We start from the raw sequence: 270,796 nt of genomic DNA, 5'->3' as shown, positions 1-270,796 counted from the left end.
GCCTTGATGACCCTGAGGTTATTCACCCTATCTGTCTTATCCCCTAGGCTAGCTAAGATAAACAGACGCGGCGCCTCCTGTCTGCCATTAACAACCATCTGCCCATCTGCCCGGCGCCAGGATTTTGTTTTATATTGACCCAAACCCCAACACCGTATATCTTCAAACCCCCTTTTCCCTCATGCCCATGAGTTAATGTTCACCGATTGTCTCTTTGTGCACACCCATTACGTTTGTAAGCCTTCTGATCTTAATAAATACGGAGCAAGGACCCTTATTCGGGGCGCTTGTCTTTTCCGGGACATTAGTCATCTGTCGCTTTAATCCTGCATCCCGCTCTTTAGTTTGACAAGAGAGAACTTTAGACTCAGAGTCTGTGACACAGCACAAGTGTGAATTTCTTGTTCCAGGGTTTTTATTTTCAGATTACATGGGAAGGTGTACAATCTTCACTTCTTCGGCTCTAAAGATCTTTCCTGGAAGCCCTGCCTCCGTCTCACTGACAAACAGAGATCCCCACATGCAAAGTGGCCCATTAGAAATCACGTCGTGTGGAAAGAAGCACGTGGCCTTCAGAGTCAGAAGCTCGGTCCTCTGACTTCCTTCTCTGGTCCTCACTCTTTCCATTTGGAATTGGACCCAAGATGCCTTTGCCTCCGTATGAGTCAATTCCAGGGGTCAAATGAGGACTTGGGAGACAGTTTATACAAATGTGGCAGTAGTCGCTTGCGTTATTATGATCCTTCTTATTAGAGAGCATTTACACACGGTGGTTAGGAATGTACAAGACCAGGTCCAGTTCCTGGCTTTGCCGTTTACTCACTGTGTGGCATTAGGAAAGTTACTCGACCTCTCTGAGCCTCAGCTTCCTTGTTGGTCAAGTGGGGGTGATGGGTCTCAGCCTGGAGGATTATTGAGGAGATGAGAAAGGGTGGTCCTATGAAACACAGCACAGCCCCTGGCTCATGATGGCCACTATCCTTATTTCAATGGTCAGGCAACAAGTAGGGGCATCAGGAAAGGACTAGGACCCTTATCCCATGCCCTGTGAGGTCACTCTCGTCCCTGTCCACCTACAGAACACTTTTACACAAATAAGTGAATCCATAACCCCAAGGCCAGGTGGCCAGGGCTCACTCCCTTCGGGAGGACTGGCTGGCTGAGTGCTGGGGCTGCCTGGCCACGTTGAACCAGCCCTGGGCTCCCTGTATGTGGGCTGGCAGTCCAGCCAAACCCAAGGATATGGAAGAGCATCTTGCAGGGAAACTGAGTGAATGGGGAAAACTGTAGGGAGGGTGTTCCTGGCTGCACCCCGGACCTCTGACCCAGCCTGGAGCTTCAGTCTGCAGGGCTCCGCTAGGAGGCACGGATTTGCATGTAGGGAAGAGGGTCTGACGGGAGGTTTGTGAGAGGGGCTAAGGACGTATAATAGATTGCAAAATTGGCCTCAAATTCTTGCTGCGTCCACCCCCCTGCTTGGTGATGCTGTGGCCCCTCCCACCTGGAAGTGGGGTCTATTTCACCAGCCCTTGAATCCGGGGTGGCCACTTGACTTATCTTGGATAACAGGACGTTAGCAAAAGCAGAGGCCTTCGAAGGTGCTCGCCTACTGGGGCTCACCCTCTCGCAGCTCTTGGATGCCCTGCCACCTTGTAAAGACGAGCTAGCTACTCTGCTGGAGCATAAGATGCCTGTTGGACAGCCTGCATACAGCAGACATACAGGCTAGGTTGGCCTAGATTATCAGCCTCCAGCCAACCCGACGGCTGCGTGCCGATGCACGAATCAGTCCAGCAGAGACCAGTTGAGCTGACCCCTGGAATCCTGAGCTATACAAATGACTGTTTTGAACCATTACATGGAGTGACCTGTTGTACCAGTTTATCAGAACAGACACAGGGCAGAGGGTGGAGATCCTGGGGCTCTCCCTACAGCCGGGGCCGCAGACAGATGTGGTAGGGGCTGTTTTCACAAGGAGCTCTAGGGGATGCAGGTCCGAGAAACACTGCGGTGGGGCCCTGAGGAGAAAGTGTGATGTTCACCTCACCCCTGCCTGGAGCACAGCCTAGCTTCGGCTTGGAGAAGGTTGCGGGGACGCTGATTCTGCCCCAGCACTCTGTGGTTGCACTACCGTGGGGGCCCCAAAAGGCACCATTTCCCAAAGCTGCTTTTCTGCAGGCGCCTGGGCAGTGGTAGTGTAGAGAAGTGGGCAGCAGGCTTGAAGCACAGGAAGTGGGAGAACGCTGTGAGCTTCTGTAAGAATCCTTCTGGGGACCCCTGGGGACACCTGGAACAGATTTTCAAGGAGACTGGCAGGTCCATGGAATAGAGATGGGGCTGGAGCCAATTAAATCGAAATGATTCTGTCGATGGAACAATGTGTGCACCAAAAACCAATCAGTGAGCCTGGCCTGGGGGCTTGGCCTGCGCTGTCACATCCCAGAGGAGGTTGGCATGGGGCGCCCACAACATGGGATTGTACCGGGTGGCCTGGATGCGTGCCTGAGAAGTGACAGTCAGCAGGGAGTTCACCCCCAGGTTAGCCTTGCTCAGACAGACTCAAACTTCATGGATACCAAGCATATGAAGACAAAGGTCCTGCTGCAGAGGCACCTGCCCAAGTCTAAGGTTGGGACTGTCCAAGCTGAGCGCCCTCCTTCACCTCTGAGCACTGGCCATTATATTCTGAGCCTCTTTGACAGAGATTAATAGACACTCCAGAAGGTGCCACTGCTGTGCTCAGTCCAGACAGTAGCATGGTCTCTGCATCAGATGTCAAGTTCACCAGTGGTCTGATGAGCCAGCCGGGGTCTTGCTCCCCTCCCCATTTTTTTTCTGAACATTCCATTCAAACAGGCTTTGGGAAAATCACAATTTTATTTCCAGATCTCACAGATCAATATTTAGGGCTTGAGGGAGAATTTACTGGAAATCATCTCGCAGTGGAAACAGCAGAGGCAGGAGCTTCCGTCCATGCGGCTTCCCCGAAGAGGCGTCTTGCCTCAGTTCCCAGACCATGAATTCACCTGTAGGACCAAGCAGTCCACCAAGCACCGGGGGGTCTCCCAGCCTCCTCCCTCCCGGGTGGGCTGCCAGAGCCTCAGCACCAGTGCCGGTCGGGGGACGGCAGCCGGGCCTTTCTTCACAGAACTCTGGGAGGGGAAGGGACCGAAAACTTGCGTCAGGCACCACCTCTGTTTGAGGGACAAAGAGGCCAAAACCGGGCTTGAGAAGAGCTCCTGAAATCTTTGTGGCTGTTCCCCAAACTCTGGTCTGCAGAACCGGCCGCACAGAAAACCAGTTTTAGCTTTGGATCCGGCACCAGGGGCAGACTTTGTCACTTCTGTCACTAGGGGACACTGGCTATGTGAAAATTATGGGCCCTTTCTTCCGGGTTCACATCCTCTGGGGACTTGGACAAGCCCCAAGCTCCTTCTGTGTGGTTTTGGGGGGTGGGGTTGCAGAGGCGGGTAACATTCAGGCCACCCCTCAGAGATCCTGACTGGCTGGGCTGAGGGGGGCCCTGCCAGCTGCCCCTCCAGGGATGAGGCGTAGGCACTGGTCATCGATCCTGAGTTCATCGGCCTCCAGCACCCACACACTTATCCCCTTCCTTCCCCGCAGTGAGGGCCCTTCATGCCCAAGTCTCACTCAAGTCCCGCTTCCCTGGGAGGCCCATTCCTGCCCTTCCCACGGCCTAGTCAAGAAAGTTCACTGGCCTGGCCAAGGCACCTGTGGCACCCACAGGGGGCCCCAGCCTGCTGGCCCGAGAGCCTGCTAGCCCATCACTCCCCTCCAAGACTGCCATGAGGTAAAGCTTGCTGAGACAAATGTTAAGAGGCTGTGGAGAAATAAATTGAAATGGCCACTTTGGAGAGCACTTTAGAAATATCTATTAAAACCAAAAAAATTAAAATGAAGCTTTCTGACCCATAATTGCAACTCTCATGATCTACCCTAAGGCTCCCCCTCCACATGAGCGGGAGGAGATAGAAGCCAGAGCCCTCACTGCAGGATTATCTGTGATAGCGAAAAATTGAAAGCAATCTGAGTTCATAACTCTCTCCAGCTCGCGTGCTGTGAGAGCAGTTAGAGGGAATGTTCTAGATCTACAGGTATCCACGTGGAGAAATCTCAACAGCACTTTGTGGAGTGAAAAGCGAAGGCACAGAGCATACCTTGTTATGTCGTTAATGTTTACAAACCCATAAAACAATGGACTGTTCTATGAATTCTCTGTGGGCACACGTTTATGTTGTAAAAGCACTTACAAGGTCTGGAGGAAGATAAAAACCAAAGGTTGTCTTCAGGGAGTGGGGGAGGGTGCTGCGAGAGAAATCGAAAGGGAATGCAACTTTATTTAGTGGTCTAATTTCCTAAAAAGGAGAACATAATCATGCGTTCGTGTTGTCAAAAATAAATAAAACTACTTTAAAAAAGAAAATGCCTATCTCTGGGGCACCTGGGTGGCTCAGTCAGTTGGGCGTCCGACTTCAGCGCAGGTCATGATCTCACACTCCGTGGGTTCGAGCCCCGCGTCAGGCTCTGTGCTGACGGCTCAGAGCCTGGAGCCTCCTTTGGGTTCTGTGTCTCCCTCTCTCTCTGCCCCTCCCCTGCTCATGTTCTCTCTCTGTCTCGAAAATAAATAAAAACATTTTAAAAAAAAATTTTTTTTTTTTAAATTTTTTTTCAACGTTTATTTATTTTTGGGACAGAGAGAGACAGAGCATGAACGGGGGAGGGGCAGAGAGAGAGGGAGACACAGAATCGGAAACAGGCTCCAGGCTCTGAGCCATCAGCCCAGAGCCCGACGCGGGGCTCGAACTCCCGGACCGCGAGATCGTGACCTGGCTGAAGTCGGACGCTTAACCGACTGCGCCACCCAGGCGCCCCTAAAAAAAAATTTTTTTTAAAGGAAGAAAATGTCTATCTCAAGGAGGCACCGCAACCTATAGGGGTCCCTTGCAAACTGAGGAGCTTGTTTTAATCCAGAATCTGTTGGAGGCTCCCAGCTAGCACCGGCACCCCCCACTCTGGCCCATCCCCACCACTGCGCTTCCCTCCCCACACCCGGCTCCTGGCTCTGAAATCACAGTCAGACTCTACCAGGAAAAGGAGGCAGGTTGGTTTGTGTTTTGATGCAAAATGCCTGGTTATCATTTACGAGGCTCATATGCAGAGCGTTCCAGGGCAGTGCCCAGAGAATAGTTGTGATGCTGGCCGGCTGGGTCCGAGAACCCAGGGGAGGCTCCCACAGGACCAGCCAAGAGCGTCCTTGGCTTGACGCAGGGTAGATATCAAACACGAGCCAGAGAAAGTGAAAACAGAATTTATTGAAGAGCGTAAGTGACAGGTGGAGAATAGCACACGGCGCATCTTGAGAGACTTGGAGAGGAGAGGAAAAAAGAGTCTCATCGTTGCTTGGGGCTGGGGGTTTATGTCAGAGGAAGGTCTAGGGTACGTGTTCCTCCAGGAATCCGGGGTAGGGTCTGGTCAAAGGCGAGTGTCAGGTGAACAAGCGACGTTACTCCGTAAAGCACTGAAGGCAGGTGTATTGATGCTGGTGTCAGCCGAGGTTCCATGATGTCCTGGCACATGTTTGGGATCTGACTCTTCTTAGGTGTTACCAGGTGTTTGGGGCCTAGGATAAAACTCAGAGAATGATTAATTTTCTTGCTTTCCACCCTGAAGTGGGCACATAGCTTCTCTCGCTTATTCAGAGGCATGATATGGGACACGAGTAAATGGGGCCTAACTGAAAAAACAGCAGAGATGGGGCCTGCTGGAGAGACTGGAATCCCTCGAAAGCTTCCCTACTTCAGTTGGGTAGTTGGGGCTGTTGGGTGGGGGGACTACTCTGGCTCATGAGAGCCCACACCCCATGTGCCACCCCTGTCCCCCACCATGACTCCCCACCCCACCCTCCTGCCAATCTCCACCTCCTCCCTCCTCATGACATCTCCCAGTTTCCACCTCCACCCCAGATTCCCTACCCTCAACACTTCATCACCACTGACCCCTGAACTTTACCCCCACCTCCACTGCACCAATGGCTACCTGATCCTCAGCCCCCCAACCCCCGTTTCCCCTCTCTTCTCTCCCTATCCTGACCCTTGCCCCCCAACCCAGGGCCTGCAAACTCCTCCCGAAGAGAGAATCCTCCCACCCTTGTTTTGCAGACCTTGAGTGAAACCGGTGGCCAGTCCTCTGGTGCAATGGCTGCCAGTGAAAGAGAAACAATGTTTTAGGCATTTACTCATCAAGAAAGGGAGTCCTCCTCCCCCTCCCCAGGATTTGCAAGACAGAGCTCAGCCCCCTCCTCCCTTCTGATTTCCAGCTTTCTCTGTGGTTTCCATGGATTCCAAGATTGCTCCCAGCACCTGAGCCCAGAGGGAGGGGGAGGGGAGTGATGGAGCAGCCCAGACAGCCAGGGGAGGGCAGGGGAAGTTGCTCAGCGGCAGTCCCCCCTCAGGCCCACCTGCCTGACCCTCCTCCCAGAGAACCCAGAGGTTGGAGGGACACCTGGGCTCCCAGGGGGCCTGTCTCCTCCTCATTCTGGAAAGCCCAGGGCATTCCAGGAAACACGCCCTACCCTGAATGACTTCAAAGCCAGCTCACTGAGGGGCTGTCACTCCCAATAAGAAAATGCCAACTGTGGCCACAGCAAGAGGGGACAGTGTCCACACTGGCTGGTAAGGATCACACTATTAGTGAGAAGAGCCGGAGGTTTTAGGGAAGTGGACAAGGACATCCCTGGGTCAGTCTCTGTTCCGCGGGACCCAGGGTAGCAGAGAGCTCACTTGGGTTCCATATTCCTGGGGCTCTAAGGGCTAGCTGCAGAATCTGGACCACTGGAGAGAAGGTTAAAAAAGGTTAATGATGGAGAATCACTGACCATCGTTCACCTGGGGGTATCCATCGTGCCCTGTTTAGTCCCTTCCAGAACATTCTTCACCCCACTCCCATCCTGCCAGAGCCCATGGGGCGCTGTGACTGTGGCTGCTCGGCACCCCAACATCCTTTCTCCCTTGAGCACAACTGTGCAGACCCCAAGCATGGCCGGGCCAGTGCCCCGCTCAGCCAGAAAGGCTTCAGCGGGCTTCTGGAGCACTGCAGTCAGAGCCAGGGCGGGAAGCTGCGTGGGCTACAAAAGGAGCCAGTCCCTGTGGGGCCTCTAGGCAGAGGCTGTCCTTCCTGGGTCCTCCCCCAGCCTGGCCCCAAGTTCTGAGAACTGCCTCACACCCTTCCAGTGAGGTCCTTGTCACCTTTGTTTGCCCAAGTCCACCTTTGAGAGCCCTGCCTGACATGCGTGCCCATGGGTGGGTGGTCTCCACTGGTAGGTAGATGCTTGGGAATCCATTGTGATATCAGGGACCAGCCACTATCAAGACCTCTTCGTGTTCTGCCTCAGCTTCCAGAAAAATCTCCCAGAGAGCCTTTAAAAGCTCGTGCCTGGCTTCACCCCAGACCAAGTGAATCAGAATTCCTAGAATGGAGACAGCACACTGGGATTTTTGAAAACTCCCTGGTTGATGCTATTGAAAGTCAGGACTGAGAGAGCTTTGGAACAGAGTCTTCCCCAGATTTGTTGATGGGGATGGTAGGGTAAGGGTCCTACCTGACCGACTTCACAGTCAGTTCCCCACTGGGTCCACATCCTTCAACTCTGCTCCAGCCTCTGGAAGGCTGCCCCCGGGCCCGGCCTCCTCCTCCTCCTCCTTGTTCCTTTCCCTGAAATCCCAAATCCTTCAGGCACACTGCTCACCTCTGATCCGGCAACCCCACTCCCAGGATCGCGCCCAAGGGGAAGCCTGAGCGTGTGTCTATCAGCAGGCACTGGCCAGCCTGCTGGAGGCTGAGCTGCTCCGAACAGAGCCGCGGACTGGGGCGACCCAGGGGCCTGTCAACGATAGGTTGGATAAATAAAGTCGTGTTCTCATACAGAGGAATGCACGCCAGGAAGAGGAGGAATCTCAGAAGCACAGTGAGGAGTGACATCAGCCAGACACAGACAAGCACATGCTGGATGATTCCATGGCTGCCTTGCTCTCTGCAGTATTGAGTAACTGCCACAGAGACCGCAGGGCCTGCAAGCCTAAAATATTTATTACCTGACCCTTTACAGAAAAATTTGCCAACCCCTGACCCACATGGGAGGCAGAATGGAAAGAGACAGGGAGGGAAGCAAGACTTCTCAATGTGCACCCTCTTTTCTATCACTTTGGGTTTTGTTTTTTTTTAAGTTTTTATTTATTCTGAGACAGACAGAGAGAGACAGAGAGACAGCACGACTGGGGGAGAGGCAGAGAGGGAGGGAGAGACAGAAGTCCAAGCAGGCTCTACCCTGTCAGCACGGAGCCTGATGTGGGGCTCGAACTCACAAACCATGAGATCATGCCCTGAGCCGAAGTCAAGAGTCTGATGCTTAACTGACTGAGCCACCCAGGTGCCCCTCACTGGTTTTTTGAACTTGTCAATCAATGTATGGCCTGTTTACTTAAAACAAAAAATACGGTAAAAACAAGATCAGTGAAAAAACATTTTTAAAGAGCACTAGAAAACTCATCTAAACTGTGGGAAATATGAATAATGGCCACCCACGGCTCACAGGGCCTGGAGGGGGCATGGGAGAAACTTTGGCCCTGGTGGTGATACTGGGTTTAACTCCTCCAGGCGGCCCCATGGGTGCATTCAGTTTGTGAAAACGCGTGGGCTGTATGGGTAGGATGTATGCACTTTGCCCGGGGTACACTTGTATACACTTTTGCTAAACATAAACAAAACGATGCAGTCATTGATGGGGATGCCCTCTGGGAAGACGGGGGAGGCATCTGCAGTCCCTCTTACTAAGGCAGGAAAGAAAAGGAACCTAAACTTTCAGGTGCATTTTAAAGTCAGCGGAATATTTGCATCCTGCTGGGGATCTGTCCCTCTGAGCCCCCAAAGCCACCTTGTACCCTAACACCTAGGTGCTGGGAGGTACGGACTGGAGGAGAGCCAGAACAACCCAACCCCCGATCCTTGTCCCCCTGCAAGATCCGGGTGCCTTTCAACCTTGTCTTACATGGCCTCTTGACACCATGGGGTGCTGGGGTCCACTCTCTCCTCCTCGAAACCCTCCCTGCTGTGTCTCCCACCTGCCCTCCCTCTGTGGAGACTCAGCCCAGCCCTCACACCAAGGGCACCCCCTCCCCGGGTTCTGCTGCAGACCATACATCCTTATAACTGCTGCCCGCACGCTAGCGGCCACAGCTTTATCTCCGGTTTAGATTCTTCCCTTGGTTCCATTTCTGTGTTGCCCAGTGGAATCATGGGGCCTCTCGGGAATCATCGGGCAAGACAAACAGCCTCAAACAGTCACTCCTTATCCTCCATTGTTATTCCCCATCTCAGTGACCGTGCAGCCAGCTGTCCACACAGAAATCTGGTGTCACCTCACCTTCATGGATACATCCCATCTGTCACCAAATGCAGCCAGCTCTCCCCTAAATATTTCTGGAATCCTCGCCCCTCCCACACCCACTGCTCTGGAACAAGCTCCCTCTCTCTTCATCAGGGTTATCGCTAGAACCTTCAACAAGGCTCTCCCTGCGGCATCTGCCCAGGGATCCTTTAAATAAAAGAGATCTAATCTTGTCCCTCCCGGCTGCTCACAGCACTTCAACCCTTAGGCTAACGCAGGGAGGTGTCAGGCAGGGCTTCATTTTAGAATCGCCTGGAGAGCTTTTAACAATGTTGTATCCCACCTTACCCCAAAACCCCAACTGACCCCAGTCTGGGGCCCCAAACATTGGTACAACTCCTCCTGCTTCCTGCTGTCGGCCCCATCTTTCTCTGGGCCCACCTCACCCCCTGCCCCCTTCCCTAATTCCACATTCCTGGCACCCTGACTCTTATGGTGCCAACCCTCACCCACCAAGTACGCTGCTCCCCCAGCCTCGGACGCTTGTCTTCCCTCCACCCCCTGCAGGAACCACCTGGACCCTTTCCCTCCTCCTGTCTGCTGAGGAGTCCTTCCCCCGTGTGCCCCCTGCTCTGGTCTTTTCCTTCTTATCCCTCCCCCTGAGCCCTGATCTCTGTCTTCCCCACTAGGACTGCACTCCAGGAGGGCACTGCTCATGTCTGCCTCCGTCTCCTTGCCAGAGACTCTCTCTTTGCCTAAACTCCAGCTCCTCTGACCCCCTTGTCGACTAGGCTCCAACCCTGGCCTGTAAGGGCTGCAGACCACCCCCCATCCCAACCCCCCTCTCCCCCCCCGAGAGACTTGAGCACACTCTGGCATGATTTCTGACAGCTCAAGGCCCTAGTCCTGCACAGCCCAGCCTCCCTTAAGCTCCTGCCCGGGAAAGCTGAAGGCTGCCTTAGAAATGTGCCCTTTGCTCCTGCCAATGTCTGAGGGTAGGGCCCCCTCTCCCAGTTTCTGGGGGAGGATAGGAGCCTATTTCAGTGAGCCCCAGTTAGCAACAACCACCTGCTTTAGGCCATTTTGCACTTCCCTGACTGCCCCAGCCCTGCTTGCTGGCCCTCCCCATGCCTCCCCCTTTAAACACCCAGTCACCTCCACCCAGAGGAGTTGAGCTCAGTTATACCCGCGGCTCTTTCTCCTTTTGTAGTGGCTACTGAGATCTGTCTTTACTGCCTTCACCTAGCCTCCCTCTGTCTCTCTTGTGCATATTCTGCTACCTTTTCTTGACAGAGAGGCAGGCAGGGTGTAAGCAGGCTGGTTCCCACGTTTCTGATGAGGATCTGAGGCCCCAGGCTCTGCACGTGGCCAAGCCCACTCAGGAGGGAGTGCCCCTGCCCCTAAGTGAGCACCCCAAGGGTATTGATCTCCAAGGGCTGCTCTAACAATTCACCACACACGGGGTGGCTCTAAACAACAGAACTTGTTCTCTCATGGCTTGGGAGGTCAGCAGCAAATCGGGCTGTCTGTAGGTTTGGTTCCTTCTGGAGGCTCTGAAGGAGAATTGTTCATGCCTCTTCCCTAGCTTCTGGTGGCTTGCGGAAGCCCTCGGCCTCCTTGGTTTGTGGTGGCATGGCTCCAGTCTCGGCCCCCGTCTCACATGGCCTTCTCCCCTGGGTTGTGTCTTCTCCCTTCCTGTCCCTTATAAGGACACTTGTCATCGGGTTTAGGGCCCGTCTGGATTCAGGATGATCTCGTCTTGAGATCCTTAACTTAATAACCTTCACAAAGACTCTTATTCCAAATCTGGTCACATTCTGAGGTTCCGGGTGGGCATGCCTTTTGGGGACCACCATCCAACTCACTAGACCTAGGGCATGGTGGGCACCCCACCCTCCTTGCTGGTACTCACACCAGCATCACCAGGGTGATAAGACAGATCCATGGGGGAGAGGGCCAGGCAGGGAAGGTCTCAGGAGTGTGGGATGGCCTGAGACAGAGGGTCTGAGAACCCCACATTCCAGCAGACAAACCCTCCCGTCCTCTGTCAACTCCTCCCCAAAGATGAGCACTCAGCTCAGACAGAGTCAGGACGACCTGGGTTTGAGGCCTGGCTCTGCCCCCCTACTCACTGTGATCTCTGGCATGCAGGTCCCCTCTCCAGGCAAGATGAGCCCCCCACCCCCACCCCTTGCAGCTTGGCTCCAGGACTGTGAATGTGAACCACAGTACATCCTTCTCACATCTCAGAGAGTCAGGTCTCCCCCACACATCCCAGCCCGGGAAGGGGGAGAAAGAGTGGCTGGGTATGCCTGGGGGCGGGATGTGCCTGTCTGAACTGGTCATGCGGCATGATTTGGGGAGCCCTAAACTTCCCAGATGGTCATGTCCCCACCGTGGTTTGTGTAGATGGCTTCTTCCAGCATCCATTGAATCCCCTGCAGACAGTAGGGGAGGACACATGTGGCCAAGCACAGAGCAGGATGCAGTAAGTCAGACACCATGGGGAGTCCTCTGGGAACAAGGGTGGGGTTGTGAGCCCACTCAGCAAGGTGTCCTGGAAATCCATCAGTGGGGTTTGATGTCCACACGGGATATCAGGGGACTCGTCTGCACAGGAGCCCATGGGGCAGAGAGGACCCAGATGGAAACAAGAGATCCGTACCCACGACACTTGCATGGACCCCAGACCTGTCCTAAGGTGTGTAGAGGAAGAGCACATACCTGTCCACCCTCACCCCCACACTGAGACATGTGACCTCTGGGGTGATGCCAATACCCAGGATTGGGCCCAGAGTTGGGCCATCCACATTCTCTTGTTGAAATATTCAGGTCATGGAGTGCAGCCACGACCAGGGTGTGTGTGGCCATGTTTGTGCAGGGGCTAAGCCGGGGTGGGGGTGGTGAGGGTGAGGTGGGGGGGGGTGGAGGGAGAGGACTGATACTCATTCAGTTCCAACTCATTTTGGTCTCATAACACACTGATGACATAAGTACCATTAGAATTCCCATTTTATAGATGAATACACTAAGGCTCAGAGAGTCTAAATAACCAGCCTAGGATCACACAGCTCTTCAACAAATAAGACAGGCTCCCAACCTGGTTCGTCTGGCTTCCAAGTTGCTCTTTACCACCTCGGCCAAGGCCCAGGGCAAGCCATGAATGGCATAATGAACACATCACATGGGCTTATCAGCCAACACCAAAGACTCTGCCATGATGGTCCCCAAATAACATTTTCAACAATGGTTGTATTAGGGTTGTGGGACTGTAAGGGACATTCTTCTCTGTTTTCCAAGTGTTTGTTAACGTGCTGATGTTATCTTTAAAAAGCTAAACATTGAAAAATTATCTCCCCAGTTGCTCTTGTCGAGAGTACAGCTAGGATAATTATCATTCAGAAGCGGGTGCTCAGGGGACAAGCTGGCCATTCACAGATTCTGCAAGCCCTATTTCCCCCATTTCAATTCAGAGCGTCAGAAGTTTCCACACCAGTACTGCCTTTCTGCACGTTCATACAGAGCCGTTTCTACCAACCCACAACTTAATGCTGTGCCCTCAGTTTCTGCTAAGGATAAATAGACACAATCCAAACGTGTAGATAGTCTCTGCATTTTCCATAAAACTGCTTTCACAGACACCATCTGCTGTGTTGTTCACATCCCTTGCAAAGATCCAGTTGACAAACCCCAATTCATAGTGGGAGGAAACACTCTCTTGATCAACCTGTAAACTCCTGAAGAGCTCAACTATGCCTGTTTCATTCACATAGTTTTCATTGTTTTCAAATGACCAGTGCTACACTGGGCATTTACTAAGCGCTCAAGCATTATTTGTAGAATGAAAAAAATAATAATGTATTGACTTGCACAACCAAGAAGTCCAAAGGTATGTCTTGCCTCAGGTACAGCTGGATCCAGGGATCCAAATAGTATCATTAGGTGTCCACCCTCCCATCCTTGGTTCTGCTTTCTTGTGTTGTTTGCCTCCTTTCTCAGGAAGGCTGAGTCCTTATGGCAGCCAAGACAACCACAAGAATTTCCAAAGTTATTTCTACACACCAGCTTGTGATCCCATAGAAAGAGGGTACTTCGTTCCCCCAAAGACCTAGGGAGGACTCTGGTCAGCTGGCATGGGCCACATGCACATCAAGAAACCAACCAGGATGGCTAAGGGAATGAGGTCCTCTCATTGGCCAGGTCTGGGTCATGTCCCACCCCTGAAGCAAGGGGGAGGAGTCAGCTGCAGACCACTCTGGGACACAGAGCCTCTTCTGCCTAGGGAGGACAAGCTCTAGCACTAGAAGATGTGGAGGGAAGCTTGGTGAGTCAGGGCCACCCCCAAGCCCTACAATGCCCCAACCCCGACTCCAGATTTTTCCCCCTCTGTCCTGTACTTCCCCATCCTGATAAATGGTACAACTACCAACTATTCAGTTCCTAGAGCCTGAAAAGTTCAGATTATCCTTTGCTCTTTCTTTCCCTCTCCTGTGGGCTTACGGAAACTTGAGGCATGTGGCCACATGGGCCCAGCCACCCAGCAGTCCAGCCTTGGCCCAGCAGCTGCTTGACCAGGCCTTTCACAGCCCAGGAACAAAGAAGTCATTATGCCCATTCTATGGATAAATACACCAAGGTCAGGCTGGGCTAATGATGCCTCTCCTAAGGATATGCAGAACCAAGGCAGAGTCCAGGTCTCCCAAGACTGAGTTGAGAAATACACCCCCTACTGCACCACACCTTGGCTTGTGGCCCTGTTTGCAAATGACCACCTGTACCAACAGGCCATGGCCCAAGGTCTCTGGCTTGGGAGCACTGGGTTCTCTCACTGTGGGATAGGAGGAGACAAGGCTCCTGTGTGGAGAGGGACTGGTGGCCACCACTGGTTGACATTGAGCACATCTTTCCTCAGGAGCTCCTGGGCTTCGGTTCTGAGGCTAGCCATCACCATAACAGGCTTCTAGACACCCGGGAAGCTGCCAGATGTGTCTTCACACAGGCTAGGCTCTCAGTAAAGCAAGACCCCACATGGTGGAGGGTAGGAAGGCCTCCAGACAGGGCCAGTTGTTCCTGGAGACAAACATGCCTTTGCTCATGGGCTCCTTGGATTTGGGGAATTTTAGTCTCTGATACAGAAGAAAGGCTGTACTTTGATTTCGAGAATCCAACTCAGCTCACATCACCTGAGCCCCACAAGGTGTCTGGCAGGTGCGAGGTGCAACTCTGGGCAGTGCTGCGCTCAGTTCCTGTGCACGGTGACCCCGGGAGTTGTGCATCCTGGCCTGGCATTCTCATTTACATTATTACATATTACATCATTACATTAAATTATCTCATTCCAACCTCCCTGAAGCCCCATGATAGCCTGGTCATCTGGGCCAGTCGGGTCCTCCAGGAAGTGGAAACCGAGATGGAGTTAGGGGTGCAACAGGTTTATTGAGGGCAATGTCTGTGAGAGATAGCAGGAGATGAAGTGATTGGGCAGGGAGAGCCTCAGATCCCAGTGGAGATGTGACAAGATCTCAGCCAACCTTACAGGGAGCTGCACAGCAAACACCGCCCACTAGCAGAGTCCTGCATGGACGCAAACAGCCAGGTCCTAGTACCCCTGCTGTGCTTGGTCACAGCCAAGGGATGCCCAGGAAGAGCCTGGCTGTGGCTTGCAAGTTCTTTGCAGCTCAATGACAATCCCTGAAGGGGACAGGAGGACTTTCATGGCAGCCTTGTGACCATTTCGCAGATGCAGATGCCCGTGCCAAGAGAGGTGAGTGACTCCCAGAGACATGTAGCTGGCATGTGGCAGAGACAGGCCAGTGAGGGACTGCCTGGCTCAGACCATGCCCTTGTCAAGCATAGGCTATGCCCGGCTCTTAGCTGGTGAGACGCCATTTTCTGCCATTGGTCAGGACTCCGGGACACATTCCCTTCCCATTCTCTGGAAGAATGACCGCTGCAGCCAACTGAGGCAATGGCCTGTCAAAGGCCCCAGGTCCCTGCTAAGCCTTGCCCAAAGCTCCTGTCCCTGGGAAATGTGAGCAGGGACAACAGGCAGAAATTCAGTCTTCCTGAACATCACAAAACTCTTGCTGTGTAATGAGAAGCCACTTGGATGTGGAGGCTCCGGTTCTAACAGGGATTCATCAGAAAGCCGTAGTGTTCCCCCACTCTTCCCAGGGCCATTCTGAGCCATCCACCTGTCACCCACAGAGGTGTCTTCTCACTCCCACCTGCCCTACTGCCTGTGACACAACACGAGAGGTGATTTTATGGCTGCCTTTTCACCCTACCCCGTTGCCAGCTGCCATGATTGTCCAGAAATGCTTCTGGTTTGGGTTTTAAGAACTGGGGAAGGCAAAGCTTTTGATCCCCGTGTGTCCCACAGATGGAAAGCTGACTCCTTTAAAGGGAAGCTCAGACACGTAAGTTCATTCTCCGACCCCAGACTTTTTTCTCCAGCCCCCCAATTCCCCCTTTCAGCAAATGGTTCCACCCTCAGCCCCATTGCTCAATCTAAAACTTCAGAAGTCAGTACTACTCCCTCGCCTTAGCTTCCCCTCCCCTGATCTCAAAGAATGAGGAGCAGACCAGCAAACCCTGTGGTTCTGTGTACCCTGGGGTTACCCCTCTCTCAGCGGCTCCACTGCTGGTCTGCCTGCTTCAGCTTGAAACCTATGAGGCCACTCTTCACCCTGGAACTGGAGGGGCCTGGTTACATTTTACATCCAGTCACCCTCCTCTGGTGGGTCTTCTGGCACTCACAGTGATAGCAGACCATGAGGTCCTCAACCCTGGCTGCACATTTCAAAATTGCAATGTCAGGATCTCACCCCTGAAATTGGTCTGGAGTGGGGCTTAGACCTTGGAATTTATGAAGCTCAGGGCGCCCGAGTGGCTCAGCTGGTTAAGCATCTGACTTCATCTCAGGTCATGATCTTGCAGTTCATGAGTTCGAGTCCCACATTGGGCTCTGTGCTGACAGCTCACAGCCTGGAACCTGCTTCAGATTCTGTGTCTCCCTCTCTCTCTCTCTCTCTCTCTCTCTGCCCCTCCCCCACTCATGCTCTGTCTCTCTGTCTCTCTCAAAAATAAACATTGAAAAAAATTTAAAAAAAAAAGAATTTATGAAGCCTTCCAGGAAGGCTAGCTTTTATGTGTGTGCAACCAGGACAATGGCATAGAGCCCCATGCTCAAAGAGGGCCCCGTGCTTGGGGCTGAATCTCTGCAGCCACTGTCTTGAAATTCCTAATAATTTTTATCCTTGAACTGGTGTTTTATTTTGTAAATCAAATCCAAAGAGACAATGGCAGGCAAGTGGTGGCTCAGTCGGTTGAGCATCCAACTCTTGATTTCAACTCAGGTCATGATCCCAGGGTGGTGGGATTGAGATGCATGTCAGGCTCTGTGCTGAACATGGAACCTGCTTAAGATTCTTTCTCTCTCTCTCTGCCTCTCTCCCCTACTTGCACACCTACTCTCCCTCTCTCTCTCTCTAAAATAAATAAATAAAAATAAATAAAAATTTAACAAATTAAGTATTTCACCATGCATATCTTCTTTTTAAAATGTGACAATGGAACATGTGCTGAGGGCTTGGAGTGTCCCACTTTTATCATCTCCCCATATCCCAGGACAGGTTCTCAGATGCCTACTCCCCAGCCCCACCCAGCAACTGCTGTCACCCTCCACTCCCTGGGGGCCTGAGCAGAGTCAACGGGGGTTGGGAGTCAGTGTTGGGCTGCAGGATGGGGCCTGGGGGCCTCTGAGGATCTGCATTCATCCCACAAGTATCGCCTATGTCCAAGGGAGGGAGGCATTAAATAGCAAAATAATAAAAACAAACAAACAAAAACCCATCAAGAAAGGAGGAAATGTTTCCTGCTCTTTGAGCCAGCTTGCTTGCTTGCTTTCTCTTTCTTTCTTGCACTGGGCCCTGCAATAATGTAGCCCTGCCTCCAGGGGTCGCTATTGGTGCTGGTGCTCACCATCTGAACTTATACTGGATCTCTCTACTGACAGCACCATGGCGCCTTCCCAGGGGCCTTTCTCTGGGAGAAGATGGGGCAACCACAGCTGCAGGAGAGTCTAACGGGGCAGATGGAGGACTATCACCCTTTACCCCCCTGTCTGTCAACCTCTCTGAGCTCCAGTCCTCTGCTTCCCCCTCACTCCCTACCCATCAACCCCTGGCCTTCTTTCCACCCTCTCCCACCTCTCTGTGTCCCCTTTGCTTGGACTGCTCCTTCCAGCCTTTTCCATAGCTGGCTCCTTGGGCTTTCTTTCAGAGGGGCCCTCCTGAGCCCTGTTGCATTTCCTCCACGGCTCATGACTATCTCGGAAAGTCTATTTCATTATGTGTCTGTGGGTGGTCTGCCTGTCCACTTTCCCTCCCTGCTTCCTGAGGGCAGGACTCCTTTTGTGTGGCTCACTGACATGTCCCCAGCACAGTGCTGGACACAGAGTCGGAGCCCAGTAAACATCTGGTAAAGAGACAAGCGAGCAGAGGACTAGCTTAGCATTTGGGCTAAGCTCCATCTAATGGAGACTCCATGAGTCTCCATCTAAGGAATGACTTCCAAGGTGCTAGGCCAAGACCCGACTGGACAGACCCTGTCCGGCTGGCCCACGCAGGGTTCGATGTGGAGCTGACCAGACCCACTGCGAAATGTTCAGCTTGTGCCATAACCCACTCTTGGCAAGGTGGCGGGGAACACCAGGGGCCCAGAGGGAAAACCACGGCTGCTTCAGCTTGAATGACGAGGGAGGAGGTGAGGTGTTGGATACACTCAATTATTACCCCAAACCCTATCATCGCTCATAATCTGCCTGAGATAAATCACAGGCAAGTAATTATTATGTCAGGCCAGGTAGCAGGGAGAAGTTTTAAAATAGCAATCAAAGAACTTCCTGGTTAATTCAAATCTACCCTGACTCCCTCCAGGGGATAGAAGTGCTTTGGCTGTAGAATTGGCCGGGCGCGGAGAAACGCAATTGCTCAATGCAAAAAGGGACTCCTGGACTTAATGTTTCTCTCTGTCAGGTTTCAGACTAGCACACCTGTCAAGAGTCCTAAATCAATGATCACCCATCCAGAGTAAATCATATTGCAGTGGCGTCCTATATTGTGGGTGTCAAACCCATACGCCCCAGCCTGCTTGCCAGAAGTCACCTGCCTCTGCTCCAGTCAGGCCCCAGGAAGCAGGCCCCTCCTCTTAGTGCTACCTCTGGCCTTTGGCCCTTGGGTTTCTCACACTAGCATCCTCCCCCCCCCATCCAAATGCCAGCTCAAGCCACCTGGGCCCTGGGCATCCTGTACCCCAGGCCTGTACCTGCACCTCAGGAGCTCCCACATGCCATCCCTACCCTCAGAAGACAGTGCTGGGTTATCTGCCCCTGTACTGGTCAGAACCCTGGGCTTTCTAGAGCTGAGGCTTCCCATTCTCGTTCACTTGAACAATACAGCCCTCTGGGACTGGCTCTGCCCAGCCGCAGAAACCGGTGTGGGCTAACGTAAGCCAGAAAAGAGGGGCGGGTTGACTGGAAGGGTGCCGGGCAGGGAAAGGTCTCATGGGGTGGCAAGCACAGAACACCCAACCCACTCTGGGCCAAGGAGACCCTTTCCAGGCAGGCAGGCTTCGGGCTGGGCTGGATTCAGCCACTATCTCTGGGCTCTGGGCTCTGGTTGACTCTCCTGGTGGCATTCCTGGGCTCCACGTGGTGGCAAGGTAGGTGTTCACACCTGTCCAGGTGCAGACCCACTAGGACATGGTGGACAGTGCTCCCCCTTACTCAGATAAAAGCCCTGGGGTTAGTTCTAGTGGGACCTGTGTGGCCAGAGTCACATGTGCGCCCCAGAGCCAATCACTGCGGCACGGGAGAGCAGGGTTCTGATGGGTTTGGGCCCTGGGTCGTATGCCGTCCTGTGACACAGCGTGCAGGCTGAGAACGTGGGACAGCTGGGGCCTTCCCAGAGAAGGGGGAAAGGGCTTTGAGCGCAAGGAGGCATCCTGCCGGCGGCTGCTGTCACCGCTGCAACGTGGCCCGCCTGAGCTTTGTTTTCCAAATTAATAATTACGTGGTTTTCCTTGTAGCTTGTGCTGTAATTCCATGGTGGTGAATTATCCGAGTGGAAAAGTGCCCTTGGAGTGCATCCTCCCCTGGCCTGGAGCTTGGGCTAGCCAAAGGCACTGCAGCAACAAGGGGGTGGGTTGTCCATTTTCTCCCTCACCGTGGGGTGGGGCAGAATTTACCCGGGATTTGTAACTGGTCAGATCAGAATGCCGCTAAGCGAGGGGGAGTGGGCAATCCCACAGAAGGCCCTCAGTACCCAGGCCCCACCCAATGGCAGTGATTTTACGCCCAGCCCTGAGCCCCTCACCCTCAGCCTGAGACCCTCCAGATGAAGTCCAAGCCCATTACTTCCATCCTCCAAAGCCCCCATCTGCCTGCAGCCCTGTGTCCTCTCCAGTCCAGCCTCAAATCCTTCCCTGGCTGGACCCCAGATTTGGGTGGTCAGTGCTCCCTTTCACACCTCTGGGCTGCTGTTCCTTCACCTGGCATGTTCTTCCGGACTCGTCCACCAGGTAACCCCTACCTGTCCCTCACCACAGAGCCAGGTGAGAGAGACTGCTCTTACCTGAGCCCAGCAGCACCCCTGCCAGCCGCCCATTCCTGGGTCCCCCCCAGGAAACAGACAGGAGCATTGGTGCCACTGGGGGGCCCTGCAGCGGGTCTTGGCAGGTGCGCATGCTCTGGGGGCTCTTAGGGACCCATCTCTGGGGCCTCCCTGAGAAGCTGGAGGTGACCTCTCTACCCACAGACTTTTTTAAATGAGGGCTCTTGGCCAACATAATAAGACTACAAATAAAGAAAGAGAAAAGCAGCACAAAGATTAGAAAGGAAGAGACAGTATTATCATTCTTGGCAGACAATATGTTTATGTTTACCTAGAAAATCCATGCCCATTAACTGCACAACAATTAGAGCCACTGAGAGAGCCTGGGAGAGTGGTTTGCTGGAAGATAAATTGGGAAAAATCCACAGCTTCCCACATACCAGTGGAGGGCCAACTGGAAAATGAAATGAAAAAGGGGCCTCGTTCACAACATTGATGAAGCTACAAATTCTGTAAACTTGACATGACCCATGCAGGACCCAGAGGAAGAAACCATACAACATTAACAAGGACAATAGGATGTGCCTGGTTGGAGAGAAATGGTTCTTTTGCACGGGGAGACCTACTATTGTAAAGATTCCAGCACTCTCCCCGTTTATCTGTGTTTTTACTGCAATTCCACTTAAAAAAAAAAAAAATCCCAGAACAAACTCGCTGGCGTTTGAAAGGAAAATGCACAAGTTCATCAGCAGCCATAACCCCCCCCCGCGGGGACACCACGGCCAGCTCTCCTTACACGACCATGTGGCACCGTGGCACCGGGGGTGTTCTGGCTCCATGACCTCTGGCCTTGGTGCTGTCCCCTGGGTGGGTGACCCAGGACAGACAAGGTTGCCTACAGTGTGTTCTGAATCTGTGATGGGTAAGTGACAATCTCCTGAGGGAAAGGGTGGCGGGCCCAGGGGAGGGGACTCCATGGTGGAGTCTAGACCAGGGAGGATGGCTGCCTGGTGACGATGTCTCTTTGGGCCCTCAGGGCTCCCACCGCTGTGCAGGGGAGAAGCAAGTAGGTCAGGGCACAGCGGACTCCACCTCTGTCCTGACGCTCTTCTGTGGCTTCCTGACACTGGGAGGCAGAGATCGGATCCCCTTGGTCGGCCACTCCTTTAGCTGTGACCCTGGACCACTCTGCCCCTGATGTTTCTCTGTCTCCCCATCTGTAATATGGCGGGTGGCTACATCTCAGGGACTGGGGCTCTCCAGCAGGGCCTCCTTTCTTGGCAGGTGGAAACTGCCTTCAGATAAAGGGAAATTCGGATGTCCAGCTGGCTGGGGGGTTGGGAGGAGGCGGACCAGAGCTGAAAGCCTGGGACAGCCTGGGAGAGAGGTCCAGAGCAGGCCACTCATCCTTCTACAGAGGGATGGACAAACAGGCTGTAGGGAGGGGGCGTGGACTGGTGAGTGGGTCTGTGTCCTCAGCCCTACATCCGGCCTTCCCGCAAGCCTGGAAGATCCCATTTTCCTGATAAGCCTGGGAACTGCGGTTGGAGTTGAGGCCTTGCACAGGTGGCTCAGGGAGCACCCTTTCTTTCTCTCCCCTGACCTGCTGCCCCCATGCTGGAATTGGGGACGTTTTGCCGCAGGATGCATGATGGGGCTGGGTGGGGGCTGCAAGTTCTGCCTCAGAACTTAGGTTACTCTCAGACTCATGGGAGCCATAAACCCGCGCCCTATTTCTGCTCTAATTGAGGCTATTTGTATTGTGACTAAAATAATCAGAGACAATTTTATTGGTATGTTCTAAAAAATAATTACATCCCATACATTTGAGTTACGTAACCACAGTGACAATCCGACTGGGGACCCCAGGGCCCCAGCTTGGAGGCTCTGTGTCAGAGGAGCCCTGTCCCGGCTCCAGCACCCGACACCTCCCCAGAATCAAGAGCAGAGGTGACACTGACGGAAATGCATCCCTAAGACCTGCGGCACAGTCAGGGGCCCTCCAGAAGATGGCCAGTAAAGATTTGAGGGCGGGCATGCCAGCCCAGTGACCCCAGAGCGCTGCAGGAAAGCAGAAAGAGGGGTTCTCTTGATCCCGCCCAGACCTGGGCCCGAATCTCGCCTTCAGGGTGGACATCTCAGCTTTGCCGCTCCGCAAGGAGTCATCTGCCTTCTGGTCACCCCGTTCCCGTCTGGGGACCCCCCCCCCACTCTTTGCCCTCCCGCTTCTGCAGCAGCTGACTGTCCCGCCAGCTCTGGGGCAGGCCAATCAGAGCGTGGTATTCCCCAACCATGGCAACCGGTTCAGTGTTAGCTAAGCGTGTTACCTACTCAGAGACCTGGAGCCCCAGGGCTATCCCCGGATTTCTCCCATACATGAGCCAGCGCATCCCACTTTGGGTTAAGTATGTTCGAGCTGGGCTTTTGTCCCTATGGCCTGAGGAGTCCCAAGGATGTGATTTGCATAAGGGAGGGCAATAGCCTTCATCCATGCGAAGATGCGTGGAGGTGAGTCACGTGCGGCGCCAGGCACAGCGCCACCATAAACAGTGGCTGTAACTGTTGTCAGGGGCATCGTGGAGCACTCGTCACTGGTGCGAGGAGATAGGGAGGGGCTGGGAGGCCACCCTGCAGCCCAAGAGGGGCCTCTTGTTGGGAGGTTCTGGCCCACGTGTTCATGGGAGGCAGGAAGGGTTTTCCTGGTGGTTTGGCTGTGCCCCTTGCTTTCTTCCTCGGGCCCTCCTGCATGGGCCTAACACAGCCGATTGTGCTCAGCTGTGGCCCTGGGTCACCGGAGGCCCTCAACTAGGCTCCTGCTCCCCTTTCCTCCTCAGCATCCCTCAGCTCTCAGCAGAGCTGACTGATGGACGCCTCAGCATTCCCAGTGGGCGCCGCGAAGCCCTCTGGGCCCTGCATTTGGAGCCGAGCAGGGTCTGGTGCGTGTGCCTGCCAGCCCCACAACGCTACCAGAAGCAAATCTAAACTCCCAGCTGCTGGGAGCCGGTTCTCTCTCCCACAGCAGCCGCTCCCCCTCCCCCCGACTCCCCAGGAAGCCACATTTGTCAAAGCTGCTGGCAGATGGTGGGAGCCTTGCCACCCTGCCCAAGAAAGCCTTCCGTCTGCTGGACTCAAACCGTCTTGATCTTAGGGAGAAAGCCCACTGTCTACCTGGTGGGGGTGACACCTTCTACTCCCGGGTCTTCTCTGGTGGGTCCACTGCCTGGGGAAGGACCAAGAGACATGCTGGGGCTGGAACACCCCTGGGGATCCCTAGTCCCCCAGACCGCGTGGTTCAGTGAAGACGCTCATGCTTGCACGTGTGCATACTCACGTGTGCACACCCATGCACACTCACATGCCCCAAAACTCTTGCTTGTTCTGCCCACACCAGAGCAGAGAAAGTTCGGCAGGCACCCCTCTATGGAGCTCCACAGCACCCACATGCCCCGGGCTCTATGTGATGTAAGCCCAGGAGACGACCTGCTTCTGGATGTCCTTGTCCTCCCTGTCCTCGGGGTCCCCAGCCTGACGGGTAGGTTGTAGCTACTAGCATCCTTGGTCCTTGTGAGTGTTGGGCCCACCTTCTCCATGGGACATTTTCTCTTTCTAGCCGCAGGAGCCTTGCCAGAGATCCCTGATTTCATTCTTTCCTGTGGTCAGCCCATACGTGCCACAGATGGCTTTGAAAATCCAGCTACCCTCACAGGCCCAAATGTGAAGTGCAGAGGACTCCAGGCCCACGGCCTCAGGGAGACATGCAGACCCGAGGTACCTTTGGTACAACCAGTCCCTGGAGTTCAGTGTGTGTGCATGTGCGTGTGTGTGCGTGTGTGTGATGGAGGCACCCTCACCTCTGGGTCTGGGTTACAGGCCTCCCCTTCTTTGGGTCCTAGAGGGCACAGCCTGGCAGTGCACATACCCCTCTCTCCCCCACCAGTGGCAGCCCCTTCCTCCCAGTGATGGGCCTCAGGGATTCCCCACTCCTACCTACCTGCTCCCACACAGCCGTCCTCCAGACAAGGGGACTCCTGGACAACTTCCCACAAGCATCTGCTCCTTCAGGACAGGCAGTGCCTTCCTCAAGCCACAGTGTAGGGCTCCCGTGCCCTGTGTCGTCTCTGATCATGAAGAACATGAGTCTACCTGACCTTAGATACTACAAGGGGGCACCTGAGAGTCCGTTCTCAGGAGACCTCCCCTCTCCAGCCCAGTGTCAAGGAGCCAGGCCCTTCCATTGCAGCCCCACCAAGTGGGACCCTTGTGTCTCCTGCCAATAGCCTAGTCAGCCAGGCCTGCTCAGCTCTTCCCTGACTTAGCTGTGCAGGAATCGAGAAAGACGGGAGTGCTCTGTGGGCCCAGACGAGCCAAGAAGCCTTCATGCAGGAAGCCCTCTGCCTCCTCCCTTGGCCTCCAGGCCAGCTGGAGACCTGGGTCATGGTCAACCAGAACCTGGAGCACGTGCAGCCTCAGGCAGTGGGCAGGGGGCTGGGCCTGCAGGAATGTGGAGCCCCGAGGTCCTGTCTTCGGGCTCCCAATGTGCACCCCTCAGGGGGCTTTGGGAGACACCATCCTCGTTCCCTGCTGGTAGAAGAGTAGCACAGACAACCTGGAAAGATGTGGAAGAGAGGAGGAAGGAGGGAGGAAGAGAAAGAGTAGGAGAGGGAGAGGGAGGGGAAGGGAGGGAGAGGGGGAGAGAGAGAAAGAGATTGAGAGTCCCTCAGAGGTATCTGGGGAAGCTGCCAGGCAGACTGGGAGCTGTCAAGGAGCAAGGGGAGTCCAGGTGGGGCTGCTAGAGGGACAGACAAACAGCATCTGGGTCCCACAGGAGACAGATAGGTCCACCCTAAAAACCAACCTTAAGACATCTGTGCGAACAGCCCTAAAGACCTCACTCCACCCCATCCCCACTCCTTGTTCATTTTTGTTAATGTCTATTTATTTTTGAGAGAGAGAGACAGAGAGAGACAGAGAGAGAGAATGAGTGGGGAAGGGGCAGAGAGAGAAGGAGACCACAGAATCTGCAGCAGGCTCCAGGCTCTGAGTTGTCAGTGCAGAGCCTGACACGGGGCTCGAACTCACGAACCGTGAGATCATGGCCTGAGCCAAAGTCGGATGTTTAACTGGCTGAGAGGCCCAGGCGCCCTCCCCCACTCCTTGTTCAGAGGAGGAAACTGAGGCAGGTGGAGCTGTTCCAGGTTACACTGTGGGCTGTGGGTGTTCTAAAACCCAGACCTCTAGACTCCTAGTCCGGTGCTGGGCTCTCGCCAGCGACTGCCCCACCCCACGGCACCCGTCCATCTCTCCACTCTCCATCTGCAGGATGGGGGTGTCAAGCCAGAAAGTTGCAGATGCCCCTTCTGGCTTGGATATCCTGAGACTTCAGACCCCTCCCTCTGAGTCTTTGGGAGCCCAGCAGGAGCTCTGACAGGCCCAGAGTCCCCTCCCCTCTCATCAGTCAGCACCGGATCATTTTTTCAAATTAGCTCTGTCAATTACAAAAGTAATACCTGCCGGCTCGTTAACCTATTTCACACAGCACAGAAAATACAAGGTGGAAGCTGGAAGTAAGTGCCTCCCACCCCGGTCTGTCTCCACTAGGTGCCAGGTGTTCTGTGCAAACAACAGGCAAACCCTTCTCTATCTCTTTAGGCTCTTCTTCCTGCAGCATCAAAGAAGACAGTCCGGAGTGGGTGAGCCAGGGACAGTCCTGAGGCCAGGCCCAGCGATCCCACACCGGAGCCAGCCCCTGCCCCCTGCCTGCACTGGCCCCTCCCCGCGCCAGCCCCCTGCGCTGAGCCCAGGGACAGGGGCTCATTATCCCATCCTGTCTGCCTTGGATGCCGCAGAGTGACAGCTGTTCCGTGTTTAATTACTGATGGGCTGCGGCTATGCCAACCCATGAATAAAATTACAAGTTGTTCTGCAATGCAAATACCACGCCGCTAAGTCTGAGGGTCTGTGAGGTGCTTATTTTGATTGGCTGGCTTTTTTAATGAGAAAAGTTTCATTACACTTTAAAGAACATTAGTAATGATGAAACTCACACACCTAAAGATTTATATAGCACCGCAAACAAGTAGCAAGGAGAAGGGAAGTTATTTATAACTTCAAATATGCTCCTGCTCGGCTGATTGCATTGTTTTAGGGAGCAGAGCATTTTTAGCTGATAATTGCTTTAATGATAAATGTGGAAACTCAGGAACCAAAATATCTGAAGTGTCTTTAAAAGGCAAAAACCTCAGCTAAGATTGGGATGAGCTGACCTAATTTAGGGGAGGGGGCTGGAGAAAGGGGAGGGTGACCTCAGTCGGGCACGGGGGTTAAGAATAAATTACAAACCGTGGGCACTGGGGGGACTAGCCACCTGTGGGTGCCACTGGGGACAAGTTCAGCCTGTGGAACTGAGCCGGAGTCGTGAGCTTCTCCTGTTGAAGCAGTCACTGCCTGGACCGCCGGACTATTTCTCCTCTGCGGTTGGGCCAGTCCCTTCCGAGTGATGCACCCACGCTCTGCGTGACCAGACATCTCCTCTGAGCCACAGCTGGATGCTAATACAAAGTGTGGATACGTGACCTAAAATCCACAGAGATCTGAAGACAGAACATCTGATCTGGCTTCCCCTCTCCCCGCGAACATGGAACTTCCCCCGGGAAGGCGGGCATTCGCCGACTCATGGGCCTGGGAGTTGTCATTTCCCACACTAAGTTTCCCACGGAGATCCTTCGCTCTGCAGACACAGCTGAGCAGCAGTATAGCTGCTCCCGCTGGCCTGGGTCCTCGTCTCCAAACGGAACAGAGCTGACAAACGTACGTTCTTTGTACTAGCCTCTGGTACATTCTTTTGCTCACTCATTCTGCCAGCGTGTGTTTGTTGGGGGTTTACCATGGGGCCAGATGAGGAGGATAGAGGCTGAGCCTCCAGAAGCAGCCAAATGGGGATGGCAGAGACAAGCCGAGCCCCATTAGGGGGCAATAATGGAGGTATGGATGCCCAGCTCAGGGGCAGCAGAGGAGAAGGACCCAGCTCTGCCTGGCGGGAGGAGGGGGCATCAGGGAACGGGTCATCCAAGCCAGCCTAAGAGTTTGCTGTAGGCACCCGCCGTCTCCAGGGCTGTGGAAGGGAAGGGGACTTTTAGGCCAGGAGCACAGGGTGGTGTCTGTGAGGGGGGGTGATTTGGGGCGAGGTGGAGTGTCAGGGCAATGCACCATGGCTTGTCCTGGAGCGCACCTTTGCAGCTCAGAGCTGGGGTTCGGAGAGGCCCCGAGGTGGCTCTGATGGGGGCAGGGAGGGAGCCTGGAGAACGGGGCGGGCCAGCAGGCAGACCCGTTTAAAATAGTGAGAAGGTGGAGTCAGTGTTTTCTGCTTCCTTTCCCCGAGAGGTCAGCCAAGCAGGGTGTCTCCTGTCCCCTCGGCCAAGGACCCCATCCTGGCACGGAGAAACGGAAGAAAATGGGGCAGGAACCCCAAACCAGCTTGGGAACGTGTGCACCTGCAGTCTTGTTTCTGTGCATGCATCCACCCGTGTGCATGTCCGTGTGTGTATTGTGTGTGTGTTCCCACGTGTGCGCACGACCGTACACGCATATGTGTGTGCGTGGCGTGTGTATGCATGTCTGAAAAAGTGTACGGGGTGCCCACATCTGTGTGAGTGTATGTGCGGGTGTCAGTGTGTGTGTCTCTCGTGTGTGAGCTTGCAAGCTGTGTCAATGTGTGCCCGCGTGTGCATTTGAGACGCGCGTGTGTGTGTGCGTGCTCACCAGAGGATCCACGTCTAGAGCAGACACTGCATTGTTTTAATAAAGCCTGACACTCTGGGATCAACACGGTCTGACACCGTGTTTGGAGCCTCTCAAATGAATCTGGTGCAGCCACGCACACAGCTCGTTCCCTTGGGCAGCTCAGGTTGCCGGAGTCTCCTCGGTGAGGGAAGCAAATAACCCGTAACTACCACTGCTGCCCCTGGGACAGCCCACGCCAGGCTCGGGGGAAGGCAAGGGCGAGAGGGCATCTAAGGAGAGCCGGACCAGGTCCCCCAACCCGGGCCCACCCAGCCTTCAGCCTCAGGGCCCCTGAAGACAGGATAGGTGCCCCAAAGCCCAAGTGTCTGTGTACGTGCACATGGGTGTGTGGGGCGTGCACACACATATACATAAGAGTATACGTGTACAGGGGCACCTGGGTGGCTTCAGTTGGTTGACTGTCCGACTCCTGATTTCAGCTCAGGTCATGATCTCACGGTTCGTGAGTCTGAGTCCCACGTTGGGCTCTGTGCCGGCAGTGAGGAGCCCGCTTGGGATTCTTTCTCTCTTTCCCTCTCTCTGTGCCCCTTTCCTGCTCACGCTCTTTCTCTCTCTCTAAATAAATAAATAAATAAAGCATTTTTAAAAAAGGGTGTACATGTGCATATCCGTGCAGAGTGTGTGTGTGGGTGTGTGCGTGCGCATGACCTGTGTTTCCTAATCCAGAAACAACCATCTTCGTTGACCACAGATTTACTCAAAGTCACGTCCGAGGGGCGTGGGGAGGGGGAGAGCTCTCTGACCCACCAGTGGCAGAACTGCCCAGGCAACAGAGAGGTTGCTCCGTGAAATCGGGACAAGCCCCCGGCCCTGTGCACCATGCCACGATAGGAGGGGAATTCACGGCCCGCGGTGGAGGCCTGGTCTCTTCCTACTGGCTTGTTGGAGGTTAGCGGGCAACAAAGCCCGCAGGGACGGGGTCATTATTGGCTTTGAGGAGTCTTTCTTGGGCGGCCAAGTCATGCGAGCTTTGTTTCCTCTTCCCTCCTCAAGGCTGGGGCAGGCGAGGGGCTGGGAACCAGGGTGCGGCTGAGGGATTGGGAGACTGACTGAGTGGAACTTGCTGATTTTGGTGACAGCAGCGGGCCGCAGTTGTGACACGGCGGCCTGAGTGGGCCGAGTATCAGGGATGCACTAGACAGAGACAAAAGTGTAGACCGCTTGCCAAGCCGCAGGGCCAGAGGCAGAGGGGAGGTAACCCAGTGGGCGGATGGACAGAGCGGATCCAGCTACGGAACACCTCTCACCACAGACCGTCTTCACCCGGGAGCGGTGTCGTGAGCTCATTTCACAGGCAAGAAATCGAAGCTCAGAGACATTGTACAGCGGCCTGTGGCTACTCAGCACGCCTGCTCAGAGCTGTGGCCTGCACTGAGATCACCTGAGCCCACGGTGCTGCCTCCTCCATGCAGCCCTCCTCTCTTGTCACTCCAGCCAGGTAGTAGGGCCAGGAGGCCCAACAGGACCTTGAGCTGGAAAACGCACAAGGTTTTCCTTTCACCTCGGCCCCAGGCCGCAGATCCTCATTTGCTGAATGATCTTCCTTTGCAAATTGTGCTCTAAGAGGGGGAGGGGGGAAATGCCTTACTTTGCATTTTAAGGAAAGGCATTAGTGAGGTGGTGGGTAGAGATCTGGGCTGTGAGGGTGCATTTCAGAGGCTCTGCAGGAAGAAGAGACTGACTCTGGGTCCCAAAGAGGAGCCCAAATTATACTCAATTTTGTGAAAGGATAAAATATTAGGTGTTAATTAGTCCCTCTAAAGTCACTACCTGGTGTGTGTGTGTGTGTGTGTGTGTGTGTGCGTGCGTGCACAAGCCTCGTGTATGCATATAAATACACGTATGCATATATCTACGTGTATATATGTATATATGTGTGTGCATATATATGTGTATATACATAAATTATTATTCCTAGATGAGTTTGGGGCGAAATTAGTTTTACAGCATAAACCTAAATAGCATAGTGGTGGTTTTTTCCCCTCGGAATTAATATGCTTATCCACCAATGTTCTCTAGTAAAAGCTTGACTTTGAGGTAAAAAGATAATCCCAACCTTAGGCTTTCTGTATTTTCGAGACTTGCTGCATGCATCCCTCACTGTAAATATGGAAACACAGAATGCGATTTCACCATAACACAGGATTGAAGCAGGGACGTCAGGTTGTAACAGGAATACGAGTGACAACTTTTATTCTGATAAAGAAAGCCTAAGCCTCACTCACCGATCTCCTCCGGCACTGATCGAAAGGCTTTGCGGATATTCATTGTCTTAATGAATTCAAGCCATGGAACCTGAAGTGGCTGTTAGTTTTCCCGTCTTCAGACAAAGGAGCTGGGCCTTCTTTATCTCCACATTTCCCAGAGACATACCATCGACTTTATCATAAGAAAAATATGTTTGCCCCTTGTTACCGTTCACAGGGGGTTGGGGGGAATGACTCCTCAAACCCTAGCCATCGACGCGCATGGTGAAGAAGTATTCAGAGGGTCTTAGCTGACGGAGCACGTTACTTACCAGGCGTGGGCTGTGTGCGCGGAGATGGTGGTGGAAGGAGGCCTCAGATCCCTCCCCGAAATGAGAAAAACGTAAAGACGCAGACTGGAACTCCCTGCTGATGTTCAAGAGAAGCCGCGGCCGTGTTTTGCAGACGTCCGAGGAGTTTCTGCCGGGTGCTGGGCAGCTGAGCCCGACGCGGTGCTCGCTTGGTGTGGACCCAGAGTCCTCCTTCCTGGGTGTGGAAAGAAGTGAAAGAGAAGGGTGGTGACAGGGAAAGTGAGCAGATGCTGGAGGACATGATACATGTCTTCTGCTCTCCGGGGTGAGGCTTGCAGTGAGCGCAGTCACCTGGAGGTGGGGGCCAGTACCTGCTACATCTCCAGGGCCCTCGGGGGCCCCAGCCACAAGGCCATGAGCACATCCCTGGCTGCACCAGGACAAAGCCCTGGGTGCTGGGTGGTTTATCTGACCTGGGCATTAACTGGTGTGGAAGAACTCCCTCCAGCACTTTTTAACTCAGGGAGCACCTCTTGTCCCAGGGACCACCAGCCACGAGGCAGCTGTGCCGGGCCTGGACCGCCTGAGTGTCCACACCATGCTGAGTTCTGTAGCCGGGCTCTTATCTTAATTGCCCCTTCCCCACTGCGGTGGGCTCATCTGTTCTGGAGAACGCTTTTCCAGAACAAGACAGATGCACCTCATTCACGCAGTGGGATGAAGCATACCCCAACTTAGAGGCAGAGACCTGGGAGTGAGGGTGAACTCCGTCACACAAGAGCTGAAGAAAAGGTGGATGGAACAGAAAACCATATTGTGCTAATATCAAGGAAGGAGAAAGAAAAAACCAAACTTTAAAAATATTTACTCCGGTGACAGTAAATATCTGTCCATGGGGAGAGGCCCCATGGACGGTTGACTTGGACGAGTGACACGGAGAGTGAGTTTGAGAGGATTTTTCGGAATGCAGCAAAAAAGGTAATCAGAGAAGGGACGACACCATGGAAGGCAAGATATTGGGAATCCAATAAGGGTGAGGAGTGCCAATGAAGAATAGAGCACAATTAGCAGAAACGAAAAACATTCAAAAATGCAAAAGAGGAAAACTTGCTGAATCGAGACAGATGTGACCCGTGTGTTGAAAGGGTCCCAAGTACACCTAGACAAAATGAATAAACATCAAAGGACGGCTGGTGGAAGGATCTAAGCTCTTGGATTAACGTGGAATAAGGGCCTCCCGTGACAAACATACCAGACTGGCCTCACATTGTCCACCTTCTTGTCTTCCTTGGAATGAGCCTTGCCCTGACCTTTTGGCTTCTCTTTCTCGGCCCTCCCTGCCCCTGCCGTCAACCCATCATCACTAATCCCGGTGCAATGTACTTCCACTTCTCCTGGTCCTGCCCCTGGGCTGCCCAGCGGCCCCAGGTGGGACACGAGTCCTCGGTGCCCAACAGGCAGAGTCTCGGCCAGTCAGGCTTTCCCAGACCAGGACCCCTATCTGCAAGTAGAATCTGGGTAGTCAGAGGGGAGAGACCCATCCTTCTTTAAATCTGGATCAATCGATGGACAAACCCTGAACAGCAGAAGACACATAACTATTGGACCACATTGTAGACCAAATGTGTGACCTGCTGCCCCAAGTCAGTGGGCCCACTGGGAGTGTGCCCAGGCTAACCCAGATGCCACCAGTCAGGGCTGCCAAGTCCCTGACGATCTACCTACCTACCCCATGACCCAGCGAGGGAAATGGCCTGCTCACCAGTCTCTTCCGCAGCAACTGTCTCCCAGAAGGACGAGAAACATAATTAAAATCTCAGGTGCCTTTACCCAAGGGTCATTCCAGCTGGAGAGCCTAAATATCATACAGTGTATGAATGTGCTGCATTTATTATTTTCACCATGGAGACGTCCAAGGAAACTGACCTTTTCAGCTTCAATAAAAACGGATTTTCCTGTAGGTCCTTTGACAGCAGCTGTGATGGTGAGCCAGGCTGAAACTCAATATTAAGCACCAAAGAACAGAAAAGGAGGTGCCTTCTCTTGGCCTGGGGAGGGTGGCGGGGAGTTATTGACTCTCATCTGCAGTTACATATGGGAAAGGATGTGGGGGCCTGAGCCCTGCTCTGAGGAGAGGCCTACCACTCCTCTTGGACCCTGATTGTTTCGACACCCCTCAGCATCAAAAGTGCCTGTTATTCAAGCACTTGGTTCAAGGAGGATTATATTCAAAACAAAGCCACAATAGTGGGCTGTTTTGGAATTCAGAAGGGCTGGGTCTGACTTGCTCAAGATGCAATATCCCCTCTTGTAAAGTGCCCGAGAGCCCCCAGATATCCGACTTTGACCCATATTCCCCTAAAATGCAGCCTGGGGCTGGCCATCTTTCTGCTGCTTGGTCACACTGATGGGAGAAAACCTTGCAGACTTTCTGCCCCACCACAGTAGCCAATACATAGAGGAAAAATTAACAGTCAACTGGCAACAAGGCTGCCTTGCACTGAGACAAGATGTTTAACAGTAGCAAAACCTGGATTTCCTGTTAAAAATCGGTGGCTTGGTTGGGGGATGGATGACAGTTCCAGAGTTACCGCAACATGATACTCAGAATGTCTAGGTCTCCACGAAAAAGGTGAAGGAGATTAAAAAGTAAAATCTCCCAACTATAAAATAAATAAGATGGGAGGGAGCGGCTCCTGGGTGGCTCGGTCAGTTAAATTTCTGACTCTTGATTTCAGCTCAGGTCATGATCTCATGGTTTGTGAGTTCAAGCCCAACATAGGGGCCACTGGCAGCACGGAACCTGCTTGAGATTCCCTTTCTCCCTCTCTGTGCCCCTCCCCTGCTCATGCTCTCTCTCTCTCTCTCTCTCTCTCTCTCTCTCTCTCTCTCTTTCTCAAAATAAATAAGTAAAACTTAAAAGGAATAAAAATCAAATAAATAAGATGTGGGGATAGGGGCGCTTGGGTGGCTCAGTTGGTTAAGCGGCCAACTTCGGCTCAGGTCACGATCTCACAGTCTGTGAGTTTGAGCCCCGCGTCAGGCTCTGTGCTGACAGCTCGGAGCCTGGAGCCTGTTTCGGATTCTGTGTCTCCCTCTCTCTGACCCTCCCCCGCTCATGCTCTGTCTCTCTCTGTCTCAAAAATAAATAAAATGTTAAAAAAAAAAGATGTGGGGATATAAAGTACAGTATAGGGAACAGAGTCAGTAACATTGTAACAACTTTGTATGGTGATGGTTGGTAACTTAACATTGTAAGAGGACCATTTTATAATGTGTATAAATGTCTCATCACTATGTTGTGCACCTGAAATTAATACAATATGGTATGCCAATTATTCTTCAATGAAAAGCAAAACAAAACAAACAGTGGCTTGACCTCAGGCATTTCCTCCTCCCCCTCCCAACCTAGCCACAATGAAAGTGAATAAATTGTAAAAGGTAAAACCAACAAGGACAAACATAGATGAGGAAGTAAGAGCAGTGAGGGATTTCAGTGAATTCTGCAAGGCAGAAAGAACAGGAAGAGTGAAATCTGAGAGAGCAGAGCAGAGAAAATAACACTGGAGGCGCTTTGGAGGGGACACTGGTGAGCATGACTCCACAAAGCACAGGATGCCCAAGCTCAGGTGTGGAGGAGCTGTGTTCCTGGAGCTGGGAATGAGAGAGAGCTGTAGGGGGGATTAAAAACAGGGCAATTGAGGAATATCACAGAAGATGGCAGGGTAGGAAGCTGTCCCTTCACCCAAGTAACTATTGAGCTGTCAGGAGCAATCTGAAACTGCTGTCATGAAGATAACAGCCCACATTTATGCTCCTGGTGTGGCTTACAAGTGCCAGGGTGGCCAATAAGGAACTTGTCCCCTAAACATCAGGGTTGTGGGGTTTTTAAATTTTTTTTAATGTTTATTCATTTTTGAGAGACATAGAGAGACAGAGGGTGAGCAGAGGAGAGGCAGAGAGAAAGGGAGACACAGAATCCCAAACAGGCTCCAGACTCTGAGCTGTCAGCACAGAGGGCAATGTGGGGCTTGAACTCACGAACCACAAGATCATGACCTGAGCCGAAGTCAGACACTTAACCAACTGAGCCACCCAGGAGCCCCCAAGGTTGTGTATTTTGATTGCTGATTGCTGCTTTAGATCACTGAGGTACTGGCAAGTCATTGGTTGAAAAAACTCCGTGGGCTGAAGCAGTTTTCCCATCATGAGAGAATTTAAAGAGATAGTACTCCACCCCAGCCATTTCACTGAATGACCACAGAGACGACAGAATAGAAACTTTAGTGACCATCCACAATAAGGAATACACACTTTGCAGAAATAGTTTGGGAAACTCACACGTTGATGCTCCCAGCCCTCAAAAAGCAAACTTCAACGATCTCTGGGGATTGGGAGAATTAAAGTTCCAGAATTACTATAACATAATATTCAAAATGTCCAGTTCTCAAAAACAACAACAACAACAACAACAACAACAACAACAAACTACAAAACATACGAAGAAATGAGAAAGTATGGCCTATTGACAGGGGAAAAAAATAATTTAATGGAAACCATCTCCAGGAAGACCAGGCATAGGAATTATTAATCAAAGGCATTAAATTGACCGTCTTTAATATATTCAATGAGCCAAATGAAATGTGCAAAAGAAATAAAGAAAACAAGGGAAATGATGTAGAAAACTTGAGACTATCAACAAAAAGAAATTATAAAAAAGGAACCAAACAGAAATTTTGAAGCTAAAAAATACAATAATTGATATGAAAACTTGCAGGAGGGTTTGACAACAGATTTGAATAAATAGAAGAAAGGTTCGGTGAACTTCAAGATGAGACCATTGAAATTATCCAGCCTGAAAAGCAGAAAGAAAAAAGAATGAAGGAAAATGAACAGGGCCTGAGGGACTTGTGGGACACCATCAATATAACACAGAAGAGAAAGGGGCAGAAAAAATATTTGAAGAAATAATGGTGAAAACTTCCTAAATCTGATGAAAGACATGGTATAAACACTCAAGAAGTTCAACAAACTCCAAGCAGGATAAACTCAAAGAGATGCACGCCGAGACACATTATATTCAAAATTCCAAAGACAAAGAGAACAAATTGGAAGTGACTAAGAGAGAAGTAAATGGTCATGTACAAGCGCTGTTCTCTGATTTATCATCAGAGATTGTGGAGGCCAGGAGGCACTGGGATATATTTAAAGTCCCGAAAGAAAAAAAAAAAAAGCTCAATCAAGATTTCTGTACTTGGTAAAACTATTCTTCAAGCATGAGGGATAAATTAAGACATTTATAAATAAACAAAATCTTAGAGAAAATCTTTACCAACAGACCTTCCCTATAAGACATGCTAAAGGGAATCCTTCAGTTTGAAAAAAAAATACACTAGGTAGTAACTACAAGCCATAAGAAGAAATAACACCAGTAATTCATAGATAAATATAAAAGCCAGTATTATTATAGTTTGGATTTGGGTTGTAACTTTTCCTTTTTCTTATAGGATTAAAAAGAAATGCATAAGTTATTAACAGTAAATCTATATTAATGGGCATACAATGTGTAAAAATATGATCTGTGACAGTAATAATGTAAAGGAGAGGGATGGAGATGTATAGGAACAGAGTGTTTACATACTATTGAAACTAAGTTGTTATTATTTAGATTCTTATAAATTTAAGGTGTTAATTATAATCCCCAAGGTAATCACTAAGGGACTAACTAAAAAATATACAAGAAAGAGAATCAAAATGGAACACATGCAAAAAAAATCAAACGAAATTTTAAAAAGGCAGTAATGGGAGAATTGAGGAACAAAAACATGTCAGACATATAAAGAACAAATAGACACATATTTGTTTCTATTTACAGAAATGGAGAGATTATAGAAAACAAATACAGAAAATGGTAGAAGTCCTTCTCTATCATTAAATGTAAATGGATCAAATTCTCTTACCAAAAGACAGGCATTGGAAAATTGAATAACTAAAATAAGATCCATTAATATACAGTCTACAAGAAATGCACTGTATATACAAAGACAAAAGAAATAGAAAGTAAAAGGATGGGAAAAGATATTACAGCAAATAATAAGTGAAAGAGAGCTGGGTGTCTATATTATTGCAGACAAATGTGACAAAACTTTATCTAAACTAAGAAAAAAAAGTGAGAAGGCTCAAATTTCTAACATAAGAATTTAAAGTGGACACATTTCTATAGATTTTATAGAAGGAAAAAGTGTTTTAAAACAATACTGTCAATGCCAACAATTTGGAGAACCTAGACAAAATGGAAAAATTTCTGGAGGCACACAATCTACCAAAACACACTCAGAAAGAAATAGGAAATCTCAACAGACCAATAACTAGTAAGATTGGATCAATATTCAAAAATCTCCTAACAAAGAAAAGCCCAAGACCAGATGTCTTCACTGGTGAATTCTATCAAACATTCAATGAATTAACACTAATTTTCCCTAAACTCTTCCAAGAAATTGAACAGGAGGGAATACTGCCTAACTCATTCTAGGAGGCCAACACTATACTTACACCAAAGTCAGAAAAAGACTCTTATAAGTATCATGTCAAATTCTCAATAAAATAGTGGTAAACTAAATTCAGCAGCATATTAAAAGGCTTATACATCATGGCTAAGTAAAATTTATTCCCAGAATGTAAGGATGGTTCAACATACAAGAAAGAAAATCAATCAGTAGAATGCACCATATTAATAGAATAAAGGAAAAAACATGTGAACATCTCAATTGATGCAGAAAAAGCATTTTACAAGATTCAGCATGACCAAAACACTCAATAAACCAGGAATAGGAGAGAAGTTCCCCAATATGTGAAAGGCTATGTAAGAAAAACCCACAGCTAACATTATACTCAGTGGTGAAGTACTGAAAACTCTTCTCCTGAGACCAGAAAGAAGACAAAGACACCTGCTTTACCATGTCCATTGAATTGTTATTCACGACTTCTATTCAGTTGTAGTGCAGGTTCTAGCCAGAGCAATTATGCAAGAAAAAGAAATAAAATCTATTCATACTGGAAAAGAAGAAGTAAAATGAATTCTGTACACAGATGACAAGATCTGATAGGGAGGAAATTCTAAAAATACACACAAGCAATTAGACCTAATACAAATTTGGAAAAGAGGCAGAATCTAAAATCAACATGAAAAAGATAAGTATGTCTGTATACCTGTAATGAACAATTCAAAAATGAAATTAAGAAAACAACTCCAGGGGCGCCTGGGTGGCTCAGTCGGTTGAGGGTCCGACTTCAGCTCAGGTCACGACCTCGCGGTCCGCGAGTTCGAGCCCCGCGTTGGGCTCTGGGCTGATGGCTCGGAGCCTGGAGCCTGTTTCCGATTCTGTGTCTCCCTCTCTCTCTGCCCCTCCCCCGTTCATGCTGTGTCTCTCTCTGTCTCAAAAATAAATAAACGTTAAAAAAAATTAAAAAAAAAAAAGAAAACAACTCCATTTACTATAACACCAAAAAGAATATTTAAGAATAAGATGTGTACACTGAAACTATAAAACATTGTTAAAATAAATTAAAGGAGATCTCAGTAAATAGAAAGACATCATATGCTTATGGATTGGGATAATATTATTAAAATGACACTACCCAAAGTGAACCACAGATTCAAAGTAATCCCTATGAAAATCCCAATTGTATTTTTTATAGAAACATGAAAAGCCATTCTAAAGTTCATATAGAATCTCAAGGGACCTAAAAAGCTAAAACAATCTTGGGGAAAAAAACCAAAGCTGGAAGACCCGCACTTTCTGAATTGAAAACTTAATAGAAAGCTACAGGAATGAAATGAGTGTGGTACCTCCTTAAGAAAAAACATTAAGACCAATGCAGTAGAGTAGAGAACACAGAAATAAACCTTGGATGCATGACCAGTTGACTTTCAGCGAGGGTGCCAAGATGACTCAATGGAGGAAAGGCAATGTTTTCAACAATGTCTGCAACAGATGTCATCCAAAGAACCGGAAGTGAGAATGGCATCAGACTTTTCAATAATAACAGTAAAAACTAGAACACAATGGAAGAATGTTTTTAAAACTTTGAGGAAGAATTCTTTTCAATCTAAGATTCTATACCCAGCCATACTATCAGTCAAGAATGAAAGCAGAATAAAGACATTTTCAGACCTTCAGACACTAAAATTATTTTCCAAATACCCTTCAGGAAGCCAAAGAACGTGGCACTGAAGAACATGTCCCAGCAAAATGAGAAAGAACAAAAATGGCATCACAGGATCAAGGGAATAGGGGATCCACACAGGAGAAGACTAATGGCTGCTCCTAAGCAACAGCTTCACACAGATCGCAGCAAGAGGCAGAAAGTTCCAGAAGGGAAGTCCTCAGGAATGAGACAGAATGAATGTGTCAGAGCTGAGGCTCCCAGATTTTCTTGGTTAGTGGTGTCCTTGTCTTGGTCATTTTTTTCTCGGTGCTCTTAGGCTAAAAGACACACCTAACATTTCTGTTTATTAAATACTTAGGCCCAAACAACATAATCAATATTTATGTCCTAACAACTGAGTAGCCATTTGAAAACCTAATGCACATTAGTTGAAAGAAAAATATTCGAGGGTGCCTGGCTCAGTCAGTTAAGCGTCCGACTCTTGATTTTGGCTCAGGTGATGACCTCACGGACGTGAGATCCATGCCCTGCCCCTTCCTGGTCTGCTGTCAGCACAGAGCCTGCTTGGGATTCTCTCTGCCCCTCTCTGCTTCTCTCTCTTTCAAAATAAATAAATAAACACTTAAAAAAGAAAGAAAAATACTTGAATTCCATTATTTAATAACTACAGTTACTTCCTAATGGGATGTGTGTCCCTGTTGGACACTGCACAGCTTCTCGAACCTTTGACTCAGGTATACACCTCCACCCTCATTTTCTGTTTTGCATCTATATTTGCCCAATGCTTGCTTTCTATCATAGTAATTACCAAAAACCCAGCTTTGCAAACATGGGGCATGATTGAAAGGAATGTAGTTTACACTATCATTGAAACAGTGAACTACTTTGTGCTAGTAGTTTGTGATATCTAACAAATACCCAGTACCACTGTGTTGTCCTCGAAACTTTAAAATGTCCCATGGTGCTTCTGTGTATTCACTACAACATCCTGGGGTGCCTTGGTGCAAATTGGGAATTGTGATATTAAAGTGTATCAAAAAATATGTTCGATAGGCTTGTGGCAGGGATTTCAAAATATGTGGAAAAAAATAATGATGGGTGTACTGAACACCAGGCAAATGAAAAAGTGAAGCACTTGCCAACTCTAGAGGGAAAGCAAAGTTTGGACAAGAAAGGAGATGAGGCGACACTTCTTGATTCAACAACAAGCAATACTTGCAAAGTCATAATAACATAAATACTGACTGTAGTCTTAACCAGAAGAGGGACCCAGGATGGTGGAGACACAGTAGGGAGGGGGGCCCTAGGAACGCTAGAAACTCATTCACATGGTGGGATATTAATACGGAACAACAGACCCCATGAATGAAGACAGAGCCAGGATTGTGACTGCGGATTGGAAACGTGGAGGGAAACACGGGGGGAGCAGGTGTAAGAGGTAAAAGCGTTGTCTCTGGGAGCAAGATTGGGACATAGGGAAGGAGAATGTTGTTCCTTATTATAAATCTTTTGGTAATACTTGACCTTGGAACCATGTGCATGCATTGCTTTGATAACAACATTTAAAAATTAAACAAAACAATACTAAAACCTAACAGATGTAACCCAGATGCCCCTTACGATCTGGATAATATTTCATATGCAACAGAAAGTCTAGGAACTCTCCTGAGATTTGTGCAGCTCTGAGCCCGAGAGTGGCAGAGATGGATTATATTCTCACGGTGCTCCAGGCCCCGGCAGCTGCTTCTCTCACTTGTCCTCTGCTTGCCATCCCAGCCCGCCTTCCCCAGCTGCCCCAGCCTCTCCAAGCCAACAAGGCCAAAGCCTGTGAATGTGTGAATGTGTGGACCTCCGAAGAGGGGGTGCTGATTGGACACCCCTTTTTTCCACGCCAGGCCTGGGCTCTCCCACTCCAGCTGGCCCTCTGACCCCGAACCCCCCACCCCAGCCTGTGCCAGCGACGTTAGCCCCCAGTAGCTCGGCCCCCAGCCCACTGCGGCTGTGCACAGACATACACGCAGACACATGCACTTGTACCCACACACAGGCTTCTGCACAAAGAGCAGACCCTCTGAGAAGAACCTGGAATGGTCATCTTTCCTTCACCGGATTCCAACCTCCCAGAAGAGAGTGGTGGTTTGAAGCAGCAAATTTTTCCTCCACTTCAGTCATCCCCCCGACACTGCTAAGCACAAGAATAACAGTGACTGTGGGCTGTGACTCACGGTGGTCCGACAACGTGATGGTAACAAAGCTCTTCCCTGGCAGCTCACGATCCCCAGGCTCTGCGTGTTTGCACGCAGGGAGCCACGCAGAGAGCCACGCAGGGTGGCCTGGCCACCATCCACCTTAACCGAGTACAAGATTAGCACTGAATGCACTTACATTTCCGTGATCCAGAAATGCAGACTGACTCACTTGGTGGGATCCTGATAGGAAGCCTGTGGTCAGGTGTTTTCGGCGTAAGGAGCTGTGCCTCATTCACCCAGAATAGCTGAGCAAGGACATGCAGCCCCTGATGAGAGTCTCCTTCCCGTGTGGGCCAAGGACTCTGTTCGAAGGGCAGGTCTGTTCCTACGGCATTACCCCAAGCTCTTGGGAAACAGCACTCTGCATTTCTCTCCCATCTCCCCGGTGGCATTGTCACAGCCCTGGGGAAAATCTGGAGTCTAATGCCTCTTCAGGGGGTGGCCAGGACCCACCTTTTGTCCTCCTGGCCTTCCTGAGGACACTGTCCACACAGATGTTCCAGAGAGGTGCTGCCTCCAGCTGGGCATCACCAGGATGAAGCTACAAGTCTCCCCACAGACAGGGCAGCCTGTGGGAAAGGACCCACTGCCCTTCCATGTGACCCATACTGAAGTGATCCTCTCTACTCCGCCATGTGGGGCCCTGAGGAGAGGGCAGTGGAGGGCTCCAGGGAAACGTTCAACCTCCATGGTAAAGCCAGACCTCCAGCGTCGGCAATGAAGTCAGCATCCTTGTGACAACCAGTGACCACTTGACCTAGCCACACCGACCTCCAGTTGAGCCCAAGTGTGGACGCATGGCCTTTCCCTTAGGACTCCAGAGGACGGAGCTAGGACAATAAAAGAGGACAAAGGCCAGCACACCCAGGCAGGTTGGGCTCCTTCTTGGGCCTGAGTGCTTTGGGCTCTCCTCCCACCTCCTGGGCCATCTCGTGGGCATCATCATCTTTGAACCTGTCCTCTGGAGGCCACTTATCGGAGTTTTTGCCTTCTTTGGAATCTGCCTGCCCTCCCTCTCCATGCCCCTCCTGCCTCCTGCCTGGGCAGACCCAGCCTTCTCCTCTTGTCCAAGGTTCCCTGAATGAGGCCCTGAAGGACACTGAAATAGTCCTCTCTTTAGGCTGAGCCTCCACACTCCCACCCCCTTCCCCACCGCGCCAGGACCCCCTGAAAACTCAAGTGCCACAGGTCAGAGGAAGGGGAGCCAAGAGTCACTGAGGATGGCATGCCAGAGTCCCATCACATCCACATCTCGAATATTCTCCCTGGAGCAGATCAGTCTTGCAGCCATCACCAGAATCGTGGGGCATGTGGGCTGGTGTCATCCTACTGAGGCAGGATCCGGGTCATCCTACTGAGGCAGGATATGTGTGTTGGGCAGGCACTGGGCTGGGTCCCCTGTGCTCTCCTGAGCTACATGCACAAGGACTGTTGCCTCCCACTTCCTGGAAACCCCCTGCCGAAGTCCTCCACGGAAATTCCCTTTTGCTGGGGGCCTGGCCTTGAACTTCAAACACATCAGCTATGACTGCCTGAATAGCCAGCCCTGTGCCCTGGCCGAAGAACAGGATGGCGGGGAAGCACATACTGTCCGGAGACGTTCTGCGTCGATTGAAACCTTCAGTGTCTGGGAAGCAGGAAATGCTGTCTCCTTCCACAAGCGAGTCTGGTCCTCACTGGTCTCAATGCCACCGCAGGGCCGGGATCAATACCGGTGAGAGTGGAGCTGCGTCCTGAGTTGTTAGTTGTCCTTCTTGGTTTGGAGCATAATCCATAATGCTTGGCTCCCAGTGCCTGGCTCCCCACCAGCTCTGGGGATTACTGAGGAGTGGGGCATCCAGTCAGGGTTGGGGCATGGGGTCCTGGGGGCAGTTCTGGGAGAATAAGGAGGAGCAGGAGGCTGAGCTGACTGTCAGCCTCTCCAGCAAGGAGCCTGGCTGCCCCTGATCTAGGGGACACACTCATCCCTCTCCCCCCAGCACCAGGTGCCCGGCCCCTCCCCAGACCTCCTCATGCAGCTGAGCAGCCCACACATCCCTGTCTGTCAAACTTGCCAAGGACAATTTGTTAAGAACCGTCTGTGCAGCCATAATGAGACTTGGCCCTTCCGCTCCAGTCCTGGTCGGGGGTGTTCCAGGGAAACAGGCTTTCCAGGGATGCTTAGGCATGGCCGTGCCGTATCCTGGCAACCAGACCCAAAGCCAAGTTCTCCTGAGACCCTGGCTCCAGCCCAGAGCTGGGCAGAGTGGGGACTGGCAGCGGTGCAGGGCTGCCCTCACTGCCCACCCCACCCCTCGGCTGGACCCGAACGGTGCAGGAGTCCACACCCCTCCTTGGGCAGCCAGCCACCCCCTGCCCTGGCCTGCTTTTCCACCATCTCCTCTCTGGGCTCCCGGGGCTGTCCTGGGGGCACCCCCATAAGGGGGTTGGAGGGGTGACACTATTCCTCCAGTGCCCACCCACGGACCCATGGCTCCCTAGCTGCCCCCACCCTTCTGCCACTTCTCATTCTCTGGACAATTTGTTTAATAGCAACAGGTGACCGGGATCAGCAGTGACTGTGGTGCCTGCAGACCTCCACCCACAGAGCTCCCTGCCCTCAAGGCAGACCTTGTCTCCAAGCCCGGCCAGGCCATCTTCTGTGGACACCTCTGTCTGCCCTTCTGATCCAGGAGCTGGAAAGGGAAGCAGCATGCTCCCGGCCACAGACCACCCACCCTCTGTGGGAGGCCTTCTCAAGCGGGTGACGCTGCCCACAGCCCATGCAGTAGCCCAGAGAGGTGCAGGCCCCTCGCTGCACTGCAGTCCGCCTGCTCAAGCCCGCTGACCAGTCCATCAAACTACCTCCCCTCCTACAGCAAAGCTTTGGGGAGACAGGCCCCGGGCTGGAGCGGCACCCCCACTCCAGGGCTTCACATTTGGCCTCTAGTGTTCCCACTCACCAGGCTTCTGAGAGCATCTCTGATATCTCTGCCGTAGGCAGCTCTGCCCCCAGGGTCTTTGGTGGGCCCCCCCACCCCCACCTCCTCTGGGCTCCAGGGAGAGGACCTCCTGATGGGGCGGGCCCACCCAATGGCCTCTGATCTGTTGTTCCCTGGGCTCCCCCTCAGCCCCTGTCCTCGCTGAGTCACAGCAGCTAGGAGCCTGCAGGAGAGGAGAAGGCCCATCTGCATGGAGTGGACACCATGGCGCTCCATCCAGACCCTTCTCCATGGCTGGTGCGCCCACCTCGGGCTGGGAATATTGCTGTGTACTTCCCCTGGAATCATCTCGGCAGCCAGGATGCACCTCTCCCAAGGTTATGCCCCTCGGGGGCCATCTTGCATTCTGGATGAGGAGGGGGTACAGAGGCCTGTTCCTTGCCTCAATTTGGGGTCGACTCTGAAGGGCACCTCTGGTGCTTTCTGTGGGACTGGCTGTGGGTCTCACTTGTGACCCCACTTCTCTCTCTGCCCACTCCTGCTCCCCTCATGTCCTTACAGGGGTCCCTCCTGAGAGCCCTCAGTATAAACCCTGTGCCCCAAACTCCCCACCTCAGTCTGCTTCCAGGAAACTCAGCCTAAGATGGCACTGGGCTCTGGGGCCAGCGGGTCGTGGGGATGAGAGGCTTGTGCTCCCATCCTGTTGGAATCTTCACTGCAAGCTCAGAGTTGTAACTCCAGGTCTTGACCTCCAGCTAACCAAGGTATGGGTCTGACCCCCACGGGCCTGCCCTGGCTCACCACCTCTGTGAAAGCCTCCCTCCGTGGTGAACACTATTAATGCTCCCCCAGACCCTCTGTGATCCCCTTTGCACATCTGGGCATTGGTGCCCCAATTATAGGAGCTGCACCGGCAACTTCTCAAAGGGCTGCCCCAGGGGACGGGAGCTGCTTTGCCCACAGGCCCAGGGAGTCCGTAGCCCTTGGGGGTTTGTTGTTGTTTTACAAACACAAGAACAAAGCTTTCGATATCTTGTAGCTAAAACATCCTGGAAGGGAAATCAGCTCTTACGGTGCACTGACAACCAACCCGCCTGGAGTCAGCCTCATCCAGTCCCTGACTTACAGCTTGCAGGGGCCAGCCAAACTCTTCTGTCATCAGCGGGGAACCCACGGAGGTGGAGGGAGGAAGGCCCACCAAGGCCCACACAGTGGCTGGGGCAGGAGTGTGAAAGCCCAGCTCCTTGCTTCAAGATGGCAACAGCTGGGACTTTGTCCAAGATGGCGGTCTTGTCTGGCCCCCTCCCTGCCCTGCCCTCTTCCCTTCCAGCCCGTCCCTGGGACCACGTGTGTGCTCACCTGGGGTCTGCTTCTGAGAAGTTCCACCAGAGACCTTCTTCTTTTATCAGAGAGAAAGCAGAGCCCAGAGAGGACTCACACACACACACACACACACACACACACACACACTCAAGCCTGTGGGCCTGTGGGATTTCCACGTTTGTGTCAGGTAGGGAAGAACTTTCTCCCACTCAAGGATCCACCATGTGAAGGTTGCTCGCCCACGTTTTCCTCCATGATTTTTGAAAGCTTCGCTTGTTATAATTAAATCTTTAATCCACTGCTTGGAATTTATTTTGGTGCATAGTATAGGAAAGGAAACCAATTTAATATTTTTTCATAAACAGTTAACTAATTATCACAGCACTGCTTATTTATTTATGTGGTTTTTAAATTAAAAATGAATTAGTACATGAAATGATTGCCAAGATATTAAGTAAAAAAAAAAAAAAAAGAAAACATAGTGCAGAACAGTGTGTATAATAAGCCCTTATTTGTTTAGAAAACGACATGCATGGACAGTTCCTTAAAGGATTTATAGAGAACCTTTCTATAAACCGTTAATGGTCTTTGCCTCCAGAGAGAGGGACAGGGGTCTGGAGTGGATATCTACTTTTCACTGAATGCCCTTTGACTTATTTGAATTTTTTATCATGTGCAGCTATGACCTTTTTAGTAAAAAATAAATTAATTTTAAAAATTCAAGACTCTGTAAGTTGCAAGCAAGAAAACATAGCTGAGTTAACTTAAGCATAAAGGGATGCCTGTTTTGAAGGATGTGGTGATCACCCACAGAGCCCAAGGGCAGGAGGGCTGCCGGTGTTGAAATGCCTGGAACCAGGGATGCAAATCTAACAGGACAGCCCTTCCTGCCTGTCCAACTGTCCCCATCCTAGATCAGAGCACTTTTTCCCAATGGAAAGTGTCTAAAACCCACCTGTCCCTGCCCTCTCCTTCTTCACTCTGGCAATCACAAGTCTCCTTCTTCTTAGAGCCCACCTTCCTTTCACAGGGTGCAGGTCATTTAACTACTCTATCTGTGCCTGGCTCCTGTGGTGCCACCCGTAGGCTGAGTGATGACAAATCCCATGGAGAGTGGTGAGTTTCATTTAGAAGAGGTGACATGTTAAGAATCTTCTAGAACAGGGCTGCACCCCACTCAGTTGCCAGTCTAAAGGAGATACCATTTCTTCCTGCCTAGGAGGAATACGGGGGTGATGGGACCAATGAATTCTTGCCTTCCACAGTTCTCCGGTGGCTTGCTTCCCTGGCCAGCAGTCGCCCCAAGGTCATGAGGGGAATTCTTGACCCAGTGTTTTATGGGGTCATTCCAGAAAAGAGCACTGGGGAAGATCCCCTTGAGGAGGCCAACTGCCTTGATAGTTTATTCCCAGCTAGACCCGGAGCTGAGAACTGTGGATTTCCTGAGGGAGTGAGAAGCAATAGGCTTCTGTTGACCAGGTTTTCTCTTTCCCAGCAATACATCTCTTGTGAAAATCCGAGCTGTGCAACTGCAGGAGTCCCTTATGGCTTTACTCTCTGTTGGCCCTTCACCCTAGACCCAAGAGCCAACAAGCATTAGAGGGGCTAATATGTGGCTCCTCTAATGTTGACGGGTTTCTCAGTGTTAGGCGTGAAGTCCTCACTGTTGACTTCCTCACTCGCAACCTGCCTCAGTCAGCTCATTGTCTTTCAAGGACTGTCTACTTACAACTCCACTTCTGGTACCAAGGTTGATATCTCTTACTATTCTTCTGATTACACCATCCAACTAGAATAGGCTTAAACAAAAATATAGTTTTTTAAAGGCTGTAGAACTAGGGAACAGAAACGCAGGTCTCAGGAAGATCCACCGCTCAGAGCCTGGACTTCCATTGCCACATGGTTGAAAACATGGCCGCCAAACTTTCCTGGCTGTTTAAGTTACAGATTTAGTCACATGAAAGACTGACTTTCTCGAATTCCTGGCCGGAAGATCTTGACGGGCCTACCTTGGGTTAGTGCCCACCCCAACTCAACCCCTTAGGCAAAGCTGGAGGTAGGGTTGAGGGTTGGGGAGAAGACAGGCACATTGTACAAGATGGCTGCTAGGCACTCACCAACTCTGTCAAAATAAGGAGCTATGACCGGAGATTATTTTGAGCTAGAAGACACCTCTCAAAGATGGACAAAATCTAATGGAATAGAAGTTTGTTTTTCTTTATGTATGAGAAATATATGTGAATTACAGAAAAATCATTGAATCCAGGAAAACAGGAAACATCCTTGGTCTCATCTACTGAAACAATTACCATTAACAGCTTGGTGTTCAACTCTCTCACCCCCTCCTCCACTACATCCTTGGGTGGACATCCTTCCAGTCTTTTTTCTCTATATTTATAATAAATTTTACGTATATGTCATACCACAGTATGAATGCTCAGCCAGCTTTATTAGAGAATCTAAAGTCTTTGATCTTTTTTTTCTTCTCTGTTGCATTAGAGGCAGAATGCAAATATTTCATCTCTCCTGCAGGAAGGTTTGCATATTAAGCCCTTCCTGCCCTTGAGGAAAGAAAGGGTAACCAGGTTTTTGGCTGCTAAATGATGGGCTTAATGGCTCATCAAATCAAGCCTATTGTGAAAGAATGAGAGAAGATGAGGGGTTTGTTGGCATTTGAGGTGAGCAATAAACAATACCCTTCTCTCCCCATCAAGTTTTGAACCAACCGAACAATAAAACTCAGTAATCAGGCAGATGGAGATGAAATTGTCAGCTTCAGTTTTGATGAGGCTGATGTGAAGTCCCTAGGCTCTGCAGCCCCTGTGGGGTTTCCTAATATTACACCCACCACCAATCCCTTCCCTACCAGCTAGAACAGTGGTTAGTGACACCCCCCTGCATAAGTATCTACAAAAATGGATCATACCATATACACTTTGCTCTGAAACCTGCTTTGTCCTTTATCAATACCCTTTGCTTTATAAATCTTTAATTGGGGTGCCTGAGTGGCTCAGTCGGTTAACCAACTTCAGCTCAGGTCATGATCTCATGGTCCTTGAGTTCGAGCCTCACATCGGGCTCTGTGCTAACATCTCAGAGCCTGGACCCCACTTCTGATTCTGTGTCTCCCCCTCTCTCTGCCCCTCCCCTGCTTGTGCTCTCTCTCTCTCAAAAATAAATAAACATTAAAAAAAATAAATCTCCTTTAATTGGCATCTCAGTTGTTTTAACATAGGGACTACTATGAACATCCTTATTTATATATTGTTTTTAACCTGTTTGATGATTTCCTTATGATAAATTCCAAGAAATGGATTACATTAAAATTGTGTATGCGTATTGCTACAATGGTCTCAGAAAGATGGTAACAATTCAGAATCTGTCTAACAAGGTATGAAAGTTCCTGTTTCCCAATGGAATTGGTAATTATCCTTTTTTGCTCTTTGCAAATAGAAAAGACCAGAAATGTATTGTTTTAATTAAAAAAAATTTTTTTTATTTTAGAGAGAGAGAGAGTGGGGGAGAGAGGCAGAGGGGGAGAGAGAGAGAGAGAGAGAGAGAGGGAGAGGCTCTTAAACAGGCTCCATGTTCAGTGCAGAACCCAACTCAGGGCTCAATCCCATGACTCTGGGATCATAACCTGAGCCGAAATCAAGAAATCGGACACTCAACTGACTGAGCCACCTAGGCGCCCCAGAAACATATTGTTTTAATACATATTTCTAACAGTCGCTAAAGTTGAATGTCTTTTAATGTTTATTGAGGTTTTTTTGAGTAAGTAAATTTTTTAAAATATAATTTATTGCCAAATTGGCTAACATACAGTGTATACAGTGTGCTCTTGGCTTTGGGAGTATATTCCCGTGGTTCATTGCTTACATACAACACCCAGTGCTCATCCCAACAAGTGTCCTCCTCATTGCCCATCACCCATTTTCCCCTCTCCCCCACGCCCCCATCCACCCTCAGTTTGTTCTCTGTATTTAAGAGTCTCTAATGGTTTGCCTCTCTCCCTCTCTGTTTGTAACTATTTTTCCCCTTCCCTTCCCCCATGGTCTTCTGTTAAGTTTCTCAAGTTCCACACGTGAATGAAAACATATGATATCTGTTTTTCTCTGACTGACTTATTTCGCTTAGCATAATAGCTTCCAGTTCTATCCACATTTGCTGCAAATGGCATGATTTTATTCTTTCTCATTGTCACGTAGTACTCCATTGTATATATAAGCCACATCTTCTTTATCCATTCGTCAGTTGATGGACATTTAGGCTCTTTCCATAGTTTGGATATTGTTGAAAGTGCTGCTACAAACATTGGGGTACGTGTGCCCCTATGAATCAGCACTCCTGTATCCTTTGGATAAATTCCTAGTAGTGCTATTGCTGGGTCATAGGGTAGATCTATTTTTAATTTTTTGACGAACCTCCACACTGTTTTCTAGAGTGGCTGCACCAGTTTCCATTCCCACCAACAGTGCAAGAGGGTTCGCATTTCTCCACATCCTTGCCAGCATCTGTGGTTTCCTGAGTTGTTAATTTTAGCCACTCTAACCAGTGTGAGGTGATATCTCAGTGTAGTTTTGATTTGTATTTCCCTGATGATGAGTGATGTTGAGCATCTGCATTTCTTTTGGAAGATTACATTTGTCTTTTCATTGTTTTCTCATTGATTTTTAAGAGCTCTTTATATGTTGAGGACAATAACTTTTTGCTCATTGTAATGTATTGCAAACCACGTCCCATATACACTCCCTGTCAAATTTTGTTTCCTGGTTTTATGGATGGTGTATGGAAATCATTTGGAAATTCTTCACCATACACATGTTAGGTACATTTATGAAGTATTTACTATATGCCAGGCACTGTTCTAATTGATTCACATGTATTAAATTATTTAATCAATAGAGCAATAACCCTGTGAGGTATATACTATTACTGTACCAATTGTACAGATGCAGAGACAGGCACAGAGAGGTTAAATAACTTGCCCAAGGGCCCATAATCAGGAATTAGGACTCAAGTCCATTGCCTGGCTGTGAAGTCCTTGATCTAATCATAACCTAATGCTGCATTTATTTACTGTAAACCCTGGAGAATCTGAAACATTTCCTTGGTTTGCGGCTGGCATATGAATGTTGAAAGTCTCCCCAGGCAGTTTTGTCATACCCCAAGGATGAGCACCAGTGATTAGTGGTGTTTTATTTGTGTTTTGCCCTACAGAAGTTTTAAATTTTCATGCAGTCAAATTTGTCCTATTTCTCTTTTTCTTTAGTACTGCATTAAGAAAAAAAGCCTTCCTCGGCCCAAATCTGTCAGTTATCAATTGCTGCACAACACTTCACTCTCATGCATAGTGGCCTAAAACAATAAATATCTATTAGTGTTTATGACTCTCTGGACAGCATTTGGGCAAAGCTCTGCTGGATGGTTTCTCTGCTGGTCTCACCAAGGATCACTCAAGTGGTTAAAACTGGCAGTTGGTTCTGGCTTTTGGCTCAGATGCCTTGGTTCTCTACCACATCACCTGTCTTCCTCCAAGAACTTAGGCTGGCCTCCATCATGGCACAGTGGTCTTCTAGCTATGAGAGGGCTAAGTAGAAGCTGCCACGTCTCTTAAGGCAGAAGCTCCAGACCTGGTCCAGTGACACTTCCCTACACTATGCTGGCCAAAGCAAGTTATGAGGCCAGCCCAGATTCAAGGGGTGGAGAGACAGACTCCACTTGTTGATGGAAAGAACATCCAAAGAACATTGCAAAGCGCCACAGACACAGGAAGATAGATTCATGGGAGGACACTGTTGTAACAATCTACTGTAAGATGTTAAAATCGCTCTTCTACCGTGTCTCCTAGTACTTTTTTTGAGGGAAAATTCAAACAACATAGAATTAACGATTAACCATTTTAAAGTGCACAAGTCAGTGGCATTTAGTATATTTACAGTGTTGGGAAACCAACATCTCTATCTAGTTCCGAGATATTTTCATCACCCCCGAAGGAAAACCCATACCTACTGATAGAGCCATTATTCCTTAATCTCCTTCTATGCAGATCCTGGAAACCAATGCATTCTGCCTCTATAGATTTACCTATTCGGGATGTTTCCTATAAATGGCATCATACAACATTTGGTCTTCTGCATCTCACTTCTTCCACGTGGCATCATGTTTTCAAGGTTCATGCACGTTGTGGTGCATGACCGATGCTCCATTCCTTTTTATAACTGAATAAAATTCCATGGTATGGACATGCCCCATTTCGTGTATTCACTCATCATTTGGCGACATTTGGGTTGTTTCCACCTTTTGGCTTTCAAAAATAGCGCCGCTATGAGCATCTAGCACTCTTGATTCTTCTCACGTTGAAATTTTGCCCACATCTGGGGTTCAATTGTACACAGTTTGAGGTGGAAATCAGGTTCTTCCTTTTACCCCAATGGCATGTGTTTATAGACCATCCTCCTTACACCAGTGTTATCTGCCACCCTTATTGTCATGTGATGGCATGTGCCCTTGGGCAAGTTGCATAACCTCTATTGTGCTTTAGTTTCCTCATCTGTAACTTGGGGTAGTAGTAGTAACCAACCTCACAGGGTTATTGCTGGCATTAAGCGGATTCATACATGGCAAATGCTTTGAACAGGGCCTGGGACGTGGGAAGTGCCCATTATTATTCTTAGTATTCCCAAATTTCTACATATGCAAGAATCCACTGTGGACTCCTTCCTGTCCAGTCATTTTCTTTGTCTGTTTCCATTTGTAATGAGCACTGATTTATATTTGTTTTTAATTTCCCATAAACCGAGACTACCTTCATTGTTCTTTTTTTAAAAAAGTTCTTAGTTTATCTTGGCCTTTTGGAATTCTTCCAATTGAATTTTATCAGATTCTTCCCCCTAAATCCTGCTGGGATTTTTATTGGAGTTACTTTTATAGATTAATTTAGGGAGAATTGAAATATTTTTATTACCAAGTCTTCCTATGCCATAATATGTATCTTCACTTATTAAACTCTTATTTTATATATCACAGTACAATTTTGTAGATTTTTCCATATAGATATTATAGATTTCTTTTGGTTTATCCCTGGATATTTTCTATTTTTGTTGCTATGGTAAATGGGATTTTTTTTCATTATATTTAAGTAGTTACTATTTGTATACAAAGAAACTATGGATCTCGGTTTTTGTGTTGTTGATGTTCTGGTGGCTTTCATTTTTTTTTTTAAAAAGCACATCTTTGGGGCACCTGGGTGGCTCAGTCAGTTAAGCATCTGATGTCAGCTCAGATCATGATATCACGGTTCATGAATTTGAGCCCCACATCGGGCTCTGTGCTGACAGCTCAGAGCCTGGAGCCTGCTTCGGATCCTGTATCTCCCTCTCTCTCTCCCTCCCTGCTTGCACTCTTTCTCTCAAAAATAAATAAACCTTAAAAAATTTTAAAATATATAAAAAATAAAAAAGCATGTCTTGGAACAATTGCCTTCTTTTCTATTTTTTTCATCATTTTATCTCTTTTTTTTCTTGACTTATTGCACAGACTAAGCCTCTCAGGTAACAGGCATTGCAGGCATGAGGGAGTATTGAGGAGTGGCAGTGGGTGGCAGTGAAGGTGTTCCAGTGGAACAGTGTGAATGGGAGTTTGCAGGAAGAAAAGTGGTGGTGTGTTTAGAGAATGGTGCAAAGAGAGGAGAAGCTGGTCTTGAATGCCAGGGTGAGGATTATGGATTTGACTTGGCAATGGTGGACATCAGACTGGTGTGGTCAGGTTGTATTTTGGAAGCATGGCTCAGACCATCTGGCAGGTGAGACCCAGACAGAATGGCCGGTTAAGTCCTCAGGGATCATCAAATGAGTGGTGGTAAGGACGGGAGCTGGGTAGGAGTGTCTGCTGGTGCCCTTTGTGATGAGGGACACCAGGTCTTCTGTTGGATCAGGTCCTATGACCCTGGAGCCCTATGTAGTCTGGGGACCACACCCAGAATGAAAGTCCATGCTTCTCCTAAAGAGGTTCAGGTTTGTCAGAACCAAGCTAATGGTTCTGTACCCCCTCCAGAAGAATGTCTACACTCAGTTATGCCTTCTAGCGGCGTGGGGTTTTGTGGGTTTTGTTCTTGTTTTTGTTATTAATTGTTGGATGTAACATAAAGAGCAACCACAAAAACTCAAGATTCCAGGCCTCAAAGGGATATGGCTCCACCCTTTAGGGTAAACTCATCTCACACATCAATGGTGGTGACTTCATCATTCTGAGGTCAAGGCATCTCCAGTCCCCTCCTCCATCATCTGACTTTGGTTTGCTCAGCCCCATGAGGGTCTGGGACCACAGTGGTCGTCTCCAGGTTGGTGGGGATGGCTGGGGAGCAGGCCTGGGAGACAGTGACCAATGTGGGACCAGTACTTCCCCACTACCCCCCCTCTACCTAGTATCCCCAGGACGGCCATTCAGACTTCTTCCCTACCCTCCCTATCCAGCTGTCATCAAGCAGAAGGGCATGAGGTGGCCAGAGGAGGAGACCCCATCTGGAGACTAGAGAGGAGAAGTCAGCTCAACACCCATAGTAGCAGGGGCAACAAGGAGCAAATAGGCAACTAATAGGCAAGAAAAGAAGGGACAGCTCTGGGGCCAGAGGAGAGCAGGTTGATGGGCACTGGGGGGGGGGGGGCTGTGAGGAGTTTGGGCAGTGGGGCATGTGCTTAAAAATGGGAGTTTGACTGGGAAAACAGGAACACTTCAAAGTCCTCAAGAGAAATCAACATGGGGGAGGACAAACCCTGGTGGAGAGCCCTTTGCTCCCCTGACCCCAAACTCCACTAAGGAACCCGAGCCCTGGTGGTGAGGAGCCTACCTGGACCACATTCTCAAGCCTCACCCTGGTTCTGCTGGGCTTTCTGTGGGGTCTGCCTGCCTTTTGTCATCTTGATTCACACAAGCATGAGAGCAATGCAAGTGTCCCTGGCTTCTGGGACACCAAAGCCCAAGAGTGATGGTGGACAGGGGACAAATCCTGATTTTCTGCCCAAGCCTAGCCCTGGATTCCCAGCTGGGACTTTGATTTGGTAGGTGGCAAAATGGTATCCAGTAGAGATGCAGATGATGGGCTGCTGGGTAGGCAGGACTGCTCCACCCACACTGCTGGTGCTCAGCAGCCCCACCTGGTGGTGCTTGAGCTTCACCCTGGCAGGGTAGAAACCCAGCTCTATCTCTGGTAACAGAAGGTGTAGAATTTTCCAAGTTATCCTGGGCAGACCCCAGACTCCAAACAAGGTGGGAGGCCGTTCACCCCGCAAGCTGCTCATTCTGATTATGGGGATCCTGGGCCCTGCCTCAAGGAGGTCACCAAAGTTGCAGTCCCTCTTTCCATGACAGATCTGGGCTGGCAGGCCATGCTCCCACCCCATCTCTGCTTGGCTGGTTGCTCACAGTGGATGAGAAGACCCAATCCAAGCCTGGCGTCAGCTTTATTTCTATGCGTTCACATTTGCTGGGAGGAGAGCCTATCAGAAATCAGCATGGACGGAGCATTTTAATTAACGGAGCTGGTCTCAAACATTAGGCTGACGCAAGTTTGCTCGGTGCTGAGGATGATCACAGTTTAACGTCAGGAGAGAAAAAGCAATGAAGGAGATAGATCGGATGAGGCAATATTGGGAGTTTACGAATCCTGTGCATCTTCTTGTGGCTTCACAGTGATCGCTTTTAAACTGGCTGTCACCCATGCGTGAATTATCGTCTGAACCTGGGCGCATGGGGAGGCGGACAAGACATACACCCTCACACAGGACATGGGCACCCGCCCGGCTCATAATTCTTTCTTAGGCTGCAGAAGTGGAGAGTGCTGCGATAGCAAAGAGAGATGTGACCCTTGTGATGTCTTTGGAAAAAAAAAAAAGAAGAAGAAGAAGATAGAAAAAAAACCAACCCCGAGGGCAGGAGAGGAAAGAGGAGAGCTGAGAAATAAATAACAAAGCAGGATGCTATTTACATACCCAGAGAAGGCCTCTGAGACTGAGCTCAGTGCCTTGGATGTCAGTAATAACTCGGTGATGGAAATAAAGAGACTACTGCAAACCCACATCACCCGAGATGGTATCAGCACTGTCTTTGCCTTTGTTTCCAGGCAAATTCCAGCACAGCAGTGGGCAAGACAGGCCTGTTTCGGGGAACAGTGAGGTGGGTGGGGGTGGTGAGTCCAGTGGTCTCCATGAAGACTCAATTATGTTGGCTGTGAAGAGATTAATTAGAATTGAATTTCCTATTGATGTAAAACTGCCTTTTGCACCTGCTGCTGGCATCCTCATTACTGGTTTTCTATTACAGGGGATTACAAGATGCAGGGAAAGAAAAGTTTATGCTTCCTGAGCGACACTTTTAAAGCAGGTTTACTGTACTTTAACTGGTGAAGAGGGTTACCTGGGAGAAATAGGATTGAACCCATTTTCTCCTTCTCCTTCTCCTTCCTTCTCCTTCTCCTTCTTCTCCTCCTTCTTTCTCCTTCTCCTTCTAGACAAAGGCACCTCCACCCGCTTCCGGAAATTTAAGGCACAGAGGTTTTAATGTCCGCTGCCCAGGTGATGAGCTGTGTGAGGGGAGGTCCGGGCTTCTCTTGCTCACTCTGTGCCTTGACACTTACCAGGATGATGAAGTGGGTGGAATCAGGGGTTCCCTGCACTCGGAGAAGTCACGGCGAGTGACTCTCTGGAAGAGAGCACCCAGAGATCTGAAGTAGGGAACTGAAGCCCCTGGGATTTCTGTAAGGGGCTGGAGGTGCGTGTGGAGGCAGCATCTGTGGTCTGGGGAGAGCTGGCAAACAAATGCCAGGTGAGCGAAAGCTGCCTCCTTTCCCTCGAACTACGTGCTCCTCCCTTCCAAAGTCAAGTTTGGGAGGCACTGCTTGGGAGTGGGACCATCCCTGCCCAGGTCAGGCTCAGTAAACGTGCATTAAGTGGGAAACAGAGGTAGCACCCTCAAGAGCCCTTTATCCTCTCCAACTGGGGTAATGACTAACCTCTTGGCCTCTTGTCCTAGCTGTTAAATGGGTAGAAACCAGGATGGAGGAGGCTCTGGGAAGCAAATAATCCTCAGCAATTTTGTGTACATCTGAATTTCATTGAAATCACTGTAAACGATACTACCTTCCAAACATGCCCTGCATTTGGGTCTGAGAGGATGAAGGCAGTACCTCACGTTCTTAGACCGGTGCACCTCACATCCCGGTTTTCTTGGGGCCCCCAGGAGTGGGAGTTGGGGGCCTAGATGGGAAGCAGGAGCAGCAGAGGGCCTGCCCACACCTGCACAGACCTGTGCTATCTTTCCCTGGTATTTGGGGGATGAACCCGTCTTGAGCCCCAGAGCCCGCAGATGTCCTTGCTTCTTCCGAGTAGCCATCATGGTGAATGCTTCCCCAGGGAGGGGAATTGGGGGTTGGCCATAGTCCTTGCCTCTCTGAAGCATCACCAAACTGGCTCAGAATTAAGGCAAAAGGACTATCCGGCGCCTCCCGTGGCTGGGCCAGTCCCTCTCTGGTCTTCCTCTGGAAGCAGCAAGGTATCCTTCGCAAAAGTGGTTCACCAAGGAACCTCCTGCAGCTCCTCAGCCACCTGACCCAAGCGGTGGGAGCGCTGGTATCCAAAAGGGTCAGGAAGCGACCTCAGAGATAAAGATACGACTCACTCAGAAACAGAGAGGAGCCAAGCTCTTGTGGTGGAGTTGCGGTGTCTTTTATATGACTGACGATACTATACTCTTCACCCTGTCAAAGCGAGACCTCTGTCATGCAGTCATTCGATGAATATTGAGCACCTACCAAGTGCCGGGGGAAGCCAGGAATACAGCAGCGAATGTGGCAGACACAGTCTCTGAAGTTCCCGAGCTTATATTCCGGTGGGTCAGTGGGGCCTTCTAATTAGACAACGCGGTGTCCTTACTCCGGAGCTAGAGCCCTAAGGGAAATCTGTCACAGCCACAACCATTGCCTCTGGGCTTGTGGAGGATGAAGAAGCTGTGGAATGAGAAAATGTTTTAAAGAAATATTTTTATTGTAAAATGAAGCAGACAGAAAAAAAGAAGCCAAATAAATGTATAGCCTAAGGAGTTATTATGGAGACCATCACCATATCGAGGAACAGAACGTCACTCACGTCCCCAGAAGTCCATCATGCGCCTATCAACCTCAACTGCCTTCCTCCCTGGAAAAGTGACCCCCCTCACCCCCCCCCCACCCCCCCCCCCGGCTGGCTCGTGCTCTGTTCTCTGGCTTTCTTTATAGTGCCTCACTTGAGTGTGCCTTCCTAGATGTATGAGGTAGTCTTGCCCATTTTAAGAGGTCAGATCTAAGGATGACTGGGTGGCTCAGTTAGTTAAGTGCCCAACTTTGGCTCAGGTCACGATCTCATAGTTTGTGAGTTCGAGTCTTGCATTGGGCTCTGTGCTGACGGCTCAGAGTCTGGAGCCTGCTTCTGAGTCTCCCTCTCTCCTTGCCCCTCCCTGGCTCCCGCTCTGTCTCTCTCTCACACACAAATAAATAAACATTTAAAAAACTCAGAGCTATCTTTTGATATATTTTTTTAACGTATAGGTTTCCCCCTTCCTTTTCTTTCCTTTCCAATTTATCTGTTGACGAATCTGAGCCTTTTGGCTCACGGTTTCCCTCAGTTGGGATTCTGCTGATTGATACCCTGGATGCCATTCAAGAGCGTTCCTCTGCATTTCCTGCAAATTGGCAGATGAATCCAGAGGTTAGATCAGCCTCAGGTTCAGTCACTTTGGCAAGACCACAGGTACTGATGTGTTCTTTCATCAGGAGGCACGCGATGCCTGTTCGCCTCTCGCCTCTCTTTCTGTGGAGTTAACGGGGCCTGCCGGCCGTTGCTTCTCAATACCTAGATCTGTTCCTTCACCGGGGGTTTTGAAATGGTGATATTCTCATTTCATCGCTTCCTTTGATATGTCAACTTGAGAACTTCTATAAAGAGACGCTCCCACTAGTCTCCCCTGTGGCTACCCAGTGGTACAATTCACATAATAAAGGCAGGATAAATGTTTCTTTCCTTTTATTTACCCGTTTTTTGAGAGAATAAATTTGTTTCTTATCCTCTGAAGGCGGTGGTGTTTTAAAAAGTGTTATGAATTAAAGGTTTAAATATATCTGATGGGTTTAATTCATTATAATTATAATCTTCATTGAAGCTCAAATGGTCCCATATTTGGCCACTGGGAGCCTCTCACAGACGGCTCATGTGTCCTTTTGACACAATCTTTTAGTCCCTGCTATCATGTTACCTGTTGTGGCAAGATGTGTCTGGCTCATCTCACGCATTCCTCACTCCAGACTTGAGACGCGATCAGCCACGGAGAAGTCACACCTGGAGAAATCAGCCATTTCTCCAAGAAGTCATGGTGTCTATTAGCGGGGAATCTCTTTTTTTAAAAAAACAAACAAACAAACATAAAATGTCAAGAGTATGAGAAGACAAGCCACAGACTGGGAGAAAACATTGTAAAAGACATATCTGATAGAGGGCTGCTATCCCAAATATCCAAAGAAATAAAAAGAAATGAGCTATCGAGCCACAAAAAGACATGAAAGGAACTTAGATGCATATTGCTAAGTGAAGGAAGCCAATTTGAAAAGGCTACATCCCTCTGATTCCAACGATATGGCATTCTGGAAAAGGCAAAATTATGGAGACTGTAAAAAAAGATCGGTGGTTGCCAGGGGTTAATGGGGAGAAAGGGAAGGAAGGGGGGATGGAGAGATAGAGCACAGGGGATATTTAGGGTAGTGAGACTATTCCATGTGATACTATGAGGGTGGCTATGTGTCCTTATACATTTATCAAGACCCATGGAACATACAACCCAAAGAGTGAACCCCAATATAAACAAGGGACTTGGGTTGACGTTAGTCAATATTTGGATGTTGATTGTTGTAAATATACCACACCAACGCTGGGTGTTGTTCGTAGGGGAGGCTGTGTGTGTGTGTGGAGGGGATTTAGGGGAAAATGTCCTTTCCACTCAATTTTGCAGTGAACCTAAAACAGCTCTAAAAAATAAATTCTGTGAATTACTAAAAAAAGATAAAAAGCCCCATGAATGTATACTGATTCTTAAATTCAAATTCAGAGTTATTGGGTGTTTATCTAACCTCTTCTTTTTTATACCTGAATTTCTTTCTCTCCCCTAAGACTCATTTCACTCTGTAGCATACGCACAACAGTCTCAGTGTAAAACATTATTATTTCCTCAGTCAACATCTTCACTGAAAACAGGTAACATTTTTCCCTGTGCTACCTCATTCTCTTATCCCTCCCATTCAACAGGGGAGGGGCAGAACGAGAGAGGGAGAGAGAGAGTCCCAAGCAGGCTCCACTGTCAGTGCAGAGCCCAATGCAGGGCTCGAACCCGTGAACCATGAGATCATGACCTGAGCCGAAATCAAGAGTCGGACGCTTAACTGACTGAGCCACCCCGGGTGGCCCATAAATTATTGTTTAAGTAGTTTTCATGCCCAGCATGGAGGCCAACATGGGACTCACAACTGTGAGATTAAGACCTGGTCAACTGACTGAGTCACCCAGTCACCCCTGCTATATGCTTTCTTTTTTAAATCCTCATTTATTCTTACTTCTATAGATAATTGTCTTAAATCTTTATTATTTTTGAGAGGGAGAGAAAGAGCGAGCAGGGGAAGGGCAGAGAGAGAGGGAGACACAGAATCTGAAGCAGGCTCCAGGCTCTGAGCTGTCAGCACAGAGCCCGATGCAGAGCTCGACCTCACGAACTGCAAGATCATGACCTGAGCCGAAGTCGGACGCTCAACCGACTGAGCCACTCAGGCACCCCTAGGTAATTTTTTAAAAGTGCTTATTATTGACAGAGAGAGAGAGAGAGAGAGAGAGCGCACATGCACGTGCATGAGCCAGGGAAGGGCAGAGAGAGTGAGAGACAGAGGATCTACAGCGGGCTCTGCACTGACAGCAAAGAGCCTGGCGTGGGGCTCAAACTCACAAACTGTGAGATCGCAACCTGAGCCAAGGTGGGAGGCCCAACCGACTGAGCCACACACAGGCGCCCTCTTCTATAGATAATTTCAATTTAATGTTCACCTCCTTATGTTGATGTCAGTCTTTGGCCCTCTGAGGCTCATTTCCTAGTAGATTCCTCAGGAAGTTCTCATGGGGACAATATTTCCTGAATTTTTGCATGTTGGTGTGAGTTTATACCCTTTGCACTTGACAGTCAGTTTCCCTAGATATAAGATCCTTGGTTCATATTTTATGTTCTTGAGTATCTTAAATATAGTATTCTACTTGTTTGTGGCATGTGTTGCCATCAAAAAGTTGATGGTAATCCAATCTGCTAAATCGTGCTATTTTCGCTTAGCTACTTGCAGGATTCTTTTTCTCTAAGGTCTCATATTAAACTAAAATTATGGCTCAGTTTTGGTCACTCTGGGTCAATATTTTCAGGAATGTGGTGTGACCTTTCAGTATGTAGTTTCAACCCTTTCTTATTCCTGCAAGATTTTCTGGAACCATGGCATTTGTTATTGGTTCTGTTCCCTGTTTGCTTGCTTGCTTGCTTTTCTTTCTTTCTTTCTTTTTTCTGTTTGGTCTTCAGGGACTCCTATTCTCTGTGTGTTGGGTGGTCTTTACCTAGCTTTAAGATTTGTCACTTTTTCTTAAATCCTTGTTCATTTCTTTTTGATTTCTCAACAGTTCCATTCCCCCCGTATCCTCTACTCCTGTCGTGTGTGTCCATCCTTGTATTCTTTCTAATTTAATTTCTCAAAATTACTTCTTTTAGACCCAGTTCTTTCCCTAGTTTGTCATTTCACTTCTGAGCTTTCCTGTTTCTGATTTATGTTGTTTGTTCATATATCAGTTCCTTAATTTATTCTAGCTCTTTTTGAAATAGTAGGTTATAGCTTTTTATTTGCTTGGTAGGCATGCCTTTCTGGTGTGCTTTTCACTGTCTGTAGAGATGGCATTCTACTGCTCATTCTCTTTTTTCTTAAAACAACTTTGTGTGGGATATGACCTTGATCCCTTTCTCTGGCCCGTTTTTGCAAAGGTGAAATTAATTTTTCTGGGCTTTTAAAAGGAGGTTTTGTTCGAGATAGCTTTTCTAACTTCCAACTTTCTAACTTCACAAAGCTCCCCGTTTCGTTTCATGCAGTTGAAAGGCAGGTCTCCACTTTCATCTGGCTCTTCTGTTTGCTTCCTCTCTGTTCTTGCTCTGTTCAGTTTTGATCCTTCCTTCAGCAGGGTCTCCCCAGTGTGGGGCCCTGTCCTGGAAGGAGGACCTGGCTGGTCGGCTTCAGGACTTCCCAGGGGCTGGGCTGCTCCGTCCCCTTTAAGTGTTCTTACCTGATGACCCTTCGCACTTGCACGCTCTCAGAACGGGCAAAATGCCTCCTGGTTTCAGCTGCTGTTCTAAAACCGGAGCTCTGGGCTTTCCAGTGAGCACCTATTGGCTATTTGGGGGCGCTTCTGTTCTCAGGCCTGGCAAGCACCCCGTTTCTTCCTTTCGCCACTATCCTGATGTTTTGGGGGATACATTGCCCACGAGTTTTATTGTGAATGTTTCCCACAGGTGTTTGGTCTTCCTACCGAGTCGGGCTGTTTTTATTAGGGGATTCAAGGGGATTCAAAATTATAATCCCCTAGCACTGCCACCATTTCCTCAGAAATACCCCAGGGAGAACTTTTAACGTCTTCACTTTAATACCACTAAGGCGTGCTTTATCACAACCAGACCAGAGGAGAAGAACTATGTAGACAGTAATTTATGTAGAACATCTTGTGCTGATGATGACATTGTAGCAGGCCCTGTCGATCCCCTCAGCACATCCGAATTCAACCCAGGGGACAATTCCAAACTCCAGCTTCTACACCTCTCCTCATCTCTCTCTAGAGCTTTCCCACCAAAGCACATTGGCTTGCTTTATGCTTCCTGAGATCACTCTCAGATAAAGTACCTGAGCCTGGATGCTTGTCTTGGGTCTGCTTTGGGGAGAATACAACCCAAGACAGACACTAAACTGTGTTCCAGGAGCCTTGCCTGTCTCAAACATCTCTTGTGTGGTATAACCTGCTTATGATTTTCAAAAATGGAGTGATGTTGGCTTAATATTTTCAAGAGTCTTTGGTGAGAGATATTTTTATTCTACACAAGTGAAATGCTTGCCTCTCCTGTCTACACACCCCTTTATTCCCTCAAAGGGCCCTGGTTGATTAGCTGTTTCCCCTAGACATTGTCTTCCCTAAATGCTAAGTCTGTTTTCTTGAATTCGGCAACCCTATTCTCTAATTGTAGAGTCTACCCTTTTTCTGGGCATGAAAACAAGAGTCCTTTATCTTTAGACATAGAGTATTCTTTGTGTTTAACCAAATGTATATTGAATTATCTCCGGTTCTTTGTGGCCAGAAGTCTTATGAATGAGGTCAGGCCAGGTGAGATAGATCAGGTCAAATGCCACCTCTTCCATGAAGCCCTCACTGATGCCCCAAGGAAGACCACTCGGCCACGTCTCTCGTGCCTCCACCATAATCTGCCTTGCATTCTAGTCTGTCTGTCTGCCCATCTGTCTGCCTTACTCCTTGACTGTGAGCGGCCCTCCCCTGTCCTGGCCCTAGCAGGCCCTCAACAAAGGCTGTGCTGGGCAGTCTAAGCCTAAAGGCAGGTGGTCCAGACACCTGTACAAGAGGCTGGGGCTTCACCCTCGAGCCTGCCTCCACCTGGTGCACCATGTCAAGCACGCCCCTAACCAGGGCTGAGCCGGGCCCCTGCCCTGCTCCCCTGATCTGGGGACAAGGCACCAAGTCTGGAACAGGCACAAAGGGTGGACTCATTTGAGCCCAAGCCATCACCGCTATGAGCAAGCAGACAGGAAGCTCTGTCTGAGGACAGGATGGGGAACAGAGTGTGACAGGCTCCGTGCTGGGACCTGCGGGGCTGCCTTCATGCCACAGGGCCCTTCGTGTGGTGTCAAAAGAGGAGATTGTTGGTTTTTTTTTTAACCTAACTTTAAACACTATTGACAGCAAGATGTCTCCAGCACGAAAGCCAACAGGGAGGCAATGGCTCTGTGTTTCCATAGCTACCGACAGGACGCCACTGGGCACTGCTCTGAACTCTAGAGCATCTTGGGCTCTGCCTGCAGGATGAAGTTTCCTGGGCTCTGGGAGAACTCAGCAATGAAGTGGCAGTTGCTTAGCTCAGTTGCTGCTGCTGCTGCCGCTGCCTTCTATTTTCAGTGACGGGGTTTCACTTCTCCAGGTGTCCAAGGATGTCTGCTCAGAACACTCCTGCACCCAGGAATCCTGGGAAGCCGGAGATGTTCCTTGCCCCACAAATCTTCTGCAGGGCATGGCATCTGCTTCCAAAGCCTGGTGGCCTTGGTGCCTTCTTGGCCCTGAGGGGTGGTTTGGCAAGGCTGGGAGGGCAGTTTCCTGGGTGGCTGGCTGGCTTTCAGTGACGGGTTGGGCACGGGAATGGAGAAGTGGATGATACGTTTTAGCATCACCTGCTTCCAGTCTGGAAAACCCTTTGGAAGGACTGCAGAACCAAACCCTCTCGGGCTTTTCCAGTTTCCCCTTGAGAGGGGACCTGCAGGTGCTTCTTTCCAAGGAGACTTGGATATTTCCCGTGGAGGCATCTTCACACAGAGGAGTGGGCTGCATGGGGACAGGCATTCCTGATCTTCTGCCCTCGTGTGTCCCACAGAGAGACATGCCGCCTGATTGACGGGCTCCTTCTGGTCTCGTTTCCTTGGATGCGTCATGCACCAGGCTTTTGTTTTGAGTCCCGGTAGAGAGATTCATGCCGCCAGGCGTTGTGTGGGCTCCCGGCACAGTGTGAAAATACCACTTGCTCAGGATCGCCTGGAGAAGCAGGGAGGTACCTGTCGCTGTTTTCCATCTCTGCTCAGGCCGCCCACGTGGACTGTGTGGCTCGACCTGCCTGTGCTAAAGGGGTCTGAGAAACCCTTGAGCAGAACTGACTGCTTTGGGGAGATTTTTGTCTCTCCCGGGACAAGCAACAATCGCTACTGATCTTAGTGACCCCTTTGCTTTTCCAGCTCTGAGGACAAAGACCTGTGGCTCCTCCAGAATGAGGTCCCCCGCCTCGCTGTGAAATTGCCACGTGTGTGACCTCTATCTTTGTGTCACATTTCTGAGCTCATCTGATTATAAACCTCCCAAGTCAGGGAAGTCTCAAGGTACATATCCTTCCCCGATGGCATGCTCCCAGTGGCATTTGATAAAGGTTTTTGGAATGTTCCTATGGCAATAGTTTGTTCTGTTCAAAACAATCCTTTCTTTCTTTTTAAAATCTTCAAGCCCAATTCTTAATAGTAAGCATTAGATGTAGAATAGCGTTCAAGTTCGCATCTAAAAAAAAATGCTTTTAGCTAGCTCAGGAACTCAGAAGACACTTAAGCCCCACTTTCCTACCACACGATAGAAAGATGTGAGTGGATTTATAACCCTTGGTAAGAGCACAAGGAGTTTTGAAACTGCGCTCTGGGCTGATGATGCTGGAGAGGCGATCCTGCCCTGAGAGGCCCCACTGCCCCTCTCAGACCCCACGGAGCACTCGGTGATGTCGAAAACCCTGTGCAGCCGCCGTGCTCTGGGGAGCGACCAGCAAGCTGAGATGTGCCGACCCGGGCGAGGCCAGAGGGAGACCTAGAGAATCAGCAAGCTCTCCCGATTAGGCAGCATTTAAAAAGAAGTGCCATGGGGCACCTGGGTGGCTCAGTCAGTTAAGCGTCCGACTCTTGATCTCGGCTCAGGTCACGATCTCACGGTTTGTGACATCAAGCCCCACATCAGTCTCTGTGCACTGACCTCGTGGAGCCTGCTTGGGATTCTCTCTCCCCCTCTATCTCTCTGCCTGTTCCCTGCTTGCTCTCTCTCTCTCTCTCAAAATAAATAAATAAACTTAAAAAAAAGAAGTACCATGAATTGATTTCATACAGTAATCTCCTTATTTTAATAGTCACCTCAGTTAATAATGAACAACACAACACATAGCCAGAAAAGGAGGGTCAGCGATGTCAAGGTGATGGAATAGAGAATTATGCATAATGAGCTTGTTTGTATCTGGATGTAGATAGATGCACGGCACCACCACAGTGGCAACAGCAGTCAAAGCCGTTTACCATCTCGGTAGAGGAGACCGCCCCCCTGCAAGCCTAATTCCCACTGTCTTTGACTGACAGTGAGAAAGTCAACTTCAGCCCCATCCTGCATGACACGAATGCTGAGTTAGTTTGGTCCCAATGAAATACCACTAACTGAATTGTGCCGTATAAATAGTCTGGAATTTTAAATTCTTTACCCCAAAGCAAAAAAGAAAAATCTCTGTACCGCTTATGCTCAGGGTCTCTTGGACCCCCTCCTGCAGGGAACCCCCACCTTTGTGTCTTCTCCCCATGATGGACAGGCCACCGGAGGAGGACTGGGCTCAAGGATCTGCGGGAACTGAAGGAAGGGGCAGCAGACCGCCCCAGTGGTGTTTTGTTTGTGTTTTGTTTTGTTTTGTTTTAATTAAGAAGCACTAAAATGAACTTGAGCTTGGCAAGACCTCAAGACCTCAGGCTGGCTCTGAGCCCAGTTCGCACGGATGGGCTGGACTTGGACTTGGGCCTGGCTCCCTCCTGGGCTGTGGGGTCAACAGGGGCGTGTCTGTAGACCCTCTCATCTTCGACAGGGGAGGAGGGCTCCCTTCCTGGAGACCCCAGGGGTCCCCTAGCCCTCTGCCCTGGTTGCTGCCGACCTCCCTCTGGATGCTCAGCTCCCCACTTGGCTCTGTGAGACACCCTCCCTGCCCTACCCCCCCTCCCCCACCCAAAGGACCTTTCAAGAAGTCCTTTTTTGCTCAAGGTAGCCACAGTTTTTATTACACGCTACCCAGCAAAGCCTATCTGCTCACCAATTCTCATTTGTGTTAAGGGTGGACACTCGCATCACTGTAGCCCGTGGCAGAAACCTACTCTTAATTTTATTTATTTATTTGTGGGAGACAGAGAGACAGAGTGCAGGTGTCTGGGATGTGGGATTGCCTGGAACCCCCAGCAGCATTGCTAATGTAAAGGGCGTTCACACCGGCATCCTGGCATCAGGAAATTTCAGGCTACTCAACAAAGAAGGAAACAAAGGGACCCATTCCTTCCAACTTCTCCAAAGCCCAAGGGGTGACAAGAAAGGCGAATCGGGTCATAGGGAGAAGAGGAAAAGGGGCAGGGAGGGGACATTCATCTAACATGGTCCCACATGGCCAAGGGAACCTCTCTGGGCCTTCCTTCGGATGAAGGATTTTTAGGAATTGTGGCATCACAATGCAAGCCTGGAGGGGTCTCAAGAACGTGGGCTATACTCCCCTTACTGCTCAAATGGGAAGGAAAGGCTTGGCCACCGTCCCACACCAAGGCCACAGCAGAGGCAGTTGGGGAAGGCAGCTGTGTCCCCAAGGAAGGGACTCCCATCTGAATGATGCCATGGTCAGCATGTCACAGTGTAGCGAATTAACTTTGGGAAGCCCCGTGGTCACAATACTTCAGAGGCCAGTACAGGACAAGATGCTTGACACCCACGTCTTGAGGGGGCTGACCTGAGTGACCCAGAGCAGGCCAGCCTTGCGATTCTGCTTTCCAAAATGTTCTCACACCCGTCACCTTATCTGTGGGTCCCTGCCGCCCTGAGCAGGGTGGAGTCTATTTTTGCAAATAAGGAAACAGGCTGGGAAGGGCTAGGAGACATGCACAAGAAAGCTGAAACACCCCCCACCTCCAACCCCCCGTCCATGCCTTTATTCTATTCTTTCTCCCATGGGATGCAAGGAGATAAGGTGTTCCGGGATCTGCTGCTCCAGACGGCTCCCACCCCTTCCCTGGAACCCTGCTCTAATTCTCACAGAATGGAAGGTATAGGACTCAGGACTCAGCCTTGCCACCAGATTCATAAGCCCTTCATCAAACACAAGGTGCTGCCTGACTGTCCTGCCTTCAGCTCCCCCTCCTCCCCCACAAAGGTAGGCGAGAATCTTCCCTCAAGGGAATGGTCCGGGGATCTGGAGCCCAGGGAGGGGATGGTTTGCCTGCCACCCTCAGCCGAACCTGGTCAGGCCCCCTCCTCCTGCCTCTTTGACAACAAACAGAGTGGCTTCTGAACCTCTCCGTGACCTCCTCTGGGGCCTGGGGTGTGGACTTGTGGGGGGATCTAATGTAAATGTCTTTTCACCTTAGTTGGGATGAAGGGAGAAGTTTGCCACTAATCTTACAGCGGAGACACACGTGTCAGAAACTGCAAGCAAGCACACAGGGCTTCACGCCGGAAATTTACAGCGTTTCTCCGCCTCCCTCGCTGCAGAGGCCAAACCTGACTTTCAAAAAAGGGACACGCAGCCCTTGGCAGATCCCGAGGAGGAAAACACAGGGCACGTTGGTGCCAGGGGCCTCGGGCCCACTTTGGGGATTTCCCCGAGGGCCTCTCAAAATAAGAAGCAAGTCTGAGTGACGAATTGAAAATGTAGCGTATGTCAAAGGAATGCAGCCCTGTTGATTCCTAGCAATGTCTGCCTGAATATTAGATGCAAATAAGTGCTAATAAGTACAGTTGGAAGCGCTAATGGAAAAACCGTCCTTCCCAGGAGGATCACTGCACACAGATGTAGGGGGAGCTGAGAGGGCCTGGCGGGCCCCACTTGCTGCTAGCTTGGTCTTGGTAAAGCCTGTGTAGACATGTCCCGTGCAAGTGGAGCTTGTGTGGACTCATCCAGGGGAGGCGCTTGTGGTTCAGAGCCTCCTCCTGGCTATAAGGCTGGGCTCAGGGGATGGGAACCCCTCTCCCCATTCCCTCCCCGCTGCCTCGTGACTGTGTGTGTGTATTTGCCTGCAGGAGTATGCATGGTACTGAAGACGTTCCCTGGACCACCAGGCTTCTTTGGCAGGTGCCCAGCCAACTAGTGGCCAGGACCCTGGGTGGTGAGAAGGGACAGGGACTGGAGGTGTGGAGACAAGGGGGCCCAGGGGCAGGTACAGGGCCAGCGTTCTCTGGGCTCATTAGGCAAGTAGCTTTCTGCTCACTTCACCCCCACCCTCGCCTTTGTTCACCATCTTCTTTCCTCCCAATCTGCTCTGATAGCTTTTGGATAAGGATGCCACTGCCCTGTCTTTCCTGACACTTGAGTCCTTGTCCCTGATATTCTGTTCATCCAATCTATACCTGACTGAGGAGGAGTAGGGCACTTTCAGCCACACGCATACCCCACCCCTTCTATATGCAAACACAACACACATCCAGTGGTGCACAGCTAGGCCTAGCACCCTGGGTCTGGAACAGTCTCTGAGCTCAGGATCTTGGAGAGGGCATCCCACTGAACCCCTTCCACTTTGGAATCAGTAGCCCCACCCTGGCTCCAGCACCCTCCAGAGGTATAGACTCCAGCAACCTGGTGGCATCCTTGTATCTTGGTTCCCTCAACCATTAAACGGAAGTAATAGTGCTTACTTTGTTGTTGCAAGAATTAAGGAAGATCATCATAGTGTTGGGCTGCTAAAGTTTCTTCTCACCTTTCCTGTTCTCTCTTTGAATGTGCTGAACTCACCTGGGGCATTAAGGAGGGCTCAGGGCTGCCCTGGGCAGCCTGAGTGCCACCCAAGCCTTCCAGAGCCCTACTGCTGGGGGCTCCCTGGCCTTCCTCAGGAGTGGCTCTGCTCCCTGCCAGGTCTGCCCCCAGCTGTCCCCTCCTTGGTCAATCAAAGGCCATGAGCCCACCCCACTCCCCAATTCCATCCTATACTCTGAGTCAGCAGGGTGGAGACATGAGGCCAACCAAACAGCAGATACAATGAGAGGAGGGTGAACATCCTGTATTTTACTAAAGCTTTCTCTGCAGCTTCTTCAAAATACTGGGGTTCCCCTAAAGATTAAGGGGTGACTGATTTTACAGTTTCATCAAGTTCCTGTGAGAAGCCAGCCTGCCTTCCTTCCCAGAACCTGCTTGCCCCCTGCAGGTGGGGGCTGCCTCCTCTCAGGAAAAAAACAGGACTGGAGTCAGAACCCCTGCTCTCCCCTTCACATCCCTGCTCTGTCCTGGTGCTCTGTGTGGCTGTGGATCCGTCGCTTCCCCACTGTGTTGTTGATGGCATGTACAGGGAGCAGTCGGCTGACCCACGTTGACCTCGTTCACGACTCCCCTCCCCCACCAGATCTCAGGACGTGACCCAACCAGGACTTCAAGAGGTAGCCCTCGAGGGAGAGCCTGGGTCAGCAGAATCCAGAGCCCAGGAATTCAGGGAACGGTGAAGACACTCGGGACCGCCCAGGACCTTGACCAAATTCCACTGAGGCTGAGGCTCAGGGATCCCCCAGAATGTACCTAGGGATCGGTCCTCTGTGTTTCACCAGCCCCACGCCCCCGCAGCGTCGGGTCCTGAGCGTGCGCCCCTGCCCAGTGCCGGTCACGGCCCGCTCCGGTGACGCCTTGTCATTTTCCCAGGTCGGCGCCGGCGTGCGACCCACCGAGGCAGCGGCGGCACTCTGGCCGCGCTCTGGAGCCAAGTGGCAGCCTCGAGTCCGGCTCTCAGGGAACCCGGGAGACGGGCGAGGCCCCCAACACGACCGCCCCCACCCCCGCGGCCGTTGGACCGCGCCCAGCAGCGGCTCCTTCGAAGCGCGCGGCCCATGGGGCCGCGGGAGCCGCAGAGCGCGCGTGGGCGCGGCGCCCGCGAGCTCCCGGGAGGGACCCGCAGATCGCAGGAGTGATCCCCTCTCCGCCCGGCCCCCGCCGCCACCGCCACGGCGGGGCGGGGCCCAGGCCGGGGGCGGGGCGCCGGGCGGGCGCGGCGTTATTTCCAGCCTTTTGCCGGAGGCTCCGCTCGCACTTCGCTGGGAGCCTTCCCGGCGCGCAAGCCGGATCCGGCGGTGCTGTGGGGAGAGAGGAGAGGGCGGCGGCTGGAGGTGGGAGGCGGGGGACGGACCCGACCCCGGGCCGAGGAAGAACAAGCCACCGCGCCCTCTCCCCCTCCCTCTCCTGCGCGCTCCGGCCGCCGGCCCGCGCCGCTCGCCTCACTCACCGCACCGGGCTCCGCCTGGAGCGGGAGGAGGCCCCGGGCCCGAGCTGGGGCGGAGGTCCTCCCTGCCGCCCGGGCGTCCGGGAGCGGAGGATTCGCCGTGGAGTACCGAGCCCGGGCTGGCGGCGCCCGCGGCCCCGCGAGCGCCGGCTGCGCCAGGTAAGTGCGCTGCGCACCCCCTGCCCCAGCCCTGTCCCCGCCCTGTGCAGGCTCCCGGCTGGGAAGGGCGCCCCGAAGGGTCCCGGGAGGACCCGGGACTGCACTGCGTCCCGGCGCCGAGAACCTACAGGGTTAGGTGTCCAAATCCGCGGGCGGAGACAGGGCGCGCGGGGTTCCGGTCCGTCCGCGCTTTGGGGACCGGCTCCAGTAGCGGGAACTTTAATTAGACTTTTGCTCCGTGGCTTTCACTTGCCGCCGCGCGTCTGTGAACTGCCGCCCCTCGGGCTCCCTCGGTCCCTGCGGATGCTCTGCTGATGTTCCCAGCCCTGGGTGCCGGGCGTGTGGAGGCAGCGTCGGCAGCGGAGAGGGCCGGGCTGGAGCGCCAGGGGCGCCCAGGGCTTTCCCGCGCGTTCGGGTCTGGGACTCGGGGGCGGGTTGCCGCGGGCAGGGGCGGGGGAGGAGTTAGGAGCTGCCTGGGCTTCCTACGGAGTGGCGGAAGGTGCCCCCGCGCTCCGTAGCGCGCGTCCCCACCCCGCGACTCTCCTGGGCACCGGCCTGTTTTGTACTCGAGGCGAGTGTGTGTGCGTCAGTGATCGTGTGAAGGTGTGTGCGTGCGAGTGTCGGGGAGGGAGGGAGTCCGAGCCTCAGGCGGCTCTGGTGGGCGGGGGAAGGATCTGCTTGGCCGCCGGACCCAGCCGAGCCCGGCAGCGGTTGCAACTCCCAATTACTAGCTTCCAGGTTTGCACGCCAGCTCTGACCTCGCGGGAGGCCGGCCCCACCAGGCGAAGGTGCGTTGGCGGGTTTTGGTAGTGCCAGTGTTGACGCTCGGGTCGGAGGGGACCCCTGGCCTCTGCCAGGCGCAGGACTCCCGCCGCCCTAACTTTCGCGGTACATCTGGGCCCCAGGCCCCGCGACCCCGACCCGGGGCTAGCGCGGCAGCCTCACAACGCCCTCGGCTGTGAACCCTGGCTCCCGGGTTGCTCTCACTGAGAAGTAGGGGCCCGATCCTGGAGCTCAGAGTCTTAAGCTGTTTAGGGTATGGGGGCGGGGGGGCACCGGGTCCTTGAAGCGCCTCCCAGTTGGACCCTGTGCAGTGATTGGCTATGCTGGGGAGACTGGGCGGCAGAGCGGTCCTGGGCTGGCCCTGTAGCAGAGCTGGAGCGGGAGGCTGTTTGAGGGAAGGGACGGTAGCCCCCGTGGAGTGCATGGTGGGAGAGGCGGTGGCAGAGGGATAAGGGGCAGACTAGTCCCTTCCCCATTTCTGGGATGCTTACAAGCTGCACTACTAAACCCACTTTCTTTGGGTAACCTCTCACATCCGAGTTCACCTTGACCCTTGCCTATGGGTGGGCAACTTCTCTGAAGTCCTGCCCTAGAACAGCGTAGCCTCTCCAACGGAGTGGGAGAACCCTTTTTAAGATTTCCCAACTCTCATGGCCTCTCTTGCCCACCCTCTGTCCCTGTCCCACAGGCAAGGCAGACAGGCTGCAGGAAGAGGTGACATTCTGCTCCCTGTGGGAGACCCTTTTTAAATCCAGATAGTCCATCACATAGGGCAGGACAGGGGCTGAGGAGCCCCCTTGGGGGGGAGTTGGAAACACAGTTCAGGGCCTTCATCAGACCTACCTCGGTGAGATGACCCACAGAAGGGATAAAATGCAGACCCTGAACGAGATTGAGTCTCTTAGGGAGATCAATAATTTAAAAGCGTTTGAACACAGAAAAACCTCAAAATCAGGCCCCATCCCAGAGCCTAGCCCATTCACCCTGAGACACATCGATGGCACAGCTTATTTATTTATTTATTTATTTATTTATTTATTTATTTATTTACTTGGAATCAGACTCCACAGAGTGAATTATGTTCCCCTGGTATTGATTTTTAAAAAGACCCCAAATTAAAAAGTCAAGGCTTTCTTAAAACAAGGTCAAGGATTAATTATTTATAGAGAGACATCAATCAGCTGATGTGGGGGCTCATTTATAAAATGCCTGAGCGGGCAAAAAAGAGCATGGGCTGATTTTCTCTGGCTCCGGCTGGGAGAGGAGCAGGCTTTTCTGAGCTCCTGGCCTTGGCAAAGCTTTCCTGGATTGTGACCGGAGGAGGATCCTTTGTAACTCAGCCTGCTGTTTGAGAAGCCTTTTTAATCTTGTAGCCAGAATACCACTTGGGAAATTTCATGCATATTTGCTGTGTTTCCATAATGAACATTTACTGATTACAGAGTATCAGGGGAATTTCATTTTTTAAACATTTATTCAAATGTCTGTTTATGTAAGCTAATAAGTCTGGGAAAGTTGGGCAGCTACTTTTTTGCCGGATGGTTGTTGGGAAAGTATGCCTCGTGGGCTCACTGCAGAATTTGCGTTGGATTCGTTGAGAAGGTGGGAAGTCAGAGTCTCCTGGTTGGAAACGCCCTGCAGACTGCTTGACTGCTCTTCACTGAGAGTTTGTGCCAGCGGCGACCTGATGGGCTTTTTGTGGTTTTGCTGATCGAAGAGATGGGCGCTTAAAGCTTTTATAGTGATTTTGCTGATGCGTTTTGGTTGGAGGCACCTGTGGTGGGCGCCGGAGTCTTATGGGGGCTGGTGGGGGGAGGTGTGATGCCCCCTCTCCTGCTGCCTGGCCTCAAGTGTGACACGTCTGCCTTAGCTGTACTTGCAGTGCCTCCCATGTGTGGTAGCTACATCGGAGAGCCGTGGCGCAGGGAGGGAGCCTATAGGCAGGAATGTGGACCCAGGGCATGGCAGTGCCTAAATGAACAACTGTGGCAATTAGATCCAGTAAACACTGTGTAAAACAAGGGCCCGGCCTTTCAGCTCATCAGAAGGTAATGAGTTAGAAACAGGAGATCTATGTAGTCCTGGCCCAGGGAGATCAATGTGGCCCTGCTGTGGGACGGTGAGAAATTAAAAAAAACCAAACAAACTGAGGACGGTTGTCTGGATGTGAATGGGGGGGATGGTGTCCTCGAGCCTCAGGAGGTGTGCTGGGAGCAGGCAGCCTGTGTGGTGACAGCACGGGGACAGTAGGCTCCCTCGCACTGTCTTTGAGGTCACAGCCAGGACTAGGCTGACCCCAGAGCAGTTGTGTTCCCTCCCTCCTTGGAAAAGTCTGCCCAAAGGCAGAGGGAAGCCCTGCATGCAAACAACCAGGGGACAGGGCTGCATTAACTCAGGTGGCAGAGGACACAGGAGATGCCGTCTCATTTCTTCCCGGCTCGAAGGCGTGTGACCCTGCGGTCCGCAAATCACCGTGGCGGAGGATGAAACTTACAAATTGGTTGTGGGAAAAAGTTGTGACTTTTCCCCTGTACAAAACTGCCTGTCATTTGTGATCTGGGGCTGTAGCGTGCACCTGCTGGCCCAGATACAGCCTCGGTCACCACCGGCAGGATGGGGAAGCCTGCATCCGGGGGGCTGACCCCGAAAGCAGCCCTGATTCCCTCTCAGAAGCCACCTTCCGGGAAGTCCTGGAGTGTCCACACGCAGGCAAGGAGCTGGGTCTCCCCACCCCGGCTCCTTACCTTGAAGGTGGGCCGTGCGTTTCTGGGAAATCAGTGCTTTTTGTTGCTGGTGACTGAGGGCCAGAGGTGGCCCTGGCGAGCAACAGTTATTTGAACTGAATTAGAGTTGTCAACATTGAAGTCTGGAGCCAGATGACCCCATCCCACATTCCCATGGTCGGACCCATTGTGGCTGTCCTTCCTTCTGCCATCAGTGAATGTTTGAGGAGCAGGTGTTAGGTGTCTGTCTCTGTGCCAGGCTCCCGGGACAGAAAGTGAACCAAACTAAAGAGCAGCCCCTACCCTTGCGGACAGCCATTCCCTCATGACTGATTCATCACTCCCTGATTCATGGTCTGCCGGGCGACGCCATTACTGAACAAATAACCGACACGTGTGGTTCTAGGCTGTGAGAAGCATATAAAGGAAACATCTGGGTGTTTCCGAGATGCAAATAGAGTGATCTGAGCTGGACTGGGGGACAAGAACCTCTCCGAGGGGGTGACACTTCAGCTGAGGCCTGAAGGAGGAGCCAGAACTAAGCAAGAAGGGGATGGACAGAGGGAGGGAGAGAGCTTGGCAGGCATAGAGTGCGAATGAGTGACAGGGAGCGTGGAGGGCCAGCCAGGAGCCGTGGGAAGGCCCATGTGGCCAGCACAGTGGAGGGGTGGATGCAGTCGGAGGCACAGCCAGAGCCCTGCCCATACAGGGCCTTGAAGGCTAGGGAGAAACTTAGGACTTGACCCTACCAGCTGCTGCAGAGGAGGGAGCCCAGTGAGGAGGGAGCTACTGCAGGAAGGGGACGGAGGTCTTAAAGAGGAGCAGACCGAGGGGAATCTGCCAGGGCTTGGTGTGGGATGGAGGGTGGTAAAGGCCATTGGGACCCTGACTTCTGGGTCACCAGTGGGAGCTGTCAATTCCCTGAAGCAACAACTTCCCCCCGCCCCCAGCCCTGCCCCGCCAGACCAGGAGTCCCAAGCTCCTGTCCCCTCTGTTCGGGTTTTGTCCTCCCGGCCTGGGGCTCAGGCAGCTGCTTGTGTAGCCCTGCCTCCGTGCCCCTGCCCACATGGCCCAACTTCTAGCTTTTCTGTAAGCTCTTGGGCCTTCTGCTAGCTTCCTGCCAGCAGGCAGTGAGAGTCAGTAGTGACAGTCCAGTGCCCCGTGCTCTCTAATGAGGACAGGCTACTTTGATGCCCACTCTCCTCCGGAGCTGATTGTCTGCAGGGCTGCCGACCAGAGGTGGCCTTGGCCTGTGTGTCATCCCCTGAGCGTCCTGGGACCCTGGTAGGTACTTTATCTGCCACCCACTTGTGCCTGACCTGGCAGCTGGCCAGCACCAGAAGGATCTCCTCTCCTGTGCCCTTCCCTCACTCCAGCCTTCTCTCCTCCCTTCCTCCCTGTGGGAGCCAGTCTGGACCTGCTCCTGCCCTCTGCTGGGGGCTCTGCCCCAGGCTCAGAGCTCCCCCGCTCCCTCCCATGTCAGCGGATTCCCTGTGGCTGTCTGCAGCTCAGCTCAGCATCCCCACAGACATCGACTCCGTCCACCCAGCTCTGCAAGACAGAGCTGGGATGGGGGGAGCGGGTCTGTGAGTCACCCCGCTTCCCGTTGTGCCCACGCTGCTGGCTGTGGGCCCTGAGCCGAGCGGCCGCTGAGCTGTAAGCAACAGCCCAGGTCGCTGTCACCTTGTCCTCACTCTGCCTGGGCCTGAGCCAGCTCCTCCCCGGCTGGGCCAGACTCAGGGACAGGAGGGATGAGAGCCAAGGAGAGGATGCTAGGAGGTACAGATTACTCCTCGGGCCCCAGGCCTTTCGGGAGCTGATCTCTCCAACACTGGGACCCTTTGCTTGGAGGGTGGCCTCCCCGGACTGGCCCTCCTTCGTATTCTGGCTGCTGCCTCACCACCATAGACCACCAGACGTGCCCAGGTGCTCATCTGTGGGAATGTGGCACAGGAGAGCCCTTCTGCCAGCAGCCCCTAGCCCAGGTTGACTCACACTTGGCAGACTAGTCATCCCCCCCTTCGAGGCTGCCTCTTCTTGGGGGTTGACTCATCTCCCTGGACAAGACCCATCTGCCCAAGCCTCTGAGCAGTGAGACCCTCCTCCAGCCCTGAGATATGAGGGCTTTGCTTCCCGTGCTCCTGAGGGGAGCATCCCAGACGCCCAGCGGATACTGACTGCAGTCCTCCTATGGGCAGAGCCGCCTGCCACGCCCCGGGGAGGCTGAGTGAAGGTACAGCAGGTGTCACTGCCGGTACGCATATCTCTAGCTGTCTTGGCCATGATGAGCTCCAGAGAAGGGACTCGGTGATTGCCGCTGGCAGGCAGAGTGAGCACAACCGTGCAGTCTGGCTACACTGCTGGAGCCACTGTGTGATGCAGGCACTCTGTCTACGCTAGCTGAGCCAGTGCATGGTGCAGGTAGTCTGTCTATACTGGTTGAGTCTAGGGTGTGAGCGCTGGGACCTTCCATTTAGCCTGTGCCAGCCCCGCTCCTTGCAGGACTTCGTACGAGGTTCAGAGCTCTCAAAGTCTCTGCGGCTTCAGGTGCTTTCCCTGCACCCGGGCTCTCTGACACTTCCCTTCAGACACTGGCCCTGTCCGTGAGACTCTGTGTCCCAGAGCCGAGGTGGTTGAGCCCCATGCGCAGTGCAGTCAGTCCACACTGGTTGAGCCCAGTCCGTGGTGTAGGCGGTTTGTTTGTACTGGTTGAGCCCAGCACACGATTCAGGCAGTCTGTCTACACTGGTCAAGTCATTGCATCATGCAAACCATCTGTCTAAAATGTTCGAGCCGGTGCTCCAAGCAGGTACTCTGTCTATACCGGCTGAGCCAGAGGGTGATGCAACCAGCCTGTTTTGGCTTCTTTTGCTCCTTCACTAGGAATATTCTTTTCAGCCCCTTCCCATGTACACTTCTGGGTCCGATTCGAATCCTCCTTCTGAGAAGGCTTTCTTGACAGCTCCCTCAGCTTTCCCACATCTTATTCCAACCCCCTTCGCAGAGGCTGGCGCCACGCTGGGAGCAGTGTGGATGTGGGGCCTGGTGATGCCTCATCATCTCACCTGGATGTCCGCTCCCCGGTTTTTGTGCTGTGGGCTGAGCCTGTTGCTGCCTCTGGGTGCAGAGGCTGCCCGCGGTCAGCGGACCTTGCCACCTCACCGTCGTCACAGCAGCCACACCCAGGCCTTTTCTCACAGGAGTCCCACGGGCGGGGATGACTGCCTCAGTGTGCATGGTAAACGGCCTTTCTGCGGTTGGGTCTGTCTTGCCGTCTCCTGCTTAGATTTGGGGCCTCTTTGTCCACTGATGTCTCACCTCCTGAGGGTTGGTCTCATGTGCACATTTAATGTCCATTCATCCCTGTGAAAGCACTATCTGTGCCTCTCATTTATCTCTTTAGTTCCCTGTGCCATGAATTCAAGTGTCAATGGACAGCCATGACAGCTGCCATGTCAATGCAGCCAGCTCGGTGTTATGAAGGAAGCCAGCATCTGGGGCCAGACTGCCTGGGTTCAAATCCCAGCTTTACCACTTGGTCACCATGTGAGCTAGAGGCTCAGTTTCCTCATCTATAAAATGGGGATGAGTAGCCGCCTGGGTGGCTCAGTCGGTTAAGCGTCCGACTTCTGCTCAGGTCATGATCTCGCGGTCTGTGAGTTTGAGCCCCGCGTCGGGCTCTGTGCCGACAGCTCAGAGCCTGGAGCCTGCTTCGGATTCTGTGTCTCCCTCTCTCTCTGGCCCTCCCCCGTTCATGCTCTGTCTCTCTCTGTCTCAAAAATAAATAAACATTAAAAAAAAAATTAAAAAAAAATGGGGATGAGTAGAATCCACCTCATGGGCCATCATGCTTCACATACGGCCAGCCCCAAATAGTGGCAGTATTATTACCGAAATTATTATCTCCTCTGTTTGTTCTCTTGGCTGAAGCTTATTTAGTCCCTTTCTATCTCTAGTGTGAGGAAGCATGTCGATCGGGACCCTGCCTGGCAACATGACACATGCTTAGGGAGCATGTGGCCCCACTGGCTTGTGCCCTCTAGAGTCTCACCCTTTCTAGGCAGGTTCCCATCCATATCTTTCCCTGTCCTGTATTCAGGACCTTTTAAAACTTTTGAAGTATAGTGTGCCTACCAGGATTGTGCAGTGCAGTGAAAATCTGCAAGCCAAACATGCCTATATGCCAGCACCAGAGCAGGACCATTGGGGCGCCTGGGTGGCTCAGTCAGTTAAGCACCCAACTCTTGATTTCGGCTCAGGTCATGATCCCACAGTTCGTGAGATTGAGCTCTACATCAGGCTTTGTGCTTTCAGCATGGAGCCTGCTTGGGATTCTCTCTCTCTCTCTCTCTCTCTGCCCCTCCCCCACTTGCTCACATGTGTGAGCGTACTCTCTTTCTCTCTCTCTCAAAAATAAATACATAAACTTAAAAAAAAAAAAGGATCATGGGGGCACCTGGGTGGCTCAGTTAGTTAAGTGTTCAACTTTGGCTCAAGTCATGATCTTGTGGTCTGTGAGTTCGAGCCCTGCGTCAGGCTCTGTGCTGACAGCTCAGAGCCTGGAGCCTGCTTCGGATTCTGTCTCCCTCTCTCTCTGCGCCTCCCCCCCACTCACACTCTGTCTCTCTCGAAAAAGAACAAATGTTAAAAAAAAATTAAAAAAAAATCATGACCAGCGTCCCGGGGGTCCCTGGGTCCTCTTCCAGACACTTCCCCTCTGCCCCAGGTAACCTCTATCCTTCCTCGGAAGGGCACTGATTGGTATCCTTGTTTTAAAACCTGATGTAGGTGGAATCAAAAGACTGTATGCTTTGGGGTCTGGCTTACCATCATGTTTGTGAGATTCACCCATGTTGCTGTGAGTGGTTTGTTCACTCTTGGGACTCCATGGTGTGAATATACCCCAATGTGTTTATCCATTCTCCAGTGGATGGACATTGGGAGCCGGGCTGCTGTGGACATTCCTGCACGTGTCTCTTGGGCGTCTGTACACATTTTAATGAGCATATACCTAGAAGAGACTTGCTGGGTCTCAGGATGTGCGTTTGTTCGTCCCATGTAGAGGCTGCCAATTTTCTAAAGTGGCTGGTTAATCCCTCCCACGCTGACACCAGTTAAATATGAGAGTTCCAGTTGCTTTATGTCCTTGTCACTACCTCATGTGGTCAGTCTTTTTCATTTTAGCCACTCCATGAGTATGTAGAGATATCACACTGTGGTTTTAATTTTATATTTCCCAGATGGCTAATACAGCTTATTTTTTATTTGTATGCTAAGGATATGTTGAACTTGAAAACGTTATTAAACAAAGTTGAACATTCACTTCCATCTCCAAATTGTGGTTATCTGGAACGTCTGGGGGTGCTTGTGGTTCCCTCTGCGGGGTGGGTTTGAATCTGCCACGTTGGAATGGAGGGTGGAGTAGACAGGCGTTTCTCTGGATGAGGCTGGGGACCCGGCCAGCTGACCTCAGAATCACCCCAGGGGCCGTGAGAGATGCAGGTGCTGGGCCTCTGCCCCAGCCCCCAATCACCAAATGAATCCTGGTGATCTGTCATTCTCTCTGTGGCTCATCTTTCCCTTCACAAATTCCATGAACATATACCACCCTGTCCGTCCTGTTCCCTGCTGTGACTCAGTACCTAGAACAGTCCTGGCACTGAGCGGGCTGCGGGGCAGGGGGGGGGGGGGGGCTGAATACGCACTGAATGAAGGAGCAGAAGATAAAGCCTCCCGTTGACCTTTGCCCTCTCCCACCCCAGCTGACTTGACCGGGATTTGTTGGTAGCCTAGGCTGCCGTGGGGAGGGCTCTGGAAGTTGGGCTCTTGGACTTTGGAGGGTGTCCTGTCCTGGTGCTCTGTCCCTTTAAATGACCTCCTTATCCCCAGAGCCAGCTTCCGACCAACCGATGCCTTTGGGTCCTAGGTTCCAGGCTCTTTGCTGGCGCCTCCAGAGCCATGTTCACCCCCAGAGCTCCAGGCACTGGCTGTTTAGGAACGTCTCCCTGGGTGACCTTATTTCTGATGGGCTTGTCTATCTTTGGGTCTCTCTGGAGAAGCCTGAAAGCCGCCCTTGAATGCAGCACTCCACCCCTGCACCATGCAGCTTCCTCTGCTTTCTCAGCACCACGTTTTCACAAACGACCTGCCCCTGAGCCAAGTGAAGGCAAGAGGGCCAGGTCAATTACCACCTCATGCATTCAGGCTTATCGCATTTTGATGGGAACCCTGATAAAGCCCCCTTTCTCTGGGTGTGGCTTGTTCCCATCCTTCTCAAGTCTGATATTTGTTACTGTAGAGAGCAGCATGGCCTGGGGGATGACAGTTCTGGGTCAGACCCCTTGGGTTCAAGCCAAGGTTCTGTTCTTGTTGGGTTTTGTGACCTAGACCTTGCCCCCAGGAGACAGAGGCAGATTCACACACAAGTCAGGCCACCAGCAAAGGGGTGGCTAGGGTCACTGAGATCTGTGAGGTTGTGGAGTGAGGACAAGGGATGCTGGCTGGGGCATCTGTAAGGGGGCTTCATGAAGGAGGGAGGCCTCGGCTGGTCCTCAAAGATGGGGAGGGGAGAGGTGGCACCTCTCAGTGTGAGCCCCACTCCTGGGGGCCCGCAGGGAAGGAAGTGCACTGAGCCCCCACGAGAACATAGTCTAGTTTACCCAACACACAAGGGTGTAGAGCCATGATCAGAGTTCATTGGTGAGTTATGGAAGGCTTCCTGGAGGAGGTGAGCTTGGGACTGCATATCAAATGCCAAGAGTGAGAAGTTTATCCTGGTGCCAGTAGAAGTTTTCTCCAAACTGCGGGATCATGGGGGCACGGACAGCGTGAGCCAAACACCGTTCACTTGAAAATAGGGCAACAAAGAAGCCATAACACACACATTGTTTATGTGATGTGGAGGCGGGTGTGCAAAGACGAAGAGCTAAAAGCAGTTAGGGAAAAACAACACCTTTTTTTTTTTTTTTTTTTGGTGGAAAGACAGATGAGAAAGGTTGATGCTCTTCTGTGATAACTAATATGAAAGGTTTATCAAAGTTAAAAAAAAAAAAAACAAAAAAAACCCTTGACACTTTCTCCAAAATTGATTTGAAGACTTGGCAGATTTGAAGAATCATTCAGTAGCGTTTTATGGGTCGATGCTAATTTGAATCAGCAGACCCGTGCATCGCGCCAATTTACTGCCAAACCAACATTAAGCACGGACCTTCCGTGCAAGGTTTATAGGCGGACAGCTCATAAAGATGCATGCTTGACAAGTATTCTGCTTCTCTTAGGATGTGCAGTATGAAGTGTTTATCAAAAACCAACTAAATCGTCCTTGCCTTTTACTCGTAAACAATCTCCGGGGACTCCAGGCCTGGATCGCAGGCGATATTTCATGCAATATTTCCCGTGCAATATTTCACCAGTCCGGGTACTGGTACATGGGGAATCTTCGTCTCCAAAAGCCGCGGGTAGGGGTAGGAGAAAGGAGCCCTTTGGGGTGGAGGATGCCCTTAGGGACCGCGTTGGAAATAACTTGTAACCCGGGCCATGAGAAAGCTGGTGACATTCTTCCTAATGGGGGTCTCCTAAAAGGAATCAAATGGCATCTGTGGCCCCAAGGAAATCCATCTCCTGCTTTCGTTTTTGTTTCCTGCGCTGTTGTGTGATGGATGATCGCCGCATGTCTCTCTTGGTTCAAATACGCGTCAGAACCTCGTCCATAAGGAGATCCCTGAGCTTTATTTTGCATGTCAGAAAGTGCTTAACGATGAAAATTACCGAAACTCCTGTCTGTCATCACTGAAAGCCGCGGCTCATAGTGGCCACAAAGGAAAAGTGGACTTGGGTGGTGCTGGGCTTGCTACTCTGCACCACTCCAGCCCCCCCAGTGCCGCCCAGCACAGTGGTAATCACCCGGACTCAAATGAAGCAGGTTGCTGGGACGAGGGGGGTGCTTAGCGTGCAGACCGCCGGCAGCACAGAGCCTCGTGGGTTTTCGCAAGGGGAAATTTGATCTTGGGCAAATGTCAAGACGTTTTTGAAATCTGTGTTATGATATCAGCTCATTGCCAGCGTAGGGCTTCATCTGGATTTCATAAATATTGTATGGACCTCGGCCAGCTGGAGAACACAACAGCTACCCCCGCCCCCAACACGCGGGCGCGCGCGCGCGCACACACACACACACACACACACACCATCAAAATTGCAATCTATTGCTGAGTTGTCATGAAAAGCCAATTGGTGATATTTCAATCACAATGTTCTCGTAACAAATTCCATTCAAATTCCTTCCGAAAGGGAGCTGAGCCTTCCTCCTGCTGCTGAGAGAATGGTATGCTAAATGTAGCTTCCTGGGGCCCTGGCAGCCATCCAGGGCTTTGTAATTTATAGTTCTCCTTCGTGGTTCTCCAAGTGACCTTGGAACCTCCATGCTGGTGGATTCCTTAGGTTCACACGTTGCCCTCCATCCTCTCTTGTGAGCACGGTCCCCAGGCGTGCTTCCAGCACCCAGCAGCCCGGAGCTTGAGAGAAAGGATGTGAGCAGGGGCGCCCAGGGAGCACATGGCAGGTGATTGGAAGATTGCTTGTTGCTTGTGACCTTTCCTCTGAAATTGATGTCAGCCACGAAACAGTCCAATATTGTGTTTAAAGGCAGCCTGCGGGTGACAGGAGCCTCTCTCCAGCCCCAGCACACAGCAGGTAATCCTGGAAAAGAAGGGGAGGGACACTCCACAATTACATTTCATCAGCTATTTTTGGTTGGGGAATAAACAAAATGGCCCAAAGTGCTGCTCTTACAGATTCTAGCAGAGGAGTGGCATGTAAGAAAGATTAATGCACAATTAAAACCCATGTACGGGTAAATTACAGGGTGACAGCTATCTAATGCAAACACCGCAGACGTGTAATTAAGAGGAGTTACGGGCTCTCGAGGATGGATTTGCTGAGGAAAGTGTGAGGGAGCTGTCTGTTGGAGCCGGCAGGACAGGGCCAGGCTGTCGGGACAGCCTGGTGGCTGGGGAGGTGGTGGTGGGGGCCCCATAGCCATTGGGGGGGCCCGCCCAGGGTGTGATGGGAGCCACAGCCCGCCTCCTCTGCTGAGTCTTGTTTCAAGCTCCCAGCCCTTTCTGGGGCCACCCTGCTCTCCTCCTCCTCCTCACCTTTGGCTCTGTGGCAATGAGCACCATGGATGTCGTCTTTTACGTTTTTAATTTCTCCTGCTTTGTCAGCTTTTTAAGGAATATGTTACATTATGTGGGAATTGGATGCTAACAAGATTTGTATGAATAAATTAGACTCTTAACTTTTTATGTTATTACAGAATTGAAATGGACTCTAATGACAGTCAGAATTAATGTTCTGTTTCAAATAAATGCCGGGGATGTGACTGAATTTTCAGTGCACTCTCCTGTCTTGAGTCTCTAGCCCTTTTCTGCGAGGCCTTTCGGGAGAGAGTGAGTCTCTGGGAGACCTCCCGCCCTTTCCCATGGGGCAGCCTTCTCCCACTGCCTGATAACCGCGGGGCTGCTGGGAAAATCTCCTGCTCCTGCTCCCCCCCAGTACCCACCCCCAATAAGCCTGGCCCTTGGCCTGGGGTGGGGAACTCCTTGTCCAAGATTACACCCCATCCTGTGTCCTCCAGCCCCAGAGCACCCTGTGGACCAGCTGAGGTCTCATTGTGTTTCCCTCTGCTCACTCCTGCCCTCCTCACTTCCCACAGGGGTCTCCCCAGAACCCTCCCCAGGGAACTCAGCCCACAGCACTGGCTCTTAGGGATTTTGGATTTCCTACACCAAGCCTCTGCCAGGTGGGTCTCTTCTGCTGGAATCAGAGTCCCCAAGGACCAGCATTGTTCTTTCTGCCCCTTGTCGCCTTCTCGAACCCAAGGCTGGGTGAGTTGCTGACCGGGTCTTGGCCTCCGTCCTGGTCCCCCTGAGTAGGGTTTGAACAGCAGCTCTGAGTTGGGGCAGATTTGGAGGGATTTTCTGTGAAAAAACTCTGATGTCCCAAAGGGGCATGGCATAACGGGTTGAGGACACTGGGTTGTGGGGACTGGTTCCCACAGCTGATGGGGGGAGGGAGGAGGGGCCTGGTAAGGTGAGCAGAGAGCGGGAGGCAGCCCAGACATGGAGCGGCACATGTGAGAGATTCGTCCCCCACTGCTGCCGGGACTCACGGCAACAGAGAGGTGCCGTCTGGGACTCCAGGAACCTTACCCCTTGGAAGGGGGCATCACACCTCAGTTCCAGCTGTCCTAGCAGGAAGGGGTGGGGGCCCAGGGTGGCCAGATCTTTGAATATTCAAGAACAGGCAGATTAAAAAAAAAAATTTTAAGCTTATTTATTTTGAGAGAGAGAAAGCACACGTGTGCACACACAAGCAGGGGAGGGGCAGAGAGAGAGAGAGGGACAGAGAGAATCCCAAGCAGGCTCCACGCTGTCAGTGCCGAGCCCCACGCGGTGCTCAAACTCACAAACCGTGAGATCGTGTCCTGAGCTGAAGTCAGAGGCTCAACTGACTGAGCCTCCCAGGCAACCTGGAACAGGCAGATATTTGTGTAAAATCTATTCCTTTAGAGTATGGAGACTAATTCAGAATTTAAAATCAAAGTCTCACACTGACCAAACAATGTTATCTGTGAACTGCATCTGGCTTCTGGGCTGGAGGGATTTGCACTCCAGAACTTTATTGGCAAGGTGGCCAGTCTTCCCTCTGGAGGGGGAGGGCCAGAGCCCTGGAAAGTTACAGGAACTGTCAAGACCACAGGCCATGGCTGCAGAGATGGGGGCCTGCCGGCAGCGGTGGCCTGCCCAGATGTGGCCTCTGTCCTTCCCCCGCCATCTGCTGGGAAGGAGGTCCTCGCCGTTGGGGTTTGGGCATCTGGGCAGCTGGCTGGGCCCTAAGTATGGTTGGATTCTGGCAAGCTTAGCCTTGCCCAGTCGGGCCACCCAGCTTGGGGCTCTCTGGATGCGTGGGTAGCAGAGAAGTCCATGTGGACCCTTACCCTACCTCTGAGGACCTCACCTCAGCGTTCCTGTCTCCACCTTCACTAGTCCTAGAAAACCCCTGCAGCAATGCTTTAACAAGAGTAAAAATAAGATTAAAAAAAAAAAAAAAGTAAAAATAAGAAAATAAAAGTCTCACCACCCACTCAGCGCATTTTCTGGAACCGGGGTTCCCATACATTGTTACAGAGAGGGAATATCTTATGTTTATATCTCTTTCTGTACATAAGCCCATAAGTCCTATTCATTTTATAAAAATGCAATAATTTTTATGCCTATGCGCATAACCTGTTTAATCACTTTATATATCACAAACGCCTTTCCGGGGTAATGGATCTATTTCCATCCTGCTTGCGACACCTGCACAACATTGCTTCGTAGGAATTTATCATAATTTACATAAACAGTTCCCCTTTGGACATTTTAGCGGTTTTCATTTTTGTTTTTCGATTTTAAAGACTGTTGAAGCGAACGTTCTTGCTGTATTCCTTTGTGTCACTTCAGGATAAATTTCTCGAGGTAGCATTGTTGGCTCAAAGGGTATGCTTGGTTTTAAGACTCTTAACATTTCCCGACAAATCACCTTCCAGAAAGACCGAGCGGTGCACGAGTGTGCCGTTTTCACACCAGCGAATCTTCATTTTTTAAGACTTTGTCAATTTGGTAGGTTAAAGAGGGGCATGCTTAGTGCTTTTTAAAAAATATTGAATTGTCATCAAAGTGATACATCTACATAGTTTTAAAAGCATACGTAAGAAAAGGCTCGTAATAAACCCAGCACTTCTCCGCTTCATCCTTTACCACGTCTCCCAGTCCTGCTCCCCAGAGGCAACCACCTAGGACTCTTCGAGCCACTTCCCTGCCGTGTATTACTACCTCTATATTTCTGCATAACATGTATACCGCAGGTGTAAAATGGCCAGCCAACTATCACAGTACCATTTATGGGGCACTCACCCTTTGCCGACTGATTTTCAAATGCCAGCTTCCTCGTTTGCTTAATTTTTATATTTCCTGGGGCCATTTCTGGACTCTTCTGTTTTACTCTGCCTATTCTAGGACCAGAACCCATACGTCGATTAATGTATCGTATGAACACCTTTTTAATATCTTAGAGGGCAAGCGTTCTCCCCTTATTCTTGTGTGATATCACATTTTTATTGTTTCAGGTGCTCTTTAGAAGTATTGGGTCAAGTTTCAAATAATACCCCATAGAGATATGTGTTGGGATTGTGCTTCATTTATAGATAAACTTAGGACACTTTTGTAGATAAACTGGCCTTTTAACACATTTGTTTGTTATGTTTTGCCATATGGAGTCTCGTGAGCCATTTGTTCAACACATATTTCTCGAGAGCCAACTGTGTGGCAGGCACTGTTCTAGGCATTGGGTATACACCAGGAAACAGCAGAGGAAGATCTCAGCTCCTATGAAGCCACCATGCTAGTTACTTTGAAAAGCCAAGCAGGGTAAGGGGGATTGGAAGTGGAGTGGGGGCAGGGGGGTGGTCACCATTGTGAAGGTGAGGCATGAGCAAAGATGAGATTTGAGGGGAATGTTGGCATGGACCATGCAGATGATCCAGACCAGCGGTTCTCAACCTGGGGCAGCTGTGCCTCCAGGGGAAGTTGGGGGGTGCTACTGGCATCTAGCGGGTACAGGTCAGGGATGCTGCTGAACACCCTACAATGTACAAGACAGTTCCCACAACAAAGAATTGTCTGGCCCCAAATGTTGATCATGCCAAGGTTGAGAAATCCTAATCCAGGAGAACATCTGCCAGGCAGGGAGGCACTTAGTGAAAAGTCTTAAGCAGGAGTAAGGAAGAGAAAAGAAGTGGAGAGAGGGAGGGCAAGAGCAGCTGGGAATGAGGCCACAGAGGTAGGGGTGGGAGGGAATGGGGAGAAGGCCAAAGATTTGGGCCTTGTAGGGCAAGGTAAGTAATCTGGCTTTACTTGCAGTGAGGTGAGGAGCTACTGCGGGGTTTTGAACAGAGGAGTACCATGATCGACTTGGGTTTCAAGAGGATCCCTTTTTTTCACTGCCATGCTGAGGGGCAGTGAGAGATGATGGTCTGAGCCAAGATGGTGGCAGTATCGTGGAGCAAATAGATAAGATTCCAGATCTATTTTGAAGGCGGGATTCCCCCATGGATTAGATGCGTTGTGAAGAAAGCTTTTGGTCTGAGCACCTGGAAGGATGAAGTCACCCCCAGCTGAGCTGGGAAAGACAGTGGGCAAAACTGGTGTTGGAGGGGTTTAGACCAGAAGTTCAGTTAACGATAGACGATATTTGAGATGTCTAACACGCATGCAACTGCAGATGTTAGATGTTTGGTTGGATATACGAGGGCGGAGCTCTCGAGAGAGGTTAGAGCTGGAGATATAAATTTGGGAACCAGCAGCACACGGTTTTTGAAGCCACAAGACTGATTGAGATACATAAAGGAGTGAGCGCAGAAAGAGAAGAAAATAGGACCAATAGCTGACACCTAGAATATTCCGACAGGAAAAAGTCAGGTTGATGAAGAGGGACCAGGAACAGAGGTCCAGAAGTGACCAGTGAGGTAGGAAGAGAGCAGGAGAGTATGAGTACGGTGTCCTAGAAGCCAGGTGAGGAAAGTGCTTCATGGAGGAGTGCGTGGTCGTCTGTGTCAAATGCTGGTGGCAGGTCAGGTAAGATGAGGACCAGTGGTTGACCAATGGATTCAACAGTGTGGCCTAGGAAAAATGGCTTTGGTGGAGTTCTGATCTAAGTGGGGCTATGAGAGAATGGGAAGAGATGAGATTGTGAATATGGTAACAAGATGCTTTGCTGCAAAGGAGGGCAAAGAAATGGAAAGGTAGCTGCTGAGGGAAGGGGGTGCCGAGAGGGTTTGTTATTGCTTTTAGGATGGGAGAAATCACAGCATGATTTTATGATGATGGGAATGATCCAATAGAAGGTGGAAAATTCTGTAGGAAGGAGAGGAGAGACTTTCCAGAGTGAAGTCCTCGAGAAGGTAAGAGAGAGCATTGAATTTGGTGGAAGTAGAGGAACTGGCTCTGGGAGCACAGACACTTGAGCTCTGGAGAGAGCCAAGAAGGCAGACTAAGCGGTACCAATATGGCGACTGGAATCTGGGAGTTCTCTCTCTCTCTCTCTCCACCCACTCTGACTTTATTGAGATATAATCACATACCATACCATTCACCCATTCACTTATTTTTAAGATATTTTAAAATGTTTACTTTTGAGAGAGAGACAGAGCGCAAGCAGGGGAGGGGCAGAGAGAGAGGGAGACACAGAATCCAAAGCAGGCTCCAGGCTCTGAGCTGTCAGCACAGAGTCTGATGCAGGGCTCGAACCCACGAACCGTGAGATTATGAACCGAGCGGAAGTCGGATCCCAACTGACTGAGCTACCCAGGTGCCCCCCCCCATTCACCCATTTAAAGTGAATAATTCAGTGCTTTTCACCATGTTCACAGAGGTGTGCGACCATCACCACAAAAGGAAACTCTGTCCATGTTAGCAGACACTCGCTACTTATACCTCCCCAGTCCTAGACAACTCCTCTTCCACTTTCTGTCCCTATAAATTTGTCTATTCTGGGCATTTCATGTAAATAGAGTCATGTAATATGTGGTCTTTTTCTCTTTTTTCAGCTTTTTTTTTTTTTCACTTAGCTTAATGGTTCCCAGGTTCATCCATGGGTGTGGTACTTTATTCCTTTTCATGGCTGAATAATATTTCACCACAATTATTTTATCCTTTCATCTATTGATGAACATTTAGGTTGTTCCCACTTTTTGGCTATTATTAGTAAAACTGCCAGGCACACATTTGTGTATAAGGTTTTTGTGAACATATGCTTTTGTTTCTCTTGGGTACGTAGAGAGGAGCAGAATTTCTGGGTCACTTGGTAAGTCTATGCTTGACCTTTGGAGGATTGTTTTCCAAAATGGCTACACCACTTTACATTTCCACCAGCACTGTACTGGTGCTCTAATTTTCTTCATCTCCTCACCAATACTTATTATTGTCTGTCCTTTTGTTCCTAGCCATCGTAGAGAGTGTGAAGTAGTATTTGATTTGTGTTTAGTATTTGATTTCACTATAGTTTTGATTTGCATTTTCCTAATGAGACATGATGTGGAATGTCTTTTCACATGCTTATTGGTCATTTGTACGTCTTTGGAAAATGTCTATTCAGATCCTTTGCCCGTAAATTGATTTTGTTTTTTAAGTTATGGAATTTTGTAAGAGTTCTTTTGTATATTCTGGATACAAGTTCCTTATCAGATGTATGATTTGCAAATATTTTATCCCATTTTGTGTATTGTCTTATCACTTTCTTGATGGTATCATTTGCAGCGCAAAAGTTTTTAATTTCTTTTTTTTTTTTAATTTTTTTTTTCAACATTTTTTATTTTATTTTTGGGACAGAGAGAGACAGAGCATGAACGGGGGAGGGGCAGAGAGAGAGGGAGACACAGAATTGGAAACAGGCTCCAAGCTCCGAGCCATCAGCCCAGAGCCTGATGCGGGGCTCGAACTCACGGACCGCGAGATCGTGACCTGGCTGAAGTCGGACGCTTAACCGACTGCGCCACCCAGGCGCCCCAAAAGTTTTTAATTTCTGATGAAGTCTGACTCACCTATTTTTTTCTTTTGTTGCTGGTGTCTTTGTTATTGTGCCTGAAAAGTCCTTTCCTAACCCAAGGTCATGAAGATTTACTCCTTTCTGCTTTTTTGTTCGTGGTTTTATTTAATTTTTCTCTCTAGTTGAATTGGCAAGTATTCCCAGGATAATGTGAAATACTAGCAGGTTTCCCTTGTTCTATTCCTGACATTAATGTTTCAACATTAATTATGATGCTGTCTATGGAATACGATTTTTAGAACTTAAAAAAATATCCCATGTACATTTGTGTTTATAAATAATCAAGGACTCCTTCCCCCCAAATTTATTTGATCTCTCTGGAGATAAACGTGGTTCTTCCCCTTTGACCTATCGATGTAATAAGTGGTACTAATAGATATTCTAATACTGAGCAATTCTGTATGCATTTCTGGATTAATCTTAATTTGTTGGGGTACATAATTATTTTATTATACTGCTGTTTAATAGCCAGAAGTTTTATAATTTCCTTTGTGACTCTTTGACTCATGAATTATTGAGGCTCTTAAACATTTCAGGGGCAGTTTTTCCTTTTCTGCTTTTCAGTCTTATTGCATTGTACTCAGAGATTGTGGTTTGCAGGCTATTAACTCTTTAATTTTCTTTTTTTCTTTTTTCTTTTGATTATTTAATTTTAATTGAGAACTGTTTTGTGTCCTGGTTGGTATATGGTCTTTATTATTATTATTATTATATTTGAAATGATACATACCCTCTAATTGTTGGGTATAGAATCCCATCTATATCATCTATATATACCTATATCCAATCTTTAGCTCAATCTTGTTACTTGTATTGTTTGTATCTTTTTATATCCTTATTTTTTGATGCTTAATTTATCAATTTCATAGTGAGAGGTATTAAAATTTCCCACTGTGATTATGAATTTGTTAATTCTTTTTTGTAATCTTATCAACTTTTACTCCATATTTTTTTAAAGCTATATTGTTAGTTGTGTATAGGTTCAAGATTGTTATATTTTGTTAGTGAATTATTCCTTTTTTCTTTGTGTAATGACTCTTTTAATCCCTATTGATGCTTTTTTGCCTTCCATTCTATTTTGCCTTATATTACTCTTAAACAACCTTTGCTTTGTAATTTACATGATATACCTTTTTAGTATCTCTTGACTTTCAGCACTTCTGCATCATGTTTTGGAAGGGTCTCTCACAGCGAGTTAATCTTTTTTTCATGGTTACTGGTGTATTTGCATTCTTTTACTTTCTTTTGTGTTTTCGACTTTCCTTGATTTTTCTTTTTTTCTTCTTTTTTAAAAAATATTTTCTGAGTAATATTCCATTTTACATATATACCACATCTTCTTTATCCATTCATCAGTCAATGGACACATTGTTACACAGCCATAAAAAAGAATGAAATCTTGTCATTTGCAATGACATGGATGGAGCTAGAGAGTATCATGCTAAGTGCAATAAGTCAGAGTAAGACAAATACTGTATGATTTCACTCGTATGTGGAAGTTAAGAAACAAAACAAATGAGCAAAGGGAAGAAAAGAGAGAGAGAGGCTAAGAAACAGACTCATAACTGTAGAGAACGAACTGATGGTTACCAGCGGGGAGGTGGGTGGGGGGATGGGTTAAATAGGTGATGAGGGGTTAAGGACGGCACTTGTTTTGATGAGCATGTATGTAAGTGTTGAATCACTAAATTGTACACCTGAAGCTAATATTACACTGTATGTTAACTGGAACTTAAATAAAAACTTAAAAAATATTTTCTGCTTTCTCAAGGATTAATTGTACTTTCCTGCCCCAGCCATTTTGCTCCCTCTACCGATTTGGAAGCTACACATTCTATTTTTTATTCTTTCAGTGATTACTTTTACATTTTTAATGTGCATACTTGACTTAATACAGTATGAATAGAACCAAGATTTCCACCTTCATCCATTACAACACAATGATCACAGAACACGTCAATTCTGATCATATTCCCATCTCGTGTCTTTTGTCTAGTTTTAGCACTATATTAATAAACTCCCCAATCTTTATCATTATTGCTGTTGTTATTATTTACAATTAATGGTTATTTAGGTTGACAGCTGTTTTCCAGGGTTTTCGCTCACGCTTGCTGATTGCATCCTGTCCCTTCTCTCTGGGTTCTGTTTCCAACTCCTTCACAGAATGGATACTACGAAAAGTATTTCATAGTTCTTTCAGGCAAGACTGTGGGAACTCTCTTGGACTTTGTTCTTTTCAATATGATTTTGCCCTGATTGGTTGAGCTGGGTCTAGAACTCCGGGATGATAAGTGTTTTCCTTTAGTCTTTGGAAGACCTCATTTGTTGTTTTCTGGTCTCCACTATTTGTCAGAGGAGCCTGGAGTTGGTCTACCCGTCCTTCATGGATAATATCTTTCTAGATGCTTTTTGATTTTCTCTTTGTTTTGATATTCCTCATCTTCACTCAGATATATCTAGGTATATAATTTTATTTCCCCTGCTTGGGAGCTGAACACTTATTTATTCAATCTTATGGCTGTCTCAAGTTCTGAAAAGTTTTCAGTCATCCTGTCTTCAAATAGGTCCTTTCCTTTATTCTCAGTGTTAGCCTTTGAGATGCCAGCCACATGCATGAGGGACAGTGTGGCATGACAGGTAAGAACATGGACTCTACAGATATCTGCATGGATTTGACTCTACTTCAGTGCTTATTAGTTGAGCAAAATCACTTAAACTCTCCATTTCTCAGTGTTCTCACCTATAGATTGGCATGGTAATATTACTAAACTCTTAGGTTGTTGTGATAATTAAAGGAGTTAATATATGTAAAGTGATTAAAATAGGTCCTGGCACGTGGTCAGCTCTATGTGAGTCTCAGTTACTAGTGTTCCTTGAAATGCTCCAGAGACCCTGCACCGACACTTAACATGTTTACCTACAGATCATGATTGTAAGTTTTCTAGATGGATCTGACTTTGCTCCAGTCCCTGGGGATGCATTTCTGCCAGTCTCCATCATCATTAGTATTATTTTGGACCTTCTCATTTTATTCTCTTCCTTGGAACCTCGGTGTCATATTTTCCCTGAATGTGTGCTGGGTGGTTTTGTGAGATTTATGTCTCGTTCACTGCATCTCCTGGCTTACTAATTAATCTGTTATTAAACTCTTGTATTGTATTTTTAATTTCAATTGCTCTTTTTTTTTTTTTACTTCTAGAAATTCTATGGAGATTTTTAAGACCTCTGTGCTTGTGTTTGTAGTTTCCTGTTCTTTCATTGTTTTTAGTCCTTGTACTCAATAATTGAAAACATAATTATATTATCTTTTCGGGTTTTTCCTTTTCACAGGTTCATAGAGTGCTGCTAGTCCTTATTGTTTTCAGCTGATTTTCCTTCCTGGATCATTTCCTTGAGCAGATTATAATTTCTATATGATATTCTAAGGAAGCAAAAATTATCCAAACTAATTTAAGATTGGTGATTTTTTTTTTTTTATGGTAGCCTTGTGCTTCCTGAGTCGTAAAAGTGTTGCTTCAGAACATTTCAAAAATTGTTTCTGCTGAGAATCCCGTGGATGCATCAGTTGGGACCCATTTTTCCCATCATTTCTATATGTGTGGATTCTACACCACACAGATAGTGTAAATCTGGACTCCATGGCCATGGGCAAGGTTGGGACTTCCATTCTTTCTGGAAACTGCCCACCCCCCAAGATTCTTTGTGTGTCCCCAGAGTAGGGTTGAGTGTTCCCACCCCCATTTCACTGAATGGGATGCTTTCTAGAGACTGAGTTTTGTGCAGGACCTCCCTTCCTACTCCTTGTCACCTTGTCACAAGAGGGATGAGAGCCCAGGCTGGATCCCTGTCCCTTGTGGACACTGGCGCCCCTGTCCTGGCCTCTGGGGTCTGCCATCTGTCGCTCCAGGCCTCTGGGGCACCAGCTGACAGTTTATGCCTCCAGCTCTCACATCTCTTCATTTTTTGCACCTTTTCTTTCCTTCAAGGTCAATTATGTATTTAATGATTTTATATTGTGTTCCATCCAGCATTTCCATGCATTTGGAGCTGGGGGTGATGATGATGGGGAGGGGGACTACATGTCTGCCATAATCTTTTATTTAGGGTTTTTACATCTAGAGTGACAAGCAAGATTAGTCTGTGATTTTATTTTTGTTTCATCTTTGGCAGGTTTTGGTACCAGGGTTATGCGTTATTCATAAAATTAATTAGGAAGTTTTTCTCCTTTCTTTATCCTCTGGAACATTTTAAATAGCATAGAAAATTTCAGTTCCTTGAAGGTTTGAAATTTTCTGGTGAAATCTGTCTGAGGACTATGCCTCTGGGGGTAGGGATGATTGTTTTCCACACTTACTTTCTAGTTGGCTTTTCTACTTCTTAAATCGGTTTGTATAACTTCTGCTTCCCTAGACTATCATACGTTTAATCAAGATCTTAAAACTTATTAGCATAAAAATTCCATGTGGCATTCTTATATTTTAATAATTTTTTTTGCATCTCTGGTTATATCTCTTTCCCATGAATGCTTTTTTCCTCTTTCTTTTCTTGATTGGACTTTGCCAGAGATTTATATATTTTATTGACCCTTTCAGAGCAACAGCTGTTGAGTTTATTTATTCATGCTGCTATTGAATTCCTAAAAATCAGTACTTCCTCCTGTCATCTTTAATCCCCTTTTGAGGTTTATTATCTTGCTCTTTCTCTAATTTTTTTAAGTTAAACGTCTAGGCCATTTATTATTTTTTTTCTTTAAGAATGGAACACTTAAAGCAATAAAACTTCCTCTGAGTACAGTTCTGGCCACATTCCATACATTTTGGTGTGTGCACGTTGTTACCATCATAATTTTTCCTAGCCGAAAATTGCTATTTTTATCTCCTCTTTGAGTATTTCATAGCTTTTTCATTGTCCTCTTGTTGTTAATTTCTAGTTAGATACTATTGCATCCCATACATTTGATAAAAATGACAATATTTTCTTGAAATCAAAATGATCTTGATTGTAACTCATACCCTTATTTTATGTTCCACAAAGAAAAGAAAAAAATCTCCCACTTCTAACATCCTGTCAATCGTAAGCTGTATCTTGGTTTCAGAGATGATGTGAAGAAGTACATCTTAGAATGTCTGAAAGGTGGAACTTATCACTCATTTTAAATTTAAGTACATCGAGGTTAGAGAATGTGACCTCTCTTGTATTAGTTCCTGGCAATAGATTTGAACCTGGTATGCAGTCTGTTTTTATACATGTTTTACTTGTATTTGAAAATAACGTATCTTCTCTATTTGATGGCTAAAGGAATATACACACACACACATATATATATACACATATATACACTGCACACACTATATATATTTCTGTACGTTCCGTATATATATATGTACACTCACACACATGTGTATATAAAATCAATCTTGAAACAGTGCTTTTTCAAAATTTCTGTATCCTTGCTAGTTTTTGTTAGTGGCTTGATCTTTTCCATTTATAAATGAGACCTGTTAAAATCTTCCACTCTGGAAGATTTGTTCACTATCTTCGTGACTGCCACTGTTTGCTTTAGAGTTGACCCTTGGACAACGCAGGAGTTAGGGGCACCTACACCCATGCCGAATAGTTCAGTATAACTTTTGACTCCCTCAAAACTTTGCTAATAGCTTACTGTTTAGCGGAAGGCTTACTGATAACATAAATAGTCGATGAACATATTTTGTATGTATGTTATAGTACCTCACTTTTCCTTAATGTTTTTGGTATCTATAGGCTGCATGGTTCATCTGGGAGCTTTTTCAAATTGTCACAAATCTCTCAAAAATCTCTAATATATTATTTGAAAAATCTTTGTATATAAGGGGTGCCTGGGTGGTTCAGTCAGTTAAGCGTTTGACTTCGGCTCAGGTCATGATCTCACGATTCGTGAGATCGACCCCCGCATTGGACTCTGCACGGAGCCTTCTTGGGATTCTCCGTCTCCCTCTCTCTCTGCCCCTCCCCTGCCCTTTCCCTCTCAAAAATAAACCTAAAAAAAAATAATAACTGTTCCTGGCCATGGGCTTGTTTTGAGGATTAAATGAGATGGTACATGTAAAATGCTTAGGCCATGGCTTGGCATATAGGAAGCACGGCTAAATGTTAGATGCGCTTAATCCCTTACCATTTGTCGTCATCACTGATATTTGGGATTTATTTCTATCACCTCATTTGTGGCTTCTGTTTACTTCTTTCCTTTCTTATGCTCAATATAATCGATGTTTTATTTCTTTTTTTTTCCCTCTGTTGATTTGAAAACGATAGATTTTTTCCTATCCTCTGAGTACCCTTAAAATGTTAATGTACATATTTAACTATACATTTTTTAGCATGTCGAAAGTTATAATCTCTGTCGTCCTTCAAAACAGTCAAGGATCTTCACCTGCGGGAACTGCACACTGAATAGTCTGTCCCTGTATCTTCCTCCTTGTTATAGTTGAGGATTTTTTGGACCTTAATACAAAACAAGTATTGTCAATAGATAGAGTCAATAGTTAATTCAGTTTGCTGACACATTTCTATCAATATCTGTGTTTTTTAAATCCTGCTCATTTCTCTCTGGGTTCATTTTTCCTGCAGAAATATATCCTTGTGTAGTTTTTTCACTAAAAGACCCCTGTTTTTATTTTTTTTAGTTTTTCATTAAAAAAATAGAATGACTTCTATTTACCTATAGCACTTAGACAAAATAAATTCTCCTTCACTGTCTTCTGGGCATCTCTCTCTCTCTCTCTCTCTCTCTCTTAAATAGATCTCTGTATGTTTGTTTGTTTGTCTTGAGAGAGAGTGTAAGTGGGGACAGGGCAGAGACAGAGAGAGAGAGGGAGACAGAGAATTCAAAGTGGGCTCCAGGCTCTGAGCTGTCAACACAGAGCCCGATGCGGGGCTCAAACTCAGAAACTGTGAGATCATGACCTAAGCCAAACTCGGACATCTAACCAACTGAGCTACCCAGGTGCCCTGGGCATCTCTTGATGCTAAGATGTCTGCTATTGGTCAAACTGTTGGTAGATAATCTGTCTTTTCTTTCAGGTAAACTTTAAGATTTTTGGTTTTGGTTTTGGTTGTACCAAGATGGGTGAATTTTTTTTTTTTAATTTTTACCCTGCTTAGCAGTGTGTATACATTTTCAGTATAAGAAATCATGTATGGGATGCCTGGGTGGCTCAGTTGGTTGAGCATCCGACTTCGGCTCAGGTCATGATCTCGCAGTCTGTGGGTTCGAGCCCCGCGTCAGGCTCTGTGCTGACAGCTCAGAGCCTGGAGCCTGTTTCGGATTCTGTGTCTCCCTCTCTCTCTGACCCTCCCCCATTCATGCTCTGCCTGTCTCAAAAATAAATAAACATTTAAAAAAATCACGTATTTCTTCAATTCTGGAACATTCTTAGTCATATCCCATCAATTTATTGCTTTTCCTGCCAGTTCCCATTCTCTTCTTCAGAAACTCTGTATTCAATGAATGGGATGATTCTTTCCAACAATTGCGTAAGATTCCAGTGCTTGGATGGACCAAAACTTAATTAAACCTTCTGGTACTGATGGGAATTTATATTTTTCCACCTTTTTTTTGTTCTATTAAAAACAATGCTGTAGCCAGCATTTTAATCTCTCTCTTTTTTCCTTAGATTGTATTTTTATTGCATTCTGTTAGATAATGACTTCTCTGAGGTTTTTTTTTTCCCATAGTGTAATATAAGCCTATTTTTCTAACTATTCTATGAGTGATTGAGAAAACTATATTCTATCTGTTGAGTTCAAAGGTATAAGAGAGAGTACAGAGTTTAATTAGTCAAATCTTTAATATTCTCATTTAACTTTGCTTGCATAATTTGTTCATTTAAAAAGTGTTAAAACCTTTATGACTGGGGATCTCTCAAGTCTCCTATTGCTCTAATCGTTTGCTTTATAGACTCTGAAGCTATGTTGTGAGATGTATCGGTGCCTATGTGTAGAGATCACTCCATGGGATTGACCCCCCCGGTGTCCACCGAAGCCTTTTTGGACCTCCTTCATGGGCACTCAGGTCTGCCAGGTGCCCTGACCTCCCAGTGCCTGCCCAGTCACCCATCCTGTGCCCGCTGCTCTGGGTTTGCAGGGATCCCTGGCTGCACCTGCTTTGCTGCTATACCCTGAGCAGCTTTCCTCCCTGAATACAGGCTCCACACCCCCACCCCATTTTTATATCTGTTGGAATCCTTTCAATGGAAATTGGGTGGGAAAGGAATTAGGCTGTTGGTGCCTGTTGCCTGTGCCCTTAACACAGAAGTCCCTTTCCTTCTGGTAGCAACTTTCCAAGCATGAAAGTTCTTTCCCTTACTCGGCTGACCTCCTTCCTTCGCTCCAGCCTACCCATGTGTCCAGGTGAACGCTGTCCATTTATACATGCGTTCATGGTTGGAAGGAAGGTTTCCAGCACCCTTGGCACCTACATGGGGACACAGAAGCTGTGTGGGGCTGACAGGCTGGGCTTGATTCCAGGAGAGAGGCTTCTCTGCTTCCCGGCTTGTTAACAAGGCCCGGGAACTCGTTCTGCTGATGAGATGTTAGCGTATGCCAGCAGTGGCATCTGCTGGGTACCTCCGGTGGGCCCGGCGCTGGGTTGGGTGTGTTCCCGCGTGACCTCATACGTTCTCATGGCAAAGCCGAGAGAACTGCTAATGAGGAGGAACCCAAGGTTCAAACCCATGGGTGTGGTCTTCCAGCCAGTCAGGGGTCCAGAGAGATTTTCACGCAGGTCCTCTATTCCTGGCCACCTCGTGAATTTCAGCTGGGGTAGAGCTTAGCACTCCCTGGAGCCCCTTTCTTAACCCAAGGGAGGGTTGACGGAGCGCTTTGCATGAGGGACAGTCTGGCCTCCACGGCTGGACCATCAGGGGAGAGGCAATGCCCACTGCCCAGCCACATTGTGCCCTGTGGCCTGCACAGCACCTGCCCCAGCCACATGGGGGATCCTTGCCCCTTTAGCCAGGTGTTTACCCAGTGCTACTCAGGCTGCCTGTGGGTGGGCAGAGTGGACAGATGGATGGCTGCCTCCGAAAGATCTCTTCTCCACCAGCAGCCAAGGTGGATTTTTTTTTTTTTTAAAGAAAACTGCAGGGGTGCCTGGGTGGCTCAGTCGATTAAAGCGTCCAACTTCAACTTAGGTCATGATCTCGTGGTTCGTGAGTTCGAGCCCCACATCGGGCTCTCTGCTGTCAGCACAGAGCCTGCTTCAGATCCTCTGTCCCTTTCTTGCTCTCTGCCCCTCCCCCACTCTCTCTCTCTCTTTTCCTCTCTGTCTCAAAATAAATAAATAACTTAAAAAAAAAAAGAAAATTGCATACATCTGGTGGGAGAGGTTCATGCCCCTGCTACCAGACTTTTGCTTGGGGGAACCCCCACCCCCATCCCTTACCGCCCCTCCTTCAGTCCCTATGCCACACATTCTAGGCACAGGGACCTTTCTTTGGCCAGACTCAAGCCGCACACCGCGGTCCCTTGCTTCAGGACTGTCTGCATCACTGGGAACCACGTGAGGGTGTGGGAGGTACAGGCTGGCACACAGTAGGTGCAATGCTCAGTGAGGGCTGGCAACCAGGGGGTGAGGTGAAGGTGGGGAGATGGTGAAGGCAGGGGGAAGAGGAGGAGATGAAAAGGTGGGGGAGGATGCTCTTGAGCCAAGCACCAGGTTCTGCCTGTTCTGAACGCCTGCTGCCTTTGCTGCACTGTTCCCAGAGGGTGCCAGCTCTGAATGCCTGTTTAAGTCACTCCACGAAGCTCAGCTTCTCAATCTGTTTTTTATTTGCAAGGGCCAGATTCATCTTCCTTTTTTAAAAGTCAAGCTTCTGAGAAAGTCATTTAAATTCACAGTGATTCTCCTTTCAAATAGCTTCTTTGAATGGGGTTTTGGAGTCATGGATCTTAGGGGCTCTGCCAGGAGAGGCTGAGGGTCGTGCAAAGACTCATTGACAAGGGTGCTTATTGTAGATGAGGCCCCAGGGGTCCTCAGGGCGGGAGGTCTCTTCACATAATGGGGTGTGTGCCAGGGACCTGCAGTCCGTCCGCTCAAGGTCACTTTCCGAGGTGACCGATGGTTATTGATTCTCCTGGGAAGAAGGAGAGCTCGGGCAGCCACCACTCCTGATGTTTGCGTTCACTGAGATTAGAGTTTGCAACGCCCACACCTTGGAATATTCTGGACAGCTAAGGAACATGAGGTAGATCTGTATGTACAGTCTGGGAAACATGTCCAAGATGTGTCTTTTTTTAATGTTTATTATTTTTGAGAGAGAGACAGAGAGCAAGCAGGGGTGATGCAGAGAGAGAGGGAGACACAGAATCTGAAGCAGGCTCCGGGCTCCGAGCTGTCAGCACAGAGCCCGACGCAGGGCTCAAACTCATAAACCGTGAGATCCTCACCTGAGCCAAAGTTGGATGCCCAACTGACTGAGCCACCCAGGCACTCCCCAAAATGTATTGTTAAGTGAAAAAGCCAAGTGTGGACAATACATACACATACATTTATGGCTAAAAACCACATAGAGGTAAAAACGCCACAACTATATATTCACTATTTACATATCTGTAAGTACATATCTAGAAAGGAGTCTGGAAGCAATTATAGCAAATTACCCCAGTGTGGAGTGGCCTGGATTGGGCTGGCTTTCAAAGGGATCTTTAATTGTACTGTTTGATTTTTTTCTGTGAGAAAGTATTCGTGTGTGTGTGCATGTGTGTGTGCATGCGTGTGTGTGTGTGTGTGTGTGCGTGTGTGTGTGTGTGTGTGTAATTTAAAGAGATGTGTGGATTTGGAATTGACGCTCTTCATGATTTACCCTGAGCTTCTGGGATTTTCATTTTTATCTCTTCAAGTGATGGTGTTGAATGGCTTACCCAAAGTTTATTGGACATCCCCAATGGTTATTTGATGATTGATAAATAAATCACATGTATAGTTTAGGTCAGAGGTCAGCATACTTTTTCCTAAAGGACCAGATAGCAAGTATTTTACCAAAAGGCCTCTGCTGAATCTGCTTAGCTCTGCCACTGTCGCATGAGGCAGCCATGGATGTTATGAGGATGAATGGGCGTGGCTGAGTCCCAATAAAACTTTATTTATAGAAACAGGTGGCTGGTAGGTTTTGGTCTGTGGACTGATGGTGGCTGATCCCTAGGGGTTTAATTGAACCTCAAGGCACAGATGGGTATGAAAATAGAGAAAAATGGCAAATGGAGATACTTTAGGAATTTAATCAGAACTGTCATGTTGAAAGCACTGTTTGAGGGGCCACAAAATTAAAAACAAAATAGTGTGGCTTTTCTCAAGCACTGTCCTGCAGCCTCTTCCAGCTGGACCAGGGTGAGGGAGGGGCTGCCGGCACCCAGGAGAAAGGCCCTTGGATGAGTGCGTTCTCTGTGGCTGTGGCAGAAGCAGGCCCCCTGGAAAGTGCCCCAAGAGTTCCCCGATCCTGTGCAAGTCTGCAAGGCGCCTTATCTTGCACATGGTTGGCCCTCAGCGAGCTTTGGTAACGTGAACAGGGCTCCGAGTGGCCCGGGGGAGGCGGTAGACAGGGTCCGACTTGGGGCAGATGGGACACATTGCCAGGTTTGGGGAGAGGTTTGGCATCCCTGCAGCTGGATGCTGGGAGCCGAGCCTCTCCCAGGCTAGCCTCTGCCCTCCTGGATGGGGTGTCAGAACCGTTGTGCCTCACTCAACTTTCTCCTGGGTCACGGGGCTGAGGTTAAGCACCACGGGCTGCTGGACAGGAAAGACTCATTAGCGCCCAGCTATGTAGGCCATGCTAATTAGACACGTAGCTGGAGATGGAACACTTGTGTCTGGCATTGAGCACCTCACACCCCACGTGGCTTGGAAGGTCAGGCGACCCCTAGAGAGTGCGTTTCCTCTTGTCCAACACCCACTGCAGCCTTCCATGCTGAACCATTGTGTGTGTGCACGCGCGCTTGTGTGTGAACAGGCACACACATACACGTGCAGATGGGTGTGGCGGAAAAACAATCACTAACACACAAGGACCTGAACGTCCTCTCCTCCCAGCTTCACAAGGGGAATTGTGCCTGCTCAGCATTTCCCAGGCCTCTGTGTGTAGTCAGGGTGTCGAGAAGAAAAACAAATCCCGTGGTCCTGGAACAAGAGGGGACAGGGTTACTCAAGGAGGAGCAGAGTTGTCACAGTGGAGGAAAGAAGGGAGTAGAAGGAGGGGGGCGGGCGGTGGCCAAGGAGGCTGAAAGCTGGGGGTGAGGGGAGAAGGGATTGGGGGTCGGCTGCTGTGCATACACGGGAGATCGCAAGGCAGGATGGAGACAGGGCTCTAACAGGCAGCTGGGCATTACCAGCGGGATCCCTTTTGTTACCTTGGGGAGCTTTAGGGATAGATTTAATTAGAGGTTGGTTGTTAAAAGGGTATTTTTAAAATTCAGTTTGTTTAAACTATAAAAACAAAAACAAAACCAGTTCGTCTCTTCCACCCCCCACGTTCCCCCACCTCTGGCAACCACCAATCTGTTCTCTGTATCTATGAGCTTGTTTTTTCAAAAAAACTGTTTGTGTATGTTTAGATTCCACATATAGGAGAGATCGTATGGTGTTTGCCTGTCTCTGATTTATTTAATTCAGCATTATGCCCTTGAGGTCCATCCCTGTTGTCACAAATAGCAAGGTTTCATTCTTTGTTATGGCTGAATAGTATTCCGTGTGTGTGTGTGTGTGTGTGTGTGTGTGTGTGTGTGTATGTGTCACCACATCTTTATCCATTCAGACATAGATGGACAGTTAGGTTGTTTCCATGTCATGGCTTTCGTAAATAATTCTGCAATGAACATGGGGGTGCGTGTATCTTTTCAAGTTAGTGTTTTTCATTTTTCTTTGGGTAAATACCCAGAAGCAGAATTGCTGGATCATATATGGTAGTTCTGTTTTTAATTTTTTGAGGAGCCTTCACACTGTCTTCCACAGCGGCTGCACCAGTTTGCATTCCCAGCAACAATGCACAAGGGTTCCCTTTTCCCCACATCTTTGTCAACGCTCGTTTTTTATCTCTTGGATGATATCCATTCTAATAGGAGTGAGATGATATCTCATTCTGGATTTGATTTGCATTTCCCTGATGATGAGTGATGTGAAGCATCTTTTCATGTACCTGTTGGCATCTGTATGTCTTCTTTGGAAAAATGTCTCTTCAGATCTTCTGCCCATTTTTAATCCGATCGTTTGCTTTTTGCTATTGAGTTGTATGAGTTCTTTATGTATTTGGGGCATTAGCCCCTTATCAGATGTATGATTTGAAAATATTTTCTCCTATTCAGCCCTTTCATTTTGTTGATGGTTTCTTTTCTTGTGCACAAGTTTTTTAGTTTGATGTAGTACCACTGGTTTATTTTTGCTTTTGTCGTTTTTGCTTTTGGTGTCAGACTCAAAAAATCATTGCCAAGACCAAAGTCAAGAAGCTTACCACCTGTGCTTTCTTCTAGGAGATGCATAGTTTCAAGTTTTTCATTGGAGTCTTCAATTCATGTTGAGTTATTTTTTGTGTATGGTGGAAGAAAGGGGTCCAGTTTCACTCTTTTGCATGTGGCCATCCACCATCATTTGTTGAAGAGCCTGTCTTTTTTCCCATTGTGTGTTCTGGGTCCTTTGTCATAAATTAATTGACCATAAATCTGTGGGTTTAATTCTGCGCTCTCTGTTCTGGCCCATTGATCTATGTTTCTGTTTTTATGCCAGTACCACAATGTTTTAATTCCTATAGTCGTATAATAAAGCTTGAAATCAGGGAGCATGATAGCTCCAGCTTTGTCCTTTTTTCTCAAGATTGCTTTGGCTATTTGGGGTCTTTTTATAGTTCAATACAAATTTTAGGATTATTTTCTCTATTTCTGTAAAAAATGCCATTGGAATTTTTATAGGGATTGTACTGAATCTGTTGATTGATTGCTTTGACTAATATGGACATTTTAACAATATTAATTCTTCCAACCCGTGGGCATGGAATATCTTTCCATTGGTTTGTGTCTTATTCAATTTCTCTTCATTATTGCCTTACAGTTTTCAAATATACAAGTCTTCAACCTATTGGTTAAATTTATTCCTAGGTATTTCATTCTTTTTGATGTGATTGTAAATGGGATTATTGTCATAATTTCTCTTTCTGATAGCTCATTATTAGTGTATAGAAACACAACAGAGGGGCGCCTGGGTGGCGCAGTCAGTTAAGCGTCCGACTTCAGCCAGGTCACGATCTCGCGGTCTGTGAGTTCGAGCCCCGCGTCAGGCTCTGGGCTGATGGCTCAGAGCCTGGAGCCTGCTTCCGATTCTGTGTCTCCCTCTCTCTCTGCCCCTCCCCTGTTCATACTCTCTCTCTCTGTCCCAAAAATAAATAAAAGTTGAAAAAAAAATTTAGAAACACAACAGATTTTTGTGTATTGATTTTGTATCCTTTAACTTAACTGAATTTATTAGTTCTAACATTTTTTTTGATGGACTCCTTAGGGTTTTCTGTATATGAAACATTATGCCATCTATAAATAGTGACAGTTTTACTTCTTCCTTTCTTTTCTTTCATTTGGATGCCTTTCATTTCTTTTTCTTGCCTAATTGCTCTGGCTAGGACTTCCAATATTATGTTGAATAAAAGTGGCAAGAATGGACATCCTTGTCTTGTTCCAAATTTTAAAGGAAAGGCTTTCAGCTCTTCACTGTTGAGTTTGAGGTTAGGTGTGGGATTGTCATATGTAGCCTTTGTTATGTGTAGATACATTCCTATACTTGCTTTGTTGAGAGTCTTTTTTGTTTTTATCATAAATGAATGTTGAATTTTTTCCATTGCTTTTTCTGCATCTGTTGAGATGATTATATGATTTGTCTCCTTTGTGGTATATTACATTAACTGACTTATGAATATTGAATCATTCTTGCATCTTTGGAATAAATCCCCCTTGATCATGGTGTATGATCATTTTAATGTATATTGAATTCAGTTTGCTAATATTTTGTTGAGGATTTTTGTGTTTATTTTTATCAAGGATATTGGCCTCTAATTTTCCTTTCTTGTGTCATTCTTGTCTGGTTTTAGAATCAGAGAATTGCTGGCCTTGTAAAAAAAAGTTTGAAAGGGTTCATTCCTCTTCTGTTTTTTGGAAGAGTTTGACAAGGATTAGTATTAATTCTTTGAATGTTTGGTAGAATTCACTAGTGAAGACCCGTGGTTCTGGACTTTCGTTTATTCGGAGGCTTTCGATTACTGATTGCACTTCCTTGCTAGTAACCAGTCTGTTCGGATTTTCTATTTCATCATGGTTCAGTCTGGGTAGCTTCTATGTTTCTAGGAATTTATCCATTTATTCTAGGTTGTCAAATTTGTTAGTGCATAATTGTTCATAGTAGTTTGTATCTCTGTGGTATCAGTTGTAACATCTCCCTTTTCATTCCCGATTTAATTTATTTAAGTCCTCTATTTTTTTTCTTGGTGAGTCTAGCTAAAGGTTTGTCAATTCATATTTGTTTTTTCCTCTAAGAACTGGCTTTGAGCTTTTCATTGGTCTTTTCCATTGTCTTTTTATCTCTGTTATTTATTTCTGCTTTAATCTTTGTATTTCCTTCCTCCTACTAACTCTGGGTTTCTTTTGTTTTCTTTTCTTTTTCTAGTTCCTTAAGGTATAAAGGTAGGTTATTTATTTGAGACTTTTCTTGTTTCTTGAGGTAGGTATTTATTGCTATAAACTACTCTCTTATACCTGCTTGTGCTGTATTTCATTTATTTTGGTATGTTGCTCCATTTTCATTTGTCTCAAGGTATTTTTTCATTTCTCCTTTGATTTCCTTTTTGACACATTTGTTGTTCTGTAGCATTGTTTAATCTCCACATATTTGTGTATTTTCCAGTTGTATTCATGTGATTTCTAGTTTCATACAGTTGTGGTCAGAAAAGATGTGCAATATGATTTCAGCCCTCTAAAACTTGTTAAGACTTGTTTTCTGGACTAACATACAGTCTATCCTGGAAAATGTTCCATGTGCACCTGGGAAGAATGTGTACTGTGTTGCTTTTGCGTGGAATGTTCTGTAAACATCTAAGTCTATCTGGTTTAATGTGTCACTGAAGGCTGATATTTCCTTATTGATTTTCTGTCTGGAAAACCTATCCATTGATGTAAGTAAGGTATTAAAGTCCCCTATTACTACCATGATGCTGTCTATTTCCCCCTTTAGGTCTGTTAATATTTGCTTTATATATTTAGGTACGTATATGTTGGGTGCATAAATATTAACAAATATTATATCTTCTTGTTGGATTGGCCTCTTTATCATTATGGCATATCCTTCTTTGTCTCTTATTATTGCTTTTGTTTTAAAGTCTGTTTTATCTGATAATCCTCCAGATTTCTTTTGGTTTCCATGGAATATCTTTTTCCACCCCTTTACCTTCAGTCTATATGTGTCCTCACATCTGAAGTGAGTCTCATGTCGGCAGCATATAAATGTGTCTTTTTTTAAAAATCCATTCAGCCACTCCATGTCTTTTGATTGGAGAATTTAGTCCATTTACATTTAAAATAATTATTGACAGGTGTATGCTTATTGCCATTTTGTTTGTTGTTTTCTGATTGTTTTTATAGTTCTTTGTTCCTTTCTTCTGGCTCTCTTCCTTTGTGGCTTGATGACTTTCCTTAGTGGTATGCTTTTATTCCTTTCTCTTTCTCTTTTGTGTATTTTCTATAGATTGTGCTTTGTGGTTACCATGAGGCTTACATATAACAACTTATATCCTATTTTAAGTTGATAACAACTTAGGTTTCATTCCATTGTAAGCTCAACATTATTATTCTCCCTCCCCCAATGTTTTATGTTATACGTCTTTTTTCTTTTTTTTAATTTTTATTTAAATTTTTTTTAATTTAACGTTTATTCATTTTTGAGAGAGAGAAACAGAGCATGAACGGGGAAGGGGCAGAGAAAAGGAAACACAGAATCTGAAGCCGGCTCCAGGCTCCGAGCTGAGAGCACATAGCCAGACACAGGGCTGGAACTCACGAACTGCGAGATCATGACCCGAGCTGAAGTCAGACGCTCAACCCACTGAGCCACCCAGGCACCCCTATACTTTTTTTTTTCTTATGTATCTATCCCTTAACTAATTGTAATCATAGTTATTTTTTACTACTTCTGCCTTTTAACCTTCATACTAGTTTTGTGAGTGATTAAAGTGGATTGAGTGGGTATTTTTCTGAAAAGGACCTCAGGGTTGCCAAAGGCAGCCTCAAGGGCTGAGCTCTATGTGGTCACAGTGGCGCACACACGTGTGTGTGTGTGTGTGTGTGTGTGTGTGTGTGTGTGTGTATATCTAGGTTTGGACACATGACATTAGCCCAAATGGGTATAGCCAGCATCATTTCACCTTGACGAATGATGTCCATAGGAGGAAGGTGAAGAGTATATTCATTTTTTTCTATGTCCTGGCAGGCAATGGCCAGCCTCATGTGGATGTCACCCAGAGCCCTGGGTCTGGACTTGGCTGTGTGAAGGGCAGTGGGAGAAATGACATTGGAGAAGCCTTAATGCAGCACCCAAACGGAATTTCCTCCCCTGCTGGAAGTTAGATCCAATTCACACCCTCGCGCAGCTTGAAGGCTGGCGCTGGCTCTGTTTGGTAACATCACAGCAAACGGCTGCCTCGTCTCTATTTTGGTTCTTGCCACTGCAGCTTCTTTCTGCACCTTTCAAAAAGTGTTCCTTCCTACTGGAAGGCTGGGGTGCCAAGCTCCCCCAGCTCCTTCCCATTTTGGTAAATTAAGGAACAAATGGTGCCAAATTGTCCTCGTCTCTTTCACAAGATTATTCGTAACCAGCTTATTTTCTTTTCCTCTATTGAGTGAACGCATTAAAACTAAAATTAAATCATTACCCGAAGCACAGACTACGATCCCTTTCATAATTACATCCTCTTAATTGGCATCTGAGGGCCCAGCTCATTTTAATGCTTGCTGGAAAATGTCTGAGACACGTTTAATTTTTTTTTTTAGGTTTAAAGGTCAACAAGAATATCTTACCTTAATTTGACAAGCGTGCAGGAAATAATGTAAGACTGGTTTATGTTCAGGTAAGGCACAAAGAAATCTATAAATCAGGCTGGGCGAATATTAGATGATGCCATATCGGAACCATCTGCCTTCATTCTCAGAAGAATCGATACCACAAAGAAAGCGCCGAAGATGTAGTGATTTATGCCCTTGTGTCGGGGGAGAAATATTGGCCATTTTTAGAGTCACTTCATATCATCCTAAAACAACAGGGCCTGAGGGAAAGAATGAGAGTGGCCATAACCCCACACATGTCAAGGAGCAAATCTGATGCTTGGCGTTTGATTGCCTCTGCTTGAGAAAGGATGATTCTGAGGTCCCTTCATGCCACGACTCTGCCTTCTCTGCTATTGTGTGTGGGAAGGCTGCCATGAACGCTCAGATAGTGCGGACGGGAATTAACTGAATTGCATCTGGGTGATTGTTGCGGGGGGTGGAGGCTTAGAGCTCAGGGACCCTGGGTTTTCCATGCTAGCATGCTGCTTAAAGCCCTGCCTTCCTTTCAAGAGCCTTCCCTGGCCTTCTTCATCACTGGGCTGGAAGAACACACAGCCTCCAGGAACCCTACCCTCTGTTACATTGGATGTCGGGGCTTGGCCCCAACCAAGATGTCTGAAATGGGAGGAGGTGCCGCGGCTTTGGGTGGCAGGAAGGAAAGCCTCTGAGCAATTAGGATTTGGAAAAACAAGTGACATTGTCTCACCACCTTTCCCAGAGGTGGTGGTCGATGGCAGGACTTCTCCAGGGAGACAGAGGAGGAGGAACAGATCAGGTGAGCATCAGGCAGGTGTATCAGTCTCTGGGGAGGGAGAGGAGGATTTGTAAGGCTTGCAAAAGAACATTTCATAATTGGAGAAATATTCTTGGGGAGGGGTGATTCAAAGCATCAAATTATATTTTCAGACTCAAACCAACAAAGTAAAGCTTTTCACAATTTATCCTGGTGGGTGGGGCTCTGCAGACTATGGAATAAAAGAGACTTTGGCGATTTCGCTCTGTGATACTTGTGTCTGATACACTGTGGACTGTCACTGTGCGTTTCTGTTGCCACGTGGTACTACAGTTCCCGTTCCGTGTCATAAACAGAAGCGTTTTCTGTTTTAAGGTGAGGATGGGCTTTGAGGAAAAGTTTGAGTTTTCTGTTTACTACAGAGCAGCACAAAAAAGGGACTGCGAGCCTGTTACATCTCCAGTTTTATCCTTTCCAAGAGTCGAAGTTGCTCCTAACACTACAAGCTGGAAATCGAAGTAGGATCATTTCCATCGCCACAGGCGCCAGTACACTGTGCCCATGACTTTTTGCGCTAAACAAACCCACAGACACATCCTGCTTCTCGGAGCCTGGGCATGGCTGGATGCCTGGCCTGCTACACCTCCCTCTGGCTGCCGGCCGTGGAGGTCACGTTGCCGTCTGCAAACCAAAACTGAGCATCAGGACCCTTGGTTTTGCTTTTCTCTGTCTCTTTTGGGGTAGCTGACGATGCTGGAGGCTCAGATCAAGAGCAGTGCATATCTGTTGCAAAGTTGAGGCACACCTTCCTTGAGGTGTTGGCACGCTCTGGGCAGCGATGCCAAACCACCCGCATCCCTTAAATAGTGTTGGACCAAGATCACATGTAATGTATTCTAAAACCTGTGGGTTTTATTTTTTTTCCTGCAAAACACCATTCTCTGCTTCACAGGAGAGGAGCTGATAGTGGAACACATCAGGATCTGAAATGCTTGTCACCTGTCTGTATGAACCCCTCGGTATCTTTCAGGACACAGCCCCTCTCGCCCCCATGGGGAAACCCCCATGAAACCGGCACAGGGGCAGCCAGACCTTGCCTGGGAGGAGAAACTGAGAACATAGCCTGGTGGAGTTCATTGAGAAGGCCAGACGAGCGACTTAGCAAGAGGAGCGTGTTGAAAGTCTTGCAAAGAGTCAAATCTAGTATTTGGCTATTAGTTGTGATGAGTGGATGAAAAAGGGCCCCAGGCACAACCACCTGGGTATAGGTGACACATGGTTAAAAAGGTGATCTGAGGAGATGCTGTTTGTCTGAGCCTTGGAGACCGCTGATAGCCTTGGTGATGTCTCTGAGCTGGAGTCAGGTTTCTTTGAAGTAAATGAGCTTAACTGGAAAGTAATATTAGACTTCCATTATAGGTGTTCTTGCAATGCCCAAATCAAGACACGGACTGTGTACGTATCTGTGTCTGTGTCTGTATATGTAAATAAAAAGGAAAACTTCACAAATATTTTCAGAACATGCTCCATCATTCCTCGCCAAAGCTTCAGCTTCTAGAATCTTGCCAATTTTTAAGGAAGACTACAACCTCACTTGCAAAATAATTAATTACGTACACAGATAAAAGAAAAAAAAAACTGACCAAAACACCCACCCAAACCCAAGGCATCGAATGCCATGCTGTTTTCCTAATTCTGTGAAGATCTGAACGTCCGTGAATCCACAGTGCATACTTGGGTTCTTCTGGTCCGAACTGAAATTGTCAAAGGTACTTGGTGACTATATGAGCTGAAGGTAGAACTTACCTTATTTTTAATCATCAGGGAAAAGACCAGTTGCATTCAACTTTCAAGATGAACCATTCTGACTTGCTTGGGACTCAGCAAACAAGATTGAAGTAGTTTAGCAAACGCGGAACGTCAAAATAAATACCAGCCCTCTTGCTCATCATAACACACGCCAGTAGAGGTAGCCCAAGGCCGTCACTGGCTGCAGTGGCATAGTGCTGAGAACGGCTGCTCGCTTTCCCTTCTCGATGAAGCACTCGACGGCCAGTTCCATGGAAGCCCTTCCCAGGAATGTCCCGGTTCTCTGTGGGTCTGCTTGTAGCCTGAGCTCCTGAGATATTTCCCAGAGACCCTCGTTAGAAGCCTCCCCAGCTCCTGTCTCTTTACCGGCCTCCGTGCTTTGCTAGGTGATGTGCGAGAGGGCATTGTTGCTCCCGCCCCAGGTGGACGGACTTGCCCGGGAGAGAAGCACTTTAGGGAGCTCTGGTCACTTTCCCAAAGTAGTCACTAACATGATGGAGCACTCCCTGTGTCCCTTATTGCTCGGTTAGTCCTTACAACAACTTGTGAGGTAGTCATTATTAGCCCCATTCTGCAGGTGGGAAAATCAAGGCACTGAGGGCTTAAGTATCTTGCCCAGAGTGACACAGTCAGTGAGTGATGGAGCCGGGATTTGGACCAGACAGCCTGGTGGCTCTAGAGCCCTCTTCCCACTCATCACTGTGTGTCTCACTGTCCTGTATACCAAGCCACTGAGCTTCCTGCACTTCCAGCCATGAAACCAAACAGGGAGGGCAGGCTTCATGTTGAGAGTGACTTACAGCTCTTTCAGGATCCAGAATACTCACATCAGAAAGTCTCATGGCCAGCAAGTGGACCTAAGACACATTGATTCAGAGCATCAAAGTAAAAACATGTAATTTTCTTTTTTTTTTTTAATTTTTTTTTAATGTTTATTTACTTTTGAGACAGAGAAAGACAGAGCATGAGCGGGGGAGGGTCAGAGAGAGGGAGACACAGAATCCGAAACAGGCTCCAGGCTCTGAGCTGTCAGCACAGAGCCCGACGCGGGGCTCGAACTCACGGACCGCGAGATCATGACCTGAGCCGAAGTCGGCCGCTTAACCGACGGAGCCACCCAGGCGTCCCAAAACATGTAATTTTCAACATCAAAATAAAGTCCCCTTACAAAAGTGCCAGTTCTTGTAAGAATGGCAGACACGCGTGTTCACATCGTATCCAAAATTTCCCATCCAGGCTAACTTCTTCCTTGGCCTTCCTGCTTCTGCCTACCTATGTGGCTAGAGCTGTCCTGCTGCAGTCCAAGCCAGATAGTGTCCCTGTTTTACTCAGGATAAAAGGCAACTTCTTGTCAATGGCCCACCGGACTGGCCGCCCATTACTTCCCTGACCGTGTCTCCTTTCCCTCTTTATGTTCACTTCTCTCCAGATACGCTGGGTGTAAAGGTATGCTCCCACTCCAGGGCCTTTGCCCAAGCTGTTCTCTAGCAATACACATGGTTCAAATATCACCCTCTCAATGAGGCCTCCTTCTACCCACTTAGGTCTTGAGCCTCCAGTCCCCCCACCGTCCTCCTCACCCTGCTCTGTTTTTTTCTTTTCTCCATAGCATTTATCACTCTCTCTTGTCAAAATAGTTTGCTCATTTCTTTTGTTTATAGCACTTCTAGTCCTGGCCGTCTCTCTCCTGGTTGGTATTTAATTCTGTGAGGGCAAGATCTTTATCTGTTCTGTTCCCGATGGATCTCGATTGCTTAGAGCAGGGCCAGGCACATAGTAGCTGCTCATTAAATGTTTACCACGGGTCTGGCTACCTCTAGAGGGGAGGGAGCAGGGAAAGTAACAGGATGGGTACTAAGGACACTCCAGATATTGATTATTGTTTTATTCTTTAAGTTGATGGCGAGTATACTGGTTGTCCCTTCCATTCTTTATATAAATTTTTTTTAATATTTATGTATTTTTTTATTTTTATTATTTTTTTTTAATTTTTTTTTAACGTTTTTATTTATTTTTGGGACAGAGAGAGACAGAGCATGAACGGGGGAGGGGCAGAGAGAGAGGGAGACACAGAATCGGAAACAGGCTCCAGGCTCCGAGCCATCAGCCCAGAGCCTGATGCGGGGCTCGAACTCACGGACCGCGAGATCGTGACCTGGCTGAAGTCGGACGCTCAACCGACTGCGCCACCCAGGCGCCCCAATATTTATGTATTTTTGAAAGAGAGAGAGACAGAGTGTGAGCAGGGAAGGGGCAGAGAGAGAGGGAGACAAAGAATTGGAAGCAGGCTCCAGGCTCCGAGCTGTCAGCACAGAGCTTGACGCAGGGTTCAAACCCACAAGCCGTGACCTGAGCCGACGTCAGATGCTTAACCGACTGAGCCATCCGGGCGCCCCTTTACATACATATTTTGTATATCTGAAATATTTCATTTTGAAGAATCAAGCAGGGTCAAAACGGCCAATTGTTACATGGTTTGTGTAAGCGGGAGAGTGCCCTTCCCCATGTGAGCATAGTGCCTCATTTTGGCGTATTATCTTAAGTCAGTGGCCGAAAATGGAAGTGCTCAGGCAGATGCATTTGTAACGGGGGAGCTGCAGAGGGATAGAAAAAAAGGTGGGGCGGGGACTCTGACCATTAGGGCAGCTTGGCTTGGAAGGTAAACACAGTGAAGGGCACCCGAGCTGATTTGCAGAACTGACTGTCAAAGCATATTGGGGACAGATGAGAAATGAGACAAGTCAGCTAGGATCACAACTGTCTGGGACTAGCTTCCCAGGGCAGGGTGCCTGGGGGCGGGTGTCAGATGACTCTTGGCCAAAGGGCCTGCATCCCCTCTGTTGGCCAGAGGAGAACTAGAAAGAGGAGTGATGCTTCCTGAGCCACCAGGAAGGGCAGGGCCAGACCTGGAAAGACCTGGGTTCGGGGATCTGGCCAGAGATGTCAGACGGTGGACCCTTCTGGGTTGGGATTGACCTGAGCAGGACAGAACTCATTGCTTAGCTAGGTGACATCCCGTGGCCCCATCAGATCCCCAAATCCTCCAAAGGAAATCCAGTTTTTGGATGTGTTTTTACTCCCGTTCCGTTTATGTCTGTGACACTGAAAGAATGAGCCTGTCGGCCTTGGGGAAACACTAGCCCTGACCAGGGCCTGTGGTCTCCGGGTGAGGCGAGCCACTACCGGCTCGCAGCTGGGTGGACACATCTCGTCCCTGTGCATGCTGGGCAGCTTCAGTGCCTCTGATGAGCACGACTCCTTCAGAGGAGCGCCATTGATCAGGCCGGACGGAAAACAAGTGGCCAGGACTATGATGAGTGAATATTCATTTGGAAATGTCAATGCGCAAGGGGACATTATGCGTGCCGTGACTTGCCTGGCAGAATCGATTCAGGACCGGAGGTGAATCGGCTGTCTATGGGGGCTGAGGTTTCTGGCCAGGGACCCTGCGTAGTGTGGCGGGTGGGGGTCGGAAAGGGGCCCGAGAACGTCATGAACAGTGAGGTCAGACATTTCCCGGCCATCCCACCCCTCCACAGGACTGCCTGTGTTTATAGGGTGTAGGCATCTTGTCTGGGCCCTTGTCTTCAGGGGTCCCTCCCCGCACAGCGGCCACCAGGCCTGGAGACATCTGTGTGCATGGATAGGGGTTGAAAGCCCTGAGGACACACAGCTGCTGGGGGAGAGGGGGACCTGTTGAGCCTTCCTCAACCCAAGGGTCCTCCTCCCCCTGGGCACACTGCGGGGAGGGGCTTCAAGATGTCCAGCTAGGGGCGATCTCCAGTCTCTAGCTGAGACCCTTCTCCTTGCTTCTGTCAGCACATCCCACCTCTGTGGAAGTGGGGGCCGGGGCCAGGGGAGGCTGGGAGATTTAGGGCCAGGGTCTTGTCTCTTCACCCTGCAGTGGGAGGATGGATGTTCGGATTCACCCACTTCATCCTGGGAGCCCTGGTCCCTGGCTGGAAGCTTCCTGGACTGAGGTGAGAGGTTATCACTCTTGGCCTGGGAAACCAGGAGCCCTGCCAGGTGCACTGTCACCTGGGTGCAGTCCGCCTCTCCCCCCAGCCCCAATTAACCATCTGCAGGAGCTGCTATCAGCATGGGGGAGGGCTACGGTCCCCACTTCTCCGTGCAGACTGCTCAGCTAATGAGGGGGTTTGTGAAATTTTTAATTATGGCTTCCATGCCTGGCTTAATTATTTGCATATGGCTTTTACAAGTGAGAAGAGGGCGCCTGCGTGCCGTGCTTCTCCTCAGCCCCACGTTTGACTTTAATTAAAGGCAGAACCTGAGGTCTTTCCATCACTAATGATCGTGGAAAATTAGCTTCCAATTCCCAGGGGTCGCCAGAGTGATGCACCCTGAGGCGGAGAGGGGACGGAGGGGGAAGTGGAGCGGGAGGTACAGATGGCAGATGGCCCTGCTGGGCTGCCACTTCTGAGCCCCTCTCAGCCCATCCTCCCCCCGCCCTCGCCTGCCCTCCAGACCCCTATGGAAAGGGGGGCCTTGTTCTCCTCTGCCAGGAAGGAGGGCTCACCCCAGGCAGCAGCGGGGGGCGGGGGGAGCACTTCTGAGCTTCTCATGGTCATTGTCCTGGTGGCTACAAGGCAGAAGGATGAGAGCTTCTGAAATGCCCACATGCGTGCTTACACACACAAACACATGTCCCCTCACACACATGCTCACCCAGACACACAGACATGAGCCCTCACCCTCTCCATTCACAGGATGGCGTCACAAAGACACACGTGCATGCTCATCCATGCATGTGCACACACACACATTCACTGATGGGTTCACATGTGAGCCCAGGGCCCTCTCAAGGTCCTTCTTTGCTCTCACGGTCCCTCAAGGTCTCACTGAGGCCGGGGACCACTTGGGAGCCTGCGGGCCAGTGCTGCAGACAGGAGGTAGCTGTGTGGGGAGGGCAGGCCAACAGAGCAGGCTCAGAGAGGGCTTCGGAGAAGGATGGAGTGGCCCTCACCCCCTCCCTGCTGACAGACCAGGTCTGTGCTGACGTGGATCCAGAGTGTGCCTTCCTGGGCCACACGCAGCAGGGTTAGTCCTGGGACACAACACGGGGAACAGCAGACAGCACTTCCTTTGGACTTAGACCTGAATTCAAATGTGCCTCCACTGCTTCCTCACAGTGTGGCCTTGAGCAAGTCACTCAGCCTCTCTGAGCCCATTTCCTCATCTGTAAAATGGGGTTAGTTATTCATGCAGCTTTTGTACAGAGCAAAGGGAAGAATGCATAGGGGACTCAGTAGCCAATTCTATGTCACCCCTTCCCCTTGTCTCCTAGTCTTTGAGTTTGGGGGTGCTGACCTCTCAAGACCAGCTCCAAGAAGGGCAGCTTCATCCCACTGGTCCCAGGCCTGCACCTACCAGCATGGGGCATTCCCAGCCCCTGGCATTGGGTCAGGGAGGTACCGTCGGCTCAGGGTCCAGGAGTCTTATCTTATGGTGAGGGATGGGGCTCCCCCTCTCCTGCAGGATGTAGCAAGGATGCCTGTAGGCTGGACTGTGGCTGTAGCCATCAAGCAACCATGTAGAGGCCATCTGAGGATAAAACCTGCCCAAGGACAGAGGAGTGGAGCCTCAGGAAGGACCCGGGTCCCGATGACACTGTGGAGCTACAGGATTCCCACAGCACATCCTGCTTGTCACAAGTCCTGTGTCAAACGCTGGCCTGACATTGTCTACACACAGTTGATGACAAGCACTGAAGCAGGCAAAAGCTTGTCTCCTGGCAGCTTGCCAGGCATGCTCATCCCTCCCCCTGCCCCCCAGACACTGCTGCGTTGTGCATGCCAGGGCTGAGCCTTCTCTACAAGGGCTGTGTTACTTTGCTTGGGCTGCTGTAACAGAATACTACAGACGAGGGGGCTTCAAGAGCCGAAATGTGCTGCCTCTCAGTCCTGGAGGCTGGGAGTCTGACTTCAAGGTGTCAGCAGATTTGGCTCCTTCTGAGGGTGGTCAGGGAGATGTGTTCCAGGCCTCTTCCCTGGATTCTGGGCATTTTCGGGTAATCTTTGGCATTCCTTGGCTTATAAATCTCTGTCTTTATCCTCACATGGCATTCTCTCTGTGTGCATGTCTGTCCAGATTTCCCCTTTTTATAAGAACAGTAGTCTTTTAGGCTAGGGGCTCATCCTAGTGCAGTGTGACCTTGTCTTAGCTAATTATCTTTGCAATGACCCTTTTTTCAAGTTAGATCATATTCTGAGGTACTGGGGGTTAGGACTCCAACATGTGAATTTGGCAGGGGCAACACCATTCAACCCAAAACTGGTGCACATGAGTGTGTGTGTGTGTGTGTGTGTGTGTGCGCGTGCGCGCGCACGCATGCGCCATTGCTGGTGGATCCTGTGCCACTGCAGTGACTGTCCACCAGGCAGAGGCCAATGCCCTGTGCTGGAAGCCTGTGTTTCTGCATGAGTGCCATCCACTTACAGAGCAGTAGGACACAGCTCCTGACCAGCCAGGCTGCTGTAGCCTCTCTCCTCACCAGCTGACTCATAGGCTTTTTCTCCTCTCCGCTGATTTTGCACAAAACTCCTTGAATCATTTTTATCCAGAGGTCAGGTGCCTTTCCCCAATATGGACTATGTTTTTCATGGCCACGGTGGCAATGGGTGGACCCTAGGTCAAATACAGCTTGGACATGAGTGTTGATTGGCTCAAGTCAGTTTAAAAAATGTGTCTTGCTTGCCAATTTGAGAATCAAGAAATTTCTGATTAAAAATCTAGGTTTCCAAACTAGAAGATCTGAAGGCCTGGATCTGCTACCAAGGGTCATTGGCCATGTCATTCTAAAAATAACTTTCATTTTTATAAAGTGTCATATAGTTAGTATTAGAAATGGGCTTCTTCAAACAAGTGTTCACTGAAGAACAATGATTGGCCACTCTGGTTCTCATTATGAAAGTGTATATTTCCACTTGTATCTTTCTCCTTGCAAATGCAAGAAGTTAGGGCTTAAGTGCCCCTTCATTTGACACGCTGACACAAGGGCATGAGTGGGATCTCTGTGGGTGCCATCCTGCTATGGGATGCTCCCAGTCAGCTGACTGCTGCCTACATCCTTGCCCTAGCACTCCGGCCTGGCAAACATACCGAGGAATACCATGTCTAGGGATCATTAAAGACTTAGCACATTTTCTGCCTGTGTCCTTGAGGCCAAGAGATGAGAATGCATGGACATGCGACAGCAGAAAAGAGGCTGAAGGCTCAGGGAGAGAAAAACCAGACTCCCTTGTGTGTTGTTTTAAGGTAAGCAAACAAGTCCGCAAAGCCATTTGGAGACAAGGGCAAGACCACCGGGAGGAGCATGTGCCCTGCAGGGAGAGGACTACCCAGTGGCCTACCCCACCTGTCCTGAGCTTCTTCCCTCTACCCAAGGACAGTAGTATTCATCACAAATAGCCCTGTGGTATCAATCCACCAAACCAACTCACTGTTGGGGAAAACTGAAGCTCAGAAATGTAAGATGATACCCAAAGTCTTCTAGTGAGAGAATGTAGTGCTGAGTGGCAAACACTTGGAGCCCAGGTCTCTTTCCTCTACACTAGTCTCTCACTGTTACCTGTGTTAGAAGAAAGCCCAGGGGCTCCAGGAATCCACGGGTGAGTGTCACAGCTGACCTGGGGACCAACAGGGGATGGTGAGAAATGAGACTGAAGGCAGAAGAGCAGCAGACAGTGGATACTCAGTGGGCCTTGTGGGATATGCTAAGACATTCAAACTTGGGCCACTGGGCAATGGGGGGCCCTCAGACCCTTTTGAACAAGAGAGTGGCAGCTACTGTCCTATGACCACTCTTGTGGAGGTAGGGAGCTGTCCAGGCCCTCGGTGCTGAATCAGCCTCACTGAGGGCCTGAAAAAAAAAAAAAAAAAAAGATGGACAGGACACATGTAGGAGGAGTGGGGAGTGAGGGTTAGGGTGGACCCACATTTCTGACTTCCCAACACCCTGTGGTGAAAGAGGGAGAAACCATTGAGGATCAGTGGGGTAGAGGAGACCTGAAGCACAGAGACGCATGGAGGAGGCAGGCTCCCGTCTTATGCATAGCCACACATTAGAAGCTCCAGGTTACTCACAGCCCTGGCCCCCTCCCAGTAGCCTGAGGGAGACCCAGTTCTCCACAGAACAACCAGGACAGGGCCAACAGACTTGATTGCTCTGCCGTATTCTTAGTCTTTGAGCCCCCAGGTTGGAAGACACCAGCTGTTGTGAGGAGAGCTCCAGGGTAAATCACGCTGGACTAGTGGGGATCAAGAATGTGATGATTAGCCATGGAGCCAGCTTAGAGAGGCCAGCCTCTCCCAAAGGGGATGGCTGTGCATGTGAACTGTGCAGACCCACAGGGTACACCTGCTGGACTCCACGTGACCTCAGCCCAAAGGACCCAGCTGGTCCTAGTGTGCAAGGATCCCTCCCCCTTCTCCCTCCTCTTACTATCTCTGTCTTTGCTCACTGCACATTGCCCAAGCACCTACTCTGTGCCAGGCATTATTAACAGCTGGGAATACAAAAGCAAGTCCTCTGGGGCCTCCCTGTGCCAGCCACAAGGAGAGGGATTCCCTGGAAGGAAGCCAAACCTCCTTGCCATTCTCTCTTCTTCTGGAGTCTATGGATTGCCGTTTGCAGCTTGGAGGCAGCTGCACCCTGCCAGGGGCCAGGGCATTCTAGGTTTACTCATACACTCTTTTCTGTCCATATTATACCCCAACTTTCAATTTTGAGAAGTAAATATGCAATTTTTTCCCTCCCTATAATTTTCCCTGCTGTGGCTGTGGATGTCGGAGCAGCTGGAAAATGTGAATAGCTCAGTGCTTTCTAAAAGTAAAAGAAGGCCGTGCAACATCATACATTGTCTGCTGCTCTTGGCAAAATCCAGTGGCTCTGTTGTGGCGGGGGGGGGGGGGGATGCTCTCCAGGCTGTACTGTCAGGGGAACTTTTAACCCAAAAAATCCATGCCCCCACCTTCCATTAGCAATTAGATAATCACCAAGAACTAAGCATGTGTGTGCACACACACGTGCATGTTGCAGGGATGTTAGTAGAGGTGAGGTGAGGGTATCTGCTTACGCAGTCAGACTTTCTGCGTGTTCCCCTGGAGACTTTCAGACCTTCATGTCTCAGTAGCTGAAGGTCAGGACAGTCTGATCTATGCTTTTGTCTGGGAGAAGCGGTGAATGGGGAGTGGGAAAGCAAGATTTGAGTCAGGCAGATCTGGGATGGCTTATAGAGAGTGTAACCTTGGCCATGTTTAGTCTCTCTGGGTCTTAATTTCATCATCCGTAAATTGGTGGCAAAGTTGGGAGATGTGCTGTCCAGACCCCCTTCCAGAACACACTGACCACCCATGAGATTTGTGGTCAGCAACCATCCCCCAGCTGTCAGCTCCTTTAGGATCTTCTTTGGCTGCAGCAGCAACTGTCTGATCTGGGGTCATGCCTTTCTCTGGGCATGCCACATCCAGGTACTGAGTAAGGTAAGGCATAAAGGTGCAGCCATTTCTGCCTGCTACAGGACACTCCCATGGGCTACACCTACTTCAGAGCTCCCTGCCCAGCCTGGGTTGGACCAGCATCCCTGTCTGCCTTCTCCTGCTCACCTTGGCTTCCTCCCTTTTCCCTTCACAGGTGTTGATCCTTAATTAACATCTTGCACCCCAGACTCCATCTCTGCATCTCCTCACAGAGAACCAAACCTGTGTCAAGTAGGGAGAATGATTTTCACTTCAAGAGGTTATTGTTCAAGGGGCTCCTGGGTGGCTCAGTCAGCTAAGCATCCGACTCTTGATCTCAGCTCAGATCTTGATCTCAGGATCGTGAGTTCAAGCCCCACATTGGGTTCCATGCTGGGCATGAAGCCTACTTAAAAAAAAAAAAAAGTGGTTACTGTTCAAAAGTGAAATGGGATGTTTATATAGTATTCAGCATGGTACCTGGAAGGTTAACAAAGCATAATACACGTCTATTCCTTCTCCTTTTCTTTCCCTAAAAACTATGACACTAAATCTCATTCCAGACCTTGAGCAGTTGTTCATAGCCTGTGCTTTGTAATATTGGCTTGGAGAAAGTGGCCCTGAAAGTCTGTGCTGCCTGCTAAGTTTGAGGGCCTGGCGGAGGGCTCTGAAGCCAGTCTTGTCCCTGTGAAGTTCATTATCCATGGATCACATCAGCCCTCTTCAAGGTTCCTCACTGAAAAGAAATTGAGCATGCAAATGCTCTTTTATCATAATCACCACGTATCCACAGGGTAATTCATAAAAGAGCTGGAAATATATTGAAATTCAATACTGTTTGAGTCCAAATCAATATTAATAATTGTTTGCATTTTTAAAGTGCAATTTGCAATTGAAAAATGCACAAAGATCAACCAGTAGTTGCTAACACATCAAATTTTCCTATTAAAGGCATAGTCCCTTAACTTTAAAATGTTTCTTTACAACAAAAGGTGGCACTGATCCATGAAAATGGTTATCTATTATTTACATGCACAACATTAGAATTTGTTTCCATTATGCATGAGTTGAAAGGCCAGTTACTTTTACTTTTAAGTTCTTGTTTTTTAGAAAATTAGACGTTTCATTTTGAGATAATTTTAGATTCACATAACAGTTGTAGGAAATAACACAGAGAAATCTCATGTACCGTTTTTCCTGTTTCCTCCAGTCCATCTTATAAAATTATAGTACAATATCACAATGAGGATATTGACATTGATACAATCAAGACACAGGAGATTTCCATCACCACAAGGGTCCCTCATGTTGCCCTTTTAAATTCTTTAAAAATTAAAGATTTTTAAATGACAAAGGTGATGATGGATACAGTGGGATCCCCATCATTAGCCTTGTGTCGATTTCTGCCTTGAAATGTATTCTATCACTAAATAAGGCACTGTCTCAGCTGGGCTCAGTGTAGATGTTGAAACATGGAGAGCAGTGGTCATCTAGGGAGGGAGTGGCCTCAGCTGGGAATCACCTCAGCCAGGCAGGCCTCAGGGGAGCAAGACTTTGTGGCTTAGAAAGAACCTGAGAACACAATTTCCAGATTAACACTTGCATTGGAGCCCTTTGCTCCCTCCAAAAGGTCAAAGTGGTCTTAAAGGGAAACAGCTTGGCAGCTTTGGTCCATCGGAGCCCAGCAGCTATCCAGATTTGTGGCAAGAGACAGGTGGCAAGTGTGGATAAGGGATGTCCTAGCCAAAGGATCTCCTGCTCTGCCTGAAAGAGGCCTCGTGTGAATGAAATTCACAGAAACGCCTTTCTGTTTTGACATTTGTCTCATACCAGAGCTGCAAGGAACTTGAGAACTCATCTACAATGGATATTTTGGATGCAGACTGACTCTGAGATTAGTAAATTAAGTCATGAGGGTCCCACAGCTGATTGGGGGGGAAGGGCAGCCAGACCTAGAACCTGGCATGGGCTCCCCACTCTGAACCTGCCGTCCATCTGATGATATCTAGCTGCTTTGTTCAGGCTGCCCAAGCCACAACCCCAGCTCCCCCATGTCCTGGTCATGTTTCACATGACCATGAACTTGACCATTCTCTGGTCCTCAGCTCCTGGGCCCACATGCAGTCATCTGTGGCATGAGTGAAACTTAACAGGAAGAGGGTGATTTTGGCTCAGTATCAAGTTTTAGTTTGCTTTTGTTGATTTTTTTTTATTGTGGTAAGGTACACATGATATAAAATTTACTATTTTAATCATTTTTAAGTCCAGAAGCATCAAATACATTCAAATTGTTGTACAGCCATCACCACCACCCATCTCCAGAATCTCTTTCAACTTCCCCAACTGAAACTCTGCCTATTAATTAACAACTCCCCATTCCTCTCTCCCTCACAGCCCCTGGTAACCACTATTCTACTTTCTGCTTCTGAATTTGACTGCATGGAATCATACAGTGTTTGTCCTACTGCAAATGGCTAGTTTCACATAACATAATGTCCTCAACGTTCATCCATGTTGTAGCATGTTGTGTTCATTGACTTGTCATGTGTTTGTTTTGTCTTTAGATTCCATATATGAATGAGATCATATGGTATTTGTCTTTCTCAGTCTGAATTATTTCACTTAACATAACATCCTCTTGTTCCATCCCTGTTGTTGCAAATGGCAAGATCTTATTTTTTTTTATAGATGAATAACGTTCCATCATGTGCTTGTCTGTATGTGTGTACACACACACACACACACACACACACACATATATATGTATGCACAACATCTGTTATCCATTCACCTATAGATGGACACTTGGGTTACTTCTATGTCTTGGCTATTACAAAAATGCTGTAGTGAATGTATATTACCTTTTCGAATTACCGTTTTTGTTTTCTTCAGGCAAATGCCCAGAAATGGAATTGCTGGATCATATATGGTAGTTCTATTTTTAATTTTTTGAGGCACCTCCGTACTGGTTTCCACAGTGGCTGCACCATCTGAATTCCTACCAACAGTGCAAGAGGGATCCGTTTGTCCATATCCTCCTCATATCCTCTCCTTGTTACATCTTTGTCTTCTTGATGCTAGCCCTTCTGGCTTATGTGAGGTGATACCTCATTGTGGTTTTGATATTCATTTCCCTGCTGATTAGTGATGATGAGCACCTTTTCCTGTGTTTTTTAGGAATCTGTATGTCTTTCTTTGGAAAAATGTCTATGCAGGTCCTTTGCCCATTTTTTAATTGGATTATTTGTGGGTTTTTGTATTGAGTTGTATGAGAGTTTTATATATTTTGGATATTAACCCCTTATCAGATACATCATTTACAAATATCCTCTGCCATTCAGTAGGTTGCCTTTTCATTTTGTTGGTGGTTTCCTTCACTGTGCAAAAGCTTTTTTGTTTGATGTAGTCCCAGCTGTTTGTTTTTGCTTTTAATTTGCCTGGGGAAGCATATCCAGGAAAATAATGCTAAAGCCAATGTCCAAGAATTTACTGCCTACGTTTTCTTTTAGGAGTTTTAGGGTTTCAGGTCTTATGTTTAAGTCTTTAAGCCATTTTGAGTTTATGGTTGTGTATAGTGAAAGAAAGTGGTCCAGTTTCATTCTTCTGCATGTAGCTGTCCAGTTTCCCTAGCACCATTTATTGAAAAGACTATTCCCTGTTGTTTATTTTTGCCTCTTTTGTTGAAGATTAATTTATTATATAATTGCGGGTTTATTTTGGGGCTCTTTATTTTGTTCTGTTTATCTATGTGTCTATTTATGTGCCAGTCCCATACTGTTTTGATTACTATAGCTTTGTAGTTTAGTTTGAAATCTGGGCTTGTGATACCTCCAGCTTTGTTCTTTCTTAAGATGGCTTTGTCTCTTTGTGGTCTTTTGTGGTTCCATATAAATTTTAGGATTATTTGTTCTGGTTACATATAAAAAATAATATTGGTATTTTGATAGGGATTACATTGTATCTGTAGATTGCTTTGAGTAGTATGGACATTTTAACAATATTAATTCTTCCAATCCATAAGCATGGCATATCTTCCTATTTATTTGTGCCACCTTCAGTTTCTTTCATCAATGTCTTATAGTTTTCAGAATATAGGTTTTTCACCTTCTTAGTTAAATCTATTCCTAGGTATTCTATTCTTTTTGATGCAATTATAGATGGGATTGTTTTCTTGATTTCTCTTTCTGTTAGTTTGTTATTGATGTATAGAAACACAACAGATTTCTGTATATTGATTCCATATCCTACAACTGTACTGAATTACTTTATTAGATCTAAGTTTTTTGGTGGAGTCTGTATATAGTATCATCTGCATGTCATCTGCAAAAGTGGCATGCTTCTTCCTCACCGATTTGAATGCTTTTTATTCCTTTTTCTTGTCTGATTGCTGTGGCTTGAACTTCCAATACTATGTTGAATAAAAGTGGTGAGAGTAGGCATCCTTGTCTTGTCCCTGGTCTTAGAAGAAAAGCTTTTAGCTTTTCATCGAGTATGATGTTAGCTATGGGTTTGTCATACATGACCTTTATTATGTTGAAGTGTGTTCTCTCTATACCCATTTTGTTGAGAGTTTATCATGAATGGATGTTGAATTTTGTCAAATTTTTCTGCATCTATTGAGATGATCATATAACTTTATCCTTCATTTTGTTAATGTTTTGTATCATGTTGATTGATTTGTGAGTGTTGAACTATACTTGCTTCCATGGAATAAATCCCACTTGATCATGTTGAATTATCCTTTTAATGTATTTTTGAATTCAGTTTGCTGATAATTCATTGAAGATTTTTGAATCTGTGTTCATTAGGGATATTGGTCTATAATTTTTGTTTGTTGTAGTATCTTTATCTGGCCTGGGTATCAGGATAATGCTGACCTAATACAATTAATTTGGAAGCCTTTTTTCCTCTTTTATTTCTGGGAATAGTTTCTGAAGGATAGATGTTAACTCTTCCTTAATTATTTGGTGTTGCCAAATTCACCTGTGAAGCCATCTGGTTCTGGACGTTTGCTTGTTGGGAGTTTTTTGGTTACTCATTTAATTTCATTACTAGTAATTAGTCTGTTCAAATTTGCTATTTCTCCCCGATTCAGTTGTAGAAGATTATATGTGTCTAGCAATTTACACATCTCTTCTAGGTTGGACAATCTCTTCTAGAATTGTTGTCATTTTTGTAGTAGTCTCTTATAATCCTCTGTATTCCTATGCTACCAGTTGTAACTTCTCTTGTTTCCGATTTTATTTATGTTGGTACTCTCTTTTTCTTGATGAGTCTGGCTAAAGGTTTATCAATTTTGTTTATCTTTTCAAAGAAACAGCTAATAGTTTCATTGATCTTTTCTAATTTTTTTTCTAGTCTCTATTTCATTTATTACTGCTCTGATCTTTATTATTTCCTTCCTTCTGCTGACTTTGGGCTTTGTTTGTTCTTTTTCTAGTTCCTTTAGGTGTAAGGTTAGATTATTTGAGATTCCTCTTGCTTCTTGAAGTAGGCCTGTATCACTATAAACTTTCCTCTTAGAACTGTTTTGCTGTGTCCCAATGATTTTTAACCATTGTGTTTTCATTTTCATTTGTCTCCATGCATTTTTTTTTTTTTTTTGCCTTCTCTTTGATTTCTTTGACCTCCTCTTTGATCCATTGGTTGTTTGGTAGCACATTGTTTAGCCTCCACATGTTTGTGTTTTTCCCAATTTTTTTTTGTAATTGATTTCTGGTTTTACACCATTGTGGTTGGAAAAGATGCTTGATATGATTTCAATCTTAAACTTATTGAGAATTATTTTGTGACCTAACATATGATCTATCCTGGAAAAATGTTTTATGTGCACTTGAAAGGAATGTGTATTCTGCTGTTTTTAGGTGCAATGTTCTGTATATATCTGTTAAGCCCATCTAGTCTAATGTGTCATTCAAAACTTCTGTTTCCTTATTGATTTTCTGTCTAGATGATCTAGCCATTGATGTAAGTGGGATGTTAAAGTCCCCTACTATTATTGTATTACTGTCAATTTCTCTCTTTATGTCTGTTAGTATTTGCTTTATGTATTTAGGTGCTCCTGTGTTAGGTACATAGATATTTTCAATTGTTTTATCCTCTTGTTGGATTGATTCTCTTACCATTATATAATGCCCTTCTTTGTCTCTTGCTACAGTCTTTGTTTTAAAGTCTATTTTGTTTAAGTATTGCTAACCTAGCTTTTTTCTCTCCTTCCTTCCTTCCTTCCTTCCTTCCTTCCTTCCTTCCTTCCTTCCTTCTCCTTCCTTCCTCTCGTCCTCCTTGTTTCTTTCTTTCTCTTTCTTTCTTTCTTTCTTTCTTTCTTTCTTTTCTTCCTTCCTTCCTTCCTGACTTCCTTCCTTCCTTCCTTCCTTCCTTCCTTCCTTCCTTCCTTCCATTTTCATGGAATATCTGTTTCAATCCCCTCAGTTTTCATCCCCTATGTGTCTTAAGTCTGAAATGAGTCTCTTGTAGGCAACATATAGATGAGTTTGCTTTTCTATACATTCAATCACCCTGTGACTTTTGATTGCAGCATTTAATCCAGTTGCATTTAAAGTAATTATTAATAGCAGGTGCTTGTTGTCATTTGTTAATTATTTTTGTGATTGTTTTTGTAGTTCTCCGTTCCTTTCTTGTTCTCTTGCTGTCTTCCCTTGTGTTTGATGACTTTTAGTGTTATACTTGAATCCCTTTTTCTATTATAGGTTTTTGATTTGTGGTTACTATGAGGTTCATCTATAACATCCTATGTATATAGCAGTTTATATTAAATTGATGGTCATTTAAGTTTAAACACATTATAAAAGCACTATTTTTTTTACTCTCCCCTCCACATTTTATGTATATGATGTCATATTTTGCATCTTTTATGTATCCCTTGACTAATTTTTGTAGATATATAATTGATTTTACTACTTTTATGTTTTAACCTTTATATTAGCTTTATAAGTGATTGATCCTTTGCTATATGTTTGTTTTTACCAGTGAATTTTTTTCTTTCATAATTTTCTTCTAGTTATGGTCTTTTCTTTCTTCTTTATGAAGAATTATCTTTAGCATTTCTTATAGGCCAGGTGAGCAAACTTTTGTTTGCTGGGAAACACATGATCTCTCTTTCCATTCTGAATGATAGCATTGCTGGGTAGAATATCCTTGGTATAGGTCTCTTCCTTCCAACACTTGGAATGTATCATGCCATTCGCTTCTGGCCTACAAAGTTTCTGCTGAAAATTCAGCTGATAGCCTTATGGGGCTTCCCTTGTGGGTATCTTGTTTTCTTTTGCTGCTTTTAAGATTCTCTCTTTATCTTTAATTTTTGCCATTTTAATTATTATGTATCTTGATGTGGACTTCCTTGGGTTCATCTCGTTTGGGGATTTCTGTGATTCCTGGACCTGGATGTGTGTTTCCTTCCCCAGCTTAAGGAAGTTTTCAGTTATTATTTCTTTGAATAAGTTTTGTGCCTCTTTTTCTTTCTCTTCTCCATCTGGGACCCCTGTCATGTGAATGTTATTATGCTTGATGTTGTCACAAAAGTACCTTACCCTATTTTAATTTTTTAAAAATCCTTTTTTCTTTGTACTGTTCAGTTTAGTTGTTTTTTCACTACCCTGAATTCTAGGTCGCTGATCTGCTCTTCTGCATCCTCTGTTCTGCTGTTGAATCTTCTAGTTAATTTTTCATTTCACTTGTTGTATTCTTCAGCTCCAATGGGTTCTTTTTTATATTTTCTATCTCGTTGTTAAAGTTCTTACTGAGTTCTTCCACTCCTCTCTTAAGTCTGGGGAGTACCTATGGCCATTAATTTGAATTCTTTATCAGATAGATTCCTTATCTCTGTTCTGTTTAGCTTGTTTTCTAGGGTTTTGTCTTGTTCTTGTGTTTGGATCATATACCTCTGTCTCCTCACTTTGTCTGACTCTCTGTTCGTTACATATGGATATATGTGGTGCTCCCCTAAGTGGGCTGCGAGCACCCTCCTGTTGTGACTGGGCTGACTGCTGAGGGTGCAATGGTGGGTGGAGCCAGTTTTCAGTCTGACTGTCTGCAGGTACACTGGTGGGCTGGGCTTGCCTCACATGCAGTGGGCTGAAAGAGCCAACTGAGCTACTGTGCACACTGGTTGGTAGGGCTCATTCCCCACTCCCTGGGTCAGGATTTGCTCTGGAGGTGTGCCAGTTCTGACCAGAGCTGCCTGCTGGGTGTGGCAGGTGATAGTCACTCTGGAAGGGCACAGATCCTGGCTGGGGCTGCCCAGTGTGAGAGCCACTTTGGAGGGGCACCTGCTGGTGGGTTGGGTTGAGTGGGGCTAGTCTGCAGGGAAATTTGGGGGCAGGGCAAGATGCTAGGAAGGTAGAGGGAGAATGTCAGAACTGGCTCCCACCAGAGCCTGCCAAAGCAGAAGGAGGACAAGAGAAAGAATACCTGCCAGCACTTCCATTCCTGGAGAAAACTCCTACATATCCTGAACCCTGCAATATACATCCTAAAATTAGTCAATAAGTCCCCTTCATGAATACCCCAGGCACTTTTTAAACTGCAACTTCTGTGCTGGGTCTTGGGCCCAATGATATAGTGCATTGGCCCTTTAAGACTAGAGACTTGGTTTCCCTATAACTCTCCAGCTCTTCTGAAGGCAGGCCCTGCTGATTTTCAAAGCCAGACATCGTGGGGGCTCGTCTTCCCTGTGCAGGTCTTCAGGGCCAGGGGAGCCTGATGTGGGGCTGGGTCCTCTCACTCTGTGGCTGTGTTGTCCCTCCTGTTCATGGGTTGCCACACGGAGGGCTGGGTTCCCAACTTCATCTCTTTGGCCTTCTCTTTATGTCTTTAGCTCGGGAAAATCTGGCCAGTCTTCAGGTTTTCAGAGTGAGCTGTCACACATGTAGGTGTTGCCTTGGTGTGTCCACAGGTGGAGGTGAACTCAGGATCCTCCTTCTCCACTACCTTCCCCCACTCTCTTCATTGACTTTTGATCAACACATTCGAACATTAATTTTGTGTAGGGAGTTTCCTAGTGTAATCCATTTTATGGCATCTAAATGACTTATGTATTTGTACATATATAATGTGCATTAATACATGGGCATGTATAGTGATAGAGTCCACATTTACCTCCACGAGTGTATTAGTCTTCAAGCCCTGTGATTTGAAATCTGCCCTACCAAACTGAGGATACAAAAGTGGTATCCTGGTGTTGAGTGTGCGCTGGGTATGTGGGAGCTTCCAGGCTCCATCAGGCTCTCTAACAGAGCTCACTTCCTTGCCTCCTCTTTTCTCACAGGATTGGGCTACTCTTTGGACGTAATTCTAACCCAGACCTGATCAAAACAAAACCACAGCTCCCTAAAACATGCATGACATTTTAGAAATTCCAGGTTCGTGGAGTGCCTCTCTTCAGATGGCCCAGACACCTCCATCTGTTAATCCATGCTCATGTCACACGAGGCACAGGTTATGTTGGTCCCATTCCCTGTGCCAGGCACTGTGCAGGGAATACAAAGATGAGAGACCTCGATGCTGCTCTCAGGGCTCTGAGGGTCTGAGATAGGTGTGTGAACACTCTCCACGTGGTAGGAGAAGGGCTGTAATTGAGGTACACATGCTCACAGGATTGGGGGTGCTGAATCCCCATCCCAGATTCTGCCAGGGTAGGACTCAGTTTCTCTACCTACTGAATTACTATCCCCTACCCTGCTTCATAAAATTCGCCGAAGTCCTGGGCAAGAGACTGCATCCATGGTGTGGTCCTACCCCTGAAAGTAATCAAGGGCATTGTAGCTTATGGCACCTTGGCTGGGCTCTCAGGACCCCCTCGCTGCAGCTGCGTGTTTGCAGGCTTCCTTTCAGGCTCTTTGTGTAAGCAATGGTGGGAAGCCATGCCGTAGCATTCCTAGTGGGTCTGTGGGGACAAGGCTTCAGGGCTGTTTGAGCCCGACTTATGCCTTGGCCTCTGCCTTAGGCCTCCCTTTCCTCTCCCCCTACCCCCAGAAGAAATCATGGGGGATTGGAGAGAATCCCTGCCTTGTAGTGGGGAGGATTCTGGAGGGTGAATTACCTCCCCCAGGAGTGGGGTACAGCCCTGTGCGCTGGGGTGTGCTGAGGCTGGGCCTAGGGCATTTCAGGACCTAGGTCAGCGCTCTCCCGTGTCCAGCAGGGCTGGAGTCTGCAGCCCCGCCCCAGAGTCTGAGCACTTGCAGCCATTCGTCACCCTCACAGAGCATTGCAACTTTATGCCTACGCATAAAAACTGGAGGGACTCATCCCAGAGTTTGCTGCCGCCACTGCCGCCGCTGCTGTTAGAACAGTTTTAATTAGCTGCAGGATTTTAATGAGCTGAAATCAAGAAGAACCCCATCTCAGAAGCAGGCAGGAGCCGCACACACGGAAGAACTCGTCTGACAAAACAGATGGAGGTGGTGTTCTCAGGGGACTGGGCTGTGTGCTCCGTTTCGGTGAGGAGCAAATGAGTTACTGAGGCCAGGAGGCTGCGGAGGAGAGGAGGGAGGTCAGCCCCAGCGCAGGAGCCTCGGCAGGGGCAGAGCGGAGGCACAGCCCCCTCTGCCACTCCGGTGGAATGCTTGGTGCCGGATTCAAGGTGACGGCAGTGCCTGGCTCCATTCTCCTCAAGTTGCCATAGCAGCCTCTCTCCCGATGAGCAGCTCCTCCTGGAGCCCTCAGCCGGGAGGGACGTCATTGTTCGCTCCTGCCCGTGCAAGGAGGAGACTGACTGGACAGAGAACTTTCTGGGGCCCGGGGTCCACACACCAAGTGGGTGCTCCCATGGGCACATGGCCGGATGCCTCCGGCCGTCTCCAGTGGGGCACGGGAGCAGGTCCTCACAGCCAGAGGGGGTCCTCTGGGTGACTGGGGGAAGCATCCAGGCCTTGGAGCAGCCGCAGCCAAGCGTGTCCTTGGAGCCATCCGTCCATCCGCCTGCCGGCCTGTCGCCACTGGAGGTGCGTGTGTTTTGGCTGAATTCCCAAGTCCTTGCTTGTGCCCTAAAGTGAATTTTCCCAAGAGACAAATTTTTAAATCAGATAAATAAGGAAATGGGAGGAATCCTTGGCCTTGACCTGTGTCCCAGGAGGTGTTTACAAGATTAATTGGATTTTTTTTTTCTTACAGTAAAAAATTGGCAATGCCATTCAGGCCTCAGGGAGAGAAAGCCACTGGGAAAACGAGGGATTGTGAGCACAGGACCTTCTGGAAACTGAGTGGGCTGTTTATTTTTCTTGCCTCACTCCTCCCTACTCCACCCCCAGTTATTTGAATTGTCTTATTGTCTGTTGGTCTTGGCAGAGAGGCAGGGAGGAAGGGGAGGGTCTTCCACTTGTCATTGGAGCCGAGTGCGATGCACTGTGTCCCAGATGGGAGCAGAGGCCTGTGAATGTGTTTACGGGGCCCTGGGCAGCCTGGCCCCAGCCTGTGACGGATCGTAGGGTCCACTTCCCAGGCAGCAGCTGGACTCCCAGGAGAGGGAGATGAGCAGCCTTTGGACCAGCATCTTCCCATTGCCTTGGAAATAACGTGTGACTTTGAAGACAAGGACCCTCACAGGAACAGTAGGGGATCAGATGTGCATACTCTCTGAAGTGTCTGGTGATCTCCTAGCTCCCCTCCACCTGTAAAGGAAGGAGGTTCCTACAGGTTCTGTGATGTTGGCCCCCTCCTGGGGCATTGAAGACCCAGCCAGACTGCAAACCAGCGACCCAGGAGGGGAGGCATGCTAACCTTTTGATTCCCATTTGCACAGAGCAAGGAGTTAGCTGGGTAGGTGGTCTCCAGTGAGAACAAACACCGAGAGGAAGGTCTCAGAGGGGAAGGCTGAGGTCTGATGCTTAGGGCTGGCCAGGGAAAGCGTTGCGTGGCTCTAATACCAGCTTCCCTCCCTTCACAGAGAGGGTGCTGTGTTCTCGTGGAGGGGGGCGGGTGTAGAGGGGTCAACAAAAGGGAGGGTCTCTGAAATCAGACACTTGAGTCCCTGATGCTCTGGCCATGGTGAAGGTGCAGGTCCTGGGGCTGGTTTTCTTCCCCTCTCCCCAGATTTGGGGGCAGAGATGTGGGCCTCATCCTGGTTCCACGCACATGGGCTGCTGGGGCCTGGTTCCACGTGGTGGGTTTGGTTTGGGTAGGTTCAGGAACAAATGAGGACAGGTCGTTGCTGCGGGACAGGGGTAGTCAGTACTGGCTTGTATGGTGACAGTGTGACAATTAGGGAGAAGAGGGGGCTGGCCAGTTCTTTTGTAGTCAGTTGTGCAGTGCTATTGACCATAAATAATGCAATGATGATCGCATGTGCTTCTGAGTCCCCCCCCCCTTTTTTTCCATCAAATAGAGCCTTTGGGTTGAGATTGGGTGGCATTTTATTAACAGTTTTGCCAGGTAGCCCTGTGCCCTAGCCGTAAACTTGCCGTTCGTTTTCCCCTCCTTCCTCTCTTTCCCTCGCCCTAGGTCAGATTGGTCTCCTGACCACGTCTGTCTGACTCAGGAGGCTGGTGTGGCTGCAGGCAGTGTGTCACCACCACGGCCAGGATAATCAGGGTTTTGCAGCAGTTTCTTTACAGCCGGGGCCTTGCTGGGGCCTGTTGATGGAGTGTGTGTGCCGTGGCATATGTGTGTGTATGTGTGTCAGTGCGTGTGCCTCTGCTCCAGAAAGGTCTTGAGCTGCGCCCCTTGCTCCCTATCTGAGGGTCTTGTCCTTGATGAACCAGTGTGTGTGACATTGTTCCCACTCTTCTGACTCCTTTCTGTGACTGCATGGGCCCCCCCCACCAAGGGTTAAGCCAACTTCTCTGGGGCAGGAGGGCCCAGAGTGAGGGCCAGAGAGAGCAGCTCCGTCTCCCCCCATCCTCTCCCACACCTTGGGGCTGGCCAGGGTGGTCCCGGCACACAGTGCCTATCATTACAAAGGGAAGGGCTTGGGAGATCTCAGGACACAGGGCATCCTATGGGCAGTGTTGAGAGTGACCTTGCCCTTCAGTGGGGCCTGGGCCTGCATGGCTGCACCTGTGTCTCTGCAGGACAATGAGCCAGGTCCCCAGGACCCATCCCGGGCAGCCGTAGAGGGAGAAACCACAGGCCCCCACGAGGGGCTCCAGGGTCTGAACCTTTGGGGACAGGTGGCTGCCTGTTTTTACCCTGTGTAAGCCCCGTGGGTGTCCCTGACAATGGCAGGAAGCAGCAGTCTTTCTTGGGGTGGGGCGGAGGGGGGGGCCATTGGAAGGGAAGTCAGGGCCAACTTCAAACCTGGAGCCAGCTCCAGAGACAAAACTGAGCCCTGCTCAGCGCTGCCTCCCAAACATCAAAGCTGGGAGGTCGTGGGAACCACCTGCTCAGCACAGCCCAGAGAGCCCGGCGTTCAGGCGCGTTCCCCATGCATAGAGGCCTGGGGCAGGTTAATTAAAGTTAACTGAGTGAAAACATAATTACAGTGACTGCAGAGGGGAGAAACCCAAACCTGCAATTTAACACTCTTCAGCACCAGAGCTTTGCTGAGGACAGTCTAGTCCTTGGGAATCTTTGTCTGGGCCTGGGAGGGAAGGGCTCCTCTTACCACTTCCTGCCTCCTGCCCCCCAGGAGCATGAGGACACAGAGGGACCATAGCTGGGACTTCCTCCCCCAACGCCTGGGTGCCTGGTCAGGAATGGGCGCCCTGACCAAATTACTGTGCCTGAGAAGACCCCCGGCAGGGAAATGACCCTGTGCCAAGCAGCACATCTGGCTTGGGGTCCCCGCCACCCAACTATGATCTCAGAGGCTGCTGGAAGCTGTCCCCCTGGCCTCTACCTCCCTGAGCACTGCCCTGTGCCAGGGCTGGGGAAGCTTCCTACAAGCCTGTTTTGGTAGAAAGAGGGTGGTATCTCTAAGCCCGAACTTAGGAAGGGGCAAAGACAAGGGCACAGAGCAACCTTCCACCACCAACAGGGGAAGTTCTGGAATGCCACGTAGCATGGCCTCCTGTGCAGATCCCTCTATGGCCCTTATCCGGCTCCACCCATGCCTCCCCCTGCTGCAGGAACTTACATCCTTCCTATGAGCAAATGGCCTTGGGGTGCCCCCCCTCTTGACCCACAAGCTTGGCCCATTCGGAGTCACTGGTTGGTATTTCTGTGCCCTTCAGGAGGAACCAGGGGGAGGGGCAAGTCACCTGGGCATGCTCTGGGTCTGCAGTGGCCAGAGCAACAGGTGTCACAGGGATGTTGTCACCGGTCTCTGAGCCTGGGATCTGTCAAATGCAAGTCAGGCTGCCTCAGCTCCAGGCCAGAGGGCCTCATAGTGGGAGTAACCGTGATCGGGCCAAAGCTTCAGTTCCCACTGATGCGACGGACTATCCAGTGGGGTCTCCATCCTACCAGCCCATCTGTGGGTCAGGGCGGCACAGCTCTGGCTGGTGAGGGAAGCAACCAGGAGGGGGAGTCTCTGTCCCTGGTAGCCCCTGGGCCTGGGAGGCTCCTTCTCAAAGTATCTCGCTCTGTGGAGATACTTGTCCCCAGCATCCTGCAGGGAGGAGCCAGGGCAGAGAGATCCAAGAGCCCCTCTGTCCACCAGGACAGTTATAAGGGACAAAGGCCCAGATTGCTGCCTCTTCTAGGGGCATAGACCCTTTCTAGGGAGCACACCTGCTCTGTTGGAAGCTCAGAGAGCCTGGACAGTGCAGGGCCCATTACAGGCTCTGGGTCTCAGGGCTCCAGCCTGGGCTTCCCCAGGCAGAGGCCGGGGAGTGTCTCTCTCCATGATTTTTCTGGGAGTGCAGATACAGGAGACCCTGCTGGGAATCTGGTGTCCCAGCAACAGGTAGTGACTGGACTTCCCTCAACCTCTTTCGGCTAGAAGGATGCAAGGGACCTACCTGAGTACATTCTAAGGGATGGAGGGATCCAGGGATTATGCTTGGTCATAGGCAGTGACTGGGGCCTCAGCCCATGTAGGATGTGCCCTGTGCCTCAGTGATGGACCATCTTTCTCCCCATCTGCCCTGTAGACTGTGGCCTGATGGACGCTTGGTGTGGATGATGAGGGAAGAACGCACCTCCCACACCCGAGAGGAGGTGAGCCCGGAGCAAGCCCCGGATGACCCCACGAGCCGGAACGATGCGGCTGGCCTGCATGTTCTCATCCATCCTGCTGTTTGGAGCCGCAGGCCTCCTCCTCTTCATCAGCCTGCAGGACCCCACGGAGCTCTCCCCTCGGCAGGTGCCAGGTGAGCCCTTGCGCTCGGCCCCGCCGCCCACTTGCCCCAGCTTTCCTGTCCACAGTGCAGGCCTCCACGGCTGCCCTGGTGCCCAGTCTGTGCTGAAGGTCCCGGGCAGGCAGAGGAGGGGTCCTGGCCTTCTACTGGCAGGCATCGGCCTCTGGCCTCTGGCCTCCAGCCTGTGGTCACTCCTCTTGAAGTGAGGGCCAGGCTGCCTGTCTCTCAGCCAGTTGTTGCTTTCGGTGAAGCTGAGGCTTAAAGAGGATTCTGCCATCTCTTGGGGCCTCTCCCACACTGTCTGGGACATCAGAGGGTGAACGGCTTCTCCTTGAGCCTGTGGCCCCCATGGGACTCTGTGTCTCTGCCAGCCCTGGAACCCCTCGAATCCAGCCCCTTGGCCTGGGCCCCTCCTGCCTTTGTGAAGCTGAGATTACCCCACCTCCCACCTGCATCCCACACGTCCCTCGTGAGCCACTGAGGGGAGCACCCTTCATGACTTACAGAGGTCTGCTGAGGACAGGTGGGGTGCAGCGAGGAGACAAGGGGAAGGATGGTTCTGGAGCCTCAGGCAGGCAGAATGTGGAGAGGGGAGCTTAAGAGGGTGCCTGCTGCTCAGACACAGCCCTTACTCGTCTCTCAGCTGTGGGCCTGGGGGCCTTTAGCAGGGAGGTCTGTGAAGACACCCATGTGCTCCAGGACGAGGACAATATGGAAGAGCAGAGGCCGTGGATTTAGGCAGAGAGATTCCTGCACCACTCTTGCCTGCAGGGCTCACCCTATAGGAGAGCAGTGCCCAGCCCTTCCCCAGCCCCACCCTCAGCTCTGGCTGCCTCACCCCTCCTAAGCACGGATTGAAGGCCCATAGGCATCAGGTAGAAAATCAGAAGGGGCACAAGGAGACTAGAGCAGGGGCCCTGGGCCTGGCAGCTGCTACCAGAGGCCCCGGTCGGGGAGGCCAATGAGTTCATTCTTTCATCAACTAGAGGCAGCCAGGGCAGTGGGACCCCAGGAGACAGCAGGCAAGTCACAGGTACTGACTCACACCTGGGCTGGGGCCTCACAGAGGGTGGGGGAGTGGCTGTCAGAAGTGGTTCTGGCTCCTCCCCGGCTTCTGAAGCAGCAAGGACATGTGACCAGGCTGGCTCCTCTGTGGGGACCTCACAGCCTCACGGGAGCCTTAGAGTGGCTGACGGCCCTATGTCGGCAGAACCCAGCCCCATGGGTCAGGCTGGCTGAGATTGGCATCCCCAGTTGTATGTTACCTGTGCAGAAATGAGGTCCTGAACAGGGGTCCTCAAGTATGGCTTGGGGTAAATGGTGTATCCTTGGGGGTGACCCATGGATCTTTGGTGCCTGTCTTGGTGTCTTGGTGCCTGTCATGGGCCCAAGACCCATGGGCAGAGGGTCTTTGTGTTCGGGGTCTGTGCTCTGTGGGACAAGCCCAGGAGGGAAGGCGTGAGCGTGCCTTTGGGGCAGAGCCATGCCCCCATCCATGGTACACTGCTGGGACAAATGCTATATTCCTGGGTAGAGTTGGGATCTGGTGGCAGGGATGTGTGTCCTGCCATGTTGCAGCCGGCCGTCAGATCAGAGTGCTTGATCTTTGTGTGTCCTGTGGGTGGCAGATTCTTGCCCCTCACACCAGCTGGCCTTGCCCTGCACACTGTCCCTGAGAATGTGGATCTTTTCCATCACCAGTGGGGTCAGGGCCCACAGGACGGCTAGGATCCAGGGTGGAGTGACGAGCCAGGAGAGAAACCGAGAGCCTCGGGCTGGCAGGGTGTGTGGGATGACACGAAGCTCAGAGGAGTGTCCCTCTACAGTGGGGATAGCGTGGGCCTGGCAGACCGTGCACAGAGCACACTTGGGGCTCGAGCCGTGTTCTTCTGGCTGTAAATGGAGCTGGACCACTTTCGCCACGTGGCGGGTGAGAGGCAACCTTGACGTTCTACGTAAATCACATCAAACGCAGTCATAAAACTTTAAGTAATGCTTATGTTACTTTCCCTGAGCAAAGTGTTCCTGACACAGGCTGTTTGTGTTGATTTGTTACTATTCATTTATTCTTTCCCTGTACTTCTCACAGCAGCCTAATTGTGATTCGGTACCAAGAAAGCAATATCAAAGTAATTTTCCACAACATTAGTTACAATTTTCTTCTGATCTTTCAAGTGAAACAATCCCATCCTGTTGGCTTCTCTGAGCATATAAACCTTGATTACATTTATCTGTTGGAAACCAGTGCTTACAAAGTGTATGTATCCAGTTGCATGGGTGGGTGGCCCCCAGAGCCTGGACAAGCCTTCTCCCTGTGGATTTCTGCCTGTGGGAGGTACAAAGTCAGGAGGCTGCCCTGCCATCCAGATTGGGTAAGGCCATTGGGAATGCCATCTACAGAAGAAATTCCACACAGGCTATACTGGCTGTCATAGTGGCAGAAACTTCCCTGGGAACGCAGTGTCCGGGAGCCACTGTTGGTGGCGTTGACCAAGGCAGAGGGCAGAGGGGTTGGGGCGGCAGGTGAAGATCCAGAAATAAGCTTGAGAGTGGGAGAAGGAGCCTTTAGTTGCTTGTGGCCCCTCGGAGTCGGGTGTTGTTCAGATTTCTCCTGTGGAGTTGTTAGGTTTTAATAGCATCTGAAGCTCTCAGGGACCAGACAGCCAACCTCGCCTGACTCGTGCATTCGATGGAATCATATGGGCTTGCCAACTTTTGTAAATCAAGCCATTTTTCCAAAATGTTTTGCTATATTTTAAATCAATCAAACCTCTTGAAACGTGAATCGCTGCTGGTTAACCTGTTGGGTAAGATTAGATTTTGGTGTGCATCAGAGAATTCACCTATCCAAATGATTTTCCAGTCTCCAACATTGCCAGGCCACAAGGCCTCAGGAAACTCACTTCTTGACTCAAGAGACTAGACTTGCCCCTTCTGTAGGCGGAAGACTCAGAGAATAGGCAAGAACCTGGAATAACACATCCCAGCCTGCTGGCCCTGGAGAGGCAGAAGACAGACTCCACGTGTGTGGCTGGGCAGACTGAAATTTTATGAGGGGCCCCTCTTTATGAGTTTTTTCTTACGGAGGGTTTAGAACCGCCCAGAGTTGATGAGAATAGTATGATGGCTCCACGCACCCAGGACCAGCATGCTCCAAATGCAGTCAGGCTGCCGCACCTACGGCCACATCCTCATCTGTCCTGATTTTTTTTTTAATTTTTTTTTACACTTTCTTTATTTGTGAGAGAGAGAGAGACAGAGCACAAGTGGGGGAGGGACAGAAAGAATGAGAGAGAGAGAGAGAGAGAGAGAGAGAGAAAGAGGGAGGGAGGGAGGGAGACACAGAATCCAAAGCAGGCTCCAGGTTCTGAGCTGTCAGCACAGAGCCTGATGCGACAATGGGGGGCTCAAACTCACAAACCGCGAGATCATGACCTGAGCCAAAGTCAGAGGCTTAACTGATTTTTGAAGCCTGTGCCGGTACCATATCAATTCAGCCAGAAATGTTACGATATATTTCTCACTTTAAGAGATAAGAACTCTGTTTTAAGACTTTCAATAATTCTTTACTATCCAGCATTCAAATTCCTAAGTTGAATCCCAACTCTTATACTTTTATTTCCACTTTGTTTTATCCAGTATCCGGATACAGCCCGCACACCGCAGCTCAGAGGATGAGTCTTTCAAGTCTCTTTCTTTTTTTTTTTTTTTTTTTTAATTTTTTTTTTTCAACGTTTATTTACTTTTGGGACAGAGAGAGACAGAGCACGAACAGGGGAGGGGCAGAGAGAGAGGGAGACACAGAATCAGAAACAGGCTCCACGCTCTGAGCCATCCGCCCAGAGCCCGACGCGGGGCTCGAACTCACGGACCGCGAGATCATGACCTGGCTGAAGCCGGACGCTTAACCGACTGCGCCACCCAGGCACCCCAAAGTCTCTTTCAATCTGTAATATTCTCTCCTCATCTTGATTTTTCTCTTGCTATTTATTGGAGGAAACTGGGTCACAGGTCCTACAGAGTTTCCCGCCATTGGGATTTTTTTTTTTAATTTTTTTTAACATTTATTTATTTTTGAGACAGAGAGAGACAGAGCATGAACGGGGGAGGGTCAGAGAGAGGGAGACACAGAATCCGAAACAGGCTCCAGGCTTCGAGCTGTCAGCACAGAGCCCGACGCGGGGCTCGAACTCACGGACCGTGAGATCATGACCTGAGCCGAAGTCGACCGCTCCACCGACTGAGCCACCCAGGCGCCCCCCACCATTGGGATTTTTGTTGGTTTTACTCATTTAGTGTCCTTGTCTTCTGTTCTTTGCATTTCCTGTAAATTAAGTAAACCTAGCAGCTTGAACAGATAGAGGTTTCTTTTCTTTTCTTTTCTTTTCTTTTCTATTCTTTCTTTTCTTTTCGGCAAGAATGTCCACGTGGTCATATGTGCTTTCATCAGGAGGCGCATATCTGCCTGGCTCTCTTTTGCAATGTCAACTAGCCACTGATGATGCACCTAGATGTATCCACTCTTCCGGGGATACACAATGCAGTGCTCTGATTTCATCATTCCTTCTTCATTCTTTTAAGTGGGATGGATTTTGTTTTCATGGGACGAGGGGAGTCGTTGGTAGTGACCCAGGAAGCCAGGGTGACGGTGGATTGATTGGTTTATTCATTGGTAAATAAAAAAAATTTAAAACTTGACCTTCTGATACAGATTCTGTGGTTAACACACTACGAGTTCTTTCATTTTTTTGATGTTTGGTTTCTAGAGTGAGTTTTCTTGAGGCAGGGCCACCCCATGTTTCAGGGAAGTAGCTCTTTGCTTTCCTGAAGCCGTGGAGGTGTGGGTGGTGGAGCTGGGGACTGGGCTGATGCTGGGGTGTCAAAGGGGGAGGAGGCTACAGTGACAGCAGGGATCCCTTCCTGTCCCGAGTGCAGACAAAGGGACTGGACAGCCCCTGGTGACTTTCTGGTCTACAATAACCTGCCCCCGGGGCATTCCTTCCACAGCACAAGGGCATCCAAGGATGGTAATAATAACAAACATTGACCAGGCTTTTACCATGTGCCAGATCTTGTGTCAAGCACTTTACAGGTATTAATATGTATAATTCTCATAGCTGATTATTCCCATTTACAGGTGCAGTGCCGAGCGGTCGCTTGCGTGGACCACTCTCAGGCACCTTACATGTGTTTAGTACTCACTGAATACTTTCAAAACCCCAGGAGTTAAGTACTATTACACCATCTGACAGATAAGACTACTGAGATAAGAGAGGTTGAGAGCCATGCCTGAGGCCACACAGCCTTGGGATTCAGAGCCAGGATTTGTCCTTAGACAGCAGGCTGTCGCCACTGCACCTGCTGCCGTCCTAACAGCTGTGATGCTCCATATTGTCTGCTCTGGGCCCAGAGCAGAGCCTGGGCGGAGAGAGAACCTGGATGAAGATTTGGAGGCATGAGGGAATTTGGCATGGGAGGAACTCCTGGTGGATTAGGGGCAGGAGTGTGACCCGGGGATCTAGACTAGTACTGCAGACATGGCCAGTCCTGGGGCCCATAAGCCCTTTTTTGGAGCATCTCAGAGGAGCGAGCCTTTGCTGCAAGCTGCGGGGAGCCCCGGGGATCCTGAAGTGGGGGCGGCTGTTAGAAGGCTCACTTTAATGGCTGCGTGTTTGGAGCTGTGGGCAGGAGCAGGGGAGGGGAAGAGAGTGCGAGGAACCCACAGAGTGGTGTGGGAGAGAGGGCAGGGACTGGAGAGGGTAGATTCGGGGTGTTGGGGCAAGTACACAGGGGGGATGGTGATGAGGGTGAGGGGGGCTGTTGTCTCAGTTCAGGATGCCTCTGGCTCTGGCAGATCGAGGCGGGGGTACCACTTACCGAGGCAGGACACGCCAGATGGGGAGCAGTTTGGGGGAGGGGGCCGGAGACCACGCATTTTGTCTTGGGCAGGGGCATCTGAGTTGCTGGGCGGAGTTGCTCTGGATTCCAGACACACAGGCCGCAGGGGACAAGAACCAGCAATCCATCCCCCCCCCCCCCCCCGCCAACCCCCTCCCTCCTCCACCCGCATCTCTGCTCTCAGAACGCACACTTCGCTCCTTTGGTCTCAGACACCTGAGGGCAGTAGTGGCTGGAAGAGCCAGGAGGGCTGCCTGGAGGAGGGGAGCTGTGGTTGTTAAGAGGTGACCACGTGCTGACCTACGGCGGAAGCAGAGAGTAGTGAGACTGTCCTGGAGCCCCGGTCTCTCTGCAGAGCACACGGTGCTGAGCATCTTGCCTAGTCTCTTACCGCTAGAAATCAGCAGCGCCAGAATTCCCACGCCCATGGGCCAGACCGACTCCAGGGCTCCTGTTTTTGTTCCCTGGAGGCAGGGCTGTGTTGGCTGGAGAGAGTGTGGCCCTCACTCTTGGTCCCATGGTTACCAGGGACACACAGCCCTGCCTGTGCCAGATACTTGTCTTGTTTGTCTTGTTTCTACAGCAACTCTTTGTCCAGGTATGTCCCCTCGGAGTCCTGAGAACACCCCGGGTGGGTCAAGGCCACAGGAGTAACTGCCGAGGGGCTCTCAGAAACTCCCCACTGTGAGGCTGATGGACCAAGCAGAGGTATGGCGGCTGCCCCTCCTCTGCCCTGGCACCTGGGCCAGGCTGGTCTCGGGGGAGGGGCAGCCTGCTGGAGCCAGGGTGTCTGAGCTATACTCTTTCCGGGCCATGGGAGCCGGCAGCCCCTCCAGCTTCCTGGAACCATCTGCTTTCCCCGGGCAGGTGGGTTTTATTGGAATCCTCTCGAGTCTGTTTCCTGAAACCATTTTCTAACGGCATTGCGGAACATCATATATATTTTCCACAAACCTTGCGAGGCTGACACATCCTTGTTGTGACTGTGAATATCAGAAGTGACATGTAATTGCAGTGATCCATCCTGTTAAGTAGCTGGCAATATATCATTGCAAAATCAGCAGGGCTGGGACTCTCAGAACCCGGTGTTTCTGAACAATGCACCTGCAGCATGTTCAAACTCTCTGACCAAACACCGCCGAAGGCTCATGAGGGCCGCCTCGCCCTCCCTCACCTTGCTTTTCTGTGGCCACAGCAAAGAAAATTTTACTCTAGGTAAAACCACCCTCTGAGTTTCCCATTCTTCGGAGTGCCCTCTCCTCGGCACAGAACGCATTGGGGTCAAAGTCAAGGCTGGGGGTCAGGATCCTGGTAACAGTGCTCCTTACAAGCATCACCCTTGGACTTTTTGGCCCCCCCCTTTTCCTTGTAGCTTCAGGGCAGCTCTGTGGGGTTCCTTCTGGTGCCATGGGGTGGGCAGTGAGCCGGGCAGCCCAGTCATCGCTGTGTTGGCAGGGGAAGGAAACCCGTGGACTCAACAATTGCAGGATTGGAGACCCAAGTGTCCAGAAGCCCAAAGATGTGATGGTTGAGCCCACCTTGATGGGGCGGGTGCACTGAGGCAGAGTCTGCATATTTCGGGGGTACTATTCACACTTTGTTCTGTGCTAATTCTGGGGTAGTGCTGACTTAGACTCTGGGGTGAAGGGTGCCTTGTGGATGTGCAGAGGGCAATACTGATGGAGGGACAGACACAGGTCCTGCTGGAAAAGGGGGTATGGTATTAGGACACGCAGCCCTCAAGTGTGGCCACCTGGAGCCCACTGATTTGGTGGGCCCCGGGGTGCTGGTTTTGGAGCTGAGTCCGGAATCTGCTTTTGGAGGTGGGGCTTCATGACAGACCCTCCCTCCTGCCCTCCCTGGGAGGCCATGTAGGCCCAGTCTCTACAGGGAGACCTTCTCTGTCCCCACCCTCTCACACTGAGGCTGGGGCATCCCCAGTGGCACCCCCCGGCCCACAGCTCCCCAGCATCTGCTTCTCTGACTGGGCCTCAAACATCTCCTCCCCTCCCTGCAGAAGACACCCTGGGGGTCTCCAGCCAGAACCTCACTTTCCTTTGGTGCGTTAAAGTATGCTAAATGAAAAATAATGAGCCTGTAGGAACTAATAACAGGAATCACCTAATTAAATTAGGAAACAGACATCCTATCGCTGTAATCTGAAAATTGATATTAATAGAAAGTGGTCCCAGAATTGTTATGCTAAAGGTTCCTAGGGGTGGGGAAATTAAAAAGGAGAGCAGAATGGAAAATTGGGACAATCGTATCCAATAAGAGCAAGATTTAGGTTTTATAGGAACTAAAGGAAAACGCTAAAAATAGAAGACAGGATCATTGTGTGGATCTAATGAAGTAATGGACAAACATGGCTTTGAAAGCTACAGAGCTCCACGTGCGTGTATGATGATAATTTTTTAAATGAGACAATGTAATTAAGCTTCAGTGTGCATGAAACGTGGTGATAGTTACCGTTTCTTGGCGCCTGGCACTGTCCCCAGTGCCTTTGCTTGTTCTTCCGCCTGTGAGGCAGGCATGATTATCCTCAGCTCAGACTCAACAGAGGGTAAGGTGGTTGCCCAGAGTCCTGTGGCCAGAGTGGCCCGAGCCAGGATTCAAACCCAGATTTAGCTGGTTGCAAAGCCCCTCCCCAGCTCACTCTGCCTTCCTTGCCCGTTGCTACTAGTTGGTTGTCGTGGTCTGCATTTCTTGTCTCTTCTGATGTTTTTCTGCCGTTTCTTCAAAGTGCATTTCTTGCTGACACCCAGCGGCAGCCCCAGCCCCAGGGCTCCTCTGGTGGCTTGGGTAACAAAGCCCACACAAAGCCACCTTCTGAAATTACAGTCCAGCTGGAAAACTGGGTCTCCTATTGTGTCTGGGCCTGGGCGGGGGCCGCGCGGGGCCGCCAGTTCCGATGCTCAAGCCGGCTCCCGGAAGCCCCGGTTTCAGGTTGCGTGTCCACAGCACCGGATTGTTCCCCTAGGCCCCCTACTTGGAGGGGTGAATCAGGCTCTGTTCACCTGCGACGTGAGTCATGGCTTGGCGGGCCCAGAGCGGGGCTCAGGTGTGGGGTGACCCTTTTCCCACTCTGCCCGGCCCAGAATGAATTGGAGGGACCCAGCGGGGAGGGAAGGAGGGGGTCAAGATCTGTATGTGATATGCCCCAGCATCACATTTGGTCTGGGACGCTGTGACTGCACCTGGGCCAACGTTGAGCCCCAGGAGGATTAAGCCAGGGTGTCAGCGGTGGGGGGGGGGGGGGGGTTACTCCCAGGACTGAACTTCCTCTCCCTCCTTGTGTGCCCCACCCCCCCCACCCCTGACCCCATTCACCAACCAGGCATCTTCAGTGGGGGCCGCCTGACATCAGAGCCAAACCCCCCACTCAACTCAGGGGTTCTGCCAGGAGAGCAGAACTCCAATCCCGAGGGGTGGCCCCCTCTGCCTGGCTTGCCTCCCTCTCAGCCACATTTGGCCGGGGGGCTTGGGGCTGTGGCGGGAGAGGGGGTGCTCAGGACCCCCTCAGATTCAGTGAATCTGAACGTTGCGCTCCCTGCCAATGTGGGGAAGGGTCCAGTGGGGTCCTAATGTGTGCTTATGGAGTCCCTCTCACCTTTGTGAAGTCCTGCCTTGCTAGTGTGGGCAGCAGAGAAGTGATTCTGTGCCAGAGAGGGGTGCAAGGACAGGACTGTTGCTATGGTTGCTGTCCTTCTCCACGGCCACTGGGTGGTTCTTGGCTTTTTAAACCCTGAAAAGGTCATGGTGGTAGTTATGACAACAGAAGCACCGGGGAGTTGGTTCTGAAGGCCGATGCGGGTCCACAGTGAAGTAAGCCCGTCAGGGACACTGTGGGTGTGGGCTGGGGCCCCGCATGCCTTGGGTCAGGCCTCGGTGGGGCTCTCACCGGGACCCCGCCTGCTGGCCCCTCCTGCTTATGGTGACACCTTCCTGGTGGCCTGAGGGTCAACGTGTGTCTTTTCCCTCCTGAAGTATTTGCAGGAAGTCAGGAGCTCAGGCAGACCCCATCTAAGCCACAAGCTCACTGTTACCTCTCTGCTGATGTTTTCATGATAAAGCTTATTTCGGGGATTTGTGGCTCTGAAGTTTTGACTTGAATCATGGTGGAGCTCAATGGACAATTTTATTGAGGAGGGCACCTTTTGGGATGAGCACTGGGTGTTGTCTGGAAACCAATTTGACAATAAATTTCATATTAAAATAATTAATTAATTAATTACATGAAATACTATACAATCATAAATAAAATAAAATAAAATAAAATAAAATAAAATAAAATAAAATGTTTTGTTTAGATGGGAAAACTAGCTTAATGGGTTCTGTTGCCCCCGATAGCTGAGGTCCTGGAGCCCCTGCACAGCCAATGGCTCCTAATGGAGGGGTAAGAAGCACCTGGGGCAGTCTTCCCATTCTCGTGGTCTGGCGTCCAGACGGGACACTGAGGGCTGCTTCTCACCAAGCCCTCGGTCCTGGCCATGGCATTTTCCAGTCCTCCACAGACGTTCTGAAGACCATCTATAGAGTAGACCGGCCCGCATGCAAGCCCCGCTTCCCCCAGCTTGGTTGTACCCAGAGCAGGTCAAGCGTCCAGTCCCTGGACAGTGGTTCTCAGCCCAGGTGGTTCTCAACCTGGGTTGGACCGAGGGAGTGGTCAGTGTACCTTTCACCACATTTTGGTCGCATGTCCACATGTGGCTCATCCTGGGAAGGAGAAACCTATAGACATTTGTGAATGCATTCGACCTTTGCCCTCAGGGTCTGGCCTGCCTCCCGAGAGAGGGAGATGGGGAGAGAAAGGATGAGGTGGGATGTCACTGAAAACTGTGTGGGGTCACTAGGTCCATCAGAAAATGCATCCAGGGAGGGGAGACTAGGGAACTGGGCCACCACTCGGCTCCAGCCGAGTTCTGGGCAGTGTGAGCCCAGAGTGCCCAGACGCTCTTATTTTATTTTTTCCAAAGAAGCTAGGAGCCTGTACCATATTTCTGTGAATTCTCCTGATTTTTAAGTGGCAGCTCAAAGTTTTGAAGTTTAGAAGACTGTTTCAGGGTCAGATAATAGTTCATGCTTGGTACCTCCTGTCGGCTGGATGGACGGGAAGGAGAGGGTCTGTCCCATATCCCATACCTCCCTCGGGCTGACAACTGCCCCCTCTTGCCCTCCCTGTGCAACCCCCGACCCCCAGGACAGAGAGGTGGTGGGTCTTCCCGGTGGGGAGGGAATTGGTTAACTATTTCCTGCCCTGGGAGACTTACATGAAGCCAAACCCCAAGCAAGTCATGGACAGTTTCTCTGGGTACGTCCAAGGGCCCTTGTCTGGTTCAGAGGCCAGGAGCCCTGCCAGATAACTGTTCATGACTTCAGCACGGGGACTGGGGGATGAGTCGGCAGAGGTGTGGGGGAGACAAGGGCCAGGGGTAGGGGCCTGGGGAGGCACACACTAAAAACCTTCCTTCATTCGCACACAATTACTCACATGCAGATATCTTTACCACTAACACCAGCAAATTGCTGTGAGTAAAGGATCTTTTATGGACAAATCTTCTTGCAAGGGTGGGCCTACCAAAGAGCTGGGAGTGGGCTGTGGGCACCCACTGGGGTGGATTTGGGTTAAAAGGGATATCCTGTTTCTCACAGTGATTCCAGGGATGGCTACGCTGGCCTTCTTTGTTTCCCACCGGGGATACTGTCTGCAGTAGTCACATCTGTCAAGGGTCTCCTGTGGGAGGGACCAAGGCTAGCCCAGCATGGGACGCTTTGCACTTCCCTTCCCTGCTGCCTCCACCTTTGGGACGATGCCACCAGAGCTGTGAGTGGGACCAGAGAGTTCGGGAGAATCCTGATAGCATCCAGGGAGTGTGGTCTGAGCAGTGATGACGATATGAGTGCTGAGCACCTGCTGTCTACTGCACTTTATGTGCTTTGCCAATACCCTTTCACCGAAGCCTCATAGCACCAGGTCTCTATTTTAACAGATAGGGAAACTGAGACACAGAGAGGTGGAGTCATTGGCCCAAGGTTACACAGCCAGGAAATGGCAGTGCCTTAAACTAGATCCCAAAGATGCAGGGTCTTATTGGTGACTCTGACAGCCACTCAGCTGAGACACAGTGTTGGAGGCCAGGCTGGGGGCCCGCACCACACTGCCATGTTTGGGGTGTGCATCATTCCTGTGTGTTGCAGACTTGTTCTGGTCTGTGCATATGCGTGTGTGGGTGGAGGGATGGGACCTCTGTGAATGTTGTGTGGGTGTCTGGCTCTCGTCTACAATTGTGTGAATAACCGTGTGCATGCACAACCATGGGGTACAGGTGTGTGTGCTTTGGGCTGTCAGCTCTCATGGGAAACACTTTCATGTGGGGAAGGTTGGAGCTGGCTGCTTTGAGTGCACGCTGATGCTCACACCTGCCATGAGCAGGTGTGGGACGCGTGGTCAGGGCCCAGGCAGGGGCAGGTGACTTTGGCACCACAGGGCGAGTGGCCTGTGGGTTGTCAGTCACAGAAGTGGGTGAGAAATCGCCATTCCAGTAGGAACTCGATTCTTGTAACCCCCTTGCCTGAGACCTGGGTAGACCAAATAATGAAATTATTCATAATGAAATTACATTCATAATATTTCAGGTCGAACGATCGCTGTTCGAATTAGTTCCTTCCCAGAACCAAGCCAGAAGTAGCAGCGGTAATTAAAGGATTTGTGGACTTAAACCAAGTCTGCTCGTCGGGCATGTACAATATACGGAGCTTGGAAGATCAGTGTGGGCCTTGCATCCCCCTGGGGAGTGGGAAGGACAGTCAGTGAGAACAAGAAGCCCACACGCCAGAAGGAGGTGGGTTCTCACTGCTGGGGGCACTTTTCCACTTTCATCCATTTATTTCAGAAATATTTACTGAACTGCAGCCTGGCTGGGCACTGTGATTCTGCAGAGAGGAGGACCACGGGTACCCTGCTCTAATGGAACTCACAGGGAGTAGGTGGTGGGGAATTCTCAGTGTCCACCCTGACTCCTTCCCCAGCTGGCCCTTCAGCAGTGTCCCGGGAGTGTTGTGATGTCTGATCCTCCTTCCACTTCAGGGCTTGCAAGTTAAGGTCTGAGCCTGGGACCCAGCTAGGACTTCCTGGTAATCAGAGAAAGAGCAGGACGGGCATTTCTGTGGCTTGGCCCCCACCTAACGCAAATTGTGTCCTAGAGGAGGGTCATGGGGGCTGGGCCCCACGGCAGAAGTCACACCCAAGGCCAGAACATCCCTCCACCCAGCCAGTTGTTTTATTTCTTCCATTTGCTTCACTGAGGGGAATACACAGCCCCCTCCTTAGGGAGCAGAAAGTGCCAGAATCCCATGAAAGCAAATACCAACAGTGTGGTCAGCCTCGGCAGTATGGCTGACTGAGCCGATGTGCCCACCCATCCTAGATTAAAAAAGGACCTAAAACCTCTTTAAAATCCAAGAAAGAAAGAGACATCCCAGGAGCCAGAAAATGAGAGGGATTCAAGAGAAGCAGTGAGCTCTCGGGGATGCCTGCCACCGGTGCCCGGGGCGAGGGCTTTAAAAACAAAACAAAACAAAAAAACCCAGCTTTGTTCAGGTATAATTCACATGCCGTAACATTCACCTATTCAAGTTGTACACTTCAGTGATTTTTTAATAAACTTAGAGAGCTGTGCAACCATCACCACAATTCAATTTTACAGAATTTCCGTTGCCCCCCCAGAAATCTCTCATGCCCATTTATAGTCACCCGCTGTTGCCCCACGCAACCACCAATCTGCCTTCTGTCTTTATACGCTTGCCTTACGTGAACGTCTCACGTCAATGTGATCATACGATACGTAGTCTTTCACGTCTGACTTCTTTCACTTAGCATGTTTGTGAGATTCATCATGTGGCAGCATCTATCAGTAGTCTGTTCCTTTTTATCCCTGGGTAATATTCCATTGCATGGCATTGTGGTTTGGCTATTCAGCAGTTGATGGACATTTGAATTGTTTGTATGTTTTTGGCTATAATGAATAATGCTGCTGTGAACATTTACGTCTTCATGCAGACCTATGTCTTTATTCTCTTGGGTGGATACATAGGAGTAGAATTGCTAGTCTGTGTAGTAAATTTATGATGAATTTTTTGTTTTATTTTAACTTTACTTATTTTGAGAGAGAGAGCATGAGCAGGGGAGAGTAGAGAGAGAGGGAGAAAGAGAATCACAAACTGTGAGATCATGACCTGAGCCAAAACCAAGAGTCAGATGCTTAACCGACTGAGCCACCCAGGCACCCCAAATTTATGTTGTTAAAGAAACTGCCAAACTGTTGCCAAAATGTCTCCACCATCTCCTTTCCCCCCAGCAATGCACAAGGGCTCTGATTTCTTCACATCCTCATCAACACTTGTTATTATCTGTCTTTTTAATTACAGTCATTACTAGTGGGTGTGAAGGGATATCTCATTGTGGTTTTAATTTGCCTTCTCTAAAGACTAATGATATTGAGCATATTTTCGTGTGCTTATTAGCCATTTGAATATCTTCTTCAGTGAAATATCTATTTGAATCTTTGCCTGTATTTTAAATTGAGTTATTTGTCTTTTTATTGAGTTGTTATTCTTTATTTTACAGATCCAAGTACTTACTAAATTTGCAAGTGGTTTCTCCCATCTGTGGTTTGTCTTTTCAGTTTCTTAATGGTGTCTTTTGAAGTGCAAAAGTTTTTAAATTTGGAGAAGTTCATTCCATCAATTTGTTTTCTTTTTTGGATCATGATTTTGGTGCTGTATCTAAGAATCTTTGCTTAACCCTAAGGTCAATAAAGACTTTCTCCTATGATTTCCTCTAAAAGTTGTATAGTATATAGTTACATACCACTCATATAACTCTATATAGTATATATTATATATAGTTTTATCTCTTACATCTATGCCCATGATCCATTTCGAGTTAATTTTTGTGTTTGTGTGAGATAATGGTCTATCATTTTTGTCTGTGGATATCCACTTGTGCCGGCACAACTTATTGAAGACTGTCTTTTTCCCATTGTATTACCTTTGGTCAAAAATAAATTGCCCACAAATATTAGAGTTTCTCTCTGGAGTCTCAATTCCATTCTGTGGAGCTGTATGTCCATCCTTACACCAATAGGACAGTGTCTTGATTACTGTAACTTTGTAAGTTTTGAAATCAGAAAATATAAGTCCTCCTGCTTTGCTCTTCTTTCTCAAGATCATTTTGGTTATTCTGGGTCTTTGTAAAGACCATGTAAATTTTTATGTGAATTTTACGATTTGCCCATTTCTGCCAAGAGAAAGCCTACTGTGATTTTGATAGGTGTTGCATCGAATCCAACAAGCAACAATATTGAGTCTTCCAATCCATGAACATGGAATGCCTCTCCATTTATTTAGGTCCTCTTTAGTTCCTATTAGCAATATTTTATAGCTTTCAGTATACAAGTCTCATCCTTCTTTTGTTAAATGTATTCCTAAGTATTTTATTCTTTTTGATGCCATAGTGAATGAAATAGTTACCTTAATCTTATTTCTGCATTGTTCATTGCTAGAAATACAATAGAATTTTCTGTATTAGTCTTATACCCTGCAACCTGTTAAGTCTAGTAGTTTTATTGTATGTGAATTCCCCAGGATTCTTAAATACAGGGTCATGTTGTCTGCAAATAGTTTTACTTCATTTTCAATCTGAATGCCTTTTTTTTTTCTCGTACCTGTCTGCACTGGCTAGAACCGCTAGTACAACATGAAATAGAAGTGGTGAGAGTTGGGGCGCCTGGGTGGCTCAGTCGGTTAAGTGTCCGACATCGGCTCGGGTCATGATCTCACGGTTGGTGAGTTCGAGCCCCACGTCAGGCTCTGTGCTGACAGCTCAGAGCTTGGATCCTGCTTCAGATTCTGTGTCTTCCTCTTTCTCTGCCCTTCCTGCATTCACGCTCTCTCTGTGTCTCTCAAAAATGAATAAATGTTAAAAAAAAAAAAAGTGGCGAGAGTGGACTTCCTTGCTTTGTTTCCAATCTTAGGAGGAGAGCTTTCAAGTTTTCACCATTATGGATACTGGTAGCTATAGGCTTTTTGTAAATGACCTTTACTAATGTGAGAAAGCTTTTTTCTACTGCTAGTTTGTTGAAAAAAACATTTTTTTACCATGAATGTCAGGTTTTGTCAAATGCCTATTCTATATCTATTGAGATATTTATGTGGCTTCATCCTTTATTCTGTAAATATGGCATATTACAGTAATACATCAACCTTGCATTCTTGATATAAACCCTGCATGCTAATGGTGTATAATCCTTTTTATATGTTGCCAGACTCAGTTTACTAGGATCGTGTTGTGTAAATTTTTGAGGAATAGTTGTCTGTAGTTTTCTTGTGATGGCTTTGTCGGACTTTGGTATCAGATTAATGTAGGTTTCAGCATTATTTGGGAGGTATTTCCTCCCCCTTTTCTATTTTTCTTCAAGAGTTTGTGTAGGGTTGATATTATTCTTTAAATGTTGGATAGAATTTGCCATTAAAGCCATCCAGAACTGGACTTTTCTTTGTGAGAAGATTTTTAAATTACTAATTCAATTTCTTTACTATAGATCTATTCAAACTTTCTACTTCTTCTTATGTCAGCTTTAGTAGTTTATGTCTAGCTAAGGCTTTATTCATTTCATTCAAGTTGTCTCATTCATTAGCATAAAGATGTTGATAGTATTTCCCTGTATTCGTTAGTGACATCCCCTCTTTTGTTCTTGAGTTTAGTAATTTGTGTATTCTTTTTCGTTTGCAAGTCAAGCTAAAAGTTTATCAATTTTGTCAATCTTTTCAAAGAACCAACTCTTAATATCATTGCTTTTGTCTTTTTTCGGTTTTCTGTTTCATGGATTTCTATTCTAATATTTATTATTTTTGTCTTTTTGCTTATTTTGAGTTTAGTTTGTTCTTCTTTTTCTAGTTTCTTAAGGTGGAAGCTTAAGTAACTGATTTGAGATCCTTCTTTTCTAATAGTCATTGTAGCTATAAATTTCCCTCAAGCTCTGCTTTATCCACTCTCATGATGTCCTGAGCCAGAGCTCTCTTGCATTGTCTGTCTGATCTGCAGGTCTGTTGCTCCCCACCCACCCCCCTGCAACTTGTATCACAACCTCAGGCTAGCTGAGATTTTGGAATTATTATTTTCAACAACATTCCCAGACATGAATGTTTCAGACTTCATGACCTACTCTACCTTGGGAAAACTTCAGTCACTAGGGAACTGGGTGGGGGTGATGGAAACAGACCCAGGCTAAAATGCCATAGACTCACACTCTTCTTCCTGAGGTTCAGTAGAGTTTCTTGAATAAATGCTTCTTCTTATGTTTTATCTCTGGTTCATTTCTAGAAGTATTAAATGGTTAGGTTTTTTACGTTTTAATTTTTTTCCTGCTCTGTCATTTCTTTTGGGGAAAAGAATTTGCCAACCTCCTCACTCAGTCTTTCCAGAAGCAGTACCTTCAGGACTGGGATCATGATGTCTACACAGACAGGAGATGAGGTCTACGGCCTGACCAAGGTGCTACACTGGAGTGCAACTGCTCTGTAAATAGCACCCTCAGAAGGCATCAGAATCCCTGCCCACTAGCTCAGTTTGCTTAAGACAGCCCCAGTTTACACCTGTGGCCTGGTGTAATTATTAGCAGTGTCTCTCCCACACTTAGAGGCGACTTAATTTTGATGACAGATCATGGCATAGATGTCATTCTGTAAGACAAAAATGTAGCCAGAAAGCATGGGATGCAAGAAATAATGCTAAGAAAATAAGTTGTCAGTATGTAGATAAAAATAATAATAAGCACTCATTTTGGTGGGGGAGGGGTTGGGAACTGCAATGATGTGGAAGTTCAGATGGGGGACAGTAATTGGAGTTAAAAATCTAAGGGAGTCTAAGTCTGTTAGGGAGGAACACTGGGATCCTAATAAACTTTGGACTTTATTTTAAAATATGGCTAGGGGCGCCTGAGTAGCTCAGTTGGTTTAAGCATCCGATTCTTGATTTCAGCTCAGGTCATGATCTTATGGTTTCTGAGATTGAGCCCCATGTCGGGCTCCAAACTGACAGCATGGAGCCTGCTTAGGATTCTCCCGTTCTGCCCCTCCCCTGCTTGCATGCACGCATGCTCTCTCTCCCTCTATCTCTCAGAATGAATAAATACTTTAATCACCTCCTGTTTGCCTCACCGGGAGGGGTGGATTCCCAGCCAGTGGTTATGAGGATGGCCAACACTCAGTACTGGACAGATGAGCTCAACAGCAGTTGATGAGTCACGTGTGCTCACAGCCTGAGGAGGACACTGCATGCCATGCAGGGTCACAGGGAGACTGAACAGCAGGAATCAGCTTTGGGAGGCAGACCAGTAGTGTCAGGAGGGCGGGGTGCTCCCTGGTTCTCACAGGAAGATGCCACTGGCTATTTGAATAATTCCATGAGCTGGTAGGGCATTGATACCTGTCCTCAGGTAAGCAGGAGCTGTGTCTGGTCCCCTTCATGAGGATGGTTGTTTGGCTGGGGGACCTCATCTGCAGGAGCAGAGTGGAGAGGGAACTTGCAATGATGCCTCCCATATTTTACCAGGTATCAAGGCAGCACATGACATTGAGCCTTACTTGTAGGCCTTATGCCGTGGTGGCAGAGTGTCCCACAGAACCGAGTAGAAGAAACATGTCATCCCGAGTGGGGGCTGCCTTGAGTCAAAGTGAGCTGGAGAGGAGGCTCCTGCCCCAGTCACAGGACTTCCCCAACTCCAGCTAGGGTGCCGGGACCCTGGTCATCCTCTGCCTCTCCACTCTGCCTGTCTGTATGTCCATCCCTATTGCCACCATCTGTCTATCTTTGTTTACAGGGACATAGTCCCAGGGTCTACCTTGTGCCTCCTTCAAAACCAGCATAGCTGGAGACTGGCCAACCATGTGACCTCACCCCGTGGGCAGCCACCAAGCATCAGCCATGAGGCCCTGAGCCCAGCATTGATGTTTCTGGCACTGATATCCCCTACCTGCCCTAGGTAACCCCAGTGCACCTGGCACAAGCCCACCATCCCTGACCCACACAGGGAGTCTGTAACCTGGCAGTGCTTGCTGCCATTTCCAGAACCAGTATAGTCCAGTGGGTGGGTGAAGGGCTGTGCGGAGGTCCATAGCTAGTGTCTGCTCCCCCAGTGTAGGAGTGATGACTGGTCACCCCTGGCAGGCACTGCTGCTTGGGACCAGCCCTGGCATACTGGTCAACAGCAAAGGAGAAACAGGTTCCCACCTCAGGCGTCTCTGAGGCACTGTCTGAGATGTGCCGTGCAGGTAGGGGCAGATGTGTGGGCAACACATTCCTCCCTACTCCCCACTCCCAACTTCCTGGGGTCTCTATTCCTCAAGGCATGTGGCTACCAGGCAAAACCCAGACATTTTGGGTTATTACTGCTGCACAGGCTGGGACTGGGGGTTTTGAACCTGCCGGTTATTTTGAGCCACAGGTTCCCCACAGAGCCTGGCTGGGGAGTGCAGGGCTGGATGAGAACATTCGGCTTCCATCTACCTAGAACCAGGAGGGGCAGCTACTACATAGATAACTGTTCTCAACCTGGTCTGCTTGTTAATCAGGCCTGTGGAGGTGTTAAAAACCTGATGCCCCAGCCGCCCCCTAGACCCAGAAAATCTGAATCTCTGAGAGAGTCCCTCAGGCAACTCCATTGTGCAAGCAAGTTGGAAAGCCATTGGATTCCGAAGAGCGCGTTTCTTGACTTTAATGTAACTACAAATCACTTGCATAACCTGTGAAATTGCAGATTCTGATTCTGTAGATCTGGGTGGGGCCCAAGATCCTGCATTTCTATCAGCAAGTGCTTATAATGCTGGTATATATACCAGCAAGCATATATACTGAGAGCTTCCTAAAAATGCAGGCTTTCAAGGCCTGACCCTAGATCTGCTGAATTACAATCTGCATTTGAACAAGATTCCCGGTGGTCTGAATGCACTTGAAGGCTGAGAAATGCTGGTTTAGACTTTAATGGCCCAGCAAGCCTAAGAGAGAGAGAATGCTTTCAGCTTCATCAGGGATCAAAGGCAAACATGTCTTCGTTACCAGATGACAAAGCCTCGGGTCCTTTCAGCTGCTGGCAACTCTTTCAGGAATTAGGACCCAGCTGAATGCGGCTGTCCCTTTGTCCTCCCCAAGCCCCCTGCTCCAGCCTCTTCCTTCTCTATCCCACCCTGGTATGAGATCCTGACTCTGGGCTTGCCCTAAGCCTCTGAACTTGGCTCAGCTTTGTGAATCAGCCCAGCCCATGGGAAGGACTGTGCAGCCTACTGAGCACATAGCACCCTCTCCAACACAGCTTACCGCCCCCAGTCCACCCTGGCAGACACCTGACCCCAACATCAAGGCCACAGTCACCTTTTCCCACACACCCACTTCTCTCTAGATGACTCATCCAGGATGCTTGCTCTGTTTTCATGTTTGCCCAGCTGCCATCTGAGCTGTAACCCCCTTCTCCAGCCAGTAAAAAGCTCCAGCCTTGCTCTTGAACAAAGTCACTCCCTCTCCTTGCACCCCAGTCCTTCCCTTCCCCACTCACCCAGGGCTGCTGTTTGGTCAAGGCCAGGGGTGTGCTGTGAATGGCCTGAAGCTCCTGATCCACTGTCCAGCACTTGTCCCTGATCCACTGCCTTGTCCCTGATGTGGTCTGAGTCCCACAAGAGCCCAGACCCAGGCCTCTATTCCCTGGGGTGGATAACATGGGGATCTTGGCTGGTGTATTGCAGCTTCCCCTGGACCTGGGGTCAGGAAGGGAAAGTAGATCCAGAGGGCCAGTTTCTGAACTGATGGGGATAGGCCTTGAGGGAGCACTAGTAGGTCTGTGATTTAGTAAACAGAATACAGTACTTTCTGGGACTGTCAGCTCTGCATCCCAGCTCACTTCTGGTTGCCTTGGCAACTCAACAGGTTCAACTTCTTTTTTGAGCATCAGTGTCTGCTCAGACAGGAGGTGACAGGACCCCTGGAGGTGTACAGATCTTCAGATGGCAGACAAGTTGGCACTCAGGATGACCTTCACCTTCCTGCTGCATTATCTGGCCTTGGTTGTCTCCTAGCTACCTGCACGATCGTATGATCCTACCCAACTACCTATCCATCCATTCATCTGTTTATCCAGAATGTAGTTGTTGAACACCTGCTATGTGCCTGGCCTCATGTTGGCTTCTTCAGGCAAGCGTATGAGTTCCTGGCCCTCCAGGTCAAACAGGAATGTCTCCGTGGGTCCACAGGTACCTGGGCAAGCTTGGAGGTCAGGAAGTCCATGGGGACTTTTTACCAGCACATATGGGAGCCCATTTAGAAGATAATGTGCACTGCAAGCCTGCCTACCACCTTCTGCCAGACCCTTCCTATGTACATGTAATTTGCATAAACACAATCACAGTCCACATACTATAATCTGTTTTCTCTCGCCTATCGCTACATGGGAGCCCATTTTTCACATTGATCCATGTAGATTTTTTCTTTACGCCTTTAAGCAGCTTGATGGTATATCATTGGTTTGTTTAACCAGCTCCCTACTGATTGATTTATGCTTAGGCTGTTGGCAGTTTGGGGCTAGTTCATGAATCATTTCTATTTCCTCTGTTGTCATCTTTTTCTGTTTGCTTCTCTTGGTCTCTCTCATGTTGGAGGCTGTCCTCACATGCTTGGTGGCCTGTAGATATCTATTCATAGTTGAGAGCGGGGCAACAAGCACCTGATTGATGTGGTGTGGACGGCAGGGCTTCCTTCGTAGTGTGTGGTGAGAAGTCAGCCATCTTGCTGGAGATTTCCAAGGGTGAGAATGTTAGTTCCCTCTCACCACCACAAACCACCGTAGACCGGAGGGCTCAAACAGGAGACGTTATTCTATCAGTCCTGGAGGCTACGAATCCATGTTCAGAGTATCGGCAAGATTGCTTTCTTCTGAGGCCTCTCTCCTTGGCTTATAGATGGTGTCTTCTCTCTGTGTCTTTGCATGGTCTGTCCCTGTCTGTGTCTGAATTTCCTCTTGTGAGGATATCAGTTCCTTTGGATTAGGACCCACACTAGTGACCTCATTTTAACTTCATTTCCTCTTTAAAGACCCTGTCTTCAGTTGCATTCAGCTATCTGTCCCCTTGACCCCGTGGATTCTGTTACCACCCTCCAACCACTTTCTGACTTCCAAAAATGTATTGGAATCTGTACCATCCTCCTTCCAGTTCTCTTTGTTCCCATGGGCATCTGTTTTATTCCTTTGCTGTCATTACACTGGGACTTAGGAGGAAGATGAGACAGATGTACACATTCGGTCCACTCTGTCCCCCCGCAAGCCTCCTGGCTTCTCCCCAAGAAGAGGGATAAGCCGCAGCCTGCAGTGGGGGGCTCTGAAGCAGGATCCAGTGGGGAGGGCTTGCAGTTGCCTGGGGCTTGGTGCGCCTATGGAGCTGCCCTTTGAATCCTGAATCCCTGTTGCTACTCAGAGAGGGAAGGAGCCTCCCTGGGAGGCTCGGGTTCCCAGGGCCTGGCACCTGCCTTCCTGCCAGCCTTCTCTCCCCACCATCGGTGATGTCATAGGTGTGACACTCTCAAACCAGAGACAAGGTGGGTGTCTGACACCTCCAAAATAATACGTGTTTTCCAAACTGTTGCTGAAGCTGCTAAAATGTTTTTTAAAACCATTTACACTTCCCTTGGTATGAAGCAAATACCTTCTGTCAGCCGGGCACGGGTCGGGAGGGGGCGCGTAAGACTGGAGAAGCCAGATCAGAGCAGCCCTGGGCCTCAGTGCTCCCTGGGGCATAAGGGTGGGTATGGGGGAGACCCAGGCCTGGGGAGGGGGGAGGTGTCCGCCCTGTGTCTGTGAGGGAGGGGGCCTGCAGAGTGGGCAGAAGGGGCCACACGGCAGTTACAGGGTAATCCGTGGTGGCAGTGATCTGTGTTTGGTCCTGATGAAGTTTTCCCTTCCAAGGCCTCTCTGTGCCCTTGCAGGGGAGCAGGGTTGTATCTGAGGGGACACCCCCCACTTCTGGCTTCTGTTTTGGAAGGTCTGAGCTCATCGAGGCGTTGTTGTAAGGAAAAGGGACAGAGGGGATATCTTTGAAAGACACGAGGCAGATTCAGTGACCAAAGCTGAGAGCAATGGAATTTGCCCAAGGCTAGGAGGTGAACGGTGTTTGGGGCTCCCTGGGTAGTGGGTGACAGGCCCAGGGAGGTGGACCTGGGGAGACTGGACAATGCCAGAGGGTTAAACCATGCACCTCCTTATAGTGATCAGGGGGACCAAAGCAGCAGAGGCCCTCCCTGGACACCCTGGACTGTCTAGGTCCAGTGGCCCAGCGGGGGTGGGGGTGGGGTTACTTCACAGGACCCCAGAGAGGGGGAGGGGCCATACATGGCTGAGCCTGGGGCTAAGCTACCCTTAGCAGGATGGGGCCTGGAGCAATATATTTTGAGTTACAAGAGATAAAGAAACTTGTGCAGTGGGACCCAAACGGTTCACAACAGGCCCGGGCTTTACGTGGTGTGTGACCTCCGCCTGCCGGCAGCACTCCAGCCAGCCAGGGAGGTGACACCGTGTGCCAGGGAGGCTGGCTGGCCTGTGTTGTGACAGCGCCACTGATGCAGCCCCACGCACCCTCATATGTGTCGGCTGCTGGATGACTGCGGAAAGGCTTAGGGCCGCAAAGGGGACACTTCCCTTTCTGAGAGCTTCAGCACTATTTTCTCCGTGGGCAGCACTTTGGTAGGAGGGCAATCCTGCTGTCTGCCTCAGTGGCTCAGTCCTGCAGAGGCTGGGAATTTACCCCCATGAGCCAGGCCTGGCCAACTAGAGAGCCCTCCAGTCAGGGGAGGGAGAAGACCCAGAGGTTTCTGGTGTGTTGGGGAGTGGCAGGGACGGACTGTCTGGGCCCCGTGCCATGCACACCACACACCACACCACCATCCCGTGGGCGTCTGTTCCCCAGCCAAAGTCCTGCCCAGCTGACTCTCCTCCTCCAAGCCTGGCGTGTGCTCACTGAAGAGGGGGCAGCCCTTTCCCCACCTTACCCCCTCAGGGGCTCCCGCGGGACAGAAGCACCTCGTGCTGATGAGAACCAGGTAGCTTCTCCACCCCAAAGCCATGGGGAGGCAGGAGGTGGGGAGCAGCAAGGGTGTGCAGCCTAGGAGCTTCCAAGGGCAGGACCGTGCTCACTTACCCTGAATGCTACCCCTTCGTTCCTCTCCCCCTGCAGTGGTCGGCCTAGCCCGGGAGCTGGGGCCACAAGTGGGAGAGCCCCCATCAAGGGTGACCATGGCCATTGTCGCGGAAAGCAGAGGTAGCCGGCCCTGTGCTCTGGCCTAACCTGGACACAGGGAGGAATGGTACTCGGACCCCAGCAGACCCAAGCCAGGGCAGCCGAAGCTTGGTCTGATCCAAGATGCTCTCTGCCTGTCCTTGGCCTATTCCTATGGCCATTTCCAGGCTCAAGGCCATTTGGTCCAGATATGCCTGCTCTGTGGCAACAGGAAACCCAGAGTCCACACATCCACAAATGAGACCCCTGTGGGAAGTGATAGGGCCTGACAAGAAGGCTGCAGTCTCTGGAGACCTTTCCTGGGGTCCCCGTGGCCACTCCTTAGAAACCCACTTCCAAGGTCCCTAGAGTTCTGTTGGCATTAGAGGTGTGCACTTGGTGTGCCACCAGCAGAGGGTGCCCTGAGCCAGCTCATGACATTCTAGTCTGCCCTCAGTCCTCTGAGACTGGGCACCCCAAGGACAGGACTCGGGTCTGTTCCTGTCTCTACCCACCTCCAGCCACCTACCCACCTCCCATCACCGTAATGGATACAGGACTAGCACATGCTTGGTGCTTAATAAATATCTGTTGAGTGGTTGCGGGGATGGATGGATGGACAGGTCGATGAAAAGGAAAGGAAGAAAGAGGGAGGGTGGAAAGGACAAATGGATGGATGGCTGCATGAATGGATATATGGATGGATAAACAGACGGATGGGTGGGTGAGTAGATGGACAGATGGATGGTGGGGTGGTAGGACAGATGGACAGAGTATGGACAGATGGCCGGGTGGTTGGGTAGATGGACAGAGGATGGACGGATGGCTGGGTGGATGGATCAGTGAGAACGTGGATGGGTGGACAGATAGCTGGGTGGACAGATGGATAGGTTAATGCATTCTAAGAAGGAACCGAAAGGTCAGTAAAGGTTTATTGCTGGACTGAAGCCATGGCCCCAGCTATGGATGAAACAGAGAACACTTAATAATACCTCCAGAAAAAGGACCCAGATGGTGATATTTTCTTGCAGGTCTCATGCCCAATATTCCTGTGTTCTTGTCATCAGGTTCTTGCTCTGTCCTCCCTGTTTCCTGGGTACAACCCTTCCCCCCCTCCACCCTGGACGGGGCATTCAGGACTGGAAACCCGAAGGGGCGTGACTGCAGAGATGAGGTTTCTGGGGAGAAACTACTGTTTCCCACCCGAGTGTAACCGCCGGCCCAGCCTTTGCTGGCAGCGCACCCTGCCCCTTACCCGGACACGGCCCCTCCTTCCCCTGCTTCCTGTGGTCTTTAGCAGGGGTTCTGGTATGAGTACACTAAGTGGATCAATCGCGTGTCAGCCCTTTGCCAACAGCGAGCCGCATCAATCAAGTGCTGAGTGACAGCTAATCATTTTCCACCTGGTGTTCACCCTTGCAAAGATCCGAGGGCTCTGCTCCCAGACCTGCTGGAGACCAGGAGGCTGTCAGACTCTGCCCCACTCCCCTGCAGTCTGAGGGCACTCTCCCGGCTGCATTTCCAGCCCCAGCATGTGATCACGCGTGAGTGTAAGGCTTAGTGGGAATCTGTGCCCACCCAGGGCCGGTGAGCACACATGTGCCTGTGAGTGTGCGCAGATCTGCATGTGTGAGCTTATCTGGAGGGTGAACACCCGGCCCTTGGGACATGACATGCCTGAGGGCCCATCCGCCAGTGTGTGCATATGGCTGTATTTGTTTGCGAATGTGCCCGTCTCTATGTGTGTGCGTGTCTGTGTGCCCATCCGTGCACATCTGAGTATCTGTGTGAGTGTGTGCATGCACAGGCATATAGGAACACATGTCTATGTGAGCATGTGTCACTGTCTACATAAAGGGGTGTGCTAGGTGCCTGTGTTTGTCACCAGGGTGCTGCTGTCATCAGGGTGCCAGAGGCTACAGCCCCCTTGGGCACTCCTGAGTCCTCTCCTGCAGGATGCCCTCCTTGTACCATCTCAATGTCACTCCCACCCTAGCTGGTGCCTGGAAGGGAGGAGTGGTGGCCAGAGCCCTATGCTCACTCATTGTCCCTTTCCCGCTGGAGAAAGCAGGTGCCAGAGAGAGGAGGGCAGCTGGAAGGGAGAAGCGTCCTGGGTTGACAGGAATAATTGAAAGGGATGGCATCAGGTCAGGCTGTATTCAGGTGCTGTCTTGGTGTCATCAGAACTCAGCTTCTCCATTCCTCCCCTCTGCTTTCCGCTATGGGCTTCACTCCCAGACAACCTTGTGCCTAGAGGTGGCCCTTGCATCTCCCAGCCTCCATTGTCACCCTAACTTTGTCACCTGATGCTCCATGAGACAATTCCTATGGCTGGGGGATGGACTAAGCCACTGGTCCATCTGGACCACACGCCCCTCGTGGCGTGTGTGGTGTCACCCTGTCCAAACCACAGGGTCCGAGAGCAGGGAGGGGAAAGCAGGTACGGTGGGCCAGGAATGGGAGATTTGGTGGGCAGAAGCTGTGGAGGGGCCCTTTGCTCCCCACCGTTGATCTCATGTCCCAGGCATTAACAGTGCATCCCAAAGGGCACCGGGCCTGCCTCCTTGGTGCCCCCAGCCCCACCTGGGGGCTCACAGCAGCTATTACACAGGCCGTGGGGGAGGCCAGCCATTCTGGCTTTAGGCTTTCAATGACCCTGGCCTCTGACCGCATGCCCTTGACCAGGCTCCAGTGGTTTCCAGCCACCCAGGCCCCGAGCTGGCTCCTGCCCCTGAAACCCAAACCCTGGCCGGGCCCCATCCACCTGCTCCACTGCTGCCTTACCTTCCCGACTGACCCTAACCCGCAGTCAATATCTGCCCTAAGCAGCTTCTCAGAAGAAGGGCAAGGGGCTGGGCCAGGCCCCCACCCCTGGGGCCAGGTACCGTGTGGGAGGGGTTCCCCCATCCTAGACGAGGACACCATGGCTCCTCTGGGTCACAGCCGTTCTGCAAAGCTCGACTGCAGGGTTGCTCACAGCAGGCAGGCAGCTCTTCCAAGTCTCCATGAATAATTGAAAACACCTTAAATGTGCGCCTGCAGCATGGAGGACGCCCCCTCCCCCACTGTGTGTAGGAGCAAGCCCAGCCAGTGCTGCCGGGTGGGCCCCATCTGCCTGGGATGGCGCAGGAGTTCGGGGTGGGGAGTGCCCTCTCTCCTTCCCCATTTCCCTCCCCTCCGAGCCCCCAGGGCAGGAAAGGGTCAGCTGGGAGGGCTTGCGGCTGAAGGCAGGCCTGGCAGCCTCCCCGGGGGCTCAGGGTGCACCTAAAGGCCTGGTCTGGGTGCGGGTGGAGGGTGGGACTGGGGAGGAGGACTCCGGGAGGACTGCCTCGGGGCCATCCCCGGGCAGCCCCTTCTCTGGCAGCTGCTCTAGGAACCCCAGACAGAGGTGCCACACCTGGGCAGACCCCAGCCAGGGGCCTGGCTAGAGTATAGCCAGCCTGCAGCTGTTCTAAGGCTTCTCTCTGAAGGAGGGACCTGGCAGGTGACAGGCAGAGGGGGCAGGTAGGTAGTGATTGCCCTGAGCTCCAGGGAACTGTGTGTGTGTGTGTGTGTGTGTGTGTACACATTGAGGGGGGCGATGTCATGAGGGCCATGAGCGTGTGTGTGTGCAAGTGTGTCACATGGTGTGGCTGGGCGTGGGGTTGAAGGAACACACCTGAGTCTGCACGTCTGTGGCTTTGCATGTCCGAGGTCCGATCAGGACTAAGAGGCCCCAGAAGGGCGTCTCCCTCTGGCTCCAGGCTGACCCCCGACAGCTCCAGGGCATCCTGCACCTGAGCTCTCTCCCCTGCTGCTCCCAGTGGCTCCTCCCAGCCCTGGAGTCCTAATCCCTCCAACCTGGGATTCCTGGTAATGACATTTATGGAAGGTGAAAATTGAAAACCAGCTGCCACATCCTTGAGGCACTGGGCCGGCCCGGCTCTCTGCTGGGCCCTGTGTGGAGTCTCGGGGGCCACACACGGGCCTTCTCCTGACTGTTCCTCCTTCCTCATTAGTAGACAGGGGTGACTCTTCCTCATTTGTTCCAAACGCCACACGAGCAGGAGACAGGATTTCGCCCCCGCCCCCAGCTCTCCCCTGTCCTTACCTGGGACCCCGGGGTCTCAGTAGAGGGCGTGCAGAGGGAAGGGGTCACGGTCTGAGGGGAGCCAGGAGAACCTGGCTGGGCAGTCCGCTGCAGGTCACCCCCACCCCTGGCCCCGACCTTCCCTGTCCCCTGTGTCCCCTTGTGTGCCATCATCCGGTAATGCTAGATGCTTTGGGGAGGCTCAGGCCAGAGTGGCCTAGGCTCTCTCCTGATCCTGTCCCGGTGAGCCCACAAAGCAGCCACCAGGATCGGCACAAATATAGGTGTCCTGCACTTTCTGTCCTCTTCCTCTTAGGACGTGGAGAGGGTGATCGGCTGGGGGTAGAGTAGCCCAGCTCTACCGTGAGCCCTTGGTGGACGGGGCAGAGGGCCCTGGGACCACTGATCTCTTGAGGCGACCGTGCTGCCCACTGGGAGTGGAAGATGGGGTGTCGGGTAGGGCAGGGGACGAGGCGAGTTGCACAGCAGGTCACACAGACCTGGCCGTGCTGGGTAGGGACACTGAGCCCCTTAAATAGGAAACATCCGGGTCCGCTTCCCTGGAGCAGAGAGAGCCACCAACTATGTGCCTCTCGACAACAGTGCCGAGCTCCAGACTTGGCAGCGGAAGGACTGGGTTTGCTTCTTCATCCCGACTGTCACAAAGGAGGGAGCTGCCTGGTAAGCAGCGAGGGAGACGAGACTGAGCGCTGTGAGCAAAGCCGGTGGGAGGAAAATGTGACAGCAGGCCTGGCCTTCGGGTCCCCCCACCTGCCCAGCCTCGGGGCCATGGCTCCCACCCTACGCACTCTAGCCTGTCCATGATTCCCAGTTGCGCCTGACCTGAGGTCCCCTTCCAGCACATGCCGAGATGATGCACTTTGTCCAGAATCACCTGGGGACCATTGATGGCCGCGCGTCTGGCTCCCAGATGTATCTCACAAATCATGATCCCCCACCACCCCATGTTTCCTTACTCCGAGGCTGTGTTCCCTGCAGGGGGAACACCGGGTATCTTGGGCATGCCCCCCTCCCCAGGAAGCCGTCCATCTGTAGAGCTTGGGGTGCACAGCCTCCAGGAGGCTGGACCGGTTCCCATGGAAGCTCTCAGCACCATCCAAGAGGTCCCTGCCACGTGGGACCTGGGGACAGGAGTGGGGGGTGGCGTGCGTGCGTCTGTGTATACACTGTGTGTGCCTGGGCTTCTGCAAGCCTGTGGGCATGCGCATCCACGCCCATGAGTGTCTGTGCACATGTGTGTGCCACACAGTCCCGGAGGGGGCCACAGCGGGGCCCAGAGTCTGTGGCTGGTCAGGCTCCTGCTTCCCACCCGAGGGGCGGGGCTGCTGCTGGCTGGGGGTTGTGCATCTTGTCGCGGCCGACTTCTTTATTAATCCCTTTTGTGAGCAGACTCAGGAGTTCATGTTGTGAATCTGGCCATTTGCTCCCGTTTCGTCTGTGCCCCCCGGGAGGAGGAACACATGTTAAATATTTGCGGTTTTGCTGCGTTAGGTTTTAAAGTTCAGCAGTAATTACCGTGACCAGGTGCCAAGTGGATCTGCTCCCTGGGGAAGGCTCCTGCCAGAGCGGGCTGGTGGCCGTTTGCCAGGCCAGCCTCTGTGTGCTGTTCCCGCAAACCTGTGCGCCTTCCCTTCCCAAGGCTCCTCTGCCTTCCCTTCCGGACCCCACCGCCTCACCTGAGCCCTGAACCCAGCCAGGCTGACGACCTGTGGGTGGGGCACATATGGACGCCCCACGGTGGGTGCTCTCGCCAGAGGGCCAAGGGCAGGGCTGTGGGCCGCCGGAGGACCAGGGTGGGGGTGCCGTGAGCAGGGTCTGGGGGGCCGGCAAGCCCTTTATGCCCCATAGCAGGTTCACAGCTGCACCTGTGACCATGGCAGGCAGAACTGCCTTTATTTCCAGAATAGATTTTCATCGTTCAGCTCCAGACCCCCAGCCAGGCTTGTGTCGGACTTCCTGGCTATTCTGTCAGGTAAATTCAGTCCAACCCGTGATTTCTTGGGCAAATTCAGGATAATGAAGACAGTGCCATCCACTTCAGAAATCACTCTGGGCACAGGGCTGGGTGGGGGGTGGGGGTCCGTGTCCTCCATCTGGGTATAGGTAGATGCTGCTTTTGGGGTGGCTCTGTTGGCAGAGGTGGTGCCCTTATGCTTTCTGGGTGGCAGCTGCTTCGCCCCTTGGCTTTTCCCAGGACTACATGTCACACCCCCTCAACAATGGATCCCTGAAGGGTAGCTGCCAGCTCCCAAAATGGGTGGGGGGATGTAGTGCCAACTGGTGCCAGGCAAAGAAGGGGGCAAGTTCAGGCCAAACCTCCCATAAAGACATCCCACGGGCCTCGTGCAGTCCCAGGAGGGAGCTCCTTGCCCAGATGCCCTTCTGACCATCCTTGGGCCGACTGTAGGCATCCAGATGTGCACCTGCCCTCAACAGGCTCACAGCCCACTGGGGAGAGAGGTGTGGGAGAGCTCAGAGCGGGGGAGGGAGGCAGACCCCATCCCTGACAGCTCCCCGAGTGGCTGTGAGCTGGAGGCAAGCAGATTTGGGAAGAGAATGCACCAAGAGGCAGGCTTGCCCCATTGAGGGAGCCTTGGGCCTCTGGGCAGAGGCCAGCTCACAGACCACATGGCATGGGCTGCACCAGTTCAACTTCTGGGCTTGCCCTCAGTGGACCACGTCCTAGTCCTGTGGGAGGGGCTGGGAACAGACAAGAAGGCGTCTCACCAAATGCCAACAAAGCATTCTGGCACAGGGAGCCGCGGGAGTGGGAGGGAGGGGAGATGGGGCCACTTCCGTGCTCTACCAGAAGGTCCTGCCACTTGGACATCCCCAGAGCTCCAGGGGAACTTAGAGGGAAAGCCATTGGAGGCCCAGAGGGCGACAGGCTTCAATCAAGGTGCCTCTGGGGCAGCAATCTCATCTGAAGGTCCAGCTGAGGGTGCATCTGTTTTTAAGCTCAGCCAAACGTCTGCTGGCAGGATTCATTCCTTTCAGGCTATTGGCCTGAGAACTCCCTCACTCAGTTCCTTGCCGTGCGAGCCTCTCCCTAGAACAGCTCAACACGGAAGCTGGCTTCTTTCGTAGTGAGTTAGCAAGAGAGGGCAAACAAAACAGAAGGCTGGGCGTCTTTGTAAGTCGCTCTCAGAAGCGACATGCCGTCATGTTAGCTGTGGCCGGCCCACACTCACGGGGAGGGGGAACAAGGGCAAGTTACCAGGCAGTGAGCTGAGAGGCTGCTACCCGAGGGGGGATGTGATTGAGGGGCTTTCGGCGGGGGGGGGGGGGGGGGGGGGGGGAAATGGCGTGTTCTGGTTTACAGTGCAGAAGGACCACTCTGGCTGCTGTGTGGAGAGAGCTGAAGCCAGGGGACCATTTTGGAAAATCTTCACTGGGAGTCTCCCCATGTGTAAGGTGGGTGTAAGGCTAGTAATAGCGCCTTCCTCAGAGAGCAGCGTGAGAACCAGTGAGACAGTAAGGGACCATGCCCAACAGGGGGCTGGGCAAACGCTTGGACGTGGTGTTGTCTCCCCTAGGGTCTGGCATTTGCCACTGCCCCCTTCAGGCCCCTGGAGGTGTCTTTACGTGTCTTTAGGAGTACGAACAATGACTGGAGACTGCTTTCTTTTTCTTCTTTTTTTTTTAAATTTTTTTAATGTTTATTTATTTTTGAGAGAGAGACAGTGTGAGCAGGGGAGGGGCAGAGAGAGAGGGAGACAGAATCCAAAGCAGGCTCCAGGCTCCGAGCTGTCAGCACAGAGCCCGACACGGGGCTCAAACTCACGGACCATGAGATCATGACCTGAGCCAAAGTCAGATGCTTAGCTGACTGAGTCACCCAGGCGCCCTGGGGTTCAGGTTCATTCTGGAGCACTCCAGGCCCTGTGGGGGGGGGGGGGGCAGCCAGGTTCTCTGGTTTGCCCGACTTGGGCAGAGGAGAGGTTTGAAGCCCTGCTATTCTCCTCGAGGGCTGCCTAACACCCCATTTCCACCTGAAGCAACTCACGGCTTCAGGGAAACAGGAGGGCCATCTCAGCACCTCCACTGTATGAGCAGAGATTGGGACACAGGCGGAGGGGGTCCCTTATCCACGTGCTGGGATGGCAGGGCTTCCACCACACGGAGGGAGGGCCGAGGCTGTGTGAGTTGGGCTGAGAGCCGAGTGTGTTCTGTTGTGTTGCTGCCTCTTTCTTGAGTGCCTCTGAACACCAGCCCCCCGGGCTCCTGATTGCCCTTTAGGGACGAGGTCAAGCACATCCACCCGTCCTCTGATCCTCAAGCCAAGAATCCTCGTTCTGCACGGGCTCTTGGGAAGCTCCTGCTCGACGTGTGAACCCTTGTTCTATTTCTCCCCGAGCTGGGGTGTTACTGCAATACAGTTCTGCTGCTAATGCCCAGAGTTAGCATCACACCCCACACACCTTACTGCGGACACCAGCCACAGTGGGGTCTCCAGGCCACCCACACTGCTGACCAACAGGCCACAAATGGAGGGGTTTCCGTGACCTCCTCCAGTTGGATAATTCCCTACAATGGCTCACAGACCCTGTGAAGTGCTCTGTTTACAAATTAGTCTTCTTATGAAGGATACACATAGGGCAAGGTCTTGGGAGGGTCCTGAACGCAGACTTTCCGTGCCCTGCCTCCATGGAGTCGGGGCACATCCCTCTCCCAGCACGTCAGCGTGCTCAACTCAGGGGAGCCTCGCTGTCAGGAGTTTCTATGGAGGTTTCAGTAGGTAGGCATGATTGATGAATCATTGACCGCATAATGGAACTCAGTCTCCAGCCCCTCACCCCTCCTCAGTCAGGCGCTGAAAGTTCCAAGCCTCTAATCAAGTGGTTGACCTTTCTGATAACCAGCCCCCATCCTGAAACTGTCTGGGCGCCCCCACCCCCAGTCACTCATTAGCATAACAAAGACAGTGTCACTCAAGAAATTCCAAGGGTTTGGAAGCTCGGTGTCAGGAGTCTGGAGACAAAGACGGGTTATATTCTTTATTATACCACAGCCCGTTCCCAAGTGAACGCGTCGTTGTGAAATGCAACATTAGCCTTCTTTCCGAATCCATTTATAATCCCCTTGTTTTTCCCTCTCCCATCAGTCCTGCTTTTAATTTATGCTATCATTTCTTGTACGCCAAGATGGAGTGGAACAGGTAAATTATTACTGGGTCTAGCTTCAGCTCCAAAAGAACATGTAACCTAAGAGCAGAGACTTCCTCTGTGTGTCACATTTAACATGTGGGAGCACTGTGCTCGAGGGCCCCCCTCCACATCTGCAGCAGACACTTTCGTCCCTGAGCTTGTGCATTTTCCAAGTCAAGCCTCCTCTTTCTGGGAGCAGACAGCAGCAGGGACCCACTGGGCACAGGGGTAGAGATGAAGGGACTGCGTGGTGGCTAGCTGGGCCAGACCCCGGGTTCCTAACTATCAAGAGAATGCCCTTCCCTTGTCCCCCCAGCTGCAGGAGCTCTGTGAGGGGACAAGGGAGAGGTAGAGCACTTTCTCAGAGCTCAGGCCAGGAAGGCACCAGCTGTGGAGTCCGCTGGGAGTGGGGACCCACATTTCTGACCCAGAGCTGCCCCTAGCTGGGCCTCTCCTGCCCCCTTCTGCTATGCCCAGAGCACCACCCTGGGAGCTCAGGCTTACCTAGAACACCTTCCCTGCCTGGTAGGGCACGGGAGTGGGTGAAGACCCTGTAGGGTGAGTTGGGGTGAGGTCACAACGACAACTATGAATGATCGGAGGTAGGTTCCCCAAACATCCCCCGCCCCCAGCATCAAGCCGAGCAGCCGGTGAGTGGACGGTCTCTGTCTCTGTCCCAGGGTCCTAGATGCTGTCCCAGGCAAGGCCAGAGACTGTAGCAAACATCAAGGCAGGAAAATCCTGGGCCCAGGGGAGAAGGAGGCATCCTTTAAAGGCATGAGCTTGCTGGCAGCCAGCAGTGCTAAGCCTGGCTTTGGATCAGAAAATCCCAGCTGTTGGCAGAAGCCAGACAATCCCTGGAAACAGCCTGGCTGGGGAAAGGTGGAAGAAGAGAGGGGTGGGGAGAACTCCAGGCCCCCTCCCCTGCTGGCACACAGCCTCCCGCCATGGTGGCCACTATGGCCGCCTTGCTTCTCAGCAGGGAGTGAGGGACACATCCAGGAGAGGCTTAAAGTGCCTCAGACACAGAGCAAGCAATTGAGCCGGAGAAGAGAACTCACAGATTGATGGGGAAAGGCATCAGATGTGCCCCACAGCAGCAGGAGGACGTGGACCTAAGAGGGGGTGATGCCTGCCTCCAGCCTGGTGCTTCCCCTCCTGACTCCCCAGCCTGTGGGCGGCCTGAGGGTTTGCTCTAGTGCATTCTCTCCTGCCCCACCCCCCATGCACTTGAGCTTGCACACACACACACACACACACACACACACACACACTTTGCTTTCTACAGCAGCCATAGGAAACCATCCTCTCTCCTTGCAGCCAGAAGGATTGCTCACGCCCGTAAATGGAATAGAGCGTCCCTTCTCTGTTTCTAATTGAGGATAGTGTTTTCTCAAGTACCATCCCACCTCCTACAAAGAGGACTGCTCCCTGCTGAGAGGCCACAAGTGGCCTCAGCCCAACAAAGCCAAGAACTTGTGACCAAGACAGACATGGGGAGGTGGGGGAGGGGGGCACGCCTGCTAGGATTGTGGGCCCAGCTGTCTCTTGGGAGAGCCTCTTGCCGCACTCCCCTGCATGGACCCTCCTCTGGGACCTTCTTGGAGGCTGTCTCTAAAATTCTTGCCTGAGCCTGTGCTCCACTGAGTTTGGGGAGTCTAGCAGCACCCCAGGCTCTGCTCTTGGGCTGTATGATTTGCATTCGTTGTTGTCACTCTCAGTGGTGCTCACTAAACTGAGCCTGGGCCCCTGGGAGGCCAGAAAGGAGGATGGAGGATGGCTAGGGAGTTGCTTCAAAGTCCAGATGTGCTTTGGAAGTCGGCAGTGAAGAATTAGCCAGGAACTCAGCACTGACCTGGGGTCCCGCGTGCCTTCCCTGGTGCCCTCTGGGACCCCCTCCCTGTCTTCCCCACCCCACGCCAACTCCTGAGGGCCCCGTATTTATTCACAAATGTGAGCATGGAGGGAGTGGGGGAGGGGCCACACCAAACTCACACGGGACTCTCCCAGATCCTGCCGATCAGAACGGAGTGCTGGGGCTGGGTGGCGATTCCTAGCTGGTACTGATCTCGGTGCTCCCCGGCCTGCTTCCCCCTGCCCTGCCTGTGATTTGCACCTGGCTGCTTCTTTAGTCTGGGACTGCCATCTCCAGAGAGTGAGACCTCACCTTTACAAAGAAGGTCCCTCTGAGGGCCCTTCTGGGGCACTGTGGGATGTCTGCTTGAGTTCAGACTGCATACACAGTCCAGCGCCTCCCAGGCCAGCTGGGGTGACCACTTACCTGGCAGATGAATGTGTGGGGGCAGCTTTGGGGACATGATGCACTACAGGGCATCCCATGCCCTTGGGGCTGTGGGAACGTCCTATCCAGACTTCCATCTTGTTCTTTAAGAGATTGACGAGTGCCAGCAGACACATCAGCCCCCACCCCATGCCCCCAACCCCATACCATAGAAGTTATGGGTCTGTGGCCACGCAAGATACAACCCACAATGCTGTCCCCAACACACGTGAAAGAAAGAACGTGTGCTGTGTCATTGTCATTCCACACCCAAGTGCAGGGCCAGTGGGACGTGCGTTCAGAGCTGTCCCCAGAAGTGGGGATTGGCCGGGGTAGGATTCGTCATAGCCACGATTAGAGCTGAGACGAATGGAGGAGACAGTTTGCCTCCCCATGCTATCGGGCTTCATGGTCAGCTTTTCAAAACCCAGGAAATAGCCTTAGGACAAAACTCTGGGGAGCGAGGGCTTGGGCTTGTCACACTCTCCTCTGAAGGCTGGCCGTTCTCCCAGGCTGGACACCTTAGTGGACCCTTCACTTGGGCGTCCCCTGGGCCTTCTGCAGTTTGCTCCCTGCCCAGCTCAGTCCCCTTGCCTGATCCGAGCATCTCACTGTCCCCGTGACCGCTCGTTATGTTGCTTCTGCGTTTGATAGCCATCTACCTGGCCCTGGGCTGTGACTCGGTGCTTATCTCCAAGTTCTGGAGAATTTTCTCCTGTCATCCTCAGCAACAAGTAGGTGCAGTTTTCATTATCATAACACCAAAAAAAAAAAATGTAGCTGAGAAAATAGATATGTGCCTTCTACCCTACACTGGGAACATCTTGACATTTAAATCCAATTACCCTTTTCCCATTCTTGATGAGGATATGACATGCAGCTAGAGAACAGTGTGCTAGATAAATACATCATATTCTCTGATTGCTTAAAACTTCCCAGGACTGATGTGGGGACTGTGTGCCCCCCCCCACCCCACCCCCGGTCACCATCAACCTGTGGGAGAGGCCAAGGTCATGGACCGGCCAAGTGAAGAGCCTTGGCCATGGAAATGTTTGAAAAATTTGGGCGGCATTTGACCCCTGCCCTTCCCCGAGCCATTAATTGGGGAAATGGAATGGCAGGAGCAGGACTCCCGGCAGCCTTTGTAAAGAGCCCGTGGTCATTCCGAACTCCCCATCCCTGGGCTTTCAGCAAAACGCCACCAACCAGTCGGTGGGATTAATTAAACACATTCCCATATTTCTTCAGAGCTTGAGTTGTCTCAGAAGCAAAGAGTAATTGACTCCAGATGAATCAGGAAGCCAGTAAGGAGCCCTTGTGCTATTATTCGGATGTAAATACTGGTTCTCTTTGACATCCGGAGAGAGGGGAGGCAAAGCTCCTTACCAAGTGCACAGACCCATCCCTGGCTGGAGAGAGACAGCGGGAGGAGAGGAAATTGCCAGGATTAATTAAGGCCGCAAGAATCCTGCCTCCTCTGCCTTCCAGAAGGGCTCCCTGGTATGGGCTGTGTCTGAGGAGACCAGGCAAAGCTCTCCACCCCAACCCTGCCCCCCTGCAGAAATCCATTTACAGCTAAAGTTATAGGATTTGCCTTGACTCTCCTCGCTCGCTCCATTTCCATCTCCGAGAGACAGACAGACAGACTCATTTCAACTTGGTTCCAACCACCTGATCTCTTCCCCAGTCTTGACTCAGCAGCCAGAGCTGACGCTTGTCTCCACCCACACGAGGCAGAGGGACCATCAAGCAGAGAAAGGTTACCCCACCTGACTTCACCCATCCCCCAGAAGCCATCCAAGCAGAAAACCTTCCCTCCCTCCCCTCCCATCAGGGCTGGGTGACCAGCTCTTTCTTCCCCAGAGGAGTAGATCATCCTCAGACACCCCACACAGCTGTGTCCCAAATCAACACGGTTGTGGTGGGCTCTGTGCTCAGCACTGGTTCCTAAATAGAAATTAAGTCCTTCATTTACTTTTTGCTGCAAATCACAGTGTGAGACTCGAGTGGCACTTAGGTTTGTAAATGCATGGGTGTGATACTGTTCATCTGCTTGTGTGCTAAATGGAATTCAAGACTCACTCCATCAGCCCTAAAACACCTATTCCCAAGGGTTCACATGTGTTTATGGATTCTTACAAAAGCACGTTTTTGTCTCTTATAATATTGCCTAGGTAAGAGTTGAAAATGAGATCTCTCTTCTCTGACATCCAGGCTCTAGGCATCTCTCAGAAAGAGACGGTCAAAGGATCTGATGAGGTCTTGGCTGACAGACAAGCCCACATTCTGGCAAGTGGCACCTCACACTCAAGGCTTTGGTCTGGTGTCGTCTGGTTAGAAGTCAACCCTCAGAAGCAGGGGTGATGATGGAGACCCTGTTATTTTCTGTATAAGTCCTTACACACTGCTTTTGAAAAGAAAGTATGTGTTCTAATACGTTTTCTAAGTCAATTTGTGATCGATTCCTGTAACTTGTCCTGGAATTCGATGCCAGTAGGAGGCTGTGCTCGAACCATCCAGCAAGCCAGAGAACCCCTGAGTGGAGAAACTCACACTGGCTCATAGGAGCAGCTCCCTCCAAGAGTTGCCTCACAATAGGTGGTGGGATTCCTTGGTAGATAGCCCCAATCCCTGAGGCCAAGGGGAACCCCTCCAATGACCCGCTTTCTCAAGGCTCTTGTATATTTGTGGAACTGTCTCACAGAAACCCCATGCCATACTAAGTTCAAAGTCTGAGCACCTGCCAGGCTGGGAAGACTCGGGTTTCCCTGTGGACTTTCAGCCTGTGTGGCCTTGTGCCATGGGAAGTTGGGTCTGGGACAAAGACAAGCTGCTGGACTGAGTCACTTCAGAGAATTGGTGGAACAGTCTTCCCAGGGAGCAGAAAATCACACTGAAACTGATCAAGACTGGCCGGTTAAGGCATATCCTTAGACTCCTGTGGTTAAGCCACAGTGTGGAGCTTCAGCCAAAGGTCCAGACCAGTGGATCTTAGCATTTGGGGGGACCCCCTCTTTCTCCTCCCCACCCCTCTCTCTACACACACACACACACACACACACACACACACACACACACACTTTGTTCACCATTTGAAGAGAGTCCAGGACCCCTAAAGGCCATTACATGTTCACCTCCTTGCACAGTGAGCCCCTCTGGAGATAAATTATTTATTTTGGTATCAGCTCCCAGACCTGGTATCTTCTGCATGTGCAGATCTTGCCTCTGAGCTTAGATTTGGACCTTGAGGAACTGTCTGTAATGTTAAAACTCACTTGTGACCATTTCGGTGAATCATGATGATGGCCACAACCTCACATAGGCTCTCCAGGGTATCGACAGACTTCACATCTTCCATTTACAAGGGCCCCTGGGAACCGGAGAACAGAGCGTGGGGTTAAACACCCACCTAAACGTTAGGTGCTGCCCATTGTCCTGAAAGCAGCCTTGCTTCTTTCAGCTGGCCGAGCTGCCTCCACAGGGTCCCATTCTCAGAGAATTCTGCGTGCCAGGACTCCGTCTGGTTTTGATCACTTAATCGCTAATTGCTCTGTTTCTTGGTCCGGCTTAGATCCCAGCCAGAATATGGTCTTTTGAGCTCCTCAATCTGACATGGTCCTGCCTAAGTCAGCTCTGCCTGTGACCTCAGTGCTGCCGGCCCCTGGACTAGGGTTGGCCTCAGACCACAAAGCTTTATTTCTATTTTAGCCTGTCGCCTGTTGGGTTCCTTGGAAAAGCAGACTCTGAGACAGATTTGTGTGCAGGAAGTTTATTGGGACAATATTACAGCAGAGGAGAGTTAAATTAGCCTCGGAGCAAATTATAAATGTCTTACTGTTGTCCATTCCAAGTCAGTGTGAACTGTTTCTGGGACTCCTTTTTGACAGGGATGGAAAAGAACCTATTTGTTAGAGCGGTGGTCGCATACCTGAGGCCACGTAATCTTCTCTAGCTAAGATACCACACCTGCCACGGTGGTTACAATTAGAGCTAAAGCTTGATAGAGTTCATGGTCATCTGTCTTCTTCCAGAACCCATTCATCTTATGTAGGGACAAGACTGGTGAATTTGATTTGATTTGATTTGATTTGATTTGATTTGATTTGATTTGATTTTTTTGAGAGAGAGAGAGAGAGCACACAAGCAGGGGAGGGGCAAAGAGAGAGAAAGAGAGAGAATCTTAAGTAGGCTCCATGCCCAGTGTGGAGCCCAACTCGGGGCTTAATATCACAACCGTGAGATCATGACCTGAGCCAAAATCAAGAGTCAGTGCTTAACCAACTGAGCCACCCAGGTGCCCCTGAACTTTTAGGTCTTTAGAGGTAGTACTAATCTCTGCCATTCCTCTAGTAATACTGCCTTTGATTCAATATCCTGGTTCAGGGGATGAGTAAATTTCCAAGGCTTCCACTAGGCATTCCTGACTATGATAACCCTTGTCCGAGGGGTCACAGACATGGGTGTTCTGCCAATTATACATCCAGGGACTGGGGGAGAATGATCACTCAGTAAGGAAGTTTGTGAACCCAACTTGGGCCATTTTTTACCTGAACTCTGTATGCTGTCACTCTACCAGGAGGCTACAGTGACCCTACAGATTCCCAAGGATCAAATCCCCATGTGTAAATGTCAATTCTAGAAATGTTTGGGTGTACCCCTTCCCCCACAGTGTATACTTAACCAAATAAATGGCTACATGTCACTTTGGGGAAGGACTGGGGAAACTTTACTTTTTACACTTGCCATGATGTTATAGACTTCTTCTTGGGGACCTAACCTCTCCTTAAGTCATTTGGTTCTGGATCTGAAAACTGACCAAGGGATCATACATACCCTTTTATTAGGACAGCTGCCCTTAGCCTCCTGATTCTTCATCCCTGACTTCTTTTGGTTATATGTGTGGATCAATACCTTTAAGGGCATCTGGGTGGCTCAGTCAGTTGAGCAACTGACTCTTGACTTCGACTCAGGTCATGATCCCAAGGTTATGGGATTGAGCCCTGCATCGGGCTCTATGCTGAGTGTGGAACCTGCTTAAGATTCTCTCTTTCTCTCTCCCTCTCCCTACCTCTCTCTATATATAATAATAATAATAATAATAATAATAATAATAAATTCCTTTGTTGGCCACGCATCTTTCCTGCCCTTAGGGCGGTCATGTTTTAGTAACTATCTTCATAGCTCACTGCAGGTCAGTTCCTCTTGGCTGCCACACCGACAGTGCTGCTCACTAAGATTCATTTATGTTGGCCAAGTACTGCCATGTGGCTTCTATCATTTCAAGATCCTATCGTCCCTCCCTTGTTATCTGGGAATCCAGGTCTGCGATGGCATCTCCCACATTCAGCCCCATCCTACAGAGGGAGAGCCGCCTCTGAGGTTCTCATAGATGCTGGTGTCGCTCTCACCAGTGAATTCTCTATTGCTTTAGCCAAGGGGGTAGCCTCCAGGACCTCCCACAGAACATCATCACGTGGTGGGTTGACCAGCTTTTCATGGATCACCTCTGAGAGTGCTTTGATCTCCTCATCCAGTGTCTGCCCCTGCAGCTCTGTCATTTCTGCTTCATTCGGTGTGCGCCATGGTCTTCTCTGTGTTTCCAAGAGCATCCTAGCAGTGTGTTACCAACATCATCTGGGGTCCTTGCCATGCTGTTAAATCCTGTATGCCAGGAGAATGCTCCCCTATGAAGTATTCCTCCTTATCCAACTTTATGTTCTGCTTGCTTATCTGACACCCTCAGAATCAAGTTTGGTGAACACTCCTGGCTCCTGTTTTCCAGGTCCTTCACCTCTTTCTGGGTGTGGTCCCGTTCCTCTTCACATACGATCTAGGTGTCTCCACCCCATTTCTCAGGGTCCCAGTCCTTCTTAATCAGGCACCTGACACTGCTGAGAATTCACCTTCTCTGCAGCTCAGCCACTCTTACCATTAAGCCCCGCAACTGTGCTCTTGCTGCAGAGGACAAGTCTCTTGATAGCTTGCCAAAGAGGCAATAGCCAACCAATACCATTGTCCCTCAATTACCATTTGCCCCATATTTCTCAACATTTTGATACATTTTGGGACACACCAGTGCACTTCCGCTGGCATGTCGTCCTAGTTCACCCGCAGGAAAAATTTTGACAATCACATTCCTGCGTCTTGCCAGGGGCTGCCTGTGCTCCACCTACAGTCAGGTCTGGGGTCCTCATTGGTGGCTGGTTGCCAGGCGATTCTAGTCTAACCTTAAATCTTAGCATCTGCGTTTTCAGACCACTGGCACGGAGTGCCACATTCCTGGGGAGGAAGACTCGGGGGAGGTGCAGGGAGTGTATAGGAGGGGGTTTCCGATGGAATTGACACCTGTGGGGGGAGAGAAGGAAGCAATCGGGCAGGCGAGGAAGCCGGACTGTGACGTAGCCAGCCAGTCCCACAGGGAGCTCTGGAGGTGGGTGGGCCAGAAGAGTTGTCCTGAATTGATGCAAGAGGTCTGAGCCTTTTTACTCCACATCAACCCATTGTTGGTTACAGGCAGCCCCCAGGATAAAGATGCAGCCTCAGTTGAGGTGACTGACCTCTGGAGGGCAACGTGGCTGTGCACCCCATCATCCCCCCCAGTTCCATGACTGCAACCTTCACCTCCAGCTCCCACCCCCCATCACCTGGCCGCTCTGTCCCACCTTTGGCAAGGATTGCCCAAGGCTTCGGTTGCGGAGGGGGTGGGGGGGGGTATTTTTTCCACATTGCTTTGCTTACTCAAGGATCATTGAAAGTTAACTGCAGCTGATGTTATTGAATTGGGTTCTTTTTTCAGTTCTATAAAAGCTTTTTCCTTCCAGGTATTGCCGTTTGGTTTCTGAGATACAAGCACGACGTCTGCAAAACTGAAATAGCTTTTTTTTTTTTTTCACACGGCACTTTAGAGTTCTGAAATCCGCTCACACAATTTTTTAGCAATTTAATTGAGGTATAATTTATATACAGGGAAACACCTTCATTGTGAGCTTTGACAAATGTATACCATCACCCCACTCAAGATATACAACATTTCCCTCACCCCAGAACCTTCCCTCGTGCTCCTGCTCACTCACCCCTTTCTGTCCCCGTCCCCCGCGGCACCGATGCGCCACCTGTCTTATTCTCTCTCGCTAGGGATCAGTTTCGCTTGTTGTAGAACTTTGTGGATGAGACCCTACAGTGTGGACAGTGTGGCTTCTTTTGTTCCGCATGTTTGTGAGCATCGCCCACATTGCCACATGTGTATATTGGTAGTCTGTTTCTTCTTTATGGACAGGAGCATTCCATTGTACAGAAACGCCATACTTTTTATCCATTCCCCTGCTGGTGGGCATGTTCTTAGAGTTCACTGTCACAGCACACCTGGACACAGGCATCGCTGTCCTTATTGAAGTGGTGCTGGGACCGGCACACAGGTATGTGGCCAGGCGTGGCCAGGACCCCAAGAGCCAGGAGGCCAACGGCTACCCTGCACTCCAGCATCACTTTACGAAGGAACCCTAGACAGCAGCGATCTGACCAAAGCCCTGGTGCATGTCGTAATTTCTTCCAAGCCATGTATTTTTCCAGAAGATGCTCTAGGCATTTTCTTTGGATGCTACTTGAGCTAGCATCCTGCTACGCAGTATTAATTCTCCTTTTTAATTCGGGGTAATTTGTAATTGAGGGGCAGACCTACAGAGCCATCGTTTTTGGCACATGCACATCAAAGGGACAATATATCATGACATCAGACATTTTGAGAAAATTGCTTTTCCTCCCTGAATGCCGAGTCATAAATAATTTCAGGTTGGGAATACCTCTGGTAAAAGCAGAGGTGATTGACTCCAGGGAGTGGCCTGTAAATACTGAGCCCCAGAATAAAAAATGAGTGGACTGATTTGTGGGGTCACTTCAAGTTTGGACCTTGGTATCACTCATAATAGATGCTGTGGGTGCCCTGCCCGGATCTGCTTTCCTGGTGGGTGTGCCTGTCCCCCGCTGCTGTGCAGGCTGCTAATGGCTCACAGCTGTGCCCTTAATCAGGGACTTGACCTCCGCCGACAGGAGCTGCTTCTGGAAGGCGATGCCTTCCTCCTGGAGGTGGTCTACAACCAGCCACGTGGTGGTTAATGTGCTTTGGAGGCAAGGGACAAGCAAATGATAGCATTCGCTCATTTCTGTGGTGTAAATACTCCCACTGTAGCCAGTTCTAAGCTATGTTGCAAAAATAAATGATAGGGGCACCTGGGCGGCTCAGTTGGCTAAGCATCTGACTTCGGCTCAGGTCATGATCTCAATGGTTCGTGAGTTCAAGCCCCACATTGGGCTCACTGCTGTCAGCTCAGAGCCCACTTCGGATCATCTCCCTCTCTCCACCCCTCCCCCATTCGTTTTCTCTCTCTCTCTCTCTCTCTCTCTCTCTCTCTCTCTCTCTCGTTCTCGCTCTCTCAAAAATAAACATTTAAAAAATGTAATAAATAAGTAAATGATAAGTTGCTTAGGGGTACAAGCACATGCAAATAATACTGTTTAATAAGTCAAGAGAATGATTAACACAGAATTCAGTGAGTACCCCCGTTTGGAGAGGGATGGGATGTCTGAGAGGGGCACAGAGGGGTCCTCCGTGGTATGATAAAGCTCTGTTTCTTAAACCGGGTGACTAAGACCTGGGTGTTTCTGTTCTTATTCTTTTTACTTTATATGTATATTTCTTTATGTGTATCTTTTGTACACTATGTATTTTTTTTTTGCATGAATGAAATGTTTCGTGAAAAAACAATTCTAAGGAAACCCTTTAAGCCTTGAACTTGATTTCCCCTACACATCTACGGGGTATGGCTCTTTGGTGGAGACGCAGAAGCCAGTGAAGGCTGGGCTGGGCTGGCCGCACTTCCAAGTTCACGCTCCTGACCAGCTCTGGGCTGGGGGAGGGGTGTGGCCGTGGATGGAGCCCGCCATTTTTCCTCAGGGTGGGCAGCAGGGAGAAGTGAATGAGGGGCCGTGGATTGTCTGGTGTCCCCTCCCACCCTGGCAAAGGGGAGAGCTGCCCTCTGGCCTGAGCCCAGGCCTCCCCTCCCACCCCCCCCCCGACCCCCACATCCATGCAATTCTTCTTTTGGACCTGGTGGGGCTGTTAAACCCAGGCCATCGATACATTTGGACCTTGAAAAATCCACAGTCTCAATTGCCCCAGGCACTCTGCTCCCCACCTGCTGTGGGTGAGGAGAAGCTCTCTCCAGTCTTCATTGCCATCAGTCTGTCTTCCACATGCACGTTGGGTGTGGCCCCACAGCCAGCGGGAAGCGGATCCACAACTTGGGGCAGAACGGCTTGTGGCTCTGTCCCTAACAGCAGCCCCGGTGCCCCTTCAGCAGAACGTTCCTTCCTCAAGGTTCCACTTCTGCTGGCAGCCTGGGCTGGGGCCCCAGCTGAGGAGGGGGAGATAGAGCGTCTGGCCCACATCGGGACACCCAGGAGCTCTGACTGTGTGAACACACCGGGGGGTTCCTGTGTGTTCCTTCACCAAGCCCGTGCGTGGGCCAGGTGGTTCACATCGTCCTATCCTCTGGGAGACACATTTGTCTTTGGGAACAAAGCCACTGATTTCCCATTACAGAGATGGTGAGACTGAGGCCGCAGACAGAAAACTTGCTGCTGGCCACCAGCTCTATGAGGATGCTCGGTGCTCAGGCCACCTTCATTAACTGAGGGCTGGTGCAGGGAGGGAGGAGGGGCCGCAGTCAGAAGGCAGCCAGGACCGAAAGCAGAGAACAAAGAGGGTCTAAAGAAAGAAGTCAGGCTGGGAAGCTCATGTCCCACAGGTACGCACAGACACCTAAGGGCATCAGAGAAGTTCCGGAAGCTGTTTCTGTTAAGGCCTGGGCTGAAACTGGAGGGAGAGCCACAAGGAGAATCCCACCCTGAGGGGAGCACTCGAGAGGCCCCTGTGGGGAGGAGGGGTGCTGAGCACTGAGGCGAGGAGGCGAAGGCAGCCCGTGTCCCGGGCTCAGCAGGGCCCCACCTTGCCGCCACCAGCCCAGCACCATGAGAAAGCAGCAGGTGGCGAGCACAGACCCTGGGGCCAAAGACAACTGGGTTCAAATCCGGGCTCAGCCATCTACCAGCTGTGCACCCTTGGGTGGCTTAACATGTGTGCATCTCAGTTTCTTCATGTGTCCCATTGGGTCAAAATCACACTGACCTCATGAGCTTCTGTAAGAGCCCAGGGCTACCAGGATCTTTTTGGCTACTGGGGCTTGGAATCAAAGCCCTCCACGCTGACCAGGATGGCTGGGTGGGTGTGAGAGCAGAGAGCGGTGGGGCTGGTCACTCGGGCAGGTGCTGCAGCCTCTCCTCCGTGGACAAGCAGGCTGGTGTCCTGCCACATCTCACCTCTGAGGCACCATGGGTGTGGCGAGTGGGTGCACCTCCCGGAGGCCCCGGGCTGCGGAGACAGGAGACCAGCCTTCTAGGCCAGGCTTACACTCCTGGGAAGGGAGGCAGGAGCCTTTGTGGAGGGCACTGTGCCTGGGCTCACACAGTGCCAGGGTCACAAAAAGGCCGGGGTCATTGCACAGGTCAGGCAAGGCACCGTGGCAGGCACTCTGGATCTCTGAGTGGTTATTGCCCTCTATGTGTTCACGAGCTGCATCGCATGAGTCCCGTAGGGCCTGAGCGCCTCCGTGAAGCCTGGAGCCGGTGCTCGTGGTGACCCCAGGTCCCAGGTTCCCTGACGTGACTGAGGGACCACATTGCTCAGAGACACGCCAGTGGGGTGAGTCCTGGAAGGACCCAGCCCCTGAGTCAGGGGGCTCGGCATCAGGCCTGCCCAAGAAATGGGGACCCTCCCCGAGAAGGAGAGGCAAACAGGTCTGGAACCTGAGAGAGAAATGGGACCCAAGCAGGGTGTGCTGAGGGGGATGGTGACAGCATGGGTCACTGAGGAGACCCTCTCGGAGTCAGTGATTGGGATCATAGGGGTCACAGTGAGGGTTGGGAGGATGCAAAACTAGATGCCTTCGTCGGGGGCTCTGGCCCCAGCGAAGTCACCAAGGGGGACAGACCGCTGCCTCCTTGGAGTCTGTTGCTCGTTGCCCTCTGGGATTACCTGGGCCTGAGGGCCTGTCCCTGAGGAGAGGCCAGAGTTACCAGCCGCCTGTGTCTTAGACCACTCCTCCCTCTGGGCCCCCACCCCCAGGCAGTCCACAGAGGCTACCCAGAGGGAGAGAGAGCCGCACCCCCTCCCTCACCCCCCGCACCAGCAGCCAGGCTCCGGGAGGCCCACCTTCTCAGTCTCCCTGTCAGGGGTCCAGAGCTATTCATCCCCTTAATTGGTTGCTCAGAGGAGACCAAAGGAAAAAAAATAGGCGAAGCAAAATAAAACCTCCTTTGTAGTTTTCCACAAGTCTGGACACCAAAGCCTCATGGTTCTCCCATGAGACGCTGGACACCAGGCACCCACCCCCCAGGGAGAGGAGAGGCAGTAGTGGGCGGTGGGCCGAAGCCCCTCGCCCTGAGCCTCCCTTCCAGAATAGCACCCGTCCCTCAGCAGGCAAGTGCACCCCCACCAACCCCTGCAACCCTTCTAGCCGTGCCAGGGAGGGCCCGAGGATTTCATTATGAGCTCAGATTATTATCAAGTACAAGGGGGAGCGAAGGGGACGTTATAAGCTCTCCTTTTAATAATGAATCCCATTTCCTCTTGCATTTGGTTTTCTTGCAACAGATGCTGTTGCAGAAAATGGAACAAAATGGAAAAGATAAAAAGGCGAGTCATTAACTCGGCCCGAAAGCCTTCCCACCAGATGTCAGGGACAGTGGGGCAGGGTGCCCAAGGCCCGCCCACCGCACCCTCGCCTGGCACGGCCGCCCGGCGGCTGCTTCGGGGACCCATATGTTCGGATGATTCTCGGCTCGGCTTGGTGTTGGGGAAGCATGGCGCCGCCCCCCTGCTGTTCAATAACTGATGACCATTTTTCTCCAATTATACTGAAATTGAAGGATCCTCAGACTTAGACACCCAAGTAAAATAATTAGTGCTTAAAATGTTAATTGTGCTCAGATGTGCCTTTGCCTGTGGAGGCTGTCTGCAAGTGAGTGTGCCGGGAAGCAAGCCCTGCGGAGAGGACGCTGCCTTTGCACCTCCGCCTCCCCCCCACCCGCCACCGCCCGCCAGGCTGGCCTCCTGAGGAACCCCTGGAGGAACCCCCGGTGCCCGTTCGGACCTGTGATGGCTGTGTTGAGACCTCTGTGACCTCCTCCCTGGCCAGCCCACTGTCCCCCGAGCTACCTGATGGTTAGAACGAGGGCGCAGAGTCAAGTATGGCCCCGACCCCAGCTCTGCCACCCACCCAGCCAACCAGCGGTGTGGACAAGGGTGGGACACCCGACCTCCCTGAGACTCATTGCCCTCATGCAGAACAGGGATAGTAAAACCAAGCCTGCTGAAATGCCTAAGAGCACAGAGCATTCCTTTAGCTGCCCTTCTGTCCTCAAGCACCACCAGGCCCCAAATGAACAAATACAAAAGCAACACTTCCCCTCCACCAGGGCCAGGTGGGTTGGGGGTCAGGGCAGAGTTGTCCCGTTGTGGATAGTCCGGGGGCCACTTCTGTGCAGCCTGCTGGTCCCCGGGGAAGGTCCTGCAGATCGCGCCCCACGCGGAAGGGCTGTGGGAGCCTCCCACACCCGCCACCGTCCCCCCAACCTGCTCACCCACTGGGGAGAAACACCTCCCTGCCCCTCGGAGAGGAATTCACTTTCCCTGCTTGTGACTTTGCCCATGCGTGCACCCCAGGTCCATTCTCTGCGGAGACGACATGCCTAAGAGGCTTAGGCTCCTTTATGCTGTGCCTCCCAAGGAAGTACGCTTAGATATTCCGTGTTCCCTGATCCACCACATAATAAGATTCCTTTATCTCTCGTTGTCATGGGAAGTGTATATGAGCTGATTAATATTAATGTGTTGGCCGATTAATATTAATATCGGAACCCATTCATACTTCACAAGGCAGTGATGTTGATGAGCACCGAGAAGCCCGGGCAGCTGTCGGGTTTGGCAGTTCCCAGGGGAGGTGGCAGAATCAGTGGTGACCCCATCCGCCGTGCCTCGTTATGGCCACCGTCATTAGCAGTGTCTGTCAGAGCTGGCGTGGAAGTGTGTGTGGACTCTGATCGTGGCAATTAAAACCCTTGCCATCCGAGACAGCATATTTTATCATTTAAATAGCATTTTACATTCTCCTAACATATTTTCCCAGTAACATTGTTAAATTAGGTGATAAAAGGTTATTTCTTGCTTCTGAAGTTGAAATAACGTTACCATTATTCCTTATCTGCCTGGAATTAGAAAGGTTTCGGTATTATACGTTCCAAGGGTTTCATTATCGAAATTTGCCAGACTTCAGAAAACAAACAGCATTTTATTTTTGCCCTTGTTTTAATCAAAGATGGACAGAGCTTTGTCTTCTGCCGTCGGAGATGGCTTCTGGTGTTTGGTGGAAAGGGAAGGGTCATTTTTCGCAACAGCGAGACACGTACCCTCAGGGCCCAAGGGGGTCACTGGGGACCCTGGCTTACCTTCGATTTGGAGCTGTCCCTCTTGCCTCCAGGGAAGGCACAACCAGAGGCTGTGCCTTTAGCCAGCGGGGCTGGACTGGAGCCTGTGTGTGGCCCTGTGGCTTCCCCATCCCTGTCTCCTCTCCAGCTACCCACCTGTCCAGCCCTAGCGCTTGCCTGGCCTCTGTCTCAAATCCTTTCCTCTGGATCTCGAACCATCTACCCACCACCCACCATCCACCCACCCACACGCCCAGCTGCCACCAGTGTGCCACCCACGTGCCGTCTTCCCATCACCTGTGCTCCATCACATCTGACGTGGAAGACACCCCTTGTACAACACACGAGACTCCCCCCACCCCCACTTGCCAGTCAAATGTGCCGTGAGCAGGGGCTGGGGCCACACACCTGGTAGCGGATCACTTTCTCCCAGTGCCCAGCATTCCTGAGTCACCCTGTAACACGACGTCTTATAGGCAGTGTCTCTGATGTGGCATTTTAGGCCGTGGGCTCTTCTGAGGACGACACATCTCTGCCTTGAAGAGACGTGCTGTGTTCCCCTGGGATGAATAGACCCTCCCTGACACTTGATCCCAGTTCTACCTCCTCCCATCCTCTTTCCCGGGGCTTAGATGCCAGGGACAGGATTAATTTCACCGAGGAGGAGGCTCCTGCTCTCACAGACTTCTGGCCAGAACAGAGCAGTAGCTGGTTGGCGGGCATGGTCCTGCTGCACTGTGCCCCGCCCCCCCGTGCCTTCCCCAGCCCCTGCCCTGCCTCACAAGGTCAGCCTGTCCCAGATGTTGGGGGCATGGGTGACGGCGTCTCTGACAGAATACTTCAGCCAAGGACGGGAGCTGCCAGTTTCTTCCTGAACCTTGAGGCTGACGTCAGTGTTCCTCTGAGCTCTTCTTGGCAGGGTGAGGTCTCAGTGGGAAGCGATCACTCTCTACTGATTGAGTGAGAGATGCCAGCCCAGGGGCGCCTGTCTGCAACCGGATTGGTCCTCACTCTCCTGAGGAGCTCAGCCCTACAGAGCGGCTCTAGCCTGACCCATCCTGCTCTCTCCCCGCCCAAGACGGGGCTGCAGACTAGAAGATGGCCCCGGTGTATTCCAGAAGCTGTCCTGAGCGCAGAGGAAAGGTGTCATCCTTGGGAGGATCCGTTGCCCTGACCTCAGCTAGCTCATGCTCTTCGCTAGGGATGCAGCCGGGCAGACAGCGGTTGAAAGCTGGAAATGACATTCTCAGGAGGTCCGCCACCCATGACTGCCCCCAGCACCCAGGGTAGTGCCCTTCCTGTACACGTCCCGCTCTTCCAAAATCCCCGCCGTCTCCAATCGCAAATTCTCACAAAGCCTCGGGTATTCAAAGCCTGCTGCACCCCGTTCACGCTGCCCACTGCCCCCACACCCCATGTGTCCTGTGCTCTCCCTGTGCTTCTGCACAGTACCCCCTCGCTCTGTAACCACCTCCCGAACAAACAGAAAACATGCTCGTTGCCGTTTGTAAGCAGCCCCGGCGTGATTTATTGCCATCATCACAATATTTTGTTTGGAGCTGTAAACCTCCAGACATAAATCAAGTCATTAGAAGGAATGACGTTTAATCCTGCAGAAGACGCCTCGGTGGGCTGCACAACTCTCGCCCAGCTCGCGAATCATTAATTCTAGAGTGGACGGCCCATACACACACCTCCACCAGCAGCGCCTCATACGCACCACACACAGGCGTGGAAAGCCGAAGGCACAAGCCGGGCTCCTTTTGTTTCTTGGAATAGCATATTCACAACTGCAAAGAGGTGCCCAAAACACACGCCGGGTCGTCTGGAAGACGGGAGAGTCTTAATTCCGCAGGAAAAACACGCAGCCGGGTGGGGCCGTCTCTGTGCCTGCGATGGCTCACGTCGTCCTGAGAGCTGCCGCCGGTCGGACTTCAAAGGAAGCCGGAAAACAGCTCAGGACCGTCGCCAGCTCCTTCTTTCATAGAGACCCCCACCACCTTCGAGCAGCCATTACACGGGACCAGGCTCCATCTGCAAGGCCGGCGGCTCTCATTTCCTGAAGACACCTGCTGAGCTTGAAGGGAAGGTTCAGAGACCTCAGACAGTGCCTTCCAGAAGCCCGGCAGCCCCTCCCCACCCTGGCAAAGGGCATTGGGCTCCCAGCAGATGGGGCCTCTCATAGTTAAGGAGGCGTCCCCCAAAACGCTGGAGACGGGAGGGGACCCGGAGTCTCGGCCGAGAGGTTGCCTTAAAGACTTCGGCAAGTTCTCAGTGCACATCACAGTTGTGAAAATTCTGGATGACATTTGCAGGGTTTGGTTCTACTTAATATTCCTGTGCTCAGAGCTAACGAGGGTGTTGTTATGCGGCGTTATGTTGGCTGTGCTCTCAAGGATGCTGGAAGGCGCAGGGCTGGGCTGCATGGTTTGTGTCTGGACAGTTTTTACCCACGCGCTGCACTGTTGCCAGCTGAGAGCTTCTGTCTGCGAGCCTTACTCAATCTCGTGTCTCTGCATCGATATGGCCTACCTCGGGGTCGGGTCTTCTCCCCTATCGGCCCTCTGTCCCCCTGGACCTCGCTGTGACAGTGGGGGGGGGGGGGGATGGACATTTTCCTACCCTCCCCCTCACACACCGGCTCACCGAGCCCTGCAGCCCTCCCTCCTCTTCCCATCTCCCCACACTGCCTGAGCTCAGGCACCCCATTTCTCACCTGTGTTAGGATGTAAGAATCCTAACCAGTTTTGCCCTTCCTTTAGGCCTTACTCTTCTCTGGGCCGTTCCCCAGTTGCCTCTAGAAAGACCTTTGAATATGCAGCTGGCAGGGCCCTCCGTCTTATCTCAGCCATGCTGTCAGTGCCCCAGAACTGGTCACCTTCCCTGAGCCGGGGGCTGTGAGTCTTTGTGTGAGTGTGTGATGTGGGTGTGGAGCCCAGCCCACCACACAGTGGTGAGAGGATAGGATGGCCTGGGGTTGCTGCGGTCAGGCCACAGCCAGCCCAGTGTGGCCCTCGGCTGGCCGGACCCCAGGGCACCGGGCTGGGCAGAAGCAAGGGCTGGCCCGCCAGAAGGGAAAGGAGGTGGGTCTTGGCTGGATGTCCAGCGACGGTGGTGTCCCCTGCAGTCAGCATCCACCAAGGCCAAGATTACTGCTATACTCCAGGCCTTGCCCCTCAGAGAAGCTGGCCAGAGGCTCCCTGAGCTGCTGGGGGCCCAGTTCCTTGGTTGGATGTGACTTGACATTCAAGGCCGCGCCTCGGGAGTCACATCTCCTCTCAGATATGGACTGCAGCTCTCCAGGCGCATGGCAGGGATCAGCTGGACTGACTGCCAGCTCCTACCCGCAAGTGCTCCAAGCAACTCCAGGCTTACCCTGGTGACCTGTGCGTCGCCAGAGGCTCTGTTCTGCTCAGGGGCACACGGGACGATCCCTGAAATGCAGCTGCCGTTCCACGGCCTCTGTGGTACCGGAGAGCCTAAAGCTGCAGCTGCGGAGTCAGGCTGGGAGGGAGGGCTTGCTGCCCAGGCTCGGGGCCCCTCTGGGTGCAATCGGTGGGCAGTAGGGGTGACCACGTGTGCACGGCCTCAGGGGCGCCTCCCTCCCTGAGCCCCCTAGGCAGCCCCTTTGTGGGCCCGCCTCCAGGAGCCTGACTCCCCCACCCCCACCCCACCCCTGGGGGGCCTGGAGTGCGTCCCTCAGGACAGAGCGGCTCTTGCAGCAGGCCCAGGGTGGCTGGGGAGTGGGGAGCTCCAAGGAAGCATCGGCTAGAACGGATTTACTTTTGCGGCTCTCAGGGTATCGCAGGCAGCGGCTGTGACGGGTCTGACAGCCACAGGCCAGCTCAGTAATTGACGCCGCAGCCGGAACGACACATCCTGAAGCCAGCCAGAGCTGGACCGATCATTATCTTGTGACGGGGCCACCACAGGAATGAGGCTGCCCCGCCGGCGGCCTCTGATGGCCCAACTGGGTTCCAGTGAAGAAGCGCCCGTCACGGGGCTGGGCCAGTTGGTGTCGCGGGCACTTCCCCTGCAAACAGGCAGCCTCAGGCTCCAGCATGACTCACTCATTTTTATTTCTTGGAAACCTCTGGTGGGAATTCACCGATACTTACACCAAATTAGGCCCCTGACAGCCAAGCAGGAGGAGTGCCATTTGACCTGGCCACAGTCGCCCAGAACCTGAGTCTGTGGCTCCCTGTGGGCTCTGGACAAAAGGCAGACTCTGATTGGCTGCCGCAGCCCGGCTTGCCCCTCCTCTCACGCACCCTCGCCAGGCCCCGGACAACCCCAGGCCGGGACCTGCTTCTGCACACATACGTCCGCCCAGCTCATCCCCTTCTCCCGCATCCTCCGTCTGCCCTCTGGACGTCTGCACTTGGGAGACCCCGTAGACCTCTCAAACTCAATGTGGATCTGCACCCCCTCCCCAGGAAATGGCATCAGGGTCCCACTGCTCAAGCCAGAAACCAGAATCTCCCCTATTCTGCTCCCAGTCAGTCCCCAGGTGGTACTGACCCAGAGCTGGCTTGCACCAGCAGCCCACAAGGGCCCAACCCCCTGTTCACATCACTAGCTTGAAATCGGCCATGGAGAAGTGTTTACACCACAGGAATCCGCAAGCACTACAGAGTTGCTCCTCCCCACCACGCAGGGAGCCAGGGTTAAGCATTCACCGTGCACCTCCCTGCTCATTCCTCCCGAAATACTCGCCACGTCTTCCTCTGCCTTCTGCCATGAGCGCCGGCATTCAGGCCTCACACGTGTCCTCGCTGGACGGTGGCAACAACCGTGGACCACCCTTTCTGCTTCTGTCTTCCGCTCTTCATCTCAGAATGGTCCTTAAGTTCCAAATAGCTGCCAACTTAAAACCTTTGTAGACTCCCCTTGGGCCTCAGGAGATAAGACGAGGGGTCTTTGCCAGGACGATAGGGCCCCCAGGTTGCTGCCCCCCGCCAGCCACATTTCTCGACACCCTTCGGTCTCTCTGTCCCTTCATCCCGTAAGCCCTGGTCTCATGGTGCAAGGCGATCTCCTACAGGAAGGCCCTCGTTACCCCCAGGCGCCGATGACTTGTCACTACCTTAGGGAGACCTCACCTGATACCCCTCCCCTGTCACATGCCACCTGCTGACGCGCCCCTGCAACCATCACACGTGAACTGCTCCGTGCCTCATTTCTTGGCTAGACCGTAAACTCCACAAGGGCAGGGGCCATGACTGTCCCATTCATGGCCAGGACACGGTCACCGGTGTGTAAGACTCTGCCTGGCACGCACAGGTGCTCAGTCCATGTGTAGAGAATGGACAAACAGTGCTGGCCAGCATGCTCTGTTCTGTCGCCTGCAGGGGAGGCAGAGACGGGCCGCCAGGGGGCACTGGGGCTTAGCCGGCCAGTGTCAGGAACTTCATTCTCCCTCCCCTGCAGCAGCATTCACAGGCTCCTGCTAATCCTTCCAGGCTCATGTGTTGAAAGAACACACGAAGGCAAGAAAGGCGTGACCTGTTCTAAGCCATGCGCCACGTACTCTCTGAAGCTGTGCACGGACGTGAACACACACGCTCCCCACCCAGAGCACGCTGCGTCACACGGCAGGATGCATGCACGGAAAAGCAGTGTGATGCACCCCCTCAGTGTGCATGCTGTCCCTCGTTGGTTCCATGTGACATGCACACGTGGAGGTACAGTGCAGTGCGTGGCCCCTGTGTGTGGGGGGGTGCCTCCCCCACATGGTAGGAATTGCCCCCAGGCTCTGACAGAGGAGAGCTTTGGAGCAGGAGCTGGGGACCCCTTCCTTGTGGATAGGCAGGCATACTGGAGTGGGGGGAGATGCTCAGGGACATCCCTTCAAGTGATGGGCAGATGGGTGAGTGTGGAAAAGCAGAACAGCTGTTGGGTTTGCAGACCGGCTAACTGGCTGGCTGGTTGACTGACAGGCAGCTCCAGTGCCCCGCTCTGACAGCCGAAAGGGAATTCGCCGCCCAGGCTGAGCTGACAGAGAACCACCCAGTTGAATCGTGGATCCTAATCACGGAGGCGAGGGAATGGAATCGCTAAACAAAACAAGTAGTGGTCGGAGCCGTCAGGTGCCCATCAGCCCGAGACGGGAAGATTCCTGCTTCCCTCCTCTGCAGACAGGTCCCAGAGTCCCCGCGCTGGTGCGGGAGGTGGGCTCAGAGGAACTCAGCTGCTGTGAAGGTGACCCGGCGATAGGAGCCCCAGGCTCTGGCGGCCTCCCTCCCATGGGCTCTCTGTGCCAGGCACCGTGCATGTTTCATTTGCGCATTTATGGACCTGCAAGATGGGTGTTTTTATCCCATCTCACAGATGAGGAAACTAAGGTTCGGTGAGGTCGAGGGATCTGTCCAAGGTCACGCAGCTGTGCTCTTGCTCTCTTTTCTTTTAAAATACATGACCCCTTGTTGAAAGCTATGACTCCGAGTGGAGTCTCCAGGAGAAGGGAGGGGAAGCCCCTCCTCTGGTCTGGGCCAAGGGTCAGGGGTTACTGTGTCGCCTCACCATGAGGTTGGTGGTCTTCGAACAACTGGAAGAAGCCCACCCACAGAGGCTGAGGCAAGAGGAGAGGGTCCTGCGGCACCACCCACCCCCCTGCCGGGGTGGGAGGCGGGGCGCTCCTGGCCTGGCTCCTCGCTCTCCCTGAGGTCCACACTCTGACCGCAGAGCAGCCGGGAACCCTGTCTCCCTGCCCTGGGCCTGGGGCAGCAGAGGCGGGCACGGCTGTGCATGGAGCCCGAGCAGAGAATTTAATGAGTCGGATTTTCCTGTGATCACAAGTGAGAATTTAAGACCCTTCTGTGAGGCTTCTTCCGTCTGAATTCTGTGCCTTGAGTCCAGGCTGCCCTCTAATTGCTGAGTGTGTTTAAACTTCAGTTTTGCATCTCATCTGCATAAATTAACAACCTGCCCAGAGGAAGGGAGCGGCTCACAATGAGGCATCAGAGGCCGATGAGGGGTTTGCCCCTCAAAAGGGCAGAGCCTGAGTTGGTGGGAGAAGAGCCAGAGGAGGTGTGGCCACATTGGGGCCACAGGCCTGGCCTGGTGCCCCACATATGGCAAGGGGAGGCCGCCAACTGGGTGCGTTGTAGATCTAACCACCCCTCCTGGGTGGCGTGGACAGGCTGCTAGACCGAGCTGGAGAAGCTCCTCCAGGGGCAGCTCTCAGTCCAAGGAGCACCAGCCTTTCCACGAGCATTTATTGAGCTCCTGCTGTGTGCTAGGCATTTTGCCAGACTGTCCGACACAGAAAAGACATGGTCCTTGCCCAAGAACATGGAGAACTAACACAGTCTACTGATCAGCTGGGGACATGTTTTCTCACCTCCTCCAGACTCTTCCTGCCCTGCCTCTAGAGTGCTCTTAAAGCCCCCTGAGGTCACATTACCCCCTGCTAGGGGTTGAACTGTGTCGCCTCCCCCAAATTATGTTGACGTCCCAAACCCTGGGACCAGTGAATATGACCTTATAGAGCCCTTGCAGATGTGATCAAGTTAAGATGAGGTCATTAGGGTGGGTTCTAATTCAAAATGACTGGTGTCCTTTGAAGAAGAAGAAAAGTGACAGGCACACACAACGGAAGATGGGGGCAGAGGCTGGTTTTCAGTGGCCACAAGCCAGGGAGCGTCTGGGGCTGCCAAGAGCTAGAAGAGGCTGTGGAGGGAACACGGCCCTGCTGACACTTTCATTTCAGACATATAGCCTCCAGAACTGTGAGAGAATTGTGTTTGTTATTTTAAGCCACCCAGTTTGGTGGTGCTTTGTTACCGCAAGCCCTAAGAAATTATTACACCCCTTGTGACAGTTAATTTTGTGTCAACTTGACCAGGGTGCCGTGCCCCGATGTTTGGTCAAACACCAGTCTAGATGTTACTGTGAAGCTATGTTTTTAGAGGTAGTGGATATTTAAGTCGGTAGACTTAGAGTAAAGCAGGTTACCCATAATGTGGGTGGGCCTCGTCTAATCAGTTGAAGGCCTTAAGAGAAAAGACTGAGGGCCTCCTAGGAGGAGAGAATTCTGCCTCCTGGGGACCCTCAGACTCGTCCTACGACATTGACTCTGCCCTGCCTCTCCAGCCTGCAGATTTTGGTCTTGCCAGCCCCCACAATTGCATGAGCCAATTCCTTAAAATAAACCCCCCGCATATATATGGCCTGGTCACGGAGGACGAATTGAGCCCCTCATTCAGAGCCCTTCTGTACTTCCTGCGGAGCGGGGCCTGGCAGTTCCCTCAGGGCTTTCTCCCCTGATCCCAATGAGCAGGCGCACCCTCCTGGCTCAGTTTCTCCTGCCAGCATCCCTGCCTCACTCCTTGTGGCTCATCACCACTGCGTGAGGACCCGAATGCTGCCGGGCCCTGCCGGCTGCCCCACGGCACAGAGACCTTTCTCACAGCACATGTGTTCAGTGCGGGAGCTTCTGTGAACAGCAGAGCAGGGCAACGCTGTTCATCCAACAGACACGCCTGCCAGGAGTCTGGGGTGGGACCGAAGCTTGGACTCTGTATCTCATACATGGGGGGAAGCAAGATGCAGTGGGGGGCTCGTTTCCAGTGTCTTCCCTGGCTCAGGCCAGCCTGAAAGCCCTGGGAGTTTCCTGGCCTGTTGGGCAGCAGAAGTGGACAGAACGGATGATGGTGGCCACGCAGGCACAGCCACCAGATGATCCAGGGTACACAGTTCGATGTAGCTCTGAGGATCCAAGGACCACAGGTCTGAGACTGAACAGAGCAGGGACTGTGGACTCACACCCATGCCCCAGGGCCCTGCCGGCCCCTTCCGTTCTCCCATCTGTTTCCCTTTGCAGGTCTGACTCCTCTGGGGCAGCCCTGTCTGCCCCCAGGCCGCAGCGTTCAGGGTAGCAGGACCCTCTCCCCACTTATCAGGACCTGGGACTGAGATTTGAGCAGCCAGAATAGCAGTCGCTGTCCTCAGACGTGGTCAACCAAGGGTTCATGTGGCACTTCCAGCCCTTTCCAGGGACTCGGATCCTGTTTTAACTCACATCAGTGTCGCCGGTCTACACAGCCTGACCCTCTGTGGGTCCTGGGCATCAGAGATTAGGGCTTTAGAATTGAACCCAGCAGGTCTCTCTCCTGTGACTCGGAGAGAAGGAGGCAGCAGCCCATGTGACCATGAAGCCCCCTCCGCAGCTCTGCCCCAGACCCAGGCTTCACAGCCTAATTATAAGAAACTGGGCACATACACCATCATCAGCCTCTGCCTCCCCTTGGCAGGTAACCAGCAAGCTTTCAGCCAAACACTCAGACGAAAACCCTCAGCCAATGAAGAGTTCACAGTGTGGAGCCCACTTGGCAGTCTCAATAACTCACGCCTTGTTTATTCTCACCAATGCTCACTCTTACCGTACAGCCTGTGTTTCAACCGCTCTGCAAATGTCATCTGTCCAGAAAGAGAAAGTGGTTGTTTTTTTCTCACCGTGCAGGGGATGAAGCTCCCTTACAGATTGTTAACATTATGTTGAAAGGAGAAGACAGGTAACTCAGACGCTGAACGTGGAGCATGTACATGACCGGCCTTGGGATTCCTCTGCCGCAGGGTGGGGGCGAGGGAGACCGCGGAGGTATGCGGCAACATTGGTGACATCAAATGGAAAAGGAGGCTAGGGGTTGTGGCTTGTGTTGCTCAGCAAGCCCACTGTTTTTATTTGATTGCATGTCCATTCGAGGGCTTGGGAGGGGCTGGTGGTGGTTATATTGAAGCCAAGCGCCGCCGCCCCCCCCACCCCCACCCCGGCATAAGTCCCCCCACGGCACTGAGTCTGGTGGCTCCTGGTGGCAATACCTTCTTCGTGGGTGCAGCAGACGTAGGACCCTTAGCTGCCCTTCCCTGGTCACTCCACAGAGCTGTCCAGTGTCCTGAATGCAGCCCACTGTGGGGTATGCAGACCCCAGCCTCAAGGCACCCAAGGCCTTCACTTGCTCAGAGCTAGGGGTGATCTTTTTTTTGGCTTTTATCCAAGCAGTGGCTTCTTCCACAGGAAAAGTAGGGCCAGTGGGCCCCTGGCAGGGGGAAGAGCCTGTTACATTTCCTTCATTAACTTCCTGTCTTTCTTCCAAAATGGCATATGGGAGAGGGTCAGTCTTTGCCAAGTGAGCTGCGGTAAGTTGAAAGGTTGAGAACATACAGCTTGTGGCAAACTCGGGCTCCACGTAAGATCTATTGCTGTGTTTTCCACAAGACAGTTATTCTTTTCAAAGGGGACAGTTGCAGCCGAGTTGACTTTATTGGGTAAAAGTGGCCAAGAGGTCAGGGACTCCCCCAGACCAGGGCTCTGTCCAGCAGGAATGTTCTCTCCAGCCTTCAAGTGGGCCAACCTCGAAAACCCCCTTGAGGCTCAGCACCCTTCTGTCCAGTCTGCACAGATAAAATGGGACAGGTCCCACAGCCCACCGCCCTCCAGGCTGTGAGGACAGGGCCAGCGGGAGATCACAGCTGTGAGGGCTGACATCTCCAGAAGCACATCCTTGTCCAGCTCCACCGGCTGGCAGGGTGCCTTTTGAGAGCGGCTTTTGCGTCCCACTCTTGGCCAAATCTGGCATGACTCATTTGCTCTAGAAAAGGAATATAAATAAGTGCCACCATACCTTGACGAGTTGACAGGATTGACAAGCAGAGTAAATTCCCGTATCTGAGACTCTGAGGAGGAGAGGTGATTTAGCAGAGCCAGCTGCCGTCACCAGCAGAAAATAATTAAGGAAACCCAGCAGAGTGGAGGAAAACTGAACGTGCAGTGAGTCCCTTTTGGTGAAGAGACCTGTGATCACTGGCTGCAGGAGGAAACCCGCTTGTGTCAGAGAGAAAGGAGCTGGAGAAGCTCAGGCTGGAATGAGGCAGAGAAGGGTAGGGGTGGGGGGAGGGGGGCTGGCAGGCTCTGGGATGAGAAGGGGACCCTGGTGAGGACCCCTTTTCAATGTGAAAAGACTCCTGTCTCAGGGTCAAGTACCCACTGCGTGCATCCCATGCCCCAAGGGGTGCAGCCAGTTCTATGTGGAGCTCCCCCTCAGCCTCCGTGGAAGAGTCTGGAAGCCCTGTTTCAGGGCTCCCCCACCTGTACACACATATTGCCCATAAGCTTGGGGATGCCCCGGGAAGGTACGGACACCCTGTCCTCTGCCCGGGGAAGGGCACACCCCTGTTCCCAGCCCAAAGGGATCAAAGAAAAGAATTGCAACAAAAGAAACATGCAGCATGCCCACGTTCCACCCTTGTGCCACGTTTGGAACTTGAAGAAGTTCCCAGTAGGCCCCGGGAATGTCGGCTTTCCAGCCCAGGGGTGACCTCGCGTCCCCACCTCCTCGGTAGCTGGTGAATGAAGGAGACGTGTAGGCACATCCTCAGACTGACCAGTATGAGGTCAGGGTCATAGCAGTGGCTGAACCTGTAAGACTGGACCTCATGGAGAAATCGGCAGAGTCCCTGGGTCAGGGACAGAGGACCTGGATGTCCTCTCAGCAGCTGGGCTCCAGCCACTGGACCTATACCATGTATACAGAGACGGCAGGACCCCCATGGGGCCCCATGCTGGGCGCCCAGGACATCTCGCACACACAGCCCAGCAGCAGCCGGAACTCGGTCAGGTGTGCCCCATCGTGCCAACTGGAAGTTCAAGTCTTCGCTTGTTTAAAGGGTGGCTGGTTCTGATTGTGACTGTGGCCTTTGGCAAAGCCTCAGAGTAGAAACTGCCGCTTCCGTGGCACCAGAGCTGGAAGTACGCTCTGGGATGATGCCTTTGTGGCCAGGCAGGGATGGGGGAAGGAGGCCGAGACTCCGAAATAAGTTCCCCCAAAGGAAATCCTCTTGTTTCCCTTGGACCTCCTTCAAAACAAACCAGAGTGTGAAGCAGAATCATCTTCTCTGACCAAAGGTTCACTTCCCCAGAGCCTGTTATCCCGGTGACTTTGGCCTCAGCGAAGCTCAAGGGAAGGGGGGGACATTGCGGGGTGTGGTCAGCAATGCACTGATCTATCTGTCTTCATCTTCCTCCAGTGCCAAGTGCTTGCCGGACAATCACTCCACGCCTGGGCTCTGCTCAGCCCTTTGGGGGAGACCAGCGTGAGCAGGAGGTGGCCAGCTCACGCCAGAGCCCCAGGGCCAGCCGAGTTGGCCAAAATCTCGAAGTAGATGCCTAGGTTAGAGGACTCCCCAGAGCCAGTGGGGGGGGGGGCACATCCAAGGGAAGGCATGTGTTCCACTCCCAGGCCTGTGTGTGCAAAGGTGTGGGTGTATGTGGGATTCCGAGTACAGAAACTCTACATGGACTAGATCGAGGGCTGGCCAATGCATAGAGAGGATGGGCAGAGCTTTCTGAAGGGTCCTCTCCCCATGGCTTAATGATAGCGTGAGGTTGTGTGGGGGTGTGGGGCAGTGCTGTGAGATTCCTGGCTGTTCCACTGAGCAGATGTGTGGACACACCTGGGCAGGGCACCTTTCGAGACCTTCCAGGTCACATTGGGAGGTAAGATACTGAGAAGTCATCAGCTTGGGAGCCTGTGGGACCACATCTTGCTGCACCCTCATTTTCCATGTGGGTAGAGGAGTTGAGGGACCCTCACACTGAGCCATGCCTGCTCCTCTCTGCCCCCCTGAACTGCCTTTTCGCAGATCCCACGCCCAGTGCCCTGCAGCCCGCGTGTCCAGCATCAAGAGCCCGTGAGCAGGTCCTTGGGAGCCACATGGTACTTCTGCTGCTAATATTGTCCTCTCTGCTTTTCAGGAATAAAGTTCAGCATCAGGCCACAGCAGCCCTACAACGTGAGTTCTGAGAGTCAGATAAATCTCAGCACCGGCAGCCTGGGGAAAGTTGGGGAGGGCAGGGGAGAACACTGGGAGCTCATGTTGAATTCATTCTTGGAAAGAAAAATGCATCCGGTCCTTCCCAGGGGCCTTGGGAACAAAGCCCACGGCTTTGGCCCCATGAATTTCCCTTTCCTGTCGGATGGCAGCTTTGGACTTGTGCTAATAGAGGCAGTAAATTTGCGCCAGCCTCCTCAGGCCGCGGGCTCCCGCCGGCTCGCCTCGCCAGGTGCAGGTTCCTGGGAGGCCTGCGCCATCTCGTGGCTGAAAAGATACCTGCACCTCTGCCTCAAGACCATGGCCAGCTAGGGATGGGGGTCTTTGGGGACTGGACCTAGGCTCAGACCAGAGGGGTCAAATCCCACAGGGTCAGCTAGTCTCTTCCTTCACCCGGAATAAACTCAGGCCACAGAGCGGGCAGGGACCCCGGCCACTGTGAGCGTCTGACCTGTGAGACCCTCGGCGCCCAGCTGCCGTGTCCACCCTGATAACCATTTCTCTTCTTGACTCAGGATCTCCCACCAGGCAGTTCCCGGGATGGTGACTTGAAGGCCCCTACGGAGAAGGTCACCCGAGACTTGTCCAGCCGGGCCCCAAGGGGCCTCAACCTGCTGGTACCCGACCGGCCTCGAGCCCCCCGAAACATGGGGGCCCGTCTGCGACCCCGGCAGCGCCGCCGGCGGCTGCTCATCAAGAAGACGCCCGCTGCTGCAGCAGCCGTCCCGGCCAACGGCTCGGCCGGTGCCTTTGTGCGGCCGGCGCCCTGGGCCGCGGCCGGCCACTGGGTCACCCTGCAGCGGAGCCAGCAGGAGCGCAAGCGGGTGATGCGCGAGGCGTGCGCCAAGTACCGGGGGAGCAGCAGCCGCAGGGCGGTCACGCCCCGGCACGTGTCCCGCCTCTTCGTGGAGGACCGCCACCGGGTGCTGTACTGCGAGGTGCCCAAGGCGGGCTGCTCCAACTGGAAGCGGGTGCTCATGGTGATGGCCGGGCTGGCCTCGTCCACCGCGGACATCCAGCACAACACCGTGCACTACGGCGGCGCCCTCCGGCGGCTGGACACCTTCGACCGCCAGGGCATCCTGCACCGCCTCAGCACCTACACCAAGATGCTCTTTGTCCGCGAGCCCTTCGAGAGGCTGGTCTCCGCCTTCCGCGACAAGTTCGAGCACCCCAATAGCTACTACCACCCTGTCTTCGGCAAGGCCATCCTGGCCCGGTACCGGGCCAACGCCTCTCGCGAGGCGCTGCGGACGGGCTCCGGCGTGCGCTTCCCCGAGTTCGTCCAGTACCTGCTGGACGTGCACCGGCCCGTGGGCATGGACATCCACTGGGACCACGTCAGCCGGCTCTGCAGCCCCTGCCTCATCGACTATGACTTCGTGGGCAAGTTTGAGAGCATGGAGGAGGATGCCAACTTCTTCCTGAGCCTCATCCGGGCGCCGCGGAACCTGACCTTCCCCCAGTTCAAAGACCGGCACTCGCAGGAGGCCCGGACCACGGCCCAGATCACCCACCAGTACTTCACCCAGCTCTCGGCCCTGCAGAGACAGCGCACCTACGACTTCTACTACATGGACTACCTGATGTTCAACTACTCCAAGCCCTTTGCAGACCTGTACTGATGGGCGGGGCCCGCGGCCACTCACCTGTCCCCGCGGGCATCCCACTCTCCGTGGTCCCTCACCCGAGAGCTGACACGTACCCGGAGCAACAGGGCTCTGCGGATGTGAGGAGCCGTGGCTGCTCCGTGCCGCTGGCCCGAGGTGGAGGACAGAGGCCCGGGCCTCGGGTGGGGACTCTGGCCCTTGTTCCATACCCACTTTCTCACTCCTCGGCTGAGGAAGATGCCGGGGGCTGAGCAGGACCCCAGGAGTCCTAGCTGCATAGGCCTAGCTCGGCCAAGAGTCAGGATGACCAGGGAATTCTGAGGCCCTGAGGACGAGGGCCCCAGCGGTAAGGGATTTCCTGTAGTCCCTTAGCCATTGCCTTGTACCAAACCACGTGGTTTGCAGCTTTTCTATGACCCAGGGGGGAGGTTCCCTCAGAATGAGGTTCCAAATAAAGCACATGGTTTCCAGAGTAGCGGTGTCTACACTTTGTGTTGGCATGGGAACACACGGACCCTTCCCCAAGCTGTGGGGGCTCTGTCTCCCCCCCCCCCCCCCCAGGACAGCCTGAGCCGGGCACCCGCAAGCCCCGCCCAGGGGAGCCCAGGGTGGGAGTGGCCTGTGCGAGAGCGGAGCTCCCGTTCACCTCCCACTCAGGCTCCTGAGGCCAAGACAGGGTTCTCTGTTGTCAGTACCAGCACATTCATCCTGAAAGGAGAAAATAGACCTATCCCTGTGGAGGCCCACTGGGGTCCCTTCTCGTCACTTTGTGGGGGCCCCCTGAGGACGGCCAGAGCTCTCTGGGCAAACCACTGGGGTCAGCGGGGTGCTGCACAAGGGTCTCAGGGGGTGGGCATTTCCGGTGGGGATCGATGCTATCCCTCTCCCTAAGCAGGGCTTTATCTCTGTCATCTGCAGACCCTCATGACCTTGGCCTTGGCCCCTGGCTCCACTCACCTGACCAGGCCACCTTAGAGATTTCAGGACTGCCCACCCCTAGGGGACCACATTCTGGGGGAGGAGCAGAAGCCCCCGGGGGGAGGGGGAGACCTCTCCCAAAGTATATATTTTCATACACAGAAGTGGCTCTGAGATGGTCAAAAGCCAGGGTGATTCTTGAAAGGTCTCAAAGTGTGTTGGAGCTTTGAGTGCGGCTGTGGCCGTTCCTGTTGGGGGTCTCGTCTGTAATGGAAACTGCTGCCTATTTGTAAAGGTCTGTCTGTCTGCTTCCAGGTCCCATCTCTCTGTCAGCCACATGCCCTTCTGACTCTCTCTGTGGGTCTCTTTGCGGATCTCCCCAGGAGAGTGCTCTCAATCGGTTCCCATTTGCTGGGGGAGAGGCTGCTGGGGCCCAGGAGGAGGGGACAGGCTGGTGCCTGCTGCTCCCTCCTTTGTGTCTCCACCATGGGCTCTGGGAACTTAAAAAGTAGGACAAGGAACTGAGGCTGCCTCCCACCTACTTGGGGTCACATGCCTCCAGGAACCCTGAGCAGGGTGAGTGCCCCCTACCAGGTTCCAGCAGGAGGGGCTGGCCATCTGGAGGGAGGAACTCACAGAGGTGAGAAGGAGGCTGTGGTCAGGGCCCGAGGGGCTCTTGGGTATGGAAGTGGGGAGACGGATGGATGCCTAGGGGCTCAGAGAGCCAGAGAGCCTATCCTGTACCTCTGCCAAGGCCAGGTCAGCATGAGAGGAGGCAGGGAAGGAAAAGGGAGATGGAAATCACCACGCGAAGCTAGTGTCTCTGGTCGTGGACGCATCTGGTGAAGCCTGAGGCAGTGTCACCATGTCATCTGATCAGCAAAGGGAACTTCTGGGAGCCTGAAGGACACTTCACTCATGGCTGCTGCTTGGAGACTATTCGGGTTGTCATGGGACCATCCCCCCATGGTGTGTGTGCGTGTGTGTGTGTGTGTGTGTGAGAGAGAGAGAGAGAGAGAAAGAGAGGGAGGGAGGGAGGGAGGAATGTGTGTGGGAAATGGAAGCAAAAAAAGACGTCTTGACTCCTGAAGAGTCAGAGACAACCAGGCCTGAGTTGGGCAGATGTACACACACAACATATCCATCCAAGAGGGGCTTTCCTTCTGGGTGGTGACAAAGAATCCAGCCAATGATCATGATGACCAGTTGATGGCCCCCAGCATGACCTCCAACTGTAGGCCAGAGGCCTGAGCCCTGAGACCTCCCCTACCTCCACCGAGGTGGTGCTGAACCTCAACGCCTCCGGCCCCCAACCCCAGACTCAAGCCTCATGTAGCCTGAGGACTTGAGGACAACACATGAATAAGTGTGGGTGTGAGTGTGTGTGGGTGTTTGGGTGGGTGGGAAGTGGGGTAGAGTGCTTCCCCCCCGGAGCCTGTGACCCACAGAAACCCTGGAGTCCCCTGGAAGGGGGATGTGATGTCCAGCCAAGGGGTCAGGTGGGAGATTCGGGCACCACTGGCCTCTGCGATGTGGCAAAACCTTCCCCCCTGCCCACATCCCCACAGGCTTGGCTACACACACAGGGGCCCGGGACAGACATGGTCAGGCGTAGATGGAGAGTCTTCCAGCACCCACGTCCCCTCCCAGGCCTTTGCCAACTTCATCCTCTGGGTTGAGCCCATTGGTGGGGCTGGGAGCCCCAGGAGAAACCCAGGACCAGGAGGTGGCCTGCCCTCACTCCCCCAACTCCTCCTCTGCCTTTTTTCTCTGGGACCCATGGCTGATCGCGGGGATTTCCTCCCAGTGTCTCCCCACCACCCCAGAACTGGGCACCAGGGGCTGAGGGAGACCATGGGCCCCAGAATGGACCCTGTAATCTCCAGGAGCTGGGGGCAGGTGGTGTGGGGCTGAACAGGGCTGGAATAATGCTGCCCCCATCTCTGGGGGCCCATGCTGATGGTACAGTGATGCTGAAGAATGAACACACACCCTGGAGTAGACTCACAGAAGCCTCGCCTGGGGAGGGGAGAGGATGAAAGGTGTTAGCCTGGCTGCTCTGGCTGGAGGGATCCACTGCTCAGGCTTGGGGGGGGGGGAGGGGGCGGTTGAAGGCAGAGGCGGGGGGAGGGGAAGAGAGCATGGAGAGTCCTGAGCTCTGCTCCACCCGTTGGCCTGGCCCGGCCTGGAGGTGAGGCCTGCTTGCTGCGCCCCGACTTCACAGGGCCCAGAAGGGCCTTTCTGCACGGGAGTCCCCGCTGTGAGGCAGCAGCAGACGGTACCCAGGAGTCTGGCTGGGCTGGGGCCGCTTGCGAACAGATGCTTCTGTCCTCGCCCTCGCCTGTGGGCCTGCCTCCTGAAGCAAAGGGGGAGACAGTAGGCTGCAGGGCTGCTCCCCAAAGCACATGAAACCGAGGGCAAGTGGCAAGGGTCACAGGTCAGGAGTCGCTCCAACCCAGGGGTGCCTAGGGCCTGCCAGCCTGACTCAAGCGCCATGGTGGGCCAGGCTGTGCTGGCCTCTCCCATAACTGCCCGATCTACCCCTCCCAGCACCCGTGACAATATGTGCGCCTCGCCCTACTTTATAGGTAAGGAGCTGAAGCACAGAGAGGTTGTCAGAACTGCGGAGTGCCAGGACCCGGAGCTGGGATCCCACCCACGCGGTGGGGCTGGGACCCCTCTTGTGCCATCACCGCGCCCCCAGCTCCCACGACCGACCGTGCGGTATCGGGTTGGGCGCTGGGATGTCGCCGGTTTCCGCCGGCAAGGCAGCACTCGGCCACAAGGGGACGCTAAGTCCTCGCTCTTGAGCAGCGGCCCGGGCTTCCCCAGCCCGCCCACGAGGTGGCAGCAAAGCTCCGACCGCGCAGCTCTGGGTGCGGTGGCGAATCCCTCACCGCCGCGGGAGACCCGGTCCCCGGCCTGCACCCCCCCCCCCCCCCCCGATTGGCCCGTCTTCTGCCCTTTCTCCTTCCATGGAGTCATGGGGGTCCTGCCTCCCCAGATATCTCTGGGCAGACCCCAAAGGCCACTTCCAGAGGACCCACCGGCCCTAACTCCAAGTCCGAAAACAGGCCCAGTCCCCCCACCCCACACCCAGCCCACCTCACATGGGCCTAATGGGGCTGGAAGGTCCCGGGACTCTCTAGAAAAAGACACAGGGAGGACGCAGAGCATGGAAGGGCCACGTGTCACCAGGGGTGAGGAGGGAGCTTCCACTGCCCTTGCTGGCTCCACTCTTGTCTCTGGCGACAGGCTTAGACTGGGAGTGGATCCTGACCTGCCTCAGGACCTGTAACACTGCCTCACTCCCCCGGCAAACCCCACCCCAGCCAGCGCCCCCCGCCAACCTGACCACCACACTGCAGGAGGACAGGACAACAGTCAGGAGCACAAACGACATGGGCCGTTAGCAACCTGCTGTGTTCGTTCTCCCACTTTGCTCAAGGGTGACCTCAGCACGCATATGTGACACACTCATGCAGGCATGTCCCTGCACACACACATACCCATCCTCGTGAATACACACGCACACAGAGATACGGATGCACACACACATGCAGATGCACACATGCTTGTGAACTCACACCTACACACACACACAGACCCGGGTGCACATGGACACGGACACACGTCCACGCACTGACACAGACACACAGAGAAAGGTGCACAGCTAATGGCGTGCCTCTCGCGTGCCTCTCGTTCCTGAAAGGAACAGGAGGGACCAGAAAGGTCCTGTCCTCCGTTGTATTTTTGCTCCCTCTGTCCGGCTCTCCTTCCCGCCCTGTCGGAGCCCCCACTCACTCTTGCATCCGAGCCCTTTGTCTCTCCTTCAGAGACGTTGCTCACACACTCACCCCTCCTTCCCTATCAACAACCCATCTTTAAAAAAGAAAAAGCCAGGGGCGCCGGGGTGGCTCCATGGGTTAAGCATCGGACTCTTGATTTCAGCTCACGTCATGATCTCATGGTTCGTGAGTTCAAGCCCCCACATCAGCCTCTGTGCTGATGGTGCTGAGCCTGCTTGGGATTCTCTCTCCTTCTCTTTCTGCCCCTCCCCAACTTGTGCTCTCTCTCAAAATAAATAAATAAACTTTAAAAAACATTTTAAAAAGAAAGGAAAAAGCCACAGCCCTACATCCCCTCCAGCTCTTACCCTGTTTCTGTTACCTCCTGCCCTGCAAAATGTATCCGGCTACCCCATGCCTCCACTGGCCTTTTGCTCTTGAACCTGCTGTGGTCTACCTTCTGGTCCCACCACCCGTGGAAAGAAACAGCCCACTTCCGTGTCTTCAATTCTCCCACCTTCTGAATTCTACATTCTGTCTACACACGCCCTGGATGAGCTCAGCAGTCTCACATTCGTATGATCCCTGACCTCCAGACCCCCATGGCCAGCAGCCCGGCCCTCGCCTCTGTTGGCAAGTGTAAGGGCACATCCCTCCGAGCCCCGAATTTCTCCCCTGCAGGCCTCCCCAGCCCCAGGCTTCCTGTCTCAGCCCTCCACCCCTGCATCAGCCTGGACTCTTCCCTTCACACTCGTTCTCTCTGCCCCCCCCAGTCCTGAGTCCACAGGTTGCCTTCCCCCTCCAGTGCCGTCATCTTAACCCAAGCCACTGACATCTCCTTCCTAGGCTCCTGAAGCAAAAATAAACAATCATGGTATTCACTGGTTTACCAGGAACTGCTCTAAGCATTATATACCTATTAGTTTATTTAATCCTTACTACAACCCTGTAAGGTAGATGCAATCATTATGCTTCTCCATTTTTACAGATGAGGAAACTGAGACACAGAGAGGTTGAGGCACTTGCCCAAGCCCACACAGCTATTAAGAGGATGTTCCAGGATTCGAACCCTGGCAGTTTGGCCCTGGTGTCCACCAATGTGCAATCCTGCTTTTTGTGCAGCGTGGAGGTCAGAGCTCGGCTCTCCTAGAACTATGTGGTGGGTGGAGGGAAGCGGACAGAGATTGTGGCCCAAGGGATCTAGACTGGACAAAGAGGAAGGGCTGCTGGGCACAGGGAAGGTGGGAGTTGGGAATCTGTGAGCTTGGAGATGATGCGGCTTCCTGTGGCAACGAGGGCGGACCGTGGCCAGGGATGGGGGTCGGTGGCTGGCCAGGATGGGCAGAGGGAAAGGTTACTGGACAGAGATGACCTCAGTTCCAGAACTGGCAGACAAGTCATGTCCCACACACATACCCCCTTCGCCTCCTCGGGGGTCCGAAGATGCCATCATCCTAAACCCGTGTTGCCACCCAACTCACTCAGATCACGCCTGTCGCCTGGAGCAGCCTGTGTCTGCCCGACTGTGCTCCAGGACTGTCTGTATCTACCTGACTGGCTCAGCCCATCTGTCTGAGGACGTGGTGATGCCAGGGCCACAAGTCAGGCCTCCCCTTGGGGTACAGAGCCTGGGAGCCGGGGATGAGGGGGTGGAAACCCGGGCTGCTGATGCTGGAAGTTGTTCGCAGGGAGACCTGGGTGCGCAAAGGGCAGGTCCCACAGACCCAGGGGAAGGAGAGAACCCAGGGGTGCAGGGTAGGCAGGGAGGGCCAGTGCAGGCCAGCAGGGAAAGCTACATTCTTACTCTGCAAGCCCATGTGCTGAATTTTACTTTTCCTTTTATTTATTTCTTCTTCTTAAATCCTGTTTCTCTCCCTGAGGCATCTAATCTATTATTTAACATTGGATTGTACGATTGAAACTCCCAGGCAAATTGAAAATTATTTGTGTTTGAGGTTTCAGGCATGAGGCGGAGGCAACCATTTCTGGGAGATCCTGGGCACCGAGGTGAAGGAGAAGACCCCGCAGCCCTGCTCCTTCAAGGGGCTGGGTGGAGCAGGGGGTCCGCAAGGCCCAGCAGGCCCCTCCCGGGGGCTCTCAGCCCTTGCGCACCCAGACCCCGAAGCTCAGGGGTCATTAATCTCCACGCGGCATTTCACTTGGGAAATGCTGTCGACACCTCCCACTGGCCAAAGTCCTCATAGGCCAAGCAGGTGCAATCAGTCACCCCAGCCCCGCGCCCACCCTGGGGGAAAGGCCTCGGTCACAAGAGAATTAATGACACGGGGACAAGGGCTCACCAGCATTTTTCAGGGGTTAGGCTCTCCCAGAATTGCAGCCAGTGTTGCTGGCCTAATGGGGTGCCCAGGGGTGAACTGAGGTGGGTGGGAACCAAGGGGCGGGGCTCAGGGTGGGGCTGAAGTCTGACAGGCTTTGAGAAGGGGAGAGGTGTGGTCGCATTTGCATAGCAGGAAGGACCATTAATGAGGCCGGGGGGGGGGGGGGGGGGGGGGGCCATCAGCATGCATCCATTCCACATTTTCTGAGCGATCACCGGTGTCAGATGCTGTGCGAGGCACTGTGACCACCTGATGATGGCACACATACTCTCCCAGCCCAGAACCAGGGCCCAGCATCGGGGATAACGGTGAGGCTGAGCCCGGTGAGGTTTCCCCACATGGCCCTTGGCCACTCAGGTCACTGGAGCCTCCATTGCCCCTCCAGGAACACTGGGAGAGGCAGGGGGTCACAAAGGATCGCCCTGGACCAGCCTGCTGCCAGCCCTTTCCACAGATGCTGCCAGGACTCTGAAGTTGTGCCCCCTCAGTCCCTCACTCCTTTGCGCAGCGACACCCACCCTCCACCCACCCCAGTATGTCCACAGACATCTCAACTCCTGGGCAGTGTCTGGCACCAGGACTGAGCCGCTATGTACGCTTATCCATTTTGCCTCCTGTCCTCCCTCCTGGGGACCCAGCCTGGCCCCCACCAGGGCCAACAAGGGGCTCGCGCTAATATGCGTGTATTTAGAATGAATATAACTTTGCAACCCACAGAGGGTGCATCATCTTTGCAGAGGCTTGTGGAATATATGCAAAAGCTTATATCACACGCATATGCACACACACACACACACACACACACCTCAGTTTTCAAGGAGGGAATGTAAAAGCCACATGTTTAGACAACAGCGACAAGGACTGGAACTTGTAACAGCCGGGCCCTTTTGGTAGCAAGTATAACGAATCGGTAGCTCCAGCTTCCGATGAAGGAGGCCCTTCTGAGGCTCCGATACTGCGCGGGCACACAGCTGAGCCGCAGGACCTCAGAGCCTGGGACCCTGAGTGCCACAAAGCCTTTCGATATCAGGCTCAACCCTCCCCCCTCTCCCTCTGCGGGATGTTTCATGCTTCTCTGTCCCATTAGGACCCACGGCAAAAACACAGGCGGAGAGCTCGCTGTGGGCCCGGCTGCCCTGGGTGGCCCCTCCATGCCCAGTCCTGACCCCAGGAGACTCTGACGGCCCCGCAGAAATCTGTCCTGCAGAAATATCAGGCAGGGGTACAAGAAGGTGTGTGGACGATGTTCACTGAAGCACGATGTGAACTATCAAAGCTCTGCAAGCAGCCTAAATACCCATGAGCAGGGGAATGGATGGACAAAGCGAGATCCGGCTCTGGCTACCCGATACAATGTGTCCATTAAGACAAGTGTTTTCGTGTTTATTTATTTATTTTTAATGTTCATTTATTTTTGAGAGAGGGAGACACAGACTCCGAAGCAGGTTCCAGGTTCTGAGCTGTCAGCACAGAGCCCGATGCAAGGCTCGAACTCATGACCGTGAGATCATGACCTGGGTGGAAGTTGGACGATCAACCGACTGAGCCACCCAGGTGCCCCAATGTTTATTTATCTTTGAGAGCGGGGGGGAGGGGCAGAGAGCAAGGGAGACACAGAATCAGAAGCAGGCTCCAGGCTCTGAGCTGTCAGCGCCGTAGTCCCTCTCATTCATGCAGCAGACACCTTCTGAGTACCTGTTGTGAGAGACCCACCATGCTCAGTGGAGGGGACACGACAGTGAGCGAGAACAAACCCCAGCACAGTCTATCTGGGGAGTCAGACTCTAATGAAATAGTAGCACTCAAAGGTGCAGCATCAGGACCCTCAAAGAGCTCTGAAGACAACCCAGACAGAGAAATCAGGAAAGGCATCCCAGAGGAAGTGGCAGTGGAGCCAAGATGAGGACAAGTGGGAGAGGATGGGAAGAATATGTGCAAATGTCCCGCGGCGAAAGATTCTACAGCCGGGCAAGGGACAGAAGGAGGTTGCTGGGGCTGGGGCTGGGACAGAGAGGCTGGGGTAGATGTCATGATGTGCCACCCAGGTCCCCTTCAGGGGAAAAAAGATTTCCAGTCTCTAGATTGCTGCTGGCAGACGGTCCACCACTGCCAGGTCTTTTAAGGGATCACCCAGGCTAAAGACAACTGTCTGCCTAAGGTCACATCACGCCCAATGACAAGTCAATATGGGAATAGAAAGGCCCTGTGTCCTCACAACAATTCTGAAAAGTTATCCAATTCCAAAGCTCCACATGTGTAGACAGAACAATGGCCCCCCGAAGATGTCCGTGTCTTAATCCCCAAAACTGGTGAACGTGTTGGCTTGCACATCAAAAGAAATTTTGACATGGATGGATGCATGGATGCTTGCTGATGGTCTCCCCACCTCATTAATGGTCCTTCCTGCTATGCAAATGCGACCACACCTCTCCCCTTCTCAAAGCCTGTCAGACTTCAGCCCCACCCTGAGCCCCGCCCCTTGGTTCCCACCCACCTCAGTTCACCCCTGGGCACCCCATTAGGCCAGCAACACTGGCTGCAATTCTGGGAGAGCCTAACCCCTGAAAAATGCTGGTGAGCCCTTGTCCCCGTGTCATTAATTCTCTTGTGACCGAGGCCTTTCCCCCAGGGTGGGCGCAGGGCTGTGGTGACTGACTGCACCTGCTTGGCCTATGAGGACTTTGGCCAGTGGGAGGTGTCGACAGCATTTCCTATGATTAAGGATCATGGAAAGATGACCCTGGATTACCCAGGTGAGCCCAATGTAATTCCCTTAGAAAAAGGAGACAGTAAGGGTCAGGGTCAGGGAGGGGATGGGACAATGGAAGCTGAGGTCAGAGTGATGGCAAAAAGCAGCCGTGAACCAAGAATTCAGGAAGCCTTTAGAAATTGGAAAAGGCAAGGAAATTTTTCCAGAGCCTCCAGAAGGAAGACAGCCCCGCTGACCCATTTCAGACTTCTCAACTCCAGAGGTGTAAGATATTAAATACGTGTTGTTTCAAGCCACTAAATCTGTGACAAAGTGTTACAGCCGCCAGAGAAAACTAACACAGCATCTTCTCCAACTTCTCTCTCTGCCCAGTCCCGCTTTCTTCCCCTCCACTCCACGCAGGTTGATCCTGGGAACCTTCCCTAACCAGTTTCTTGCATGCTAATGAGATCTGGTTCCTGGGAAACCGCCCCTACGGCACTGAGCACCCAGTGTTCTGAGAAAGCTGAGGTTGGGTGGGATTTCAGAGCAGATTCGCCCCTCCTGACTGTCTAGCAACAGGAGCAGGTGGGGCGCAGGCTGTCATAAGGTGACCAGGCAATTGTCAAAACTTTCACCATTGGCGAATTGGGGTTGTTTTGCCCCTGGAAGGAAATGCAGTGGTACTGGAGAAATATCAGGGAAAAGTGAAATCAGTGGAATTCAGTGGCTATGGCTAAATTTGGCTAACACTTTGGTAAGAGATAAAAGGCTGAGAACCGTTAAGGGCTAAGTGTGCCAGCCGGAAGACCTCTGTAGACCAGAAGGGGGCCCTCCGTCCCCCTGCAGCGAAAGGGCGGAGGATGCGGGGGACCGCAGAGCAACCAAGTTCCAAAGAAGATGGGGCGACCTAAGCAGGTCTGCTGTGCCAAGGCCATGCTCTGGGTGGGACAGAATGGCACGGTGACATGTCAGATGGGACATCTGAACTGATGCACTCCAAAATCTGAGATCTCAAGATTGCCTTGAGCCCTCTGAGCCTGCAGAAAGCGGGCCAGTCTTCCCTGTCAAGGACTAATGCTCCCCTATTCTTTGAAGAAGAGCAGAGGCCTCTGCTCTGCAAGACAGGGGGCAGCTCCTCCAGGATCTGCCCCATCTCTCCTCCTGGCCGCTAGCCTTGTAGTCAGGGATCAAGTCACAACATAACTAAGCCAGAGAAGTGCTGGGTTTGATAAGGAAGGAAAATAACTACAGCCCAAAGGAGCTCCAGGGCCTGTAGCCCACGGGTACTGGCAGGAGCCAGAGAGCCCAGGGGGGACTGGTTTCTGAAGTAGCATGGGCCGAGATCACGTGGCAGGGAGGGGTGGAGGGGCAGGGGCATAGACTAAAATAGGGTTGCTGAGCTTATCAATACAGAATTCAGTCTCCTAGCAAGGGCTACAGGAGATGGGGCGGACTGTGGCAGAAGCGTGAACAAAGAAATGCCCGAATTTCCGTGTTAGATGATGGCAGAGGGTCCAGCTAATGCTGGAGTGAATGGAAGACCCAGAAAACAGTCAAGACCATGCCCTTTGGGGGCCTGGTGGACACACTGTTTGCCAAAGCAACAGGGGATGGGCTGGCTAGAGTAGCACCAGGGTCACCAAGGGCAGGAGACAGCTCGCCTCTGTAGGCCAGGGCTGCTGGTAGGAGAGGCTCTCACAGCAGCAATGAGGACAAGAGGACCCCGACCACAGAGGGCTAGTGGTGGTACTTCCCCATCACAAGCACTGTGGCTACGGTTATTGCAGTGAATGGTCAGGTCAGCGTGGCAGCTGAAGTGGCCTGGCCTGTGGAGAGGCAGGGAGCCAGTCAGTAGAACAAGGTGCTCCCTGGGGGCAAAAATAGATGGGAAGCCAACAACAGTGCTACTCGGTCGTTACAAAGAAATCAAGAATGGATGATCAGGAGCCTGAGGGTAATCTTCCCAATAAAAAACAAAAACAAAAACGAAAAAACAACAAACCTCAATGATTCTTTGCCCGGTTCTGGATGTAAGCCAGTTTTCAGGCTAGGAACCCGGCGACTGAAAGAGAGGTCGAGCCCCCAAGATAAGCCTATAACAGCAGAGCAACTACATCTAGTAATTATAGTCCTACTTCTTCCCCCAAAACGAACACTGGAGAAATAGGACACCCAAACAAATCTAGGACTCGATATTGATATGGTTGAGGTCTGGTAGGTCATGGTGGCCTTCCTTTACAGCGGGGACATATAGGGCCAGATAATAAATGGAATGCTGGTCCAGGTCTGGCTTACAGTGGACCCAACAGATCCATGAATTCACCCAGTGGTCATTTCCCTACTCCCCAAACGTGTAATTAGAATAGACATACTTAGTTGTTGTCGCAACTCCGTCGTTGACTCTTTGGCCCGTAGTGGGGCAGGCCAAGAGGAAGCCTCTGAAACTGCCCTCTGCCCACTTCCAAGATAGTAAATAAAAAAACACATTGCAGGGGCACTTGGGTGGCTCAGTCGGTTAAGCATCCAACTTCGGCTCAGGTCATGATCTCACGACCCAGGGGGTTCGAGCCCCATGTCGGGCTCAGAGCTGGAGCCTGCTTTGGATTCTGTGACTCCCTCTCTCTCTGCCCCTCCCCTGCTCACACTCTGCCTTTCTCTCTCTCTCAAAAATAAATAAACATTAAAAAAAAAAAAAAAAAACATATTGCATCGGGGGGGGGGGGCAGATATTGGAGTTACCCCTCGGAACTTAAAGGATCCAAGGGTAATGGTCTTCAGTATAGCTCCATGGAATTGACCAGCTTAGCCCCCGCAAAAACAAGAGAGATCCTGGAGGACAGACAAGGGATTATTGCAAACTCAGCCAAGTAGTGGTCAAAATTACAGTTGCCATGCCAAACATGGTATCTGTGCTGGTGCAAATTATCATGACCTTAGTACATGGTCTTTGGCCATTGATCCGGAAAATGCATTAATTTCTATCCTCATCAGAAAAGAGGATCAAAACCAGCATCCCTCCAGTTGGAATGGGTAACAGTATTCATTTACAGTCTCGCCCCAGAAATGTAACTCTCCAGCCCTCCGCCCAAGCATAGGCCCAAAAGATCGGGACTGGCTAGACAGTCGAGAATATCACATCGGTCTGCCAAATCAATAACCTCATGCCAGTCAGAATGAATGGGCAAGAAGCACCTAGTACACTGTGGCCTTAGTGAGACCCATGCACTCCGGTGGGTGAGAGGATAGCCCAGTGGCGTTTCCGGGGCCTCTCATATCAGTAACAATTTTAGGAGCTGCAGGGGTCTGGGGCATTCCAGGACAATCAGGGCAGAGCACAAATAACGGCATCTTGTACCTTACCTCAAAGAAGGATGCACAACGCTTGGTAGGTCTCTTTGGGTTCTGAAAACATAGCTCACATGTAGGAATACCCCAAACCACATACCAGGAGACATGAAAAGCTGTCAGCTTTACATTAGCCCAGAGTAGGAAAGGGCTTGGCAGCAGGTGCAGGCTGTGTGACAAGAGGTGCTGGCTTGGGCTCTCTGACCGAGAAGACCCTATGGTACTGGAGTATCAGTATGGAGTATCAGTAGTAAAAAAGACACCATGTAGAGTTGTGGGCAAACCCCAAGGAGAGAATTCTAATGCAGAACTTAATGTTCTGTCCCCAGGCCGTGCCACGTGGAAATTTACACATCTTTTGAAAATCGCTTCCTGGCATGCTGTGGACTTTGGTATAGACAGAGTACCTGAATGGCCACGAGACACTGTGGCTGTGCAGCCGTAATCACCTGTCTTGGTCCACTCAGGCTGCTATAACAAAATAGCATAAACAGGGTAGTTTAGAAACAAAAAAAAAATCTCTCTCACAGTTCTAGAGGCCGGGAAGTCCAGTTCAAGATCATGGCACCAGCAAGGTTGATGAGGGCCCTCTTTCTGGTTTATAGTTCACACCCTCTTACTGTGTCCCCACATGGGGAAGGAGCTAGGGATCTCTCTGGAGCCTCTTTTATAAAGCACTGGTCTCTTGAATGAGGATTTAAGGACTTCCTAAAGGCCCCACCTCCCAGTACCATATTTGGGGGTTAGGATATCAATATATGAGGTGGGGGAGGGGCGCCTGGGTGGCTCAGTCAGTTAAGTGCCCTACTTCGGCTCAGGTCATGATCTCCCAGTTTGTGAGTTCGAGCCCCGCATCGTACTCTGTGCTGACAGCTCAGAGCCTGGAGCCTGATTTGGATTCTGTGTCTCCCTCTCTCTCTCTCTGCCCCTCTCCTACTCATGTTCTGTCTCTCTCTGTCTCTCAAAAATAAACTTAAAAAAATTTTTTTGATGAAGTGGGGGAAGCACAAACATCAGAACATGGCACTGCCCATGATAAACTGGGCTCTGTCCGACCCACCAAGTCACAAGGTCAAGTGAACCCAGCAGCATCCAGTATAAGACACAAATGGTGCCTCCAGGACCAAGCGTGAGCGGGACGAGAAGCCACACGCAACACGTGTGAGCATATAACCCAGGCTCTCTTTTTCTTCACCACTATTGCAACAACGCCTCTCTTTTCTCACACCTAGAGCCACACGGCAGGGGATATGATCTGCTAATGAAACAGGGAATAGCCAGAGCTTGGTTCAGAGGGGTATCAGCTTGGGATGTGGAAGCAAGTTAAAAGATGTATGATGTCTGCACTGCCGCTCCACTCAGGGGTGGTCTTGCTAGATGGTGGTGAAGTGAAATCCCCCCAGTGGGTACAGCTCCGGGAAATGCCCCTGGTCATCCCCTTCCGTAGAAAGAGAAGCACTCGTGGGCCCGGAAGGAGACCAATTAGAAGAAAGGACAGGGCTGGGGAGCAGTCATGGTGATGGGACGTGGCTCAAAGTGTAAAGCTTGCTCTCTCACATGTGAACATTCATTGGAGAGCACCCATCATGGGAAGGGCACTAAACAACTAAAGCAACAGAATGACTTGGCCAAGTGACATCACCCAACTGCTGGCACAAAGAATACAAGAAAGGAGTAGCCGTGGGGGCAGGGATGAAGGGTATGAGAAGTCTAACACGTGGGATCTAGCTCACCAGGCTGTTGTAGCTGTTGTGCTGGCTGCAATCCTCCAGCGACAGAGCCCAACGGTAAGTCCCAAACCCAGCATCGTTCCTTGAGGACACCAACTGGTCACCTGGTGGCAAATTAACCACACTGGATCCCTTTCATTCTGGAAGGAGCAGTGATTCAATTTATTAGGAATAAACACATATTCTGGGTACAGGTTTGCTTTTCCTACCCACGAAGTCTGAGCCAGGCTCCCATCCAAGGACTTATAGATGCACCAGCACACGACCCCACAAAACATGTGTTAGATAAAGGGTTACAGCAACGGAGGTGGGGGATGGGCACACGACCACAGGCTACACTGGTCATATCACTTACTGTAGCACCCTGCATCTGTCAGTCAGATAAAGCAATGGAAGGGGCTGTTACAAGCACAGCTAAAGTACCAGCTCAGATGTGATATTTTGCAAAGATGTGGTCCCATTCTTGAGAGCAAAGTGTACACTTTGGGTTTTTTTTTTTAATGTTTATTTATTTATTCTGAGAGAGAGTGCACACACATGAGTGAGTTGGGGGTGGGGAGGGGTAGAAAGAAAGGAGAGAGAATCCCAACCAAGCAGGCTCCATGCCATCAGCACAGAGCCGGACGCAGGACTTGATCTTGCAAACCGTGAGATCAAGATCTGAGCCAAGATCAAGAGTTGGACACTTAGCCAGCCGAGCCACCCAGGCTCCCCAAGAGCAAAGTGCACACTTTAAAGCAACAATAGCTTGACATGGGTCTACTTCTATGTGATATGCAGAATAATGACCCTTTCCCCCAAAGATATCCATGCCCTAATTCTAGGAACCTATAAATATGTTCCCTCACATGGCAGATGTGATGACGTTGACCTTAAGGTAAGGATATTATCTTGTATTACTAAATGAAAGAGGGAGGCAGGAGAGTGTCAGAGAGATCCAGTATGGGAAACACTCAACCAACCATTGCTAGCTTTGAAGATGAGGGGGAGTCACCAGACAAGGAAAGCAGCCAGCCTCTAGGAGCTGGAAAAGGCAAGGAAATGGATTCTCCCCTAGAGCTTCCAGAAGAAATGCAGACCTGCCTGCACCTTGATTTTTAGCCCAGTGAGACCTATTTCAGACATCTGACATCCTGAACTATATATAAAATGACAAATTAGGTTGTTCTAACTCACAGAGTTTCTGATAATTGGCTATGGTAGCATTAGGAAACAAATACACTAGATCATAGGCAAGATGTGCCTGGGAGCCAAGGAGCAGAAGGCTGTCCTGCTTACCAGCCATCTACTTGGGAAATTTGGGATTCCCATTCCCACACCCCTGGCTTCTAAGGGTCTAGAGATTGGCTTCTTCCAATGAACACAGCAAGAGTTTCATGAGCTATAAGCTATGGATGCTGCCTGGGCACTTTAGGCAACTTGTGCCAAGGGACCAGCAAATAAGAGTCATCATCTTGGCAGGGGTAAAGGACCCTGATCATCAGAAAGAGGTAGTTGTGAGATACACACACACACACACACACACACACACACACACACACATACACACACACAGTAGGGGCAGGAAGAAATGTATTTGGTGTTTGGTGAATCCACTTGGGTCCTTCTTGGTACCTTCCCCGAGTTTGACGCTAAATGGACAAGTGCAGCAACTCTGGGCTGAGGTCATGTTGGTCAGGGTTTCAGAGCTCAGGGCTGAGGGTCTGGTTACTCTGCCAGGTAAGCCATGGAGGCCAGGACAGTCATCAGCTGAGGATGGGGGGGGGGGCGGTGGCGGGGGAAGAGAAGAATTCCAAAAAGATCACCGAGGTGAGGGAACATGAGTACAGCTGTAGTCTCAGACCACATGCAGCAGTGGGTGTTGTCGTTAGTCCCACTAAGCTTCCTCTTCTCTCCCCCAGGGACAGGCACACCAGGACCCTTGAGAGGCTACTCCCCGAACATTTATGAAGAAGTAGGGGCTGGTCATGCAGGAGATGGACCGTGTTGGACACTGTGGTCCAGGACCCAGATCCCCCTTCAGTAATGAAGGACTTACCTCCCCAGCTGGTGGGGTCTGCAGAGAGATCTTCCGCCAGGAGCTCCCTTCAGAGAAGGCTCCAGGTGAGGAGTGCTGCCTGGCCCAAGGTCCCACCCCCATCCATGACACATCCGGTGATCAATATGGTGACACAGAGGCCCAGCATGCTCGCCCCAAATGAGACAATCCTGTGCTGCTTGTGAGGTCAAACGTGGCCACCGTTGGGACTGTATGAGAGTTCAGCTTCTCCCCCGGCTTACTCCTCCCTTGCTCTCCCTTTTACAAATGTCAGTGTGAAAAAGCACCCCCTGATAAACCTGCAATAACCTCCCCCCGAGTCTGCTTCCCAGGTTGCTGTGAGAGGGGGCTGGAGAAGAGGTGGGCCCGTCCCCACACACCGCACGGGATGGTGTTATCCTCAGATGGAGGGAAGCCTTGGCAAGGTCTGAAGCCACAGCTACATGATCTTTTGAAAAGATCTCTTTGGCCACCAAGGAGAAAACAGATTGTGAGGGCAAAATTGACAGCCGTGAGGCCAGAAGGGTGGCCGCAACAGGCATCCAGATGAGAGGTGATGATGTCTGGACGTGGCGTGGCGACAGAGAACCGTGGGAGGGGCTGAGGAGCAACTGGATAGGCCATGGTGATGATGAGAATGGACAAGGGGGTACAGAAGGGGGCAGATCCTGGGTGACTGACTCCCCAGCTGTCAGCTCACACAACTGAGTGGTGGGGGAGATGGGGACACTGAGGAGGGGGGCAGGCTTGGAGAGGGCAAGATCATGAGCTGGAGACGGGACATGTTGAGTCTGGGAAGCCTCTGAGACACCCTGGGTGAGGCATCAGGCAGGTGGTGGGATGTAAGTCTGAGGGTCACTGATGCGGCAGAGATGCAGGAGATCATGCAGGGAGGAAGTGAGGGAAGGGGAGGGAAGGGAAGGGGAAGGGAGGGGAGGGGAGAGAAGGGAAGGGAAGGGAAGGGAAGGGAAGGGGAGAGGGGAATGAATCAGCAAAGCAAATTGAAAAGCAGTGAGCTAGGGGCGCCTGGGTGGCGCAGTCGGTTAAGCGTCCGACTTCAGCCAGGTCACGATCTCGCGGCCCGTGAGTTCGAGCCCCGCCTCAGGCTCTGGGCTGATGGCTCAGAGCCTGGAGCCTGTCTCCGATTCTGTGTCTCCCTCTCTCTCTGCCCCTCCCCCGTTCATGCTCTGTCTCTCTCTGTCCCAAAAATAAATAAATGTTGAAAAAAAATTTTTTTGAAAAGCAGTGAGCTGAGTAGGAGGAAAGGGGATAGGTGTGATTTCTGCTCTGCAGAGGTCAAGTGCAACAGGCAGTGCAAGCAAAGTTATGCTGCAGACACGCACGTCCCTAACATCTCAAAGGCCTAAAAAGGCAAAAGTCTATTTCTCCCTTGCTATGCAGGTCCTGCGTGGGTCAGCAGGGACTCAGCTCATCATGGTCAATCAGGCACCAGGTTGATGGAGACTCCATCTCTCAACCAGCTTCCACGATTGCCCAGGCAGAGAAGGGGCGTGGGAAAGGCACACTGGCTCCTCGGGTCTCTGCCTCACATTTTGCATGGCTTCACCTAACGTCCAAGGAGGCAGGGAAGGACAGTGCTGCCCGGAATCCACGGAGGAACAGAGTGGGGAGTTCTTGGTGGCACTACCCTCCAACACACCGAGGAGAGAGGAGTGGGGGCTGAGCCAGATGTCACCGAGGCCGGGGAAGGTGCAGGTGGAGAAATGCCCTCAGAATGAGCAGACATGGGTCCCTGTGACCTGAGAAAGAGGTGACATTGGAGACTTGAAGGGATTAAGGCTGGAAAGTGAGGACGGACTGGAGGTGTGTAGGAGACAAGAAGCCCCTTTCCAACACGTCAGCTGGGATGGGTGGAGGGAGGCAGGGAGGAGGCTGGAAGGGGCTGCTTAGACTAGAGTTTTGTTCTTGTAGTGGGAGAGAACACGAACATGTGTTGAGGCCAATGGGAGGATCTATTGAAGGGAGAGGCTAACTCGGCAAGAGGAAGACAGGGTCAGCACTAGGGTAAGAGGGCATATATGTCTGTGTGTATCAGTGCACCTGAGACCCTGGGGTTTCCTGAGCTTACTGCCAGGGCCTGCTGGGCATATGCCTCGGGTCCTTATCCTGAGGGTGGACAGCACCCACCAGTGTGTGCATCCCAAGGCCCAAGGGGTGGCCAAGGGTCTGCCATTTGTGGGGGATGTGCACACAGTATGGATGAGGCCCCCGACAGTGTGGGACAGAGCCTAGCCAGGTGAGATGGGGTGGACTCAGGCCAGCTCTTCCCAGGCCACCAGATTCCAGCACAGTACTCCAAGGGATCCAAGAATTCCAACTGAACCCAATGTGCCAGTTGGATTCACAGTAGGCCCCCCAACAGTTAAAAATCTACGTGTAACTTTTGCTTCTCCAAAAACTTAACTACCAATAGCCTACTGTTCACCAGGTGCCTTACTGATAACGTAAACAGTCAATACATATTGTGTATGTTATATGTATTAATAACTATATTTTTAAGTAGGCTTCATGCTTAGCAGGGAGCCCAATGGGGGACTTGAACTCACGACCCTGAGATCAAGACCTGAGCTGAGATCAAGAGTCGGATGCTTAACCAACTGAACCACCCGGGTGCCCCAATATACTGTATTCTTACAATAAAGTCGGCTGGTAAAAAAGGAAATTCAGACTATCATAAGGAAGAGAAAATACACTTGCTGTACTACACTGTAAAAAAAAAATATGCTATCAGTGGACCCATGCAGTTCAGACCCACATTGTTCGAGCTGTTCAAGGATCAGCCCTATATACATTCCCACACAAATTAGATTGGGAGCGCGCGCACACACACACACACACACCCACAAGGATACGGTTTGTATTAGTCAGCTTTTGCTGTGTGACAAAGAAACACGAAATCTCAGTGGTATACAAAAAGGCATTGATTTCTCATGCATCTGGGGTGGCTGGTGCGGTCCCCCCACATGTCTCATTCTGGGGCTCGCCCTCGAGGATCAGCATTTCTTCCTACTGCAGTGGCAGGAGTCCAAGAGGCAAGCTCGGCCACAGGACTATATCTCAAGTCTCTGCTCCTGCCATGTCCGCTAACTCCCCTTCGGTGAAGCCCAGTATCAGAGAGCAGAAAAGTACATTCTGACAAGCATAAAGCCACAGCAAGGGTAGAGATGTCTAAAGCTACTACGGGGCAGGGAAACATTGGAATCAATAATTTAACCTATCGCATTCCAAACTGAGGCTCCCCTAGGAGGAAAATGAGATAGCTGGAGGGAGGGGGGTAACTTGTAATTAATTCTAACTACTAAAAGAATAGGTGTTTTAATTTTTTACAACATACATGCGTTCTGGTATCTCTTCTGCAATGAAGCAAAAATAAGGAGACCTTGATTCTCTCCAGTTCCAAACAAAATCCTAACAGAAATTTTTTACTAGTTGATTCACCTAGAAGACTGGCTAGCCATCTTCAAACAACAGATTCTGTTTTAGATCCTGACCTCACACTATAAGCAAAAGTTAATTATAAAAGGATAAGGGACCAAAATGTAAAAATAGAATTGTAAAACATCCTAGGGAGATCATATTTTGAAATATATCAAGATGTCTTTTCTTTTTGCACTTCCTTGGGTGACCTTCCAGCTTTTCAGCCAGAGGCTTGCATTGCCTAGAGGTGGAGGAGGATGGAAGAAGGGAGGGGAGGAGGGAGAGAAGGAGGGGAGAGAAGGAGGAAAGGGCGGAAGAAGCTGGGGAGAGGGAGAAGAAGAGGGGGGAGAGGAGGTGGAGAGGAGGCGAAGGAGGAGAGGAGTGGGGAGAAAGGAGAGAGGGCAGCAAGCAGGCAGGAGGTGGGAGGGAGGAGAGAAAGAGTGGACATCACCTGCCAGGCAATGCCAGCTCTTCCAAAAGCAGTCTGGTGGGAGGTGGGAGGTGGGAGGTGGGAGGTGGGAGGCGGGAGGCGGGAGGCGGGAGGCGGGAGGTGGGAGGCGGGAGGCGGGAGGTAGTCTTTCCTTCCCTCTGACACTGAGAACCCACCAGTTTCAGTAAATGCATTAAAGACCCAATTCAGGCAGGAGAGGCTCTTTGGGGGCCTTGGCACAGGAGACACAGAAAAGCTGGCTGAGGGAGGGGTGAGGAAGGAGGCAGAGGCCAGGCGTGCATCAAAGAAGGGGCAAGGGAGGGCACCCACCATGCCCAGTCACGTGGGGAAGTGAGTGGCAAAAACAAAATGCAAGAAGATACACATGTTGACTATCATTTATGTAAAAGCTTAAAGCTAACACAGATGTTATCACTGTTTATAAATACATTCATGTGTTGCAAAAAGTATAAAAATGTGCTCAGGAGTGTTGCAACTAAGGGAGGGGAGAAGGGAAGGATTTTAAACTGGTCTGTATCATTTCATTTGGTTTTGATTCTGAAGGAATCAGAAGGAGAGAGGAAGAGAGGGAAGGGAAGGGAAGGGAAGGGAAGGGAAGGGAAGGGAAGGGAAGGGAAGGGAAGGGAAGAGAATCTTAAGCAGGCTCCATGCTTGGGGTGGAGCTCAACATGGGGCTTGGTCCCACAGCCCTGGAATCATGACTTGAGCTGAAATCAAGAGTGTGACGCTTAACCGACTAAGCCACCCAGGCTTATTGGATTTTCAAAAGAGGAATCTGAAGTAAATATTCAAAAGTGTAACATTTGTTATATCTGGGTAGTGGGCATAGGGGTGTTTTCCATATTTTCTATATTTTGAGATATACAGTAGGAGAAAGACAGGCTGTCGATTAGTATGAATGGTTTGATGCCATAGTTTAAAAACCATGTGCACCTGTGTCTTTGTGCCTGTGGTTCTATGTGACTCTATCCGTGTACATTACATGTGTGTGCCGTGTGTCCCTTTGTGTGTGCCACTTGTGTGAGCATGTGTGTATCTGTGTATCTATGTGCATGTATCTGTGCAACTGTGTGTGTTTCTGTGGCTGTATATATCTGTGCGATTCTGTGTCTCGTTGTGTCTGTGACTCTGAGTGTACATATGTGTGCATATCTGTGTGAGTCGGTGTAATTGTGTGTCTGTGCATACTTGTGCATCTGTGTGCATGAGCGGGAAGAAGGATGGCTGGACAAACACCAAATCATTGACACGTTTCTCTCTGGGAAAAGGGAACAGGATTTTGGTTTCCCCTTCATACATTTTACTCTGTGTGTGTGTGTGTGTGTGTGTGTGTGTGTGTGGCTTTTTTTTTTTACAATGATAATGTATTCTTTATTAAAATTTCAAAATACTTTGAAAAAGACAGTGAAGACTTTCACAGTTTGAAAAATGAAAAGAATTTACCAGCAGATCGTTGATGCCTTCCAGGGTTCCTCTTTGCTCCCAGAGCCCCAGCCTGGTGGGGTGGATTCCATCTATCCCCCAGGGCCCTGAGGACACTTCCTAGCTCCACCCCACGGGCATGGCCCAAAGCAAGCATGAAATTTCTCTGAAGTCTTGTGTCTTATCTTTAAACGTTAGGCAACTTTTACGTTCTCCTCTTTAATGTATACATGTTTATCTTAATTATACAATCACGAGGTTTTAACCCCCAAGTCTTGGAGCCAGGGGGCCATTCAAGGGGGCTCCCTCTCCTGCATGTTCCGCGGCTCCCATGCATCTCCTGTTGGAGGGAGGGGGGTAAGTGCCTAGCCAACTGCAACTCGAGTCGGTGGGGGGGGGTGGGGGGGGTGGAGGGGGTGTAACCACAGTCTGCTGGCGGCTCTTGGAAGGTCAGCTGGAAGAGGTGGCTAACCATCATCATCGTTTCAAGAGCACTGACACTCTTGCAAGTTCTTTGCACCTGCTGTCACACTGAATTCTCCCGGCGTCAACTTGGTATTGTTATAGCTCTCTTGTTCTACAGGAGGATACTGAGACTCCGAGAGATGAGGCCCAAGGTCACCCAGTTGGACTCAGACTTCCAAGTTCACGCAGTGGACTGACTGTCTCCCTACAGGATAGGCCCAAAGAGAAGGGATTGCCTGTGCCAAGGAAGAGCGTACTGAGCTTTGGCCGGAGGAGGGGGGGCCCGGGGCAGGGTTTCTGACTGACCAAAGGCTGCTTTCTTCACTGTCTCAACTCTTTTTCACCCTTGGACCCGTGCAAACCCATCTGTAGTAAGTACCCTTTGTGCCGTGAGTCCAGGGTCACTTCAGTGGTCACCTGGAGCCAGAGTGGCAGCCACACAAAGTCGTTTGGGGGCAAGACTTGGCATTTAAGGCCACAGACTAGGCTGACACGGACTGAGTGACCTGGAGAACCCCAGAGAGGGCCTCACAGGTCTCCAGAGGCTCCAGAGGCTGCAACAGCTTCGTCTTTCTGGCAATCTTTTTTGCACCGGGAGAGCAGTCCTGGGCGCTGCTTCTGCACCTCTCCCCAGTGTCGGAGGCCAGGCCTCTGTGGAGATCCACTGCCCTACTGAGCAGATGCTGCTCAGGGAACAGGGAACAGCCTTATCCCCCACGTCCTCCTGCTGGGAGGACCCGGCACTTTACTAATGCAGCTGGAAAGAAGAATGAGACCTTGAAGGAACCTCAAGGGGAGGTGGGCTGGGGGCCTGGGGCCGGCCGCCCGGTTTGGCTGCCTCCACGTTTGGGTCTGGTGTCTCCGGGGGCCACAGAAGGGCATGGATTGGCATTGCTATTTCAAGCTTCCCTGGAGGTGCCTTTGGGCGTTGGGGCTTCCCTTCCGCCTTCCTTCCAGCTCAGCGTTTGGCAGGCCCCAGCCCCCAGAAGCAAGCCCATTCTCTCCCCCTTCCCCCAGGCAGAGCCCGGCTGTGCCCAGCGCGCACCTTCCTCCCCAGGGCTCAGGACAGACTAAGCCCCAGGCAGGACAAGGGCTAAACCTGATTGGTCCAAGCTAATACTTTTCCCAGGGATTGGCTTGTAAATTGGCCAATGGGATCATTTCCCTGCTCTCCAAGCGTGCCCAAGTAGGGGTGAAGCGCGGAGCTACAAGAATCTTGAGACCAGAGAGGAGTGGCCTGAGGGCAGGCCAATCAATGTGTGGGGGACGGCAGACAAGTGGAGAGAGCCTGGGTCCTTGAATACTCTGCTAAGGCCCCTGGATCTACACCGGGGCCACTCAGCCTCCACTTGCCCTTATGTGAGAGAATCAACTTCTCCCATCTTGAAGCCACTCGGAGGTAGCTTTGGTTTTGTTTTTTTGCACCCACATTCACATAGACCCTTCGAGACTCTGGTAGAAACACTAAAACTTCCCTTGGAAGAAACGCTCAAATGCAAAGTGGTGAGCCGTTTGCGGGTTTGGGGGGGAGGTGGTTTCTGGTCCCTCACAGGCCACCACTACATAAGAATGCCTGGTCAGGAGAGCTCAGTCTTGTGTCGTTCCTGTCACCCCGATGCCGGCACACAGGGAAAGAAGGCTGATTCGGCTCTGAGCAGAGTGCCAGGGCTACGGGAGGAAGGCAAGAAGGGTGGGGTGGTCTGCAACATCCGGAGGCAATCCCTGCTCTCTGTTCCCCCAGAAGCTGTAAGTGCCCATTGAGCATAGTGCTGGGGACTGGGCAGAGTTCTGTGACAGCTGGCTGGTCTTGTTTCATCCCCTTCAAGGACAGGCAGGGGCAATCTGCAACCCCCCCCCCCCCAACACACACACACACACACACTGCCACCCCTCAGACACGTCTGGACCTCTGCTCTCCCAGGAGTGGGTCTCCAGCTGACAGGAGACCCAGTTTGGAGCGGGGACGTGTGTGTGTGTGTGTGTGTGTGTGTGTGTGTGTGTGTGTGTGTGGCAGAAGTCACATGACTCAGCTTTCTGTTCGGTCTCCAGGTTCTCTGAGATCCTAACCAGGAGGGTTTCTGGGATGCAAGCCACGTGGATGTCAGCCTAATCTCTGGGCCAAGCCAGTTTCCATCCTATCCTGGTCAGGGGGCATCTCTGAGCCTCGAGGTGGGCACAGACCTAGGAGGGCCAGGCTTTCAGCCCAGGGGGGATCTGGAGTTGGGGGAAGAGCTCTGCCTTAAAACCCCAGCACCTCCCCCGACCCCTCATTTTGAGCTCATTATACTTTCCTTCTTGAGGTCCTTGTTTCTAAACATTGTCTGCAAACAGCAACAACTTAAATCACACTGGAAGCCACTAGGAAGCATCTGGAGACGGAGGTCTTGTCCGCAGCACCCGGACACAGGGCCTGACCTACATCGTGCTTCACATGAGCACCCGTGGAGGAACCCCAAAGCAAGCACAGGTTTGAACCCACTTTTAAAAATATGAACTGTAATGGTTTAAGCTCTAGTCAAATCTACTGATAGGGCAAGTGACATTCTGATTAGACGCACATCCAATTTCGCCTCTTGGACCACAGTAATGAAACAAGATGCATTTTACAACATGTTTCAATGTTTTCGGTCCTAATTATACCTCTTCAATTAAAAAAAAAAAAAAAAAAAGCCTCACCCTTGCATTATATACCACAGATCATTAAAGGCCTATCACAGTCCATGCCCAAGTCTCTCAATGTAAAAGATGGTTGACATTTAGCCAGGAACTTTTAAAACACTTGAGAATAAATTATGACCCAAACTTACTCTTCTTAATGACACGTATAAAGTTCAGCTCTTTAATAAAAGGATTCAGGAATATGAAAACAAAGTTCCCAGCAATATTAAGGAAATAAAGGTCCTGCAAAATGGTCAGTTCTCGTTTCGATTAAATTGTGCATTTTTAATATAGTTGGTATAAAGTGGAACTCTTAAAAAAACATGGAGGAATTTAAAATAAAGTGGAACATCCTATTTTCAGGGTCACCAGTACCACAGTGAGATTTGTCTCTTAAACAATGACACTTAGTATCTCTGTAGTTCCATGAATACTTTTGAAGTGTCATATTAAAACCAATCTCATGGCCTTGAGGCAAAGAGAAGCAATTAGTCTTGGAGTTGTGAATAAATAAAAATCCATTTATACACCCGTCCTTGACATGTACCTTGCAAATCTTAGAAACTTCATCTAGTGGGAAAAGAAATGTTAAATCATGAATACCAATACTAATCACATCGCCATGTGGCTTCCTAAAACAGTTTGGTTTATACCAACCTTTCAAGTATGAATTTATATGTATATATTCATCCACATTGAACAAAAAACAAAGACACTGTAGCAGACACCTTAGGAGAGAGTGGGAGAAGAGTGAGGGACACTGGGGGCCACGAGGGCCATGACAAGCAGGTTTTCAGTGGGTCTGCCCCTCAAACACCAGCTTCACCAGTGCATTTTTCCTCATGCTCCCCTTCGCCCCAAGCACTCAAAAGCTTGGAAAGGGGGTAATTTCTGCCCCTGCAGAAGTCTGGGGAACCCACACCCTACGCCATTTGTGGTCCCAGCCAGTATTTAAGGGAGGACACAGGAGATCAAAATATTTGGATACTTGCTTCGTTTTTTCTTTGGGTCCATTTCTTCAGGGCCGGGTGGGGTTAGCGTTGATGGGGGCTTTGCTGTTCCGTGGCCCTGCGCAGCCCTGGAGAGATTGGGGCCTCCGCTCCGTAGCAGAGCAGACCTCCCGGGCCTGGCTTGGCCACAGCTGGGAGAGCAAAGAGTGCTGCTGTCAGGCCAGAGCTGGGAGCCAGAAGCCCGCAGGCGCCAGGGCGTGGGGAGCTGAGTGGGCAGCCCGTGGGCCGCGCTGGAGCTGTTGCACAGATCCCTGACCTACTTCCAGGCCCCCTTTCTGTTCTAGGAGCAGCTAAAAATCCATAAATTAAGGAAATTAACTGATGGGGCCTGCGGCATCTTTGTAAGCTATTTAAATCTATAAATTTACAACATCTTCTGCATATATCAAGTAATTGAACTAACTGCAGGGATGTAACTTTAATGAGAAAATTTCCCCCTTCTCCTGTAGTTCGAGCTCTAAAATAAATAAATAAATAAAACCTTCCCTTAGGAGGAAAGTTTCTGCTTATTCCCGCGTGGAGAAGTTACAGAAGCGCGGTCCGGGCGCTCTTTCCACGCGCCAGGTGCCCTAGTGAAGGGAAGCAGGCCCTGACTCGGTCCTCCTGCCACCCGCGCCCCCCCCCCCCCCGCTCCGCCCCCGCCCCGAGCGCCCCGGGTGAGCGAGGCCGCTAGGGGGCGTCTAGGTCCGGCTGGAGCTCGAGGTGGGGGCCTCCGAGCCGCTCCCGGCCGGAGCGCACCCGCCCTCCAGCGGGAGCCAGGCTCCGGCCCGGGCGTCCCCGGAGCCGGACGGGGGCGCAGTGCAGGCCAGGCGCACTAGAGACTCGGCGCACCGTTTCCTAGGAGTCGGGAAATGGGAGTTGGGGGGGGGGGGGGCGGGGGATCGGGCGGGGCGCAAGGGAAAAAGCGGAGCGAGAGGAAGGTGGGGGAGGAGGTAGGAGCGGAGGAGGAAGGGGCAACCGACCCCGGAGCCCGGGAGGGACGCCCCGGGCGCTGGCCGCGGCGCCGCGGGGAGTCTTGGCCGCAGACCTCTCCACCGCGCCGCGCGCGGAAAGGAAATGGCGCATCTGGCCGCGGGCTGCGGGCCGGGCGCCCCCCGCGCGCCCCTCCCCCGCGGTGGCCGACCGCGTGTCCGCAGACGTCACGGGCGGCGCTGCTCCCCGGCAGAGGGGCAGTCGGGGCCGAGACCCGGAGAGGGAGGCCGTGGAGGGGGAGGGGCGGCCCTGGCCCCCGGCTCCGCTCCAGCCCCGGCCGACTCGCAGCCCAGTTTCTTCCCAAGTCCCGCCCCCTACCCCCGGGCGCCGCGGCGGCGGCTGCTCTCCTCTTTGTAACCGAAGAGTCAAGAAATGTGAGAAACGTGCCCTGTGTTACTTATTTGGGAGCCGAAAATTTATGCCCAGCTGAAAGCGCCCGGGGAAATATTACATCAGATGAAATGACAATGATTAAAATCAGCTTCTCCCCCGCCCCCTCCCGAGCCCGGAGGAGGCCCGGGCGCCGCGTGGCCGGCCGGCGGGGGGCGGGGGGCTGGGCGGCGGAGGGCGCGGGGGCCCGGGCGCACCGCTCCCGGGAGGGTCCTGGCGGAGGCCCCGGCGGGAAGGCTCGGGCTCCGGGAGAGGCGGGTGGGGATCGCCCGGCGAAAGGAGGGGAACCAGCGCATTTTTGTCGCCGAGCGCGGCAGGCGCGGGCGCGCGGAGCTAATTGCGACTCTAATCCTCTGCCCCGCGGCGCAGCCGAGCCCCGAGCCAGGAGTCGCCGCGCGCTCCCGCTCGCGCTCGCCGCGCTGGGTAATTTGGAGCCGGATCGCTGCCCTTTGCGTCCGGGCTCGGCCGCGACGGGGCGCGGGCTACGGGCTGGGGTGGGGGGCTGGTTTTCTCGCCAGCAATCAGGGAAGGCCGCTGGAGAGAGAGGAGGGAGGAGAGGAGGTGGGAGCGGCGGGAGGGCAGCCGGAGAGCGGCGCGAAGAGGAGGCGGCGGTGGCGGCGGCGGCGGCCGCGAGGAGGGGAGGAGGCGAGGGGAGGGCGGGGAGGGGAGGCCCCGGCGCGCCGCGCCGCGAGGGGCCGCGCGAAGCGGGGGCCGGGGCGGGAGGGGTGGGTGGGGGGAGGGTTGGGGGCGAGAGAGAAAGTAACTCCAGGACGAGACCGGAGCGACCCGCGCAGCGAGCATAGGCGGCCAGGCTGCGCCCGGCGCCCGAGACCGGCGGCTGCGGGGGGCGGGGGCTGCGCCCGAGCCCGATCCGCCGCTCCGGCTCCGAGGTAAGCCCCGCGCGGGCGGCCACCGCTCGGCGCCGCGCACCCCTGTCCCCAAAGTGGCGGTGATACCGAGAAAGTAGCTCGGCCGGGGTTCGGACCTGGGTAGGGGCGGCTGCTTTGTCCCGGTGCCTGGCGGCGGGGGCTGGCGGCGCGGGGGCACCCAGCACAAAGGCCTGGCGCGGGAGGGGGGGTTGCCCACGTGGGCTGGCCCTGGCCCTGGCCCCGGGTGGACCCTCCCCACGCGGGCGGGCGCCGAGCTTCCTGCCGCGCGGGGCGGGGTGTGGGGGTGGTGGTGTTGCAGGTCCCGGCACTCGGGCCTCAGTGCAGGGCCGAGCGCCCTGCAGGGCCAGCGAGTTTCCGGGGTCAGCCCCGGGCTCACGCCTCTGGGGCTTCGGGGCGCACAGGGCCCGGCTTGGCGCCCAAATCAGAGAGAAAAAAGTCTCTAACGGGACAGATGTGCGTCGTCTGACGCCCACCACGCGAGTCCGAGACGGGGCGGGGGGGCCGGCGAGCTGGTGGTGGTCCCAGGCGCGCGGTCTTGGGGGCCCCGGCGGGCCTTGCGGAGACGCCTCGGGCTCCTGCTGCCCGCGGGTACCCCCTGACCTGGACGCGCGCACGGGGCACACATTCGGAAATGCCCCTCTCCCGCAGCCCAAACGCCTTTCCGTCATCCCTTGCCCCCCACCTCGACTGCAGAAAGATAAGCTTCAAGTTTTCACTCCGTGTCTCAAATGTGCATGAAGGAATTTAACTGCACGAGTGAATAACAGCATTAGTTTCAATTAATTTTTTTTTTAATCCCGGCAACAATAAACTTTGAGAACAAAAGCGCTTTTACGTCCTTAATTAGGCGAGCTTCCCATCTGTGGTCTCTAAGTGTCTGCCTCTTGATTTAACTTTGTCCTCCGCCCCGCCCCCGCCGTACACCCCTCCCCGCCCTGCCAGGCACTCCGGTTCCGTGGCCACCCCCGCCCCGCGGCGCCGCCGGCCTCGGCCCAGCCGGCTTCGGCCGCCCCGAAGTTCACACCGGCCGGCGGGCTCTGCGGCGGGGCTGGCGCGCACCAGGTGGCATGCCCGCCTCCCTCCTCCGCCCTCCCCCTCCATCCCGGACAATTCCGCAGGCCCCTGGCACTCTCGCCCGCGGCTGGCGCCCAGGGCGCAGAGCTGAAGGGAGCTCGCGAGGCGCCTTCTGTTTACCTTTTATGGTTAAAATAACAGCTTAGCAAAGAAGCGACTTCACGAAGAAGCGATTTAGTGAAATCGTCTCAAGCTGCCGCAGCTCAGCCAGTTTAATCACCCCCAGAGAGCTGAACAACTGCGAACACAATGGGACACAAAATCATTTTGTGTGTAAATGAGCGTGGCATTCTGCTCGCTTCCCTCCGCTCGGCGGGCGGGGCGCGGCGGCGGCGGCGGGCGGGCGCGGGACCCGGGGCTCCCACCGCAGCTCAGGGAAGCGGGTCAATACCTAGCCAGTTTGGAGACCCGCGGGCCCTGGAGCACGCTACAGCGCGGAGACCCCTGCAACAGGCGGTTTGGGCGAGCCTCGGGAGGGCCGGGGCGCGCTGGGGCTGGGTGGTGGGTCGTGGGTTTGCCGGTGATGTTGAAGAAATGAACTTGCGTCTCTTACTGCACCCACTTTTGTGCTTCTGACCTCAGCAGTGGTGTCGGGGAAAGGGTCGTTGTCCAGCACAGATGCGTTGGCCGGAGGCAGCCCTGGAGGTTCTGGTGGAGGCGTAAAGCCTGGGGCTTCCAACGGTGAGTTTTTTGGTTTGCCAGTGAACGTCAGGTTGCGCTTGTGATGGAGAAGAGGCTGGAGGAGAACAGGATTGAGCAGCTTCTGTGATGGGTACTTGGTGTTAAATGTCACTTGAGTAAAACATTGCGCAGTCCGCTTTGATAGAATTTCCATTGGAATCCCTTCCAGCACACTTTATCCTCAGTTGTGGCTTTCCTTGTGACTCCTCCCCCAGCAGAACCTCCCAGGGCAGGAAAACCCATCCTGAGGTCTGTTTTGGTTTCTCAGAACTTCCTTGAGATAAGTGACCTGCATTTCTTTTCTGAGCTGGCCAGAAGTCAGGAATGCCAAAAGCCGCAGACCCTGAGTAGCCCCCCAGTGAGAGTATAAATTAAACATCACTGTTTAATCGCAACCCCCACCCCAGTTTCATGTCAGGGAACCTGCCAGAGCACTGAGGGCAGAACAGATCCTAGGATGGTAACCTCACTTAAATGTGCAGTATTGACGTTCGTTGGACCTTGGTCCATGTTTTAAAATTGGATGTTGAATTTCAAGGCACAAAGTCAAACCTGCGACGGAGAAGTCCAGGTTAGGCTTGTGGGAGCCAGTGTGTGTGTATGTGTGTGGGAGGGGGTTGGTGTTCACTGTGCCCTATGAGACAGCCTCAGGTCAATGCAGAGGGCTGCATAGACCTCTTCTCCCCCCACCCCCCGTCCCCCTTCGGCAGGGTCCTAAGGTGGCTTCTAGTGACTGAGAGACAGTCTTATTTCAGGTGGTCGTGGCACACAGGAAAGTCACTAGTGGAGAAGAGCAGAACGGAGGGTCCGTTTGCTGAGCTGCTCTCTGTTTCCTTCCGGCCAGCTCTCTAGTGCCTTGGGGGGGAGTGTGATCCTGAGGGGGTCTGGAATACATTAGGCACAGACAAGACCATTCTGGGGGTCTGGGTTGAAACTGCAGAGGTGCAGGCCAGGCAAACAAAGACAAGTTTCCTCTCTTAGGCGCCCTAGGGGAGAGGTGGCTTCCTAAGTGACTTTCACTCTTCCCTATGCCCTGGCTTCTGCCTAAAGAGACTTCTCTGTGACTGGCCATTCTCACACTGCATCTTAACACCGTGGAGACGGTGTTCAGAGTCCTGGGCTCCCGAGCCCATGGAGGCTGGGGGATCCTCCCTGAGCTGTGGTCCACAGGGCTCTCTGCTGATGCAAGAGGAGACACGGTTGGTAACATGGCTCTGAACCAAAATACCAGGAAAATCAGATTTGTTCTGAAACATTTTGGGGCAATAATGGTGAGCATATGTTTCAGCACTGTCATTAGCCGAATTAGACGTGGAGCTGCCCAGAAAACACGTGTGTGTGTGTGTGTGTGTGTGTGTGTGTGTGTGTGTGTTATGTGTGTGTGTGTGCGCGCGCGTGTGTGCGTGTAAGCTGCTACGGCTTTGGAGCGTGGGGATAGGGTAGTGGCGGGTGGAATCTGGAGAGGGCTGTGTGGTGGGGGGTCCCAGAGAGAAAATGCAGAAAGGAGGATTCCAAGCGTCTTTGACTCTGGGAGACCCAGCGCCCACGACTCCTGAGGAGTAAAAGCCCTATGGTTTTGTCGGTGCTCCCCACAGATACTCTGGGCAGCGATGGAAGCCTAGATGCCTCACCGCAAGGAGCGGCCGAGCGGGTCCTCGCTTCACGCCCACGGCAGCGCCAGCACTGCGGTGAGAGCCAGCAGGGTGGGCTGGGGCAGCGGCCGGTGGCCCCCTCTCTGCCCTTATCCCCAGCGCCTGCCTGCTTACCCGCCGCCCTTCCTCCCAGCCGCCGCAGTCAAGAGATGGCTGTTGACTGGCTGTGCGATTATGTATTTTTTGAAACAAAAATGCTCTTAATTTGATGTGAAATTTACTACATGTATAAAACTCAACGCCTTAGGTGCTGAGGAAGTCACTAATTTAGAGGTGTCTCGTTACTGAGACAAACTTGCAAAAACCCCTGAATCCCAATTCACAAATTGGTGATTCGTTTGTCAGGGGATATTTCACATCTAACACATAAGCCCGCGACCTTTAATTAGAATTTTGCAGTTTGTTTTATGCCCCTGGAGGCTGACACCTTGAAAATTTTTTTCTTGATTTCTTATTGCTAATAAGCATCTTTCTTTTTCCCTCTGGTTCTTTGAAGAAAATGATGCAAATACACTTAATTACAGTGGTGGCCATAATTTGTCAGCTGAATATGTGATCAGGCACAGGCAGAAGTGATCTGATTAGATCTGTGATCACATTGGCAATAAAAGGGAGTGCCCAGCTCTGTTGTGGAGAAGCTCTCGTTTTTCACCTTGTTTCCATCTCCAGGAGGGAGGAAGCATGTCCCGGTTGTCTCTTACCCGGTCGCCCGTGTCTCCCCTGGCCGCCCAGGGGATCCCACTGCCAGCCCAGCTCACCAAGTCCAACGCACCCGTGCACATCGATGTGGGTGGCCACATGTACACCAGCAGCCTGGCCACGCTCACCAAGTACCCTGACTCCAGGTAAGAGCTGAGCCCTTTGGAGCACCAGGCGCACGGTGGTTGTTGGTCCCATCTGCAGCCCGCTGCCAGTGGGCTCTGTCTCCTCTGTCAGCCACTCAGGCTCTCCAGGGCCCTCCCGCTCTCCTGGACCTGGAGGACTAGAGTTTGGGAGGCCGAGTCTACCTCTTAAAAGATGTTTTCTACAGGGACTTGTGACCCTGTGCTGGTGGTATTGAAAGTGCCCGGTGGAGCTCCCGACCCACCGGCAGAAGCCCCTTACTCAGGGCCAGCCCCACCTGAAAGTGGCCAGCAGCTGGCTGGGGAATCTCAGGTACCTTCAGGGTCCCCTTGAGCGAGCCTCAGGCCTGGCCTTTGCCAAGGATCATTTGTGAGCCATGCTGCATGCTCCTTGGGATCCTGGGGGGAGAGAAGTATTTAATCCCGTTTCCTACTCTGACCCTTGGTTAAGTACACAAGGGGGAGGATGAGGAGAGCTGCAGTTTCCAGCTTTGTCTGTCCGCGTGGCCACTGCTAGACCCTCGGGTGTAGCAGCCGGCTCTCTTGGGCAGGGGTGGGGAGGTAGGGGGAGTTGCAGATGAGGTGTCTCTGACCAGGAGCATCCCAACAGTGCACCTGGCTCTCCGCCCAGCTCCTGGAGCTCCTGACTCCCGGGCCTCTTTGTGGGAGGTGCTGGGCACTATCAGATCCCCCATTCCCGCCACTTGGGCACGTCCCTCCCAGGGACCTGGTTTCCCATTGGCATAGGAGCAGGGCGGACCAGAGATGGGCTGGGTCTCTGAGCACCCCCTGGAGATGGTACAGCACGCTGCACGCAGAGCCCACGACTGCTTGCTCCCTGGCACAGCGAGGCGGCCACCGCCGAGGGCTGAGCAGCAGGAGGGCCAAGGCTACAGGGTATCGCCCTCGTTTTATACATTTAAAAAAAAAACAAGAGGAGTTAATTAATCCCCCAGACACCAAGGGATCATCTCTGGGAAGCCTCCTTGTCAGTCTGCCTTGTCGCTGGTGTGAAGGCTCGTTGTGGAGGAGTCCTAGCGCATGGCGGCTTGATGAGGGCCAGGGCGGAGCCCTCCACGGGGGCAGGAGTGCTCCCTCTAGAAGCACATGCTGGAGGTGGATGTAGAGTCCAGTTCAGAATTTGGGGAGTCTGGGGCACAGATGGCAGTTGGGACTTCATTCCCTCGGCCCAGCAGAGGCTGAGGCCTGGGGCAGGCACTGGTGAACTTGGGGCCTCGCCGGGGCCGCAGCCACGAGGCCACGTGGCGGTGGCGGCCTGTGAGCTCTGTCTAGGATGGGAGATGGATTCTGCTTATTTAATTTCAATTTTGCCTTCTGCGGCATTCCCGGGTTGTTTGAGATAGATCATCCCTTAATCGGTTGGCGACGTTTGTGAGTGAAATTCATAAAACCCTTGCCCACAACCTCTCTGAAGAGTGTTTCTTGAAATCAGACACTTGCCTTTCTAGAGCCATCGCAGCTCAGGCCTGCAGGGAATGGCTGCCTCATTCACGTCTCCAGGCTGCTGCCTGGGAGCAGCAAGGACAGGGGGGTGGCCCGCCCCTCCCATACCCACAGGGCAGCTCATCCTTGCCCATCGTGCTGCTCTGTGGTGGGGCAGGCCTCCTCACCAGGGAGCCGAGGCCACGTGGCTCGCAATCTGGCAGGTGGGACCCTCGGCGGCAGGATGTGCCTGGAGGGGGTGGCAGTCTGCGTGCCTTCCCCGAGGCTGGGGCTCTGCGATGAATCTGTTGTTCTTGCCTGGATGGCTTCTGGCTCAGGGCAGGGCTGCTCCCAGGGCCCGAAGCTTCGGCCTCGAGGCCAACGGGCTGCGTGACCTGTAGGACAGCAGGACAGTCAGCGGACAGTGAGTCAGGCCGGGCCTGGGAGGTGGGTGGGGCTGCTGTGCTGGCAAGAGCCCCTCAGATCTCTCTCATCCTTCTTTCAGTGAATCATTAAAATTAAAAAGAAATGTTTTTCACCAATTCCGGAAACCAAGATCAATCCCTCACCCAGTGGCATTGATGTATGAGTCACCAAGCGATGGAGAAGATTGCTAAGGTCACCGAGGAGGCGGGGGGTTCTGGGTATCAGGAAAGTCCCACCTCGGGCAGTGCTGTGAGACCAGGGGGCTATGCCCTGCACCCTCGGGGCCCGTGCCCACGGGACTATGTCTGGGCTTCTGGTTCTTGGCTCATCAGGGAGCAGGTGCTACCACTGGGTGGCCCAGGGAAAGCCATCAGCCCTTGCCCATAAAGAGCAGAGCACGGCTGCCCAGGGCTGGAAATGAACTCCAGGGGCTGCCGCCTCCCTCATCCCTGCCGGACATCCTTTAGCTGCTGTCATCACAGTCCCAAGCTGGTATCCATGCCGGCTGTGGGAAGCCGCAAATTACTAATAAAATCTTCCACCGAAACATCCGGGAAATTGGAGCCAAAGCTTAAACAAAAGACCTCCATCAGCTGGGGTCAGAGGCGCCCCAAAACCCTGTAGCCTCTCTCAGAGGGTAGCCCAGAAAGGAGTTGGCTCCCAAGACCCTGCAAAGTGATGGGGGGTGGGGGAGGCGGGGGTTGTCCTTTTGTGACCATTGTCCTAACCTGCCCTAAGCTGCTCTCATCCTTGGTAGCCTCAAATCCTGAGGGCATGGAAGGCCTTTGTCCCTTGGAGAGACACTGATGGTAAGGTCTAGAGCCAGTCTTAAAGTAAGGCGGATTGAGAACCTTCTAGCCATGGACCAACAGGACAACCTAGAACCCAGCCAGCCCTGGAATGTGGGTGACCCAGGAAGCCCTCTAGACCAACAGGATGGTGTGGAGCCCCAGCCAGCCGTGGCCTAGAATGTTGCTTGCTGCACAGAGTGTTTGAGCTCAACCAGGAACAGGAGAGAAAGTTGCACAGGGAGGCTGAGGCTGTGGACTTGCTGGCTTGCCTGTGGATGTGGCTCTTCCTTCTTCCTGCTGGTGCCATGTTTGGGCCCTCGGCTGTCTGCTGCTGAGGACTGCCCATGGGACAGGCAGTGTTGCCTCGTCCCATCTGTCTCTAGGGTGCTGGATGGCCCTCATTCTGACATCTGAATGCCCAAGCTCTGTGGAGGTCAGGTTTTGGGGACTTGTGCAGCTGGAACAGGCCATGAAGCCCGTAAGGCTTTCCAGCAGGGGCTGTGTCCCCCGGGCCTGGGGAGGTGAGAGGGCTCCATGGCTTGAGGAGTCCCGAGATGAGTCGTATCTGGGTGACGGCAGTGCTGGTTCCACAGGCTGGGGCCTCTCCACGCCACATCATAGACTCTGAGCGGCTCACGCGCATCCACGAGTTAGCCTTGCCTTTTCTACGGCCCCACGGGACAGGGGCTGGGCCATGTCCCCAGAGGGAGAATGTGTGATTGCATGGCTGCTGCACACCTGAGCAGGCCCTCCCAGCCAATGCCTTGAGTGTGCCAGGCCACCAGAGTGGGGAACAGTATAGATGGGAGGCCCTGAGCGAGGCTCTGGAGACTCTAACCCCTCAGCTTCCGCCCCGCTCACGTGCACTGGCACACAATGGTCGGGCAGAGCAGGGCCTCAGGAACAGTGACTTGGAGTGGACGGAGGACTGGGTTGTTGGCAGAGAGGGGAGAGCCCCTGGAGGGTCCTTCCTGGTAGGGGCAGTGAGGCAGGAGGCTTAGGCACCAGCTTGTGCGGGCTGGGCTAGAAGGCCTCAGTCCCAGACCAGGCCACCATTCTCCCGGGCTGTGCCTACAAGCTGCCACCTTGGCAGGGTTTAGCTGGTGTGGGGCCCCGCCTGCTGAAGGATGTCTGGGGGTGTCATCACTGAGGGGACACTGCCAACCTCCCACCTGCTCCTGAGTCAAGCTCTCGGCTGTCCCCACCCCTCCTGGGGGCTCCTAACTGTCCACAGCTGGGCCTGGGGGCAGCCAGGGAATCAGCCAGATGGGGCCAGCCACCCTAGGCGTTGGAGAGGCCCCAGCCCTGGCCCTGAGGCCAGGGTCCTCCCTGGAGCGGATGGGGACAGGTATCAGGGGCTCCCCACGAGCATCCTGCAGGTCCTGTGTTTCTGTCAGAACCAAGTGCCCTTCAGAGGACAGGGTGCCGGGATGGGACCTGTCTGCGTGCATCCACCAGCGTGTGGGCACACTGGAGTGCGTGCTTCTGTGTAGACCGTGGTGCGTGCAGATGCGTTCACACCGCAGCGTGTGTGCAAGCACGCTGTTGAGTGCACGTCTGCTGTGGCACATGCTGTCCCTCCCGCCTGCCTCTCTTCCTCCCCCAGGGCCCCCTGAGCGGGTGACCGCATGGTCTGCCTGTGAGTTTGTCCAGTGCAAACGGCTGTGTCTCTGCTCGGTTCACGCTGGCCGGCGTGTCCTTTGCCTGGGCGCGTCCGGGTCTGCGTGTGATTTGTGTGTTGCAAGGGAGGGGACCGTGTGAGCCTGTGCCTCTCGCCCAGGTGTGTCCCATGTGCCGCTCATTTGTGTGGCTTGGGCGAGGTGTGGGACCCAAGACTGTCTTGCCGGGCTTACGCGTGTTAGCTGGGTGTGTGGCCATGGGCTGGGGTATCTGACGGTCAGTGGGAGTTTTCGGTGGGGAGGGGGGGGCGGGGTCTGTCTGGCAGGGGTTGGCGTGCATGGGGCAACGAGGCTGTGTCTTTGTCTCACTGTAGTTTTCCAAGCCTGTCATGTGTCCGCGGGTGCATGCAGCCAGGCGCGTCTCTCTCTGGCTGTGGCTTGTGAGTGTAGGCTGGGTATACAACGTGTGCCAGTGTCCTGACTGCGGCCTGGCTGCCCTTGGTGTATGCGGACATCCGTCATGCCCGGTACAGTCCCAGAGTGACCCATGTGAGGCCCCCCGCCCCTCCAGCAGGGCAGACCCTAAGGGGTGGGGGCAGGGCAGGTGGCCTGGCCCTTCCATCAGACATCCCACTCTCTCCCTCTCCCAGAATAAGCCGCCTCTTCAATGGCACTGAACCCATCGTCCTGGACAGTTTAAAGCAACATTATTTCATCGACCGGGATGGGGAGATTTTCCGCTACGTCCTGAGCTTCCTGCGGACGTCAAAACTGCTGCTCCCGGATGACTTCAAGGTAAGTCTGCAGCCGGCAGCTCCCCAGCGATGCCTGTGCGGTGGCATTACACAGGGGACGCTGTGACTTAATAAATGGACCCATGGTCGTCATGGCAACCATAAAAAGTTAAACGATGAAGCCGAGGGCTAAATCAGTTTTTCTAAACTAATTTTGTTTTCTCACGTTTTTAGCTTATTTATCAGGGTGTAACAACAATTAAGCAGTGGCGCTTACCCCATTTCATTTGCCGTGTTGAGGGACGGTCGTGCATCAGAGTTACGGGACTTAGAGGTTCCCACGTGTGCTCCTTGTCAGCAATTTGCAGGGGGAAGCCTGGTGCAAATTCAATACCTTTCAAATGACAGGTTATCCCCCGGTCTTGGGGTGAGCCTGTCCAGGGCAGCCAATCTGGCTCTGAGAGGCTGCCTCAGTGCTGGGCCCCTCCGTGGCTCCGGGGATCCCAGAGGAAGGAAGCTTAGACCTGCCTTGAACCAGCAATTGTCCCTCCCTCCCTCCCTCCCTTCCTGCACCCTGAGGACCAATGGCCCTGGTGCTGTTTTGTCCTCCCTCCAACTGATGCTGGGTGCCAACAACCAAAGTCAGGCCGAAGATACAATGAAATCCGGGGCAGACACGGGTCCTGTCCTCATCGCACTTACAATCTAGTGAGAAGACAGATGTTCAACAACAACGAAATGCTTGAATCCCCTTGGTGGGGGAGCAGATGTTTCCTGGAAGTGAAGCTTGGTGAAGGGGAAGCATGGAGAACCTGGCCCCAGGGGGTTGGAGGGAAGGATGCTTCTCTGGATGGCGAAGGAGGAACAGGGGCAAACAGGTGTGAGGGTCCCGGTGAGCGGGCAGGGTGGCAAGAAGCTTGGTACCGTCCAGAACCAGAGAGAAGGTGTCAGCGTGGGGCCGTAGGAACGGGGACAGGAAAGGAGGCTGCTGTTTGAGGTGGGACCTTGGTGGCTAGCTCGGCATGTGGCTGGTGGCATTTTACCCTGAACGCGGTGGCAGGGATGTGAGCAGGGAGTGACAGGTCTGCTAGCCCTGGCTACTGTGTGGAGAAGGAGGGTGAGGGGCGGGAGCAGGAGGCCAAGGGAGTTTCCTGAAGGCCTTGGTCCTGATTAGAGGCAGCAAAGATGGGGCAAAGGGGCAGATGGGTTTATGTTTAGGACTTGGCCATAGAAGGCCGTGGTGGTATGGACCGGTGGGGGGTCAGGGCATTCTTGAGGCTGCCTCCTGGTCTTTGGCTTGCGGCCTGAGTGGATGCATGGAGGCCCAGGGGTGGAACGGGCTGGAGGGAGTGTTACACCTCACTCCTGCGTGGAATTGGTGGTGTGGCATCGGGTGGTGGGCCATAAGAAAAAATGTGTGCCGATATCGTTTAAAACCTCTGGAGTGGATGAGAGCAGATGCCCAGGATGGCACCCTGGGGAGCCCCTGTGGAGGGAAATTGGGCTTTCCTCGGAGGGGTTCCAGAGGCTGGGGGACCAGCAGCGGGAAGGAAGGGGCTTAGGGCCTATAGGATGGGCCCTGCTTTGGGGGTTGGGCCTCCTGACTCAGCCTTGAGCTGAGCCCCAGTGACTGGCCCGAGTCATGGGTCCTGAGCTACTCAGGGCCAGGGCACATATGGGTGCACGTGTGTTTGGGGGACAGATGGCATGAGCATGCCAGCCTGGGAGTCGGCTGCCTGGGGGTGGGCTTCCCACTCCCAGACACCTCCTCACCTGCCTGCTAGAGCGGGGTGGGCCCGGCACCTGGCGCATTTTGTTGTCCTTTGGCCCTCGCCCCCTTCTCTGAGACGGGCGTTTATGTCCATTTTATAGACGAGGAAACCGAGGCTCTGAGGAGGTAACTGATGACCAGAGGCCTCAGAGCTGGTAGACAGCATGCGGGACATCCAACCCAGGGAGGTGTGCCCTGCCTCCCTGCTGGGCTGTGAGCTCCTCCGGGGCAGATGAGGGTGCTGCTGCTCTGTGCCCAGCCTCACTTCTCTGGGATTCTAAGAAGGCAGCAGGTCTCCAGACATAGGCACAGCCTCAGGCTCCACTAGTGCAGCCCCCTGGTCTTTCCAGAGGCCCCTCTCTGCTCCAGGGGTTTGGGGCCAGATGGGAAGAGAGCGAGTGTGGGACTTGTGGGACGAGTCTGGCAAAGGTGGACACCAACTGCTGCCTTTCGGTCAAGGCTAGACTCCTGTGCCTGTACACATTCACCTGAGCCTCATTTCCCCCATCTGTACAATGGGTACAACCATCCCAGTCCACACTGAGCCCTGGGGGTCGCAGCTCCACAGTATTGCATGGGGCCAGGTGGCGGCATGGGGGGCTGGCCTTGGAAAGACCGGCCCTGACCTCCCACCATCCCCTCTGCGCATGCCCACAGGACTTCAGCCTGCTCTACGAGGAGGCGCGGTACTACCAGCTGCAGCCCATGGTGCGCGAGCTGGAGCGCTGGCAGCAGGAGCAGGAGCAGCGGCGCCGCAGCCGCGCCTGTGACTGCCTGGTGGTGCGGGTCACGCCGGACTTGGGTGAGCGGATCGCGCTCAGTGGCGAGAAGGCCCTCATCGAGGAGGTTTTCCCCGAGACCGGGGACGTCATGTGCAACTCTGTCAACGCCGGCTGGAACCAGGACCCCACGCACGTCATCCGCTTCCCGCTCAACGGCTACTGCCGGCTCAACTCCGTGCAGGTGAGGGCTGCGTGCGCGCGCACACGCGCGCCCCACCCGCCTCACCCCTGCCTCCCCACAGCCCTCCGGCAGCAGGGATGGGGTGGAGGGAGGCGCGGTCCCTGAAACGGTGAAGCCCTCCGTGCCATCTCACAGAAGAGGCAACAATGTGTCGATGCATAATTTATGTCCCGCTCATAATTAAATGATGGCGCCTGGGGGATGGACTTAAAAAAATTGATCCGTGCTTTTTTTTTTTTTTTTTCCAAAAGGATGTTCTATAAAAATGGCCCAGAGTATTTTCAACAGAGTGTGCCTCATTTGACACCCAGAGTCTCCCTTTCGATTCAAATTGAACCCAGGCCATAGGAGCGGCAGGTCAGAGGCTGAGTGGAGGTGGCCTGGAGCCCCCTCACGCACCCTGCTGACCCGCACAGCCGCAGGCGCCCAGATGGCTGCCCAGAGCCGTTCTGAACTGGCCTCCCTCCGAAGCGTCTCAGAGCTGGAGAACCCCAGATGGATGGGGCCTATTCTGCACCAGCTCTTTCAGACCTAAGAGCAGACTCCTATTTCTGCCTGAGGGCAGAGTGGGCATTGGGGTGGGGGGTGCGGGGGGGAGAGTCCCATCCTCCCCCCTCCATGCACACATTCCCCAGGCCGCCAGCCAAAACTTAACTACTTGTGGGACACAGGGGTCAGACACAGTGACAAGACCCCCCCCCCCCCCAGAGGCACAAACCCACGTGGATGTGGAGGCTGGTAGAGACTCAGACCCCAAGAGGGCTCCTCCTTCTCCCCACCCCGAGTTCCCTTGAGCTGATGAGCCCCCAGGCCTCAAACCATCTGGGACTCACAGCTCAGGGAAGCAGGTGGCTGCCCAGAGGCCAAGGGCAGAGCCTCTGTGGAGTCAGGCCTCAGTGAGGTGGGGGAAGGGGCTGGGTCTCTCCAGAGAGAGGGGGCACGTTACATCATGGCGAAGAGAAGGGGCCCGAAGACTTTTCTGCCTCTGGATGAAGGCTGCGGACCCCTGGGCGCAGCAGGGTGGGGCAGCCTTCCCAGGTTTGGTCACTCAGGAGGACCCGGGGTCTGGCTGCTCCTGTCCCTCCTGTGGTTGCTCAACTTGTGGGCTGTCAGGGGAGGGTGGCCTTGCCCTGGCTGATGCCTACCTGCCCACAAGGCCCAGCCAGGGAGACTCTTGCAGCGGGGCATTGCTGACCATTTCTGTCTTCCCTGGCAGGTCCTGGAGAGGCTGTTTCAGAGGGGCTTTAGCGTGGCTGCATCCTGTGGGGGTGGCGTGGACTCCTCCCAGTTCAGCGAGTACGTGCTTTGCCGTGAGGAGCGGCGACCGCAGCCCAACCCTACTGCGGTCCGGATAAAGCAGGAGCCCCTGGACTAGGCCCTGCCTCAGTGCCCACCTGAGGCCGTGTGGCCCTGGGGAACCCCCCAGGGCCCTGGAAACGGTGCTGGGGAGTTCTGCCTGTGCCTGCTTAGCAGTGGGCGTGAGACTGAGGGTGGGGCTGGAGCGTCCAAAGCCAGCCCAGGGAACCCCAGGTATCATGGCAACAGAACGTGGGGCGCCGGAGGCATGCCCGCGGAAGGACCGTTAATGTGACCCAAAGATGCTGCGGTGGGGACAGTTCTCGGGGCACTGCGGCTCCCCGGCCTGGCACAGCGTTCTCCGAGGCAGGGTCAGCAGAGGCCTCCCGGCCCACTCCGGAGGAGCCGTTCATCCTTCTCCACGCGTGGCAGACTCCGCGGGGTCTCCTTGCGTCACAGATGGCTTATTTTTCTACAGTATTTAAGATGGAAGTAACTAACTGCACAAGCCAGAGAGGCCGACAAGGACCAACGCTTCTTCATCTGGTGCTCAGTTCTTAGCCGGACGTGTGCGTGCCCCCGTGGCAGAGGAGCTCCCGGGGGCCGGGGCCCAGGTGCCCGCAGAGTGGGGCTTGGGAGACCTCTGGTCCCTGTTCCAGAGACAGAGGCAAGAGTGGCAATACCATAGGAACGGAAGCAGGGCCCCCACGGGGCAGGGCTGCTGGGAGGAGGGCTGGGTGGGTGTGGGGGATGGATGGCTCTGGAACCATCCGAGACCCTCACCTTTGCTGCCACCCGGGGTGCAGGCCACACTTGGTGAGTCACCTGACCTACCAATACCCTGGGGCTTCCAGTCCTGAGTGTTCTCACACCCGGGCTTCTGCAGAAGTCTCTCCCCATCCAGACCAGCCACGGGGCCACACCGCATCCTTACCTCAGGAACGGGCCCCACGGTGAAGGGGCCCATGTGTCAGCAGCGTCCTCTGGGTCCCCAGCTCAGGAAGCCGTCCCCAGCTCCGATTTTCCCACACTAATATGCACACTGAATTTGAGTTAAACCGTTCCACTAGCCTGCCAATAAGACTGGGACACAAGGCATACCTGGGGCTGTTGGCCCCGGGTTCCAACAAGGACTGGCCCCGAGGGGTGCTCACAGACCTGCTCCCTCCCAGACGACAGGCCCAAAGATGGACACCCCTGGCCTTGTCACCCTTCCCTGCGCGCTGGCTCCACCCGGGTGGGGAAACCTCGGGGGGGGGGGCGCCGCAGCCAGCCCCGCGCTGTGTAACAACGCCTGTAGACTTGTATATGACTCCTTTAATATTGTAAAGATGCCGATGTACAATTGTCGTGTGTTTGTGTAAACACATTACGTTCCTAGTTCATGCCATAAATGATGCTATAAAGCGAATGACTCAGGCTCCGTCCTGTGCAGAAGCGACAGCCGTATCCCGCATTCCACGTAGCGTGGGGTGGTTTGGGGGCGGGGTTCGTCCCTGATGCGGGAGAACCAGCAGACCCTGCAGAGGTAGCTGGGGGAGGGGGAGGGGCAGGGTCCCGAGCTGGCCGTTATTTATTGCATTTGGGTGTTTCCTCTCTGCTGTGCCTGTCGCCTCTGGGCAGCACAGATTCTGAATTCTGATTCACGGCCCCTAACCAGATGCCAGCCGGGAAAAGGCAGACAGAAGGTGTCCGAGGGCTTTTGAACCCAGTCAAATGTTTGAGAGTTTCCCCTCTCTGGCTTTTGGTTGAGGCTGGCGTCCTCTTTAGAGCCCCTCGGAGCAGAAGGTGGCCAGCCACGGAACTTGCAGCCCCCAGCCTGAGAACTGCCGGTCGCCGGAGCGCAGAACAGGACCTCGGTGGGTCTCTTTCCAGGGGTGCGCCCTCCGTTCTAATGAGTCTTTTTGTGTTTTTCCTCAAAGTCCTTATGTTCCAACCCACGAGGACCCTTTTCCATGCCCGGTCAGGGACACCAGCTTCAACCTGCCTGCAGGACAGGAGCACAGAGCAGCCTCATCCCGTCTGAGGCCACAGAGCAGACTCCATCAGACAATCTAATTTGCTGGACAGAGTTGCTAGCCTTTTCCTTTGCTTAGCAACGCGCCTGTGGTTGGCACATCTGTATTTGGGCATCTGAGGTTCACATCTGAGAGGAGGAGAAAGTGTGTTTATTAGAAAGGAAGTCTTGTGAAAACAGCTCAGTGCTGTATGCGTTTTTGGATTTTTTTTTTTCTGGTGTGACTGCGGGAGACTCCCTGACATTTTCAGGCAAACCATCTTTTTGATTAAACCATTGTGCTAAAAAACAAAAAGACTAACGACCTTACTGAATGTTACTCCCGTTTCTTTACTAATTGAGTAAAATCAGGAAGTCGATTTTGCATAAATCGGGGAATTTCAGACTTTGGAGACAAAACTGTGCTCCCGTAGTAATGCTAAAATTCTAATATATGCAGTCCCTTAAACAGCACAATTTATTGATTCCTTTAAAACATTTTTGTACTTCTGGAATGAATATATTCTAAGTAATCTTTTGATCAAATACCAGCAGCATAAATGTTTCTTCTGTTCTTCATAAGCCTCAAAACTGATTATTTCTTATAAGCCCATGCTGCCAAACCTCTAGCAGTGCAGGGTGAACTAGGCAAGCCACAACAGGTGGCTTCTGTCACTGTCCTCACATGGGGCTCAAAGCCAGGTCATAGGGGCACCTGGGTGGCTCAGTCGGTTAAGTGTCTGACTTCAGCTCAGGTCATGATCTCACGGTTCGTAAGTTCAAGCCCCACACTGGGCTCTGTGCTCACAGCTCAGAGCCTGGAGCCTGCTTCCTATTCTGTGTCTCCTCTCTCTGCCTCTCCCCTGTTCACGTTCTCTCTCTCTCTCTCTCAAAAATAAATGAACATTAAAAAAAAAAAAGCCAGGTCACAACACTAAATATCTTTTAAAAAGTGGTTTTTTTTTTTTTTAAGCTACCACTTGACTGTGTTCCTTAGAATAAATAAAGGCTATTTTATAAATTACACACACAGCTTGACTGCTTTGTTTCTAATCCATTGAGGCAGCCACAAGAAGGTACTCTGCCTTAGATGATTCTGAAACCAGCACTCCTCACACTTGGACTTGGCTTGGCCAATGACTAGCCCTGAGTAGCCCAAGTCCCAATTCCTGACCTCATTTGAGGAGCTGCTTGGAGGGCTGGGCCCTAAGCGGCTGCACGGTCCCCAGGCAGCCCAGCGTGGCAGACCTGGGAATGAGGGCAGCGAAGGCATGGGCTTCCTTCACCTCTCCCAACCCCCCAACCCTGACCCCTGTGTCCAGGGTGCAGTGGGCCTTTTGCACTACTATATTGTGTGTGTGTGTGTGTGTACCAAAGCAGTACATTTAGAAAATGGGCAGAGAAACGCAGATGTGAGCAGTGGGAACAGGATCTCCATTGAGCCCCGACCGAGGGAAGACTAATCTGGCTGAGCCGAGCAGAGCCTATGACTATGAGGTTGGAGCACTACCCTTTCTCCCATCCGGGAGGCAGACCTGCGTTCTCTGGAAAGATGGACTACCTACTAGGATGGCCCCATCCCACTGGGCCCTGTCCTCCCTCCTGACTCTCCGGAAACAGGAAAACAGCTACAGCGGCCCTGGAGGACACAAAGACACACGAGATCGGAGTTTCTCCTAAGGAGGTGACAAGGTGGAGCATACAAAAATGGGAGCAGCCAGGGGCGCCTGGGTGGCGCAGTCGGTTAAGCGTCCGACTTCAGCCAGGTCACGATCTCACGGTCCGTGAGTTCGAGCCCCGCGTCAGGCTCTGGGCTGATGGCTCAGAGCCTGGAGCCTGTTTCCGATTCTGTGTCTCCCTCTCTCTCTGCCCCTCCCCCCTTCATGCTCTGTCTCTCTCTGTCCCAAAAATAAATAAACGTTGAAAAAAAAAATTAAAAAAAAAAATGGGAGCAGCCAGAGGATCTTCAGTTTGACCCTTGGTCCAACCCAATGGGAGATCTAGACAGAGGGACAACTGTTGGCCACACAGGGCAGCCTCTAGCCTTGAGCCTGACACCTAGGCTAACGTGGGGTGTTGCAGATACTAATGTCCAGTTTGATGGCCATAACTTCCATTTGGCTTTAAGGTGGATGGGCCACAAAGCTCAAGACGGCTACATAATGGTGGGCTTGGCCAGGTCACAACACTGATGAGGACACGGCTGTCCCTCTTTCTGCTTACTTCACCCCCATCCAAAGGGGGTGGCTCCAGGTAGAGAGAAGCCTCACTCTGCCTGGAGATGGGGGCCCGTGAGGTAGCCCTTTCTGGACCAACAGAAAGAGAAAGGTATTGGTGGCAGGTAAGAGCAGCATCCTGCTGAGAGCCAGCCTAGTTCTAAAGTGGCCCAAGTGAAACCCAACCGCAGTGAGAGTTGGAAGGTCAGAAAAGGAAGGCTACCCAGGAACTCTCCCTGGATCTCACAGCCCCTGCCTCAGTCCCTGCCCTCAAGGCCCAGGAAGGCCAGGTGCATTTTTCTGTGAGCTTTCAGTGGAGCAGAGACCACAGCCCCTGGGAAGCCCTTCCAACCCCATCCCCTGCCCGTAGCTGATCTTCCTGGGAACACAGGATGTCAGCCCTCTTCCCCTAAACCCCAGAGCCAGACAAGCAACGTACCTGCCTGAGCCGTGTGAGTTCAAACCTCTGAGCTGCAGGCGGAGTGAGGAGCCGCTAGGCATGGCTGCCTGTTGGTAGCTGTTTACTCACAGGGACGAAGGCCTCCTTTGTTTCTCATCCCACCCTCCTACCCCCAATGGAAGGATGTCTTGGAAGCTACTTCTGCTATTTTAGGCTCATATAACTTTGACTTGAAGAGTGGGGCTGATGTGGCTGCTGAGGCTTTGGACATCGGCTAGCAAAAGGGTCCCCGCTTCCTGCAAAGGTCCTCATCTTCCCATCCACTTGATGCACGCCACTGATGCATGGCCAGCATGTGCCAGCCACTGCGGGTGCTTGGGGGACAAGACGGCCCAGGGGACTGAGAGAAAACATTTGTTTTCCCACAAGGATTGTTTACCCGAGGTTCTGTAGAGTTATCAGGAAGAGAATTTCCCCCAAATTCCTTGATTTGCACATAGAGCCAACAAGCTCTCAAGCTAGCACCTCCACAAGCCGCCTTTGAAATTCTAATGAGAGACCCAGTGGCAGAGGCGGGGACACTCCCTGGAGGGAACACAAAGGAGAGGGCTGGAGGTCAGCTGCATTTGGATTTTCGTCTTTATTTCCATTACACAGAACAGCCAGTCCTGACAGCCATCTCTGGGCCTGGTGGCCATGCTGGACAATGCTCTTCCTGGACCCAGAGCCATGACTCGGGGATGATAGGGGCTGGGTCACCCAGGGCCTCCCTCCCAAGACCTCTTCACACAGCAATCACAGACCAGGACAAAGTCTTAAAAAGCAGGGGCGGGGCCAGGGAGGGGCTAGGACGCCCAAGCCAAGCGCCTGGGAGGATGCCCTCGGCGCCTGCCCTGCCCCCACCCCCACCCCCACCCCCACCCCGCCACCCCCCATCCCCTTCCCGGGAGAACACAGGTCCTCACGTCCCTGCCTGGACAGCCGGAGGTGCGCCACCTGCCAGCTGCTCGAGCTGCTCCGGGCCAAGCCTGCTGCTCGAAGCCCGTGTCTACAATGTCACCAGAGCTTCCTCTTCTGTGTCCTGGACCCGGCCCAGGGCTCCCGAGGAAGCTGCGGTTTGGGGTGAGCAGTCTGCACCAGCAGGGCGGGGCGGCCGCTCCCACTCCGGACGCGGGCCACGCCTTCTTGGACGCGAACACACCCCCATTTCCCGGGGCCCACGGAGACACGCCTCGCCCTGCAGCCAAACAGCAGGAAGGCAGATTTGTACGAGTATATACAAGGTCCTGGAATTCTCGCCCGGTTGCCACACAGTCTACGGAGCATAATTGGGGGAGGTTGTGCAACTGCCCGAGAAGCCAGGGCTCTCCACGTTCTCATCACAGGTGTCCAGTGAGCCCCGGGACAGGGCCAGACGCCAACACTGCCACCTTTGGGTGGCACTGATGGCCTTGCTCCAGCAGGTTCTGCCTAGGGTTGGGGAGCCCAGGTCCCTAGGAGCTGGGCCAATGGGAGTGTGAGTTGGGGAGAGGGGACAAGGCCTGCAGCGCACCCCCACCCCCACCCCCACCACCAGCCTTGGTGGTGGCAACAGCCCTGCCTGGCAGGCCTGCGAGCACAGGGTTGCCCGGAAGGCCCCCAGGCAGGACTCACACCGGGTCCTCTCGTAGGGGAGGGGTCCCAAGGGGAAGCCCCACCCAACTAAAGCCACCTTCCCCACCCCATGGGGCCTGTGCCCAGCAGCTGGGCTGCATTCTCAGTCTCTAGGAACCCCATGGGTGGGTCCTTCCCTGGGGCCCAGTGAGTCACTTCCCCAGGCCCCCGAGGCCTTAGTTGGAGGTGCCTCCCTCTCCGGCAAAGCCTTCTTTGTTCTCTTGCTGGCGTCACTTCACAACCCTCTCCTCCCCTCTCACTTGCAAACTCAGGTCCTGCGGGACTTAGGGGGCACCAGCTGTGAGCGGCACAGAGGTAGGCAAACATGCCTCCTGGGAAGTGGTCTGGCTGTGCGGAACACTGGAACTGTGCTCTGGCTTCCTGCGTCCCTGCCCTTTCAGGGCTCAGTCTCTCACCCTTCCCCAGGCAGCTGGGGAAGCCCCTACCTCCCTACACAGGTGGTGGGTGTGCAGCCTGCAGGGGCACCATTATTGGATGTGCACCAGGAGGCAGGGTGCTTTGGATGCGCTCACCCTGGTCAGCACCACCCGGAGCTGCTGAACTGGCCCCTGACACTTCTCTTTCATTAGGGAGAGGCTTCCTCCGCTCAGATGATGGCAGTTACCATCACTCACTCTCCTTGTTCTCCCTTTCCTTGGTGTCCCTTGCCCTGGTGGAGGAGCCCAGTGGAAGCCCAGCCCAGGAAGGGGATTCAGTAAAGTGCTTTTAGACACAGCTTCCAGTCGGCCTCCTCTCCCCTCCCCACCTGCCAGCCCCAGCCAGACAGGCCACATGGCGGGCTCACTGTCATGGGAGGTGCCCAGCTGCTGGGTGAGCTGGACCACCCTGTGCTAAAGGCAGCTGTTCCGCAGTGCATCTTGTGTGTGTGAGCACCAGCCTTGCAGCCAACTTGGGCTCTTGTTTTGAAGAAGTAGAAGATAATTTTTTTTTTTAAAGACTGCATGCACGTGTAAATTTTATTTACAATAGTAAAAAAAAAAAAAAAGAAGAAGAAGAAGAACTTGGGGAGAAAAACCCCAGTGTCCTAAAAGCAAAGGAAAGATGAAGTCCATTATGGAACATCATTTGATGAAATGTATTTATCCTTCCACCGATATGTATTGCCTACTGTCTCCCAGACACTTGCAGGACCTCTGGTCAAGAAGAGGGGTTACAGGAAGCCAGGCCCTGAGCCATGTGCATTTCACCCATCAGCTCACCAAATCCGTAAGCTACACCCATGATGAAGGAACACTCAATAGTCTTGTTTACACAGAAGAAGAAAGGTGTGAGGTCCCTCAGCTAACAAGGGCCAGAAAAGCAGCCCCAGCTGGCTCCAGAGCCTGAGATCCTACCATTAAAAACAATGGCTAGTGTATTAGTTTCTTATTGCTGCTGTGACATATAACTGCAGACTTAGTGGCTTTAAAACAACACAAATTTATCATCAGACAGTCCTAGAGATCAGAGGTCTGAAATGGGTCTCATCAGGCTAAAATCAAGGTGTCAGCAGAGCCATATTCCTATCTGGCGACTCTAGGAGAGAATGCGTTTCCTTGCTTTTTCCAGCTTCCAGAGGCTGCCACATTCTTAGACTCATGGCTCCTTCCTCCATCTTCAAAGGCAGTAGTGTAATATCTTTAAATCTTTTTGACTCTGACTCTTCTGGACTCATGATTACATTGGGCCCACCCAGATAATCCGAGATAATCTCCCTATTTTAAGGTCAACCTATTAACCTGAATTCCATTTGCAACCTTAATTCCCCCTTGCCATGTAACCTAACATATCCAGATTCCTACATTTAGGATGTAGACATATTTGGGGCATTATCCTGTTTACCACAGCTAGGTAGCAACTTCATCCACTCAAAAACTACTTATTGAACACAAGCTACGTGCCAGTTGAGGTTCTGCTGAGGATACAGCAGTGAATGAAGAAGACAGAAATCCCTGACCTTATGGAGTTTACACTGCAGTGGAGGGATATAGAGAATAAATAAAGTAAGCAAAATGTAACAAAGTTAGATGGTGCTAACTGCTAAGGGGAAAGGTAAAGCAGGGAAGGGGGTAGGCAGTGTGTGTGTATTGCTATTTTGGTCAGTGTGCTGGACATCTGTGATGTGCTCCTCTCCCTGCCCTATGCCTGGCAGTTGGTATCTATGAACAACACAAAGAGGTTCCCTTCCCCTCTGGCTTCCTGTTGGGCACGGATGGTGGGAAACACCTTCAGGAGACTGGAGGGATGCCAGGGAGGTCAGCATCCCTCATTCTCCCTCCCAAGGTCTCAGCTCCTACTAGGAAGCTTCTCCTACACAGCCCACACCCAGCTCCAAGAACAGCTTCCTTTCTTTGCTCCTCCAGGCCTAGGGATGATAATTGTGGCTGCCTTTACTAGTCCCAGGGGGATTCGCTACCTCTTCTGCTTTCCCTATCCAAACCTTTGTAAATAGTACTTTATTAAACTCCCCTCAGATAGTCCTCACTGGAGGCTGCCATCTGTTTTCCCTGGAACGACTGGCTGTGCTGACAACATTTAGAGAAAGCCCCAAAGAAGGTAAGGTGGGAGACATGCTGGTGGGAGAGCACTTGGGGCTAGGTAGTATAAAGGCCCTGTGGCTGAAGCACACTTGATGTGTGCGAGAAACAGTAAGGAGGCTTGGATGGCTGGAGCGAGTAAGAGAGTGTAGAGTGGCAGATGAGGTCACTGGGATACCTGGGGTAGGCCAGATGTCAGATCACGTAGGGCCTCGGAAGAAGGTGCTGTGAGTGCTCTACTATACCCCCTCAGCACTCCCCACTGGATGCACACAAACTCTGTGGTTTCCTACTGCTCCTGCAGATCTCTGTCTGAGGGCCTTTGCTGGCCACAGGTATACACCCTGGTGCATGGACCAGGCCAGGGAGTTAACGCTCCTGGGGGTATCCCCCAACCTATGTGGAGCTGGTGAATAAATACATAGGTGCCTTGCCTCTCGGGTTTGACACTTGTGAGGTGTGCTCTTGGCAGATTCTCAGAGATCCCCAGGGGGGTTGAGCTCCAGCCACCCACAGCAGTAATTCACTTATTAACACACACTGTACTGGCCTCCTTTCTTTTCCCTGTCTCATTTCCTTGTTTATCCCCACCCCCGCCCCATGCTCCCAGAATCACCTCTCAAGTGAACTACGTACACACAAGCCCTTGTCTCAGTATTACCTTCTAGAGCATCCCAATGTACGGTACCCTGCGGGCCATTATTAGAACTTGGGCTTCTGTGGGAGTGCGAGAAGTGAGCAGAGGAATGACGTGGGCTGAAGGGGGCAAGGGAGAAGCAGGGAGACCAGCTAGATGCTACTGTAATAGTTCTGAGGACTGGGGATGTGGCTTGGAGCACGGTAGAGGCAGTGCAGGTGGTCAGAAGTGGGTAGATTCAGGGTTTTCTTCAAGGGAAGAACCCCTGTTCACCTGTGGGATATGAGAAACAGTAAGGTGTCTAGGGTGATTTCAAGGTTTTTGGCCTGAGCAAAGGAAAGAGAGTTGCCTTTTACTGGGATGAGGAAGACTGTTTGGGGGAGAGCAAAGTAAACAAGGCCGGGAGCTCAGTTTTGGACATGCTGGGTTGAGATGCCTGTCAGATGTGTGAGTGGAGATGTCCAGCAGGTAGATGGTCAGGTGCACCAGCAGGGAACCAAGGAAGGAGTCCAGGCTGCAGGGAGAAGTTGAGAGTCTTCAGTGACATGTACAGTCAGGACTGGATAAGGGCTCCAAGGGAGGGAGTGTGGAAAGAAAAGAGCAGAAGCCCCAGGACTGAGCCCCGGGCACCCAACACCCAGAAGTCAGAAGAGAGAAGATGGGACCAGCAGGGGAGTCCAGAAGGAGCTGCCAGTGATGGGGGAGGAGGGCCAGGAGGCTGAGAGTGGAGAAAGGGATCAACCTGCCAGATGCCACTGATGAGGCAGGTAAGACGTGGTCTGGGGCTGGATGGCTGGATCCAGCAGGTCAGCTCATCAGTGACTTTAATACCAGCTCTGTCAAGTAGAATGAGGAGGCAAGGACCGAAAGGGAGATTATTCAAGAGAGAACAGGAGAAGAATCTAAACATACACGGACAACTCTATTTCAAGTTAGTTTTGTTTCGGGGTACCTGAGTGGCTGTTGGTTGAGCGTCCGACTTCGGCTCGGGTCATGATCTCCTTGCGGGTGAGTTCGAGCACTGCATCAGGCTCTGTGCTGATGACTCAGAGCCTAGAGCCTGCTTCAGATTCTGACTCCCCCATCCCTCTGCCTCTCCCCCCACTTGTGCTCTGTCTCCCCTCTCTCAAATATAAATAAGCGTTAAAAAAAGTAATTGGTTGGGTTTCACTTTTGCAATAATCCCAAATTAACAAAACAAAACTGCAAGTGCCAGGCAAATTGGTTTTTTGATGAACCGTTTCACAGTAACGTGTTGGGATGATGCTCCATCACCCCCCAGACACTTCAGTGTGTTAGAAAGAGACCTAAAGAGTTGCAAAGAGGTGACAGAACAAATACTTGTATAGCACTATGCACAACAGCCAAAAGGTGGAAACAACCCAAACATCTATCAATGGCTGAGAAGATAAACAAAAATGTGGTATATCCATACAATGGACTATTATTCAGCCACAAAAAAGAATGGGTAGTGATAAACGCTACCACATGGATAAACTTCAAAAGCAATATGTGTAGTAAAAGAAGCTGGTCACAAAAGACACACATAATGTATGATTCCATTGACATGAAATATCAGAATCAGTAAATCCATAAAAACCGAAAGCAGATCAGTGGTTACCAGGGGCAGGAGTGGGAGAAAGGGGGAATGGGGAGTAACTGCTTAATGAGTGTGGGGGTTCTATTTTGGAGTAATGAAAATATTTTGGAACTAGACAGGGGTGGTAGTTGTATAACATTGTTAATATGCTGAATGGCACTGAATTGTTCACTTTAAATTGGTTACATTTAGAGGCGCCTGGGTGGCTCTGTCTGTTGAGCATCTGACTCTTGATTTCAGCTCAGGTCATGATCCCAGGGTTGTGGGATCGAGCTTCATGTCTGGCTCCGTGCTCAGCATGGATTCTCTCTCTCTCTCTCTCTCTCTCTCTCTCTCTCTCTCTCTCTCCCTCTGCCTCTCTGCCCTACTCAAGCTCAGTCTCTCTCTCTCTCTCTCTGTACCCCCCACCCCTCTCCACTGCTTGCACCCACACACACCCTCTCTCTCTAAAATAAAAAAAATTTAAATGGATACATTCATGTTATATAAATTTCACCTCAATTAAAAAAAAAAAAAGACTCAGATCATGCATCCTCGGCAGGAATATCCAAGAAGGGTCTTTCTGTTCGTCTCATTGGTCCTATGAGGGGACACATGGTTTCTATTTGTCCATTACCAACGGTGCTTACTTTGATCACTAGATTAAGGCGGTGTCTACTAGGCTTCCCCTCCATAAAGTCACTTGTTTTCTCTTTATAATTAATAGCACATTGTGGGTGGCTGCTTTGAAACTGTGACACCTCTTCCTCATAGAATTTTCCATCTATTCATTTATCTGTTTAGGTCAGTGACTTCCTACTCATTCATTCATTCTACTCAGGGGGTTATGATCTGTTACTTTCACTGCTTATTTTGGTGCTCTAACTCGCCCAGATATGGCCAGTGGGAGCCCCCCTAGGTTGGCTTTCATATTCTTTGGACACATCTGCCTCATTTTTCTAGTACCTCCTTGCCTACTGGCACAACAAGCTCATCTTGTGTTTTCCCTGTTCTAGTCCTGCGGTCAGTCCTTCTGGCAAAGAATACTGGTTCATCCCAATGGATACTAATGGAAAATAGTATTTAGAAGCCAAGATATAGGGTTAGGTGTACTCTTTACTATTGAGGTGTCCACCTTCCCAGTGGACAATCCCAGGGAATACATGGGTGCATGTACACATATATACTCATGTTTTTATGCATGTTATTTCTGTATATATAGAAAATCATGAGTTCTTACCAATACTTCCAATTCTAATCCAACACCACATGTCTCAGTCTCGTGTTCTCCTGCTCATATTTGAAGCTCTTTTCTAGCAGTGAGAAACATCGCTCCCATAGCCTTAAAATATCCAGTCACTGCCCTCCCCACAAACACTCAGACGCCTTCCTCATCCTGCTTGGGCTCTGACACATGTGCTAGGTCACACCCCTGCACAGATGCTCCCCATGCTAGGTCACACCCCTGCACAGATGCTCCCCGCATCCACTGTGGGTTCACAGCCTGCACCCCCCACAAACCCCTGTGCTGAGCTCCTCCCCCATGCAGATGTCCTCACTGTTCGGTTTGCAAGCACTGAGCTTTGGACCACCACAGCTTCCTCCCTTGCTCAGCTCCACCTAATAAATTTTGGCCTGAATTGTTCAGGAGAGAAAGAGAGAAAGGAAGCACTGATAAAACGTCATAAAAAGCAGATGAACAGACCTCGTACGTTCTATATTTACAGTTTTGAATTTCGCATGGAAATAAGACTTGTAGAAATCAAACTAAAATTATCATTGGTATGGTTGTGGGTTAAAATTATGACGGCTTCTTCTTCTTTTCCCTGCTTCCCGAATTATCTGTAATATGGTTACGTTGCTTTTCAATTAAAATATTTCAAGGAAAACATAATTTAAATTGCACTCTCTACATCAGCTCAAGCTGCATACAGCACGCTCAGGATTCATGCTGATGGTCCGAGAAGAGGCCCACAATTTTAATAGAAGATCTAGAGAAGAGTAGTTTTATATCAAAACAAACCTGGATCAGAACACAAAGATCTCATGAATTCGAAAAATAACACCTGAGTTCCAGTTCTGGGGGGAATGATATTCTTCCCTGCTTCTCCCTGTGTGGGAAGGCTCAATATCATGTGCTGCCTTGACATCAGGGGACTTCGTGCCCTAACTGGAAGTTTCCTCCTCAACTCCTGCTCATAAATTAAGTTCCCCAGCCAGACGACTCTCCTTATCAAAGTGACCGGCACAATTCCTGTTCATCCCTGATCATCAGGTTTCAGTGCCCTACTAGCTCATGGAATTATTGAAACAAGCTAATCACATCCTCCTGCAGGAACCAGGGGGTACCTCACTCTCTTGATACTCTGTAGCCTGCCTCCTGTAGCCCCTGCTGGTTCATTCTGTTCCCAAGTGCAAGCCCCATGTGACCTTGTGTAGCATGTGGTGTCCTCCAGGCTATGAGTATATGTGACTATTGATCTCACTTGCCCAGTCTCAGTGGTTGTGTATTCAACCATCCCCACAACCCTAAGGCAGGAAGCCCTCCCTCACCAAGGGGGGTAAAGAAGAGATGACCAAACATTGCCCTTTAATTACAACTAAATATCCTGGAAACTACTTAACAGACAATGATTAGAAGACTCTGAAAGCTGGAAAGCAGAAGGTGGCCTAGCCAGGGACCTCAGGACTTGAGGGACAACAATGTAGTTAGTTCCCCAAGGACTGGGCACTGAAGATTCCTTCAACACCGAAGCACCAGTAGGCACAAACACAAACAAAAACAAACCAGAAAAGCCTGCTTTCACTGGACCAAGGGCAAGTAAAGGAAGAGTCCAGAGGAGACCCAGTGGGGAGCCTCAATGGCTCTCCACGACAGAGGCACCAGCAGGCAGTCTGACCCACCTGTAGCAGGTGTACAATCAGAGTACAGGTTGGTGAGCTGGTCCAAATGCACAGGGGGCATCAGCTGAGCCCTGTGTCTACTTACCCTAGTGGCATAAAAAGACCCAGACCCAGCAGCCTCTGTCCCCCATCCCCAGCCCTTGGGGACGGAAGAGAATGTCCCCGGAACGGGGGACGGAAGAGAATGACCCAGCAACACCAGGTACCCCTGAGAATGACACCAACAGAGGACACCAACAGAGACTAAGCCCCAGTAGTTCTAGAAGAAAAAAAATAACTAGAAGACAGGAATCACATTGGAAGCTCTCTGATAACCAAGCCATCATAAATATATGCATACCAGAACCTATACATTAAATCTAAACAGAGCAAGCGCCCACTAAAACAGATTTAAATAGGTCAAGAGTGTCATAACATAATAACCAAAATGTCCAGGATACAACTGAAAATCACTCGTTTCCCAAAGAATCACAATTTGAATGAGACAAGGCAACTGACTCCAGTATCTAGATAAATCAACGTTGGAAGTACCTACCAAGAATTTTAAAGCATTAGCATAAAAATGGTTCACCAAACACTTACAAATTCTCTTGAAACAAATGAAAAAAAAAATCTTAGCAAAAAGTAGCCATAATTAAAGAGAACCAAATGCAAATTACAAACTGGAATATACAACTGAAAAGAAAAACCTGCTAGATAGTAGGGTCTCAATAGTAGAATGGAGGTGATAGAAGATATAAACAATAAACTTGAAGACAGAGCAACAGAATTTACTCAATCTAAACAACAGATGGAAAGCAGCCTGACAAAGAAAATGGCGGAGACTCTGTGGAGTTCTGTGGGACAATAATAAAAGATGTAACATTCATACAGAGTCCCAGTAGAGAAGAGAGTGTGGGCCTGAAAAATAGTTGAAGAAATGCTATAAAAAAAATAAAAATAAGGGGCACCTGGGTGGCTCAGTTGGTTAAACACCTAACTCTTGATTTCAGCTCAGGTCTCAATCTTGGGGTCCTGAGTTCAAGCCCCAAATTGGGCTCTGCACCGGGTGTGAAACCTACTTAAAAAAGTAATTAATTTATTTATTAATTAATTACAAATAAATCAATCCCATGCCAAAATGTGTTACAATCAAACTTCTAAAAACTAAAGACAAAGAAAAAAATCTTTTACAAAGCCAGAAAGAAATGACACATTACCTGTTAAGGAACATCAGTTAGAACGAGAATGGTTTTTTTTCATCTGAAACCACAGAGCCCAGAAATAAGTGGCCTAATATTTTTCAAGTACTGAAAGAAAAGAGCCGTCAACTGCAAATTTCTCTATCCCGTGAAATTCTCCTTAGAAATGAAGAGAAAATAAAGTCATCTCAAGCAGGGAAGCTAAGAGAATTTGTTGCTCGCAGATCTATCCTTGGAGGAAACTCTCCAAACAGAAAGAAAAATGGTAACAGAAGAAAGCCGAGACATTCAGAAGAGAAAGAAAAACAATGGAATGGGTAAAAAAAATAAAGGTAAATACAATAAACTCGTCGTCACCTCATGAGTTTCTTTAATCATATTTTGTGGTTAAAGCAAAAGTTATACTATTATCTGATGTGGTGTTCAATATAGCGAGAGGAAATGCTTGCAACCATCATGTTTAAAAAGCAGACATAGTAAAACAAATGGTTTTTACACTTCACTTCAAGTGGTCAAACAATGACACCAGTAGACTGTGATATGTTATATATGTATAGTCAGTCCTACAGCAACCACAAAGAAAACTATACAAAGTGATATACTAAAAAGATATATCAAAACATCAAAATGAAACTTAACAATGCTCAAATAGCCCACAGGAAGGTAAGAGCAAAGAAACAGAAGGATGAGAATCAGAGGCAGAAAACAGAAAACAAATAATAAAATGACAGACTGAAGCTCCAACATATCAATAAATACTTTAAAAATAAATGCTCTAAATTCACAAATTAAAAGACAGAGATTGACAGAGTATGCAAAACAAAACAAAACAAAACCACAACCCAAGGATATGCTATCTACAAGAAACTTACTTCAAACATAAATGACATACGAAGGTTAAAAATAAAAGGATGAAAAAGAGACATCATGCAAACACTAATTTTTTTGAAAAATTGACAATGACTTTTTGGGTTTAACACCAAAAGCAAAGGCAACAAAACCAAAAATAAGCATGCAGCAACCTAAAAAGCCTTTGCACAGCAAAAGAAACCATCAACAAAAATGAAAATGTAACCTACAGACTTGGAAGAAAATATCTGCAAATCACATGAGTTAATATCCACAATACATAAAGAGATCATATAACTCAATAACAACAACAACAATAATAAACAACACACAAACAATCCAATGAACAAGGATCAGAGGATCTGAATACATATTTTCCAAAGAAGACATATGATATTCAGATGGGCAACAGGTACATGAAAAAGTGCCCAACGTAACTAATCACTAGGGAAAAGCAAATCAAAATCACAATGAGATATCACCTCATGCCTGTTAGAATGGCTGTCATCAAAAAGATAAATGCTGGAGAGGATGTGGAGGAAAGGAACCCATGTACAATCCCCCTGTTAGTAGGATTGTAAACTCGTACAGCCACTATGGAAAACAGTATGGAGAATCCTCAAATTATTAAAAATAGAACTACCATATGGTCCAGCAATTCTGCTTCTGGGTATTTATTTGCAGAAAATGAAAACACTAACTCAAAAAGATATACGCAACCCCGTGTTCACTGCAGCATTGTTTACATCAAATGTACATTGATGGATAGAGGGATAAAGAAAATATGGTATAGTTGGGGCACCTGAGTGGTTCAGTTGGTTGCGGGTCCGACTTCAGCTCAGATCATGATTTCTCGGCTTGTGAGTTAGAGCCCCAGGTTGGGCTCTGTGCTGACAGCTCAGAGCCTGGAGCCTGCTTCAGATTCCGTGTTCCTCTCTTGCTCTGTCCCTCCCTTGCTCATGCTCTGTCTCTCTCAAGAATAAATAAACTTAAAAAAAAAATTTTTTTTAAAGAAAATACGGTATAATGGTATTCCATTATATATGGAATATTACCCCACTAAAAAAAAAATGAAATCTTGTCCTTTGTGACAACATGGATGGCACCTTGAGGGCATTACAGTGAGCAAAATAAGTCAGAGAAAGACAAATACCATATGATCTCACTCATATGTGGAATCTAAACAAGCAAACAAAGAAATACACAAATTCACAAATACAAATAACAGATTAGTGGGGTTGTCAAAGACAGAGGTGCGGCTGGGGAAAATGGGTTACAATAGTTCTTCTATTTATAAAATAAATAAGTCCTGAGGATGTAATGTATAGCATGGTGACTATAGTTAATAATACTATATTGTATATTTGAAAGTTGCTAAGGGAGTGAATCTTAAAAGTTCTCATCACAAGAAAAAAATTTGTGACTGTGGGTGATGATGGATGTTAACTAGACTTATACTGGTGAACATTTTGCAATATATACAAATATCAAATTATTATGTTATATATCTGAAGTCAATATAATGTTAAATGTCAATTATATCACAATAAAAATAAATAAATAAAATGATGGAAGAGATATATCATGCAAAAATTAATTTTTAAAAAAAACAGGAGTGGCTATATTACTATTAGATAAAGTAGACCTCAGAGCAAAAAAGGTCACTAAGCACAAAGAGGGACATTACTTAATCCACTAAGAATATCTAGCTATCCTTAATGTATGTGCACCAAACAACAGAACCTCAAAATACAGGAAGCAAAAACTGACAGATCTAAAAGAAGAAATAGACAAATTCACAGTAATAGCTGGGTACTTTAACAGCCCACTATCAGCAAATGATGGATATACTAGACAGAAAATCAGCAAAGATATCAAAGAACCATCAGGATCTAATTGCCATGTGTAGAATATTCTACCCAACAACAGCAGAACACATTATTTTTAAGTACCAATAAAATATTCACCATGATAGATGATATCTTGGGTCATAAAAGAAACCTTAACAATTTTAAAAGAATTGAGGGGTACCCGGGTGGCTCAGTTGGTTAAGCATCTGACTTCAGCTCATGCCTGGATCTCACGGTTCATGAGTTCCAGCCCCACTTCCAGCTCTGTGCTGACAGCTCAGAGTACGAAGCCTGCTTCAGATTCTGTGTCTCCCTCTCTCTCTGTCCCTCCCCCGCTCACATTCTGTTTCTCTCTCTCTCTCTCTCTCTCTCTCTCTCTCAAAAATAAATAGACATTAAAAAAATAAAAATAAACGGGGCGCCTGGGTGGCGCAGTCGGTTAAGCGTCCGACTTCAGCCAGGTCACGATCTCGCGGTCCGCGAGTTCGAGCCCCGCGTCGGGCTCTGGGCTGATGGCTCGGAGCCTGGAGCCTGTTTCCCATTCTGTGTCTCCCTCTCTCTCTGCCCCTCCCCCGTTCATGCTCTGTCTCTCTCTGTCCCAAAAATAAATAAACGTTGAAAAAAAAAATTAAATAAATAAATAAAAATAAAAATAAAAGTAAAGGAATTGAAATCATTCAGAGCATATTCTCTGGCCATAATGAAACCAAACCAGAAATCAATAACAGAAAGGCAGCAAGAAAATCTCCAAACACTTTGAAATTAAACAACATACTTCTGAATAATCCACGGGCCAAAAAACAAACTCTCAAAAGAAATTTAAAAATATATATATATCACTGAGTGAAAAGGAAAACACAACATCTCAGAATTTGTGAGATGCAGCTAAAGAAGGGATGAGAAGAAATTTTAGAGCCCTAATGCTTAGATTTTAAAAAAGGAAAGCATCAAATCAATTATCTAAGCTCCCATCTCAAGAATCTAGAAAAAGAAATTAAAAGTATACACATTGGAATGTCAGAAATAAAACATTCTCCATGTGCAGATGACATGTGTCTGTGAGTGAAATCCCAAAGAATTGACAAAACAAAACAAAACAAACCTTCTAGAACTAATAAGTGAGTTTAGAAGGTTGCAGGAGATAAGATCAACACCCACAAATCAATTGCATTTCTATGTATTAACAATGAACAAATGGAAATCAAAATTTAAAAATGCAATACCATTTAAAATTGCTCCAAAAAATTAAATAATTGGATATAAATCTAACAAGACATGTACAAGATTTGTGATAAGTTACAAATCCTGATGAAAAAAATCAAAAGATGTAAATATGTGGAGAGATATACTATGTTCATTGATTGAAAGACTCAAGATCATAAAATGCCAGATCTCCCTAAAATGATTTATAGGTTCAATGCGATGTCTATCAAATTCTCAGCAAGATTTTTTTGTAGCAACAGGCAAAGTTATTTGAAAATTTGTATGGAGAGACACAGGCCTTCTCTTGGCCAAAACTATTTGAAAAAGAATACAGTTGGAGGAAACATTCTCCCTGATGTTAAGGTTCGCTAAATAGCTACAATAATTAAGATAGTGTGGCTATCGGCAGAGAGATAGACACATAGCAGGAAAAGTAGAGAACATCAAAATAGATTCACACAAAATGCCCAATTCATATTTGGCAAAGGAGTAAAAGCAGTTCAATGGAGTGTTTGCCTTTTCAATAAATGCTGCTGGAGCAATTGGACATTTCCAAATAAATAAATAAATAAATAAATAAATAAATAAACTTTGACTTAAGCTTCATTCCTTATACAAAAATTAACTTGAGGGGCGCCTGGGTGGCTCAGTCGGTTGAGTGTCTGACTTCAGCTCAGGTCACGATCTTGCGGTCCGTGAGTTTGAGCCCCGCGTCGGGCTCTGGGCTGATGGCTCAGAGCCTGGAGCCTGCTTCCGATTCTGTGTCTCCCTCTCTCTCTGCCCCTCCCCCGTTCATGTTCTGTCTCTCTCTGTCTCAAAAATAAATAAAATGCTAAAAAAAAAATTAAAACAATTTTAACTTGAAATGGATTGCAGACTTAAATGTAAACTATAAACTCACAAAATATCTAGAAAAAAACATGGGAAGAAATGTTCAGGACCCAGGATGAAGAAACAAATTCTTAGAATGACATTAAGAGCACGATCCATAAGAGAAAAATTTGATAAAGTACACCTCATCAAAATTAATATGAAAAAACCTTTGCTTTGCACAAAACTCAGGATGAAAAATGCAAACTACAGACTGAAAGACAATATTTGCAAATCATTTATCAAATCACTTTATACAAAGGACTAGTATCTAGAATATATAAAGAACCCTCAAAACTCAACCATCAAAAAACTCAAACAATCCAATTTAAAAATGGAGAAAAAAAACACACAGACATTTCACTGAAGAGGACGTACAGATGGCAAACAAGCACATGAAAGAATGTTCAGGAATGGGTGATGTATGGAAGCGTTGACTCACTATACGGTACACCTGAAACTAATATAATGCTGTATGTTAACTATACTGGAACTAAAATAAAAACTTAAAAAAAAAAAAGAATGCTCCACACCATTAACTTTTGAGAAATGCAAATATAAACCCCACTGAGGGGGTGCCTGGGTGGCTCAGCTGGTTAAGCGCCCGACTTTGGCTCAGGTCATGATCTCACAGTTGGTGGATGTGAGCCCCGCGTCGGGCTCTGTGCTGACAGCCCAGAGCCAGGAGCCTGCTTTGGACTCTGTGTCTCCCTCTCTCTCTGCTCCTCCCCCGCTCACGCTTTCTCTCTCTCTCTCTCTCTCTCTCTCTCTCTCTCAAATAAATAAACATTAAAAAAAATAAACCCCACTGAGATATTACTATACATGTAAATGTATAAATGGCTAAAATAAAACTGCTGCTGAGTATGTGACAACTGAATCACTCCCACAATTGCCACTGGGAAAATAGGAAATGGTCAGCCACTCTGAAAATTAGTTTGACAGTCCCTTTTAAAACTAGAAATGGGGGCGCCTGGGTGGCTCAGTCAGTTGTGTCCGACTCTTGATTTCAGCTCAGGTCATGATTCCACAGTTCATGAGATTGAGTCCCACATCAAACTCTGCACTGACAGCACGGAGCCTTCTTGGGGTCTCTTTCTCCCTCTCTCTCTCCCGCACATCTGCACTCTTTCTCTCTCTCAAAATAAATAAATAAACTTAAAAAAAAAAAAACTAGAAGTGGACTTACCATACAACCCAGCAATTGCACTTCTGGGTATTTTTCCCAGAGAAATGAAAACGTATTTTCGTGCAGAAGTTGTGAAACACATTACGTGTTCATAAAAGCTTTATTCATCATAGCTCCAACTTGGAACCTATCCACATGTCATTCAGTGGGTAAATAAACAAACTTTGATACATCATCTCATGAAATATTACTCAGCAATAAAAAAGAAAGATCTGTTGAAACACACAACAGCTTGGATGAACCTGAAGAAATTATGTTGAAACAAAAAAGTTAAAAAGATGATACTGCATGATTGCACTTATATAACATTTTTTAAATAACATAATTATAGAGACTGAGAAGAGATAAGTGGTTGCCAGAAGGGATGAGGGGAATGGGGGAGTAGGGGTGGGAATGTCTATAAATGGGTAGTTCCAATGTGATGGTACAGTTAATTATCTTGACTGGGGTGATGGTTACATGAAGCTATCCATGTGATAAAACTGCATAGTTGCATAGACACACACACACACACACACACACACACACAAGTGTGTACATGTATAACTGGTGAAATCTGAACAAACTCTATGGATTATACTGACATCAGTTTCCTAGTGTTTTACTGTATATAGTTATGTAAGATGTCACCACTGGGGGAAACCAGGTGAAGCAGAGACAGGCCCCTCCCTATATATTTCTTTGCAACTTCCTGTGAATCTGTAATTATTTCAAAATAAACATTTTTTAAAAATAAAAACAAAACTTGAGGCTTTGAGCTCACGCCGCAGGCCATGGGGCTTCTCAGACTCTGGGAGGCTAGTCTCCATGCTCTGTTTCCTGCTCTGAAAGAAGCTCCCCATTTTATCCTATGCCCCTGGCACAGTGCCTATGAGGTGTTCAGTACATGTCTGCTGAAGGATTTCACGTGACTCCAATGATGCAAACATGGAAAGAACACCAAACAGGAGTCTGATCCTTTGGCATTTTCAGTAAGAGCAGGCAGGTGACAGGAGCGCAGAGCTAAGGTGCTGGGGATGCAGAGGGTTCATCACCCATTTTCCTAGAGGGCAGGCAAAGGAGGTCTGCTGTTAGAGAAGTGCTTCAGAAACCAGGTGAGGCTAAAGACACAGAAGTGTCATGGTGGGTGGTGAGGGAATCAGGAGAAGAGGCAGGGAGGTGTGTACTCAGCCACCACGTGGCCCCGAGAGAAGACGGAGCCCTGGCATACATAGCCCTTTCAGGCTTCTGGCTGTGGGCAACATCCCCAGGCGGGCAACCTTCTGGCTTCCTGTCCCCAGCCCCTGAACCTAGGGGCTTATGCCCCATCTGTGGGCAGGCAGGGGCAGGCTGTTTTGCATCTCGCCATCTTTTTTCTTCCTCATCACGGCATACACCACCTTCTTTCTCTTCTTCCAGTTACAAAACGAGAGCTCCAGTGCATACACAGCAATAAATGTAAACAGTTGTTGAGATGAGAGTAGAGGGTCTGGGTGGACATTTCACATGGGCTCAGCACACAGGACCTCTTGAATTGTAAACAGACCTGCTTTGGGGCATCCTCTGGCTTCTGCTCTGTTCTTGGCACCCACTGTGGGCCTGTCTCTGGCCAGGGGCAGTGACAGGGAGCATATTCTTAAGTTCCCACTCAGTGACTGTTTTAGAGATGGAAATGCTACCTAAGTGACTCCAAAAGGAATTCTAGTATGTGCATGGGAGATCCTGCTTCTGCTGGAGCTGCTGGCAGCTTCCTTGCCTCTGGAAAAGCCTACAAAGGAAACAGATGCCCAGGAGAGAGAGCTGAGGGCTGGAGGAGGAGTCTGAGACCTGATGAGGGTCTCTCCTGCCTCCAGCCATGTCTGAAGCAGCCTGCTCCACTGCCCCTGGGCTTTTCAGTTATTTGAACAAACAGATTTCCTTTTCTCTCTTAAGGCAGTTTGAACTGGGTTTTCATTGCCTTGCAACATAGAGTCCTGACTGATAAAAGGATTATCTACACTAGTATTGTCATGGGCCCAGTTTAGTCAGCCAAACATGATGTAAATATGGATTTCCAGGATCACATCTACTGCCTAGCATAATAGGGAAAACTCCCCATTACAGTGATAAACTAAAAAATGGTGTGAGACTAGCCCTCAATTTCTTATAAAGGGAAATCTCATCTGAGGAGTAGATAGCAGAACTGATACCTCCTCAGAATTTCAGGGACTAAAGATGAGGATAAGTTTGAGGTAGTTATTAAAACTTCTAAGAAATGTATTCGGCCCTGGAATACCCAGGATTTAGGATTTCTCCCACAGTGGTCCAAGAGAGATAGGTAAGAAACAGGAAAAATGATAAAGCTCTAATTAATATTCATAATTTTGAGAGGTGATTGCACCTAAAAAGGGAGAACAAGAAGTAATGAAAATAGAACAATCTGGAGACGGAAATATTCTTGGAAATGAAAAACAGATTGCTTTTTCTATGAAGCCATGAGAACAGAACACTCAAGTTTGAAAAAGAACATAATTATAAGCCAGTCTTACGAACATACACACAAAAATACCTATAAAGTGTTACAAACTAAATAAAGCAATTTAAAGCCCATCATAACCAAGTAGGGTTTAACCCAATAATATATGGAAGGTTTATCATTCAAAAATGTTGATGCAATTAACTAAAAATAGATTAAAGGAAAAAAGAAACACATAATCACCTGAATAGATGCAGAAGAAGCATTTGATAAAATTCTATATGTACTCATTATAAAAATTAGGATAAAAGAACTACAGCAAAAACCTACAGCAAATATTTTACCTAATGGTAAAATCCCAGGAATCTTTCCTTTAAAGTCAAAAGACTATGAGAGTAGCTACTATCACTGATCCTATTTAACCCTATACTGGAAATTCTAACCACCTCAGTAAGGAAGAAGAAGAAGAAGAAGAAGAAGAAGAAGAAGAAGAAGAAGGAGGAGGAGGAAGAGGAGGAGGAGGAGAAGGAGGAGGAGGAGGAGAAGGAGGAGAAGGAGAAGGAGAAGGAGAAGGAGAAGAAGAAGAAGAAGAAGAAGGAGGAGGAGAAGGAGAAGAAGAAGAAGAAGAAGAAGGAGGAGGAGAAGGAGGAGGAGGAGGAGAAGGAGGAGAAGGAGAAGGAGAAGGAGAAGGAGAAGGAGAAGAAGAAGAAGAAGAAGGAGGAGGAGAAGGAGGAGGAGGAGAAGGAGAAGGAGAAGGAGGAGAAGAAGAAGAAGGAGAAGAAGAGGAAGAAGAAGAAGGAGGAGGAGGAGGAGGAGGAGGAGGAGGAGGAGGAGAAGAAGAAGAAGAAGAAGAAGAAGGAAAAGGAGGAGAAGGAGGAGAAGAAGAAGAAGGAGAAGAAGAGGAAGAAGAAGAAGTAGGAGGAGGAGGAGGAGGAGGAGGAGGAGGAGGAGAAGAAGAAGAAGAAGAAGAAGGAAAAGGAGGAGAAGGAGGAGAAGAAGAAGAAGGAGAAGAAGAGGAAGAAGAAGAAGAAGTAGGAGGAGGAGGAGGGGAAGGAGGAGGAGGGGGAGGGGAAGAAGTAGTAGTAGTAAAAGGATTGGAGACATCATAATTCCCTACATGGGGAAAAAAAGCTGGAAACAAGTAGAACTAATAAGAGAGTTTAGCAAATTTCCTGTAAGCCTAATCAACATACAAAAATGGCATGACCTGATGCCAGCAACAAACTATTAGAAAAAGCAGTTTTAAAAAATACCATTCACAGCCACAACAAAACCGTAAAGTACCTAGAGATAAATTTAACCGAACACATGCAAGGTATTTTGGAGAAAAACTTTACAGAAGGACATAATAAAATACTTAAATAAATGGAGAGGTACATAAACAGTGCTCATTGATGAAAAGATGGCATCGTGAAAACATTTGAATTTGCCTACGTAAGCATTAAACACACTGCGTCTCCAACTAGAATGCCAACTTTTTTTGTTTTGCAACTTGAAACACTGATCTTAGAAGTTACATGGAAAAGGTACCAAATAGACAAGAAAATTATAAAGAAAAACAGAGAAGTATGACTTGTTCTACCAGAAATAAAGGCTTATTACAAAGTTATGGTAATTAAATCAATGAGGTACTAGCATGGGTAGAAGAGAAGAGCCAAAGGGCGGGGGCAAACAAAATGAACTGACGAATGTAAATATAAAACCTTGGCATATCACAGAGGTGACTAAAATGAGTGGGGGAAAGAAACTATTTGGTAAGTGTTGTTGGGACTACTGGCTACATAAATAGAAAAAATAAAATAAAATCACCTCCTCCCACCTTCACACTATACATAAAAGTAAATTCCAGAAGGACTGAAGTCCTAAATATAAAAAGCAAAATGTAAAATCTTTTCAAAAGATAACATAGGTGAATTTCTACTCCTGGTCATGATACATCATAAACAATTAGAAAACTGGACAAAATATATGAATCAACTGTTTTCTGACATTGAACAACAAGCAGTGTGGGACTGAGAGAAAGGAAACAAATGAAGTGGGCTCTTATAATCACCTTGGATTTCTGCTTGGAAGCATCTTCTGGCCTGTGCCACAAGGGAAGGAATTCAAACAGAGCATGGCATTCCTATTCAATTGAGAAGACAGAGACAGAGACAGAGTTCAGAGAGGCTAAGGGGACTGGAGTTTGCAGGACACAATAGAGGCGAAGAAGGAACTATGCACAGAAAAATCTCTAGAAATATGCATAGGTGTCCTCTTCAGTCTTTAGCTGTGCATATATAGAGTGAGACTCAAAGAGGCTAGATAAGGAACAACTACCAGGAAAATAACAACTACTAAGGAGTAATAAGTGGAACAATTCCCAGAGCTCACAGAGAGCTGGGAGACATTGGAATTCTAACAGGCAGAGTGGAAAAAATTTATTGAACACTGAGGCCATTCAGTAGCTCCTCCAGAAGAAACACAGTGTGATATTAAGGCTACACTAGCCCTAGCATAAAGACTACTATAGATTCACCCTAACAACTTTTAAAAACATGCCTCAAATGATCCATGGGTTATTTAGTTGGCTGCCAAAACAAAACTTAACTCTTTTTTTTTTTCAACGTTTATTTTTGGGACAGAGAGAGACAGAGCATGAACAGGGGAGGGGCAGAGAGAGAGGGAGACACAGAATCGGAAACAGGCTCCAGGCTCCGAGCCATCAGCCCAGAGCCCGACGCGGGGCTCGAACTCACGGACCGCGAGATCGTGACCTGGCTGAAGTCAGACGCTTAACCGACTGCGCCACCCAGGCGCCCCTAAAACTTAACTCTTTTTAAAGGAAGAGAACAAAATCCAGGCACTAAACAATGTCTAGCATCCAATAAAAAATTACTAGACCTGTGATAATGTGAACTAGAACCATGAGGAAAATGAGTCAATTCAATAGAACAGAAATAACAAAGATGATAAAACTATTAGACAAAAATTTAAACACTTATTTTTAAAAATTCAAGTGTATATATATATATATATATATATATATATATATGCCAAATAGAACTTCTGAAAATGAAAAACATGCATTTGAAATGAAAATTTCACTAGATAGGACTAATATCAGAATAGACACCAAAGAAGATATAAATCAGCAAACATAAAGACATAGGATTTTAATACATAGAATAGAAGCAAAGTAAAGTAGAAAGAAAAAAAGACTTAAAAAAATGAACAGAGTCTTAGCAACTTGTGGAAGAAAATCAAGCAGTCTAAAACAACTATAAAAGGAAACAAAGAAGGAAGTGGAGGAGGGGCTTTTTTGTCAGGAAATGATGATCCAAAACATCCCACATTTGAGGAAAAATGTCCACCCATAGATAGAAGAATCCCAAACACCCAAAGAGGATAAGCATAAATCATAGTTAAATAGCTAAAAGCAAGTGATGAAGCTATTTTATTTATTTATTTATTTATTTATTTATTTATTTACTTACTTACTTACTTATTTACTTACTTACTTACTTAAAGGTGCATTACAACATTACATACAGAGATTACAAAGATAATAGCTAATGCTAAAAAAAAAATAGTTAACGCTGACTTCGGTCAGAAACAATGTAATCAAGAAGAAAATTGAATAACATCTTTAGATGCCGAAAAAAAATGTCAATTTGTAATTCTACATCCAACAAGATAATCTGCAAAGTTGTTTGTTGGAATCTGTCTTTATTTTACTTCCATCTTGAAGGTTACTTTTGCTGGATATAGAATTGACCTATTTTGGGGCTCCTGGGTGGCTCAGTCAGTTAAGTGTCCAAATTTGGCTCAGGTCATGATCTTACTGTTTATGGATTCCAGCCCCACATCGGGATCTGCACTGACATCTCAGAGCCTGGAGCCTGCTTCAGATTCTGTGTCTCTTTCTCTCTCTGCCCCTCCCCCACTCATTCTGTCTGTCTGTCTGTCTCTCTCTTAAAAATAAATAAACATTTTAAAAAATTGACCTTTTTTTTCTTTCAGCATTTCAGAGAATATGTCACTTAGCAGACCTTTGCCTCAAGAAAAGGTAAAAGAAATTCTACAGCTGAAGGAATATGACACTAAATGGAAATCTGACCAACACAAAAAAGGGAAGAGAGGTGGAAATGGTAAATAGGTTGATAAATATTAGCTCTCCCTTTTCTTGTTTTTTAAAAAATTTCTTTGGGACACCTGGATGGCTCAGTTGGTTAAGTATCTGACTTCAGCTCAGGTCATGATCTCACAGTACGTGAGTTTGAGCCCCACATTGGGCTCTGTGCTGACAGCTCAGAACCTGCAGCTTGCTTTGAATTCTGTGTGTGTCTCTCTCTGCCCCTCCCCCACTTAAATATTTTTGTCTCTCAAAAATAAACATTAAAAACATTTTAAAAATTCTTTAAAAGATATTTGATAATTTAAAGCAAATTTGAGATTTATAACATATATAGAAGTAAATTATATAACAATTGTACAAAGCACATGAAGAGGTAAAAAGGAACTATGCTATTGTATTGCTCTTCAATTATACATAAAGTAATATAATAATACTCGGAGGCAGACTGTGATAAGTAAGATGCACAAAGTAAACCTTAGAACATGACTAAAAATATAATGAGGAAGTATAGTTAGCCAACATAGAGTGGAATAATAAAAAAAAAATACTTAATCCAAAAGAAGACAGGGAAGAGGAACAAAAGAACAATGGATATGGAACAAGAAGAAAACAAACAGCAAGATGGTAGATTTAAACTCAACCATATAGATAATTACTTTAAATATAAATGATCTAGGGGCACCTGGGTGGCTCAGTCGGTTAAGCGTCCGACTTCAGCTCAGGTCACGATCTCGCGGTCTGTGAGTTCGAGCCCTGCGTCGGGCTCTGGGCTGACAGCTCAGAGCCTGGAGCCTGCTTCCGATTCTGTGTCTCCCTCTCTCTCTGCCCCTGCCCCGTTCATGCTCTGTCTCTCTCTGTCTCAAAAATAAATAAAATGTTTAAAAAAAATTTTTTTAATAAAAAAATAAATATAAATGATCTAAACACTCAAAGGCAGAGATTGTCAAACTGTATAAAAAGGCAACATAAAACTATATGGTGTTTAAGAAACACTTCAAATACAAAAACACATACAGGTTAAATATAAAAAAGAAAAAAGAAAAACATATATCATTCAAATATGCATAAGAAACCTGAAGTAACTACATTAATATCATACAATGTAGACACCCAGAGAGAATATTATTGTAGATAAACAAGAACATTACATAATGATGAAAGGGTCAATCCATCAAGGAAACATAAAAAAATTATATACACTTAATAATACAGCTTCAAAATGCCCAAAGCAAAAATTAACTGAAAAGGAGAAATAGATAAAATTACAATCATGGCTGGAGATTTCTATATTCCTCTCTCAGTAAGTACATAGAATATCAGTAAGGATATAGAAAACTTGAACAGTAATATCAACCATCTTGACGTAACTGACCTAGAACATTACATTTAATAAGGATACACAGTCTTTTTAGTGTATATGCATCATTCACCAAAATAAACTATTTGCTGTTATACGACACAAGTCTAAATACATTTTAAAAGATTTAAATCATAGAAGTTTTCTGACCACAAAATATTAAAGATTCATAACAATTAGATATTTTTTTCACAAATATTTGGAAATTAAACAATAGTTTTAAATAATCTAGGAGTAAAGAAGAAATCACAAAAAATTGGAAAATATCTTGAATTGAATAATAATGTAAATGCAACACACTAAAGTATTGGTACACATCTAATGTGGAGTTGAGTGCACCTACATGGTGCTTACAGGAAAACGAAGCGCTTTCAATGCATATATTTAGAATAAAAGAAAAGTCTAAAGTCAATGATCTAAACTATAACCTTAAGAAGCTAGCAAAAGAAGAGCAAATTAAACTTAAAGGAAGTAGAAGGAAGGAAATAAATAAGAGTGGAAATCAATAAAACTAAAAATGGACAAATAATAGAGAAAATTAATGAAATAAAAACTGGATTCTTTGAAAACCTCAATAAAACCTATAAACTTATAGTTAAACTGATCAGAAAAAAAGAGTGAAGGCACAATTACCAACATTAGGTATAAGAGAGGAGTCATCGTTAAAGATCCGACAGACATTAAAAGAATAAGGAAATATCAAAACTTTAATGTTAGTAAATTTTAAAATGTAGATGAACTGAGCAAACTCCTTGAAAAATACAAAGTATCAAAACTGACCCAGGAAGAAATAGAAAGTCTGAATAATAGTCCTCCATCTACTTTTGAAATTTTTGTTAATAACTTTTAAAGCTTCTAATAAAAAAAAAATCCAAACCAAGGTGGCTTCACTGGGAACCCCTATCAAACACTTAAAGGAAGAAATCACTCATAAGTTCATACATACATAAATTCTTCCAGAAAATTGAAAAGGAGGGAATACTTCCCACAACTCTTATTATGAGGCCAATATGAACCTGTTAACAAAACCAGACAAAGACATTACAAGAAAACCCCAGACTGCTATACTTCATTAATATAGATGTATAAGTCTTCAACAAAATACTAATAGATAACTCCAACAGTAGATGACCAAATGAGGTTTACCCCAGAAATGCAAGGCTGGTTTAACATTTCAAAATTAAACAATGTAATTCACTGTATTAACAGAATAAAAGAGAAAAATCCATATGATCGTCTCAACAGATGCAAAAAGAAGCTTTAACAAAATTCATCATTCATTCATGAAAAGAAAATGCTCAGCAACCAAGGACTGCAAAGGAACGTCTTCAACTAGTAAAGGGCATCTGAAGAAGCTATAGCTAACATCACACTTAATCATGAAAGATTGGATGCTTTCATCCTAAGATCAGGAATAACAAGAAGTCCGTTCTTACCACTTTTTTTCAACATTGTATTTAATATCTTAGTCAATGCAATAAGGCAAAAAAATGAAATGTATTATTTTTTTAAATTTGAGTATACCTGACACATCATGTTACTTAGTTTCGGGTGTACAACATATGATTCCACACCTCTATATGTTATTCTGTGCTCA

General features: G+C 50.5%; 2 protein-coding genes and 1 long non-coding RNA gene across 5 annotated transcripts; 2 read left to right on the top strand and 1 right to left on the bottom strand.

Moving 5' to 3' along the window:
- Positions 1 to 56,063: 56,063 nt before the first annotated feature.
- Positions 56,064 to 58,390, bottom strand: LOC122495168. Its single transcript, XR_006300350.1, has 2 exons — positions 58,257 to 58,390; positions 56,064 to 56,976 (listed from the first exon to the last, which is right to left on the bottom strand). It is a non-coding gene; the product is annotated as an uncharacterized LOC122495168 (long non-coding RNA).
- An 11,470-nt stretch (positions 58,391 to 69,860) lies between these two features.
- Positions 69,861 to 198,864, top strand: CHST8 (carbohydrate sulfotransferase 8). 2 transcript variants are annotated; one of them, XM_043599074.1, is made up of 4 exons: positions 69,861 to 70,221; positions 134,475 to 134,693; positions 196,703 to 196,740; positions 197,295 to 198,864. In XM_043599074.1, exons 2-4 carry the CDS (start codon positions 134,564 to 134,566, stop codon positions 198,402 to 198,404), a joined length of 1,278 nt encoding a protein of 425 aa, XP_043455009.1. In that variant the 5' UTR covers positions 69,861 to 70,221; positions 134,475 to 134,563; the 3' UTR covers positions 198,405 to 198,864. The 2 variants fall into 2 exon arrangements, with proteins under 2 accessions (XP_043455009.1, XP_043455010.1); XM_043599075.1 differs by lacking the exon at positions 69,861 to 70,221 and adding an exon at positions 129,726 to 130,448.
- A 27,764-nt stretch (positions 198,865 to 226,628) lies between these two features.
- Positions 226,629 to 241,638, top strand: KCTD15 (potassium channel tetramerization domain containing 15). 2 transcript variants are annotated; one of them, XM_043599072.1, is made up of 7 exons: positions 226,629 to 226,935; positions 228,595 to 228,690; positions 230,286 to 230,378; positions 231,012 to 231,187; positions 236,114 to 236,258; positions 238,626 to 238,931; positions 240,148 to 241,638. In XM_043599072.1, the coding sequence occupies exons 3-7, from the start codon at positions 230,313 to 230,315 to the stop codon at positions 240,304 to 240,306; spliced, it is 852 nt and encodes a 283-aa protein (XP_043455007.1). In that variant the 5' UTR covers positions 226,629 to 226,935; positions 228,595 to 228,690; positions 230,286 to 230,312; the 3' UTR covers positions 240,307 to 241,638. The 2 variants fall into 2 exon arrangements, with proteins under 2 accessions (XP_043455007.1, XP_043455008.1); XM_043599073.1 differs by having other exon boundaries at positions 226,786 to 226,935; positions 228,592 to 228,690.
- Positions 241,639 to 270,796: the final 29,158 nt, after the last annotated feature.

Source organism: Prionailurus bengalensis, chromosome E2 (genome assembly GCF_016509475.1).
Source record: "Prionailurus bengalensis isolate Pbe53 chromosome E2, Fcat_Pben_1.1_paternal_pri, whole genome shotgun sequence".
Lineage (NCBI taxonomy): Eukaryota > Metazoa > Chordata > Mammalia > Carnivora > Felidae > Prionailurus > Prionailurus bengalensis.
Note: the sequence above shows the minus strand (reverse complement) of the source record. Positions and strands in the feature narration are given on the sequence as shown.

Bases quoted from the DNA above. Each gene is read 5' to 3' on its own strand.
- CHST8 (XM_043599074.1), top strand. From the start codon at position 134,564: ATGACCCCACGAGCCGGAACGATGCGGCTGGCCTGCATGTTCTCATCC. The intron at 134,694-196,702 runs GTGAGCCCTTGC...TCTGCTTTTCAG, and splicing joins CTCCCCTCGGCAGGTGCCAG to GAATAAAGTTCAGCATCAGG. The intron at 196,741-197,294 runs GTGAGTTCTGAG...TTCTTGACTCAG, and splicing joins GGCCACAGCAGCCCTACAAC to GATCTCCCACCAGGCAGTTC.
- KCTD15 (XM_043599072.1), top strand. From the start codon at position 230,313: ATGCCTCACCGCAAGGAGCGGCCGAGCGGGTCCTCGCTTCACGCCCAC. The intron at 231,188-236,113 runs GTAAGAGCTGAG...TCCCTCTCCCAG, and splicing joins ACCAAGTACCCTGACTCCAG to AATAAGCCGCCTCTTCAATG. The intron at 238,932-240,147 runs GTGAGGGCTGCG...CTTCCCTGGCAG, and splicing joins GCCGGCTCAACTCCGTGCAG to GTCCTGGAGAGGCTGTTTCA.